This window comes from Thermobia domestica, chromosome 3, assembly GCF_964235325.1.
Source record: "Thermobia domestica chromosome 3, izTheDome1.hap1.1, whole genome shotgun sequence".
Taxonomy (NCBI): domain Eukaryota; kingdom Metazoa; phylum Arthropoda; class Insecta; order Zygentoma; family Lepismatidae; genus Thermobia; species Thermobia domestica.
The window spans coordinates 56709644-56984373 of NC_137456.1; the positions used below are offsets into that span (position 1 = coordinate 56709644).

Genomic DNA, 274730 nt, shown 5'->3' on the forward strand with positions numbered 1-274730 from the left:
ACAATTTAAGATAGTCCGAACCACTGTAATGTTGTTAAACTTCAAGGCCCTCTCACTGGGAATTGAACCCGGGACTTCGCGCACCGAAGGCATGCACTAGGCACAAGACGAGTGGAGAGGGTTATATGTTCGTTGAGATACATTGTTTGGACAGTTAAAAAACTGACTTAATGATTTTTAACTTACTATCTTCTCTCTCATGTATACCTTCAAATCACATAAAAACTTCACAATTAAACATTCCTGTCAATATATATATTTGTAGGCCTATATGTATGTATTATGTTTGTGTGTATATGTGTGTGTGTGTGTATGTATGTGTGAATATCTGTTCTTTTATTCATTCAACACTTATTCAATTTAGTACTTCTAATCAATATTTGTTAATTCATTATACGTATGTGATTAATTTATCTAAATAACAACCATTCTCCTAATTCTTTCTTCATAACAAAAATATTGAATACAAGGTTTAGTTGTTCAGTACATTATCAACTTATAATCATCTTCAAAAGCTAAATTTTCAACTTTCCTTTTGTTTTTAGTAATTTTGATATTTTATTTATAATACATTTATAAATAAGACACCAATGCAGTGTCCACGTAATTATTATGTTTCAAAAATATCTTTTCTTATACTTGAAATGTTATTTGTTCTTGAAAGTCTCATGGATATGCCCTGTATGCTAAGGGAGAGATGTATGTTTGATTATTAACTGTAAATCTAAAATATTTTAAACAAATATATAATTTAACCTAATCTAACTTAACATTTTAAAAGTAATATTTATCAAATAACATTCCTAATAATAGCTAAAGTTCTTAACATATTATAATGTCAATGACGTTACAATAAATTAAGAAAACCAGTACATTCACTATCATCTTTGAGTTTTGAAACCAGCAGCGTTATTAAAGATTTTGCTTGTAAGAGCAAGCTTCTCCACCGACATAAGAGTTTTACATTTTTTTATTAGTACACAATTGATTAAAAGATATATGTATTATTCAATTTCAGGATGTGCAATTGCCCTTTTCCTCTCCAAATAACGTCTCTGTTTGAAACTTTTTTTTTACTTAGTCCCCCGCCCCCCCAAAAAAAAATTGTGCAGTGTGCGTGTATGGATGAAAAATAGGATTAAAATTGTGCTGTGTTTCCATCATTTAAATTATTTTATTGGTATAGTTTTTTTAAGAAGTTGGGGGCATCTTCCTTGTATGGGTGTTCATTTACCAATGATTGTTATTTAAAGATTAATATTTTATTGTTATAATTAAGTTGTTGAGTATTTTGATTTGCTTGTCTCATAATATATTGGAGTTAAAACACCGTAGTATTTTCACTATCAAATTAATATCGTAATTTATATTATAATGCAACACATCATAACGATTTTTCAAATGACTGCTTTAAAATATTTGTAGTTAGTTATATTGATTCGCAATATATTAAACTTGCTTTTGTTTTCTTCATATTCGAGCAGTGTGGGAAGGACAACTAATAGCCTTAAATAAAATTTAAAAATAGTGAAGATAAACATAGGATGAACAGTTATTCTCATTAGTAATATATTTTTGTACTTTTATTAGAATGTTATAACTTGGGTTCTATCATAACTACGAGAAATAATACTTCTCAGCTGTTAAAATGCTGTCTACAGAAGTAAATAACAAGGGAATAATAAAACTATCTCCTTAAGTAGTCTGAGATCCATGCAATCTAAGGAAAATCGTATATAACGCTCAACAAGATGGCTAATCCAAGAATCGAACCTGCACTTTTTACTATGTTACTAATTATCCTGTCACTTAATTAATAGCTAAACTGGTAGTGCTTAAGAGTTTTCTAAAAAAGAAGTTCTAATCAGCAGCCATAAAAATGCCACTAATAATTTATGACAGACAGTTTATGTAATATTTAATTATGTAAATATCTAGATATTGTAAAGGTAATTTGACGCTGAAGTTTTATTGTTCTTATTCACAATAAAATACACATATGTTTGTTCTAGATATCTAAGTAAATCTTAAGTAGAACAACATCTACCGTATATATTTGCGAAGACTTTAGAAATTAAGAAAGTATATTTTTAATGATTAATTCTACTGTGGTAAATAAGATACATTACATGTTAAAATATCAAGAAATAAATGCTAGCATAGACAGAAGTTAGTTACTAAACTCTCAAAATTTTCATTTTATGTTAGCGGAAATTTGAGTTCAACGCATTTCTCAAAATTAAGAATGAATGTGCATTAAGTATTAGCACGTCAAATTACCACAAATTACATTATAAGTTAAAATTATTATTTGTTATAACATGTATGCTTAACGTCTAACAATACTTTATTTGTTTTTCTAGAGAAGCTCCAGGGCTGTTCTGCCTTCTTGTGTGTCTAAGAGTCGTCCTCTGCAGTCCTTCTTAACAGTCGAAAATGCCGAGAGTTGAAGTATCAACCGGGGATGACCCCGATCCCACCCCGTACCTGTTCGTATCTCTGGAACAGAAGCGAATCGACCAAACGAAACCTTATGATGCCAAGAAGGCTTGCTGGGTTCCAGATGACAAAGAGGGCTACCTGCTCGGTGAAATCAAGACCACCAAGGGAGACCTTGTCACCGTCTCTCTTCCTGGTGGTGAGGTGAGTTAATCATGGATAAATAGAAATGTTTGGACATCAAGCTGGATATTCTGTCTATTACATTAAGCATTCATTATAATCCTTACACTATATGTGCTCTCCTTTCTGTTACAAACTGTAGAAGTGATCAAATTCTTGATTAGGTTATAAATACTTAACTCTTCTTTCTTTCATAAACCAAAGTAATAAAATCTAAAATGTATCAGAAATAGTTAAGTACCCCATTTGTTGGATTATCTTTTACCTTTTTTTTTTTCATATTCCTAAAGACAAAATTCAAACATATGTATTACAAGTCCATAGCCAAAACAAAACTCCAAAGAGTTTAACGTTTCCCTGAAAAGTTTTAAAAGTATATTTAACGCTTAGGAAGTTGTAACTGATTTTGCGTTTAAAAATCTTATTCTGAGAGGTATATCAGCTGCAGATCATTACTATAATTGGTAGCATAAACAATTACTGCTTAAATCTTCTGCAATACGAAATAAATTATTCAAGTTAAATTACAAAATACATCTGATGAACTCATAACTGAGGAGTTTGATGCAAAAAGAGTGTAAGTCTGAAACATGCAGTTGGAGAAAAAGATGTTGAAAATTTAAGTAGTTTTTTTTTTTTTTTTTTTTTTTTACATAAAACAATGTATTATGCACCATTTTATTCCGATCTTCAATTGAAATGTTACCAGGAGGTTAAACAAGCGTGGCAAAAGCCACAAATGCGTTTGATGCAAAAAGAGCGTAAACTCGCTTACGCCCTTATTACATCAAACTCCTCAATTCCAGAGTACATAAGACAATTTTCATGAGTTTATTATCCAGGCTACTGGCTTGATGTACATTATTAGTTTCATAAGAAAAATAGTTATCTGTGCTTCTTATACAATGACGAAGTAACAAACCTATTGAAATTATTAGATTGATTAGATACTCATCTGATGTATTAGTTGTCCTTTCTTTCATAGTCACATAGAAGGTTAGGAATATTCTAAATATCTTTCATACAGTTGAAACGTATGCCATGTTGATTTCTTTGAAAACTAATCGAAATACTATGCAAGTCGTTAATTCATCTAAGTGTTCTCTCTAAAGATTAATTCAATCTTAAAATTAATATCCGTGTTTCGGTGTTAAAATCTTACCTACATGTTATGTTTCGGTGTTAAAATCTTACCTACATGTTATATTATCAATATAGTCAAAAAAATCCTATTGCAGAAGGCAAAACCTTATACAGGTTTTAAAAAAAAATCCACTTCAAACTTCTACTTTTGGGCAACCCTTTGAAAATTTCAAATAAACAAAATTTGTAATTCAGTACTATGCTTCATATTTTCCTACGTTGTTTCTGTAAATGCAACTAGAAGACAGAGACTTCAAGAAGCTATGTTGAAACAAATCAGGTTTCAAAATTGGTGTTTGTCTTAAAGCATATGTTTCAATAGTAATACTTGTTCTGAAATGTAATAAGTTACGTGTTCGGTGAATTTTGAAAATAAAATTCACTTGAAGTTTTAATTAGTTCAAAATATTAGTCAAGCAGTGAGGAAATAATCTCACGTAACCATAACGTTATAAAAGATTTTTTTATATATATAAAGATCGTTTATGAAAGATTTTTAAGTAAGTTAAAAATTATATTTAGAGAAAAACATGTAGTGTGCGCAGATTTCATTTATTCTGTTGACTGGAATTGAGAGTTTTTTTTTTTTTTTAATCAATACTGATATTATATAAATTTTCGGTAGAGTTTAATGTTGAATCCAAACCACAAGTCCTATTGTAAATGTATACGCTAAATTATTAAAATCAAAATGTTAAAATTTGTTTAAAAGATTTGTTAACAAACATTTTATCTTTTAATTAGTTCAACACTAACGTAACAAATTCAAATCTTGTTAAAACAACATCTTATTCCAAAATGTATGAACAGTATACATTATTAGAAAATTGTCACAAATAAAATATTTTTGTTTAACGTATATTATACCGTGTCTACAAGAAGAGAAGACTTAAAAAGTAAACAACTGATCCTGCTTTATTATAACCTGCCAGTGTCTATTTTGAAGGTTGGAGATCGTTCGCTGAAAATGCAGATTTACAGGAGCCACCAGAAAACCGAAAACAAAAGGGATTTAGCACACGATAACATAATCTTAATTGTATTTTAGGAGAAATCTTTCAAGAAGGATCAGCTTTCTCAAGTAAATCCACCAAAATTCGAGAAAGTTGAGGATATGGCCGACTTGACATATTTAAACGAAGCCAGTGTGCTACACAATTTGAAGCAACGATATTATTGTAAATTGATCTACGTGAGTATCTTATTATTTTCCTTCATGTCTGTAGTGTGAATAGATAAAAGTGTTTATTAATAGAGTACTTTCTTTTCCGTAAACAGGAGAGGGACTTCAAGAAGGACCAACTGCAACAAGTGAACCCCCCCAAGTTTGAGAAATGCGAAGATATGTCTAACTTGACATATCTTAATGACGCTTCTGTATTATATACCTTGAAGGAGAGATACTATCATAAGCTGATCTACGTAAGTCGCTGCTAACAGCAGCAGCCCCCAGTAACGTCCTTCTAACCTGCTTGCAAAAGTTACCAAGCTCGCTTACCTTCAGTTAGCAAAGAAAAAGACCACTTTACTTATTTTTCTTCCTTTTCGCAATATCACTTGTAAACAGCTTTTTTTTTTTTTTTTTTTTTTTTTTTTTTTTTTTTTTTTTTTGCAACAAAAGATTTCTGCCAAGATCTCACCAGGCATATGAGATGCCTTTTGCTTTTCATGTACATTTTTTCCTTTTGCTTGTTTGCTTTATAGTATGCGCTTCATTTTTTTTCTGTTCCCCAATCCCCTATGTTCTTTCAGTTCAATGTTCTTTTATTTTTCAGTTTGCAACACCTTGAAATAAACAATTCGCTTCTTTAGATGTAGTTCGCTATGTCCCTTTATATACTATCACCCCCCGTCCACCCCTCGCTTCCTATGAATAATCAACAAGACAGATAATCATTCATCCCCACTTCCACACCGTCTACAAACTGAGGAAAAGAAAGGTGACTAAAATCACCCATTACCTCATCTTGTTTATTTGTTTCTATCCACAGGTGAAGCAAAACTTGCTTGCAGTTCCAGAATATTTGGTTTAATTTTGATATTGTTAGGTTTTTTTTTTTTTTTTTAATCAAAAAGCAAGAAACATTGCGAGCACGTTTTGTTATTTGGGATCCAGCCTTGTTCCAGACAGGGATTCCTACGTTTGTTTCTAATTACATAATATTTCTGTTACCTAGCAAGGTTCTTCTCTCCTTTCTTTCTCCGGTTGTTAATCAACAAGAGAATATTAAGGACAGATTCTCTCCTTTCAAAAATTTGGTCAACATATTTAGTAATTAGAACAGCAAAATGCTACCAGCACAGAATGAAATGTATTGTACGGAAAGAATACTTACTTTCTATTATACGTACATTTGGAGAAAGTTTTTATTCCTCTCTTCTGTATTTCATACGTATTGCATCTGTGCTGGTAATATTATTGTTAAAGTGTCACTGTATGCATGATGAAATTAAGGTACCAAAGTATGTTTTTCTACCTGTTTTTTATATTATTGTGGACACAGACTTAAGATTGTTTTGCTCACAATGAAAGAAGTCTGATTACCTAAAAATGGCTTCTTGAAGCCTTATTTTTCTCATATTTCGAGCAAACAGAAACAGAATTGTTTCAGAACTTAGTTCACATCTGAATATTTTTTTCTTTGGGTATCGTCGTTTTCAGTGATCCATTTATCCGATAAAAATAGTATCTACCAGAATCGCCCGCAAGAGGCTGACACACAAGCGAAGTCGCGAATATACTCACCTTGATGTACACAGTAGTTTATGTAAAACAGGCAAGTTGCAAGTTGGAATAGGAAGTGGGTCAATCACAGAGGACTTACTGGCGTTGAGAGCCGTACGAGACAATATACAACATTTTCACAAGAACTGAATGGCCATATTCAATTTTTAAAATCGTTTGTCGTTCACTATTATCACAGAAACATAAAAATTGTTATAACGGTAACCACAATATTTACTTACTAAAGAAAAGTAAAAAAAATCTATTTATTTACCATTTTGGTGGAACACTTAACCAGTCTGCCAATGTTCGGTGGTACATTGGATGTTCCAACGCGGAGGATATTTTCAATTCGGACATCGGTTATCCTAGAAGAAACTTTCAGCTCAGTTTAAGAGATTACATAAGAAATTCATTTTCAATAACAAGTCAGGTGGGCTGGATGAAAGAACTCAGTAAGAACCCAGAGAAGCGTACTTGTCCTCTCAGACTCTTGCTGCAGGCGCCCATGATATCTACATAAAAAGTTACTTATCAACAAGGAAATATTACATAACAATTAAATTAGTTGTAGTACAATCTCGGAATGTGAGGAAAATTTTGTGTCTGTTGTGTTTTATCATTTTTGAGTTTCAACGTTTTTGTACAAAAACTATATATATTGAATACTGCAACTTTTTTGGAACAAGGTCTAGGAAAAAAGAATGTTTCAGCTATTTTTTTAAATACAATTTTAATAGTATTTCATTAGGTTCATAACTATGAATGACAAAAAAGTCGCAGTATTCAAATTTATTTGTTAGAGTGAAATTCCCTATGTATTTGTTTAATGTGTCCCTTTTCCTATTGTTTCCTGGTGTGTAAGTGTGGTTTGTAAATGTTTTACATTGAAATATATTTATATAAGATTTATTAAGGTAAATTTATGACAATTTTAAAACTACAAAATAATTTGTTACAAACATATTTTTTCTAAAATATTATTTTGTAGTAACTATTTGGTCTAGGAATTAATTCGTGCGGTTGGTACGCACACATTGAAGCTGTAGTACAAACACAAAATACATAAATACCTTAAGAAAAATATTGTCCATCGCTAGCCACCACTTTCGCCCATCTGTCAGGCAATGTACGGATTCCGTGGCAAAAGAAGTCCTCATCCTTGGAAGCGATCCAGTCAGAGACCCATGTTTCGATATCTTCTGAAGAAGTAAACCGCTGTCCAATCAAATCGTTGTTCATGCAATCGAACAAGTAGTAGTCCGAAGGAGCAACGTCTGGTGAATACGGCGGGTGGGGTAAAACTTCCCATCCGACATTTTCTAAATAGGTTTTGACCGGTTTTGCGACATGTGGGCGAGCGTTATCATGTTGAACAATAAGTTTATCATGTCTGTTCTCCCATTCTGGTCGTGTTCTGGCCAGAGCTTACTTCAAACGTATTAATTGTCGTCGATAACGTTCTCCATTCATAGTTTCACCCGGTTGCAGCAGCTCATAATACACCGCACCTTTCATATCCCACCATATGCACAGCATAACCTTTGCACAGTGAATATCTCGTTTTGGTTGTGATGGGCCTGGTTCACCTGGTTTCACCCAGGCCTTTTTTCGTTTAGGGTTCTCGTAATGGATCCACTTCTCATCACCCGTAATAATTCGATGCAGAAACCCCTTTCTGCTCTGTCGTTGAAGCAGCAATTCGCAAATGGTTTTTCGTCTTTCAACGTCTCTGTCTTTCAATTCATGTGGAACTCAATGTGACATCTTTTGAATCATTCCCATGGCTTTCAAGCGTTTGGAGACTGTTGTTTGATCAACGCCTAATGCTGCTGCAAGTTGTTCCTGCGTTTGACACGAATCCTGCTCGAGCAATGCTCTCAATTCTTCGTCTTGAAATTTTTTTGGCTGTTCAGCTCGCTCTTGGTCTGCCAAGCCGAAATCACCACTTCTAAACCGTGCAAACCACTTCTGACACGTTCGCTCAGCTAGAGCATGGTCACCATACACTTCCACCAAAATACGATGACTTTCAGTCGCACTTTTCTGCATGTTAAAGTAATGCAGCAGGACACCCCGCAAAAACCCTTTATCAGGCACAAATTGCGCCATGTTCACTTAACTACAAACTGGTGTTGTTGACGCTTTAATCCACTGCCCTATACTACGAACGATACGCGATGACAGGGGTTTGCAACACATGTGTGGATACACGGAACTGTGGGACGCTCCGTTCGTTGCGCCATCTCTTGTCCACCCGCACAAATTAATTCCTAGACCAAATAATTTTCGATATGATATTCAAGTAATTAAGGTCCAAAAATTCTTTTAGCTATCACGAATATTAATAGCTTAATATTATGACATGACTTTATTGTAAAATAGTATGAAAATATAAACCAAAATCTATCCTGATTTGATCTTATCTTTATCATCAGACCTACTCCGGCCTCTTCTGTGTCGCCATCAACCCCTACAAAAGATACCCCGTATACACTAACCGATGCGCCAAGTTGTACAGAGGCAAGAGGCGAAATGAGGTGCCACCACATATTTTTGCCATCTCTGACGGTGCCTACGTGAACATGTTGACTAGTAAGTATTTCTAATAATCACTACAACAGGATAGATATTAAGATGTTAAAGAGTGATTAGAAACGCTGGAACTTTAATGCAAAACATGTGTGCGTGTCCTCTACAATTCTCTAACGTTCTGTGATATTCCTTTGAACTCTCTTCAACGCATCAGAATGCAAAATAACCGTTGCAATAGCTATCCTCCCCCTTTAAGAAAATCCAGATTCTGAGTCTGTGAATAACGCTAATTCTTAATAATCAATAGTCTCACTAATAGGTATCGCTACCTGTTCTGCTTTACGCCAATCGATGGCGCTAGTATGTAGGGAATTTGCTTTTAGTTAAGCAAAATTTTAAGAAATAACATATAGTGAGTCGAAGACTAGGGGAGACTAATAATTACAAAGAATATCATAGATGCTCCATATACGTATGCTTGCAGGTTCAGATTACAGGGAAGCAGATATACAGGGAAAAACATGCGAAGAAGTTACCTTATTTTTTTACCTCCTGTTACTCTTATGTTTACATTTTTCCTATACAGAAGTATTAACACGTTATCATAAATAACGTGTGGGGTGGCTTTAAATTTCAGAATAATAATTAAGAGAATAACAACTTGTAGTGGAAAGTTATATTACATTAACGATATTGCATCTCTTATGACACATATGTGAATTACATATTTATTTAGATTTGGAATATGATGTAAACTATACAGTATATTTCGTAAGTTATTACAAAGCACTGCACAAATCACAGTTCTTTTCTGTTGCTCAAATCCATCGCGGAGGAACACCCAGGGCCGGATTTCCCAATAGCCCGGTAGGCCCGGGCCTATGGGCGCAAGCTCCCAGGGGGCGCACGGCCGAGAGAAAAAAAGTTAAAAAAATATCTAGAAATAAAAATAAATAGCCATAACTTAACATATTTTTTGAATTGATTTTAAAAAATCAGGCTGATAAAGCATTCTGATTTTGAAGTTCATTGGAACAAATAATTGTTGTAAAGTTCACCAATCTTTTGTTAATACATTAACGGTATTTTGTTAAGCCTAGAACCAAGTAAATTCCTCAAAAAACTTGCAATGATAAAATTGCATCGTGGACTGGTGTTTAAGCAATTAACATATAGGCCTGATATAATTTTTAAATAAAGATTTTTAGGAAAGTAACTTTAACCAGACTAGAGAGCGGAAAGAATTATTGGGCCTAGGGGTGCCAAAATGCTAAATCCGGCCCTGGGAACACCCATTAGTTTACAGGGTATTTACGTGTAACGTGAAACAATATAATAATAATAATAATAATAATAATAATAATAATAATAATAATAATAATAATAATAATAATAATAATAATAATAATAATAATAATAATAATAATAATGAAACAAGTTGCCGCGATATCTATGTTACACTGTTTTATTTTACTCATTCAATTTCAGAGCTACTGATGACCACTTAAGTTTATTGTATATATTGATATCCTAACGTCTCAGTATGCTTATGCTAATTTCCAATAATAAAGTCACTCTAATAATCTCTCTAACTTTGCTATTGCCTTGCGTGCCTGGCGCTAATAGATCCCACCACCTACGCTGTGCAAGCGGGGCCGAGGTGGCTCAGTGGTAGAGCGTTCACCTCTGGTGCATGGTAGGTACGATCCCAGCCCTCGCCAAGTGAACTTTGTAGTAGACAAACACTGCGTAGGTTTACTCGGAGTTCTCCCGTTTCCTCCCTTTCTTCATTCTACCATCTCCTTCATTTCTCATCATCATCGTCTCCTATTAGTCTAGCCGGCATAATTGTGGGACATAAAACTTAAAGATTTCGTTTCATTTTATTTTAAACTGTGCAAGCAACTTGTCGCTTTAAATACTATGACGATTAAATTGCAACTTAAAAACTATATTGCTATAATTTAATTATTTTAAAAATAATAAATAAATAAATTTGTTAAATGTAACAAATTAGATATTTTAATTAAGCACGATTGTAATCTATAGTGTACAGCGGGCTGTAGGCTTAGTATTTTATAATTGTAAAATTTCATTTTCTAAAAATATAACAGAAAGTTATTTTTTGTACACCAAAAAAAAAATATGTAGCATCTTCAAAATGAAGTATCGTTTATTTCATTGTAGTATTACTATAGGAATTTATTAGAAAGAGAAAAAAAATGTAAATTAAGGATGGAAATGAAGGCTGTTTTAGCCAAAACACCAATCACAAATGATGGAAAGTGGATTGTTAATTTCACTATTTTTTGAAAATAGCTCAAAACAACAACGGTCAGCTCCATATCCATTCAAGATAATATTTACGCCCTAATCGGAAATTAATCAGAAATAATCAACCGAAGAAACTTCATGACGGGAAGCTGGAGTCAGTGGCGTAGTCTGTAATCCAGTTGTTTGGAAACAAGATATTATAGTGTGGAATAGCCTATACTGCAAGGGTTTATCTTGTACGATGCTCTGCTCACCTGCTAACTGCACCGTCGTGGTTCCGACTCCACGTTAATAGTAGGCACAACCGTTTATAACCTTGGTGTTTCATCCTCGTTTATAATCTCTTTTCATACAATCAATTCATAAAAAAAAAAAATCATTTTGAACGTATGGAACATAGATTGGAAAGAATGAATACATTCCATATGGGAAGAACGAACTTCGTGCATACGTACATTTCTGGACTTCCCACTTCTGGCGCATGAGGTCCCTGGTTCAATCCCAACTCCCGTCAAGTAAGCTTTGCGGTGGACAAACACCGTATGAGTGGTTTTTCTCGGAGTTCTTCTGTTTCCTTCAACCTTTGCCATTTCACTAGTATCGTCCGTCTCATCACCGTCTCCCTTAGCCTCGGTGTGTAAACGTTGGACGTTAAACACAAAACAAACACCTCTGAATATACATCTACCAAACATATGTAACTCATAAATAAAATTACTGTATATTGTATGTTTATAGTACAGTAACAAGAAGTACTATAGTGTCCATGCTGTACAAGACTATGTCTCTCATGGTTGCATTGTGGATTAATGGGAGATTGCCACTTGTGATGCAAAAATCGTTCCTTCGATCCCAGACCACATATTTGTGGTATTATTAATTATTATTTAACGATCGTAATACTGGACACTTCTAAAATATGAATGGAATTAAATTAAAGATACTTGTACATAAAAATTCTCATTATATGTAATATTTAGAGGTCTAGTAAAGTATGTGAAGTTGTTATTATGAATGTGGCTACGAGTCTGACTAACGTTCTTTTCTTGGCACGTTGAAAGTAAATCGTATTTTTCATCTCAGAACTTACGAGAAAATTCATAGTAGCACACGACAGATGAAATAATTTAGTAATGGTAACCTGGGTTTCTTTTTAATTCGTTCAGTCTGCTTTAAACGAAGTACAACAACGAAGCAGTCCAAATAAGGATTGAAACTCGGAATAGCTCGCCTTACACAGGAAACTATTTTTATCATCGTCGCCTACGAATGAAGAACGGAGAGTGATTCAGCAACATCGAAGTGAGCGCGCAATGTAGGCTGATGAAACAATTCGAAGTGCACACACTAAACTCTAACCTTTACTGGAGTAATAAAAATATTCCTTCCTCATGTATATGCCTTCAGAATAGTACGGATTACTCATATATAAATGCAATTTATTTCATTTTAAATTCATGGCTACGTTAACTCGTTTGCAGCTTTTAAGATCAGATTTATAAACAGACACGCTACACTCAAAATAATATAATCACGATGAGCTCTGCTAGCGCTCTTGTCGCTGGGGTGGAAGTCCCGGCTTTGATTCCTGGGAGGATCTCATATGACTCCCGTATGATTCACACGTTAAGGTCCTATCTCATGAAGTCTCGGTACACTCCAAACGAACAAAATTAAATTACAATTGAGGAAAGTTTGTATTGATTTGATGCAATAAGTAGAAATAAAGCAATAAAAGACTTTACACTCTCTTTGACATTAATAATGCAGCAGCTAGGAAAACGGAAATAGGTACAAATGATAGTTTCTGGACTTAATGCTAAAGGCTATTATTACTGTTAACAGTAATAGTTGCTCCCTAGCCAGCCCGCTGGTTTAGTAGGTAGCGCATTCGTCTTTGGTGCACAGAATCCCGGGTTTGATTCCCGGTGGGAAAGCCTTGAAATTTGAAGCCACTACATTGATTCAGATTCCATCTTAAACTGCAGGTTAACGTCTCACGTAAAATCGGTGCTGAAAAGAGACAACAAACTTCAATCAAACAATGATTGCTCCCGTGTAGTCGAATGATTACGCGCGTAATATCTTTGGTGCGAGGTTCTGGGCTCCTTTCCAAAGGCATTACAGGATGTTGGTGTTGATCCAGCTTCGTGAGGCAGTTGAGAAGCATCCTGAATTAAAAAGTAGGGAACTTCGGTCTAGAAAGCCAAAAATATCGGCGATGGGAAATCATGTTTTGACCACTTACTACTCAACTAAAAGTCGCCTGTCCTGCCATAGTTCTTTTTGACCTTGTAGGAAATTTTTATTATTAATTATTATTATTATTATTATTATTATTATTATTATTTTATTATTATTATTATTAGTAGTAGTAGTAGTAGTAGTAGTAGTAGTAGGTCTAGTATTGCAAGTACCAAAAGTACATATAATGTCAAATAACTCATTATACCTATTTCATAATCATTAATAAAGAAATGGAATGAAAAGAGCCGATAAATCAATCTCTTTCAAAATAAAGGGGTTGTTTATGTATGATGGTAGGTCATTTGGATTTGTTTTATATTTATGTTGACCTTTTTGTTAAAAGTCCCACGCTTATACCCTTATGTTAAAGTAGGCGGATGATTGTGAAATTAAAATTTTGTGCTCTCCCACGGAGGATCGAGCCAGGGTCCACATGCACCAAAGGCACACGGCTAGCCACTAGACTGTACATCGACTTAACAGAAATAATTCTAATTACAAATGACTTTTTTTTTCAAAAATAATATATGTTAATGGATTATCATATTAGTTACAACCAATGTTGAATTCAGGCATAAATTTGAGGACAAGCCTAGTTGTTTGCTCCTTCCAATTAGTTTCAAAATGTATGACAAATAGTTATAGAGCCTAACTACAGGTATTTCATTTGAATTTCACATTGAACTCCAATTGCATTTCCTTTTGACTGAGCACTTCTTGACACAAGAGGGCTCAAAACGTGTTTCAATTTCTTTCCGAGGGGAACCTTGAAATAGCCAAGATATAATAGGTGCGATTTCAGGTGCTTTCAAACGCAAATGGGAAGGGAAATAAATACATGCTTGGATGATCTCTAAGTCTTTTTATCATGCAACATACGCGAATGATCTCCACTAAGTGTCAGCAAGTTGCAGGCGTGGATGTTGTGATAATCAAAACGTGGTTTCTCATTATATTAGATGTTGACTTAAGGAAAAACCACAGACAGATTTGATTACCGATGGAACCTAAAGCTTCTTAGCTAATACAACTTATAACATTGTGCTCTATAAGTTCAGCATTGGGAGACAAATTAAATCAAAAATACCTAAGAAAATTATTCTGACCAAATGTTGTGAGTTTATTGAAGTGTAATGTCCCTCTTTCAGCTCCGAGACTAAACTATATGAGATTTAAATCTTAAGTTTGATATCGATATGAGTTCCCACCGGTACCCTCGCATGGAATATTTGCTGACTATTCAACCACAATTCTGACTTAAGTTCTTTACGTTACCTAACATATGTAGACATTCAGATCTTAGCTCGAACCCAAAGAAAGATGATTTCTCAAAGTTCTGGTAGATTAAAGTCAGCGTTCAGATACTATATTTATTAACTAGTAAAATATTTGTCAATATATTTAATTGTGAGATGCTCATTCGTTATGATATTCTTAACATAATTTTCATCTTGATATAAATTTAATTTTCTAACAAAATGCAAAAAAAATGCTAAATAAATTAAGTATCAATTAATAATTAATCAAGTAATAATTAGTTTTTTTTTTTTTAAAAAAAAAAGAAGAATTAGCAATACAAATAATATACTAATTACCATTATGTCTGCAAAAGTACCATTTATGATTTCATTTTACAATACTGGGGCGACAACAATTCAATTCTAGAAAGTTCACTGGCAAATTGCTGGTCGATTGTACACAAACAAACAACCTTCTTGAGTTCCAATTTTACGTTAGATAAAATGAAACTTGATCGTAGTTTAAATTGGATAAAATGATACATGGACTAAATACCCCTTTTCTCCTTTTACTAAATCCCGGAGCCCTATATGTATGTGTGTTACGAATTACTACAAGATCACATATCCTAACTAGCTATGTTCAATAACATAATTTATAATTAAGTGGGTAAATTCTGTCCAATCACTTTTATTTAAAAAGAAAAAAGAAAGAAAGAAAGAAAGAAAGATTCTAGTACCTTTTTGATAGATACCCACAAAGAAAAGCACTGTGGTCAATTATACATCGTTTTGCACTTAAAAACAGTTTACTGTGCGTTGGATAGTTTAATTAAGAACGTGACCTTGCACAAAAACAAACGATACAGATATTTCGATATTTCATTTCTGTTTGTATTTATCAATATATTAAAAGAAATATTTTTTATTCGTAAAGAGAAACTTTAGTATATATATAGTTCCAGGTACAACACGTTGACCATTTTACACTGAAACATGTAACAACAGTTTCAAAAAAAAAAAAAAAAAAAAAAAAGGACAATGTTGAATTCAGACATTTTCACCCGAGGGGGAATGTGAACTTCTTGGGGGGAGGGCAGTTTGGGTGAAGTAATTTCTACATTTTGTGATTGAAATTTTGAGTTTCTCCGGGGGGATGAATTTTCTTCGGGGGGAAATACCCCCTGGGCTACCCCATGAATTCATCCCTGCTAAGGAATACCAAGGGATTACTCCAAGTATGCGTACGTCTGGACTCATACAGATTTTAATCTACACAGGACTACTTGAGATACAGAATTATCCTCATATTCTTTTGATATATTATCTTTTAATATATACGAGTATACATATATACTAGTTGTTAAACCGAAGCCTTCGACTCGTCTATAAATTTCCTGCACGCTTGTGACGTATCTTGATGTCAAGTAGGCGGAAGCATAACAAGCGACAACTATTAAACTAATCGTCAGACAGAGGCGTCTTATCACAAAATGGATTAAAATATATCTAAATATTTTGGCTTAGATATTTATTTAACTCGAATGTTTTGAAGTTTGAATAACATTAAATGAATTATCGTGACTGACAGACTAAGGCGTCTTACTTGTATAGTAAGGCATGAAGGCTGCAACACTATAACGGTATAAGTAGTAATTTTGGTCAAAATTGAAGTATGTTCAAGTGCGACAACTACATAGAAGAATGTTCAAGTGGTAAAGAGAACTAAGCAGAATAATGTTATCTGCCAGAGATATAGTTGTTTATAATGGCACTTTTCTTAAGAGACATATGGGATCAGTCAACTTTGAACTCATTTTTCTCGTAAACAAAATTTATGCATTTACACCAGTTTCTCAATCTCTACTACGCGCATTACTGGTGATACAAGCCGTCGCTGTTGCGGTTACGTACGACTTATGGTGATATTAATAATTAATATGCTTTGATGGTATACCACTGGAAAAGTTGAGAACCTCTCACTTATACCGTTATGGTTCTCACTCATTCATATATATATATTGAACTGATAAACTTTGTGGCATCACAAAATGTGTCAAACAATGTGTGTCAAATACTGTTGATATTACATGGTACAAAATTTCAGCGTTTCTTATTTATTACACCGACAGGTAAGAGTTGATTCCTTATATCAAAATAAGAAAAAATATGGATGTGGGCAAAAGTGTATAGTTTCACAGCTAGGGCTACTCAAAAAATGAGGAAAAGCTACATTTTAACATGCGTTATTTCCAAGTCAAGAAACCGTGAAGAAGTGGTTCGTATCAGCGTAAAGGAAGTCACACATTCGCCATCCAAAAATGCATAGTTTTTGCCATATGAAATGTATGCTCAAGGGATTCCCTACAGGGCATAATTCCTACACATGCTTCCAATAGAATTCTCAGATATTCTCTGAGTTAAAGGTGGGTCTAAAGTAGACATAAAGTAAGCCTTGACAACAATGAATACGTAATGTGCCGGCGGGAAGTCGGAAGTGTTAGGGAATAACGTATGTTGCAATGTATGTTTCACGGTACATGACACTTTTTTTTTTTTCACTTATAAGCATGAAACAATACAGGACAGCACGCGTTATTTGAACACGAGGAACCGTGGAGCTGGCAATCTCTTTACACTTCCGACTACCTGACGATCAATTCGTGCTCACTGATATCAAGGCTAACTTTTGTTTACTTTGTTTAACTAACTAACTAACTCTATGGCTTATGGAATCCGGAATTTCAATGCAGCGTTCACAAAAGCTCTCTATTGACTTCTGTTCTTAGCCAACTCGATCCAGTTTTAACTTTTTTTTCCTATTTCTGCGAGATCCATCTTAATATGGTCCTCCCATCTGCACCTAGGTCTTCCGAATGGTCGTTTCCCGACTGGATTTTCATTTAAAATTTTGAAAGCGTTCCTACTTCTTTCATTCTAACTACATGGCCTGCCCATCTGAGCCTCCTAGACTTGATGACCCTAACAATGTTTGGTAAAGATTATAAATTATTGAGTTCCTTGTTATGAAGTTTCCGCCATTCCCCATTCCTGTTTCTGTTGAGTCCGAATATTCGTCTCAGAATTATATTCTTAAATACTTTCAGCCTCTGTTCTTCTCTCAGAGTAAGTGACCATGTTTCGCAACCATACAGCACAACAGGCATGATTATCGGTTTATATATTGTCTACTTTGATATCACCTTTAAATTGGAGCATATCTGTGAATTGTTTTTGAAGCACTTCTTGAAATTATGCCTTGTGGGGAATCCTTTGCTCATATATTGCACATTTGCAGAAATATGCATTTTCGGATTGCATATGTTTCTCCCTTTACTGATATGGGCCGCAATAATAATAATAATAATAATAATAATAATAATAATAATAATAATAATAATAATAATAATAATAATAATAATAATAATAATAATATCATTGCGGGACACTACAGCTTAGAAGTATGGCCCACCAGTCGGGTTTTAATTGAGTGTCGTGATGTCAGCACATCGACCTGCGGGAACTATGATCCACGGTTTCTCGTCTTCGAAATAATGCGTGTTGAGATGTAGCTTTTCTACGCTTTTGGATAGCCCTAACTCCAAAAGTATGCGCTTAATCCTACATGATTTTTTTTCTTATATTGGTGAATCGCCTCTTAAAGTTTGTCGGTATAGTTCATTGACATTCTATATATAGTTATATACGTATTAGTGTGTTAAGCAGAATATGAATGGTATGTCTTAATGTGGTTATTATATTGTTAATGTATTATCCTCACAATTTCATTTATATTGTGATACATAGCAAATTACCTGGCAGAAAAATGTAGGAATACTTTCCCACAACACGATTAAAAGAAAATATACTCTAACCATTTTCGTAAATCACTTCAACAGATAATAAAAAGCAGTTAACCATTTTCGTAAATCACTTCATCAGATAATAAAAAGCAAGTACAGATGGGTGTTCTATTCGAGCAGTCTCTTTTTAATAATAGCAGTCAACTGAACGTTTCTCAATTACTGTTCTTTCTCTTTACATTTCCTTTTTCTCCATACTTTCTCCGTCCCATCCCTGTCTGATAAAGCATTTAATGGAAGAACTTGTGGTCTTTCTTTTACGAAATAAACCAAATGATAGTTCTACGAAAATAAAGGGAAAAGGGGAAAATCCAGATCAATCTGAATCATTGAGCCTCTGAAATATTATTTTCATCAGAGTTTTTTTTTCAGAAAGTATACGTCTGTAACTGTTACATATATTGATGTCACTTCAATAGTGAAAGAATATATAAATATATATAGAGAATCCACTGGTAGGGAAATCATAGGAAAATTGAGATTGAAATTTCCCTTATTTTAATAGTGCTGTCACTGAGTTTTTGTATTTCTGATATTTCTGCTGATTCTATTTTCCTAAAATTGTTGCTTTGTTATTGTATTTAAAGAAAATAAAGTTATAATTGTTTCATTTTGAAAACGAAACATATATATGTTGTCATGTATAGAGAGTATTTACTTGCATTTTTTTAGAGTAAATAAACCTCTTTTTCTTTTTCAGACCGTGAAAATCAGTCTATGTTGATCACGTGAGTACCAATATGATTTCACAGAAATACCTGGAAATATCTTCTAGATCAATATATATATATATATTATATATATTATATAATACAGATATTCATTTTTATTTTATTAATAGAAAGAATTCTATGAAGTATTTGCAGAAAAAATCTGTAGATTTATAACGAACAATCTCGCTTAAAAGAAAAGTAAATTAAATATTGTAGTAATACAACCCGCTGGACGAAATTTATTGTTACTTGGGTACATATCTTCAAATCCAGTGTTTTCTTTAACTTGGCGATACTTCGAAACATTTACTCTGATTTCTTTCTGTAGCTAGGAAGTACGAAGAAAACGAATGGTTTCTTTTATAGAATCTCTAGTAAAATATTTTTTACCTGGAAACACAATAGTTTAACCTTTTCACTGCATAAGTCGACGGGAAGAAAATTTTTCTAACCTGCGAATGACTACAGTCAAGTTTTAACATTTTTTTGTTCGTATCTTGGGCTTGTCGAGAGTAGTCGCCGAAGATTTTCCGTGCGTTTTTTTGCGTTCTATTCTTTATCGAAAACAATAGAACACAAAGTCGAATGGACCACCTTTAGCAACTACTTTCGACAAGCCCAAGATACGAACAAACAAATTTTAAAATATTGAATATAGTCGACATTCGCATGTTAGGGAAATTTTCTTTGCGTCGACAAAAATCGACTTACGCAATGAAAGGATCAAATCTGCTTTTCAGTTCTCTTCCACGATTGAACAACTTGAAAAAAAAAATAAATTAAATTTTTACTTTAACGTCCCAAGCATGGATAATGAAAGTGAATGATTGTGAAATTAAACTTTTGTGCTCTCCCACTGGGATCGAACCCGGGTCCACGTCCACTAAAAGCACACGCAGTAACCACTAGACTAGCGGGGAAAGCTGAAACAATTTATAGAAGTCCGCTACGCATTTTGAATTTACTTTTTCAATGATATTTAACGGTTCCAAAATTCTTACGTTCATAAAAAAGAAACTTTTTCTCTCGTCACTTCTTCATGTTAAAAAAAAAATCAGAACAAGATTCGAACAAATCGCCAAATCGAACACAATACTCCCTTTGAAGGTGTGTATCCAAATAACAATAATAATAATTAAATATTATAAGTTTCTCTCAGCTAAGTTTCTTACAAAATCTTATCCAATTGTGATTATAGGATATTGTTTTTACTGTCTTAAAATTTCAATTTACCAACTATCCATGCTGTGTGATTATCCTTTATATATTCCCTGTTTTACCATTGTCACTAATAGTTCTATTATCAGGTACATGCACAACTGTACAACACGTCTTTCCCTTTCCATACAGTGGTGAGAGCGGTGCAGGAAAAACGGAAAACACGAAGAAGGTTATACAGTACTTTGCCCAGATCGCACCTTCTGGCTACAAACAAGAATTTTCTTCAGGAGTAAGTGATTGGTTCTTCAGTCACCATTTAGGCATAAGATAAGTCTAAGAACTTGAGTACCACCATCAAACATTGGTCAGTTTATTCTACACTGTAATTATGGGGAATGACCATCAACACACACTAATCTTTTATCTCGATTCTTTCTTTCCAGTGGTTATCTTCTAAAAATTCTATTCCTTTATTGAAAGAAATCTTTCTTAATTCTTCTACTTATTTTCTATGAATTCTGTCAATGACTTCATTAAATATTATAATAGGAAAAACTAGTCTTCTGCAGTATAAATTGAAAGTGATTCTCTGCAAACATTATCACGTGTTATTTACTCGACATATTTTAAACAAATATTTTTCTTCTTCTATAATTTCTGCTATATTTTAAGTATCGTCAATCTTTATAATACACTCGAAAGAACTTTAAACTAATGTTTCCTAAACCTACGTCAAATTTCAATTCAACCCCATAGAAATTCCTCACGCCTATTTTTGCAGTTTTCACCCCCATTTCTTCACAAATTAAATAATGGTCTTGCGCATTTGCTGTGACTTCCATATACTTTCTTCCTTTAATAATATCATCTCTTTGAATTTCCAATCTTAATTCCCTTCCAGCTCCAATATCTTTAACTCAAACTTAATTCCACTCTCTTCAAACAATTCCCAAAAACCAAAATCTGCCCCTCACAATGTGTTATGTACCTTTTTTTTATTTACTTTGTGAATATTAATGGTTAAAACAAATAATCTCTTTTAACACAGCGGTGAATCTGGAGCCGGAAAAACTGAGAACACGAAGAAAGTAATCGCTTACTTTGCCACTGTAGGTGCATCAACCAAAAAAGAGGATGTGCAGGCCGCAAAAGAGCAGGCCGCAAAGAAGGTATACGTAATGAAACGATGATTATGACTCGCTAGCAGATGCTTTTACGTCCCATGCTGGTGGTCCAAAAACATTTGTTTTGTTTTCTGTTCAACGCATGGTGTGAATTGCCACCTCAATAAATACAGAGTTGTGGCATTCCTGATGATGCTGTATTGTGTTAGATATATAAAAAATAAAATTCATGTCAGTTTCTGTCATGAAACCTCCTACAAGACAGAGAAAAAATACATATATATCCCAGAATTGTTTGTCCTTGTTTCAATATATATATAAATATATGCGCTTCTTTATAATTATTATCATTATTATTATAATTATAATAGTTTTATAGATTTCCTTAATCATTTGTGTGCTCTGATAGCAACTTACATCAATAGATATTTTATAAAGGAAAATTATCGACATTTTACCCTTGATGTTTGTGTAATTTTGTTAATGTTTATATTTTTTTTAAGCTTATAATCTGCATATTTTCCACTTTACTAATTGCTGTTAACTATGTAGTAATGAAGATAGATCCAAATGTGTAAATTTTTAACAAGTATTTAGTAATATGTAGTTTATTAGATAATCATATGTAGGTAGTTTAAAAAAAACTTAGTTGCGGAAAGAGAAGTTCTGGATAAAGGTTACAGGTTGTTTCTTATCAAAATATAACTAAAAATTCTCTTTTGTAATGGTAAACAAGGGTTAAAAATTTTTCATGCTTCAATTCAGAACAACAGTCAGACTTTGTTTTGAAATAAGAGAAAGGCTTAATAATTATATAGCTTAAACCAATTGCGAATCTACTTAAATGAGAATTGAAGTTAACTAGTCTGTTTTTTCTTTATTTATTTCGCGTAGTAAAAAATATTTCATTGAATCAATCTTTACTTCTTTCTCTTAAGCAAGAAAAAAGTACACATTGATATTATAATTAATGTTACTAAGGTGATTATTAACGAAATGGACAAAACTTTACATACAGTATCTATATATTTGATATTATCTTTCTTTTAATTGAAAATTATTTATTTTTCTGTTTTATTTTATTACTTATTTTTCTGCACGTTTATTTGCTGCTTTCACAATGATTGTGAAAGCAGCATAAGAATTGGTATGCTTTCCATAAAATTGTTTAATTAACACCTTTAAAGATACCAAGCTTTTAACTAATCTGCATGTCATTTATGCTATTTTTATTTCTATTTATTTGTTTTCAGTTTTAAGTATTTTCTATTTTTAGAAGTGCTATTTCCACATATCTTTCCTGTTATCAAAGTCAGCAAAACAGCGTTTAATTTTCTAATCGTAGTAATGCAAAAGTTACGCTAGGTTAGTCTATTTTACTGAGCTAATGAGATAATTAACACATCATACTGTATATAAAACGCAATGCTAATGTAATATTATTCGTATTTTTATAAACAACACTTTTGCTTTAATTTCAAAACCAGTGCAAATAACGTAAGACCTTCTGTAAAATGAATATAAAATGTCAAAACTAACTGATCTTTTTTTGAGTTAAATCAAAATGTGAGAACAAGTAGTTAAAAAATAACTGCATATTTAGTCAATTTAGTCAATTTCGTTAAGTTTAGATAATATGTACGTTCTATATATCTATGTATTACAATGATCTTGTCATTTGGTCCATAGCAATCAGAGCACACCTGAACATGTTATTTTTCAATTTAAAATGTTACTGGGTATAGACATTTGTACCCTTTTCTAACTCAATATCCTACTATTCTAGGGAAGCTTGGAGGACCAGGTCGTACAGACCAACCCCGTACTAGAGGCATTCGGTAACGCTAAGACAGTGCGAAATGACAACTCTTCTCGCTTCGTAAGTATGAAACATTGCTTTTCTACAATATTAAACAAATAATAATATAGTATCCTCACATTATTAGTGTTCAGTATTTATGTTCAAGAGAGTACTACACTGTAACAAGTATGCGCTAGGTAGTGTCATTGCTATTTTACGAAATAAATTCTATTACAGAGAAGTTAAATATATTTCATTATAAATATTCATTTGTTCATTCTTGTCGTAGTGTTCTTTGTAATCATAACTTTAAATTTTACGTTCATCAAGATATATCATATATTGTTTGCAGTTTTGTCTATGGGTACTTATTAAGTTTTTCGTTTCCTAACTCCCCAGGGTAAATTCATCCGTATCCACTTTGGTCCAACTGGTAAACTGGCCGGTGCCGATATTGAAACATGTGAGTTCAGTTATTTAAAATAGCTAAATGTAGTATAGCATATTTGCTCAACTAAATATTAGACTAAACTAAAAAATCTTGCTTTCTTTTAATATATTCGAATTTCGTCTCTTTTGTTAAAACTGAAGGCTTTTTATACGTTTTACGCAAAATCTCTACTTACGATAACTTGACTTAACTTACTAATGATTAACTATCTTTTGATTCTTTAATTTCAATTAAATAGCGATACTCATATTAATAGCATATGACAAACAACTCAAAAAAATATATTTTTTCTAACAAAATCGATTACTTTCCAGATCTGCTGGAAAAGGCCAGAGTAGTATCACAACAGTCCCTGGAGCGATCTTACCACATTTTCTACCAGATGATGTCTGGTACTGTGCCAGGATTGAAAGGTAATTGATTTCAATCTTCTAGAAAGGGGTTTGACATATTTTCTGCATTGAACACATAAATATTTCATACAACACAAGTTTGCAATTTCCTATTGCAATTTATGTTTTATCACTACAGATATATCCTTTAATAAGTATAAATCTACTTCATGAGTTTTTCTTTTTTAAATTTTCGTGTGAATGTTTAAACACTATTGATAAATATCTCATTATATCAAATATTTAAATAACATTAGACTTATAGATTACTATCGAATGCTGTAAAAGACTTGTTTTACGTTTGTCTTAGCTGGAAACGATTCATACGATAGGGTTATAAAGGTTTTCTTGTCTTCCAATTTTACATTTCAGTTCTCATATTTTCGACCTTTGGTCAAAAATTCTACTTTTCTTTTGATTAATTTGATCCTAATATCAATTAAATCGATCATCCTTAAAGGGGGACATATGATTCTTTTACTATGTTTAAATGGCACATGTCTCTTTCTAACAATGACGATTTAGTTTGAAGGTAAAATTAGACACACTCACAATTCCTTCCTTTTTTATATCTTTAATTTGTTAGTAATGTTATTATTAACTTTGTTATTTATTATAATGATTTTATTGATATATTTAGTGTTGTTAATAACTTATTTTTATTTCTATCAATTTTCTATAAATGGTTCGTTTTAAGATTCACGGTGGTAGTTTGTATTTAAAATTATAATTAAGCTAGTGTTCTTTGATAGTGTTTATTTGCATCATATTCTTCGAAGAAACGGATACTGTATTATTGTGTATAAAATATGATCCATAAATAATTTTATTTTTTCCACAGATTCTGGATTTCTTCAACTATGTTATTACCTCATCTAATTTGCAAAGTAGAATGCGAACAGTAAATATTTCACAGTCCATATATTCCGTGTGCTCCTATTCAGTTTCATTTTTATAATATTTTTGAGCTCTTCAATTGAATTGATAAAGAATGAATAATTATATACGTGTTGAAAAACATGGAATAGGCATTCTTGTCTCTTGATTTATAAGATTTTCTATTCGTAACTTGTTACCTTAAATGGTACTTTTTCTCCAATGCATTGGACATAAATATATTCCACTCTTCATCGACTAGTTAGTATTCATTACCATAATACAAAGTAATACAAAACGAAAACGAATGCCCACAAATAGATCAACGCAGAACAAAGAGCTTAATAAAAAACAGACTACATATATTATTAAATAACCCACTATTTTTGAATGGTAAAATTTTTCTTAATTTCAAAACTTTGATGAAGATTTATAAGACACATTATAATACTGTAATGATTACAGTTGTCTCTTGTATGAGATTCGGACATCACCATTAGATAAAGGGTGTTATATTTAAAATTTGAATTACACAATACGATAGAACCTTGAAAAATATACGAAGTAAAGAAGAAAGAGAACATTCATGATACAATGAGTAGCATCGGATAGTTGTAGAACTTGCATTTTATTATCGAAATATATAAAGGAATTTACATTAGATAGTTTGAGTTATAAAGCAGAAAAGATCATTTCGATACTAGCTGTTAGGGAAAATTCTAATTTTTGCAGAAGATAATGTGAAATAAGTGGAGAAAGGAAGAATATTTTCAGTATTAATGGTATTTCATATAGTATTTATATTAGATAACATCGGATATTCTTAGAAGAAGGAATATTATTTTTAATATTTACTGATAGTGAATATTCAAATAAGATTCAGTTTGAAGATATTACATAGATATAGAAAATTATACAGTAATTTGAAATAAAACGTAATATTTGCGTAGCTAGCATTTCCTTATACCAATCTATGCAACAAATTTAAGCTTCCAAAGCAATACATATTTATAATTCAATAAAGAAGTTGAGTTTCCAAAAATAATAATCGCACCAGTCAGTAAGGATTATTCAGAGAACAGGAATGCAATCTCCGTTTCAGATCAAATGTATTGATATGATTATCTATTTCTCTTTACTCGAAACAGATTTATGTTTACTATCCAACGACATATACGATTATCACTTCGTATCCCAGGGCAAGACCACAATCCCCAATGTAGATGACGGTGAAGAATTAACAATGACTGATGTAAGTTAGTTATTACAAAAAACGCTAGTGAAATGGTCCGCTTTAGTACAAACAGCAGATTCCTCAAATCCTGTGCCCTATATTATAAGTTCCTTTAGATATAGGTGATTGTTTGCATGACAGAGTTGAGACACGGCACGCAAGCTGTGGTTCTCAGTGTGTTTATTTGGTTTATAGAATCCCAAATTCCCTTCGCATAACTATGACAAAAACGAAAATAAATAATAATGCTTCTCCTCTCCTTTAGATTTCATTTTACTATGATAGACAATATTAGAAAATATATATTCATTTCGAACCTGTACTAATTGGAAGAACAAGTTATGACTTGTTTCAGTCTGAACCTGTCATGTGTTTTTAGAATATAGGATAAGTTACTTGCTTAGTTTGAGAGCTTTTGCTCCCCTCAGCTGACTTGTAATGATTACCACAAAACCTATACGTTCTCCTGTCCTTTAGATTTAATTAGTGTGAAGCCCTTTCCAGATATATATGTCATGGATACTCCCTTGCACATATCACCATTCTACATCGTGTGCTCCAATATATACGTTAAGTTCTAAGCTACGGTACTGATGACCAATCCTGTTTTACTCCTAAACAGAAATGTGCCTTCTGTCAAACGATGTAACCGACTACCACTTCGTGTCTCAGGGAAAGACAACAATCCCCAATGTCGATGACGGGGAAGAGCTGCTCGTTACCGATGTAAGTTTGGGACGTCTGTTTTGAATGTTTTGCAAACTTGGCATCCAAAATGGATAAGATGCCTCCTTTTAAACTGCAGCTATCTTCACGTTTCTTTTGCAGCGAATTTAATCCGTTCTCTCAACTATCATTGCTTCCTTTATTTTTATTTTATTATTCTTTTTAAAAAAAAAACTTTGCCAAGCGCTGTAGAGTTAGAAATCAAATAAGAAAATGTTTTTATTTTATTTTATGTTTTGCTTATTTTCTTATTTTATTTTTATTTTAAGTTTTATATTATTTTGTATCCAGAGACTATTATGACAGTGTTATCTGGATTTCATTATTTTAATAGCTTTCACTTTGCGCCTGAATGTCGGCCTTCTTTCGTCTAGTAGTCAGTTCTATGTAGGACAGAAAGGAAACGAAACCTTGCTTTGGAGCAAATCTGTTTTCCTTTTTTTAGGTGATGGGACTGACTACATCGATGCCTATTTCACGAGCTTCTTTGTTTTGCTATTACAGGAGATTCCAGTGCATTGCTATTATCCTTGGCAACTTAAGAAAGAAGTGTTACCTATGCTTAAATCACCTTGCTAGTCATTATCAAACAAATGCTTGCAGTATGAATATATATATCGCAGAATCGGTATATAAGTTGTTATTTTAGAAACAAAATCACTGGTTGATAAAAGTTTAAAAATTTTCTACGAAATTATTCCGAACACTTTTAAGAACAAATAATAAAATTAACAAATAAATTGCATAATACTTTGTACCAATGACCTGGTTCTGCATTTGAGTCATTAGTCTGCAAATAATTACGAAAGAAGGTAAAATTATGCATGTGATATTCATGACTCATTTTTCATCTTCATTTTAAAGAAACAAATTATCAAATCGGTGCAGAAACGAACGTTAATGCTATCAGTCGATCGTTTTCGTCTTTACTTGTTTTCATCTGAAGAATATTTTCAAGTCCTCATTTTATTTATATTTTCAAAGCAATTTAGATCACCAATAGATTATCATAATAATTCTACATCGTGCGAGTAGCTTCCTAGTCCAGAAATGCTGTCAGATAAAACTATCAGTGATTTTAAGATAACATTTATTGTTGAGAAATTCGTCGGCTGGGTCTATGACGTCATAATTCCTCGTTGAATATATTCTTGAAGCGTCACAATATCTTGTAAATCGGTGCCGTTTTTACTTGCTTAATAATTAACGTTTTGAAAGTGCTAGAAAATCATACATACATGTATTTTGCCAACTTGGATTAAAATGCAAGTTCTAATGCACTCTTAAAATTTCGATATTATTATTCATACTGCATGTATTGGTTTCAACCTGGCTTTTTTACACCGCTATTTTGTGTAATTTATTTTACTTATCTACTAAGTCTTCTCTAATGAGTGGTACACTTTCAATTTAACATCTACATACTGTAGCTCACAATTAAAACCTTGCTTTGTCCTATTTATTTCCATCCAGAAAAAATGCTTTTGAGCGACAGGATTGAAGACTACCATTTTGTAAGTCAAGGTAAAACCAGAATTCCTAACGTAGATGATGGTGAAGAAATGGTGTTGACGGATGTAAGTTACTTCTAAATCTTTTATTTAAAGAAAAACAAATCAAAATTGGTAGGCGTCTTCTATATACATTTTTCACTCTATCTGTCTATATATCGAAAATATACTTCTTCATCAATTAACTCCTTCAAGTAATATCTTTGTACTAAAAAGAATATCAAACTTATGTACAATATATGCTAATTAACATGCATGATACATTGGGATATCTTCGTGGACAAATCAAAAACATACAATTGCTCAACATATGGTCACGCCCTGGGATCAATTGTTACTCTGCATGCTGCACAAATATTGTATAAAGGTAAAATTAAAACGAAAAGAAAAAGGCAAAATGTGTAAAACTGGCGTAATTCGTTCTTAATAGCTTCTTTTAGGATGAATGCGCAGCAACGAAAAGAAATATAAAATATTGAACATGCAATCATGAAAACTATGTTTGTATTTTAATTTCTTTTTTAGCTTTTATCTTGTGTTGATAACGAGCTTCTGCTGCTGTTAAATTAAGCTTATTATGTAGTACTAATTAATGCTTTCTCCTATATTTACACTCACAAGAGGAAAACCAATGCCATGAATCGGTAAAATATGTGAAAGATTTTACTTTAATAGTACATTTTAAAAGTTCTAAAAGATTATTGTAAATTCAACCAAAATAGGCATTGTTTTTCCTATTTTTATTATAAAGCTATAACATAGATTAGTACAATGCTTTAGTAGAGTAGTAATCTAATTTCATAGCTGTGTTATATGATACTTATCTGGCTTTTTCTTCATGTCGCTTTCACGTGCTTTATTGTATTTTTCAACTTCAGAAATGTGTATGCTAAGTAATGACATCTATGATTACCACAATGTCTCCCAGGGTAAGATTACAATTCCCAATGTGGATGATGGTGAGGAATGCATATTCACCGACGTAAGTAATTGAAATATCTTGCCCAACAGTCTCCACCCTTTCATCTATGCACCGTAAACCGTATAATGAATACGGAAATCATGCACGTTGTCCATAGCCTGGAGATACAATTATCAATCAATTTTTTTCTCTATTTCTCTCTCTTATCACAGCACGAGACCCTGGTGATCATTATGATTTAAGTTATTCTGAGCCTGCCCTCAGAAATTGTTACAGAAAAGAAAAAAATTCAAATGGGCTAGTCTTAAGTATCGTACATTATTGGACCCCTTTTAAACATCAATTCTTGTCCCCCTGTGATTATTTGGTGAATGAGACATTTCCAAAGAACATACATACTTTGTAATAAATACCAACCATTGACTTAACACATGGTATTCAGTACTTATTTTATACTTCATCCTGAAGAAAACCATAAATATATACCTCCTTACATAGCTCGTAAGTAACCTCTACCTATCATTCAAATTCCCGCCAAATTATATGAAACGCATGCATGATATTTTTTTCACTAATTTTCTTCTATTTAAATAAACCGTCATAAAATTGTATAGTTAGTATCATAGCATATAGTTAGTATCAAAAAATCAATAACCGTATTGATTCGTAAATTATAAATAAAATATTTATGATTATTCTTCACATTTCACGTGTTATAACTACAAACAATGTTCTTTTTACAAGCAAATGCTGAACAAATAAAATTAGCAAAAATTTGTAATCTTAACAAATGACTTTATTAAAATTAAACTTAAGAAAAAAATCACCAAACCAAGATGTTTTTTAAACACCCAAATGTATAAAATAGAATTATTGTTATGTATTTTTGTATTAATACTAAACTTTCTACAACAATAGAAAGCCTTTGATGTACTGGGTTTCACTCAAGAAGAGAAGGATAACATCTACAAGATCACCGCCGCTGTAATGCACATGGGTGAAATGAAGTTCAAGCAGAAGGGTCGAGAGGAACAGGCTGAAGCCGATGGTACAGTTGTAAGTAAATTCTCGCATTTCATAAGCTTTTAGCATAAATTTTATTTACTAAAACTTACTTAAAACGTATTTTAATGATACACTCATTATAAATAAAAATGTAAGGGTTAAAAAGTCCTTCGTCATAAAACAGATATTTTCATAAGAATAATAACAAATACAACTTAATTTAGTTAAATGTGAAGTTATTAAGTTTAGATATCAAAAATTTCGATTTTCCCAAATCAAAACACTCAATTAAACACTAAATTAATTGAAGTGAATATTTTGGAAACGTAACATATTTTATTTTATTATGTTTCAGTTAGTTAATTTTCATCAGATAATTTGAAAATCATTCACATAACTTAACCAAAGCTTAAATAAGCGTATAAAATGGTTGTATGTGTTCATAATAAGGAAATTTAAATTTATTTAGTCTTAAAACAAGGTAGTGCTTCTGGCTTTAGTTAATGTGCGCAATATCTTAATTTTTTTCTAATATAAATAGTTCTAAACAGAGAATCCAATTGAAGAATATGTTTCTTTCATTACATTACAAAGGAATCCTGTTTGCCTTGTTATTTAAAACGTAAACTTCATACCAAATTGATATATGACTGCTACATTATGATTATAAGTTCTTAAGCTTAAAATAAGTTATATGAATTTAATGATTATGGTGATAATTTTCATGTTTGATATACTTCCACAGGAAGGTGAGCGAGTCGCCAAATTGTTGGGTCTGAACCATGAGGACTTGTACAAGAACTTGTTGAAACCAAGAATCAAGGTCGGTAACGAATTCGTGACCCAGGGTAGGAACAAGGATCAGGTACGTAACGTATCAGAAATTACTTTACACTAACATATAAAACAATCTTAATACTAACAAATTTTAGATAGTGTTACAGACACGTATCTAAGTAAAAGTTATAACTATAACAATAGGAACAACTTTATGTGTAATAACATTATATATATATATCACTGTTCGACTTCTCAAACATATATGCTTTAAAAATTAATACTACAAGAACATTTTCCTATTTACAAAAAATAGATATTAAATTTTTAAAAACGAAAATATATACTTCTTAACCAAGTGCATTGTTTTCCACCAATATATTTCTGGGTTTAATTTTCAAGCGCAAAATTAAATTAAATTTAGTACCTTTTTTATAATAGTTTAAAGAAAACGCTGATTCTGTGGAAGTAACATTTCAAATTGTGAATTAAACTTTCTTAAGAATTATAATTATTCAATGTATCTTTTCTTACGATCAACATTTAAGACACTTATCTTAAGTTCTTTACTATGCTCATGATTTTACTTTATATTTTAAATTGTAGGTGACGTACTCCGTGAGTGCCATGTCCAAGGCTATGTTCGATCGTCTGTTCAAATGGCTGGTGAAAAAGTGTAACGAGACACTGGACACAAAACAAAAGAGAGCCCACTTCATCGGTGTATTGGATATCGCCGGCTTTGAGATCTTCGACGTAAGTATTTATTTTCAAAACAAATATAAAATAAACAATACAAAGTTTCAAAATTTTCTTTATTTACAGAATTATTTTGACTCAAGAACATTTTAGACTTAGTTTAAATGTTTAAAACATTAATACAAAAAATGAATACCAGATATACTTTTATTATATATCAGTACTTTGTCTATATAAAATAATTAACTTCAAATTTATATTTGAATATTCTGGTAGTAATGGAACTTTTTTAATTCGTCAAAGCTACAGTAAATATCAAATTAAAATACACAACAAAAGTTCTTTATTCTACGATTTGCTTTAGGAGAAGTTGAGTCCTACAATGTTAGATACCACGAAAGTTGGAATATTTTCCATCGTTGAAAATTTTAACTAAAAAACTTATTTTAATATTAAGTATGAACAACAAGTGAACTGTTTATTCGATCTTTCTAGATTTTTGCTATGTCATGAGTAAGAGATTTTTTAAAAAGAAGTTGATTTTGAAGAGCAAAGTTAAAAATTAGTAACAAGTCATATATATGTGGTAGTTACCTTGATGTTGCTAAAGCAAATCGGAGGATTTTGATATTTCTTTTCAGTACAATTATTAATAAGTTGTGTTTAACTTTTCTTTTTAATGTTTTGCACGTGTATACTTAGGATCCTACATTGAGTGTTGTACTATTGTATTTCATTTAATAACAAATTTTCTTCTCAAGGTTATTCGATTCGTGAAAAGTGTACCGAGAGTTTAATTATTTTATTTTAAGTTTTAGCAGCACACGAAAGCCGAAAGAAAAAAAGAATTCCTTCGAAATCCTTTCCATTTAAAATAAACTAACTACATCTTCTCTTTCTTGATCATAATAGTACAACGGCTTCGAACAGCTGTGTATCAACTTTACTAATGAGAAATTGCAGCAATTCTTCAACCACCACATGTTCGTACTTGAACAAGAAGAGTACAAAAAGGAAGGCATTGATTGGGCCTTCATCGACTTTGGAATGGACTTGCTAAAATGTATTGAGCTCATCGAGAAGGTAACCTGAGATGAGCAAACTATTTATGAAATTCCTTCTTGCCCTCCCCATATTAATATCTATACCTCATTCAAATGTATATAAACGTTTCCATTATTGAAAGATTGACGTTAAGCGTTAGCGACTTCAAACAACGAAGAAATACAAGTACCAGGTATGATTTTTTTTGCATTGATATGTTACCATATGATGAAATGATATACCTAAAGAAATGTTACTGACTTCAAACACAGATATAACTTTTTCAGTCACAGCCTTGTTTTGAGCAGTGAATCACCTGCATTGAAATTTTTCATGTGTGTGTCTTAAAACATGTCTTATATGATTGTTTATATTTTATTTTATTTATTAAAAGGTTTGAATCAAACCCTACTGCGACCTTGACTTGAGAAATATATTCTTAATCTGTTTTGTTCTAATTCAAGTGCAAGTTTAATAACATATATTTCGAAGGAGGAAATATATGCTGATGAGCATATTTGATAATTTTTCACTTCTTATTCTAATGCAATGAAATCGATTGTGTGAACAAAGTGAAACTCTTTAACTGCACGTCTGATATATTATTATTATTTTTTAAAAAAGAAAGAAAGAAAGAGACGGACATTACATCAGTTCCCTTTTCTTAACTTCTTTCCGATCTTAATATTTTCCTTTCCTTTATTTTCAGTATAGCATGTCCTCAAATGTGATCGTAATTATTCTTAATAATTTAAAATTCTTCTTTATACCTTCTAATATTCATGTCTTGTGCAATTAATTTTGTTGAACATGGGTACCAAACACGGACAATAAACTATATTTCTACATTAACATTTTTTTTTTACTTCTTTCCAATTATATTTATGGTTATACGAAGTTTATACTTTGTTTCCAGTGATTCAATCTTTCTCACAGTTCTTCAGTGAATTCTTTACTGAAACGTTTCCTTTCCAATATTTATGATTATTTCAGAAAAAAAGTTCACGCTAATGTAAATAATTCATTAAATTATTCAATAATTCTTTACCAATTATTTTATTTTTTTTCACTTTATGCAGTCGAATGTTGTTCTTTACTTTTACGCATGTCACCAAAAGTAGTAAATAATTCACTATCTCTTTCCATATCATGGATGTAAATATACTTCCTTTCTCTTTTCCAGACATCTGTAGTCTTTTTTTTTTTTCCTTTACTTATACGTACTTCTAGGCGTATAATGTATTCTGATACTTTCTACTTATGCATTTAAGAAGCTACATTTACTGGTTTAGTCTTTACTGTATGTAGTAGAAAGATATACATGGATGTTACTTATCTTCTCTTACTATACATACATAGTTTTGTCTGACCTAATTCCTGAATTTTATAATATTTAGGTAACATAATTTTCTCATTAATGAAACCTGATTTCTAATTGTTCTTATTTCGTAGCATTTATAATCCCAGTGAAGAGAAATACTTTCAAACATCAAATCTTACGAACTCTTCTGAAAATTCGTATATTAAGTCCAGGCTTTGGAGCAAATTAAAAACTTATTATTCAATATAAAGTAAATATAACAGTTGTTTAAAATATGTTTTAAACTATCATTGTTGAAACATGTCAGTATCATATACGCAACTAACAATGTAAAATAGTAAGAGATACCTCTGAACATCAGGAACATTAACTGGAATTTATTTAAAAAAAAAAAAAATATTTTAATGTTACCGTTAATGATATTACAGCACACACAACAATATTCAGCAAACTTTATAATTCAGTAACATACAAGATATATATATATATATATATATATATATATATATATATATATATATGCATTTCTCCTATTGTTGAAGAGATGTTCCCTCAATTTCTTGTTATGTGTATTTTTTAAAAATTATTTTATGTTTGTAAAACTCAAGAAAGTTTGTTTACAGATGTATTAATTGTCTTTTATTTTTCCCTTGGGGTTTTATACCATATAAACTAATTCGTTTACCAAAAAAAAGGTAGTAAAAGCATGTAGAATGCAAATGTTTTACTTTATTTAATTTTTTACAGGTGTTATGCATCTTGTCGATTTCTCTTTACTGATTTTTTTCTTTACCTACCTTTGTTCATTTTGTCAACTGTGAAGAATCGTGAATGTTGTGTGAAAGTACACAGTGTAGGAAAGGTGATTATTAATTTATGTTATTCCTTACTCGAATTATTTTTTTCATTTCTTTATTATTATAAATAGTGTATATAAATCGAAGAAAAAACAGGAAAATACGCTGTTTTATTTAAAATTAATTAATTGGTGGAAGGGCAAAGCAGGATCACAATTAGAAGTTGCAACTAGTGCATAGAGTTTTAAAACCATATTGATTTTTCTTTGTTTCTAAATTTCTCTTAGAATTTCTGGATACTTGTTTTAATATCAGTCTTGTAATACAATTTTTATTAAGCTCAACATTTTAAACATTGGTGAAGATAAGATATACTACACCATAGAAATCGTTACTGTTAGTGTTCAAGTAAAGAAGAAAAGTATAGTGTTGAAAAAAGTTTAACCATGCCGGAAACCATAACTGCGTCTACATGACAGATATTAAGTAGTTACTAAAAATACCTAAAAGTATTAAATTAGTTCCGTTGCATGGATATTACACAGACAACTAGAACATTGTTTCAGTTTTTCTATAATTTTTGAACAATATGTTTTTAATTACAAACAAGTGAATTCGACAGTCTGATATTTAAAACTAATGTTTAACATTAAATAATACGAGTACAAGTAGGAAGGAAAAATTCAGCCGTTATATGATTTGTAAATTTTATATTAGTTTTAATTAATTCCCTACACTTCGTCCACCTCATAAAGCTCATTGAGAAGTGATTCATATGCTCGAAGCTTTCAATGTAATTTCGTGCATTTCTTGAAAAAGAATGATACACTTCAGTTATTTCTCTCTACATGATACATTTATTTATATGTTATACAATGTGCTTTTTAGTTCGTAAAAGAATTTACCTTCTAAGATGCTTGATTTTATTGTTCAATGCTTTCTTCTTTAAATTCTGCATTTCAAATAAAACTTCCCAGTCAATTCAGGTTTCTTATATAGAAGGCAGTTAAACGGAAGTAGAGTGAAGTATAGTTTCGAACAAAAGCCAATACCAATTAACAATTTCTTTTTGCAACAAAACTTCAGGATTGAGTGGGCCAATTTGAGTACTTATTGGTGATATTTATGGATCGCAACATTCAACTTCCAGAAATACATGTTCATATTTCAGAAATATGTTTTCTTCATTCTACATAAGTATTAATAAAGAACAGTGTAGGAATTATCAACTTCTGTTGAGTGACTGTTCATAATAATAATCATAGAAATTTGTAAGTAACCATCAAATCCGTAAATCACGCTATTATAGTTCATTCTTTTACTCGCACTGGCTGCAGAATATATTTGTAACTAACAATATAAATATATTTTTAAAAAAAGAGAAAATATAATTTAACTGTTTCGGTTTCAACGAAATGAAACAGATCTGCTTGCTAATTTTTAAGCACGACAACAACACTGAAATAAATATAGATTATACTTCTCCCTTTCCCGCACTGTGTTATTATTTTGTATCCACCAGAGACTGTAAATTCGATTCAGTTGTAATCGTTATTCCAAACAATTTTGATCCTTGTGTTGTTTTCAGATGCCAAATTAATACTGAAGATATTATGAATACAATAATTTCTACCTGGAATGTGCCAATGTGAAGTTCATTTATATATTTTTTCTTTCAGGTTATATTTTGTTTCTGTGTACGTCTGAGTTAATTTATTTGTGAATCTCTTTTCTTTTGTTACATATACGAACAATATTTTTTTTCGAACCCAATCCTTTTTTTAATGTTTCTGTTATTACGTTCTTGATTACTTTTTTTTGTTTGTTTGTTTGTTCGTCGTTCTGTTAGTTGTTTTGGCATGTTTCCTACCATGCCATCTGTTTTACGTTTCTAAAATGTTCTAACAAATCTACCTTGCATTTTTCCTGAATTGATCTGTGCGCCATTGCACGATTATGGTTGATATACAGTACAACGGTTTCGAGCAGTTGTGTATCAACTTTACAAATGAGAAATTGCAACAGTTCTTCAATCATCATATGTTTGTGCTTGAGCAAGAGGAATATAAGAAAGAAGGCATCGAATGGGCTTTCATTGACTTTGGCATGGATCTAGAGAAGTGCATTGAGTTAATTGAAAAGGTAAACTAGATGTTTTCTCACCGCATGTAGCCCTTCCAACTATATTTTCTATCCTTGTATTTCTTATTTATAACTACCTACATTTGGACGCTCTGGAAGTATTATTGGAATTTCATCCAAGCTTTCTGGTATCACAAGGACTGATTTTTTCGTACTCCGTACCTACCTTTGACTCTGAATTTTTCGGTAAATCAAATTATTTTTTTGTACTTTTTCCTATTTTTTTCATTCTTCATAATCACAATTTAAAAATTTCATTTTGTTAATTGGCATACGTGAAACAGTTTTAAAGTGTTCTTTTTTTTTTAAGCCAGCATCATCTGAGCTTTCCTGCAAATTCTATTAATATTTTGTTGTAATTTCGTTTGCTTTTATACGATTGTGTACAAACTGAGAAATTGTCGTGAATTTCTCAGTCTAGATCATTATATAATATATATATTCTATATATTATATAATGTTATGTTTTTAATGCAAAATAAAAAATCCAGGTAAGATTACAATTCCAAATTTCTGTCTTTCTCTTTGATCCTCCTAGTGTTGTTTTGTATTGAGCACGTCACCTGTTAATACATTCTTTTCCAGATGTATTTATTTTCTACACCTGATCATTGAACAGCACGTAATTTGTACGGTTTAATTCCTTACCTCTGTTGTTTTATTCAAACTTACAGGACAATTATCCTTTTATTTTTGATTTGATTTATTTATTTTTTACAATTAATTCCTTGTACTATTTCTAACAAATATTTTTATTTTATTTTATTTCTTATTCCTTTGACTGCAGAAGGTTTTAGTGTGGTGATGAGAGAACCTGAGGAAACTAAGGAAAATTCCTTTTTTTTAAAAAAAAAAAAATAAATGTCTTGTTTTGTTGATGATACCTTACTGTTGTCCAGTGTCTCTGGGAAATGTCACCTGTGCCCATGTTGTAATTGTCTATTCTCCATTTGTTTCTCTGCCTTGCCTATTGCCTTGGGACAGTTCAATGGGTTTGAGCAGCTCTGTATCAACTTTACCAATGAGAAACTCCAACAATTCTTCAATCACCATATGTTTGTCCTTGAACAAGAAGAGTACACGCGTGAAGGCATAGAATGGACTTTCATTGATTTTGGCATGGATTTGGAAGCCTGCATTGAGTTAATTGAAAAGGTAGAAAATATCTGCCATTGTGACGGTAATCATACATGTTCCCTCATTACTTCGTTTCATATGTACGTCAAATTGTGTGTATATGTGTTTGTGTGTAAAACCAATGTTTAGTCAGTGTAAGCCAGGTAAGAAAAACAACCTTTATAACTTTCCATTACTAATTAATATAATTCTTTCACAGCTTTCGTGGTCGTTCTCCCTCCGCGTTATTTCCTAAAGATACTGTTATGCTCTGGCCCTCTCATATGTTAATAATATTAATAATAGTAATCCCTCATTTCTATTTACTAATGAGACTATTCATAAATTTTATATATATATATATATTTAACTCTTCGTTGTTCTTTACAGAAGATAGATGTGACTAATACAAAGGGGTCTATTTTGTTCAGACATTTTGTTTTCTATACCACAACGTGCTTTTTGAGTACTTTTGTTATTTCTACAGCTTTTCCTTCAAATCTTGGGAATGAATTTATATAAGAAATCATTTTTTATACTTTATGTGGCAATTCTTTTTATAGTTGTTAGTTTGCGCCTCTCTGTCATTATTGATCTAGCTTAAACAGCGCAATTTATCTAACGTCCTTCGGTTCTAAATTAGTACGATCATTTTAGCTTGGATTCTCAAAACAACACATTTCAACCTTTGAACTATGTGTGGACCTTAATTTTTTCTTTGTAAATATTACGATAAAAATTTCATCTGTTGAATCTAATACCCAACTGTGCAAAACTAATCATTTTATATTTCAGTGCCCTGTGTGAACACTGAGTGTACTGTAACTGTTTTCCTCTTTTTTTTTTCCCGTAAAATAAATGTGAACATATCACATACATACATACAAACTCAAGTCACACTACGTTTTAATTTATATAATATTACTAAACCTTTCTGTGGTGTTTTTAGTTATTTAAACAGCTATGGGCTTTAATTTCATGCTTCAATGAAGCCCATTGAAGCTGATATGGCTTCTTCCTCGTGTTCCCGATAGACTGGGACATTACGTGTTGATGTGGTGTCTCTTTTATATGTGCTTGTCATTTCTGCAAATGACAAAACAAAAAGAAACACACAATTCAACTGTGTGTGCGTGTATTTCTGTGTAAAACCTCAACTGCTTTCCCAGTTTGTCAATCTATTTGTCGCAATAATCAAAATAAATGTATTATTCTCCTGTTCCTTACCACTACTTCATATGGTCCAGAAACCGTTTGGATTTTTTTTTTTTTTTGTATTAGAAATATTATTGTCGATCTATTTTCTTCTACTGTCTTTTATTTTTTGTATCTATGAACTGGTATTTTCATTCAGATAATAATAATAATAATAAAACAGCAATATTGTTAACAAATCTTCACTTAGTAAATATTTATTATCAAATCTTCTTTTCCTCTTTCAAAATTGAACTACTACTCCTCTCTGTGTGTGGACCAGCTCAATGGTTTTAATCAGCTTTGCATAAATTTTACCAACGAAAAACTGCAACAATTTTTCAATCACCACATGTTTGTACTCGAGCAAGAAGAATACGAGCGTGAGGGCATTGATTGGACCTTTATTGATTTCGGCATGGACCTTCAAGCGTGCATTGACTTGATTGAAAAGGTACAATCAACTTCATGCACATGCTTTCCTGCAATACCCATATGGCTGCTGATTGTGCACATATAAATACGTATATTTATCGCTCTTGCTGATGAAGAATAATGCAAATAATGATTTCGGTATATAATAGAGAGATATTTTTAAGAAGGTTTTTGTCGTTTACACTAGTTCAGAAAGTTTTACGGTTGACTACACTTTTCAAACCTCACTCAGTGATTTATAATAACACTATCCATGACTTTGGATTGAATATTGTAACACAAGAAATACTCACCAAAGCTTCAGCACACACTGTATTTTAAACTATAATGTGTTACAGTTTTGAATGTTTATCTTATCCTTCATCAGACACTATAGAACATAAATGAAGATAAAGACATATACAGGGTGGTAGGTAACTCCACCGATAAACTTTGGGAGGCGATTCCTTATACGAAATGAAAGAAAAAAGTTCTAATAAACATGAGCCGAAAAATGCCTCCTTCCAGAGTTATGATCCATTGAAAATTCGAAAAATTATTTTTCAAAACTCCCTAACTTAGAAACTATATGACCTATCCCAAGCGGTTTAAAGAATTACACAGGAACTAGTATGTTCTCTATCTAAATATCCATGTTTTACCACCCTCCGTTATCGGTGAAAGGAACTGTAAAAAGGAAGTTGAAGTATAGGAATACTCCTTTAAGTACTAGTGGTGCGTTCATTTCGCTGGTACTGGTGAATTCTGAAACATCGATATTTAGATAGAGCGTATACCAGTTTCTGTGTAATTCCTTAAACCGCTTGGGATAGGTTCTATAGTTTCTAAGCCAGGATGTTTTGAAATGTGATATTTCGAATTTTCGGTGGTTCATAACTCTGAAAGGAGACGTTTTTCGACCCATGTTTATTAGAACTTTTTTCTTTCATTTCGTATAAGGAATCGCCTCCCAAAGTTTGTCGGTGGAGTTACCTACCACCCTGTATATATGTATATAGTATCCTTATCAAAAAGTCTAAATTCTTTTGACTGAAGCCTTGAGCCAATCCCAACAGAATATAGACTTTTTCATAAGGATGACTATATATATATATATATATATATATATATATATATATATATATATATATATATATATATATATGTGTGTGTATCTTCATTTATGTTGTATAGTGTCTGATGACGAATATGGTAGATATCCGAAAAAAGTAATACATTGTAGTTTAAAAATACAGCGTGTATTGAAGCTTTGATCAGTATTTCATTTGTTCAGTGATTTATACTAAAAATTGATCTTTAAAAACATTTAGAAAGTATACAATATGAAATATTTGAAGCAGTTTGAAGAATGACTGTTAGTACAGTATCAAATCTGAAATTAAGATGAAGTTTGTTTGATATAACGATCATTATATCTATATCTATATCTATATCTATATATATATATATATATATATATATATATATATATATATATATATATATATACCAGCAACACAAAGAATACAGATCCGTGCTCTCTGAGGACAGATATTTGAGAATAATAATATGCGATATATCTCAAAGAGTAATTGGTCTCCTTTTTCTGGCAGCAACAGATTGTGAATTTTACATGTTCCTATTTTCTCAAATTTTAGATTCATTGAAAATCATTAGAAGTGTGCCTATGGTCAAAGTTGTGGAAAAAAACATATAAACTTGAAAGAAATGAATGTAAAAAAAACCTACGGAACAGACTTAGAAGTTCGATGCTCCCAGCCAGCTAGTTTATAAACACAAATTATTTTTAGGTCATCTTAATAAAGAACAACTTTTCTTACAGTAAAAATAATATATTGTGTACAGAAAGTGTTGATTAAACTAATTAGGAGCTAGTTGATATACGTTCAGACATTTAAAATTATAAAAAAAAAAAAAAAAAAAAAAAACGAAGTTAGCCAATATATTTAGATTCTCCAACTATTATTTTATACTACTGTTTCAATTATTGTAATTAATAACTACTTTAATCAACAAGTTCTGTACACAGTAGGTTGTTTCTGCTATGTGGAGAGTTGTTACTTAATAAATTATACCTAAAAATAATAATTCGTAGTTTATGAGCTAGCTAGACGGAAGCATCGAACCTGTAACTTTGTTTTAAAGATTTCTTTACGTTAATTATTTTTTCAGTTTATAAGATTTTTTTTCGTAAGTTTGACAGAAGATGACACTTCTAGGGATTTCGATGAATCTACAGTAAATATTTAAAAAAAATTGAAAATATTAAAATGAGGTAAATATTAAAAATGTAAAAAAAAACAGAACCTTACATTCTTTAAACAATAATATTTATATTTGAACTTCATAACGTCCCACTAAAAAGAAGTACCACAAGGAATCAGTGAATTTGAAACATTTTTACTTCTTTTATTAAATAACGTACTAAATAATAAATTAAATTACATGGCAATAAGCACTTACGTTAATAATACTTTCGTATAAGTACACTCAGTAAAACTCAAATGTTGACCCTTTGTTTGTTTTATTTCGTATACTAACTTGTTATTTTTTCTCCTCGAGTTCTCGAAATGTTGAATCAGAAAAAAATCGAGATAAACTACTCAAAATGGATTAGATATTTTGCAATTTGAGAAGAAAAATGTACAATCAATTGTGCAGCTTTGAAGAAAACTAATGTTTTGATATCCAGAAAAATGGATGTCGTTTTATCATGATGTACCAACCTAGTTTTAAGCTCAAATGCTCAAAACTTTTAGTTGATACAAATTCATTTTATATGTGTAAGATCAAAGCAAACAACAATATAAAAATGATAAGCAAATAATGAAAATCTGTGAAAGGAAAGGTAGCCTTGACATGTGTTTGTAGCCCCATCACTATTCGAGAACTATAAAAAAAAAAAAAAAAAAAAAAATCTTAATGTTAAAGTCTATGTTTCAATTCCCTTCGTCGTACTATAAGTTACTTAATACGACCAATTTTATTCAGTAATTGGTTGAAAATACCATTTCTGTAACCAAATCGTGCAACAACAGTCAATTGTGTTCATGAACAATTATGCTCATTTGATTTTTCGGAAATATGACACTAAAATTTTTTGAATAGTTTCTTTTAAAAATATAAACCTTTTTAACCAATCATGTTGGTTGATTAAGATGGCACAGGTCTGATAATAAGATATTATGTATAATCCTCAAATGTATTCTGAACATAAGTAATAAAACGACAAATACCTTCTATATATATCTCTTGTAAAAATCACTTTTATCGTAACTCCATCTTCTTTGCGAATACTGATGCACTATCTAGACAGTATAAAGTATTTTAACCTACTCAGTTGGAAAATTAACTGCTCATAGCTCTTGGAGCTTTCGCAGTAGAAGTTGCCTCAATTTCTCCGAGCTGATTAACCTGCATTAGAGTAAAAGTAGATTTTATGACATGTTTTCTGTTGCTTCTAATTTTTTTCGTGGACAGTTCCCAGTTCAGTCACTTAATCCCAAAATCTATAGATGGACGCTCTTTCTATTTGTAATATAAACTGTTAAGCTACGTAAATCATGGACGAACTTCAATGCAGAAATTTTCGTGGATATATCGTCGATGACGTTGTTTGATGACCATACCATATTATAGAGAATAAAAATCGATTCCTGGACTAAGATTTTATATGTATAACTATTGAGCAAAAATCCAGCTATCTTGAAGCTGAACGAAATGTAGAATGTAAGAATAACTACTGTTTAAGGGATACCTACCAGCACTTTTCGAGATTCCATGCTTCTTACATTTAATATTTGCTTCATATTCCCAGGTTTCATTATTCCAAATAAGTTTTAAAGTTACCTCAAAATGCTGGGTTATTTACCGGTCTCGAGTACTTCCTTTTAGTCTAGTTTTGTTAAAGTGAACAAAGTATAAACGTTTACTTAGGTACATTTTTATCTTTGAGTCATTACTCAAATTTTATTTCTAATTTATATTCGCTGTCAACAGTTCAAAATAAATAAATGTTAGAGCGATAGACATATTATAATAAATCCGATATTTTATGAAAAATACATTTTCGAATGTTCAATCTTAAGATAGGAATATTTTCCAACATCGCAATATTCATATCTTCGTAGTGTTCGATATTTACCTACAATTTGATTACTGTAACCTTCATGCTTTCTTACCCTACTAATTAATGTACAGTTACGTGGTTGGTGTTGCTTTACAGAAAGTATAATACTTAAGTTATGGACACTTTTTATTCGTTAATTTTAATTCTGAAACACTACTTTATGTTCTTAAACACTAATTTCCTTTATTAATGCTTCTTAAAAATAGACACTTTAATAGGTTCGTACCTTACTATGCTCACATAAAACTAATGCTTTAAAAAATTAATCTAATAATCTTTCCACATCACAACACTTCCACACATCTTGTCCATTAAAAGTTAATGCATAGTATATATGTTCTAATTAGATCTAACACTCTTTTCATGCTGCAGTTCAATGGCTTTGAACAGCTCTGTATAAATTTTACCAACGAGAAACTGCAACAATTTTTTAATCATCATATGTTCGTACTTGAACAAGAGGAATATGAGCGTGAAGGCATTGAGTGGCAATTCATTGATTTTGGTATGGATCTGCAAGCGTGCATTGAATTAATTGAAAAGGTATAAGTGCGTTTTATATCAAATATTTGACGGAAACATTAGTATATGCTGTTGATTAAATTAATTATGCTGTTATTAAGTATAAAAGCTTGCTTTCTATTTTAACTTCTTGTTTGCAAGTAGTATTTTGAAATGCATAAAAATTCAGATACTTTTTCATCTAACTTAAAAAAAACAATAAATTATGAAGATCGTAAGATTACGTTTTATAATATAATTTTGAGTATATGCAGGGTGTTTCAAAACAACTTCGACAACGTTTGGGAGGTGATTCCTAACACCAAGATAAGACAAAAAGTATACACCAACCTGTGTGCACAAATGCTTAATTTTGGAGTTATAGGGTGCTGAAAACACGAAAACACGAAAAAATGAACTTTAAAAGTCCACAACTTTAATACTATGGGACTTAACGTAGTCGGATCAAGACTTCGCTTAGGAACTTGTATGTGCCATATCCAAATATCCATGTTTAAGAGCCCTGTAGTACTTCCGCAACAATTTTTATGGTTGTTGCGGAAGTACCACAGGATTCTGAAACATGTATTTTGGATAGCGCACTAGTTCCTCAGTAAAGTGTTGACCCAACTACGGTAGGTCCCATAATATTAGAGCTATGGGCATTTAATGCTCATTTTTTCATGTTTTCTGCAGCCTATAATTCCGAAATGACGGATTTCTTCACCCAGGTTGGTCTATACTTTTTTCTTATCTTGGTGTCAGGAATCACCTCCCGAACGTTGTCGGTATTGTTTTGAAACCCGATATCTATCTATCTATATATATATATATAGCTTATATATCTTTCTACATATAAGGAGTGAGCCATAGAAACTTGAAAATAAGTAAATTCATCATATAATAATAATAATATAATACTTTATACAATAAATTTAATTAATACAGTAAAAAAAGAATTTGAACTACTGAAAATGGACTAATTTTAAACTATAGTAGTGAAATACAAACATCTGTTCAAGAGTTGTTTTCTTCTTTCTAAGATTCTTTTAACCCAAATGTCAGTCTAATCAGTGCATATTTCATTTTGTAAAAATAATCAATATTATAATATCTCCGTACATCTTAGCACTAAATATTTAACACTAATCGCCATAGCATCAATGTAGCAGTAAAATATGAGAAATATTCAGTAGTATTTCTTTTCTGTTCTACGTTATTTAGAATTTTACACTATCAACATTTGTGCTTTTTGTTATTTGTTTAGTGAAAGTCACACTCCTATTGTTAATTTCGTAGATACTTGTATCCGACCCCAAACCGTTATCTTTTCTTTTTTTATTTTATTCGTATCTTTTTTTGTTATTTTATGTACCTGGTCCTTAAGTGTCCATATATTGTTTTTATTGTGCTTTCATACGTTCTTTTCTTGTTCATATAACGCTACAACTGCTCCTTAATGTAATTGCTTGGTTATACAACAAGTTTACTATTGCTAACCATTCTTCTTCTAAAACCAGCAGAGCATGCTTTTGTGGTGCACATAACATCTATTTAGTAAATGGACATAAGAAGCTGATGTAAGTACAGCATTGCGAGAGAGACTGTAAGTATTTCAAACTATTATTTAATACCTTTAGTCACCTTATTTTTTTTTTTTTTTTTTTTTTAACATTAAGAACTCCCAGAGAATTATTAAAATGTTACTTATCATTGTTCACAATGTTTCAATAAAATACTTTTGTTATTATTTATTATTTATTACAAAAAAATCTTTAATATTGCTAATTGTGTGAAATTTTGAATTACATCTCATTTTAGTCTTATATAATAAAATGAATTTAGTAATTATTTTTATAATCAATTTTAAATAATCTTTTATAAATTATTTATTTCGATGTTACAATTTTACTACCAATGCTTTAGAGATCAGTGATTAAAAATGTTAACTGAATCAATCAATTTACAAATTTAAAGTAAAAAAAAAAAAAAAAGATCGATTTCTGACTCGTGTACCAACTCAATGTTTAATTTTATTGCATAGCCTATGGGTATCTTGTCAATCCTAGAAGAAGAGTCTATGTTCCCCAAGGCAACTGATAGAACCTTTGAAGAGAAGCTTAGGAACAACCACTTGGGCAAATCACCTAACTTCCAGAAGCCTAAACCACCAAAGCCTGGTCAAGCTGAGGCTCACTTCGCCATTGTCCACTATGCCGGCACTGTAAGTAACATCTTATACAACATATTTAGAGACTGATTGGCTTCCATATAGATGATTTTGGACATCTATTACAGTCCGCCTTTCCATCATAGGCTGCGTCCTATATGACGACAAACACTCTTGATTATTGTCCAACAGCGCAATTTCCACTAGAAAAGACTTCTTTGCTCGTCTATGAAGAGTATTTATTTTACTCCTTCCAGAGGCCGGATCATCGCGAGAAAAGATTGGTGTTACAGAAGTCCAAACATACAGTAATACATTGGGCTAGTATTAGGACTCTTCACTGGGATGTCAGTGAAGGGGATAGCAAGAGTCCTGGTCCTAGCTTCCATCTGTCTGTAGAATGAAACGACAATTTGGCTGTGTCACTGGATGCGATTCCAACATTTTAATGTCCACTCCATACAATGGGAAGATTTCAAAGTGGAATGCATCTGAACATACTCTGATATACGCAACATTGATTTTCAATTGTTGGGAACGCGACATAGCTTTAATTTTCCTCTCTAACAAAATTTAGCCACAAAATCATGAAACCGCGTGCATAGCTATCGAATAAAATTGCTTCGTATTTTTGCATCGACACTTCTGTATGTAATTGTTTGAACCTTTCCAGAATCGGCCAGATATATCTACGACTCACCTAAGGTGACTACAAAGTTCCAGCAGTCTTCCACCAGGTGGCGCTCGTACATTATATATATATATATATATATATATATATATATATGACACGGTTGGCTTTCAGCGCATGAACATTCACCTTTTGGACATTTTAAGAAATTTTGTGGATGGTGTTGTGCATGGTTGGTAGCAAGCTGTATCGGTAGATTCTCCAATGACGTCAATATTTTAATTCTACCCAACACAGATAATGTCAGCTTAACTTGGGTCCATTTCGTATGTGCCTGAATCGGATATACACAGTTCAGGGAGCGGTTCCGTTACATATCGTTGTACTATGGCTTTATAGTGGAAAACTCAACAGAAATTTCGTGTTCATGGCACTGTTTAACTATGCTGAAAAAGTGGACTATGCATCGGAAAGTGCTACAATGTAGCCTTCAAAGAACCAATTCACTTTAGGTGCATTGGATGTTGCACAACTTGACATTTTCGCTAACAGGCACATAACACACTACTGTCTCAGTGGTGCAACTTTCACGTTCCTGTACTGCGTCTATGTCGTACTGTGCCTTTTGCATTTCATCTATACGGAGGCTATCAGGTTCTGTAGCATCGACATCGTAATACATAATAAAATAATATTACTACTATTAGTGTAATCATTGTAGCAATTATAAGTGTTCGTGTGTGTTTAATCCATAAATTTCCCCATTTGCTTTAAACATATATATAAAAAACATATATTACAAGTTCAAATGCAGAGAGGGAGATTCAGACATGGAAAGAAATGACTACTTCTACTGTTACTAATTGAAATAGGAGAAAAATTCTGTATTTTTAAACACTGAATGGAATAATTCTCATGTAATGACATTGATTACTCACCATAGTAACTGTAAGAGAAACAATGACTACATATTTAAAAGGATTAAATACATGCGGATAATTGTAATACTAACTTAGACAAAGTTGCTACAGTTAGAATAAGAAGAAAACCAAATTACAGGATACTGAATGTATTATGCACCAAACATATGTGTTATAAATTGGAACAGCTGGTTAATTTGGTATATTTATTCGTATCTGTAGAATATTAACTTGGCAATTTTCATAATTATTTACCTACAGATTATTGATTATAATTTTAGGCTTTATCTCATTAATCATACCATATATTGTCATCTTGCTAAAGCAAACGCCAAAAATATAGGCGGGTTGCGCGCTACAAAAAATGGGTGGAGAGAGCAACAGCCAACTAGCAATCTACGCACTTGCCACATTTACATTTGTCTTGCTCAGTCACTGTCAAGGTTTCATGTTTCGCGCGCGTGTTGAAGATTGGTTACGGCAGAACGCAGGCTTTGAGCTGTGGCTAGGTAAACGGCTGTTGTCTGCTTACTCCTGCAACAGGAGGGGAAGGAGGTGGCACATGACAAGGGAGAGTTGACAACACCGAGCTGTAAGGTGCGCGCGCAACCCGCCTATATTTTTGGCGTTTGTTTTAGTGTCACAATGAACAGGTTAATGCGTGTATATTTCAGTATTGGTTTTACCTCAATAAGTGGCATAGTTCCCGTACAGCATCAATTTTTAGACTTACAAATTAATTGTTTTTTTCTATCTTTTTACTTCAAAAACACGCGCAAGCTTTTTGACTTATATACAGAGTGTTTCAAAATAACACGGACAACGTTTGGGAGGTGATTCCTGACACCAAGATTAGACAAAAAGTATAGGCCAACCTGGGTGCAGGAATCCGTCATTTCGGAGTTATAGGCTGCTGAAAACATGAGAAAATGAACTTTAAAGGTCCATAGCTTCAAAAAACTACGGTACCTACCATAATCGAGTTAAGGCTTTACTTAGGAACTAATATATGCGCTATCCAAAAATACATGTTTCAGAATCCTGCGGTACTCACGCAACCATCCGGGCATATAATTTGAAGTACGCATCAACTACCTCTATAAAAATTGTTAAGGATGTACCCCCCCCCCCCCCGAGGCTTCTGAAACATGGATATTTTGATAGGGCACATACTAGTTCCTAAGTGAAGTCTTAGCTCGACTACGGTAAATTCCATAGTATTGGAGCTATGGACCTTAAAAGTTAATTTTTTCATGTTTTTGGCAGCCTATAACTCCGAAATGACGGATTTCGGTACTCCATGTTGGTCTATACTTTTTGCCTTATTTTGATGTCAGAAATCACCTCCCAAACGTTGTCGGTATTGTTTTGGAACACCCTGTATGTCATCATCATTCTCAGCTTAATCAAATCTTTCGGTTGGTATATGTCTCATCTTTTTGGACAAATATTTTTCCGTTAAATGCTAATAATATTGTAGAATTTTAAAGTCATAATGTAATACTTTTTTTTTTTTTTTTTTTTTTTGTTAAAATATTACTTTCTTTTCTCATCAAAAAACAGGTGGCCTACAACCTTACAGGATGGCTTGAAAAGAACAAGGATCCACTGAATGACACAGTGGTAGACCAATTTAAGAAGGGTTCAAATCAACTGCTGGTTGAGATCTTCGCTGACCATCCTGGACAGTCCGGTGCTGCTGATGCTGGTGGCGGTGGCAAGGGTATGTATAATTCCCAGTAAAAGTTTTGACCAATATAATTTACTTAGAAACAGATGAAGTAAAGAGCAAACAAAAATGTTATTGCAACACAGAACAACAATAAAAGAAAACTGTATTCAAAGTTAATAATAGGATTTTTCATTCTATACAAAGGTCAGTTTTGATTTGTGATTATTTCTGTTTTCATATTGGGCAAAAATCGATGAATTGCGATCATTATTCAGTAAATCAGTACAATAAAGAACTTGATTTGGTCTTTTGGCGTATGTTCTTTATATATTTCTTTCAATTTAGAAGATTTTTAAAGTACAGAAACAGAAGTTCAAAAATTATCAAATTTAAGAATTATTCCCACTAATGAAACAGGAAGATAAATAAATATACTAATTTAAAATATTTTGAGGTGAACTTATCTGTAATACAGTAATTCTCTATATAAGAATTGTAAACAAATGTAAGAACTGGTTGTAAAACATAAAGAAGAAACATTTTAGTACCTTGTTCCATCGCTAGTATGATATTATTTCTAATAAATCAAAAACAATGCCGTTCTTGGGTGAAATTACAATCAACAGATTATTTCTTTATTATACAATAAAGAAATACGTTTGTAATAGGGATTGTGATTTGCTTTAATCAAAATAAAAAAAGTAAATATAGTATGACAAAGGATAGATAGATAGATAGAAATGTAGATAGTATTCTTATATCCTTTGTCATACTATACTTACTTTTAAAAAAATTACATTAAAGTAAATCAAAATCCCTATTACAAATGTATAACCCTATTGTATATGCTTGAGTACGTATAAAATTAATACGATTTTTTTCCACCAACATATATACCAGAATAAAAATACGAAACTTATGTATCTTTATTAATTATGATTAGAAAAAGATTATAATCAGATTAAATGATTATAATCAGAAAAGATTTGATATGTAATGTAATAACAACTCGTTCTTACGTTCAAACGCAATTACATGTAAGATATCTTTAATATTATGTCCTCTTTCCAGTAAATCAATTAAATAGATTAAACCTGCATGCATGTATAATACTGTTCCATCTTTGTATATTGTTACGCATCTCCGCTTCTATTTCTGTATATAACCTTTTACCATAAACATTTATGAAACTTTCAACAGTATTCGGATATAGATAATCTACTTAAGTAGTACGCTTCATTTTGGTAAGTTATAATTGAAAATTTCACACCAAGAAATAACATTTTTCCTTTGAATTTTGGTTTATTTATGCAACAAAGGCAAGCAAAATCCGCAAAGTAGTTAGAAACATGCAAACTTCAATTTCACAAAATTTCAAACTCATAATTTAATTGGCTGTTTTGCTTCAATGCTCTAAACAAAACCGTAATATCGTAATATACTGACACAATAACTCGTATTATATATATTTCTGTCGTTTCTTCTAGAGCATTTGAAGTGTAGATATAATATTAAATTATTTATCTTTGTTAGATATTGCTTGCTATTAACTCTTTAACTTTAGGATCAATTTTTAAAACATTCAGCTTCATGTAATGCCTCACTATAAATATTAATTGCTTGTAGAAATACATTTTTTTTTTTAATTAATTGCTACTGAGCAGTTGTGAACTTTCTATTTAATCCGTGCTACTGAATATCATAACTAATTCTCATCATTAATATATGAAATGTCAAGTACGAAATATCCAGTTAATAACTACATTTTCTTTTCTTTTGCGCCATTTCTTTGTTATCAGGTGGAAAGCGACAGAAGGGTTCCGGCTTCCAGACGGTATCAGCCCTCTACAGGGTAATTAATTAGTTTTCTTTTATTACGCTATGCTTAGATGATTTTTCACTTACGTAGCAACACACAACATTGCCGGAAGAGATCTTTCCAATTCGATCATTCGATCAGCCACGATGAGTTTCACACACATCACATGTTCCTCCCCTTCTCCCAACACGAAGATGGAAGAATACCGATATCACCTCTTACTTTCATATTCACTCAAGGTTCCCTCTCCTTACGATAAAAATCACTGAAATGTTACTTGTATACCTGCCTAACTTGTCAGTATATGCACACTACGATAAGGGAAAGTAATTACGGGAAAATCAAACAGCAATAAGTATGTTAAAAGTGTAAAATTTTACTGATGGAAAAAAGTGCGTTCATTGAAATGTTAACTAAATTCATATTACATCTAATTAACACAATCTGACAAGAATGTAGGTATACAAGACGTATAATAGTTAAGTGCTTTCTCGATATAAGTTTTACAATGTGGAGTTTTCTCTTTTCTCTCTTCCAATAGGTGGCAGAGGCAAGAAGGGTGGTGGTTTCGCTACCGTATCTTCAGCCTACAAGGTTTCAATTGTCTTACGTATGATTGCATTGGCCTTTTCATGACAATCGATTGGGACACATGCATTTTAAAGACCTTTGTTTTATGTCCTATTTTATTGAATCATTAAACTGTCACCAACAAATCGTGAACTACGTGTGGTGATAAGTTTATATAAAATTATTGCTATTATTTGAATTGCATTATCAATAAGAAAAACCACAGTTCACGTGGCACACTAGAATCATATACAATACATTTCTCTCCTGATTCGAGACTAGGAGAGAGAGAGTTTTGTAAATCTTGAAAGACCTTTCTGTAGTCCTTTGTACGTACCCGTTCAATTTGGTTGGTAGCATTCTTGATATACTGTATACATTCCTTTGCAAGACCACAAGCACTGCATGAAAAATATATAGAATGCCCAGTTACCTGTAGAATGAATACATTTCTTGCTCCATGTTTTTGGTCTACCTGTAGATAAGTTGATTCATTTGCAGTATACTGTAGTTCTCTACCTACAACCCAACCCGCTGAAACTTTCATTACTAAAATGTCAAAATTAGTTTTAAAACCTCTATTTTTTGGTAGTTTAAATAGTAGTTACTTCGTATCAATAGAAGAAACAGCTTCAGATAGTTGAATTTGGTATTTCTATCAAGTCAGAGTTTTTTTTTTTTTTTTTCAAATAATAATTTTTATATAGATATTTTCAATTATAAATGATTTTTAGATTTGAGAGGTAAATATATAAGCTTTCTATGGTAGAGGTTTTAGAGTATTATACCCTGAACATTACTGCCCGCATCCAGAAAGCAAAGCACGTTAAATAAGCATGTTTGATTATTACATAAGAGAAATTCAAAAGTGCTGTAGCAAAATACTAAGAATCTTTTCTTATCACTCTACAGGAACAGCTTAACCAGCTGATGACGACTCTAAGGAGCACTCAACCTCACTTTGTGCGGTGTATCATTCCTAATGAATTGAAGCAGCCAGGTCAGTACATAAAATTACATTTAATAGTAATTAATCTCTTTTAGTTAGACATTCAATATATTATCTGATAGTAAACATCTTTTGCTCAAATATAATATTTTCTAAAATAAGTAGAAATGTTTTTTAAAAGAGCATTCATTACACTAAAAAAAATATTTCCACTAGAATTACTTTTTTCATTAAGGGTCTTATGAGGATGGAATATAAATATAAATATAAAAAAACGTTAGTTTCAATCACTAAAATACTAAAGAAAAGAAAAATAAATTTTTGTTTCACAAATTTCTTGTTATATTATTACTTTGTTAACTACTAAAACTGTTGTTTCTCTTTCTTGACTTACATCTGATAAATGCACCTACATCATTCCTTACTTAGGTTTGATTGACTCACATCTGGTAATGCATCAACTGACTTGTAACGGTGTGCTTGAAGGCATCCGTATTTGCCGAAAGGGCTTCCCCAACAGGATGGTCTATCCTGACTTCAAGTTGAGGTGAGAACTAGTATAATGTCAACTTGTATAAAATATAGTTACCATTGTCTTTGTTACTATAATCATAATAGACAAGCATTTCTTCCATACTATTGACATATCTAAATACCATAAAGATTAATGAATTGTTAGGACATATAATTTTCATCAAGTGTTAGATGGAAAGTTATTCTATTTTAGTGAATCTCATAAATCATTGTTTCTTTAAAACTTGTTACAAATACATGAGTTATGTAGGATCACAATTCCAAACAAATAGTGCAACTACACTTCGATTTCTTCTTCGCTCGTCTCTTATTTTAAAAAATGAAAACAGATAATTATTATTTATAAATTAATTATCAAATTATTAGGTTGTAACATTAATGCATGAAATCATAGTACTCTTTCTGCTTGATAAAAGTATTAAATGTACTACAAAATAATAAGGAATATTCCAATATTGTTTCCAAAGAGCACACGTTTTCGTCTTTATTATATATTTGCACAATGTGAACTATCTTTACAGACTTACAGGATGTCCATTGATAATAATGGTAAGTGTCTTCTTACGCAGTGTTCATCTTCCACATAATTGCACATTCAGAAATAAGAGTAATATTAAATCAATTTAATGAACAGACAATTAATTATGTTGTCAATGCATAGAAGTTTTGATAAAACATTACAATATATATCTCCATTTTCGTTTCCGAAAAGATACATGATCTTAGCTCCTGCAACCATGCAGAGAGAAAGTGATCCCAGAACTGCCGCTCAGAAGTGCTTGGAGGAAGTTGAACTGGATCCCGACAAGTACCGAATTGGTCACACTAAGGCACGTAGTTAAACAAAGTTCCAGTTGAACCTTCATATTGTGTTTGATGTTCGTTCTCTGAGTCACACTCTCCAGCATCGTATGAAATATTGTTTTCACCTCCCTTTTCCTTTTTCAGGACTGAAATTTGTAGTGCATTTTCCCCAAAGTATTTGAACTTCACCAAATGTAGACTCAATATTGTGAAGTTGGTACTCTTGTACATCAGCAATTGGTAGAATAAGAGACTGTACAAGTTTGAATTCAACCTATATTATGTATGTTATGTATTATCCCCCTTCTTATGTACTGTACCTATTATACGCTCGTATCTATACAGTACCAGTAGATCCTTTGAAATAATGACACATATTGTACACTTTGAAGGTGTTTACAGTATATTTCAGGACTAATCTTTTATACCCTTTTTGTAACCTGTATTTCAAATTACTTAGTGATTTTTCCGATATTATTTACGAATTGTTATACCTAAACTCAGATACAACTGAAGTAATTTTACTCCACCTAAGCCCTGTCTTTCGTACTATCATAAGAATTATTATTTATGATGTATTTCGGAACACCTTGCATGAACTTTGGTGCATTTACAGAAACACACCATGTATATTTGGTATCCTTTATGTACTTACCTAGTTATCAGATACGTCGAAGTATTTAGGTTTAAGTTACTTTTTCTTACCTGTTTTACTGAGTGTGGTTTGTGCCTCTTTGTTTTACCCAAGATACAAGATTCTTGCATCTGCTCAAGTAGCAAAAGTCGACGACCCCAAGAAGGCCAGCGAAATCATTTTGGAAATAATTCAACTGGAGCCTGAGCAATACCGATTAGGACACACGAAGGCATGTACTTGGATGGATTTTCAGACATCAAGGGAGATATAATCTCTGATGATGATGTACTTAGGGATCGAAATTGTCTTCCTGTTTTTCATTATTTTGATTATAGTTTGTGTTGTTTGAAATGAAATATGCTTGCTTTTCCTGTCCCTGAACACGAGACACTTTGGGACGAATTCTCTGGACATTCAGTTGGTGGCAATCATATTTCTCTCTTATAATTATAGGTTTCCAGTTTAAAAATAAAGAAATTTATGCTTTTACCTGCATGTGTGTGTGGGTGTATATGTGTGCGTGTGCGTTTTTTTTTCTGTTACTTCAAACAATTGTATGTGATATGAGAAGAATGAGTGTTTGTGTGAGATCTATTTTGAGAAATTACAAAACTACTTCTCCCGCTTTTGTGAATTATGATTTTTCGTTCTTTCTTTTTTCTTTTTTACAGATACAACTTTATATGGGTCACTGGACACTCATTTAATATAATGAACTTTGTAATCTATTGTCTTGTTATTATTTTAGATATTCTTTCATTCACGTACACAAATATTCCCTTTCTACAATGAGTCTTTTCCACCTTTTTTTAAAAAAAATAAAATTATTGCTTCTGTATGTATACTTTATATCTTTTCAATATCGTGCACAGTCGACAATTAATATATACTACATAACTCGTAAGAATCTGTAGTTTATGAAATTAACTGTAATATTCAAAGGCTAATTATTTTTAACTGAATTCGTTTTATAAATCATCAATTTATCACGACTCTGAATCGTTGATCAAATATGTTAACAAAAGAACAGATGAAATGTTAAATTATTAGACATGCGAAATAAATTCATACGCTCTATACTAGTGGGAACCTAATACGAATATAAGATATGGTTAGTTTTCAGCAAGAATTATCATTAAAAAGCAAAGAAATTAATGTGATAGTATTATCCCATATAGTCTGAAGCAACAAACTCTAAATACAAGTGAACAATAATTAAATATGCTAGAAATAATGAAAATATGTTTCGAAACTAAAGTGTAATAGAAAACCTCACAAATATAACATTTAGATTAGAATAGATCATAAACAAAAGTATCTACAAAAAATCTCACATACAAGTGTTGGAAATGGCCATAATACTTAGATTTCTAATACTACTCAGTACATCAGAAGTAACAATCATGCCCCCTCATCTTGTAATGAAAGTAACAGAACGAAAAAAATAGATACGTTAGTTGATGTTAAACGAGATGACAGAATTCTAGTGTTTATTTTAAGATCTAACTTGAAAAAGAACTAAAATTTGGACAGTATTTGCTTCGAAGTAAGTTTATATTTGGATTTTGAAATTACATTTACATTGAAATGAAATCAAACTTTCGTTTTACATTTTTATAGTAGCTACGACTTTTATGAAAAGTTCCGTTAATATTCACAAACTTTTAAATACTTTGAAGTAAGTTAATATCAGATTTGGGTATAACGCAGACCATTTTATGTTTATTTAATGAAGTTCCCGACCCTTGTTACATTTTTTTTGGTGGCTTTTGAATATAAATTTTAAAAAATAAACTCGAGTAGAGATTTTAAATACTGAAGAACTATATTCCTACTTCAAAGTTTATAAATCAAATATTTTATGATATTCATATAAACATTGTAACTATTTACAACTTTGGTTTCAGTCTGCCCCAGTACACAGTTTAGTTTAATAGACTGAATCTGGAATTCAAGTCCTTACCTTTATTCGAATGCATGATGTTACAACTTTGAGAAGGACAACCTAAATGCTCAGCACGATCTATCGTCTTTATATTCTCTGTTTCATTCGTCTGAAGAATTATCCATACAAATAATCAAAACAAGGCAGTCAAATATAAAAGTTTGTTGGCAATTCGTAAAATAGTGAGTAACATATGAATGAACATGTTGCTTCAGATTTTGTCTATTAAGTTCATTCTAACCAACCCTATGATTTCTATCTTTTGTTCATGCAAACCTAAGTTAATAATTTGTGGAACTCTCGAAATAACGTTTGGCAGAAAAATAATGCAGTTACATTTAATTGAACATTTGATCAATTCAATATATTTCCAAACAAAACAAAATTAGGACTATAGAAACTGTTGCTATCACCAAGGTAGCTTAAAAACATAAAATGTTTTTTCATTAAAAACTCTTGTATGACATAGAAACCACATAAATCATAATAAATAAGGTAAATAATTACAACAATTCTAATAAATTGAACAATTCAGAAAATGTTGAATTCTAAACAGTGAAAGAATTACACGAAATATTTATAATTTGTACTTTTTAGTGATGGATGCCCTGTCATACAAGGAAGTGAATCTCTCTTAGAAATTTCGACATACAAAAGTGATTAGTTCATTTTCTTTAAAAAAATGTAATAATTTTTACCCTCTTTTTGTGCTGTTTGATAACAAAAACAACAATGCATTAAAATACCTTAATACGTTATTCTTTTATCAACAAACTCATTCACGAAAACAAAAGACGGCAATATACGTTTTGAAATTAAAGACGAGGCAATGAATTGTTCATCACAGAACAGATGAAACAAAAATATTTAACATATCAATACATACGTACGATTAAAATATACTTAAATTATCGAAAGTGAGTGTCGTTAACACACAATTCCAGTCAACATTTGGGTGAGACTTTTCCGTCACTCTTTAATGTGATCTTAGTCTATCTCTGCACATCGTAGCGATCTGTTTATCCATCTTTCAAGAACATTTGTGAAGTCATTTTGGGGTGTGTGTTTGAAAAGCGGTACATTGCATTTCTGAGGAAATTTCTGGATGGGAAATGTTTGGCCCGCTAAGATCCTTGAGCTTGGGAAATACGAATACCCGGAAGTTACTGGGCATAAGATCTAAGGAATGGGGTGAATGTGGAAGAGATTCGATGTGCTGCCAAAAGTCGAGCATAGTGCTGAACTGTGTGACAGTGCACGAGAAACCTTAAATTTGCCAAGTTGTAGTCGATTTTTTTGTAATATAGAAAGCAATCTCTTCTCCAAAATTTACTCATAGTACTGCCCAGTGATCGTATGTCCTTTTGATACAAGGTCAGCTAGAATTGCCTTCTTTTTACCTTAGAATATGGCATAGATAACTTTTCCGTTTGAGTGAACCGTGTGAGATTTATTGGGTGGGGGTGATGAGGAAAGTTTCCACTGTTTTGACTGTCGTTTTCTTTCGGGATTAAGCGGGGCAATAAACGTTTTATCCGTAGTCATCACGGAGTCAAATACTTACCTATTGGGAACACTATTGCTTATAAGTAGACCACCGGCAGTTATCTTGCGGAACGTCTTCACCTCGTCCAACTGCCTAAAGACCCAACGTAAACTAACCTTTCTCAGCTTTAGGTGGTCAGTCAGTATAATTTCGACGTGAGAGAACCCTGTTAGGTGGCACCTCGCCGTCTGTCGTTCATTATGAGGCTCGCAACACGGACAATGTTTTCAGGAGCTGTCACACGACTTGGGCGTTCAGTTTCTGCCAAATCAACCGTTGATCCCTCCTTATCTTCCGTGAACTCACGTGCTTACTTCCGAATAATACTATCTGCAAATACACCGTCTCCATACACATCTTTCAGCTGTCGATGAATATCCAGTCTTTCCACCCCATATAAACAAATTCTTTATGACAACTAGTTGTTCCTCCACAGTAAAATTCATATCACACTATATCCAAAAGAGCTGCTCTTGAACGATGCACCTGGAAAACAGTTACTGCGATTAGCAACTTGCAATTTGGCACAGTTATACTTTAAAATGTAAAGTTCAGTTCTTTGCAATTTCACTAAAATGCTCTCACGCATTTTGGATCTACATCTACATTATCTACATCCACATACTTTTGGTATTCACCTCATACACTCTCTATGACTCTTGTTTACCTTTACAGCACATATTATATTATTTATTATTTTTATCATTACTTTATTTTCATTTTTATTTTTTTATTTTTTATTTTATTATTATTTTTAGCTTCAGTGTGTGACCTTTGTTGAAAGGCTGAAATCAAGATCCTTTTTAATTGTTTCTCACAGCTAATATTAGTGTGCTTATTTCTTATACAAAACATTGTAAGACATTTTATTGTGAAGAAAAGATATCACAGGACTAATATCGTCAAGTTTGTTGCCATTTCCCTTCCTAGATACAAAATCCTGTGCACTCATATCATTAAAGAACCAATGAGGCCGGAAAAGGCCACGGAGTTAATCCTGGAGCATGTCAACATCAACCCGGAGCAATTTAGATTGGGGCACACAAAGGTATATTCAAGCACACCCACTAAAATGGAATTTTGGCATTTCAGTAAACCGTCTTTTGCTAGGAGAGGGTAGGATTTTTCAACAGAAACAGAGTAAACTATTCTACAATGTATCAGAAAAAAGTACGAATTGTAATACCTTTTGTATGCTTACTAGTACATAGATATAATAAATTGACCGGAATTAGTCAGAAAAAAAAATATGACGCTGAAATATCAAACCGCGTAGTATATTTTGTTCACGAGAGTACACGCACAGAAATTGCGAAGTACTATACATTACCTACTTAATTTGGAATGCATGTAACAATTTTTATACTCGGGTTTTTACCTACTCTGTCTGCAGGTATTTTCTGTAATATACCAATAAACTTATATTTGCAAATATTTCTGATGATATCTGAATAGAGATGAAAGCCAAAGTATATAAATTAGTACAGGAATTATTTACAAGTAAATAAAGTTTAGCAAAATATCGTTTCACTTAATTTGTACAGCAAAAATTCAACAAAAAGAGGATTAAAAGTTAAAAATAGGTTATCCTAGTTTTTCTCATATGTACTACCTTTCGAACTGTAATACCGGTAATCTGTGCGATAATATTAGGTCCAAAGCTTCAATATTTGTATTCTTTCTGTATTTTCCATGGTTTATATTAGAAATTACAAAATGATGTATCAAATATTATACGGAACAATGAAAGAAGAGAGAAACTGTTTGTACTTTGTATTATCTGCTATTGTTAGGCTTTTCTGTACTAGAGATACATACACACCATAAAAAGAGAAACGAAAGTTGTGTTGTGCAAAATCATGAGTTAAACCATTTCAAATGACAATAGAAATAGCTAAACGCAAAAACTAAAGTTACATAATATTATAGAAAATGTCATACACTGAAATGTGAGGCGAATTAGCTGAAAGCATAGACAATCCAACTGTGTTCAATACAGTGACAGATACGATTTTGTTTCTGAGAGTGTACTAATCTGAACAACATATCTGGTCGCTTGAATCTTATGTATGCGTTTATTTTAGCGAGTAAATAGTCCTTGTATGTGAGAAAAGTGTTCATCATGTAATCGTGTAATCAGTTGATGTAAGAAAAATAAAAGATAATGTTCCTACCTTTTCTCGCAAAATCGGTGTTATGAAATGCTGATTATTCTTACTGGTAGAAAATGCCTTGCACTGTAGATGACATAAATACATGTAACAATTAAAAGGTAGAAACAGAACCTTACATTACCGCATGAGCTATACTGCATCATTTTTGTTTGCATTCTGTCACGGCATGCTTTTCTCGGTAAGCAATGCTTAGCTTTAATTGTGTCGCAAAATTACCAAATTATTCAAGGTAAGTGCTAAAGCTTTAAGTAGCATGTTATTTTTTTTTCTGCCAACTCTATAAATGTACACACACACACACACACGCATATATATATATATATATATATATATATATATATATATATATATATATATATGTGTGTGTGTGTGTGTGTGTGTGTGTGTGTAAACGTAGAGTAGATTTACAAGTAGTTTAAATATTGCAATAATAAACATAAAAGCAGTAGAATATTATAAAAACAGTAGATTATTATAAATTTTTATACCTAGGTAAAGTATGGTGCTTGGTGCTTGTTATATATGACCGTATAAATGTGCAAACCACGCTTCAAGTAGTAAAGTAGGATAATCCCAAATTTTCTGCTTTAACTTTTAGTACAAACCTTATTCTTGATAAAAGAAAAATCAACGAAAAACAAATGCAATACGCAAATCTCAACACTGAAGTCATACATCATACTTTTAAATATAGTTTCCAAACTAACGGAGAAACAAAAAGCAATATCATAAAGTACTATCAACTTCACTGATCAGTTTGTTATTTCAGAAAAAAAAAACTAGTCTTTTCTATGGTGCTACAAATTACGTGCAAGTAAAACTTCTGTCGTTAACAATACTTTGGAAACATGGAAAATTTTGTTTTATTTTATTGAACGAAAGAATGTAATTACAATATGAACTATTTTACATTAGGCTCGTAACAATTAATAAATAACAAAAACACACACCTACATCGCCTACATTAAATAACAATAATAATAACAGCAATTCGTGGCTAAGCGGTTAGCGTACGCGCCTTTGGCGTGGGAGGCTCGTGTTTGATTCCCGGCGGGAGCTCATGTGGTTCGGATCCACGTTAATCAGTAGGTCCCGTCTCATGTAACCTTGCTGCTGAAAGGGGCGTTAAACTCAAAATCAACCCAACTCAATAATAACAGCAACAATGAAAACTGACTAAGATAGATGATACTTATAAAAATTTCACAAATGCTTTTTTTCTGGGGGGGGGGGGAGAAAAGTGTATGACAGAAAGTTAAGAGTTTATTGTAAAAAGATTCCTTTTCCACAGCTAGTCTTAGAGTTCTGATAAAAAAGAAGTATTGACATCTTCTTCTGGATTTAATGAAGCAAATATGACACAAAATCATCTGTTTGTGATAATGTGTATGAAGAAATTCATGTCATTTTCTGATCTGTTGAGATATTTACTTATCATTGACCAGAGTTGTTTGCAATAGTTCCTCAATGTTAGATCGTTAAATATATATACAAAATAGAGATATTGTTATTTGCTTCTCCGTCATTTTGAAACTTTATAATATACAGTGTGTTTCAAAACAACACTGATAATGTTTGGGAGGTGACTCCTGACATCAAAATAAAACAAAAAGTATAGACCAACCTGGGTGCACAAATGCTTCCTTTCGAAGTTATAGGCTGCCGTAAACATGAATAAATGAAATGGTCATAAAACGTCTATTTATTCCATGAAGCATACTACATAACAGAGATACTACGCACGATACTTACTTATTACATTTGTTATTATTATTTAATATTATAAAAGAACGGGAAAACGGAAGTTCAATGTTGTTAATGTGATAAAGGATATAGCCAAATTATAGAATTTTCCTTTATAATGAGTCCTGAAAAACCAGAAAAACTCAGAACCAAACAACCTAACATTCGCACATGTATACGACCATGTATAACTTATTGTTGTAAATAACCAATGAAAGATCATGGAAAAGAGAAAAAAAAATCAATTGTTCTATTTTTAATTGTGAATTTGTAAAAATAAAGTTTTCCAATAAATATGTGTAGTTGTGTTTGTTCACAAATTTTCCTTGTGCACATGCGCGCACGTTTATTGTTAGAATTTTGCACTACCGTTGTTGTCATATGTCCTTATGTTGATAATAAAAACTACAGGTGTTCTTCCGAGCTGGTGTCTTGGGTCAACTGGAAGAAATGCGAGACGAGCGATTGGGCAAGATTGTCTCCTGGTTGCAAGCCTGGATCCGAGGCTATTTGTGCCGAAAGGACTACAAAAAGTTGCAAGAACAGAGGTACAGTACACATTTTTGTACTTCCCTATTTAGTCAACTAGAATTAAAGCGTCGTTTGAATAACTAATGAATGAAACACTGAAGAAATACTTCATGAAATAGGTCCAAAATACTATAAGTACTTAAGAAAAATTAATTTTACATGTAAGATGAATATCGTTTGAGTATCATTTAAACTTCCATATGATAGAGATAATAAAACAATATTAAATACAATACGTACTTAGAGCACTTTCAGCACTCAACTCTACCGAACTGATTTCATATACTTTCATACTTGGAAGGGTCCTTAGAATTTGAAAATTAGTTTGTTTCCTGCGGCTGGTATAATTCGCGAATTATTATTATTATTATTATTATTATTATTATTATTATTATTATTATTATTATTATTATTATTATTATTATTATTATTATTATTATTATTATTATTATTATGCCATTATTGACAAGTCATCTGCCGCAACTGAGAAGCTTCCATGCTCCACAGTGTTCTTCTAGTCTCTTCGTCTTCACTTACTATTTTTCTATTTTAATATTGTCCATTAATTATAGTCTCGTTTGCTCTCTCCCTCTCTTTCCTGCCACCATACCCTCTAGTACGTCCCTTATGATACAGTTCCTTCTTATCCAATGCCCCAACCAGTGTCCCTTCCTCTTCTTAATAATATCTAAAACTATTCTTTTCTCCCCCACCATTTCTAAGATTCTCTCATCCGTTTTCGGCTCGACCCAGCTAATTTGCTCCACTCTTCTCCACACCCGCTTTTCGAAAGCTTCCAGTCGTTTTTCATAATTTTTGCGTAATGTTCATTTGTTATAATTTCACGTGAATAAACATCATTCATTTGTTAACACTCCCATCAAATGCTATGAAATTTATCTATTGAAAACGTTTGATATTCCTTCTGGTTCACATTTCTATCGTAAAGTAATGGTCAATAACGAAGACATCTAATCTATGAATGCCATTACTTTAATTACTACACTATCGCTGAATTGGAAAAGTGATATTCTCGAAATATGTACATTTCACAGTTATAAATTTGACAGCGGATAAGTTTCTTGCCATGCGTCGAATATACTGAAATGAAGATTTACAAAAAGCAAATAGTGCGCCTGTTAAATTCTTATACCTATACAAATATTCAACAACTTTGTCAATATTTTAAAATTAATAGTAATAAAATAAACTGTCGCGCTGTAAGACTCAGAGACAGATAGCATACGTTTAACTGGGTGATGCTTGGACAGCGCATCGACTTCAAGCAACATCATTCCTGACTTCTCTGACTCGCGATCCACTACTTCTTTATTCAAGTATCTCCCTTCTTGTTCTCATATCAGTACTCAAAGCCGAAAAATCTTGAACTTCAATTGAGATTGAAACTTGGAATTACACGAATCGAAGATAAGTGTGCTAATCATGTGGCCTTGAGAGAAACAATATTACTATCACAAATTAACTATAATTCTCGATTTAAAACCACATCTTTAAGAAAATTATTCAAATAAATTTTCCTTTTAGTACTTTAAGGCATCTGCTAAGTACATTGCAATATTCTGTTAATATTAAAAGGAAAGGTATTGTGAAAGTTCAAAGCCGGATTTAGGTTTAATGGAGCCCTAAGTTATTGAAGCTAATGGGGTCCTTCAAGTGTTCAGATGAAGTAGGCACCCTATATACAGAAATGAAGAAACTAGTGATATTTTAGGAAGCAGGCTAGCAGAAGGGGACTCATTACTTAAATCATAGGAGCCTACTAACACGAAGCACTGTTGCTATATGTAATATTTTATTTATTGTTTTTTCTTATATTTTGGAAATATACATCCAGCTTTTTCTTCTAACTTTTTGAGGCCCCCAAGAGAGTGAGACTCTAAGCTCTAATTTGTTTAGCTTATACATAAATCCGGCACTGTGAAAGATCGATTTTCATGAAACAAAAAAACAAATATTCAGGAACTGTTTCTTCCGTCATCTTAACCAAACCCGTAATATTATGTATGAATCTACAGAGTTTTAATTTGTTCAGTACAATTTAGGCAGCAAACTACTAGTAATTTTCACTGAGGAACATGTATTTCCTTTACATCTTTCAAACGAAGTTTTTTAGCGGTTTCTCCAGTTCTTCCAGCTGAATAGTAGAAGAACTCTTTCAGTTGAGCTTGTGAGCTTGAGTTGTGTGTACTTCCTCTCTTTCGTTCTGGCGTATCGTCTCCTTCAATACTTTATATATGATGCAGTCTCGGAGTTTACAATAAATAAATAAATAAATAAATAAATAAATAGTTATAATATTATGTTTAAAGATGACTGTTTATTTATCGGTTTCTATGTTTCTCCTTTATACAAATTCACATCGTTAGCTTGGCATCTTCTAGCTTTGCACAGAGTGTAATAGAGACCTTGGCTATTTAGAACTTTTATATTATATATATAAACTAGTAAATGACTCTAAGTATTGTTATGGACAACAATTTGCGTTCATCTTTCTGCGTCTTTAATATAGAAATCATCTGAACTCGAAGTCTTGTTCGAAATTCAAAAGGTCAAACATCAAACAATCGCTAAATATATGTTACTTTATTTTAAATGAAAACTCTAAATACCAAATTTCATGTCCCTATCCTTGAGGGATTCAGAGGTATAGACATCTTATTATAATTAGAACGTCCACTCCCATTTCCATGTGAAATTCCAAAAAAAATCCCTTCTTATGTCACAAATTCAATGTACTGTCCAACTTTCAAGATTCTAGCTTAAGCAGTTTGGCCTATGCGTTAATGTCAGTCAAGACTTCTTTTATATAGAGACTGGCTGAAATGCCCGTTCTTCGCACGTGGATAATAAGTTTCTGGGAAATATTTTAACCCCCCCCCCCCCTTCCTTTTGGATACTCATTTCAATGAAAGTATAATGATAAAAATCCGTAATGTTACCCCTTCTCACCTCAAGCCGATGGGGACTGAATTTAGACTTAAATGGCATAGCGAACGACACGGTCACTATTCATCTCAGCAACCCCGAAAATTATGGATTGGGCACTAATATTGGTGGTTTTCGATTATTTTTACACATCATCCACTTTCTAGCTCTACCTCTCACATCCTATGCCACTGGAGGATGTATATGGGCTTATATGACATCGGTGATGTCACTATTCATTTCAAGAGACTCCGAAAACTATGGCACTATTATCGTGTTTTTTAAAAATTATTTTTACATGTCACCTCCTTTCTACCTTCCCCTCCTAGGGATGACTTATCCCGACAGTATTTGTTTCCAGATTGTAATCATATCAGTACCAGGTTTAGGTAGTTGTTCCAAGCGTTCCAGAGTTATGCAGGAACATAAATACATGTCTAATATAGATATAAAAATGGACCCTTGTTCTCTTTCCTCAAACGAAGCTTTTCAAAAACAAAACTTTTCAGTTTATTATCAATGAGGAGTTTATATGCTAAGTTTCGTGTTCCTAGCTTGAAAGGTTCTTGAATTTCACATAAATTATGAACCCGCTCTCTCCCCTCAGGATATGTATTTTAATCAAAGTAACATAAAATTTCAGTTCGAGGTAGGGGATAACTATATCGAAAAAAATCATATCAATCGGTTCAGTCGTTTTCCTGATTCGACGCCCAACAAGATCACTTTCATTTTAATATAAAGAGCACAGTGAACAATGCTGCGTCTGAAGTAGGCAACCTAAACATCCTTCTTGTGCTTCAGGTTGCCTACTGTTCAGATCATTGATTTGTTTTGCACAAATCTTATTTTCTTCTGTGTGAAGCCGGTTGGTTCAAGAATCGACAGGGGCAGCGTCAAAGGCGTTGCTCTTTCATATTTGTTTCATTCATTTCCTTATTTTGAAATATTTTGCAAGAATCTTATTATTTCCGTATGAAGCCATATACTTTTACTAGTACAAGATTTAAAAAAAAAAGTTTCTATTTCTTATATTTCGTGACTGATTCTTAAAGCTACTTACAATATATCTGGGTGGATATGGTTCAATTCTTGGTGAGAATCTCACATTAAATTGTAGGTCGTTTCATATAGCCTCGGCGCTGAAGATCAACGTGACCTACGTTTGAGCAAATAAATAATATCATAAATATAAAAATTCTGTAACTCTCCCCGCTGATCTAGTGGCTAGCGCGCGTATTTGATGCATGTGGTCCTGGTGGGAAAGCATTGAAATTTGAACTCACTACTGCGTTTGGATTCCACCTTAAATTAAAGACCCATGTCTCTGACAGCCTTAGTGTTGAAAAGAGACTTGTTCATAGGTTAAATACTACATAAATATTTAGGTTTCATCTTCTCTTATGTACATCTTAAAAACAAAAATTCACTTCAATATCGATTAAAATTTAGAATTTAAACTTTACTAGTATCTTAAATTTTGTTATAATATAAATACAAGGTGTAAAATTAAGGATGAATAGATATAGATTTTTTACTATTTATTTTATTGTGGTTTTGATTTATAGATCGATATAATTTGCTATGAACTTCATAACTAATAATAATAATAATACCGTAATAATAATAATAAACATAAGTTCCAAATTGGGGCCGCGGTGGCTCAGTGGTAGAGCATTCATCTCTGATGTGTGGGGTCCCTGGTCCGATTCCAGCTCGCGCCAATTGAACTTTGTGGTGGACAAACACCATGTGCGTGGGTTTTCTCGGGGTTCTCACGTTTCTTCCTACTTTCTCCATTCCACCATTTCACTCATCTCTCATCATCACCATCTCCTTTAGCCTAACCGGCATAAACGTGGGACGTAAAACTCAAAGATTTAATTTCATTTTTGAGTCCCATATTTTCAGAGCAGAACTATGCATTTACTCTTTTTCTTAAAACGAATTCTAGCTATTCGAAGAAAATACAGCATTACTTAAAAAGTTACTCTCTTTCGCCTTGTATGTAACGTACTTGCATTTGGTGCGCGTTAAACGCTGATATTGCATAAGGACATATGGCGAAAATAGCATAACGTAAAGCATAAAAAGCAGATACTATAAAGCTAGAAATTAAAATTATTCTTAAAATTCTTGCACTCGAAGGATTTTGATGAATAGTATACGAAAACGTTTTGTGACATAGGGTGAAAAATATTTATAAAATTAAGTTTTGAAAGATGTAATTTCAAAGTTTAGTTACATATATATGTGGTTGACCTTTGGAATAAATAAATCCCTAATGGGGACGGTAAACAAAATTATGTACTAGAAAGTCATCATCATAGTAGTAAAAGCATTATTACACAAGACAAATGAAAGTAAACAATACGAACTTTCGCTAAATGTTTTATCAGACGGAGGAAATGCAGAAGGAAAGAAAAATTAGAAAACAGACAAGTATTTCAATACAGCGCCCACCTGGATTCTTCTCAACAACTATTTATATTTTTTCTTCATCCTACTGCTTCCTCATCCAATTTGATAAAGCGTTGAGCAAAAGTTCTTATAATTTATCTTTGTTAGTGTTGTGTTGTAATTATTCTACAATTACCTGGTTGTTAATTTGTTTATATTTATACAGGGTATCCCAAAAGTCCGGTCTCATAAGAAATATAAAACTGTTGCAGATTCAGAATACGCATAGTTGAATAAGTAGAATAATAGCTACATCGCTTCAGATATGAAAAGCGTTAGGGCAACAACCTCAAAGTGATACTGCTCTTTAGTCTTTTAGGTGTCGATACGAGAATGGAAAGCTCGTTGTGTATTGCAAAAACGTTCATTTTTTTGTTTATTCCAATTTTTTACCTGCAAGGGAGAAAATGAATTTTTAATTTATTCCGTCGTTCTTATCTGTAAAAATAAAAAAAAAAAATAATAATCAATTTTTCATTTATTTTAACGTTCCTACCTTCAAGACAGTAAATAAATCAACAAAAATAGTTCAATTTTTAGTTTATTCCAACAGTTCAACCTGAAACAAACGCTATATGGTAATATAGCACTATTCTACTTATGTGAAGTCTAAATCTGCAACATTTCGATATTCCCTGAGATCGGATTTTTGAGACACGTATATACGTATCATGCGTAAATGTAAGTGTAAGGACACACTTGTTCGATAATAGTTTATTTATTTATTTATTTATTTATTTTTAGAAATACAAATATTTACAGCGTCAACAACGTAGGTTGTATTTAACCTTTCTCTTTCCAGACTTGCCCTCCAGGTCGTACAGCGCAACTTGCGCAAATACCTCCAACTCCGAACCTGGCCATGGTGGAAACTGTGGCAGAAGGTCAAGCCTCTGCTCAACGTCACCCGAGTCGAGGATGAGATCAAGGTGGGTTGAATGCGAAAGGAAACAATAATTAGACCTTTATCTTTAAGGAATATGAAGAAAAGAAAAGAAAGTCAAAATTATTAAGTACTTAAATGAGCAAAACTTTCATTTGTTTTCTTACTTGAAAGAAACTACGTATTTTGCAATAAATGAACATTATTCTTGAATAGAAGATATCATGTACAGAAGTATAGCTCCATTTTAGATGGAAATTTTATAAAAATGAGAAACAATTAAAACGAAAATATTTTAGTCATATAAATTGACATCCTGAAGCGTAAATTCAATGAAATTAAAAACTGTTTTATACATAGAATCTTCTTTTCCTAAAAGATAAGAAATGCAATATTTAAAAAAAGAATGTTATCTTTGTATTTTGTATTTGTATTTTGCCTTAAGAATAAGGGTTAATAAGTATTTCAGAAGAACAGAGGAAAAACTCAAATGATAGTTTAAAATTGCATATCTACTTAATATTTCATATACTAATTACCGATACATGGTTTCTACCGAAAATATCCAAAACAAAGGCTCAAAGTTTTTCATAGTGAATATGATGTAAATTTTCATTTCTTGATAAATTAGTGAAATTTTAACTCCTAAACATCTTAAAGAGTATTTTCAATAGAATTAATATATTAAACGCAAACATTTTCTAGGTTAGTTTTTAATGCATTTAAAGGAGAATGTTAATTGACTTATATTTTGGATCAACGCCAAAACTTGATAATGAGATGACAATTCAAATTCTGACCATATCTTAGTTTTGATAAACTTCAAGCTGTTGTCTTGATTTTAATGATTTTAAAATTTCATTTCGTTAGATAGTCATACTTTAAATTTTCACTTGTAATTTCGAAGGTTTGAATTTGATGGTATATTTGTCTTTTAATTTGGACGTTTTCTTTCATTTTCTCTTGTTTTTTCTTCTTTTTTAAACTATCACCTATGAGACTTTGTAATTTTCACTGGTTTATGTAGAGTAACTAATGAAAGTTTGCAAAATTACGCAAAAGTACGAAAAAAGCTGCATGCTAGTCGGTTTTTTAAACCAGTAAAACACAATGCAAACTGAGGTTGATTCAATTTTCCGGAAAATGATTAAAGGAGAGATGTGCAAGGAATACAAGAAAACACCATGGCTATAGTGGCTAGCGCATGCACCTTTTGTGCATGGGGTCCCGAGTTCGATTCCCGATGAGAGAGCCTTGAAATTTGAACGCATTCCACCTTAAATAACAGACTCACATCTCTTATAACCTTGGTGCTGAAGAGTACATTAAACTCAAGACCAACCAACGATAAAAATTCTGCCTTGACATGCAGGACACTGAATTAAATAATGGAATTTTACAAAGAATCTTCAAAACTTTACTTTTTTTTTTTTCATTCCTATGGAGGAAAATGTCGTACTTATTAATATGCTGGAATGGCTACGATACGTGGTTCCACAAAGTCCTTTTATTTCTTCTTAGTTTGGCTGAGAATCCTTTACATTTTTAGTATCAACGAAGCAGTGTTTGTCACGTTGCCAGCCACCCAGCCTACACCATCCTAATTTTTGGAAGTTCTTAGCGAAGCAGTTCCTCAGTTGCTAGGATCGACTCCTCATCCCCAAACGCTCCGACCCGCTTGTTCGTATCTCCAAGTCACCGGTTGGCTATCCTTATATATATATAGCCTCATTTCCGGTGGAACCGATTTTTATCTAACCGAAAAAGCGGTTTACCAATTTTCTTGTTATCTTGCCAATCGCGGTTCTCTTTCTCTCCGCTGGCCACAACTTCAAGATTTTTTAAAAAAGAAAATTTTAAATATAGGATTTTTTTTGTTGTAATTTTTTGTGTGACAATTGTACATAAGGTTGTGATCTAATGGATTGCTGTGATAACACACAACAGAAACTGGAAGAAAAAGCCCAAAAGGCACAGGAGGCCTTTGAGAAGGAAGAGAAGCTTCGCAAGGAGCTGGAAGTCCAGAATGCTAAGATTCTGCAGGAGAAACAAGAACTTCTCAATCAACTGGAAAGCGAAAAGGGAACCTTGTCCGATGTACACGAGAGAACCGCTAAGCTCCAGGCACAAAAGGCTGATCTGGAGGCCCAGCTTCATGTAAGTATTTTATTTATTTACTTATTTATTATTCCAAGAAATTTCCCGAAAAATAATCAAATTTGTCATATTAACTAGGTTGCATCAGATGACACTTTTGAATTTATAAGCCGAAATTATAACAAGGATGTTAATATTTATTGAAGCTTAGACATTAGAAACAACAGTTATTTCTCTCATTTTAATGCTATTTTACATCCTCGAGTTAATATTGAAAATTTATCATTTTTTAAAAAAGGAAACACACTACATTTTGCATAATAAATTTTCATAATGCGTAATAAAAGAAATTTATACGAGTACTTAATTGTGTTTATGGGTAGCTATACAGTAAGTAAGTTTTTCTAAGTATAAAAGGATCATTTTTTAATGATCGGTAGGACTTCCATGTATACGACTTTAGCTGCGCCAGAATATGATTCATTTCTTGTCACACCCAATATACGGCAGCTGTTGTGGAATGTAGGGTGATTTAAATTTAGAGCAAAATTCCAACAGGGAGAAAAACTACCCACATACAATCCTTCAGCTAAGAAAAAAGAACCATTAATAGTGTAACAAAACGCACTGAAATATGCAAATTAGCTCCACTATTGTGTTATAAAAGAATGCAAAAAAAAAAAAAAAAAAAAAAAAAATCGTGCTTTTGAACTGAGAAAATATTTCTCTGAATGCAACTTAAGAATATAATGCACAAACTTTATTTATTTATTTATTTTAAAAAGGAAACACACACGCTGAAAGCACGCGAAAATAGAAAGGACTTCTAAGAAATTCCTGCTCCTATTATCCTTATAGGGCGACTGACTCTAAGAAGTCCAAGGCGAAACGTGACACTAGTAAGATTGCATCCATGTAGTTGGCTCTGCTCCATTCCCACCCATAATATATGGCATCTGGGAGTAAAACCGGATATTACTGAGTGCACACGCAAAAATGCAATTTTTCCGCAAGTCCGCTAAAAAAATTAAAAGAAAAAAAGTCGTCTCTGTTGTTTATTTTGTCGCAGAGCGTTTTCTTCTTCAATTTTGAAGACTACTTTACACATGAAAAGCTAACTCTAGCTTTTAATCTACAACCACAGTGTATCATACCCAAGTGTATATTTGTTACTGTGATAAAAGCGCTAAAAGTTCTATTCTTAACGAACACCGCCTACACACATTGATTTTTCGAATTACTGGAGTAAATAAGAGCCAAGCATAGAGCCTGTAAGATGGGTGCTTATGATGTATTGCAGACCCCTGGTTCTTAACTCGTTAGAGAGGTGGGGTTTATTTGGCACAAAGGTCGGACGGAGCAGGCCCAGCCTAATCATAAGTTTTCTTCGCATAGATGTTGATTTTATACGCCAGCTGCCGCCTCTGGCATTCGTCCAGCCACACCATAACGAAGAAAACGGGGGAAAAACTGAGAGAAGTCGTTAAGAAGTGGTGTGTTTCTCTCCAAACGTAACCAACACATCATAATCCTTGGCGCGTGGGCAGAAAACGGCAACTGAGTCGTCTTTGACGGAGGGGGACACGCACAGAGATATGAAGCGTACGAATTCTGTACTTCAGTCTTCAAGCTTCTGTGGTGAAGGGAAGGAGGGAGACAGAGGAAGACTCGCTGTTCCCACCTCTTGATTTATACACTTATACATACACGAAACAAATACCGTTTTATCCTCACTGAAAGAATGGGTTCTGTGAAAACGATTGAAGAACTCTTGCGGGTAACTACTGGATTTCTTTAAATTTTTCAAAAATTTCTTTAGATAGAGGAAGTACCACATAAAGCTATACATATATTTAGTCAGCATACAGAGTATGAATAAAAGAGTTGTACAGCCTAATAAAATTCCTGAGTTTATTTCGTGAATTTATATTTAAGAATAATAGTTCAAAAGAGACTTGATAGAATTTAATTACATTATTGACATGAAAAAACAAAAAGTCAAATTATTACGTTAATAGATGTAGACGTTATTAACGTTACCATTTTCGTGTGCAGGGAATCAAGCTGATAAATGGATCGATGAAAAGAAAACATATTAAAGGACTATTGATGTTACAACAATTACGCCAAATATAAACTCCTTCAAAATCTTTCTATTTTCTTCCCATGTGCTACAATCGTTTTAACTACGCACAATAGTAACAAACAAAGAATGAAGTGCAAATCAGACGCAGCTAATCCCAATTCAAAATCCGTAACTGACAGAAATAACAAAAGACAATCTGTTGAGAATTTCTAACTAAAATTCTAATATTCTTTAGAATGATTTTTTTCTTTCTTTTATACTGAATTAGAAATTTGTAGCTGACTAATTTCTGAACTCACATTTTTTTTTTTTTTATTCTAATACAGAGGGTCAAAATCAAATTAAATTGTATATAGTTAATAATATGATTGCTTTATACAAACCATTCCCAGTTAATTATTTCTTAAAGGAAATAAGACAAAAAAACAATGAGAAAATTATAATAAAAGTATACTTGATTCGATATAGTATATCTTTAAGAAACTTAACGTAGTCTATTTTTTCTCTATACACAGGACACTCAAGAGCGACTTCAACAAGAGGAGGATGCTCGCAACCAATTGTTCCAGGGCAAGAAGAAACTCGAGCAAGAAATTGCTGGCCTTAAGAAGGATATTGAGGACCTGGAATTGGCCGTTCAAAAGGTGCGTTTTCATCTTCTCATAACTAAAACTATAGCGAACGTAATCCATGATAAGTAAACTTGAAACGATAAATAAAAACCTAAGCAGTAGGCATTTTTATAATTTTGAGAGAAAAAGATACTGCAAGACTTATTTGAGAGCCATCGCACAACTTATCTTTTAACGGTTTATCAAATACTAGGAAACAAAACCTAACGTTATAAGAAAGAATTACACTACAGCACTCTACCGCGAGCGTTTAGTTTAGAATGTATATCTTACATAACTCTTTGAACTTCCTGTGAAGAATGTTGATTTAACGCTGAAATGTTTAACAAATAAAAGCCGGCTTACAGTCGAAGTGAACTAAATCAAGCAAGAGACGACCATTTCGGGAAAAGGTAACAAACGTCACGTTCCCAAAATATCTCTGTTTGGGAAAACAGTTCAGTTTGACACAGTGCTCCTTGCAAAAGCAAACATTGTACATTAAAAACGAAGTGCCAAAATAAACACTTCAGATGCTTACACGCAGCAGAGAAACTGTGACAGAAATGTTACATGCTCCTGCATGGAAGCTATCAAACGTGCGCTATAGTTTACTACATAAACGTTAGACGACATTTTAAAGTGATTATTTTATGAAAAGAAAACAAAGTTTTATTGTGTACGATATGGTAACATAACGTGTTTTCCTGTCATATTTTAAAATTAAAATAACTTGCGTCCGTATGAACATATTTTTTATAGTTTTCAAAAGACTTTTGAAATCTAAAGATTAACACGTTATAAAAGATTTCCGTTCATTATTTATCATATAATGTCAATTTATTGATATCTAGTAATTACTCGTATTAAGAATACAAGTCAAGATATAATTTAATTCGTAAAATGTGATCATGGCCATGTATAGTAGATGAAAAACCGACATTATTTATTTATAATGAAACTCTCTTTATAAATAATATTATAAACGTAAATAAGTATTAATTTTATTGTGTCAATACAATAATAATATAAGTTTTGAAAAACTGAAGTAATTTGAGAAACGATTACAATTATGATAAACTTATTGAAATGTTTCTGGATAATATATATTATGAATATGTTTTGAGTTTCTAACATTTTTTTAAAATTGGCAGTTAAAAAACCACTAAGTGATTTTGAAAGATGAGAAATAAACTAAAACTCAATTGAGACCAACAAGGCAATTATTGGTATTATATCATTACCTCACTAAGAGATAACAAGAGAATTGAAAATACTAATTGAATGTCTTTATTCAAATTACAGAGCGAACAAGATAAGGCCACCAAGGACCACCAAATCAGGAACCTCAACGATGAAATTGCTCACCAGGATGAACTCATCAATAAGCTGAACAAGGAAAAGAAACACCAGGGTGAAATGAACCAGAAGACTGCAGAGGATTTGCAGGTAAATACTGTTCAAAAGTTTTCCTTTTTTTTTTTTTTTTTTTTATTTGTCATTAAAGAAATATAACAAATAAAATAGGAAGAGAAACTAAATAATAATATTGATTAATTAGTTGGCAAAATTAAATTTCATTCAATGTTATTCAGTCAGAAATTCACAAATTTAAAAAAAAAATAGTAATAACTTTACAAATATGCTACTATTAGTCAGTTCATCTTCATTAACAACACTTTCAACATTCCTAGGCTGCTGAAGATAAGGTGAACCACCTCAACAAAGTTAAGGCTAAACTGGAACAGACATTGGACGAGCTTGAGGATTCCTTGGAACGCGAGAAGAAACTCCGGTAATTATATTTTCTTGTCTTTTATATATATTCTCCTCTGTATTCTCTAAGTGTGCTTTTCATTTCAAACATTCCTAAATTTAAAATTGATTTCTTTTTTGAGGTTAGTTTTTTTTCTTAAACATCTTGCAATTTAAAATGTTTAAATTACTTACAATAATTATAAGTCATTTAAAATTACAGTAGCTTATTTTTAAATGATAATGAAGTAATGCCAGTAAAATCGTAAATATTTTTACCCAATCGCGCTAATATTTGATGTTATTGACCGTTACTACCAGTAAACTTCATAATCTGATTTTTTAAACATCTGTTTAATTCTTTGATTTTTCAAAAATTAAGAGCACAACAGTGACAATCTCTCTTGATTTATTGGATACAATTGTATAAAAAAAATTTTAAAATATGGATAAAGGTACAGATTAATCAGATATCCTCTTTATTTTTACATATTAAAGCTGAGATTAGCAGATATAAAAATGTTACAGTTTTCCCGTTAAATATTAAATCACGCCCTTTGAATGAAACCTTCAACTTGAAACAAATAGGACGCGTATATAATCTTAAAGGAAACTAAAGCAAATATAATAGGTGCCTTAAAATACTGTTCAGAAATTATTGAATAGTTAAAATCAGAAAATATTTTCCCATACTATAGCAATAGGTAGGAGTGTAAATTTAAAAAAAAAAAAAAAAAAATCTTAGACAACATTTGATAAAATGATTTGTCACTGTAGTTTCTAGAACTTAGTAATCTGATCATCGTTTCGGTGTAGAGATAATCAAATATAATTTTTTTGTATACAGTGGTGACATTGAGAAGGGCAAGCGAAAGGTTGAAGGCGACTTGAAACTGACCCAGGAGGCCGTTGCTGACTTGGAGAGGAACAAGAAGGAATTGGAGCAGACCATCCAGCGAAAGGATAAGGAAATCTCTTCCTTGACCGCCAAGTTGGAGGATGAACAATCTCTGGTTGCTAAGCTTCAGAAGCAGATTAAGGAATTGCAGGTAACATAAATGTTATTACTATAAATGTAGTATTGGACACGAAATCAGTGATCTAGTTATAAAAGCTCATACACATATCATTATTTATGCCCAGTTGTGAACTGTCAAAATACGAATAGACAGAAGTAACTCAGGGACATACATGAAATGTTTGCTTAAGTGAAAACCTAGAGAACTCTCGAATGATCAACTAAAGAGCTACCTATTTAACCTATTATTTGCCGTTTACCTTAAAAATGCAAGTTGAAACAATATGTACACAAGTCCTAAGAATGAAAATATAATTTAACTTAAATAAGGTCGTTTACGGAAGCATTGCAGTTGAAGTTGCTATATGAAACTGCAGACATAATTAACATAGTTTAATTTCTAATACTAGCTAATCAGCAATAGGTTAAAAAATAAAAGAAAGTAACCGGTACCTGAATAGATAGAATCATCATATTTCAGGATTTGAGGAAGAATCTTAAAGATACTTCAAAAGTGTCATAGTGAATAAATCGTATATATTATATTTGCTAATTACTTATTACAATAGAAATAGATAAGGAAAAGAAAATGAAGGTCACATAATTAAAATTCTTGTATTTGACGCGACTGTTCCCAGCATCAAGAAAAGCCCCAGTTCCTATCATAATAAACATAACGTGGAAGATCTAAGTAAATAAATAAATCACAAGAAAATAGCGAAGAAATATTATTTTAAAATATATATATATAATAGCTGGTTTAACAGGAGTCATTCTTGATTTTCTATGTAAAAGTTAGCAGACACTTCTAAATTTATTATACTATACATTGAACTGAAAAAAGTTTTAAAAAAAAAATAGCGAAACTAGCTATATTGCAAGGGAGTGAGCTAGCATAGTCAGCAAATATAAATCTGGACATCATCCGAAAATGGATTCAGCCGCTAGCACTGACGTATTTCACATCACATCGTTCAGAAAGTTAACTAATAATATAGATGACACAGTCTAATAAGGTACTCGAAAAACGATGATAAGATATATTCGTGTAGGCCTTATTAGCAGTTAGTTTGTCATCACCCGTCGATAATTGACAGCCTAAGGCAACAACCCAACTTGGCAAGTTTACAAAATATAGCTCTACCACTACGTACGAAGAATATCGCATCAAATTCTAGAGCAGTTGTTCTATATCACGTGAAATGTGTATTGCACATAAAAACGTAACTTTTTAAAAATACAGTACTATGGTTTTGTCTTTTACGCTAAAGAAGAAAGAAGATAAATGCAAGTAAAGCTTTGCGTTGCAAAATAAAGCAATTATTTTTTTATTTTTTTAAACATAACCTTCAGAAATGTAACGATAATTTCCTTTTTTTAAAAAAAAATGAAACATTTATTAGTATAATTGGTGATATCCACAACGAAGCACGACTAAAGAAGCAAACAGCTTTGACCTAATTTAAAGAAATGCTCTTGAAATTCCTTAGGAAATATTCCAATCTGCAGCAGTCTGATGCAAGAAATAAAAAAGAAAGAAGAAAAAAAAAAGCTTTCAAAATATTTATCATTCAACTGTAAACCTTTGTTCCAAAACGAAAGATTTAATTATGATAACAACCACTTCGTTTCTTTTCAATAAAGCATTCCTTGCTATTTTTAGACTAATACATACAATCTTGCTCGAGAGACAGAATTTGATAAATGAATCCCACGAAATAGTTCCTTCTATTTATAGAGAAAGAACGTGTAATTGTTAAGAGCCAAAGATTGCTTTTAACACCTTTAGCTAAGCCAAAAACAACAAATGGTGACACCTCGGCAATTTCATTGAACAGGTGTGATATAATGAAGTATTCTTATTCTCTCTTTTTTTCCTCCCTTTGCTTTTGGGAAGGTATTATCGATTTATTCAGTAATTGAGCCAATAATAATGATAACTTACATTAGGAAATATTAAAATTGCGAATCGTAATCAACCACGTGTTCTTCAACTTAGTCTCGAAAATACACGTATTGCTGTTTTATCGACGGAAACAAAATGGAAACCCCATGTATACCGTCATATTATACGAACTCAAGATGTACTGTTTATATAAGTTACTTTTAACGAACATTATTATTATTATTATTATTATTATTATTATTATTATTATTATTATTATTATTATTATTATTATTATTATTATTATTATTATTATTATTATTATTATTATTATTCAAATCCTTTCTTGTACAAAAACTACGACGTGAGGATTTTGATATTGTAGAAAATTAAAGACAATATGCATATCTAGTACAATAAGCTACGGTAGTCAATCTTCACTTAACTTGCATTTTTCTTATATCTTTCACTCCTTCATAGGTAAATCATTTTTCATCCATCGTATGCTCTTGCCTTATTTTCATTTTACCTTTAAATATTTAATTGTTATTTATTATTACACAGAACGAATAAAACGATCTTATACAAATCGGTATTTTCTACATGACAACATATTTTCTAAAACATTTTTGATAATAAACAACAATTATATCAAAATGACATCTATGATTCAAAATTTTATCTATCTGGTTCTATATTATTTAGATTTTAAAGAATTTTACAGATTTTAATTATTAGAGTCACTTCCAAATAAACGAAATGCATTACCAATTCTCTATAATTTCTTCAAGTCATGTCCATTAGCACTTTAGACAAAACTTTATTATATACATGTTCTCAATGTTTTCCAAAACGACATAATAAAAAAAAAATACTCAAACAATAAATTTGATAACTTCCTTTTAAAATGCCTGAATTTATTAGTGGTATCTTAAAGGTTCTTTGTATATTATTTCTATATTAAATTTATCATTAACACTGTATTAACTTATCATTAAAGATATGACGATAATTTTGGCATAAATATTTTACATGATTTCTCCACAATAAAACTAAAGCCATTTATGGCTATAGCTATTAAATTAAATATAAGTTATAAAATCTTTACGCTTCCAAATTTTTTTCTTTGTAATGTTAGTATGTTTTTGCAATGAAATCTGATTATTAAATCTTGTTTTTTTTAATTCTTTTGTGCAGGCCCGCATTGAGGAACTTGAGGAAGAAGTTGAGGCTGAGAGGCAAGCTCGCGCCAAGGTAAGTTATTAGCACCTTTTTCTAAAAACAAAATTCATCTAGACAGTCTCCAAAAAGCTTTCTTCAAACCTAGAAACGTTCCGTACCGAGTTTCAGAAAACATATTCATGTCAGCTGAGCTAAATCGGGAACTTGAGTCAGCGCTTAGAGAAACTGCTGCCAAATTGGGAGTCTTGAGACAGAGACACGCAGAACTATATCTATGCCGCTTCTTACTTACGCGCTGTCTTGGCATTTTCCACATGTTGTAGCCTTCTCTCAAGAAATTACCATTTTCCGTCGCTTAAAGAATTTTTGGAACTCCTACTGTGTACATATACACATACCTGTATATACCATATCTACTGCTGTGCAGCTATAAATTTCTGACGTCGTCCAAAATTAGAGCAGAACTGCGCTTACTACGCACAATTTACCGCACTTTTAGTAGTCAGTCACTCATAAATGGAAGATCTATCACAAGTAAAAAGGTACTTTTTTTAAATTTTATTTTAGACGAGTCTCATAATTGGCACTTTGAATCACAAAAACCCACTCGACTTTCGAATGTAGACAATGCGATTTCAGAAGTCTCTCGACATAATTTCAGACCGTTGCCTTCTAATTGCTAGTTATACTGTTGGAAACAAATGTAAGAAGGCATTGTCGTACTACAAATGTTCAGTTCTTTAGATCAATAATGCATTGTGCACCATGTAAAATATTTTTAGCGCACACAGCGTTTACTACAACTTTTATTTCGGTGCAGCTTGTGTTCAGACAAGATCCGTATTTCAGTTCAATTGCAAATGAGGACACAGTCTCAATGTTTTTTTCTTCTTCTTTCTTCCACGCCTTCGTAACGATGAAGTCAGAAAGAAAGCTTAGTCATCCATTCTTGGAAAACTCTCCTTGTTTAATTTCGAATTTAAACATTTCAGACTTCCTCGTTAGTTGGCATACTAAAGAAAAACATGAAATGTTTTCTGAAATATATTAAACAAGGAACATAAATAGTAAGCAACATTGAAAAATACACTAAGAAAATAATTTGGAATTTCACTTGAATTATTTCCTTTGCAATATTTCATTATTTTCACAAAACTTGAAATGTGTTATTAGAAATACTTTACAGGTATACTCAAATGATATATACAACATCAAATTAGATTACGAAGAAATATATTTTTAAAATGCCTTAAATAATTAAAAACTATTTTATGCAAAAATGCGACAATCAAAAATGTTCTTTCCTGTTTGAACTTGAGAGTACTTTGACAAGTATTATTATTATTATTATTTTTTTTTTTTTTTTTGTTTCTAATGGTAAACATAGTATCTGCAAAAGAACATAAATAATAATGAATTTGCTGCGTTGATAGTACTATTGCAAACAAGGTGCTTTCATAAAATTTCGACACGGATTAATACTCTATACTACATGAGCCCTAATATTCAATACAACACAAAAGTAGGTTTCAACACAGTAATACTACAGTACCTCACATACGGTACATCAACTACATTCCACTGATCTAGTGTAAAACTATATATTATTACAGTTTAACTACGCTACATACTTAAAAACAAATTCTCGTAAATTAATTGCCATTTTTTGCAATTTTTATTTCGTAAATTCAATAAAAGATTATTTATCAACCACCAATTTCATAATTGCATATCATGTATTTTTTCATTCGCTGTTAACAAACAAAATTACGTTTTCATAAAATCCTACTTTAGTAAGAAGTTATTTTCACTCTGCAGAAAAAAAGATGTTAAGAAAATGTCTTATGTACCTCCTACTGCGCCTATAACACCTTTGTTTAAAGTCTGAACATATTATTTGTGCAATCTGTGTATAGTTTGGAAATAGTTTCCAAAATACATTCACACAATATTTTTGAAAGCACTGCAGATTTTCACTCGTACAATTCCGGATTATCTACACATTTACATTTTCCAGGATTTCGGCCATCAAAATCCAGTCAAACAATTCTATTAATCTTTACAACAAACTACCACATCACTATATGAAATTGAATAGTAACACTTTCACACAGAGGGTCAAGAAATTGCTGTAAATGCACCAATTTTACAGTGTTGATGAGAACTGAAATGCAGATTTGAAATGACCACTTCAATTAGAAATCATTTGATATAAACTTTTAGTATAAGAGTTTATATGTATGCACTTCCTGTGTTGCATTTACTGTATTATATTTTAATGTATGGCAAAACTATTGTGTATAAACAAATTAAAATCTACCTATCTATCTATTAGTTTTCACTGAAACACGAACATGCTACTTGATCATATTGAACTTTTGCCTATCTTTTAGGCTGAGAAACAACGATCTGACTTGGCTCGTGAGCTTGAGGAATTGGGTGAACGTCTTGAAGAAGCCGGTGGTGCTACATCTGCCCAAATCGAACTCAACAAGAAGCGAGAAGCTGAATTGGCCAAGTTGCGACGGGACCTTGAGGAAGCCAACATCCAGCATGAGGCTACTCTTGCTAACCTCCGCAAGAAGCACAACGATGCCGTTGCTGAGATGGGCGAGCAGATCGACCAATTGAACAAGCTGAAGGCCAAGTAAGTATTAGGAAAACACAAAGAGCTTATAACATTGAAATTATTAATTTTTTCCCCTAAAATTTAGGTTGGGAAAAGCTAAGACCAGAGTTTCATCAAGTCACTTTTCTTACAGAAAGTAAATTCTTTTTCAGGATTGTAATTTTAAGAGAGAAGCTATTTGTCGTTTATCTTGACACAATAAGTAAAATGTAATTAGTCTATTAGATATTGTAAAAAATTACAAATGATAAATAATCATATGTCACCAGGAAACATATATGCAGCTTCAGATCTTCACGTGATACAATTTCCTAATCCAAAAAATGAAAAAAAAAAAATCAATTTATTTGAATTCAAATCTTGATTCTATTAAATATTTGTCCATTTCTCAATCATCACATTTTTTTAAAACTTAGAAAACAATGATCCTTTCGAAACCAAATTCTTCTTAGTTGAATGTCATACTCAGTTTTCTTTGTTCTTCTCTTTCTTTCTTTAGCGACATTTAGTTATGTTTCCTAAATTACTTCAAAATCCTAAGTAAATATAGAAATGTACAAAAACTCATTGGGAATTATTCATTGCAAAAGAGAGTTAATAAGTGTTCAGCTACCATTGATGTATTCTGGGTAAAAATAAACAAAAAAGAAAAACTTCAATAAAGCTTAGTAAAAAACAAAAATCCTATCTATTCCCCCTAAAAGCTTCTGATTTTAACGTCTCACTTCATTTGTTTCATCCAACGCAATCCTGCTATCATTTGTAGATCATTCATGGCACAAGTTGAGAAGTTTCCATGCTAAAAATGTTCCTTATTAACTTTTTCGTCTTCGGCGTATCCTCTTTGCATCAATTGCAATCTCTTCCTCTTCCTCATTTTCCCCCAACCAATCTTATAGTATATTTCTCAAAATACTTTTTTCCTCATAGAGTCCTAACAAGATATTTTTCCTCTTTTTAATTATTTCTAATATTTTTTTCTTTTCTCTTTCTATTTTCAATACTTATTCTTTCCTCTTCAGTTTCCTTCCATTTTTTTTCCAATTCTTCTTCACAGCCATATTTTGAATCACTTTTTGTCGCTTTTGCATTTACGAGCTGCTTCTATCTTTCAACGCTACAGTAACTGACACTCTAAGGTAATAGATGCATTTTTTGCTTTCTCTACTTTTACATCACAAATTACGCTTTAAAAGGCGCTGAAAGGACACTATTGAACAAATAAAAAGCTTTTTTTGAAATTGTAATACTGATGTACTAACACTTTCACTACAGGGCTGAGCATGACAGGTCTGCAATTCAGAATGAGCTGAACAATACCCGTGGTGCCATTGACCAACTTGCAAGAGAAAAGGTAAAAACAATGTGTTTATGTCCTCAACCTCCACTTCGCATGACGCCTTCAACTGGCCGTTGTTTCCACTCGCACGACGATAGTCTCCATTGTTCTGTACAAGTATCCCTTTCATATGAGTATATAGAGTAAGCATATATCAACCCAGTAGATTATTATTTTGTAAAAGAAAATGTACACATTTCATTCTTTACTTCTGAGGGAAAAAAACTTATGAGATATTTCTTTTTATATTTGAGACAGACAACTAAAAATAAAAGTAGACAGTAGTCCCTTGTCTTTTATTTCTGACGAAAAAGATATTACAAAATTATTTCATATGAAAAAGATAACCTGAAAAAACAATTTTATTCTTTATTTCTGGGAATGCGAACAACTTAACGTGATAAAATATTGACTTTTTCATATTTTTCTAACATCACATTCATCAATTAAATTTTGGAAATAAATGATTTCAACTACGAATCTGAAATCTCGTATCACAGTGATGTATATTTTCAAAACTAAGGAAAAATTTTCCGTTATAACTTCATTCCATTATAACAATGAGGAACGACAGAATTGAAGTTCAATTTAATTTGCAACTGTAACAAGTGTAATTTCGAATTCTCCCACATTAAACCCACAGTATATAATAATGTAAATTGTTATAAATATGATGCATTATCCTACAATAGTAGCTAGACGATACCAATTCAATTCGGCTACATGTATACCACAAGTATTCAAACACACTTGAATATTAACTCATCAGTGTTTTTCCTTCTTCTTTCCTTATTCGGAAATTGTGTATCAGCAATCAAGTACTGCTATGCCCAGAATTAAAGATGAAATCGTGTACTTTTCTACATAAAGAAAGTAACATTTCCTTCTTTTGGGGATCCTTTAGCCTAACCTAGTTGCGTATTCCTCTTCATAGAATTGTATGTTCTTTGTCCCTTTCTCTTACCACAGAGCTGAGAAGGATAAGGCTCAGTTGAGTGCTGAACTGAACGATCTGCGAGCTGGCGTCGACCACTTGGGTAACGAGAAGGTAAAACGCGTGTACTCAGAAAAGCAATGATGCTCTTATAATAATAACATTCTAAGCGTAATGCTGTTTTGAAACGAGCAGGTTATATATCGCTGATAATCGTTGTTTAACTAGTGCAAAATTAATTGAAATAATGATATTTTGTGTGAATAACAGCTTAACAGAGGAAAAACAGAAAATAAGCTTATTGTCATGGGACTTTGGAAGTAACTTTTGTAAATAATAAGCAAAATATGTATTTCATGAACAATACATAATAAAAAAATTACTAAATTGTGTGGAAAGAGATATCCATTCAAGTGGATTTCTTACTCGATCTCAACAGTATGCTGTCTGTTAAGAGTAATAAAATTGTAAGACCAACATTGGATGGATTTATCTTCTTCTAATTAAAAAAAAAAAAAAATGACATCATAAACTTAATGAACTTTCTTCTATTTCATTATACCATTACAAGATATCCATATATCTATAGAATAGCTCATTAACTATAATTTGTGTGTAACATCGAGCAAGTAATTCAAATTACTTCTCAGCATTGTAACTGCGAAAATTAATATTGTCCTATTACGTGTTCGGCATGTCTTATGTGTCTCATAATTAATGTTTACCCTACTCTAACAATGTTTCAATTGGCATAAAATACCAATCAGTGCTTTCGTCTCATTAACTAAATGTAAATGTGCTTTTGCATGTTTTCATTGTTACGTCAAAATGATTTATAATGAAAATAAATTAGATTTTAAAATTTAAAAAAAAAATGTTATTTGCTGATATTTCTTTCTAATCGCGACTACAAATATCTCTCAAATTCTTTTGATTGTTAATATCGTATTAAACAAAAGTTAAATTATCAAAATGTATTTATATTTTTTTAAAAAAATAGGCATTGTTAAATGAAAAAGGATTATAAAAAGCGTTAACTTGAGTTAATTTATTTGTAAAGTCTGAAGGAAATTTTAAGGAATCTATTTCAGTGGAATATACAAAAATGGAAATATAGTGCGTTTTATTGTCTTTGGTGTTCCATAGATAAAGTTAATATTTACATGAAAACTGCGTTTTCAGGCTGCCGCTGAGAAGGTGTCTAAGCAACTGCAACACCAACTGAATGAAGTTCAGGGCAAATTGGATGAGTCCAACCGCACTCTGAATGACTTCGATGCCGCCAAGAAGAAGTTGTCCATTGAGAACTCTGACTTGCTCAGGCAGCTGGAGGAGGCCGAGTCTCAAGTCTCTCAACTCAGCAAGCTCAAGATCTCCCTCACTACTCAGCTTGAGGATACTAAGCGCCTCGCTGATGAGGAGTCCAGGGTATGTATATTTTCAGTATAAATAAAAATGAATTCTTTCATCTTTATTTACCAAGTTTTAATGTTGCTCTTTTGACTTATATTAAATTCCCAAGAAGCAGTGTCTTCTGCTTTCTGTCTGCTGTAATACTTGTACTATAATAACTGGCTTGTGATTAAGTAGATAAATCTTGAAGCTAGCAATGTAGACCAAAAACATCTCATACTGAGCAAAATGAAGCCACACTGATTCATCACAAGAAATTTTGTATTTGAAATAGCACACAAAATACCAGCGCTATCCTTAGCATTCTTTTTTTAAAAGCTATCATTTCTGGCACTATCTTTCTAGTGATTCAAAATTAGAAAGTAATCATACCAATCAAATTAATTCCTTTTCTAGAAGTTATTATTATTTCATGTTTGACTTAAGCTTACCAGTAATTTATAGATGTAGCTTTGAAATGTAATTTCTACCGTAGATGCTAGTTGTTAAATCAAGGTTTTTATTAGTATTATTATCAATGATGATATATATTTCGTGCCGGGATCAAGAACTATAAACTGTTGAATTTAAATTCTGAGAAGATATTAAAAGTATAAAACTAACAGCATGTTTTCTATATAATTGTGTAACACAACAGGATAATGTATAAATATCACATATTTACTTGAACAGGAACGCGCCACTTTGCTGGGCAAGTTCCGCAACCTTGAGCACGACCTGGACAACATCCGTGAGCAGCTTGAGGAAGAGGCTGAAGGCAAGGCTGACATCCAGAGACAACTCTCCAAGGCTAACGCTGAGGCTCAACTCTGGCGCTCTAAATACGAATCCGAGGGCGTGGCACGAGCTGAAGAGCTCGAGGAAGCCAAGTAAGCATACAAAATTTTATCTTGTATAGCTACGCTATCTTGTTTAGATGTTTTCATTTGACCGTTGAGAATTTGACGAAGATCATTACCATTAACTTCTTTAAGGAACAAACGGTGCATTACTCTTCTATATATTTAACATTATAAGTTCGTTGTTGTATGTTCATCTGATCGGACTAAAGTGTTGTTTTAACTCTTCAAAATTTGTACGTGAAGAAGTTAATTTCTGAACCGCTCTGAATAAAATTAAAAACTTTTCACAAATACAGTGCAATTTTTATTAACTTACTATACTACGAGAAATAACCTCTAACATTGAACATCACTATTTCCTTATCAACAGGCGTAAGTTGCAGGCGCGACTAGCAGAGGCTGAGGAAACCATCGAGTCCCTGAACCAGAAGGTTGTTGCTCTTGAGAAGACCAAGCAGAGGTTAGCCACAGAGGTTGAGGACTTGCAACTGGAAGTCGACCGTTGCCAGCTTATTGCCAACCAGGCTGAGAAGAAGCAGAAGCAGTTCGACAAGATCATCGGCGAATGGAAACTCAAGGTTGATGATTTGGCCGCTGAGTTGGATGCTTCTCAGAAGGAATGCCGAAACTATTCCACAGAATTGTTCAGGCTGAAGGGAGCATACGAAGAGGGCCAGGAACAACTTGAAGCCGTCAGGAGGGAGAACAAGAACTTGGCTGGTATGATCATTTGAATTTCATTTTTTTACTCGAAGTTTTCTTATTAATATGTTTTCAGAAACATTAGAGAACATTTACTCTATTTCAAATTCAAATGAAAAAATCGAACTGAAAGACTACATTTTTTAATCAGTTCGTAACATATGTCTGATGTCTGAGTGTTCTGCCCGAAGGTAGGTTCTATCTCATTTACTGTAACGTAGTTGGGTGGAGCCAGTTAGGCAGAAGCAGGGTGTACTGTTTCTATATCCTATATCCTATATAGGGTTTTCTATTCCTATATCCAAAAAGGGACAATGTCAAACGAATATTTACGACCCGAAGTAGACGAACAGGTTGAGAATTAGGAATAGGAATAGCACGTATGCAAAGAACTATGTAATTAGAATTCACAGGTAGTCGCTTATGCATATCACTTAATATTTATTCAAAATACAGCACTCTGATTTCCTATCAAAAATAAAGCAAATAAAAAAATAGGTTCATTAATTTGAAAATGGCCGTTCTTTTATCAACAGGAGAAGTATATCATATACAAAGCGTTACAATGTCCCAACACATCAACATTAAACATATGATGCATATTATTATTTCACCCAATCGTAGAAAATTTGTATAAGAGTTTATAATTTTGTTCCTAAAGTTAGAAATTAATTCAAAGAAGCTGACTTCGATAGTACTGAGGAAAAAGTATATGTATATATTGGATAGTTTGTAAATTAACGTAGGTTTGGCAGCAAATGAACATGATTGATAAAATGTCATAAATAATCGTTATTCAGAAAGCAAACAGACAATAGAAAGTTAAGTGCTATCTGCACCAATGGACTTCAATGTGCCTTTTAATCGTACACCTTAAAATTTTAATTAAATTCTCGATAAAAATTTATGACGAAGCAAGTTTATGTCTTTAAACTTATAGGATGAAATAATGAACTTATAAGAATTATATTTACGACAAGACAATGTTTTCAAAATTAGATACTGCATTTAAGTTACTTCCTTTTCTAAGTTTATGTTTCCATCTTTACACAGGTTTGATTAAAAGAATAATCTTAATTTTATGACGGTGATTTGAATGAAGTGTAATTGTGTAATCTTTTACAATTCACAGATGAAGTCAAGGACCTTTTGGACCAAATTGGAGAGGGTGGCCGAAACATCCACGAAATCGAGAAGGCAAGGAAGCGCTTGGAGGCTGAGAAGGATGAACTCCAGGCCGCCTTGGAAGAGGCTGAAGCCGCTCTGGAACAGGAAGAGAACAAGGTACTCAGGAGCCAACTGGAATTGTCTCAAGTACGCCAGGAGATCGACAGACGCATCCAGGAGAAGGAAGAGGAATTCGAAAACACAAGGTGAGACAATCCCAAAATGTCTACAGTTGTGAAATACGCATATACAGTGAACCCCCTTAACAGATACTTTCACAATACAATTTGTTTTTGTCCCGGCAAAAATATATGCATATTACGGGATAAAACCCTTCCTTTACGGGACTATCAGATACTTACACGGACAGTCTTCATTTCCTCGCAACGTTCTAGTAACCTCTTCAAACAGATAGGAACTATTTATTCTCAGTTCATATATATTTAGCACAGAAAATACGTTCTGCAATTTGAAACTTAATCTGTGATATAGTACAGTTGACAGAAAATATTTTCCATAACCGTTATTATCGGTGAGTTCTACTTACATTTTCAGTATTTAATAATATAATGTTGCTACTTTTATTGCGTTATTTTTTGTACAGTCAGATACGAATTAAGGGATTTTTACACGGGAGTGACACGTACTTGAGAAGAAAACGTGCTACATATGCACTACATTTCACAGTACTTAAGAAGAAAGCTTGCTACACATGCATTATATTTTACAGTACTTGAGAAAAAAACTTGCTACACATGCACTATACTTCACAGTACTTGAGAAGAAAATTTGCCATCCATGCACTGTTTTACAGTACTTGAGAAGAAAACTTGCTACACATGCACTATATTTCACAGTACTTGAGAAGAAAACTTGCTACCCATGCACTACATTTCACAATACTTGAGAAGAAAACTTGTTATTGTAAACAATCAAAATTTGTGTAAATTCTCAGTAACGGACACTTCTTATTTACAGACCCATCGGTGTTTGTTATTCAGATAATTCCTTGTATTAAATTAAAGATACTTACAAACAAAACTTTGTGCTTGGTATGACAGTTAATTTTCTTTCTGGAATTTTCTTTGCTTATTTCTTAACGTTCAGTCAACAAGTTCACGTTTTATTTCCTTTGAATCTTACAGGAAGAACCACCAACGTGCTCTGGACTCCATGCAAGCCAGCCTGGAAGCCGAGGCCAAGGGTAAGGCTGAAGCTCTGCGCATGAAGAAGAAACTGGAGGCTGACATCAACGAACTGGAAATCGCATTGGACCATGCCAACAAGGTAACGAACTCTTATTTCTTTCTCTTCATTCTATTGAAAAATCACATTAGCTTTGTCTTATAGTTCATAGTTAGTTATATGAGCATCAGAGACAGTAGTGATGTGTAAATATAAATAATTTTCGAATTTCTTAGTATTTCTTTCATGACTTATTGCCAAAATATTGCATATTTGAAATTTGATTTTATCTCATCTTTGAAATTATATATATTGTTTAAACTATAAAAAAAAGCAAAATAAATTTAGACGACTAGAAGATAATTAATGAAAGAGAAACACAATCGTGTTCATGTTAATTAAGTAACTGAATTCTAACCTAATTCAGAGTCTGAATGACATATTTGAGCTTCAAAATAGAACCAGAACTACAAGCATAAATTTCCATTATTTTTTTTTTTTAAATAAAATTTCCAATATTGAAATAATTATCCATTTTCCAATTGTTAAACGGCCTGAAAAGTTTAGAGCTCTTTATGTCTTTCTTCCTTATTTTCAGTTACGTGATGTACCTTAAACATCATCTATAAAGTCATTTCCTTCTTATTTATAGGCTAATGCTGAAGCCCAGAAGAACATCAAGCGATACCAGCAACAGTTGAAGGACGTGCAGACTCAGTTGGAGGAAGAGCAGCGAGCCCGCGATGATGCCCGTGAGCAGCTTGGAATCTCCGAGAGGAGAGCGAACGCCCTGCAGAACGAGCTCGAAGAATCCCGCACTCTCCTGGAACAGGCCGACAGAGGCAGGAGGCAAGCCGAGCAAGAACTCAGCGATGCCCACGAACAAGTCAACGAACTCACTGCCCAGAATACTTCCATCTCTGCCGCCAAGAGGAAGTTGGAGTCCGAACTTCAGACTCTGCACGTAAGTAACTTCACTTGGAATAAGGATAGTTATATCCCTCTTAAATATTTAATAATATATATTTATTCATAAAACATATTAAGTGCATTTCAAAATGAAGAATAAATTTCGAAATAAGCTTACAAACAGAACGCTTACCTTGATATTTCTTCCAAATTTTAAGTTGACTTTTAATGGGAAATCATAAGACTGTTCCTTTTTTATGTGAAATAATAATCGTTTGTCAATTCTAATTTCCTTCGAGAGTTGAAGTATTGGCACTAAAATCAGCAAGATAAATAAATTCCATATAGTGCTGAAAGAACAATAATTTAACCTGGTCAAGATATTTTAAAGCATGCTAGACTGTTCTATAAGTATATAACAATGACTTATAAGATGCCAAAAATATAATAGCATACAAAAATCAGCTAAAGATTTCAAAATGACTAATTGTTCAATGCAGAATGTACAATCTATGCTGAATAAGTGTTTACTGAAGCAAACATTTTGTTCTTTTAGTCCGATCTCGATGAGTTGTTGAATGAGGCCAAGAATTCTGAAGAGAAGGCAAAGAAGGCCATGGTTGATGCTGCTCGATTGGCCGACGAATTGCGAGCTGAACAAGACCACGCACAAACACAAGAGAAGCTCCGAAAGGCTCTTGAAGCACAGATCAAGGAACTCCAGGTGGGTTAAATAATTTAATTGACATCAATAACATAATATTAGATCGCAAGCACAAATTCATTTCTTTATAAAAAAAATTACTTAGGTATATTAAGAATCAAGGGTTAGAAATAATGGTATCAATGTATGATATTCACCTGCATGTCAAATAATATCCTTCTGATATAAAGTATCCTAATTTCTTAGTCGTACAGTCAAAAAATCAGATCTTTGACAAAGATGTAACTAAGGTGAATATCTAATTTGAAATGAAGAGTATCATGGATTTTATTATAAATGTAGACTTAACATAAAATGCCTAGGAAATTTAATTGATGCGATTACGAACCTAACCTACGTATATGACACTTAATTTGTGTTTTGCACTGCAGGTCCGTCTTGATGAGGCTGAGAACAACGCTCTCAAGGGTGGCAAGAAGGCAATCCAGAAATTGGAACAGCGTGTACGAGAACTGGAGAATGAACTTGATGGTGAACAGAGACGCCATGCTGATGCCCAGAAGAACTTGAGGAAGTCTGAGAGGCGCATCAAGGAATTGAGCTTCCAGGCAGAAGAGGACCGCAAGAACCACGAACGCATGCAAGACTTGGTTGACAAATTGCAACAGAAGATCAAGACATACAAGAGACAGATTGAAGAGGCTGTAAGTATATTTAGTCTGAAGTTTTATTTACAAGATAACATTATACGGAATTCTCACGTCCTCTAAAAAGTAGTTCAAAAATAGTTAAGAAGTATCTTGAATCAAAACTCACTAGTCACATTTATACTTAGAAGAAAATGTGAAAAGCATGAAGTGTATATGTCTTCAACTTATAGCTTTAACACAATATACTTATTGCCAATTCAAGAAACTAAAGCATCTTAGCAGTTGGATTTAATGCCGTATTACAGCGTTTCTCGAACTTTTTTTGTTTTCAAGTAAGGACCACTTTTATTATTCAGGATGTTCTACGGATCACTTTGTTCCTCTCCCCTTCGAAAGCAAATTTCTTTTAATTTATTTTTATATATATCGAGCATATACTACCATACCACTATATTTATATTTTTTAAATAGCATTAATTAAAATTCCCTTAAGGACGTACATTTAGAAAAAATAAAAATATTTTATAGTACATCTATATAAGTTATTAAAATTCGTATATTTTTATGTTATTAAGTTGTATTTGTATAGTGTATACCTGTTTGAGATTGCCAAGTTTATATAGCGTGATACGCAACTCACTTAAATTTTTATTTATTTTTGTATCTTTTCTCTCGAACTAATATTCGATCTAAGAGACCACAAGTTTCAAAAACGCTATTCTATTATGTCTGCACTCTATATCTGAGTCTTGAGTGTTCTGCTCAAAAGCGGATCCGTGTCTATTTACATAGGTATCAAAGCGGGATCACTAAATCGGTAAAGTAGGTGCAGTGTAGCAATAGTTCCACACACCTTTCTGAATGGGGAAGAAAAACTAGGAACTAAGATACTAGAGTGGGAGCCTGGACTGGGATTTAGAATTAATACCACTATACAAGAACTGAATACTTATATCTTCATTACAGAAATATTCAATTGCATACCTTGATTCATATTTCTCCGGTAGATGGCACTCTTGACTTCTTATAGTGTCAAGAAGTCAGAATCTCTAAGAGATATCTAAAAAAAAATAATAATGATATATTAATATTCATAAAGGAATGAACTAATATACTAAATCTCGTCAAAATGCTCCGAAAGAAGAAAATATTGGAAAGAACTCGGTGTACCTAGTATATTATACATTTATAGAGTTACGCGTGTATAAATGATAAGTATCTCCTTCCCCCAGAATGAATTTGCAAGTCTGGCAAAACTTAGTGGTATTTTTAAAACTGGTTCCTTTTCTTAATGCAAAAGATGGTAAGAGTCCAAAATTAACTTTCTGTAACAGAAGCAAGGAATGACGCAAAATGTATGCGTTCCAAGTCCCATAAATTATTCCTTAACAAGCTTTCCTCTCCGTTGCACACGAAATGTCATTAAGAAAGCAAGGGTTATTAGATGCAGCTCATAAAGACTAATAATTGGTGCCTATTTATCTTTTTAAAACTTTTGCCAAATTCACTACAAACAAAATAAAACTAAACATTTGGACTGTTTACTTTTCGTCTTCTTCTTTTGACAACACAAATTGGAAACTTGACAAGAACAGCTCGAGTTACATTTCTGAAGTTTATGTCAATGTATGATCTTGTTCAAACTTTTCTCCTTCTTCTTCTTTCTTTCAAATTTCCGATTGTACATTGAAGGAAATGTATCGCCATATGTTTCAACAAATCCAACACCAGATGGATGCTGATGTTCAAATGAAATAAAATTTCCACTTTTTTTTTTTTTTTTTTTTTGTCGCAAATGACTTCCGAAAGGCTATGAAATATTAAAGTGCACGTAAGTGTAACGAAAATTCATATTTTCTCTTTCGTTCTGCAGCCTGAATTAAAATCGCTTAAAACTCATCTGTTATTACTTACTCTATATTTGAAGCAGTTACTGAACTAGGAGCTAAAATCCAATTCTGAAAGAAAGAAAAAAAAAAGTAAGGGAGAATTCCAGAAATGTCATGAGGAAATCTTTACAACTTTGCTTTTCTAATAATAATAGCCACTGCTTATTTTCAGGAAAGTGCTAATATTCACCATGAATTTGTTATTTCAACATTTTTAACATACCGTTTTCATGGTGTCGTTGTTTCTAGATCGCTTGCTTTTCGCTATCAACTGCAGAATGGCGATCGCAGAGCATCCATGAGTCTTCATATTTGCTAGGGTTAAACTGTGTAAGAGACAGTCCTATTATCCACAAGAACATCAATGCAGAAGTTGTCTGTACAAGCGCAGATGACCTAGATGTCAATTGAAAGAAGTCCCATTCATATTCGCTGGAAGACATTGCAATTGTCCCAGAAGTGTCCTGTAGAGAAAATAGCATGTGGAGACTTTTGTTTAGATACGAAACCAAGAACTGCATCTCTTTCATTTTAGGCGGAATTTGCGTCCTAGCTTTCAAATTTGGCTTCAAAAAATCTTAACCCATGATTTTCTAGCCAATACTTGGAATCTAATCTTAGCACATTGAGCCAAATCAAAATCATCTTTCAACAGACGCCTTCCAACAACTTGTTTCAAACTTTTTAAAAATTGCAAATTTTCTAGTCTTATTTTATTTTATTTTATTTATTTATTTATTTCTTGTATTTACGAAATGAAATTAAATGAGATTAAAAAAAAAAAAACTTAAAAACAGTGCCGCCAGAGAAAAAGCACTGATAATAGCAAATTGTAGCGCTGCATTCCATGAAGGGCCCTGGTCGACTAGATAGGCACGTTCAAAACTTCAATTATTTCTGACTTTATTTTGAAACATATTTAACTTTCTTAAGTAGTTCTACGCTTGTACTCCCTATCTCAGTCAACGTCAGAAACAACTTATGAGCCCCAATGGAATCAAGCCCTGAATCACATGAACGATAGAGGACCATGACAGGGATAAATTGTTGTTTCCATGATACTTCAGATACATGGCTATAATCGAAACTAGTTAGTTCTTTCCAATATTTTTCACTCCATTCTGCTATAACTACTAAATAGATTCCAGTAATACCACTTTGAATTCCCCAGTTGTTAAACCGATCATTACTGTCTCTTTACAGGAGGAAATTGCTGCCTTGAACTTGGCGAAGTTCCGCAAGGCTCAACAAGAATTGGAAGAGGCTGAGGAGAGAGCCGACCTCGCTGAACAAGCTATTGCCAAATTCCGCGCGAAGGGACGTTCTGGATCAGCATCCCGTGGTCTTAGTCCAGTGGTAAGTAGTGCTCTTCATTTGGCAGCAGCAAATCTAGCAGAATAAATATGCAAATACACAGTCTCGATTTGCAACATTATCAACAGCACTGTAACATTCTCATTTAAAAACAAAAAAAAAGCTGTAAATAAATTACTACATTGATCTGCCTGATTATTATGAATAAAAACTTACAAAAGAATGCACAAATTAATATAAGATGAAATAACGTTGTTAATATATGCAACTTGCTATAACAGTACTTAACAAGTAACATTATAAAAGAGTTAATGCATGATATGAATATGGGATTTTAAAATGCCATATTATTTTGTTTTCTTTTACTTTGTATAGAAAAAATGAAAACTTGAATTTGAACAAAATAAAAGTAAAATTACTTGTAAGAGAATCGTGTGAACAGATAATGCATTCATGAGAAAAGTTCAACGCGTTGTTTTCTTTTTCTTTCTTTCTTTCTTTCTTTTTTTTTTTTTTTTTAAATTAAGTATAGTTGACATTTGTTTTTACGTTCTTGATCCGGTTTCCATAAAATTTATTTTTGCTCGTTCTTTCTTTTCAAACGAGACGGTATAGAACATTTTTCACAACAAAAGTGGGATAGAAGAAAATAGAATAATAGCAATGGAAAGAAATATAATACTGGAAAATAGTTATAGTAGCCAAATGGTCTCTTTACAAGGAAACAATAAAATCTTATGCTACAGCTCCTGTCGTAAAAAAGGAACAAATTTCAACAATGTAATTGCTTCACTTCTTTTCATACAATAGCACATTTCGCCCTATGAAATTTAACAACTCATGAATAGACATCTTTTTAGCATCCGTCTAGAGCCACAGTGATCTGGCAACCAATTCCACCCAGAGTAACATCAAAAGAATGAAATCCGGAACTTCCTGGACATACTTGGCAAGAATGCCTGCAGTCATTAATACGAAATTTGCATTAGGCTTCCATTTTTTTTTTTTTTTTTTTTTTTTTAATGAACCTTTATTGAATCAAAAGATCCAATATATTTCAGGTAAAAATTCTCTTTTATCTGGAGAACTACAAATAGTGTAGCAAAACCCAAACTATCACTTAACTCAGTATGATATGCTTATTCCGTAAAAAATGCGAAAATTCGATTTAGGAACCGTTCCAAAATTTTGTGGCCTCTGATCCAGAAACTAATTCTTGCCAAGATCGCAATCTTTCGATCCATTCGATCCATCATTCCTAAAATTCTTGTTTTCATATGAGTTCCAGTATTCTATCTTAAATCTTTACTTATTTATTCATTCAATATTATTATTTGTAGATACGATTTAAGATTTCTTTATCCATTGTTATTATTTGCTCGAAAGACGATTTTATTTTGTTTGCTCAGACCATCTTTTTTAACTTTTTTTAAAAAAATTTTCTTATTCTATCATTAAACTATTTTGTGATAGCTTTATCTTCAGTAGCTACATTAACACAAATACTTCTTATTTTCTTAAATTTAATGAAAGCAACTTCTATTTTTTTAAAAAATAAACAATAATTTTCATGCAATTTAACTTTGGTAACTGCTAACATTGATACAAAGAAAACTCTAATATCTGTTCTATCATTGCTGAATGATGTTATCATTTGTAGCTGATGCCTAGGTAACAATTTCATTCTCTTTCCTTTCGCAGCCTCAGGCCAAGCCTCGCAGGGCTCAAGCAGCTGAGTAAAAACATACCATTTCTTATACTTCATCTTGTAAGTGCCTGTGTAGAACTAATAGTTTCTTCATTACGTGTAGACTTTTCACCTTAAACCATATAATCCAGTAACACCTTCTAATCTTTACTATTCATTACCCTCCCAACTTCTTATAAATTACTAGAGCAGGTTCTAGTTTACTAGTCCGCTTTCATATAAATTACACCTTCTCCTAAAACAATGTTGACAGTTTGAGGTTGATCAACAATGTCCGTCAAAATCTTGTGTGTGTCAACAGTGGCATAATGAATAAGAGTATGTTTTAGAACAGCATTTCTTAAGTCATAAAAAGAACAGTAAACTAGACACCTATTTAATTTGGGACAAATCTGGCATTATGAATTTATAAATTTACCGTCGATGAAAGTGAATTATAGATGAGAAGAGTATATACAGCATTTGAACTGTAATCTTTATCAGTAATAATCTATGCCGAGATATGATTCACTAAGTAGTTCTATCAAAATGAACATAAGTTACAAGAGTTAAGACTTCTATGAGCATTAGTTTCAGAAGAATTTTTCAAGAATTAATTCCAGTAGCATTTATGAAACAAGTACATTCTTAACTTAAAAGCAAAAAGATATTAAATGTAAAGTTGATGAGAGCCCTATCTTTTATTTGTGTGCTGAGAATGATTCTTGTAGATCATTCCTTACATATTTAGGAATTTATTTATGACAGATAGGATTTAGGATTGAGATTTCTGGGCTTTCGGCATCTATGACCATTTAGCGCGTCACGTTTGAGGGATGACGTCCCTCGGCAAGTACACTATCCGGGGAAAGGGAAGGAAGAGAGGATTAGGGAAGGAAGTGGCCTGTGACCTATAAGTTAGGTACTACCCCAGCATTTGCCTGGTGTGAATGAGGAAAACCTCATTCAGGGTGGCTGGCCTAAAAACGAGTTTAACACATTTTCGAGCCTGTGTCCCCACCGGATATCGAACCCGGGGCCGCTCGCACGCGGGGCCACAACGTCAGTTTTGTGTAGTTGAGATAATTAATAACTTGAAGATCCACAGCGGAAATACTGACTGCATCAAAATTTTGTCAGAAATGTAATGATCTATTCATAAAACATGAATGCGACTTCATTTTGAAGAAAGAAAAGAAAAAAAAAACTACTGAAAGTTTACTAAATTTCTGGCAATGAATTCATTATCCTGAGTTTATGTATTATATAAGGTTGGTTTGTTAGTTAGAATTACACATAAATTTGTCATTAAAATACCCTGTCATTTAATTAATAGCTAACTTATTACTCCTAACTAACTCTGCTTTTCATCTCTCACTCTTTGCTTCCCTTCTACATCAGAAACATGTAAGGTATATTTCTACTTCTTTAGTCAGGATGTATATTGAACAATTAAATATTCATCTCTCAATAAACAAGTAACTGAATTCGGTTTCAAAGTTGTGAAAATATTTATAAATGAAATCACGTTCTTTCAATAATATCATATACTGAGTTCTTAAAGAGTGATAGATAATTTCAAAGTATAAATTAAATTTGTATTTAAGGCAAGCTCTACAGTTTTAAGTTTCTGGTAAGTTTAGATAACAAATGACAGACGATCATCCTACGATCGTTTAATATAGTAGTAGATAGTAATGTCAGACATTGTCATTAAAAAGAGAGTTTTAAGTTAAAAATCTGAAAGTTTATTAGATCTTATAATTAGCTCCTCTCAAAGAAAATTTAATCTATCATCATTCTAAACAATTTCGTATTCTTTATGCAATCATTTCGAACATTAAATAACGCATGTTAAATTTGTATTAAAATTTTATAAAGTTTGTCACTCGTCTGAGGCTTTCAAGAGCTTCAAATTGCAAAATAAATTACAATTAGCGTTGTGATAAGCTAATTTCTACCAAGTAACGCAAAATTAACAAATATTTACAACAACAACAACAACAAAAAAAAAAAAAAAGTACTGTTTGGTGGTTAATGCTTTTCATTGCCACCTATTAGATCGACCCAGACTGGTGCTGGTCCGTTGTAGTGCTCTTTTAGGAGTTCACGGTTGATTTTCCTCTTTGTTTGGATATACACTTAGGAAGTGACGTCATCAAGTAGAGAACAGGCTGCAGTCCGGGGGGAAAAAATGCACCTTATTTCTAATGAGATTTTGGAAGACATGCTTATCCTAGTTTTCAAAAGCCTACAAAAGATTGGAAATTATATTTGAGCGTTAAGTCAGAATTTCATTTCTGCATCAGCTGCTGCCGTGGCCCGTACTTAACAAACTTCTAGTATTCGAGGCCTACTCACACTGAAATCATTAACAATAATAACAATAGACAACAAGTCGCAGAGAATCTGTGTTCGAAACTATCATCCAGGATTCACCTCGTGAAGCTAAAGAGACACTTGGAAAGACTTGTCAGAATGGTCATCCACTAAATTCGAACTCGGAACATTACAACTACAAAAAAGATCACTAACTACGCTACTCCGCTATTTTAACTTTTTTCACATGACTTACGGAAGAGTAGAAATGGAATTAACACGAAAACTTACCTTAATTATAAATACGCATGTTAATCAATCTTATAAGGGTAGGAGCTTTGTGATGAAGTCTTTCTGCAAGACGGTTTACTTACCATTCACTCTGTAGTTTTCTAAAAGAAGTTTTCCTTCTTTGTGGTGGTTGGTTGTGTTATTTATTATTGAAAAAAAAAAAAAAAAACTAAAATTCTTTTCTTTTCTTCTCTTTCAGCCCCACGGTAGCCGCGTGCCTCCCCGGCCCTTCGCCCCAATTGACGGCGTTTTTCCTCCAAGGTTTGACTTACATCCGGAGGCCGAGGCATAAAAGAGACTAAAAGTGTAGCCAAATCTGCCAGCTTGCATATTAATTGCTTATTATTTACTATAATTCATTATAATTACTCAACAAATAATCGTAAAAAAAAAAAGGAAAAAAATCCAAAGCCTTCTCCCTCGTTTCTGTGAGATTGTGTATAAAGTTATGTTTGTCAAATTATTTGTTGTACATTATTAGTTTTTTTTTAATTATTTATTTAGAGTTTATTCCTTGTATGTTGTACTGCGTGAACACAAGGATGGGAGATAACTTACAAATCAGGGAACATCTATTTAATGTATTAGTATTTTAAAAATCAGCTTATGTGCTGTTGTTAACCAGCGATGAAGGACGACCCAGTGAAGACACACAAGACAACAAACGACAGGCAGCACCTAGATCTTCGTTCGACGGCGGACAAAAGTTCCTCTCGTTCTAGTGTTCTGTATTATGACTGGATGGGTGGCTCCGAAGGAGACTACATTTGAGTGCAGTGTGCTCAACAACTTCCACTTTTTTTGCATTCTAGCCCTGAGGGAGAAGGGAGGCGGGAACAGTACTATACTACACAGTACATATTAAATATATGTATTTTAAAAGAAACAAGTTACAACAAATTTTATTCGTTTGAAATTTTTGTAACCTTTTTCTTGATTGGCGTGTTCTTATATGAGAAGTTATATAGAGAAAGAACTGTTGTAACAAATGATAAAATATCAAGAACTGAAGTGTTGAAAAAGAGGTGGGAGCAGATCTCGATGATCGGATTTACTGTTTTGCTGTTGTGGGCACCGGCTACTACTCAGGAAGCCTCTACAGCTTCATACTGTGGTATTTATTTATGTACATTGCAAAAAGATTGTAATAAAAAATATATATTTGCTGGGCTAGGATAAAGATTTTTCTTTCTTTACTTTTGTTTCTTTTTCTTTGTTTTACCTACTGCCAGAACTTTAAAATGTCATTCTTTTAATATGTATTTTAAATAGTTGATTTACGCAACTTGAAGCACATAGCAAGCGCATTTGAGGCAAGCTTTAGCTATGGTAACAATATTTAGATTTTAACACAATGATGTGACAAGATGTATATCAAATATTAATAATGTTTGCATTCACTTGAGCACCCGTTTTGTTAATCTGTACCGTAGACGTTTCAGCGACCGGCTTGTTGCGTATTTCAGTACTTCTTTTTTAAGGAATTTTACGTCGCTTCTTTTACCTTTTGGTGTTCGTTTGGCACCACAACTGTCGCAGTTGCCATCGGTTGGTTGGTGCTTAACTGAGTACAAATATTATTAATATTTACATTGTGATAAATCCTGAAAATCAGACTGTTTGATTTGAAACACTACCTTCATGAGACTTGAAATTTAAAAAAATCATACTGATGCTAATTCGATTGCAAGCCCTGATCAGAAATGTTACCGGTAATCTGATTCTTCAAGCAACGTGTAATTGCTTGAAGTCACACTGAAGAAAGCGATACACTTGTTGCTGAAACGTTTACGGTAAAGATTAACAAAAGGATGCATAAGTGAATATAAATATCATTAATATTTATACTTGCATAAATTCAAATTACTGGAGATTTAGCAATACACTGATGAGAACAAGCTATATTCCAGGTTTTAATTTGCAAATTAAAATTCTTTTTCATTTAGGGTCACTCGGCTTATTACAAAATTAATTTTGATTGACTGATTGGGGTTGAACGTTCTTTACAACACTAAGGCTATGTGAGAGACAATCTTCTGCTTAAGATTCTGGAGTGGTACACTACTTGGATACTTTTTTAAAAAATGAAATCGTTAAGTTTTACGTCCCGCGGTTATGCCGGCTAGGCTAAAGGAGACGTTGATGAAGAGAAATGAAGGAAATGGTGGAATGAAGAAAGTGGAAGGAAACGGGAGAACCTTGAGAAAACCCACGCATACGGTGTTTGTTAACTACAAAGCTCATTTGGCACGAACTGGGATCGAACCAAGTACACTATGCACAAGAGTTGAACGCTCCACCACTGAGCCACCGCGGCTCCTACTTGGATTTTTACCATAAGCTTGTGCTTCAACAGGAATCAAATCCAAGATCACATGAACAGAAAGCGAACACTTTAAGTACTTAGCTACGAAGAGGCAATTGTAATTATAACATGCTAGCTAATTGGTCTAAGCTACATAATGTATCAGGATTTGGATAGTGGTCATAGTCATGATAACAACCATTACTATTTCCATGAGTATTGTCCTGGCGTTCATCTGATATTACTCAAGAGAGGTCAAGAATATCAATCGAACCTGAGACTCCCTGATTGTCAGGCGAACTATTACTTTATGATCGATTCTCCAATTAAAACGAAGCATTCAGTGACAAGATGCGCTGTTGATTATTATGTAAGTATCGTGCCTTTGAAGTTTACTTACCTTCTCACTGCTCGAACTTGATGTGTTCATATAATTTCTCCTTACAAATCAATAATCAAAAGATAAATTGGATTATCATAATTACACTGTGCTGAACCTACTCCAGCTAACTATTGTCTGCTGGTTTCTGTTTAGGACTGACTGCGCTAATAAAGCTGATTTGGACTTCTCAGCTGGAAACTTCGAAAAAAATGAAATCTTTCAGTTTTACGTCCCACGGTTATGCCGGCTAGGCTAAAGGAGACAATGATTCTGAGAAATGAATGAGCTGGTGGAATGAAAAGTGAGAAGAAACGGGAGAACCCGAAAAAACACACGCACACGGTGTTTGTCCACCACAAAGTTCATTTGGCGTAAGCGGGGAAAGAATCAGGGATCCCAAGCACCAGAGGTGAACAGTCTACCACCGAACTACCGCGGCCTGCTGAAAACTTTGGAAGTTTAAAGAAAGCAGTGGTAATTTCGCCCAGAAAGAGCATTTCATATTTATGATTCCTCGTGATCACCATTCATTGCACTTTGCCACATAACTAACATAATTTTATTTTGTTTCAGACAAGAAAATTCAGGTTTTAAAATTGTGTATCCCACTTACATATACTGAACAAAATAACATAAAAAACCGGGGAAAATAGTCAAATTCCATATCTCTATACATCGTACTATTTGCTAGTAAAATTAACTTTACAGTAGGAAGGTAAAGTATTGTCTAATATTGCAAATACACTTCCACATAAATTTTTGCTATAAATCTAACAGTTGCTGAATTTTAATACTTTATTGTATTTGTTCATATCTAGAACTTTTCGTCTCAGAGAATGTGAAATTTTCTTATCTTTTATTTCTTGAGTTATCGTACAGTCAATCGAATCCGAACTGAAAAAAAAAAAAAAAAAAAATACTGTAAAAATAATCTCAAATTATCTTATTAATTTGTATTTTAAACGACCTACGTACATACAAAGTTGTCATAAATCTTCAAAATCAGTGAGTCTGACCTCAAACAGTACTTTTTGAGACTTGAAAATCAGGGATTTCGTGCTAGTACTGATATGATAGTAAGGTTTGATCTGTGTATTATTACATGACACCCGGAAATAAAAACAAAAATAGTATTCAGGATAAAGTAATTGGAGAGGAAACTATCAAGAGGATCTTCTAACATCCTGGCATAGTTGGTTGTTAATTCAAATTTAGTGCCCTTTCTAGCACCAAGACTAAATGAGTCGTGGACCTACAATCTGAGGTGGAATCCAAACCACCGTAATGTATTTAAATTTTAATGTCTTCCCAAAGGTGCACGCACAAGCCACTAGACCAAAAGGGAGGGTTACAATACATGATTGTGGGACGTTAATCTCACTCGAAGATATATGATGGAGGATGCAAGTGAATACTAATGAAAGGATTGATGGGGACAAAAATGAGAATATCACAAGAAAAAACGCAATTGTTGGTTCTCCATAGAACCCATACTGTGTAAGAGGATACGAACCTGTGCTTCCTAATGGTGCTCTACCACTGAAGTATCGCATCAAAATTCAATACTAGCACCAGAGGAGAAACACATATATTATCCAATAAATCCAAAATTTGTCAAATTTTGTAGATTCATACACAAATTGAATAGAAAAGTTTGCTTTTCCATGGGGTATGCCGCTCAATTTATCATTATTTGGATTTGTAATTAAATTTTGTGGTATAATTGTCAATTCAAAATAAATTAAATATTCATTATAGCAACGTTCGTCCCCTTGACCGCTTTCATCTCACAATAGTTTATTTTAATTTGGGAAACAAATTATATATAAGATGGGGATCATTACAGAGTACAGTTGAAAAAGTCCATTCAAAGCAATTCTGTGGAAAAATTAAAAGTCTCATTTCCCTATGGATTCTTAGCTTCACTTTCAGCGCTTGGAAGCCTCTGTTTTAACAAATGTTTCCCGTAATTAAAACTGCTCACAATATGATAACATTCGCCACCACCAAAAAGTATCATAGTGTTTTCTCTTTGTATTCAATTGCAAACAGTCCATCCTACTATTACGTTTTTTTCCCCATCTGTAAGATCAAAGAACTCATTCTTCATACAAGTTGTCCCTGCTGGTCTAATGATTAGTGTGCGTGCTTTGATTCAGATTCTCGGTGTGAAAGCCTTAGAACTTGGAAGGATTGCTATGGTTTGAATTTCAAGTTAAACTACGTCCACTTTTCATAGAGCCTTAGTGCTGAAGAAGGACGTTAAACTCCAAACAAACAAACACATACACACACACACACACAATATATATATATATATTCTTTATGCAGAGACAGAACCCAGATTCATTCAAATAGAAGGGTAGTATGATATTACATGTGCTACTCCGCCTAGCATTTTTAGTATCAGGTATACGATATAAAACTAACGATACGCTACAATACTGTGCTACTATAGATCAATTAGCTCGAAATCCTATATATACTGAATCTCTATATTCAACTGAAATCGTTTCACGTTACAGATTGCAATGTAACGAATTTCAAATTTCATAGCAATTCTTTACACTGCAAATTCTTTCTTCTTAAGGGTAAAAAGATCATTTGAACTGGGTTATTTGAACACGGTTTAAAATTAAAGAAAAAAAAAAATTAAATTAAATTAGAAATTCCTTTTATATACAACCTATCAATACACAAACAACACAGAAACGTATAACGCAACAACATTGCTGGCCTTTATTCACATCACTTTCACGTCGTGAAGACCGTAAATTCGCAGACACACAACTCATTACCTGCTTCAATAACAAATTGTACGCTTTCAGTACTATTATTTTGGATATTTTATTTCGAGCACATAACACGCTCTCAGAGTCACGTCGTCATATTTATATTAGGCCACGGAATCAGTTTCAATTTTTAATAAATCATAATGCATTGTGATGTCACAAAAATTCATTTCTGAAGCAAATTTACAACATACGAGCCATCCACAAATATATATAAGAACATTCTAAGGTTCACCCATTTGGAATGAATCTAATACATAGTTCTCAAAGTTCTTTTTACATAGTCTGTACAAAAATTTACAAATTATAGAAGTTTGACATGAATTTTTTTCACCACAAAATGGCCACTTAATATCGAAATATATATATATATGTACACATATATATCTGCAGTAAACAATCTCATCACTTCTTCTATATTAAAGCTTAAAAATAAAAAAATATATATGTATAGAGGAATATTTTCTTGCATACACAGTTGTTATTTTGTCATCCAGTACGTTTACAAAACGCACAATGTCTGTTGAGCAATATAATCCATGGCACTATTTCCCGATCACAGTTTTTTTTCTTTCTGACCACTGACTTTTTTTTTTTTTTTTTAAATAATAATTAAAACATAATGTTAGACTGTGGTAGACTTGCATTGCACAGTCTATAACACCGCAGATCATTCACGAATCTATGAACATTCTGTGTAAAAGAAGGAAGATCCTGAAATAAAAATAATAATAATAAAATGAGTATCATCAGATGATTATCACCAAAAACTTAAGACTATACACGGGACAAATATAACAAGTTTTGCTAGTTGTTACTATAAAATTTCAGTTAAATGTGGTCTGTTTAATTTTCGTGAAATGAAAGGAAATTTCTGGTTTTACGTCTGTTCCACAGTTTTGTCCTTTAGTTTAAAGTAGTAGTTCTCAACCTTGTTTTTACGACTCTATATATCACTGAGCATTATTGCTACCGCTGGAGGTGTTGACTGGTTCAGTCTGTCTCGATTTTAACTAATTATTATTAAATTCTTCATGATTTTTTAAATTCTAAAATTTCGCGACAAACCAGTTACTCGGTTGAGAACCACTGCTTTCAAGGAGATGGATGATTAATGAAAGTGAATCATTATGAACGAATTGGTGGAATGAGTGGATGGTAGGAAACGGGAGATTCCCGAAAAACCACGGACATAATGATGCCCATCACAAACTTGCGTGGGCATCATAAAGGAAGCGGTGGGGGACCAAAATATTAGCACCATCCCGGTATTTGCCTGGTATGAATTACGAAAACTCAGAAAAACATCACTCAGAATGGCTGGCCTGAAAAATTTCTATATTTTTTCGACCAAGTGTCCCCACTGGGAATCGAACCCGGGACCGCTCGCACCAAAGACGAGAGCGTTACCAACTACGTTAAGCGGGACCACTCTCCCATACTTTAATTACACGAATTCTTCCATAATCATTCACCATAATTAATCATCCACTTCCTTTAACCTACATGTCATAACCGCGAAACGTTCAACAAAAGATTCCCCCATCTAATAGTCTTATAATCTTATCTAATACATATAAAATAAAGAGTGTTTGTGTGTTTGTCTGTCTGTCTGTGTGTGGTCTGGGGACCAGAAGAGTGGATCAAGAGTTACAAAATTTTGGTCAGGAGTACCCTGTCTAGGTCCCAGATCAAGACGAAGCGTTTTTGTCAAAATTCGAATCAGAGGGGCGTTTACCGGGAAATGTAAAAGTAGTAGAAAATGACTGATATTAGTGTCGAACTCATAGTTCTCGGACGCTGAGATCAATGGTGAAACTCCGATCGCATTAACTTCCAAATTTGGTTGCAGTCCGGGGGTCACCGGAGGGGGGAGGAATCCGAGACATGTAAAAGTAATTCAAAATGACCGATATTAGTGTCAAAACCATAATTTTTGGCGGTCGCTGAGATTAATGGTGACACTTCCATTAGCGATGACTTGCAAATTCAGCTACCATTGCATGCGGACCGGGGGTCAGCGGGGGAAGGGTTACCGAGACATGTAAAAATAGCTCAAAATGATCCATATTAGTGTCAAATCCATAGTTTTCGCGGTCGCTGAAATGAATGGTGATATTTCCACAGGCGTTGACTTCCAAATACAGCCACCATGCGAGGAATGGGTATATTCAGATAGTTACAAATATAATTTAGACTTTGCAATAACATTTTTTATCGATCAAAATAAGTTTACGTATCTTCCGTTTACAAATGCATCATATGAGATTTGTAAATGAGAATTAATTAAATAACAGACTCTACTTAATAATAATAATAATAATAATAATAATAATAATAATAATAATAATAATAATAATAATAATAATAATAATAACGGGTGTAAGTATAAGGTATGAATATTTTCGTCTTATAATCGAAAGCAGATTCGAATGAAACAGCTGCTAGTCCTGAATGACTTTTCCAGAGCTTATCTCAGACAAGTAAATAGTGGGATTGTATCTCTAAATCAGGGTGATCGGTACAGTAGGCTCAGTGGTAGATCGTTCACCTCTGGTGTATGGGAACTTTTGTTCGGACCCAGCTCACATTAAGTAAACTTTGTAGTGGATAAACATCGTGTGCGTGGGTTTTCTCGGGGTCCTCCCTTTCCTCCCACTTTCTTCATTTCACGATTTCATTCATTTCTTATCATAACAGTCTCCTTTAGGCTAGCTGGCATAATCGTGGGACGTAAAATATAAAGATTTCATTTCATTTTCAGGATGACGGAAAAATTTGACACTAGGAGCTAGCATCAGTTGTTTGGTGACGATTTGATATTGATTAAACCCCCTTACCATTAGTTAGAATGCAGCATTAGAGTGGTGTGAAAAGAGTGTTAGCCGTGAAATATTTCTATAAAAATGACACCACCATGTCTGCTGAAAAAAAAAAAAATCGAAATCACTGCCAATTACGTCGTCATGATCGTATTCCGTGGCTAATGCTATTACAAAATGGGTTCGTAATTTCGAAGAAACTGGTTCAGCCTTAACAGTGGCGACCTCGGGTATTGTTCAAGCCCTCTCCACTTTGTTCAAAAATAAACATCATCGCTACACATTGACGAGATTGAAAAAAAGAAAGAAAAACACTCCCAAATGTGAATATCGAAACCATGTGTGATTCTAACAGGACCAGGTTCGTCGCATACTACCCGACAATCTATTGCAACTTCTTGATGAATATAATACCTTTTCCGTTTCTCTGCGACATCCTGTACCTAAACTATGATCATCATCTTTACAAAATTCTTCCAATTTTTCATTGCCTATTTATTAAGATTGTTTCGCATATACATAATTGTGGATATTTTACACGTGAAGAATTAATAATAAACGAAGAGATTTTAAAAGGAAGTGAGTTATGGCATCAATTTAAAGATACCACCCCAGCATTCGCCTTGAGTACTGGAGAAAGGGGACATCTTGCAAAAAACTGAAATGAAATTTCTAGTTCTATGTACCACGTTTATGCCCGCTAAAGGAGACGGATGAATAATGAAAGTCAATGATTATGAAAGAACTGACGGAACGAGAATGTGGAAGGAGGAAACAGGAAAACCCTGAGAAAACCCACGTACACGATGTTATTCACCACACCACAAATTCACTTGATTTGGGATCGAACACGGAACATCGAACACCCGAGATGAACACTCTACCGCTGTGCATAAAATTGAGTTAGGATTGCTGGCCATGGGATTCGAATGAGGAATCTTCATATTGGGAAGTGATAACGTAAACGTTCATCCATACGTTCTGATTATTCTTACGTATAACACCACTTCTTCGTTATCATGGTTGCATAAGAAATGGATGTAGTTTGGCGCGAATTCCCGAAGCACATGCACTCCTGGGATTCTTCATATTGAAGGCAAGGACATTACACATTAGACCATGGATGGGCTCATTCCAGTTATTCTTCCCGTCCCTATCTTCTTCGAACTTCTTATATTCATTGATATAGTTTAAAATTAATGTCTCTGAGTGATGAATTTCTTTTAAGAATTTAACGTTCTCTGGCATTTTGTACATCTAATCAAGTCAAATGAATACAAAAGTATTGATCTTTATGTTCGCTGGAAGTTAAAATGTTTGCTATTCGCTTTATTTTTTTCAACAGTACTCATTTACATAACACACAGAGTGGAACCGTGATTGAGTGGACCGAGACTCGAACTCGGGACCTCCGGCAAACCGTGCCTATGCGTTAACAACTATGCCACCCAGTCCGCATTTCAGAACAGCCACTCGTTCTCGAAGTCAGTGTTTTCCACTCAGACCTGGCAAAAAATAATAATAATAATACGGAGACACTGATCATAGCTGGTACCAACGCAAAATCAGTTCTATGGAGCGCCTCGAAACAGACAAAAGAGTAGAAATAGTTGAGGATTTTGTAATGCAAAATGGACTTCTGGTTATCAAACATCGGAAATAGACCAACTTTTGTAGGAAATAGAGGTACATCCTATACCGATGTAACAAGTGGAACTTATGAAATAGTTAACAAAATTGTAAATTGGCATGTTGGACATAAACTTACTCTTAGTAACCATGAGATAATATTATTTGAAATAAGATTGGATTCAGAGAAAAAAGAACCAAAATTTTTCAACAGTGCTAAGACAAATTGGACGACATTTAAGGATAAATTAAGTTTTCCCCAAATAAATGAAAACGAAGACTTAATAAGATTAATAAATACAATTGAGCAAGCAACAAGAAAGAAAGAAAAAAAAAAAACGATAAAAGAGGCTACCCCTGCAAATCAAGAAAAAAATATATGACGATTTCTGGACACCCAAACTACAAAGATTAAAAAGAATTGCAACGTCAACTAGAAAGAGTTATCAAGCAACTTTTAACCCCCTATTAAAAGAAAGAAGGTTAGAAAAATACAGAAACGCGAAAATAAAATATAAAGCACTTTTAGAAGCTAAGAAAAGAAGCTGGGATTTATACCTAAAGAAAAATATTGAAACAAATCCAGAGGGTGTACCATATAAGCTTACAACGCAAAAGAGAAACTCATTAATACTAAATCGTGTAAAGAAGCCAGATGGAACATATAGCTCAAACAGAAATTTTGGCGAACAAATTTTTCCCTAAAGATGAAAATAATAACGATACAGAAGGAAATGCAGATTTAAGGAACAAAATAGCCGAATTACGTACAGAAGCAATACCAGAAACAGATAATGTGACTAATGAAAAAATGGAAAAGATTATCAAAAAACTCAAGAATAGAAAATCCTGTGGTATAGATGGTACAAAAAATGAAATCTATAGAAAGACAAGAGATTTGTGGGTCCCTTACCTGACAAAGCTCTTTAACTTACTACTGAAGAAACAAGAATTTCCAGAATCTTGGAAAATATCGAAATTAACTATATTATCAAAAGGACCAGAAAGAGACCCATCGGAAGTAAACTCATATAGACCTATTTGTCTATTAAAAAACATATCAAAAATTTTCGAACGGGCTGTACTGAACAGAATTTAGAAGTATAGAGATGTAACTAACGATGAACTTCAACTTGGCTTTAGAGTAGGTAAATCGATGGAAGATGCTATAAATACCTTATTAAACAGTATACAAGAAAAAATATATATTTAAAAAAATACGTACTGGTGCTCTTCATCGACATCGAAGGTGCGTTCGATAACTTATGGTTTCCATCGTTAACAGAAAACACTAAAAAAATTGCAAATGCCAGAATACCTAGTAAACTTAATAAGGAACTATTTAGAAAATAGAAAAATAATAATACCTAATGAAGAGGGGGTATTGAAATCAAAGCAGAGAAAGGATGCCCACAGGGGCCAATACTAGGGCCCATACTGTGGGATATCGAACTACAACCTTGTCCGGAAAAATTAAACAAAAGTCAAGAAGTAGATAAAATAGTGGCTTATGCAGATGACGATGTAATAACATCATCAGGAAATAGTCGTTAAGAACTAGAAGTGTATATATATATATATACTCGAAGAATGGAACATGGCGAGCAAATTAAAAATATCACCTAAGAAAACTAAATACTTAATTTTGGGCTCGAAATTGCAGAGAAATCCAATTATAAATTAAATGGCGTAAGAATGGATAGAGTAGAATACATAAGATACCTCGGCATAATATTAGATGATAGATTAAAATTTGACGACCATTTAAAATATATAATCAAAAAAGGAAATAATATAGTAAATAAACTAACCACTATAGCAAGAAATAGATATAGGTTGCCATTAAACATATTAAAATTATACCAAGAAACAATACTATCAGTGTGGCATACGCTTCAAGTGTTTGGATAGATAGACCTTTAAAAATTATGTTAACAAACAACACAGGAATTTATTGATTAGAATGAGTGGAACATTCAACACCATATCTCATAGTGCACTTTGTGTGATTTTAGGGATCAAACCGATGAACTACGTAATGCTGCAAAGAGCAGCCAATTACTGGATAAGAAAAGAAGACAAAGATAAGATGAAGAGAAATTTTTGATGAAGACCTAAAAGACGAAAAAGAAATTAATGACAGCATACAACTTTGGAACAAAGAATGGCAGGAACATAGTCGAGCATAACGGTTACATAGAATTTTTCTTAAGATCTTCGAAAGATTGAGAATAAACCATTTAATTCCAACTTATGGACTGGTACATTATTTATCAGGACATGGACCTTATGAGCAATATCTATACACAATTAAATCAAACCCCAACCCAACCTGTGAATGTGCAGAAGAGGGAACTCCTAAGCATCACGTTATGTGGTGCCCATTATTAGAAGAAACATTAGAATTAAGAACACGGATATGAGAAAAATCGCTAGATGAAATTTTAAGAGTAAAGGAAGATTGTCTACTACTTGAAAATCTAGCAAATGCATATTCTGAACTAAGAAGAAAAATTTTCAGAAAAAGAAAATAGATAGAAAAAGTGTAAGTGGAAGAATGCATATGCAAGTCCTTGGACCAGAGAAAGAACTGGAAAAACAAGCAATGGATCACCGTGCTTCCACCGAGGACAGAAATATGTCTTGCTGTGCATCTCCGGCCTTTTGGCAAGGAACTGGAATTCCGGTGCAAGAGTGTGTGATGAGTGAGCGTGAAAAGTGTCGATGGGCACCTAATAGAAACCGAGGTGTCTCAGTGACGGATCCCAGAGAAAGCATTGCCAACATAAGATGACATAACGGTCCCAACCCGGGTATGCGGGCGGAAGGATACAACGGACCAGGGCCTGCACTAAGTGCTCTGAGTGGGCCCTGGACCTCAAGCTAACATACACGGGACTGCGAATAGGCACAGTCACGTAACTGAGAATACTAGTAGCATCGTTGTAGAAATTCAAAACTGATCACATGGCGCCACGGTGGCTCAGTGGTACAGCGTTCATCTCTGGTGCATGGGGTCCCAGGTTCGATCCCAGATCGCGCCAAGTGAACTTTGTGGTGGACAAACACCGTGCTCGTGGTTTTTCTCGGTGTTCTCCCGTTTCCTCCCACTTTCTTCACTGGACCATTTCATTCATTTCTCATCAACACCGTCTCTTTTAGCCTAACCGGCAAATCGTGGGACGTAAAACTTAAATATTTCATTTCCTTTAAAAACTGATCACATGGAAATGTAAGAACCGACTTGTAGTGTAGTGAAATACGGAAAGAACTGATACAAGTAAGTGTTAAATGTGTGTTTTCCTCTAAAAGTTTAGCTTTTCTTGGTGTAGGTCAGGGATTTTTTTTAAAAACTTAGAAGTAGAAAGTGTTGGTGTAGAATAATGTTAGTGCAGTGCTAATGTAAAGTAAGTAAAAAGACACACGGGTGAAAGTCTAGTGTTAAAAGTGAAATAAATAGAAATTAATACATACAGGAGAGAAACACAGGGAGAAACAAGAGAAACCGAGCATACAGGGTGAAAACCTGAACAAAGAAGAAGATAGTCATGAGGTAAATTACACACACAACACAAAAAACAAACACACAACATAAGAATTTAGACACGAGTCAGGCAAACAGGTTAAGTTTCAAAATTTTGTTTCTTTTTGTTGTTTATTTTTGTAGTTTTGTCCAAATCCTTTGTTTTGGTTTCGCGTCCCCCTTCCTTTTCCCTTTCCAAATTAAGAAATAAAGAATCCTAAATAAAGAAAAATCATTCGCAATGATGATAATTTGCCGGTTTTGGATGCTCGTGGCACCGGCTGACAGTAACGCGACTGAGTGAATGTAAAAAACCTCCACTCAGACCACGTGGATTGTATCACAGACCACTGCTGTGCTTGGACAATCCTTTTCATATACCGAGCACTTTATGACGGTTGTTAATTTCACATGTATTAATGAAAGAGGAAACAACCTATTTTTTACACACATCAGATCCTCTGTAGATATGAATTCTATAACATACAAAGGGTAAAAAAGTGACTGACTGGACCGAGGCTCGAACCCGGGACCTCCGGCGAACCGTGCGGTGGCGTAGTGGTTAACGCACCAGCACGGTTTACCGGAGGTCCCGGGTTCAAGTCAGGGTTTGCGCAAGTGGGCTCAACCCGAAAAAAAACACCTTAAAACCCACCTGGGTTTTTGAGCTTTTTGTTAGTATATTATTGGTACAACTAAGGTGATCACATTGAAAGTGAATGTTATCAGATTTTACTTTCTTTGGGTGAATTAGATGCTTTCATGTTAAGGTATACAACAATATTCAACTTAAGACCTTTATAAGGTTCTGAATGCACTGAATGAATATATATATATATATATATATATATATATATATATATATATATATATATATATATATATATATATATATATATATATATATATATATATATATATAAAATTACCTTCGCCTCAGATAATTATAGAACAAATTAATGTATGGATTATGCTTATAGCCTATTTGAAGTAAAACGAGCAATTTTATATTTTAGAAAATACTTTCCGTGAATAGTGTACTCGCCGACTCGGCGACGCCGAGGGACGTTATCCCTCATACGTTTGACGGGTTTAAAGCCATAGGTGCCAGTACTACCACCAGTAAATTTGTAGTGCATTCGTAAAACTATTAGTATTATTTCTGATTACCTTTGATGGTAACACAAGTATTCTTCAGTAAAATTTGGTTTTCCAACAACAACAGTTTAATTCAGTTATTTGTTGCTACTCTTCGAATAAGCATTGTGTAGAATCAACACCAGCAATAACCTAAAAATTCATGTCAAATTTAAGAAACTTAATGCTCCGAGTTCCGAAAACTACATAACACTTACTATTTCAAGTGATGAATTGAAAATTCCGTGCTACTGGAAATTTCGATGTACAGTAAAGAAAACTGAAGTTTCGAAGAAAGAAAAAAAAAAGTCGCAAAAGAAGTACTCGGGAAATTTCAGCAATTGAACACACAAAGCATCGGAACTGAATACTTCAACAATAAAACTATTTATTTTATGCTGGAAGATATTTAATTTTAAACATTTACTTTATGAAATATGAATTATATCTTCGTTAATTGCTTTAAACTAATTTTCTGGAAAGAACCATCTTGCAACAAGTGCTCAGGAAATTCCCGTAAATAAACGCACAAAGTATCAGAAGTGAACTTCAACAATAAAACCATTTATTTTACGCTGGAAAATATTTATGTCGTATAACACATTTTGAAATATTTATTTTATAAATATGAATTATATTTTTGTTTTAAGTTAATATATTTGGTGTTCATATTTGGCGAACGTCACTGAGGCAGTGCCATAGCTTATATTTTTCCTGGGGGTCAAGCATTAATACGTGTATTTTGGCCCCCTAGAAAAAGTTGTTTTACTAATTCTTGGGCCCCATCTTTCCTTTACTCTTTATGGGCCTCCCGGAGCCTGTGGGCCATCCCGCACGGCAAGGTCGCTGGGGCCATTCCATACATGACAAATTAATTAAGGAGACAATATTGACAAATTCCAAAGCCATACGAATAAATATTATTTCTAGGGCTCCTTATAGTTTTTTTTTTTTTTTTTTTTTTTTTTTTTTTTTTGTACTGAAATGGGTTCATTACTCATTTTTGTTTTATTTACCTTTTGTGTGCTGTTTTATGTAATGTAGTGAACCTGTTTGATGCTTCATTTATAAATTCATGATCGTATCGTATATGGAGTAAGAAAATTTTGTCTTAAAGTGACCCCCCTCGAACGGCGGAGAGCTTCCTTGGGGAGCAGTTGCGGCATACCAACGTAAAATTTCAAAATGGCTGCCATTTCTTTCAAAATAGCAGATATCCACATTACAAAGCGCAATTTTGGTTTGTTAGGTTGAAATTTTCAAAGTACAAGCACGAAACACACTAAATTAGCTGTATACATTTTGGCGGCGATCCAACATAAAATTTCAAAATGGCGGCCATTTCAAAAAAATAGCAGTGAATACAAAATTGTTGCAAGGTGTGATAATCATAATCTTGAAATATACATCACATTTTAATACTTTTACCCCAAAGGCATTGAAATATTTCGAAAAAAAAATACAGTTAAACCCGAAAAAAACCAATTAAACCCGATAATACTCGAAAAACCCATATGGGCACAGGTGAGTTGGGCTTTTTCAGAAAAACCAGGGTTTTTCAAACCCTGGTTCGAGTCCCGGTCTAGTCGGTCGCTTTCCCACTCTTTGTGTGCTATAGAATTTACATATATAGAGGATATCTTGTATGTAAAAAAATTGGATGTTTCCTCTGTCATTAACATATAAGTAATCATTTATATTTACTGCGAAAGGACAAATAATGTCTTTTACCCATTCTATTCAAGAAAAAGTGATGATATGTTCTAGTGGTTTTCTGGTGATTAAAACAGTCAGACATTTTGTGAAAGACATGTGAAGTTCTTTCAAATGTTACATCAGGAAGTAATTTAAAACATAACATACCGACATTTAGTAATTTAAAAATTCAATATTTTTAAGAGCTAAACTTAAAATGATGTCTTACGTCCCACGGTTAGTCAGACATTTTGTGAAAGACATGTGAAGTTCTTTCAAATGTTACATCAGGAAGTAATTTAAAACATAACATACCGACATTTAGTAATTTAAAAATTCAATATTTTTAAGAGCTAAACTTAAAATGATGTCTTACGTCCCACGGTTACGTCGACTAGGCTAAAGGAGACTGATGATGAGAAATGAATGCAATGGTGCAATGAATAAGTGGGAGAAAACGGGAGAATCCCGAGAAAATCCACGCAAACGGTGTTTATCTACCACGAAGTTCACTTGAAGCGAGCTGGGATTGAATCAGCGATGCCATGCACCAAAGGTGAACGCACTAATACTGAGCCACCGCGGTCCCTAAGCTAAACTCAAAGCAGGAACAGGCTTAAATGCAGGAGAAGTAGTAATCATTAAATCTGGGAATTTTGTACCTTGGTATATACTTCAACTGAAATTGTTAACCGAGGGTTCGTACTCCTTTTAAATCTTCTACAGCTACCTCAATACACAAAAATATATTCAGAAATCAAATGAAATTACACAAGTGAGTACCAAAAAGTTTTCATCTCTAATTTCAATGGATATAGAGATCAGCTCATTTGTATCCTATAACGTCCATAAGTAAATAATCTAATCTAAAAAACGAAAAGTAGTACAAAAGCTGTCATGAGATGGGTTAATGAAGATTTAATGGCTTGCGTTATGAATTTTACCAATACAACTTGACTATTATACACTGATTTCCACTTTCAGTAAGAACTAACTGTCATTCAGAGAACTCGCTAAGAAAAAGTCTGCTTTGGTATGTTCGTTTAAGATACTCCATAGTGTCAAAAGTAATCAAACTGAAACTATTTGTGGCGTGTTCTAGCAGTGCCAGACCGAAGTTCCTCAACAAGGCTTGTTGTATCATATGAATTCTGGATAATTCCTCTTGTGTTCTCCCAGGAATTTCATATTCTCCTTCTTCACTCCGATTATTTTATTGCCAGACCAGTTAAATAGTTCTAGAACGTCAGTCGATTCTCAAAATACCCACACTACACTGTTACTGCCCTACAATAGGACTTAAACATAGTAGTGTAAGGTAAAATAGAGAGTGTAACAAAAGTCCTCTGCCATAAGCAAATTTTGTTATGAGTGCAAATATGAAAAATTGTAAAGAGCGGACAGTTACTGGAAATGGTACGTTTTCAATCTAAAATGTTGGAATTTTTCAAATCGGACCAGCAGTTTTGGCTCTACACTGGTAATCGTCCCAATGGTAGTTGAAAAGCAACGTTGCCAGTCATAGCATTACAATTGAAGCATTACTTAACACCATTTAACTGAACGGAAAGCAAGCAAAAATTATGCCGTAGGGAAGAAACAAGAATAATACAAATCTCAGTTGTAAATCATTAGCATCGTGAGGTGCAGGGGATAAGCATAATGTAACTCGTAACAAGTTAAAAATTGGTTCGGAAAAAAGGTATTCATAATGCGTGAAAAACAATGCAGCTATTGCTACGTATTACTGCAAATACTACCCCTTATTACATACTACTACTAATAGTATTACTTTAACTGATACTAACATTATCCTTATTAGGGGTATTACTATCCCGTATTGGATCGCTGCCAAACAAGAAATAATGTACTGACATATAAAGTACGTATTTCTGCAACTCTCATCTTTGAATCGTAAAAGGCCTCTCTGTTATGAGTTATAATAATAATAAGAATAAGAATAAGAAGAAGTAGTAGTAGTAGTAGTAGTAGTAGTAGTAGTAGTAGTAGTAGTAGTAGTAGTAGTCGTCGTCGTCGTCGTCGTCGTCGTCCTTATAGGACGCTATTGTAACCGTCCTGTCTGTCTGTCAGATCTCTACTATCTTGAGAATGGTAATAGATAGAAATATGCGGTTTTCGACACTCCACTCTGCATCGATAAGTATGCTCATCAGTCAAATTTTAGACCGCTAATCCCAAGAGGTCACTTTCAGTCAAAGGTCAAAAATGCCATTTGTTAACAATTATTGTCAGGGCCGCCTAAGTTTGTATCCGACACAAACTCAAACTATTAGCCTATCATATCTTTACCTCTTTATCACTGTAACACGTTCAAGAATAAAAATGTCAGCACTGGCCTTGGTGACCAAGGCAATAGAGCATCTCGGACAGGGCTCGATTCCCGAGGTGATCAGAACCGGATAAATTTTCCATCATCTCCGCACCTGGGGCTCACTTAGCCTTGGCGTTGTGTTGACCACTCACCTCCAATACGATAGAAAAAGTGTGGAGCTCTATATGAGCATCCCCCTCTACATCCCTTCATAACACGGAGCTTCGGGCGAGGGACACTTTCACCTCCATCACTGGTCATTATTTCGTTTCAAAGCATTTAACATTCCTAAAGGTAATGGAAATGTACCGTGAAGGCGGTGGATCGTAGTCGTTTTACTTTCAAACAGCGGGCACGTAAATCCGATTAAATGATAACCTTTGAGACAACTGAACAAAGTTGGAAAGGTCGCAACGTATACAAAGGTTACGTATCTTACTGAAAATAAAATGAAATTCTTAAGTTTTACGTCCCACAGTTATGCCGTTTAGGGTAAAGGAGACGCTGATGATGAGAAATGAATGAAATGGTGGAATGAAGAAAGTTGGAGGAAACGGGAGAATCCCGAGAAAACCCACGAGCACGGTGTTTGTCTACCAGAAAGTCCACACGGTGCGAGCTGGGATCAAACCAGGGACCCCAAGCACCTGAGGTGAATGCTCTACCACTGAGCCCCCCCCCCCCGTGTCTTACTGAGTTTGATCATTATCACGAGAGCGCAGTTGTGGGTAAGTTACGTACCAATCGGAGTTGTGTATCTGTACAAGCCGGTTGTCTGTCCATACCATGTCTAATGCTACCTCTGCGGAACAATTTAGTGCATCGGTTCCCTTTGTGACACGTGTTTTCTCGAATTGGAGTATATTCAATGGAGGAAAAGCTAAAATAGTGATCCTTAATGCAGCTGGAATGAGTCAACGGCGAGTAGTAGCAGAGTATCACAGGCATCATACAAATCAGGTACGAGTAGAATGGTACGATTAGAAATATCGGAATCCATTTCTTATGGGCACGGAGGCCACATTTCCAATATGACGTGTGGTAAATCATGAGAAAATCAGGATGCACGTGAGATACAATATCTTAACATGAAAAAGTGATATGGATATGAGGCACACCTCAATGAAAAGGGTCATGAAGTAATATTTAATGTAGCGCTAAAAAACACCTTAATTTCTAACAAACTAACTAACTAACTCTATGGCCTATGGAACCCGGAGGTTCAGTGCCGCGTTCACAAAAGCTCTCCACTGACTTCTATCCTTAGCTAATTGGATCCAGTTTCTACTTTGTATTCCTATCTCTGCGAGATCCATCTTAATATTATCCTCCCATCTGCGCCTAGGTCTTCCTAATGGTCGTTTTCCTATGGGTCTACCAGTCAAGACTTTGAAAGCGTTTCTACTTTCTTCCATTCTAGCTACATGACCTGCCCACCTACGCCTCCTAGACTTGACGACCCTAACAATGTTGGGTAAACCATATAAACTATGTAGTTCATCGTTATGAAGCTTCCGCCATTCCCCATTCTCGTTCCTCTTGGGTCCGAATATTCTTCTCAGGATCTTGTTCTCAAATACTTTCAGTCTATGTTCTTCCCTCAGAGTAAGAGACCATGTTTCGCAACCATACAGAACAACAGGCATGATTATCGTTTTATATATTTTAAGCTTCGAATTCCTCGACAGAATTCGCGACGACAAGAGATTTTGAACCGAATAGTAACGAATTCCCTGCTTTTAGTCGACATTTAATTTCTTCGTGAATATGATTTTCGTCTGTTAATATTGATCCTAAATATTTGAAAGTATCCACTTTATCAAAAGTATTATTTAATATTTTAACGCCTCCACAATTTGCCGTATTACGGTCCCGACGCACTTCCATGCATTTAGTTTTCTCTGCATTTACTTCTAAACCCATGTCCCTGCAAGCGTTTAATAATATCTCTGCAATTATTTCTACTGTTCTCCTATCATCCCCTATTAAATTTACATCATCAGCGTATGCCATAACCTGGTGAATGCCGTTCAACTCTAGGCCCTGGTTGCTATCTTTGATTTTCCTTATGGCGTATTCCAGCACAAAGTTAAATAATAATGGCGACAACGCATCTCCTTGTTTCAGGCCATTTTCGACGTGGAAGCTCGTGGACAAAAATTTTCCTACCCGGACTTTACTTTGGGATTCACTTAAACATATCTTAATTAATCTAATTAGCTTTCTCGGTATTCCAAGCTCTGTAAGAACGTTGTATAATGTTTCTCTCCTAACCAAGTCGTAAGCCTTTCTAAAATCAATAAATAGTTGATGTACCGGGGTATTGTATTCCCACTTCTTTTCGAGTATTTGGCGAATGGTAAATATTTGGTCGATAGTTGATCGATTTCGTCTAAATCCGCACTGATAATCTCCAATAATTTCATCTGCGTATGGGGTCAATCTTGCTAACAGAATATTTGAAAGGATTTTATAGGATGTTGACAGAAGAGAAATGCCTCGATAATTATTACAGTCAGTTTTGTTGCCTTTCTTGTGAATTGGAACAATGATTGACTCTACTCTTGTGGCAATTCTTCCTTGTTCCAGATAAGGAGAATGAGTTTGTGTATCTTGTTCCACAATTTTTCGCCTCCAGCTAAAATTAACTCAGCCGGAATTTCGTCTACACCCGGAGATTTGTGTTTCTTTAATTTCTTTATAGCGGCTTCCACTTCTATTCGATTTGGTTCTGGAATATACGCTTCTGCGGTGTGTATCTCCTTTTCTCCACGCACATTAGTTTTTGACTGCGTGTTTAGCAAATCGTCAAAGAAATCTTTCCATCTATTTAAGAGGCTATCCGTATCAGTGAAAACTGTCCCGTCAGATTTCTTTAATATATAAGCACGAGGTTGATAGCCTTTCTTAAATTCGCTGATCCCCTTATACATGTCCCGAATATTTTTATTTTTACTATTATCTTCAAGTTCCTTAATTTTAGCTTTCAAAAAATCCCGTTTCTTTGTTCTAAAAGTTTTGGAAGTTTCCCGCCTGATATCTGCGAAATCCGCCCGCCTGTTACCTTAATTTCAAATACCTTAAATAATACCACAAATTACTCATAAGTAAGCATCAGTCAAATTACAACTTTTAAGCCCCGAAACTTCTGGAAAAGAGTTGAGCCAAAAATATCCTATATGGACTTCATATTTATCTCCACACGATGTACAGCTGGATGAAATAGGAGATCGTAGAGATGAATAGTGGTGATTTTATAAGGCATCAAATATGCCCACAAACGGAATTCCTCCATATCCCCGCCCGCCCCTGCATTCTACGATATTAATGATTGCAACAGAGATTTGTAATCCTTTTGTTTCTTCCCTACGGCATCATTTTTGCTTACTTTTCGATCAATTATTGTGTGAACTAATGCTTCTATTGTAATACTACGAACATCATTGCTTTCTCAATCTCAGGGCGATTACCAGTGTAAAGCCAAAACTGCTGGTCTGGTTTGAAAAATTCTAACACTAGACATTGAAAACCTACAATTTCCAGCAAATTTGCTTTCTTTACATTTTTTTCATATCTGCACTCATAACAAAGTTGGCCTATGGCAATGGACTCTTATTACACCCTGTATATTAAAAGTTTTACACTTGATGGAATACTTACAAATTTAAAGCCAGAAGCAATCGCAAATTTTTCGAAATAGTAGTTAACTTTAATTCAGAATTTTTGTGATTCACTAGATAAGACACATGTCTGCAAGCAACTGTGAAATATAACTTAATGAACCTAATATTTAGATTGCTATTGTGCAGTTTTTTTTTTTTCTATATATGCACAAAAAACGCAATATGGACAAAGATAATTTAAACAAGTCTAGGAAAGAGATTATTAAGTTACGCAAACAAAATAATTTTAGTTACAAAAGAAACTTAATCAATACATAGTTCAAACTATTCGTATCAGAAGTTTAATATTTTTCACACTACTTGAACTCTAGGTTATCTGCCACCATGCTCTTACTTGAAAAGCATACTGTTGCACAGAAATAAGTTCAAAATTTAATCTATCTATATTTTTGAATTCTTCTAAGATGATAATCAATTATCGCCTTCTACAATCATTTTACACACGAAAAATTCTCTTCCTTTGCTAACTAAATCTCTAATAACGATATCATCAATCGAGGTATCAAGTTTAAAAGCATTCCAATGGGACCAAGTTTCAGTACAGTTTCGTAATAGCTCTCCACCTCGTGTATAATCAGTGAAGCATTTCTTTCGCTCTTAATAGTTACCTAATATTACACTGATACTTACAGTCTCAACTTTAAAATTCCGCTGTAACATCTCTCGCTGACTGTCATCTAAGCCATCAGTGTTTCTGAGGAACTCGGGTAAGAATCCTGCATAGAAAGCGTCAAAATCTACTGAAGCCATGCTGTAGATAGTAATGGCTATCTCCTCTTGCAGTAGCGCATGAGATCTGTGAACCAACACTTGTAGAAGGACGCTCAGGAATTGGGCCAACATCGTCTCTCTGAACAGACTCTGTTAACAGAAATGGAAATATTAATCACGTAATGGTGTAAACTTTTATCTGTGTTTAAAGTTAGAACTACCTTAATCTATCGGAAGAGTTGATCATATTAATTCAATAGAAAACAAGTGCATTTTATACAAACTTAACCAGAAAATAGGAAAAACTTAACGGGTATATATTATAAGCTTTCGCATAGCTCTTCATCAGACAAAACATGTTAAGAAACAGGAATAAAATCAATGTTATAGAAATAGAATGGAATTTATGAAGCATGCTGGATTGATGGCGTTCAGTCGGAAACATACATAATAGTACACATATATAATATGTACTTTTGTATTCAAAAAGCAAGCTATGAGTAATTTCTTTCTTTTTTATGTTCCTTAACCTTTTCTAATTAAAGATATTTACATTTCAAGAGCTTTCTAGTTATTACTCATTGATTTGATAGCATGCATATTAAATAACTAAATCTGTACTTACCATAAGCAACCAGAATCTGCTTCTAGCGTGAATGTTTCGTCAAAACGTTATTGCCATTCTCAGCACAGATCCCTTCAGAAAACTAATGTTGCTACATAAGCTACATCACTGTTGAATAACCTCTTTCTTGCAAACAAAAACTTAAGCGCTTCTAATAGTAACGTTTCAACGAAATTCTCGTTGCACTTCTGTATCTCATATTCCTCTGCACTACCATATATACTATAATGCTGGTGATTAGTAATTAATGAAACATTGGTTTTTATGATCATCAAGGAATACGGTCTGATTACAAGAGACTTGAATTTATATTTGGAATCTTGAGAAAATTTAATGTGCAGTTTTATTAATGTTAAGTCAATTTGAGTGTGCGTCAAGCACTTGGGTTTTCTTTCTTAATTAAGAAACAGAACTTCAGTAATCGTTCTCCAAGGACTGAAGGTACTAGTGAGATGCAAGACTTTACAGGCACAGATTTACTTTTCCTTAACCCCAGTATCTTTACCAATAAAATGAAAAAATGAAATCTTTAAGTTCCACGGTTATGCCGGCTAGGTTAAAGGAGACGATGATGAGAAATGAATGAAACGGTGGAATGAAGAAAATGGGAGGAAACGAGAGATCCCAAGAAAACCCACGCACACGGTGTTTTTCCACCACAAAGCTCACTTGGCGCGAGCTGGGATCGAACCAAGGATCCCATGCACCGAAAATGAACGTTCTGCCACTGAGCCACCGCGGCCCCACCAATAAAATGAGAATGATAACGCACATATAACAACGGAACTTCAATGTTCATCAATTATTAATCCCCCAGTTTTATAGAATGTAAGTTCATACCACAGAATATACGTTATATATAGAGAAAAAAAGTTATAACATTAACGTTTCGTTTTCTTCGGATTGAAGGTAATGATGAGTTCTACATATTACGGGCACAGATTTTAAATTTGTGGGTTACGAGACTTTAGACTTCAATGGAATAGATTTCAAATTTGTATATCAGAAGATACCAAAGTTGCACGAGACAGTTTAAAATTTTGTCATTTTTCTTCGCCCAAGTATGTTTATCAGTGAAGAGAAAATTGAACACAGATGAATCAAGAATTACCTCAAATCTATGTTTTATTAATTATTAATCACCCGCATTACAGTACAGAGGTTAGTACAGAAATACAAGATACAGAAGCATAACGAGAATATTTCACTGAAACGTTAATACTGGTAGTGCGTAAGTTTCAGTATACATGAAAGGTTAATAAAGAGTGATGTAGCTCATGCTGCAACGTTAGTTTTCTGTAAGAATCCGTGCTGACATGCAAATAACCTTTTAAAGGAATGTTCACAACAGAAGTATACTCTGGGTATTCTAGTAAATACAAATTTAGTTAGCTTTCTAATTATTTTCCTTAAAGGAATATTGGACTTGGCTGGATGGCATATATATCAGTCTTGAAAATAGTATTCGAATGATTTAACGCTTCACAAGCAATCTATCTTCTAATATAAACAAAATAAAGACTGTTTGTGTGTTTGTCTGTCTGTCTGTGTGCGGCCTGGGGACCAGACGAGTGGACCGAGAGTTACCAAATTTTGGTCAGGGATATCTTGGCCCAGGCCCCAGATCAAAACGAAGCCCTTTCTTCAAATTTCGAACCAGGGGATCTCAGGGGGAGGGGGCGTTTACCGAAACTGGCTTGGGAACCAAATTGACCGAGTTACCAAATTTTATTCATGAATACCTTGGTCCAGGCTCCAGACCAAACGTTTTCGTCAAAATTCGAACCAGGGGGTTCTCAGGGGGAAGGGGACATTTACCGGGACATGTAAAAGTAGTAGAAAATGATCGATATTAGTGTCGAATTCACAGTTTTCGCGGTCACTGAAATTAATGGTGAAACTCCGATTGCATTAACTTCCAAATTCACGCTATTCGGCTCCAGGTCGGGGGTCACCGGGGGGGGGGGGGATACCGAGACATATAAAAGTAGTCCAAAATGACCAGTATTAGTGTCAAATCCATAGTTTTCGCGGTCGCTGAAATCAATGGTGACACTTCCATTAGCGATGACTTGCAAATTTAGTTACAATTGCATGCTGCATGCGGGCCGGGAGTCAGCGGGGGGGGGGGGGAGTACCGAGACATGTAAAAAAAAAAAAGGCAAAATGACCGATATTAGTATCTAATCCATAGTTTTCGCGGTCGCTGAGATCAATGGGGATACTCCCACAGGCGCTGACTTTCAAATACAGCCCCCGTGCGAAGTATGGGTATATTCAACTAGTCTTAAAGAAAATTAAAAATTGGCACAAATTAATTTCCTTCGAAACAAAATACAAATTTTAGATATATAATTTTACATTTTTACGTTAGATTAGTATTTAATGCAGGCTTCAATTTCTTTTCTGATCTAGTTGCCAGTTTCGAAAACCAGGCAGGTGCCGTATTATTATTACAAATCAAATTTGATTCATAGATCAACACGTTTCGGCCTTAAATTAGGTGCCAAATTCGTATTTTAACTTGCCTTGGAGACCTAACGTTCAGAACTTTCCGAGCCCAGAACTTACCTTAGCTGCTTTACAACTCAGACAAAATATGTTTTGACAACGGATTTTCGTCATACAGTGGATTTTTTCTTCTTTCTACAAGTGAAAGTCTAGGGTAAAGAACAGTTTAAAAGTTACATCTTACCTTGTGATATAATTTCCATTTTGCATTTAAATTCTCCAAACTTTCAAGATTCTGTTTAAAGATCGCGATATCAGGTTGTAACAGAGACTGACCAAACGCCTGCATAATTGACACAAACTGAGATTTATTTTCCACGACTTCGTTCCCTGGGGCTCCTAACGATCGCACGACAGATGATTTGAAAAAGTATTGCCAATTGTGCAGAAGAATGTTGAACAGCAGCTCAAACAAAGCAGATTTCACATCAGGCGAGGAACGCTGCAACAAGAAGAAACAAACAATAAGTTTCGAGAAGTAGGAGCAATTTCTTATTTGACTGCATTTGCAGGTCAACTTACAGTACGCGCTCACACTTATAAATAATGTATTTGATTAACTTTAGATATATGATAACACGATCAGGCATTTTAGCAACCATTCTATTTGAAATTCTGATTCCTGAAAATATCTTACAATTTCAAGCTTTCGGCTCTCCTCTGGAGCCTTGTTCACATTCCAGAGTCTGATGGAGTAAAAATAAGAGGAAAAGTAATTAAAGATATCTAGGAAATAAAAAGGATGAGACTCACCGCAAAAAAATCTTGTTGATAGAAACACGGAAGGTGAATGTAGTAAGAGTCTTTCAAGTTCTTAAAGGGAGTAAAAAAAATAAAAAATAAAAAAATAAAAAAAAAAAATTACAAATCAATTTACTCATTCTTTTCACGTTCCCTGGATACGTCTACTTGAAATAATTTCACCAGGCACCTCTGCTGCCACTCTTAAAGCTTTTCGTTAAGCTCATCCCAACTTCTTTCGATTTTTACGGAATAACTTAAAGACAATGAAGAACTTCAAAAATCTAGGAAGTAAGACAGATAAGGTCTGCAAAATCCTATTACATGAACTTTAGTAATTCGATTGATTGATTTGGAGTTCAGCGTTCCTTTCAGCACCGAGGCTATGTAAGACGTGGACCCACAGCTTAAAACGTGGCATTCAAATCACGTGAGCTCCCACCAGGAATCGGACCCGGGTCTTCTTCGCCAAAAGCACGTACGCTAACCAAATAACCACGAAAGAGCTCTGTAAAAATTAAAGTGCCCAACAATTATGACGTCACAAACTGTACATCCAAATTTCTGCTCTGTAAGAGGTTTGGAAACAGTTACTAGTTTATTTACAAGCATTTTGGAGAATATCTTGCTCATACCTCAATATTTGGTATTCTTCATTCTACAGCGTGTCCACAAAAACACTCCATGATTTCCATTCATTATAAAATAAAAATTTTTTGCAATATCTTTTTAAATAAGGTGTCAGAAAATGCATTAACTTAAAACATTTTTGTTTCGTCCCTACAGGTTCTAACATTCACTCCTTGTTCCGCTAGAAGGCAATAAGTTCAACATGGCGCTCACCAAACAGTAACGCAGCTAGTGTGTTTTGGAATTTCACTCAACAAAGTGTGTTGTGTCTGTGTAACGTGCCTTCAGACGCAAATTTTATGTGAAACCACCTTCGGACAAGTCAATTTTGTAGTAGTACAACGATTTTGTAGAAGAAGGGTGCATCTGTGACAAGCGAAAAGGACATTCCGGCCAACCAACTGTGCCGCAGTAAGTTGTTGATTACGTAACAGAAACCTTCAGAAATCAGTGCGCAGAGCTAACCAAGAACCACAAATCCCAAGGAGCATGGTTAGCAAGATGTTAAGTAAACGCTTGCACATTCATCCGTATAAACTGTAATTGGTGCAGAAGTTGAAACCTGAAGCTCATCCAACTTCACTAAACTTCTTTCGAATCCCCAGCAATTACTGGAAAATGATGATAACCTCATGCCCAGATCATTTTCAGTGATGAAGCAAGCTTCCACCTGCATGGATAGGTCAGGTCAACAGACACAATATGCGCATATGGGGATCGGAGAATCCCTATGCCACGCTGGAGGTGGAACCAACTTACTGAGGTAAGTGACTATCTTTTTCAACAAGATGGAGCACCACCGCACTGTGCATCGCAAAATCCGGAAGTTTCTCAATAAGCTCCTGCCAAACTGATAGATTGGTCATGCTGGACACAATGACCAAGTGTTTCTCCAGTGGCCTCCTAGGTCACCGGATCTTACTGCATGTGGTTTCTTCCTGTGGGGATATGTCAAAGACATAATGTACTTACACTACCCTCAACCATGGATATTCTGAAGGAACAAATCACAGAACCTGTAAATACAATCATACGCTTCGAAGAATGTACAATGAGCTTGATTATCGAATAGATGTTTGCTGTGTAAGACGTGGGGCTCACATCCAGTGCCTGCGATGTATATACCACATAAAACTATGTGTTGATATACCTTTAGGCAAAAAAAAAAAAATCCAAAATGTTTTCATTTTAGAACCAATTAAAATCACGGAGTGCTTTTGTGGACACGCTATATTTAAATTCTTCAATAAAATTCAAGAAATTGGGGTGAATTTAGTGAAGAGCCTTAACTAAATTTCAGAATAATAAACATCGATATCAAGAATTCACACTCAGACTGATCCTTTTGTAATAAAACATTAAATATCTGGAATCACTGTTTTGATTTGATCAGCTTTCCAAATTCTTGCAAAACCAACTCGAAATAAATATCAAACACACAGAACTAGCACCAGTGTTTATAATTTTGAAATTTGGCTGCATATAACAACAGCCGAAGCTGTTGAGATTATTTAAAGCAAATGCATCCAGGGCACATGTTAGGGGTTAATAAATAATTTAATTTTAACAGAGATGTGCCATACGCTATTCTTCTCACAAAAGAAACATTACTTTGCGAAGATTTAATGACTATTCCATCACATTTTCCCAACACTGGGAAAAAACACATCCAGATTTCGATTTCTTGTCAATCAAGCGACAACTTCTCCCAAAACTACAACAACAAAGAAGGACCAAATAAAAATTCCAAAGTAAAAGTTATTTTCCTTACTGATAGTTACATTTAAGTAACAGAAGTAACTTTTATGTTCTTGTTGAGTTGAGTTGATTTTGAGTTTAACTTCCCTTTCAGCAGAGAGGCTATATGAGACGGGAACTACTAATTAACATGGAAACCGAACTTGAGCTCCCGCCGGGAATCGAAACCGGGTCTTCCACGTCAAAGCCGCGTACGTTAACCGCTTAGCCACGAATGAACTCTTTTATGTTCTTTTCCGACGTTCGTAACCGATAAATACTGAAAAATTATACATACCGATTTCAATTCCTTTGGCAGCCAAGCGGTGATCTTTTCCAAAATTACGAGGGCGAAAGAGGACAAAATGAAAATTATTTTCCTACCTAATAGTTAATTTTCGAAACATCGCTAAAACTTTTTAAATCTCTTTATTTTAGTTTTCTTTCCTTTGTATTATGAGCATAAAATTATCGACATTAGAAAAGGTACCAGAAAGACAAACGCTACTTACGAAAGAATTTCACATCAGGGAAGGGAAAGAAATGGTAAATGGGAAGTATATAATACACTATACTTTCTAGATCTTAGAAACATCATACTCAGAGGAAAATGAACAAAAATCAGCAACATAATTATCAAAATAATATATAAAAGACTAAGAATTAACTTACTTCAGCAATGATGGGATATATATGATCCATGCAAAGTGTTATTGTACTTGGAACAAATCGCTTAAATGCCGCTCCTGGTTCCTTTATAATAAGCTGAAGAATTTTCAAAAATCTGAAAGAAAAGTGTTTGCTGTACTTTGATTTTGAAAAATATGAACAGAAAAAAAGAAGAAACGATCTAAGGGTCTGTTCACTAAAACACGTTACCCACAAACACAGATATAATTATAAATGTAACTGTTGAAACATTTTTAACTTAAAAGATAACGATGACTTTTAAAGTGCCCACTTTTAAAGTGGGTAGTTAAATGTTTGCGTGTGTACTTTGATGCAGATTCTATTGTTGGTGGAGGCAGAATTTTCAGTGTTTACCAAGCAAGAAACAAACTGGGAGCAACTTAATACTTTGAACCCGAGCGTGGTATTAGTACCAACGCATTTAAAGTGTCCATGTACCGGTGACAGTAACACTACTACGAGATGCGGAGCGAAATTCAAGCATGTTTTTGAAAGAACAATCTGCATTATCGACGTGAATTTTCTGCCATTCGATATCGAAAACTTTCTAGCTTCGTATACGTCTCTTTTTCAATACACTGTCGTATAGTCATATCAGAAGGAAATCATGGTAATTAAATGAGCTGACAGCTAAATTTAAGTAATTAATTTTGTATAAGTTATATCAAACATGTAAAACAGTGTACGGTAATCAAATGTAATAATGTATAAAGAAACAAAAGTAGTATACGAAGTGGAAACAACATGCTTTCAGTGCACTTCATAATTTCATCTCAGATGCGTTCCAAAATGTCTCAGATGCGTAGGATCCCTGGTTCGATCCCAGTCCGAGCCAAGTTAGCTTTGCAGTGGACAAAAACCGTGTGCGTGGATTTACTCGAGATTCTTCCGTTTCCTCCCACTTTCGTCATTCCATTATCATGCATCTCATCATCACTGTTTTCCTTAGGCTAGGTGCATAGGGACGTTAAAGATCCCAGAATATTACGAAAATGTAAATGTATTTCCTGGGATATCTACGGTTCTGGAAGATTATGTATTACTTGGGTGAAATGGATGATCAGTCGTGCTGCTGAAGAAATTTTAATAAGACAGATCAACACTAAAGTCTAAAACAAAAATCTCCATGAGATCGGTTGCTCCTACGTAACACAATACGTGAACAAACACTTTAACGTGGGCACCACCAGGAATGAAACCCGCATCTTCCGATCAAAATGAATCCTTTAACCACAAGGGAACTCTTTACAATTTGTTACATGCATATATACTCGCTAGTACCTTCCGAACATTTTTTCATAGAATTGTGAAAAAAATATTACAGAAAACAAAAGTAAAATCACATTTACTTCCAATGTCAGTATTACAATCTAGCACAAAATAAACCAAACATGAATACATTTTGCTGCACCTAAGACGAGTTAGTTTTCTCTCTCTCTCTCTCTTTTTTTTTTTTTTTTTTTTTTTTTTTTTTTTTTTAAGCTGGGCTTTTAAAACGATATTTTTCGTTTTTTTTGGCTTTTGTCTGGTGGTGTCTGATGACACCAGATTTCGTACTCGGGAACGGGATCAGTGCATTTAGCTTGATATGGTCCATTTACTGGCAATGTCATATGTTTTGGTGATACAATAAGAAGTATAATGAAGCATAACATTTGTCCCTTGATTTAAACAGAGGTATTTTTCAGTTAATTTTAGTGTTATTCGCACAAATGATTAACTTATGTTCTAATACTTTAAGGTTCATGAGGTTACACTGTTACACATTACTAAAAGAGACTACATAGGAGGAAAAAGCCCAGCTCCTTGTACTCAGTCATTTTTTTCTACAACTGGGAAGAACTACGCAGAATGTAGTTCATAGAGCTACGTATGTTATCTTCTATGGAACGAATGATGGATGCAGAAAGCCTTTGAAACTGAACGCAAAATATCCATTGAACGAAGGCTTAAGTAATGTCAAATGTCGTATCATGACCCACTCATCTTGATTATGTACCGAATAACAAATTCCATTTTATGCACTAGTGAAATTCGAAGTATCGAACATGTACTTACTTTTCGACTACCCTTGTGCCTGCACTACTCTCATGTAGTATTGTATGAGAGAGTTGTTCTCTGGTGAAAACATCAAGAAATGTTTGAATAGTTTGTTCAGCAAATGGAACGCCCATATGTGGCTGAAGAACATCAAATACAACCAAAAAGAACCCTAAAATTTCTTCGCATATATCTGAAAAAATAAGAAACAAACATAGCATGAAAACGTGTGTAAATATTCAAGTGATTATTAAATAAATCATCAAGACGAGAAAGGAACTTACTGCATACACATACAGGGTGTTCGAAAAGTTTTTGTGCACAGAAAGTAACACAGTAAGTTTTGAAATGCTTTGTATAAAAGACAGGGTGGATTGATTAAAATCAATCTGATTTAAATCAAGGTTTAAATTACTTTATTTTTTAAATAAAAATCGCTGATTTAATTCAAATTCCGAAATAAATTAATTTAAAGTGAAAATAAGTAAAATCTCGTTTTCAACAGGTAACGTGGGGGGGGGGATTATGCTTTATTCTCTTCGTAACATAGGCTTTTTAAATCGTTAATTATTCCACCGCGGAAATCACCATCGACATTTAAGATGAAAATTCTTTCGTGTGCGCGTCTGTTTGTTCCCAGATAATAGGGGCGTATTTTTTAAATATGTATTTCGCGCCGCATGCTAGTTCTGATTATTTAAAAGTATGATACTGTCAAATATCAGTAACTTTTGTGAAAAAAAATGTTATGTTGATACATGTTGCTGTATTTTTTCCTTAATGCTTAAGAAACATTGTTTGGTATTGTAATACTTAACAATTGGGGATTAATTCAAAATTGCACCCCAATACTTTCACTTAAATGACAAATTAACGTTTAATACTAATGTTTTTTCTTCAGTTCGCGATTTGTATTATACAAGGGGAAAGATTTGATTTAAATAAAAAAATCAATTTTAATAAAAAAGAATTCAACAAAAATGATTTTTTTTCCACCTTGATGAAAGATGTTTTAAAAAAGGACCTCTTCGGGCATACAAACATATCTGCATACACTCCCGCACGTTGGTGCAGCGACGATCTCTCTTAGGATATATAGAGATGCAATTTGGTTTGCAGGTCATGCATAGATCCATGCATTCATTGTGCACAATTACCTTTTACATATATATAGGGTGTCCTAGATAACACGTTACACGGCTTGTGGGTAGATTCGTTGGACCAAACTGATTACGTTTTCTTTATATTATATTATATTATATTATATTATATATATATATATATATATATATATATATATATATATATATACATGGTTAATTTTCTCATGTTGGTTTATTTACGGGTAGCGAAAGAACGGTGGAGTTTTGAAGTTTCTTTTATGCACCAAGTCTACATAAAAGAGGACCTACTGTTTAAAGTGGAATCTTGTTGTTATTAACTCTTATTTCTTCAGAGGAAACAGATTGCACAAGAAGCACCATAGTATGTCAGTTTTTCAAAGTATTCTCCGTGCGCGTCAAGGCACCGTTGCCATCTTGTGGCAGTCCCCTGATTCCTTTGGCGTAGAAAGAATTTGGTTGTTGTTGTAGCCACTGAAGGACATCGTTCCACAGTGCTTCATCTGTCGTGAACTTCTTCCCTCCCAGATGGTCTTTAAGTGTGCAAACAAATGATAATCACTGGGGGCTATCGGTCCCGATCCAAAAGCTATTCACAGACCGTCATGCGTGTCTACTTCTAATCAAATATCAGCTGGCGGGGAACCCACCTTGCACAGATTTTGCGGAAGTATAAGTGGTCATGAATGATTGTCTCAACACTCCCGACACTGATATTCACCTCGGCAGCAATATTCCGCACTGTTACTCGCCGGTTCTTAAGAATCATTTGTTCAACACGTGCAATATTCACTGGTGTGATTGCAGTCGGGCGAATGTGTCCATGCGCTTCATTTGTCACCAGCTCCCTTCCTTCGCGAAACTGTTCACACCATTCGTACACTCTTGTCCGTGACACCATTTGTTCACCATACTGTGCCTGCAATCTTCTGAAAACCTCAGCGGGTTTAACTTTCTCCTTCACAAGAAATTTGATTACACACCGCTGCTCGACAGCCACAGACACACTGCTTGCCACCACGTTCGCTGCAACTGCTGCACATGCGCCAAATTCGTCATGCCAGGCGCTAGTTACTCGACAAGGAATACATTACGTCACCCGCAAGTTTCATCATGATCCGGCTATTCATTAATTATTTACGTACGAAAATACCGGACAACTTTGAACGACCCTTGTAGAATGACTTCATATATCTGTAAGGTAGTGACACTATTTCAAACGCTAATTTCCATTGCTTATTTAGAACATTTTAACGCAGTACAGTGAAATCCCTGAATAACAGACACCGGTGGATATAATCACTTATCTATAAATGAGTTGAATCCATTACAGAGAAGCTGATTACTCACTGCTCATACAGTGCAGTAACTGCACTGGGAGCTTTTGACAGTAGTCATATTAATAAAAAGATAAACTTTTTTTGCTCCTTTAAACTAAAGAAAGACGTATACGAGAATTAGAACATTAGGTAATTTTACAGATGTGACTTCTCTGAAGAGCCGCCACTGCCTAACTGTGTGCAGTAGCCAGTACGTAAGAGTACATTACATTGGCTAATATCGAAATATTAAACTCAGTTTTCGAATTACTGGACGGATTTTCGAAACAAGGTGAGAGATCGTAATTATAAATATATTATTTTAGATGTTTTCATGATCCCATGAATGACATGTTTATAATTAGTTCCATTGAAATCCGCGTCGTCAAATTACTATAAAAAACGCGATTAGAAATTTATCCAAGCGCGGGTACTTTTTACACTTTTTGGCATAAATGGTAGTTCTTTGTCATATTCTTTAGTGCCATTGCTGAAATACAATAGCCGGATAAAATGGGGAGAAGGTATAGCCACGGTAAAAATTTATCAGATACATCAACTCGAGAAGGATTCGTAGCAACTTGAAGAAAGGTCGAAAAGAGAAACAAATAAATCAATCTATTGAACAAATATTGGTTTGTTACAACAGCACTTGAATCAAGTGGTTCTTGCGGCCAGGAGGGTTTAATTTTATCAATGGAGTTGGCAAACGCATATCGCTAAAATCGGGAGAAACCCGAGCTAGACCATTTCTCATTTTGGAAACTATGCCAACTGGAAAAGGAATTAGAAGAGATCTTACTTTTATAGGCGATTTATGAACTCAAATAATATTATATTTATAATAAAATACTTTGTGTGTGTTTTGTGTATGATAGAAATAATGCATCTAGCAATAATCTTTCAGTCTGTAAAATGTTTGAGATTATATATGACATGGTAAAATAAGAACAAAATGTGAAAAAATATTTCTACAAAATGTTTACATTTTCTACAGAAAGTAGAGTATGTTGGTTTATTTATCAATATATTTCTGATAAAATATTTACATGAGCATTTATAAAATAATCACTTAATCTGAAGCGATGTTTTTAACGCACTTCTATTGTCAGTTTTCGTGAGTAGTCCGTTTTCTTAAATATGTTAATAGCAAAATTAATTCTGCTCATCACGAAAATGCACTTAATGATCGTCTACCTGTATAGTATTACATATTTAATGAACACAACATACCTGGCTGATGAACATAAAACGGAAATATTGCTAAAGTTTGCTGGATAAGATCTTGTATGGCAGTATACATGAGCTTCTTTGTTTGAGTAACTTCTACGTGAATGTTTTCCACTTGGTCCCCTAAAAGTTTCAACGTAACAACTATCACAGGCTTTGCTGAAAAATTACAGAAAAACGAACATTAACACAACCCATAATTCATAGTTAAACACAGTTGTAGATATGATACATACATAAACAACCGATATGAGAAAAATAAAAACAAGAAGAAAAAAAATAAACAAGAAATTTATACATTCGATCCTAACTAAATACCTATCCTTACCTAAATCTTGACCCAGCTGTCAGTTAAAATTCAACTTCCCACCCATCCACCTATAATATTCTGAAGAAGCAAAATGACCACATTCTGAGATTATTGATTTATATTCGACAATCAACGAAAGTCGTTCTTTAAGGTAGGTACCTGAGCATGAGAAATGAATATGATGATAAAACTTATTCCTTTATTTTTCAATATAGTACTCCTTAAATTTAACACACTTGGTCACCTTTGTCTCAAAGTGGTGGAAGACCGTCGGAATCGATGAAAACATTTTGAAGGTCGAAAAACCTAGTTACAGTTTCCTTAACTGCATTTTTGTCATGAAATCATGCCTTATACAAAAACCCTTTCGATGCCGAAACAGAAAAGTTACCTGGAGCTAGATCTAAGTTATAGGGTGGACGGTTAAGCTCTGAAACTACATTCCTTGGTATCAGCCTGTGATTTGTTAGACACGTTACTGTGGAGCAGCCCACAGCAACCGACAGCTTCCTACATCGTTTCTGCTTTACATCCCTGTGTAGCAAAGACATCTCCGTGGAAGTGTAGGTGCTGTTGTCTTGTGTGGCATTAACTCTACGAGAACAACAACTTAATTCCAAGAAAGTTGCCATGATCTTTCAGCTCATAGAACTTCTTGGGGATCGGAAATCTATAGTGTATTTAATGTATGAACTCTTGTTTTCTTTCAGGATATGATGGTGGATTCACATCTCATCCTCCTTAGTGATTCGAGAAGTTACCTGGGTTTTCTCTAAGCATGCCTGAATTCTCTTGGCAGCATTACTAGCAAAATGTCTTCCGCTCAGGACTCGGCATTCACAGTACCCATCTGGAATTTACCATTGACATCATCAAAACATTTTGAACAGTTAAATTATTCAGAATATTGAGCACACTTTCTTTGAAGACGCCTCGACAGGTGGTTCTGTAGGGGGAGTAATGTTCAAACATTCCCTCTCCCCTATTTAAATTGTCCGGGTCAAATAATCATTTGGTAGTATGAAGACATGACCATAATAAAATCCACACATCCGTTCATGGGTTTCCCTAGACTATTCCCTTCCTTTGTGAGGAATTTTATCATGGACCGACGCTCTAAATCATACTGCTTTTGCTATTGATACATACAGGCCTGTAATCGCCATCCTCTCACTTCAAGCACTTAACGCCAACCGATTTGTAACTGCCTTTTTTGCATGTCAAGACATGTATTTGCCTGTGCGTTCATGCTCAGCTCTCTAGCAGTGAAGAAAGATATCGAGGCAGATAACGTATTGAACGCCCTCATAACTACTCTTTAGCGCTGAACTATTATTCTGAATAAGTTCACGTACATATGTTTGCATTTCATACAAATTTTATGCCTTAATCGCAATGAAAATCATACTTGATTACCTTGCTCCTGTAATGTCTTATCTTCTGAAAAACCTTGTATATGTTTAATTCTTCTAAATTCCGCAGTCAGAGCTTCAATGAATGAAGACAGAAGTCCTTGCCTCCGATCCCAATGCTGATCACTCATTCCATGCCACGGAAGAAGTAAGATATTAGACAGAGCACGATAAATCAATCGCTGGGCCTATAAAAGACGGTAATACAAAAACATGAATCTTCTGAAAAACATTATTGTGAATTATTACTCAAGATATGTAGTACTTAAAAAGAAACGCATGTTCACCCTACATTATTAACATTAACTTCTACATTACACATATCGTTTCCATAAACCTTCAATATGCCATTAATTAATATACCTCCGTTAGATTCGATGCCAATGAAAATGCACACCCAACTCTATCACGTTCTGTCATATTTGAATAATTTCCCCAAGAAAGATCAATACGAAAGTGATTTTCATTAACTTCTCGCTTAATTAAATAAATAAAATAATAATAATTTTATTAGGCACAAATCAGAATACACAGCCGCAGGTGCACTCAGGCAGTAGATACATGACACATGCAACCAAACTCATACAACAATGGCACAGAATATATATCTGACAACAGTTTATAATACATTTGCAATACATAATGTTTACATGTAATAAATCATAAAAATCAACATACAAGAAATGATAACGTTCTGGGATAAAATATGGCATATCGTAAATAAAAGAACTCATATTAACGAAGATGATAATCTAACTGGAAACTTGTTTCAAACTGACAAATGAACGCGTTCCGTCGGGTGTTGTAAACGGTTAGCGTTCTCGCTTTCTACTCAGAATGCTTCTGATCAAATTTTGCGAGAGGCAATCTTCTAATTTTCACTCTCCTTTCATTCTTTAGACAAATACTAATGGTTCTTTTAAATACATAAGCTTTGGCTGGCCTCTTTCCTTTCTTTCATTTCAAATATTTCCAGTACATGCACCAACAGCTATATTTGGAATTTTCTTAATGAACTGGAAAACAAATTGATGTGGGAAAGGAGTGAATTCTTGTTTGCAACCAATATTCAAATACATCTGGCTACCATATTTTGTTCGCTATTACTCTCACATTTTGTTTATTTTTGTCTACTACGGTCACTTCTGAACTTTATGCTACTAAATTTCGACTAAATTAAATGAAAAAAATAAAAATAAAAAATAATGTACGACGGTTAATTTTGAAATTTGTATATAGGAGTATATTTTTTTTTATTAAAAATACTTTGAAATAGTAATGTTGTATGTAATGGTTTATAATTGTTTGTAAAACTTTCAACAATTTCATCCCAAGCTCTATTTAAAATTCGTTTGAGTTAAGACAAGGGCTGCAAGCAGGAATCGAATAAACATAAACCTACCTTTGTACCTCATGAATTTATCTGATTACTAAATCATTTCACTCCAAGCAGAGATTTGTTCACCAACAGTCTTTACTGTGTCACTGGAAAATTATTTGCTTCACATTTGTTTAGGTGTATTTTCCTACATTTCGCATGTTAGTTTCAAATTCCTCTTCTTAAAAATGGCATTTCTTTCGTGAACTTCTATATAATAATCGTTAATTAGAACCAAAACATTCTTTTAAACTAGTAAATGAATCTAATGACAGTTAAGAAAGTGACAATTAGTAAAGTAACCAAATGTTTTGCAGAGTACTTTGGTATATACTCGTATTTTATAGGAAAGATCTTCTAAACAAATACTTCTCCAATGAAACAAACACTGTTAGTGAGCAGGATCCCAGCATGGATAGAAGTGATCCAATAATAAAAAGAAACCCTTAGGTACAAAGATAGGTTTCTGTTCCTTGTAAGTACGTACCCAATAACTTCAGTTAGTAAAGAACGGACAGAGTTCATGGCGATTCCAGTCATATTGATTTTTGTAAGATTCTCTTCACATAGACATGACAAAACGAATAATCGAAACAGTTTAAGCAGCATACACAGGAATTAAAAATTAATTAAAACAAACTGGATTTCTCTAAACTCGTATATAAACAGAATAAACAAATTTTCAACTTTTAAAATCTGCTTAAATCCAATCATAAATATGTAGAACGTTTTTAACAATAATGATAATTTTTCATTATTATTATTATTATTATTATTATTATTATTATTATTATTATTATTATTATCAGTTGTAACAAGAGTATTATAAATAAATGAAGCTTGGAATAAAATGATGGTACGTTTCACTAACAAATATGAAACATGAAAAAAATAGCACCCTTCCAATACATTTATTAAGTGAAATGTTTCTAAAACAAGCAATCACAATTAAATTCAACGGACCTGACAACAATGAACACATATTAATTCAAACAATAAACATTTTCACCAAGAAACAATCATTTATTTCTGTAACTGTATATTTCAGATTAGCAGGTAAATAAATTGAACTTTCTGTATCAATTAACCTCTTAATTCCCTTTCCTTCCGAGTTTTGGGTCAGATGAAGACTGTCGCATTTGAAATATCAGTCTTCAATTGTACACTAGAACAGTTTTTCCCCAGTTGGTAGTCCGCAGACCCCTAGAGATCCGTGTCATTATTTACATCTCATAATTTACACAAGATATAATTAATATCATTGATTTCCTGTATTTATATGTTTTATGCTTATCACATAAAAGGTTTGTAATTTAACTGTTGTTAATATTGCTACACAGGTATAAAAATTTAACGATGTGTGTACCTTACCGTACTTTGCTTTAAAAATAAAAAGGAAGAATTCGCAAATCTGAAGTAATTGGGAAACCACTGCATTAAAATAATGAGGTGAGATTTTATTTTCATTAAGTAAAGTTCCTGTTGAAAATCTCTGGGAGAAACCTTCGGATAGATAGGAGGATGATGTAAAATAGATCTCAGCAACATAGGTAACAACAATCATAACTAGCTTGGTTTGATACATTGGATCCAATGGTAAGTTATTATTTCTGCGGCGATGAACCACTAATAAGACTTTTAATTCATACAATTAGTTTCATCTAAAAAATTCTCAGAATCTCACTATAAAGTAACCTTTTCTTACCTCAGGCTGCAGAAATGTTAAACTCGGGGCCTCGTTGTAAAGATTTCTCAACACTTCCAGTTCCCACAATAAAGGGGGCCTAACAGTTCCTGTCAACGTCACGAGCATATGAGCCGCTGAATGGATAAGCTTCTCAGGTTCATCTCTTCCTATAACAATTACTGCTGACTTGACCATATCAGCAACAAGTTGTTGGCACAATTGAAGTAATGCTGGATTGTGCAAACCTTCAGCATGAAGTTGTGCTATCCAATGGCACCAGGCTTTCAGCGCTGCTAAAACTTGTGCATGTCTACAATAAAATTAAATGTATTTCAGAATCAGAAAATAAAATATCCCAGCAAAACTTTTAAATATAAATATTGGACATATCTGACCAGGGAAGGGACCGAATGGGGTACGAGAGTTGCCGAACGACATGTATCAGATATGAAAAAGGGTGTGAAACTATGTGCATACGCAAATTTATAGCGGCTGAGGACAACATGGAGAATCATGAGAGCAGAAAGAAATATGGCCGACTGTAGGGCTCAACAACACAAAGCCAAGAAATCACTTGTTCCGCGTGTGAATGATCACAGAAATGAAGGTCAAATGTTTAGGAGTAGATGCATGATAAGATCTGCTATATGTTGGGGAATATGAACACCATGGCCGCCATATTGAAAGTATCCATCTTGAATTTGGACTCAAAATGGAAAAGAGAAAGTGGGTCTTGTGGGATATCAATAAGAACTGAAAAATTACCAGGAACACATTGGTGTTAACCAGTCTGTAGTAACTATTATGAGTTGAGAAGTAACAAGCATGAAGGACGCATAGAAACTGTATGAAAGTCTCACCAGTATGACGCAAAAGGAAAAGCGAGTTAAATGACGAATAGTTGCGAGTAAGGGATAGATGGTCATTGACGACAGAAGGAAGAGAGTGAGTCCGTGTGTGCTGTTTGCAGGTAGAAAATACGCGAGAAAGCTCATTAGCTTATTTCTGCGATATCAGTGAAGTAGTCATGTTAGATAAAGTCGTTGGTAGGAAGTTTAATGTGCCCTTGATCGGTGCGCCACTGTTGAGGAAGTGTTAGAATGTGATAAGTTATATTCTAATTCATCATTTGGAGACGTTATTTCTTCTTGTGGGCCTGAGTATGAATCCCCAGGTAGTTGTGTCATTATTAGTGCGTGAGTTCGCGACAATAATCCCTGTGCAGAAGATCGGAAATGGTTTGAACGCATCAAGAAGTTATTAGTGAATAATGATACAGTGGTCGAAGAATATCAAACGTTAGAGATAGATGATAGCGTGTTAGATGAGGACGAGAGAGACAATGACCATAAGGGGAGTGATGACAGTAACCCCTCGGTAAGAAATTGATGTAACGGGTGCCTCAATGCATGCTCAAAAAGAAAGTAATTCTGACCAGAGTAGTAGTTCGTCATACACTCCATCCCCACTTAATAAGGAGCCTACAAAATATACGAAGCACCAGTTCGAAAATGCGTGTTACTACTGGATTGAGACAGAAAAAAATCCCAGGTAAAAGAAGAAAAGCGTCCTCAGTATTTTCACGCTACAAGTTTCTGCAAAAGAGTTTGAAGCCTCTTTTAGTAACATTGAACGAAACCGAAGCAAACTGTCTGTGAGAAAAACAAACGATGAGGTATTACGTTTTAAAAGAACGCGAGCTATGAATGGAATAGTTCATGATCGGACAATTAGAATGTGGAGCATATATATATATATATATATATATATATATATATATATATATATATATATATATATATATATATATATATGGATCAAATAGGCACTCTTCAATTCACAGCATCTTCGTCGGGGTTAAAAAATAAAAAATAAAAAAAACGTAACAATATTGTGTCACATAAAATTACTCATTCCATGTCCAAAATAACGAAGATGAGCAAGTTACATCAAACTACAGAAAAGTTTTGTTGCTAAAACAAAGTCTCTGATTGTAAATGAAACCTTCAATTTAAGTCAAGTTTTTAGTGTACTTTACCAAGTAGATTGAAAGTGAAATGAAATGAAATCTTTCAGTTTACCTTTCCATTATTGTGCCCTTTAGACTAAGGAAGGTAGATGATTACGACAAGTGAATGACGATGGAAGAATCGGTGGAATGATAGTGTGAGAGGAAACGGGAGTACCACGAGAAAATTGACGGGCACGATGTTCACCACCACAAACTTACGTGGCCCAGGATTATACCAGAGATCCCACACATCTCACGTAAGCACTCTACCACGGAGCCACCGTGCTCACACTAAATAGAGTTAGCCACTGGAGCGACGGTGACTTGAATCTCAATCTTCGCCAGTGTTTGCTTCTTCCTTCCTCTTTACTAAGTTCCATTCTTACTGATATAAAGCTACATATCCTATCCTATCCTATCCTAACTATAAAACTACATGAACTGACATAAATTAAAGAGGTACTTCCCGTTGACGTGGAAAGTTGAAATTTGGCATGATTGTAGCTTTCCGGGACTAACCGACAGAAAATTGCCAAAAGTGAATATTTTTAATTTTTAGGAGGTCTAAAGGAGGCATGAAGAACTTCCCCATGTTATTTAAATGTTTTTTTTTTTTCACATAATCTCATGTTTTAGCTATTTGGAATTCTTGAAATTCGGTATGCTTGTACGTTTTCGTTAGTGTTACCTATGTAAATCACCAAAAATAAAAATTTCGAACTTTAGAGTGGTTTTATGGGGAATTGAAAAATCTTTCCCCATGACACCTTTTACACCCCAAAATTATTGGGCACTTCCTGTAGGGCTACAACGATTAAATTTGACATGATTGTAGCTTTCCGAGACAGGAAAATTGCCAAAAGTGAATATTTTTAATTTTTAAGAGGTCTAAAGGGGATGAAGAAATTCCCATGTTATTTATATAGGCGTTTGCTCGAGATACAAAATCTTATCTTTTAGATAGTTGAAATGGGAAAAGAAACTTGAAATTCGGGACAATTGTGGATTTAAGAGATGCAAGGCCATAGACCGAGTAAAGGCGGAGGTGTGGGGGTAAGCCCCCAGCTGGGCAAATTCAAGAAATATGAAGGGCAAATGCACGAAATTTACTGTTGAAGCAAAGGCTGATACATAAGAGATGCGGGGCCGTAGGCCGAGCAAATGTGGGGTCTGGGGGGAGGAGCCCCCAGCTAGCCAAAGGCTAGTAATGTTACATATAAAACTATATTGAACATTCTCAATCAAATTGGTTTACTCCTTTTGAACCTATTATTGAATATGTATGGCGGGAAGGGGACGAGGAAGGGCATATACTTTTGCTAGCGACAATACAGAGCTACTAAAAATAAAACGAAATGAAATCTTTCAGTTTTATGCCCACGGTTATGCCGGCTAGGCTGAAGGAGATGATGAGAAATGAATGAATTGGTGGAATGAATAAAGTGGAAGGAAATGGAAGAATCCCGAGAAACCTGCACACGGTGTTGGTCCACCACAAAGTCCACTTAGCGCGAGCTGAAACCGAACCAGGGACTCCACGCAACAGAGGTGATCGCTCTACCACTGAGCCATTGCGACCCCAATGAAGCGTTACTACAAACAAATCTCAAAGCTAAGACACAATACCAAAATAAATAGAATGTAGGCCACTTAACGAAGCTTTAAGATATTTTCTTTCAAAAAATTGTTCAGTATACGTTATTTTAGTAATTATCACATCACTTGTAATACTCAGATAAAAACTGAAATTATTTTCTAGAACTCACACTTCAATTAAGTCTCCTTTCAGAACACTAACTGAAACATTTAAATTGTAGAGCTTTAACCTGGTCCCGTATGTCGCTAACTCAACTAGTTTCTTCATTAACAGTTGTGCAGTTTGAAAATGTTCGTGGAATGCTTCACCGAGGAAATGAGCAGATAATCTTCCAATAGCCTGTGACAACGATGAAAGATCCCTCAGAAGGCAGTGTAAGCGACGGCACTCATGTTCTGCTGTAATATTTAGTTGAGGGTGCGAATTATTTATTTCTCCCACAGCTTTCTCTAGACGAAGGTACCACTGAACAGCTTCATTCCAAGGTTCATGCTGGAATTAAAACGTACAAAATTTAGTCAAAATATATTTATTTACGTTTATATATGTCAGAATATTTTATACCATATTGCTATAATATATATATTAAAATTATAACACATTTATTTTTATTAGTAGTAGCGAAGACAGTTGGAAGCTTCACCTTCACTCAGTATTGTATTATTTTTAAGGAATTTCGTTTACCAAAACTCTTTTCTCCCCGTATGGGCGATAAAAACTTCTCAAGAACTTCTTGGATGGACCATCATCAATTTTGTTCAGAATGTAAAAAGTCAGAAGTTAGGAATCGTGTTTATTGATGGAGGTGATATTCAAACCGGAAGTGATTGAAATGAACCACTTCCTGTTTTAACATTGACCACCATAGAGCAAAAACGGTCAAAGCGAGTTCTATTATACATAAAAAATCCTATTCAGCATTCTAAGAATATGTACCATTTTTTCTCTTAACTCTCGATTCAAACCGGAAGTGAAGAAATCAACCACTTTTCGTTTTAACGTTGACAGATATAAACTAAAAACTGGAATAGATAGTGAGAAGCGGCTTTCTGCAATATTAAGTGTTTCAAGAATATATTCATCTCTACTCTAATCTCTTTACTAAAACAGGAAGCGATACAAACCTACTATCACTTCCGCTTTCAACATTAATTCAGAAAATATCACGTCATACAAACCAAACTGCTCTACATGGTGTACACGTGACACATTTACTTGTTTTAGAAAAAAACAGCAGTACCATGGGATCTTACACAAACCCATTTTATGGAAAAACTTACTCAATCATTGCTCCGTTAGGAAGCTCAAATTGAAATCTTGTTTGCATCTTTCGATCTATAGCTAACATACATATTTATGGATCTTGAACAGAATGAATTGATCACTCCGACTCAGAAATCAATAACAATAGCTGATCATTTAAAGAATAAATACACCTTGTTTCAAAAAGAATATACGTATTACGAAGAATTATTCTGTCCAAACTATCGATCGCTGCGCCTCAGCTCGGCTATTGGAGAAACGAATACACAGTCTAGTTTATATTAATACCCGCTAGATGTCAGTTGTTTTCTGTTTTGCTTGGTAACCGTCATATGTTTAAAATGGCTACTCCGCAGCAGAAATCATTTTGTGTTCTCGAGTTTGCGAAGTCAATTCCGTGATTACAGTGCAAAGACGTTTCAGGTTGAGGTACCAAATTGATCCTCCGAATGGGTGGAACATTCGCAGATGGTATCGACAGTTTGTAGATACAAAATGTGTATGTCAAGGAAAGTGTCCTGGCCGCCCTCGTGTTCCTGAAGAAAATGTTACACGAATTCAAACTGCTTTTCAACGTAGTTCTTCAAAATCGACAACAACAATTTGGCGTGTTTTGAGACGTCGGTTGGTTATGAAGCCGTACAAGTTACAGCTGTTACAAGCTCTGCGTCCTCATGACAAATGCAAACGTGTGGCATTTTGTAACGAGATTCTGGATGCTATTGACAATGATAACACTTTTGCACAACGCATCGTGTTCAGTGATGATGCGACTTTCCCTGTTAGTGGTCAGGTAAACAAACAAAATATTCGAATTTGGGGCCTACAGAACCCACATGCAGTGCAGTCATTGAACATGTATGAGATTCAAAGTCAATGTGTTTTGTGCGATATCCCGATCATCTGTTTATGGCCCATTCTTCTTTAATGGAAACACGGTTAACAGTCAGCAGTATCTCGCTATGTTACAAAACTGGTTGTTTCCGAGGCTGCACGAAGGCAACTTCATTTTTCAACAAGACGAGGCACCCCCTCACTGGAGTCGCCAAGTGCGTGAATATCTGAATGAAACTCTACCGAACTGTTGGATTGGTCGTCAAGGAGCTGGCGACTTAGCATGTCTCAGCTGGCCTCCACGGTCACCGGATTTAACACCCTGTGACTTCTTCCTGTGGGGTTTCGTTGAAGACAATGTTTATGTACCACCACTCCCACAGAACCTGGAAGAGTTGAAGAACCGGATCCGTACTGCCATAACATCAGTGACGCAGGACATGCTTGCCCGAGTATGGGAGGAATTTGAGTATCGATGTGATATTGTTTGTGTCGCTGATGGAGGACACATTGAACATCTGTAATTTGAACTTTAGAGGTTCGTAAATATGTGTGTAAAATTTCATATTCATATGTCTTAAAGTTTAATAAATATATGCATCGAAATACGTATATTCTTTTTGAAACAGGGTGTATAAGCAAGATGTCTCATACACGTCAGCTACTTCCTCAAATAATCAACCACTGGAGACAGTTACACACCTGTGCACGTGAAAGGAGACGGATTACGTGTAAGCCTGGACAGCCACTTATTTAAGACCAGGCTCGAATCAAGAGGGGATCTCTCAGAATCAGGAAGTTGATTGCTGTGCGGGGCCCGTACTTTGACTGTACCAGTCATTCTAATTCAGACAGAGAGATGAGTGGTTTATGTGTCTAAAGCATCGATTATTAAGTTAAACTTTCGGTTAGTGATTACCATACACATCAAGACCACCACGAACTCAGGATTTAACCACCACAGGAACAGACCCAAGCATTGGTGCAGCCCTTTTGTAATTGGTATAAGTAGACTTCCGGGACAGATTCATGTGCTATTTTGAACTCATCCTCCATAGTTTGTCCATCGTTATAGGATTCTGAACTGCGATAGCGCACTCGGATTCCTTTACATAAAGCTTTCTTAATTTAGCCCAGGACTATTTGCTACCAACAAGTAAAACTGTTCTAAAGTTTTCTTTTGTTCATTTCTCTGTTTCACTACGTGTTTCACCTCCCCTTCTTGGATTTTAAGTCAATTCCCTAAAATATTCTGACAATTCTTTGGAAGTTCTAAGCAAGTGGCAATAATTAAAATTTACTTAGTTCAGGGCATATTGCGAGGTACTTTACATGCCGCCGTATGTGCCGGGCAAGTTTCACGGAAATTGAAGAAATTATACGACAGTTGTCACCCAACATACAGACAGTTTGACGGACACACAAATTTACGAATAAAAATGAGGAAACATGAAAAATACAAATTAGTTTAAAAATTAACCAAAAAAGCACATAATTTAAAAATTAACCAAAAAAAAAAAAACACAACAATTTAAAAATATAAATTATGAAGGAAAAAATAATGGTGAGATAAGTTTAGCTCCAACCAGTAAAACTAAAGCCTCCTGACCACTTATTATTTAGAATTTTCCGTTTTACTGCGGTAATTCATATCAACCATCACCGATACATCTGCAGCACTCGAATTCCTCACCCATCTGTCCAAGAACACACAAATCCATCATATCAGCACATCTGACCCTACCTTTCGCGTCAATATCCTTAAAAATCCCTCTCCCAGAATCTTTCATGTTCCAGAGAAATATATGGGAAAATATTTTCATCTCTATTTTATCCATGAACTACCCACTTTCTCCCCGCCCCCGGTCTTAATCGTCTATAATATCCTACATCACTACATTCTTTCTATTTCCTATATACCTATGTTTATCTTTCCCACTTCAGTTTCTGTTTTCTCTATCACTTTTCCTTCATACTCATTCTACATTATTGCCCTATTATTTTCATAATTTACATTATAATTATTTGTTAATTTCTTCACTAATTTATTTTTCAATTCCTTTTCCCCTACATTATACTTATTTTCTTTTCTTATTTACTAGTCCTTCATTCTCCTGTACTCTTTTAACAAACCACCCTTCCTATTAGTTTTATCTTTTCGCCAAATTCTCCACTGTCAAGCTTGGCAACATTATCACGTGACTATATTCCATTATGGCAGCTACCTAGGCGTTTAATTTTGTTCTTCAATTTTATTTTCTTCTTACTTCTTAACTTCCTATAAAATGAAGCGTTTAGCGTAAGGAGTTCATAGTGTAACTTTTTATTTATTTATTTATTTATTTATTTATTTATTTATTTTCTGTGAAATAAATGACATTTCTACTTCTAGTATATATATTTTCAATTTCACTGTCAGGAAGTTTCAATTACCTTTACTGACCGTGTAAAGACGGATAAACACACACACAAAAAAAAAAAATCAATGTTTTCTTGAAATCTTTTCTTTTTTTATAATTAGTATTAATTTATCTTATCTTGGCCAGGGTTTGCTATTACCAGGTGTCCAATTATCTAGAAATCTGAAAATTTTCCAGAGTTTCAGTTTGATAACGAAATACATGGCTTATTCCAGATTTTTTCACTGTATACGAAATCCATGGCTAACTATAGTTTCACGGTTGAGTGGGCACCCTGCAGTTTCACCGTCTACAATTAATCTGTTTAAGCTAACGGAGATGAATTAGGTTATTAACTCTTATACTGGGGGGCGTCTGTGTGCTGCATTGACCAACAGGGTCAAAAAAAACCTCAGAAAATAGAACCATCCCGAACATAGATCTTGAAAATTGCGTATTTCCCGAGGCCTGAGAAATATTATTATTATTATTATTATTATTATTATTATTATTATTATTAAATGCATCTGAAGACGTTTTCTTTGATGAAGAAATAGTGGAATATGGATCTGGGAGGATGCAGGAAAACTATGAGAAAACCCACAGACACGACGCTGTTTATCACAGAAGTACATCGAACTAAGGACACCTCATATCAGAGAAGAGTGCTCTACAACTTAGCCACCGTGTCGCCTCATCTTTTTTCAATATGTGTGATATAGTTTCCTCTCTTTTCCAGTATTTAATTCAATATATATTAATGTACTCTGGTAGACGTACAAAAAGAATCACGCGCTAGAGGTTTCAATTTCGTCCGGTAGATGGCAACCGCTGAAGGATATTTGCTCCCATCTAACGGCGAGATGTGTAAATTTTTCTAACATCTTTGTTTCAATATTAGAAAATAAAATTTGGACGTTACCATTAAAATCATCGTTACCCGTGAAGATGTTAAAGGGCTGATTCCATTAATGAACTCGGCGTGACATTTGCTCTAGTTATCTATTGCAAAATGCAGAATTCAAAAATTCGCTTTCGTTGAAGAGTTATCGTATGGACTAATGGATGGACATAAGTCGCCGTTACTCGTTACAACGTCAACAGTTTGACTCTATTAACGAACTCGGCCGAAATAATCGCTCCAGCTATCTACTGCGAAAACAGAAATAAAATATTCCCTTCTGTTCAAGAGTTACAATGTGGAGTAACGGACTTTCTAGCATGAAAAAAGTCCCGTATTTCTGTCTTTCTATAAGTCGAACTTTATCGATGTTATGCTTGGAATCTTTCAGATGTTTTGAAAGGTCCGACGTTGGGGCATCGTTGCATTTCGCATTCGGGATATATTGTTTCAATATAGCGTGTTTGCTCCTCTTTTGTCACGCCTGTATAAGCGGCTTTGCATTTATATGGGGCCTCACAGACATCTAAGGACTCAAGCAGATTAATGAGGATTTTTTTCCCGATGTTCTTTGGGGGCATTAATGCTGTGTTAAAATTGTTTCCTGATTTTCTTCTAACTTGTTTGAAACTAAAATAATATGTGTTATTTTGTGGAGCACCTGGGAGTTTTTAGTTACGAGTATACACATTAAATTTCCACACACATGTCCCTACTAAATAACTTTTTTGCGTAAGTCTTGACAGTGATGGCAGTTGTCAGTAAAAATTCAATTTCAATGTTTAATGTATTTTTAAACAATCTATAATAATTTGGAGGAGCAAAGTGAGTACCTTTTTTGAGTTGATTAACTGTATCTAAAAAATAATAACCACTGGCATGACAGTCCTTCGCGGGCCTGGGCAACCCCAACGCTGCGTGTTACAGACAGGCGGAACTTTTGTCCAAACTAGCTATAAACACGTGATCAGCGCGCCGCGTCGCCCTGCCTCCAACAGGTGTATCATTAATTTTCCAGACCTAGTGACAGTCACGCCTTTATTCCCGCAACTCTCCAGTTTGCCTCACGACACTAACTGGAGGCCTAATATTGGGGTATACGGCCGAAAATTGAACCCGGGGCCATGCGGAAGTGAGTTCAAAGCTCTAATCACTATATTACAGCCCCATTTATTAACTATAACTAGTTTGTATGAACTAAAATTTCTCTTACCACAATACCATATGTTTGCAGTGGGGCCAGATCGGCTACTTTGGCAATTGTTTCAATACACTGACGAAGGAAGTGTTGCCACTCTGTTTCCTCCTATAAAAAATAGAGACATGTATTGAATAAATAACAGAGCACCAGAAAAGTACTAATTTTGAAATACCCTCTTCAAATTGGTTGGATCGCTTAACAACACAGTAAAATGAATACTGAAACATTTAAAATTTTTCATATAAATAATGTAATTTATAGAATTCTATAGTATATTACGAAAAATGCAGTGACTTCTTTCAAAATACTCTTTGCTTTAATTTGCTATCGTAAACAATGTTAACATAATGAATTTACAAAATGAAAAATTATATTACGAAAGACAGAAATAATACAGGAATACCTTGCACAACGAGGTTAATTTGTTCCAAAGAAATGCCCATACTATCCAAACCCGAGTTCCACCAGGTCTATTTACAATAGCTTTAAATTGAATTTGTTCATCACAAAAATTTAGGATAAGTTCAAAAATCAAAAAAGAAACTTATTTTTATGAACTAAAAGTATAGAAAATCCTTTTAAACACACAAACCTGTAATATATATATATATATATATATATATATATATATATATATACGAGGCATATGTCAAAAACAAGGATCGATGTTTTTTTACGTGTAGGTGAAATACTAATAAGGTTAAGCATGCGCAAGAGCATGCCCTAATATTTTATGCTTACAACAGAGAGAGAATCGTCCGAGTTGAGTTGCGTGCGTGCGAGTAGCAGTAAGGTGAAATAGTTGCCGTAATACAAAATCCCACCAAATCTGAAGTGAGATCTATCATACGATTTCTGAACGCCAAAGGATAGAATGCAGCTGATATCTATCATGAATTGTGTGCTAATTAGGACTAACAGTAATGAATGAAGGGAAGGCCAGCCAATGATGCACAGAGTTTCGGGAGGGCGTTCAAATGTTCGTGACGATGAACGTAACGGAAGGCTTAGTGTTCAGACAGACAATCTGATAGAATGTGTTAACAAGAAAGTTCGATCCAATCGCCGGTTGACAATAAATGAACTCACCAAAGAGTTTCCAAAAGTGCCTGCAAAAACAGTGCATCGAATTGTAACTGACAAGCTAAGTTAATATAAACTGTATGCAAGGTGGGTGCCAAAAATGCTGACAGAAGCTCACAAGAGAAAAAAGACAGCTGCTGGGCTTGATTGTTTGGCCCACTGACGAGAGGATGAGGGATAACCTCTTTTCTCACATAGAGACGAGGGAAGAAACTTGAATATCGTATGCCACTGGAGAGTCGAAGCAGCAGTCAGTATAATGGCAACTGCTTTCCATAAAGCGAAGAAATTCAAACAAACACCATTAGTTTACAAAATTATGCAACGGTGTTTTGAGCCCGAAAGGGTGTGATTCTTGAGGAATTGTTGAAAGCAGAACGAACAATTACACCAGATTTGTATTGCCAAACACTAAGAGGTACCATTTAAAATCGATGGAATGTTATATTCTGGAATTCTTCTGATCCATGATAACACTCGCCCACACAGCTGCTCGTACTGTTGAGACAATTCACAGATTTCAACGGGAACTATTCAATCATCCCCTTTATAGCCTCGAGCTTGCCCTCAGCAATTTCTTTTTTTCTCTTCACCTGAAAAAGTAGCTTCCATCGAAGCATTTCAACGACAATAAAGTGCTCAAAAAATAAGTTCTGGACTGGCTTCACCCTCAGGTGGCTTATTTTTACACAGAGGGAATGCAGAAGCTTGTGTCACACAACCAGAAGTGTCTGGAGGTTCATGGTGAGTACGTCGAAAACAGTCACAGTATGTAGTACCTAAATCATAATAAATTGCTTCTCCTATCATTTTCTTTTCTTTTTTCTAAATAGACAGTTTTTATATGCGCTTCCTATTGTAATGTCTTTGGGGTAGAGTCAATAATGGTCCGGGTGTTTCCCCTTCACCAAGTTTATTACAAACTTATATACAAATATCTTTGAATTTACAAAGAACAATTTAATTAAGTTTTTCCTTCTAAGCGACCAAGTTGAAAGAGAAAGATGTTTTGCACGGTGCCCCTTTTACTCAAAGCAGCCTCCAGAGCATCTGCAGGGTTTTAGGTTAGTCTTGCGAGAGGTTTGGTTGTAGTTAGGATCCCCTAGTTCAAGGCGACTTCAGGAGCGGGTGTTGGTTATTTGATCAGCGGTCAAACTGACAGCTGATTCCTCCTCAAGCTGCGCTTTTACAGATGGTCTCCTGGTGGCTCGTTCCTCCTCGGGCTCCGTCGTCTTGGTTTCGTGTCTTTCTTATTGTAGTTTCTCGTTTGCTTGTATTGTTTGTAAATAGTACCACGTGTTGTGGGAATATGTGCTTGCGCTGAAGGTGGGGATCCTTACATTATATATATTCAATACCGTTACCAATCAACAATAACCTACAGATATCATAAAACAGTATTTTAAAAGTGAAGGCGTTACATTGTACAGTTAATCAAATTAAGATTACGAGAAGGCGGCGGCGGGAAGAAAAAGCGATTAATTATATATTATTTCAATGTAAATTAGTATTAAAATCTAGAGAAAATATGTTAACAATACATAGAAAGGTAGGACAGTGTCTATATACATTAAAAACTTTGTTAGCGTTGAACAATAATAAAATCAATATGTAAATTCTATTGTACTTACAACACAATAATGTAACGATTTTTAAAAGAATATAGTAGAGCTCTCTGCAAAAAGGAAAAACGAGAAAGGAAAATATTATCAACAGTAACAGGAAAAAAGAGAAGATATTGGAAAGATAAAAATTTACAGTAGAATTAGAGAAAGAGAGATAAAAGAGAAAAAATAATAAACATACAGTAATACTGTAAATGGCGACATGAAACAGTGTTTCGCACTAGTATCAAAGATCTTTCCTCCACAGGAAGAGAACTGGAAACTGTTATAGGTTATAGTAGCTGATTTATTAGCATTAAATCTTAGTTATGATCATTTTATTGTAGTAAAAAATTATAAATGTAAATAAGGTATAAGAGCCAAAGTCTTACGAGCTCACAGAAAAGATTTACTTATCACGGGAAAATAATTGATGTCCAAAAATCGTCTTTTGGTTATCCCACAAAGAGCCCAGAAATGTCCCACACGCACCTTGCCGATCTAGCATAAACAGGAAAACCTAATAGGGTAAATAAAAATGTCAACAGTACACTTTATCCTATAGATTGCAGGTAATTTTGCCTATTGTTCCATTTGACAACATATTTTTCACTTTCTTCTTCTACCGCAATAATCATCGAATTATTCTCTTTCACCGATTGTTGTTACATTTACTTTTGACAAAATAGTCTTTTAGAGTTGTTTGAATGTCCGTTTTCTCTTTCTTTTTTTTTATTATTTTATTTTATTCTTCCAATAGGTCTGTGGTACATGATGGCATTATTGAGACTTTGTCTCACTTCGATGAAAGCCTATTGCATAAACTTACTTCTCGTCATATCACAAGACAATACTCGACTTAACTTGTAATGTACTTCCATCTACAATTGACCCTCCTTGCTGGCCTACGCACTAGGGATGTGCACCTTGGTGCACGAGGTTTCGGGTTCGATTCTCGGAGAGAGCCTTGAAATTTGAATGCATTACGGTAGTTCAGATTCAACCTTAAAGTTTAAGTCCGTCTCATATAGCCTCAATGCTGAAAGGTGACGCCAAATTTTCAACTAAATCCATTCACAATTCGGGGTAACAGCTTTAGAACAAAACTCGTTATGCAAGGTATTCATTACTTATCTGTGACTTAATTTCGAAAATTACTAAATATGAATACCAAAAAAGAGAGAAATAGGTAACAGTGTACAAATTAAAGGTTATAATAAATCTAACACTTACATCATCGTCCAAACTATCATCATCCAGTTCTTCCAACTGAGCTTGATTATATTTGAATTGCATTTTTCTTAAAACTTGATTTACTAGTGAAACAAGCGCCTCATCGTACCTAAAAATTAAAAATAAATCATAAATTAGTTTATTTTCATAAAACTGAAATAACGATTCAAGAAGTTCAAAAAATACACTGACAAATTAATTATTTTCAAATAGAAGGTTCGTTAGAAAAAAGTATCACAAAATAATCACGCATAAAAATCGGAGTTTCCCCAGTCTTTTATCGATAGTATTATTTATTATTTTAAAATAGACACACGAAACTATGATTTAAGATTTACGAATATATATAGATTGTTAGTAAGTGCCGTTGTAATTAAATGATCGTTTTCAGTTTACAAATACATGCGAAGCATCTTTCATTTTAATCCTAAGACATTCAATTGTCCCTTTCATATTGATACTATAGATATACCACACTGACCTGACACCTAGTCTTTCGTTCCAAGCGCTGCTATCGGCTGAAGGAATACCACTCCCACGGCTGCAAGGATCTCTCACTCAGCAATAGCTAAACCCTTATGACTCAACGCGTGGGTGTGAGCTTTACTTTGCATTTTTGCCACGGATCAAGACATTTTGGCAGTACTATAGCTAGTTTACATATCTTAAGAAAATCATAACTTGTTTGCCATTTCAATGACAAACAAAAGAAACACAAAAAATGCCTTTAAATGATACGCTTTTGGTCAATAGTGCTCCAAAAGGTCAACAACATTCTCTCTTATTCTGTAGTATGGTTCGTCACATATTATTATTCATTTAAATTCATCCAATTTAGAAAAAAGTAAAATGGATGTTCACGATTCATGATCAAATATTATATACATATATCTCTATATATAAAAGATAACGTTCTGACTGACTGCTTGATCAATGCTCAGATCAAACCACTTCAGCTAGAATTGGACAGGACATACGATTTATAATGTAAGGTCCCACTAAGGAAGGATTTTTGGAAATTCTACGAGGAAAGGGGAGGCAATTATTATCTTAAAATGTCCATATCTCGGAATCTCTAAATGTTAAAAGAGACATGAAATTTGGTATTTGGACCTCTCATTTAAAATAATTAGACCTGTGTTGAACCGTTTTTTGATACTTACTCTACAAAGGAAGGAAAAAAAAAAAAAAGAGTGGGATTACAATTGTTAGAATTGGATAACCATATCTCGGAATCCATTAAGATTATATTGGTATCTAGATTTTTCATTTCAAATAATTAAAGACGTGTTTCAGCATTGTATTTTTTAAATCATTATTTCCCCTACAAAGGAAGAAAGAAAGAGAGTAGAAGAAAAGAGTAGGGGTTGAAATTGTTTAAAAAAAAAAATGGAAATATCTCGAAATCCGTTGTTACAGACATGAAATTTAGTATTTGGAGTTTTTCATTTAAAATAATTTAAAATAATTTAAAATGTGTTTCAGCGTTTCTTGATATTTCGTTTACAAAGGAAGAAAAAGGCGGCATTAAAAAAAAAAGTCAGGAATGCAATTATTAAAATAAGATGGCCACATATCGATATCCCTTACGGATAGAGGAATGAGAATTGGTTATTTAAGCTTTTAATCTTAAATAATTAAAGATGTGTTTCTGTGTTTTTTTATGTTTCCCTTAGAAGAGAAGAAAAAAGGATAGGGGTTGCAATTGTTATAATACGATGGCTATATCTCGGAATCCTTTAAGATATTAGAGCTCTATTGGGGATATGAGTAATGCGAAACCGTAGCCGTGCAAAATTTGGGGTCTGGGGTGAAGCGTCCAGCAAGTGGAAGGCTAGTATATATTTAAAACTTAGTTCACCTTTTAAGAAATCATGTTACTTAAAGAACTTGTGTGTATCTTATATATAGATCCTGCAAATTTTGAAGAAAATCGAGTCAGTAGAAACGGGCAAATACTGATCGCAAAATTTACCCAAACGTAACAAGAGAAGCTCAATAAATCATGAAATAATAGAATGCATACCAAAAATATCAATTAAGAATTTGAGATCACCTAAAAATCATTCGTGCCTAACACTGCAAACGTTTCAGCGATAAATTATAGCTATCTTCAGTATAATGAAATTTTACGTTGCTTGAAGTATTACCTATGATTTTTGAAAAATAATTTACTTTTTGAAGGATCTTCTTCCTTGTATGGGTAGTGGCAGAACATTGTTCTTCGGTATTCTAAACCTGAAGTCTTCCCAATATTTGAAATTGTAAATATGTGCACAAAAACCTCAGATCCTTCCAATACGGCATTACTGAAAACTAATTCCCACCACTTGTGAAACATTAACAAGGTTTTACTAGAATCCCTACAGAAAAGACGATTGGTCAAAAATGGAAGAGGATTCTTGAAAATTATAATACTTCAAGCAATGTAGAATTTCATTAAATAATGCACTGAAACTGACAATAATTTATCGTTGAAACGTTTAGAGTAAGTGTCAGACGCTGACTTTTCAGGTAAGTTTGAATTTTCAATAAAATAGTCAAGACATTTGTCTTCATTAAATTCCGTCATTTACAAAAATGTTACTTCATTGTCAGTATTTATCTTACTGATACAACTAGATTTTAATTAAGCAGATGAAAATTGGCTTTTGAAATACATAGTTAAATCTATTACTTAGTATTATTATGATTTACCTCCACATTTCTCATCTGAGTAAGTCGTACAGCAATATCCTGCAATTTACTTACCTATTTGTAACTAACGTCTTGAAATATAAATAATTTTCAATGAGTAGAGTAGATGTGCTGCGTAAAATGAATCTTGTTCTTTAATTTCATTAAAATAAAAATTGTACATATGTACTTTTCTATATGTTTAACACAGAGGACAAAATGTCATTAATAAAACGCTAACGTTTTTCTTCTCCCATAGTGCCGATATAGTTTCTATTTCACGCTAATGATTCTTTAGCTTTTATACTACGAGGATGATTCAGAAAGTAATGCTTCCAAGACCATTACTTGGTCAATAGTACTGCAAACATTCTGAACTGTTTCTCGTTAATGCACTGATGTTATGCTATAGAATGTCACTTGTTTTACCTTCCTATCTCTTCTCGTTCCAGAGTAATGGAGCAATCCATGGCATCCAGCAGTAACGTCCGGTTGAAACAGCGGATTGTCATTGAACCTGACTGCGCAAGGTTGTGTGCCCAGGAATATCGCCACATATTCCCTCCTCCATAAAAAAAAAAAAAAAAAAAAAAAAAACCAACGAAGTTGTCCCATCTGCTGGCAAAGTGTTGTTGATATTGTTTCATCCTGCCTATAGTTCGGATCTTGCGCCCTACGACTTCTGGCTCTTCCCCAAACTTAAAGATCACTTTAAGGGCCAACGCTATAGTTGTGACGCGGAGGCGGAAGCAGCAGTTCGACAATGGTGTCGCCAGCAACCACCACAATTCTTCACCGATCACATGAAAAACCTTATTTCGTGTTGGTGCAAGTATGTTGCCTATAATGAGAACTATGTTGAAAAAGGACGCAACCATTTGTAGCTGACATTGCAAGCTTTCCACTGATATCTGTATCAGTGCTGTCAAACACAAATAAAGGTATCACCTTGGAAACATTACTTTCTGAATCACCCTCGTACTATGAACGCAATGTCTGCTACCATTTTGTACGAAGAGCTTGCTCTTCATAACAATTAATTTTACTTTTTATTATTTGTGTATTATCAGGTATTAAAATTAATTGTGATATAGTAAGTACTTACCTTCGCATTAAAAAAAAAAAAAAAAAAAAAAAAAAAAACTACTGAAAGAAAAATCGGTATTCAAGCTAAATAGAATTAAATATTTAAGTAGATATTAGCGCTGTTCTAAAATAGTAGAAGCTTCGCTTGTTATACATGTATTTTCTTAAGACTTACCTCTCAATTACATTTGCCTGGTCCACTTGTCGATTTTTTAACCTGGTTGATAGGTAATCAAGGAACACGGCCCAAATTTCTAAACAAGAATAAAAACCATGTAGTGTTGGCTGTTGAAAAGTGTACTTAAAGAGAAGTGCCAGGAATTCCAGGACTGGGAACTTTGAATTACATTCAAATCTCCTTAGATGCAAGCTTACAAATAACCGTAAAAATTCAGTGAATTTTTCTAGATAACTGAAAAATAAATAAAAATGTATATTATTTATATAGATGTAACACAATGAATAAAATAAATTTAGGACAATTGCTGATATTTGTATAAGATACATAATGAATATTCAAATATAAACAGTCTTACTTCGTATCACGATGTACTTAACCTTAAACAGTGTGCGTTGACAACTTTTGTCGATGACATCAACTGAAGACATGTGAAGGTTCCTACCTTTCTGAGGGATCTTTTGCGCGCGCACGCGCAAGATAGAAAAGAGAGAGAGAGAGAGAAAACGATCACAGTTTACAGGCTATCATTGTTTTGATTTACTGTCTTTCTTGTGAGCAAAAGTTGGAATGAATCTCCTAATAATTGTTCTTCATTTTGATTTCAGTTGTAGAAACTGAACACAAATAGTATGTCTTTTCAGTTGACAATAATATGCAGGCAAATAAAAGAAAGCCTATCAATCCTTAGCCTTCCGCTGTCTAGCCATTTAGAAGCTTTAATAAGTCATCAACAAAGATGTCAGCGCACAGTGAAACAGTCTGATTGAAGTTCAACTACTTCGTGAAACAAGGTAAGTGTCTTCATGCTTGAATTAATTTAGAACAACAAATTATTTAACTACAAATTTATATGCATATTAATTAAAGATTAGCTATCCTATAAATAACGAGTGGTAACGTTTAAATTTCTACACACTGCTGACTGAATAAATAAATAAATAAATAAATAAATAAATACGAGAATTTAATGGAATTAAGCACAAAAATGGATTTTTAACACCAAATTCAAAAATGTCGCACATTCAGTAGAAAAAGTTGGGGTACACTTGTCCACAGTCAGTCAATCCAAGTGGCATTTGGTTCTCTCTTCTTAATAATGCTGAATTTCATGAATACAGAAATGTCTTTCCTGACAAACTGCTCACCAGCTTACTTCAAAGCTATGGAGCATTTTTGAACCAATGGGTTTCAAAAATGAATTAGCCGTCTTCTATTTATCCCATGACTATTTTTATGGGCAAATCTTGCCACGAACTGGTGAAAATGAATAAAAGGTTTGGCTATGATAGAAATATAGAAATTAGTGACATTAATAAACACCATACCACCCACGACATTTTCGGTAGACATCTTCTTCTCCTTAAAAAGAATCAAGACCTACTGTCGATCCACACAGGAAAAACTCAACTCTTTAGTTCTGATTTACATCGGAAAACAAATGTTATGTTAAATGAGACAAGATGTACGAATTTTATGATTGTGCTAATACGAACTTTACTAAAAAGTCCAGGTAACTGGAGTTAGTCTTCTAATAATTACGAGTGATTACAGGAAAAAGAAAGAGAAAGAAAAGTCTTCACAGTTTACGGTAAGTTATTTAATACTTTATCCTGTCTACCAGTAAATATTATATTTTATTTATGTATTTATTTATTTTTGTGTTTAATGTCCTAAGAATTGTGAACAGCGGCTAACGAGAGGAAACGGAAAAAATTGAGAAAACCCATGCATACAGTGCTGGTGCAGCACAAAGCCCACTTGGTGAGCAGTATCTAACCAGAGACCCCATGCACCAGAAGCGTGCGTTCTATATTTATTTGTGATCGAGCCTAACATAAATTGAGTTACAATTAGCACACTTATTGCGAACAGTTCTTGTGTAAGAATATAGTTAAGATGCTCAGAAGTATGGAATATAGTGAGAAATGATGTATAGTTAAGATATTATCCCATACAAGCTTAAAACATCAATAAATTTTTAGGATATGCCACTGCAAGCAAATTAATGACGGTGGAAGAATTACTGTGATTAAGATAATGAGAAAAAATGGAAATACCTCTAGAGAAACCACGAACACGTTTCTACCACAAGCTTGTAAAGATCTGATTCGAATCATAGACCCTTAGCATCGGCTCAATCAATGAGCCACCGTGTAGTCCGCATGTATATTTTGAGAATTAGTGCGTAACACGTAATTGTTCCTTGTGACAGACTTCCTTTGTCTTAGGATTAAAAAAAAAAAAAAGAAAGAAAGAAAGAAAAAGAAAGAAAGAAAGAAAGAAAAAGAAAAAAAGAAAAGTCAAAATGGTACGGCACTGGCTTTCGGTCTGTGGGACCCTCAGTTCGATCCTCAGAGGGGTCTAAATGTGGCTTTAAATTACATACCTATGCCAACTAATGTAAAGCATATTTATATCCATTTGCTTTTCATGTGAACATCCGAACCAAACGAAATACATTGTCCATTTTTAACAGGATAATATTATTAATAACAGACATACTATGGTGATGTTATTAGTGCCACGCATTTTTGTACTGTCCTAACATACTTTATGTTGTTAGTGAGACAAATATCTTTGCTATATGGAACACCCGTCGAGAGCTGGTTTTCTCACCAGATAAGGCAACAACGCACTGCGGACTCATTGGTTCACGCTAATCGCCACTTCAATTGACGCGAACTTCAGAAATTTATCTAAGTATGTGCATTTTTACCATTGGCATGACCGGTAGTTCTTTTCGAACCAAAAGAATTATATGTAAATTGTACAGAAAGCCTTAACAAAATTAATTTTCGTATTACATGAATATGCGAAGTTGAACTTAAAGAATAAAATACTCCAACTGCCATTAAAGGCTAAAAATTAAATAACAAAAATATTACCTTTCCTCTAACTGCTCCATTTTCCCAACTGAAGTTGGCACTTCAGAATTCTGTACAAGTCTTTGTAATAAATGAAATGTGTTCTGGAACATCTGAAGAAGGAATTCTTCAAAATCAGCCGGCACACAATTTTTATACATTATTTCATTAATTGTTCCCATAGCAAGAACACCTAACGAAGGAGAATTCCCACAATTCTCTTGATTAAGAATATTTTTATTCATGTGCTGAAACAAAGAAAAGAATATAAAATAAAAATTGAACTTAGAGCTGTTTATAAAAATTTATAGAAATAGTTTCGTCAATATTTTGGCTGATTTCGACAAATTTCTACAAACAGAGGATGCATGTTGAGATTTATCTTCTTTACTTATTTTATTTTATTTTTTGAGTTTCTGATTGTGTTCATTAGAATTAAGGAAGGATCAATTTCACAGGAACATTATTTCGAAAGCACCAACTGCAATTTAGCATCTGAATACGGCGTGGTAGGATCACCATTAGGCTTGATTCGTCACGGACTGGACGCAAACAATCATGAATGGTTATCAGTGGGATATTGTATCATTCCTCATGCACTTCTGCCAGTAAAGAGAATATCTATTCCGGAATCTGACAGGTAAACGTTCTTTCCTAACAATTCGAGATCTAGGAACTGTCCATATATTTAGAAAGAGGTAGGAGAAGGTGTCACGTGGCAGAAGAGAATACAGGCAAGAGTGTCGGGCAGACAGCAAAGGTGGGAGAAGTCTCTAATCCTATGAGCGGAAAACAGGTGAGAAGTAGAAAAGAAAAATGGACCGGTTCCATGGGGTAAGGGCAGAAAAGGAGAGGATAGCGATGCACACGTGTACCTCCCGGACATCTGCATATCCACTCTTCTCCGTCAGAATTCCTTCGCTTCTCTCTTCTCACATGCCTGAATAAGTATTCTTTTATGTATGAATGTTTGTCCTCGTCTCCCTCCCACTTTCATTTGACTCCTAGAATGCTACTACTATCAGGGTTGGCTGATTTAAGCCATGGTTTAAACCAAAACAAGAAAAATGTTCGTAAAAGTGTAAGTGTTCGTAAAATCTTGATGAACACATATACGTGGCTTATCACGTTTCACTCCCGTATATTATTCGTATTATATTCAGACCTAAATTCCCCATTCATTACTCTGAGATTATACTACAAAAGCAACATTTTATATATATATATATATATATATATATATATATATATATATATATATATATATAGATATAGATATAGATATATATATATATATATATATATATATATATATATAGATATAGATATATATATATATATATATATATATATATATATATATATATATATATATATATATATATATATATATATATATATATATATATATATATATATAAGTTTATGAATGTTCCTTGTGTGATTTTTTTATAGTTTGTTATTATGGTTATGCAATTGCAATCAAAGAAAAATTCTAAATATTGTTTCGTTTTATTAATGTTTACTATTAATAAAATACATCGAAATGCTGTACGTTTTTTGGAGGGGTTCATACAAACCCCACCAGAGGCATTTATTGAAATCAGAAGTATCTTTGGCATCTATTTATGTATAGATGGGTCAGAGCCAAAGTGGACTCAAATAATTCGTATCTTTATTCACTTTTCTTAGTGATATGCAAATTAAGTCGCTGTATTCCTTTAACTTGGACTAATAAAAATCGTAGTGAACTAACTTGGACTAAATTAGTTCTTCTGTACTCTGCTGCAATATTTTGAAACTGTCCATATGTAATTCTGCTTGGACTATCCATATGTAATGGGTTTCACTTGTGCATAGAGATGCAAAAAAGCCGGCTTTTTTGAATCGATGGTTTTTTTCACATAAAAAGCCGGCTTTTTTGGGAAAAAAACGAGAATTTTGGAAATTTTGCCTTTTTTCAACTTCATGATTTTTCTATCTAAATAGCTTTCTTATAGTATATTCTATAGTTAGGTAAGAATTCCATGACCTGAATGTGATATTTCGCTCTGAAATTCACCATCAAGATGGATGGAGCACATGTTTTACGAATTAAAGCTAACATGAAGAATGTAGTATTTGAGGGTAATTTTAGAGGCTATTTAACTTTATTTTAACTTTTGAGTTATCGACATCTTTTTTCTTCTCTAGTTTGTAATCCGTGTTTCATTTCTAAGAGCTTTTAGTACTCTAGCTTCTAGCGCAAAAGTTAAACTTGCCCGTTTTTCTATTTATCCGTCAAAGCGTACGTTTTTCAATATATCCTTCAAACCGTACTTCCACATTTCTGTTATACTGTAGCTGTGAAGTGATTTAGCAATAATTTTCCGGACACAACCTTGAATACCAATTTATACAAATAATCAGTAGCGGATTTAGAAAAGTACTTTAGGCGGGTTTTTTCTGATTGTTTCGTTTCCTAAAAAGTCCTAATTTTATTTGGGAAGTGCTTGAAGTTTATGAGTACAGGCATAACTAATATTTCGTTTCGTTTATATGTTTAGCAATAATCTTCCGGTTACAACTTTAAAAATCATTTTATACTGAGAATCAGTGGCGGATTTAGAAAAGTATTTTGGGAAGGGTTTCTTACTAATGTTTAGTTTTTTTAAACATTCGTAATTTTTATTTGACGGGAGCTTAAAGTTTATGAGTAAAGGCATAAATAATAGATATTTCGTTTGTTGCAGACATTCCGTAACTTTGGGGAACGGGCTTCAGTCCGAAAGACCGCCCCCCTAACTTTCGCAAAACCGTCACTGCTGGTAATTAGTAATAATAACGATTTAAAAACAATAAAAAAGGAAGTCGCCCAACTCACAATACACGCACTATTTCTACTAAAAAAAGAAGTCGCCCAACTCACAGTACACGCACTATTTCTACATTCACAGATGGAATGAAGATAAGCTTTGTCAGAATGGTCGAATGCTGGTTGAATCCCGGACTTCCCGATAGAAGCGCAAAAGCTAATCACTCAGTCATGTTTGTTGTGCAGTTGTATTTAGCTTAACTTAAATATATTCCGTAGTCTTTATTTGGGGGGGGGGGGAGTTCCGTAATGATATGTTGAATCCCTCTTGTTAAAAATTCAGAAAACTTGAGGATTGGGTAAACTGTGATGGTGGTTCTATAAAACTTAACTGTAGAATTTCAAGAATATACAGAACCAAAACTCTAGATGTGCAGCCTTTAAGTGTATCATATAAATCTTAGTATTTCTCTTATGTTTTATTTTAATTTTATTTTGTTTCAAAAAGAGGGTGTGGAATATTTTGAAGTAAAAATACTACATACTATTTTGCTAGTTATTTGTGTATTCTTTAAAAAGAAGTGTTTACTTTTAGGGTTGGCTGGTTTACACCAACTATTTTTTTTAATAACTGGTTTAAACCACAAAAATAAAAAGAATGAAAAATGCGAATCGTGTGAACTTCATGGTAACGTTTTCAGATATCAAACCACCTGCAATAGTTTTATTTCCCTTTCACCTTTTAATCAAGGTGTCCCATGTTCAATTCTCGGTCGAACCACAAACCTTCTTTCATGCGTAACCCAAGTAGCGGTTCGGATGCCAGTTTAAGCGAAAGTCTTCTCCTTGATAACCTCGGTATTTCGTAAGGATGTTAAGCCTAAATATACGAAACAAACCAAATTGTATATTTCTGCATGCCTAAATGCGTGTTGTTTTATAAAGAAGCCAATATTGCTTAAATATATTGATAGAAATTGGCAAAATTTATCGATTGCCTACGTAGCTTCCAACATTAGCTTGGATTGGACTTTCAATGATATCTACGTACCGGTACTAAATTTGTAATTTAATACCTCAGTTTTAGCGTACTGATTATGGTACGTTGACCTTTAAATTTTACATGCAAAGCAATAACAGGATTTTCCCGTTATTGTCTTACATTTCAAGTAATGACGGGATTTTCCCAATGGCTAGGGCGGGAGATTCTCAACTTAAGAAATTTACTGACCGCACTTCTTTAAGCTTAAGGGAGTTCTTCCGGCATAAACCCGCTGTTGAATAATAACATCAAGGCGAAACAAACGTATTTCTGTGAATATGTAATATAAATACATAAAGCAAAAAATCTAAGTCAAAAAAGCCTGGTTTAAACCAAAAAAGCCTGGTTTAAACAACCCCCAAAAAACGGGTTTTTGGCATTTTCAAAAACAACCATGGTTCTTGCCAACTCTGCTTACTTTTGTATATAGGAGGTTAAAAAATTCTTATTATATACATTGGTTAATCCTGTGGAATTCATAATGTAAATATGTTGAAGAAAAATTGTTTGAAATACTTTTTTCGAAATTCATAGTTTATTTTCGATGTTTTATATTATTATCAGCATCAACCACTAATTAAATGATTTTTTGTGTTATAGAGAAGCGATACAAAGTCTGTTTTATCAATTTAGAGCAGTATTTTGAAAAAAGCCCAAAATTTCCCAAGCAAAAAAGCAAAGCAGAAAAAACCGAGTTTTTTTCCAAAAAAGCCGGTTTTTTTCCGAGCCCTTGCATCTCTACTTGTGCAGCTGTTTATCTTCTTGTCGTTTTGAAATGACTCTTGATAATTATATTAACAAGTATGTAAAGATCAGTACAACGTATTTTTATTAGGAGTCCTTCGTGAGTGAATCGGCAGACGTATCGCATTTGTGTCCAATTAGTCCCCGTTTCGAGTTCAAATGGAGGACAACTCCTCTCGGATGTAAGACGAGAAGCGGTTTGGATTCCGCTTCAAGCTTATGTGACCCCTTCCAGCATAATCCGGTTGTTGCATAATAACACCAAGGCGAAATAAGTTTATTTCTATCCATATGTGATACAAATACATACAGCAAATTATTTAAACCCCCCTAAAAAAAACTGGTTTAAACAAAAAACAAACAAAAAAAAACAGGTTTAAACCAAAAAAAAAAGTTTTATTTGTTTTTTTCAATAAAAACCATGGTTTTTACCAACCCTGACTACTATGTCGTTTGAAAACTATCTCAAGTAACCCCCATCTCCCAACATATATGAGCACGCGGCCAAACTGCGAGCAGTACGTCTACCAGTCAGTTGACCTTCGTCACCATGTGAACATCGTGGTGTGGCTTCCACCGTTGTCAGATGAGTTTCGTGAATTCTAAGGGAGAGTGCGGATAAATCCATAAATACTCTTTATTTTGCACTTGCTGTCATTAGAAAATAAACACGTTACGAGTGAAACGTAAGCTTGGTTGAATATATTACAACATTTTGCGGGTATGGTAGCCGATACATCCATATAGTAATAAGGGTCAACAATCTACCTGCAGTATTCTAGAGTTAAATATTCCATGTTTTATGGTTTCTTTCTCGTTTGCTCGCCTACAGGCCGTTCACATATACTTAGCCCGTACAATAGAAGCGGGCCGACGAAAACAAATGTCTTTTTATCTGTAAATGTGTATTAAGTGGTTTGTATGTACGAAAGAACTTGTTGCTAACAATAATTACGACATGCCAAGGCGGTAAGCTGTCTTCTTGTGGAGCACAGTGATACGGCTTTGGTCATGGCTTGCTGTTTGGAAACCAGTCTATCGTCCTAGCTGTTTTCCCGTTTGTTTGAATACTGGGTGTGTTGGTGCAGGTTCGTTGTTAGAACTGGTCTTTTCTTTGTTTGTTGTGAATTACTTGTCTCTATATTTGTTTTATAAATGACTCTTGATTCATCTGCTCTGTTCTTTTGTTTACAGATAGACAGATGGCTCAAGAGGTCGTGGTTTCCGCTCTGGTGAACAAGTATGACTCAGTTGAACGGGAAATAAACAGATGGGAGATGGTATAATGTTCAATCAATTTGCGTCACTTCTGTCAAAAGACATGGATATGGTTGAAAATGTCAAAACAATGGGATTTATGGGTGATTGTCAAGATGATAAAATGGATTTCGGAGATGGTCATGTGAAAATGGCTTAAATTTCACACGCCTTTTCATCCGGCCCTGAATGGGCTTCCTCCCCAAAGAGAAAAATAGTTGTCTTGGATGACGAGTATAAAGAAAGAGAGTTTCTTTACTCGACTGCTGATTCAAGTGGCAGGATCGCTGAAAAGAGGAAACTGGGAAAAGACTTATGAACGAGTTCAAGTTGGTCAAAACTATAAAAATGTTGTATGAGTACGCGAAGATCCGTAATGAGCCAAAGCCAACGATCAAAGCGATAAACGAGGCTGTATTACAGAAATTTGAGGAAATGGTGGAAAAATGCGATGCAATTCATGATCGTACGCTGTATTTATGGGCCTTGCAAATGAAAATAATCATAGATTCATACAATCGCCTGAACTTTAAGACATCGCAATCCCGGGTTCTCCGATTCAAGCGTCGGAATAGGATGGTCAGTCGTGCCATAACTCATGGTGTCAGCAAAAAAGAGGCAACCTGGCACAAGCAGCTGATGATTTCGTAATGTCAATTCGTGAACTGATGTTTAGTGAAGAACTGCAGCCAGAAAATGTGTTGAATGCAGACCAAAGGCCTTTGAGAAAGAACTGTTCTCTCACTGGTCTTGGTGGCACTGCTGCTATCCGAGCTTCTTTTGGGTCCATCAACGAAACTACGCACTCGTATATGATATCTGTCATCTCAATGGCTGGAGAGATCATGACCCACGTATGTACTGTATCGGAATCCTCCGGAATCTTCTCAGCATCGAAACCTGACGACCGTCTACACATCAAATCCTACGCCACAAAGTTGATTAATTGATTGATTAAGGTTTAATAAGGACGTTAACACAGAGGCCATTTGTCCCCGTCAGAATCAACACGGACTGCCGTAAAAATAAATAAATAAATAAATAAAATAAAAACGAATATAGCAAAATATAATAAAAAATGCTGAAAAAATTAAGAAAAACCGAAAAGAAGACAATAATAAATATATAGGAATAACAAATATACAACAATACCAATAAATATATGAGAATAACAAATATATAACAATAATTTAGTAAACATATAACAATGGGTAAATATATAATTAATTAATAGCAAAGATGAGGAAGATGTACTTATTCGCTCTTCTCAATTATGAATATTGCGTATATTTTTGCATTTTTTTTTTTTTTTTTTCGAAATCAAGGATTTCATTAGGTAAACTACATAAATCTCTTACTTCAACAAAGGTTTCTGTCAGTTCCAAGAAATAATAATAATTATTAAAAAAAAAAAATAGAACTTCAAGTCAGGGATAAGATCCGCCCTCCATACATGGAAAGAACGAGAAACGTGAGAGAGTTATTATGACTAATATGGATTTAAATAAATTAAAAAGAATTGGAGAAGGGGCGTGCTCCAAAGATGCACTGATTACATTTTTGAAAGTAGAGAGCAGTTTTATTTATTTATTTAAAGTTTATGATGAAAGGCATAATTCATCAATTTATATCTTAAATAATACTATTTCTTGTGGTAGACCTAAAAAATGTACTGAATTAAAATATTTTAATAATTTATATTCAAATTGAAAAGAGATATAGCATATGCTTTAACTGTTTGATTCAATTGTTTGGCTTGCATTGTAGAACGTATTTGGTTTTTCTATAGAAACCTAATACAATACGAATCATTTTTTATATAGCCCTTGTAGCTTTTTCGATAATCGCAAAAAGTTTGTCCTACCATGAAAATGGGACTACAGGATGGTCCGGAAGTGGGCGTACACTCCCAGTTTAGTTTCAGTATACTTCCCGGGATGTAAATTCCCTCACGGAGCTTAGAAATTCCTAGCGGGGAATACTTCTCAATCGTTATCAGTATTTTCCAAATACTGCTTTCACCACATGTGTATTGAAAGTTCACCCCCCGGAGGAAATTTTCTGAAATTACCACTGGATATGTGGCTTCCTCGAGGGTTCCTAGGCTATTTGAGTTTGTGGTGGACAACGTACTAATAGATTTTCTTCAGGTTCTCCCGTTTCTCCACATATTGTCACTGGAACTATTCAATAATAATAATAATAATAATAATAATAATAATAATAATAATAATAATAATAATAATAATTGTTGTTGTTGTATTGTACATCCGTAAATTTAATGTGAAGCGTGTTATCAAGAAACTTTGAAATAAAGATATTAATAGCAATAGTTAATTAGACAAGCTTTACTAATCATACAACTTTACAAATAGTGTGCCAACATTTCACCACATGCACATATCTTAAAAAATGGTCTTCCTTATTATTTTACTATAAAACCACATGAATACAAGCTTTTCAGTACTATTTCCTTCTTCAATAGTAACTTAAGGAAACAATAGTCTCTTTCTGTAAATTCCTTTATTAGTGGGCACTGACGTATTATGTTACTACTGAAGAAGGGAACAACTGAGTTCCTGAAGAACTTTTAGTTCAATATGACTTTATCATGAAATACATTGAGTAATGTGGTTCAAGGTACTACGTATTTCTTTGATTCTAGACAAAGCAGTTTATTTCTTTTTCTTTATTTGTTACATCCACAATTGTGCACCGAGGCTAAACGAGGCAGTGATATAATGAAATGGCTGGTAATAGTAGAATGAAAAAAGTGAGGAAAGAGGAATACCTTAAAAAACATCATGCCACATCAGTGTTTATTTACCAGAGCCCACTTGACCCCATGCAGCAAAGGTAAGTATTCTTAGCAAAGCGTTACTAATATTCCATCACATGGCTCAAACTGTAGGTAAAGGTGTAGACCTGAAGATGCCGCTGAAAAGTCATTACGGTATTTAAGTTTGGACCTTTCTCCCCCTTGTCATTATTTACTCATAGTCATGTCTTACCTTTCAAAGATGTTACGCAATCTACGAAGAAATATTGGCAAAATTTTTGTTCTTTATAATTTTTATGCTTAGAGGCTCGAAAATGAAGTACTTTTGAGTGTTTCAACTGACACGCATTAGTGCTGGTAAATGATGATTCTTCATTTCCGAATATAGCTAATACAGTTCAAAACAACTAAGAAGCACACACAACAAAGACATGTAGCGAACTGATTTAGCATTAATGTAATTATTACTACATTAATACTATGAGATAAATAAAAAACAAATCCTGACATTTTTTTTTTTAAAATACTACACCAGCTAGGTACTTTTTTTAACTCAAAATTTCATCACGTTTTCTCTGCTGACTGCTTTACTGAAGGGACCTACTATACCATTATTCACCTCGCAAGTGAGATGGAGTTCGATTCCAAGTCAGAACAGCCATCATTCTTTCTTTCCTTTATCTAATGTTTTCATACACATTTTAACTGTGCGAAGGGAAAATAATTTAAAACTTCATATAATGCCTGACGCGCAAAGTGTATTTTAAAAATTCAAATTTAAACTACTCACTTCTCTGCTCAAAGAAACTCGTACTAACGAACAGTGATACCAGAAAGTAATCAATTATTTTATACATAGTTCATTTTAGCAAACTGCTTTCATATAAATAAAACAGATTTGGAATGGGAATGGGCAAAACTGGTTTTTAAAGCAACTGGATTTCGGTTTGTATAAGAACCAAAAAAAAAAAAAAAAAAAATCGACATTTTGCTTTTCTCCAAAACCGGTCCGGTTTTTCACCGATACCGGTTTCATAGAAAACCGAAACCTGCTTGATAGGAAACCGAAAAATTGGTTTTGTGTCTACCACTACTTAATATGATTGTTCTTTAAAATATAGACTTCCTGTTGAACTTTAAAAAAAAAAAAAATCTTTGGTTTTCATTTCAGATTGTTGTTTCCAAGATGGCGGAGTTTAATGTTGAACACCAGCATCTACGTCATTGCATGCAGTTTTAATTTCACCAAGGAAAAAATGTTACCAGGCCTAGTAAAATGATTTGCTCAATGTATGAAGACATACTGAATGTTAACAAATGTCAGTGATATTTTAGGAGATTTGCAGAAACAACTGGATTGTTCTTGATCTGGAAAACTTCACGTGTTAGACGACGATGCTTTGAAAATTCTTGTTGAATCAGGTCCACAGCAAACCATGCAATAATCAGCAGACACTACATTCATCATGGTCTACTGTTCGAGATCGTTTACGGAAGCTTGATAAGGTTCATAAACGGGGCATATGGGTACCGTAAGAACTATTAGACAACCATAAAACAGGACGGCGGCTTGTAATTCATTTTTGACCAGACACGAAAATTATCCCTTTTTAGAACGCGTCGTAAGCAACAGTGGCCTTCGCCAAATCAACGTCCAATTCTACCACACAAAGAAATACTTTATCCACAAGAGGTTCTGTTATGCATTTGGTGCGATAATCATGGAACCAGGTAAAACTATCACAGCAATTATCTACTGTAAACAATTACAGCGAGTACACCAAGCATACCTCCTGCATTTGTCAATCAAAAGGCCCCATAATCGTGCCGCATGATAATGAAAACTACGTTCTACAAGACTGACTTAGGGAAAAATTAATACATTCTGCTATATTATCCACATTTACCAGACACTGCCACTACTATCACTTATTCAGGTCCTAAAGTTTTTTTTTTTTTTTTTTTTTTTTTTTTTTTTTTTTTTTTTTTTTAAAGCAAATTATTGGAAGAACGACGGCGACAGCGTTTTAATTAACGAGGGCGATTATACAACTATATAATATTCATGTTTTTTTTTTTTTTTTTTTTAATTCGACGATGTTCATCTTTTCTTTACAGTTGATCTTCATAATGTAACGAAAATAATTATTTCCGGTATCACACATACAGATGGTGACCAGAAAATGGAAACACCTGAACGAAACTGCAACTTACCAGATTAATATGGTGTCGGGCCACCTTTCGCCTTCAGAACAGCCTTGATGCGACGTGGGATGGAGGCATAGAGGTCGTGAATGGTAGCAAGTGGAATTTTACATCATTCCTCGTGCAGGGCATCGGCCAGTTCTGTGAGAGAGGATGGAGGTGGAAATCGTCGCTGGAGTTGTGTTTGCAAGACGGACCACAGATGTTCAATTATGTTGAGATCTGGGGATTGGGCGGGCCAGGGAAGGTGTTGAATTTCATCCCGATGTTCCTCAAACCACGCTGCAACAACGCCAGCTGTGTGAATGGGTGCATTATCATCCTGGAAGATGGCGTTATTGTTCGGGAACAACATCCGGACCATAGGATGCAAGTGGTCTCCTAAACTTGCGACATAATCGTTGGCAGTGATTCGTCCGCTAAGTGTGACCACAGGACCCAATGAAAACCATGATATGGCGGCCCACAGCATCACCGAGCCGCCGCCATGTTTCACAGTTGGGCGGAGACACTACAGATCATAAGGTTCTTTGGGCGTTCTCCACACATAAACACGGCCCGTGGTTGGGAATAGGGTGAAGGATGACTCATCCGACCATATCACACGTTTCCAGTCATCAACGGTCCAAGTTGCATGGTCGCGGCACCATTTGCGGTGTGCGAAAGCGTTATGGTCCCTGATGAGCGGTTTGGTCCGTGCAACACGACCCCGTTAAGTTCATGTCATGTAATTCGGACATGAACTGTGATTGTGATTGTCGAAACAGGGTGAGGCAGGTGCTGATTGAGTTTCTCCGTCACTTGCTCCGCAGTGGCACGACGGTTCTGCGTGACAATGCGCTTTAATACCCGGCGTGACCTGTCACTCATGATTTTCTTCCGCCCACTGTTCCGCTTCTCCGATGTGGTTTTCCCGTGTGTTGTGTAGGCCGTCATCCCCTTCGACACTGTCCCACGCGACACACCTAACACAGTAGCCACTGCCATCACACTCACTCCACATAACCGCGCACCAACAATTTGCCTTCATTGAAAATCTGAGAGGTCTCCCATTTTACACTACCTCCGTCTGCTGCAGCCACTGGACACTGCTGTTCCACTGCGCCTGACGTAGTATGGAGACCGACCTAACACACCACCACCAGCGGTCCGGCGCTGCGGGCGCCACGACACCACTGCCAACCCATACATCTGACGTGTTGCCAACTACAGGTGTTTCCATTTTTCTGATCACCATCTGTATGTGCAACGAATTGCACATGACTTCCTCACTTGGATTATTTTCAAGATGAAAGAAGAAGAATGACTATTCTTCAGAAACCCTTTTCGCTAAGAAAAATAAGTTGCTGTCAAAAAACCTTACCTGTGTATCTGCTCCTAAACTGGCAAAATGAAAAACAACAGTCAGTAGGTTGGGCGTGATATATGACGACAATGGAATCCATGAGAATAAATGGGCAAGGACTCGGAGAACTAGCGCACATATTTCCTCACTTTCGACATCTAATGGTGGAATGGATGGGAATGGATTTTTACTTCCTAAACTTTTAAACATGCTATTCAGAAGAGACCCTGTATTTAAAAAAATAAAAAAAGTAAATGCTTAGCAAAAGGATTAATATAAAGTTATGAGTTATGTAGCTGCACAATAGTTACACTAAGTACTAGAGATATTTGATAAGTAGAACATAGCATACATTTATCTGCGATTACAAGTTCAAAAATCGCTTATTAAGAAAGTTCATATTGATCAAGAAACTTGATACCTGATCCTCCACGAATACAGGTTCTTTACAGGATATAGGGGATATAATGGTATGAGGAGAATTTCGTTGAAATATTACTACTGAAAGTGTATAAGTCTTTGTATACACGCAAGGTTAATCAACACTGATGTAGTTCGTCTAGCAACGTTAGTTTTCTGAAAGGATCCAAAGCAGTGGCTTTATGCTGAAACGTTCACGGAAGAAGTATATTCTGGGTAGTTTTGGTAAATACAACTGTATAACTTTAATTTTTTGTCTATTAAAATTACCCATCACACATTATATATAGGATGGACAATTTATCTGGAATATCCACGATAACGGAAAAACCAAAAGAGGGAGAAACACGAAACTTTGCACGAAGCAACTATAAGGAGCGGGACATCGTTTTACGTATTAAACAACACCACCCAGTGAACAGTGTTGCCACCCCAGTATAAAGTTATATTTTTTCAAATGGCACTACGTCAGATTATTACATATTTCAAATCAGCATGTAAAATGAAAACTTAAAATACCACTTTTATTATTCAGTGTTGGAAACTAAGGTTGTTATAGTATCACAAACATCCAAAGTTTGGAAGCCTTTATCACACATACAGCACAACGGAGATGGATAAGACAATGCACATCGGAAGTACCTTAGCGTTGGATACTATGGTCATGGTGTGACTTGTTTTAAATGAATAGCAACGAAGTTACAAAGGCTTGATTTTTTTTTTTTTTTTTTTTTTGAAAGGTTTTATTTCGAAAAAATGCTTAGTAGCTGTAATTACAACAAGTTCTCACAATTACACGGTTTATGCAGTGTTGTAAACTTCCGCAATGTTTAAGTTTTTTTTTACGTCCCACGGTTATGCCGGTTAGGCTAAAGGAGACGGTGATGATGAGAGATGAGTAAAATGGTGGAATGAAGAAAGTGGGAGGAAACGGGAGAACCCCGAGAAAACCCATGAGCACGGTGTTTAGCCACCATAAAGTCCACACGGCGCGAGCTGGGATCGAACCAGGGACCCAAAGTACCGGAGGTGAACGCTCTACCACTGAGCCACCGCGCCCCCTTTCAGCAATGTTTATCATATCTCCGAGACGGTTTGAGAGATCAAAGTGCCGTAAACAACAAAATCATTTACACATCCATTGCAAACCACACAAGTAACTAGATATGATACTTATCTAAGCATTTTTTCGAAATAAAGCCTATCAAAAAACTTTAAATTTTCAAGCCCTTCGTTGATATTCATTCAAAACAAGCCATACCCTGACCATAGTGTCCAACGCTAAGGTACTTCCGATGTGCATTGACTTGTCCTTCTCCGTCGTGCTGTATGTGTGATAAAGGCTTCCAAAACTTTGGATGTTTGTGATACTATTACATCCTTAGTTTGCGACAATGAATAAATGCGGTATTTTAACTTTTGTTTGATATGTTGATTTAAAATATGTAATAATCTGACGTAGTGCCAATTGAAAAAATATAACTTTATATTGGGATGGCAACACTGTTCACTGTGTGGTGTTGCTTAAAATGTACGGCTATGTCCCCCTCCTTATAGCTGTTTCATGCAAAGTTTTGCTTTTCTCTCTCTTTTGGTTTCTCCGTTATCACGGATGTTCCAGATAAATTATCCACTATATACAGAGGGTGCCCGGAAAATAAGGACGAATTTGAATTTGGCACCATTTTGTCATATGACGGTTGGCAGCCATGACTTTACCATGTTTGTTATCCTCTATCCTTCCGATTAGTAGCCTGTGTGGTGAGCATTGTTGGTTGGTGTTTGACATGGGGCGTTTGACAACAAAACAACGCATCCAAGTGATTAAAAGTTATTACAAAAACAAGGAAAGTCCCACAGCAACCGTTCGAGATTTGCGTGTGACACTTGGACGCAAAGTTGCTCCTACTGAATCATCAGTTCGGAAGTTGGTCCTGAAGTTTGAGACCACGGGGTCAGTGTTAAATGTTAAGCAAACTGGAAGACCGCGTTCTGTTCGAACAGAAGAAAACATTGTTGTCATACGTGACAGTGTGACCGTAAGCCCCATGAAATCAGTTCTCCGACGAGCTCAACAATTGAATTTATCACCAAGTTCACTGCATGAAATCCTGTCGAATGTTCTAAGAATGCGTGCATACAAGATTCAACTTACACAAGAATTGAACCCTACAGATCATGGAAAGAGACATCGATTTGCTCAATAGGTATTGGCTCGACAAGCAGAGAACGAGAACTTCACGACAAGAATAATTTTCTCAGATGAGGCACACTTCCATCTCAATGGGTACGTCAATAAGTAGAACTGCAGGATTTGGAGTCTTGTCGGCACCACAGACAATACAACAACTGAAGGATGAAATTAGGAGGGTTATTAACGGCATCTTACCAGATGTTTGTGAACGCGTCATCGCAAATTGCAATGAACGCATTGCTCATTCCCGTGCAGCCTTGGGTGGTCATATGTCGGATACAATTTTTCATACATAAATGTGAGATAATTACCTAATGTGTATGTATACATAAATGGGAGAAGTTACTCAATGTGTTTATTAAAAAAAACATATTTTATATTAGTTTTATAGCACTTTAATATTCGTCCCTATTTCCCGTACACTCTCTCTCCCTTCCCCCTCTCTATTTTATATATATATATATATATATATATATATATATATATATATATATATATATATATATATATATATATATATATATATATATATATAGCGGGTGTTCTAAAAATGGCGCCAACGAAAAACAAAGCGCTATTATTCAGGTCAAAATAAAGCGAAAATGCTATATAATGATATATCCTCCGGAGCCTCCTTCAGCCGCTACGGCGAATCAAAATTTCACAACGTGGCAACATCACAGATTAACTTGGTACCATTAGCGTTGCTCCTCGAATTCACCCAGCAGCTACATCGACTGTTATGCTAGTAAGTTGTAATCGCCTGGTCGTAGTCTGTCCTCCGAGGTCCTGCCAATGAATATTTTCCTGAGACCTGGACTTACCTGGGTAGGACGTTGAAGGACCTCTCCAAGAAGGGATTACAAAATTGTTCCCCAATTGCTCGTCGATGAGCATCAGGCGCCGAAAGGTTCGGATGTCTCGTCTCGGAAACCTCACGGACGATCAGACGGTCATCCAGACCATAACGCACACAAACATCACTCACACACACAACGAAAACACATCGGGTTAAATGACACTATACTTATTTATTAGAATACTATTAAAAAGAAAAATAACAAATAGAAACGATCACAGCACTTAATGATTATGTATAATTATTTGCTTTATTAAAATCACACTTTACTTTTCACTATACTGTAGCCCTTATCACTTTGATATATATATATATAAGATTATAACTGAGATTTCACTATAAATACTTTTCTCACACCATTGACGCACTTGGGGGATTAGCAATGGGGGAAGTGTCGCCGGGATAATCCCACGTAGTAATCTGGTTGCTGCTCCAAACAGTCCTGAAGAGTCGACATGTGTCTTCAGCAAAATTAGTCTTCAAAGTGGAATGCTAATGTTGGAGGGCGCGTTTATAACTTTTTGGCGCACTACGTATATGAACCTGGGACTTATTGATTGGGGCTAGCCGTAAGAAAACGTCCTCCACCGGCTAATAGCTTATGCTCCTTAGCATAATATTATACATGAAGCTCGACGCGACGTGCATGGTTGCTACCTCGAAACGTGGAGTAACACTCCCCGAACCAAGAGGTTCGAGATACGAGCTGCGTTCGTGCATTCGTCAGTGTTGGCTGTTCATTCTTAAAAGCACTCAGGCTAAATCACCTGTATGTTACATGCAAACAGAATATGGAAAAGAATTGATGTTAATTTTAGTCAACTGGCCACGACGTACAAGACATTGCGATAACTCGGGCGTGTGAAAGTACACATAACGAACTGCTAAAGCGATGTGGCTCGTGCCATTCAGTCACTTCTGCACCTGATGTGCTCCAAATCGCAGTATTTCCACAAACGATTAAAGAAAGCACTTAATTTAGTTCCAAATAACTGTAGAATATATACTGTGCATATTAATAAATCAGGGAGAAACACTGAGAAGCTTCGTCGCTTACTGAAATGTTCTCACCATAAAGCAACGTTTTAAATATATATATATATATAAACAATGAAAGACTTCTTTGTTCAATTGCGAGGGAAAGAAGCAATTCCCACCGAAGAAAGAACTTATATGCATCGCAGAATAAAAGATAATATTGAAAAAATAATCACTGTCTTTACAAAATATACAGAGCATCCACAAAAAATACTTCTATAACCTGGTGGCGGTTATGTGATACCAGTGTCAACGTCTATCGACTTTTAACTGCCATTTGCAAAGCATCAATGTAACTATTTGATAGATAGGTATATATTATCTGAGTTTCTTTATCTGCGACGTTGCCATATAGTGTAATTCGAGTCTCCAGACGAGGACCCGAAAGGTACATAATTATATATTTTTCACTTTATTTTGACTTGTAGAATAAGGTTTCGCTGTCTGTGGGCGCCACTTTTAGAACACTCGATATATACACGAAATACAAAGAAAGGTTTTAATTTTGCTTCAAAGCAAATTCAAGGTTACTACTAGGTTCAAGGAATCATGTTTTGGTTCTCGTGATAATAGTTTATAATTAACATGGTCTGTCAAATCGTAGCAGTCAGTAAGATGTGTTTTTAAGCTGCAAATGAAGTAACGAAAGGATAAATTAAATGAACTCTTATAATTTAAATTAAGTCTTGGGGAACTAGTATATTTGAATTATTCTTATACGAACCAGTATATTTAAATTACTGTTATACGAATTATATAGTAAGCTCAAAGTCTCAGATCCCACCGAGAATTACGCCTAGAACCTTTTTAAAAATACACTGTCTTGAAATTAGAAAAATTATGCTAATTCATGCCTTATTAAATAATTATTAATTTATACAATAATTATTAATTTATACAATAATTATTAATTTATACAATAATTATTAATTTATATACACACACACACTACATTTCAATATCGTTACGGTTTTCTTTTATATACACATGAACTTTTGAAATTACGATAATGTGAACGAATAGCATACTTTTTTATACGGTAGTATTGTACAGTTGCTTGTCTCTCGACCTCACGAAACTACATTATTACTATTGTAAGCTTGTTCATTCTGACCACGGTTAACTGACTTGCTAATTTGTTTACTCAGGTTTATTCTCTGGATTATGGATTTTGACAGTGGGCGACATGTCATCAGGAAAAATGTATGAAGAAGAAATAAATAAAGGAAGATACACACTTTGAATATATCTTATTCTTTTACTAACAAAGATCATGCATTTAATGCTGTCGGAGAAATTGTTCTTGTAAAATGGTGCTCTGGAATTAACGTTTGATTTCGAATGGAAACCTGCTGGCTGCATTGGAGTTTAGCGTTCTTTTCAGCGGAGTCCATATGCGACCTGACCTACAGATTAACGTGGGATCCAAACTACATGAGCTTCGCTAGGTTCGCGCCAAAGATGCATACGCTAACCGTATAGCCACACAATTCATGGCCATTTAAGGAAGCCAGTCAAGGAGAGAATTACTACTTTATAAAAAAAGGTACTTCCAAATTCGAAGTATCATATACAGAATGATAATTTACGACATTATCATTCTTCAATTCCTACTATAAAATCCCACTGTTTGTCGACAATGACTTCCTGCTATTCTATTCGCATTGTTTCGCGTAAAGAGAAATGTGATAACGCTGTGGTCCGTAAGAGTTTACCACAGTTAAATCGTTGGACAAACAGAAGTGTTAAATCTTGAAAGAAGAATTAGCTTAATTTAAACATATGAATATGTAACTACTTACCCGTGTGAATCGGTGATGTACTAAACAATGATTTCCCTGCATCCTGTAATTCTCCATGCGTCGGCGAAGGCGGAGGAGTTGCTGTGACCACATGCCTCTGTTTCTCCAGAACAGCTTCTAGAATACCTGCAACAGCAATCAACAATGAACTCATCAGTTATTTGAAAGAAGAACTTGTATTTTGAGAATTCTCTCAAAGCAATATGAACTGCTAAATTTCATAGTTTTACTATTAATTAGATAAATACAGAAAATATTTCAGTTTTAAGTCCCACGGTTATGCCGTAAAGGTGATCAGAATGAATGAAATGGTGGAATGGAGAAGTGTGAGGAAATAGGAGAACCCCAAGAAAACCTACGCATAAGGTGCTTGTTCATCACAAAGCCCATTTGGGGCGAACTGGAATCGAAATTGGGACCCAACGCACCAGAGGTGAATGCTCATCAAGTGATAGAGCGTTGGCTTCGCATTCGGGAGGTAGCGGGTTCATTCCCGCTGCCGACCATCCTGATTGGGGTTTTCCAGGGTTTTCCTCAATCCTACTAGGCAAATGCCGGGATGGTACCTATTAAAACAGGCCCTGACCGATACCTTCCCAAATCCTTTCCATTATTGTTGATATTGTTACTGTTATATATCCAGTATAAAATGGCCTCAGAGCTGTATCTGGTAATTGTTAAATAAATAAATAAATAAAGTATTCGTACACAAGCCAAACTTAACGTTGACACATGCACACACGGCCCTTAATAGTCAAAATGATACAGAACATGGTTGCTGTTTTCAAAATGGTTTCCACATGTACAAAATGGAATTACACCACAAAGTTTCTTATGATTCAGATCACTTATTGGCTGAAAATCTACTATACAATGAAAATACCTATATTAGCTTCTTTGTGCCCCACAAAAACTTACACATAAAGTCAACTTACAGAGTAATAGTAACAAAAGCTTGTTATTTTCTTGGTTTCAGAAAGATTTGGTTAAATTAGACAAGTGGTTAAGTTACAAAGATAACCAGTAACAGATTATTGTAATTAAAGAAACGAAGAGAAAAAACTAACCTGTTAATATGGAAAATACTTGTGGAATATGTCCCAAAAGTAATCTTCTCAGTTCGTCCTTCCTTGATACACTAAGGTCCTCCCATGGACACACTAATTCTTCCGACGCAGTTAATAAGAATATTAGTCCTAACACGGTGGTATCTGGCATTTGAACAAGCTAAAACAGTCAGAAAGTTAGAAAGAAATAAATGTCTATAGTAGTATATATATTTAGCGGTTCAGCATCACCTTTAGAACACTTAAAACTTTTGAAAACTAAGCCTTATGGTCTTAAAACTCACCACATTTTATACCATTTAAGGAGTCTAAACTATCGTTTTTAATCGGTTTTTGACGGTTTATAAAACTAATGAGTCGGTATAATTAGGCTTCGTTCTGTGGCAATTTTTTTCATCTTGTGTTTTTATTCTTTTTTCCCAACTCGGAAATGGAGGTAGTCAATACAGTTCAACATTTAAAAAAAAAAAAAAAAAGAAAGAAAAAGAAAGAAAGAAAGAAAAAGAAAAAAGTAACGAGTAGGGAGGTTGGGCGTCTTATTGCATCAAAATACAGATAGCGGAGACTTAAATTCGAACTATTAGCATTTAACCCTTAACGGTTCACTATATTTTCTGTCTGTTTCCGGCACTGCTTGCAAAACAATATATCCACAGACTACCTTCCGCGTAATATTTACCAGAGTTCCCACAAGGAAGCAATAGCTTCTCTGGATCGCGGAAAGCATGTACACAAATAACCACAAGGAACAATACCTAAAAATAATAGTCTTCAAACGCAATAGGCAAGATCAAAACATGTGTAACCAAATGGTTACGAAAACTCGTTAAGGGTTAAGGCGACTCGGCTTTTAGGCCAGAACTCGATGAACTGGATAGCGTCAGGGTCAGAAATCAGAAAGTGTAGCGCCGACGTGTCATTCTTTAAAACTGGAGTTACGGAGAACCGGGAAGAATCCAGGTGTTACGATATCGCAGGCATCAGATAACTGAGATTACAAGGTGAGGTGCCGAAGACTTTATGCGAAACTCCTATTCCATATGCGACAAACAATTCGATATGCTACAAGGAAACTGGCAGTAGATTACGTTTGAAAGAGCTGGTTTCAATGGTTTGCTTTCTGGCTGAGTGATCGAAGACTGCACTGTTGTGCAAAGAATACTCGGTTTTAGGTACAAATGACTATCTGTACAAAGAGCTCTTATTTAAAAAAAAAATATTCAAACAATAGTATAAGTTAAAGGTGTACCAACATAAACTGAGAAAACAAAATTTCGTATTTGTAAATTCAACAAAGCATAAATTTAGAATTCAAAATGGATTCTACAAAATTGACAATTACTAGATACTTGCCTGATACATAACTGTTACAGTTCAAAATCAAAATTGCTATAAGAATGATGATCTTTGTATAAATTTGCATTGATATTATTTATTAGCCAATATCCAGTCACATTCTCCATTTAAATAATTCAGATTCACAAGGTTAAGTTGACAAAATATTGCTGCCGCACTAAACATGCATAACAAGGTCGAATATGAAGAAATCATCTTTACTTTCTTTTTATTACTATTATTCCGTTTGCGTTTGTAGGAAAGGATAAAACAAAAGAATTTGAATTCCGTAACAAAAAGTTGAAACTTAAAACTCTTTCTCCCTTCACTTTCCCACTTATCGTTACACTGATTGAAAAAAAAAAAAAAAAAAAAAAAAACTTTTTAATACCCTCCCCCTATCCCTTTTCCGCATAATTTTTTTTTTCTTTCAGTGCTTGTGTACTTAAAGTTTTCAATCTTGCATAAAACCGTAACTCTAAACAGTCCGTAATATAAATAGTATATTTAATTACGATTAAATATGTTATGAACTGAAAATAAAATGTTTCAAACGTTCTATTAAATTTTATTGCACTTAAGTATCAGCGTTTTGCCGAGAAACAGAAATTTCAGTTAATAAATAAATGTAAAAGGGCTGTAGTATCAAATTTTCTTTCTTTGGATAATAATAGTAAAGTTTATCATTTACAGTATTCTTTATAAGTATCAAAGCTGAAATAATCAATAGAAAATTCTAGCAGTGATTTTTTTTCTCGTCACACCTGGGACAGATGGATGGAAGAGATGTGATTGGCTTAAATTACAGCTTCCAGATATCTAGGAGCCGGGAGGATGAGATAAGAAAACGTCTGTACAACTGCCGGTTTTTGAGTGAAGATGTGCAACAAGTTTGTTGTGACAATTTTCAAATATTAAAGTTTTAGATAAATAGTGTTTTGAAAACACAGATAAACTAACATGATCATTTGAACATTCAGACCGTAAGCAAAGTAAATTACTCAACAGGAATCGTAATTTTCGGCTAACAGAAATTAAAGAATCTTCATATTGACAATGGATACTTGGATACTTCGCTGAGTGAATAAATGGGCAGCATTTTGGGAAATTTAGAGCACACCAATAATGATTGCTAGAATAGAAAATCTTCTAGTTTATTTTCTCTCGCTCACGGCTGATTCTTGTATATTCAAAAGAAAGAAACGAATTTTATTTTTTGACTCAAAATTTTAAAATGACAAAAGATAGTGTTTACGTGATGTTCGTGTAGCCATGAGGGGCTAAATAGGTAGTAAATGCTGCAAGGTGTAGTATGTAGCCTGCTACATCTTTGTTTTCCTCCCTAGGGATCTTCAGTTCCTACGTGAGTTTCGTTTTGCTAACATCACATTATGGGATAAATAATAAGATCGTAATCTACACTCTCTCTCCCCTTTTTATTCTTTTTTGTCATAATCAGCAAATAATACAAACGTGGCTTCATAGAGTTTTAACAATAATGAGAATTATATTACGCATATGTAATCCCATCACATAACGGAAATTTATTTAGTTGATGATCTTCTAATGTTTAGTGTATGAGTTTTGGTAATATTTGTTATTGTTCTGTTGGGATGCACACTAATGGTTATGTTGATATATTTTTGTTTGTATATGACTAGCCAGTTGATATAATCACAATTTCAGTACTGATACTTTAGTGCCGGGTTATTCTCCTGTTATTAACAACTTCGAACTCGAATTTCTATGAAAATATTTTTCGTCTGGTTCTTACTGTGAGTTCCCATGCGTGTTTTTCCGCTATGCGATGTTTCTTTGTCTCGTCGGAATGACTATAGACTGCATTATGTGTAGTTAAGTGATTGTGTTGGGTCACGAACTACTGTAACTCAGTGAAGGAATCCGGGCTTTCAAAAGTTTTAATACCGGCTTATCGTTTGTATATTGGAGGTTTCTTTTCGTGAGGCAGAGTGAGATAGGAGAGTGCTTGCCGTGAACATTGAAATTTTACGTTTTATTCTGAAAATTTGTAACTTTCAATAGTAAATTATTGCATCAATGAAATCACTTTGTTGTTTTGGTTAGTATATGATTGGACCGTAGTTTGAGACGCGGCGCTGTTAGCGTCGTACAAAAGCTTATTATTGATAAACAGTGCAAGCTTACAAACTGCAAATATACATGATATTTAATATAATTTCTTGAAATGAACATTAGAAATTTCGTTTACCAGGGTGCGTGTATGTTGAATTAGTCATGAATCTGACATGGTAGTATTTTCGTTTATTGAAAGGTAAGCCTGATATTTAAGTAAATAATCCAGTGATCGTATTGCACGAGATGTAAACAACTGATAGAAAAAAAAGTTAATGTTATGGAGCTTCATAAGCCGAGATAGGCCTATTGTTTACATAGGTGTTTGTGACGTTAAGGGTGTTACTAAAGCGAATAAGTTGGAAATGGCATATTTAGTGAAGGTAGATAGATTAAATTAAATTATTTGAGCTAAGTCACCGTAGGGAAGGATTAGTTCAGATGGACGGAACGGGAGTATTTTCTTTCATAACGTATCATACGCATACAATACCCCAGTGGTATCGTGTACATATGACAACCTAGAATAGAATACAAATAGTTAGTGGCGTATTGATATTATTGTTGTGTAGGGTCATTGAATCGACGGGGCGATTTCGTAAATTGGTTGGTGTTTCGTAGTATTGACGAGTACTTGATAATATATGACTTCGTATATCATATGGCTTCGTGATTATGATTATTATTAGGAGTATGATAGGGATCCAACATATAAATATATAAGCCCAATGATGAATATGCATATAAGAGGCCACTAGATGAAAATGAGTGAGTGTGTTTGTGAATGTGATAGAAGTCTCCCAGACCATTCGTCGAAAACTATAATTTCGGGAAAGTTAATTTGTATAATTGGTTTGAGTGGAAATTAATTGTAGCTTGGTGTGTATATGAAGGCGAATAGTATGACGACATCGATGCGTAGAGATATTTCGCGAAACTCAGTAAACACGTCAGTGTATTAATTAGAAATGTTGTTATACCATATAATTACAATATTTCTAATAACGTGAAAAGATTTAGCAAAAGAATAAGTAATACAGATTAACATCCTATGGGTTTTTTTTCAATTCATTATTTTTCAGTTTTTAATTTTACTGTTTTCGATATTCGAGTTAAGTACTTACTTTTCACTTTGTTTTCGTGTGAGGAGAAGTTTTCATCTCTTTGTATACTTCATGTCGTTTGTCTAGTTCCTTCGGGGCAGAACGATATCGTGGTGTGGGGAAATGTGTATGTGAACTCTGTGAGGAAGTTTAGCGTTATTTCCCATCAACGATGGATTCGTACTTTAAATATCTGATTTAATTTTAAGCTTTTTCTCCACACATGTTATTTATCTCTTAGTGAAGCTCGCTGACATTCTGATTGCTTCGATAATAACGTTAATCGATTGCCAAACCTCGGGATGAAAAAACTGATAATGACGATGATTTAAAAATATTAATTATTTAGTCCTCCTTTTGATTATAGTATTTTTAATCAGTTTTCTTGAACTGGAGTTTTGAAACTTTTTTTCTTTCTTTCTATTGTCTTCTTTTCTTTTCAACCGACTTTGGTGGTAGTGAAGTTAGTTTGTTATATAGAAATTTCCAAAATCAGAGGTAGAGGTACACCAGCCTTGGGATATATATATCCTAGTTCTGAAGGTCGCCTGGCGGATACGGAATAATTTAGCGCAAGTAGAAAGGGAAACTCTAGTAGTGGTCTTTCTTCGTATCTCTGCTTGGTCATAGACTTCCAGCGGGTTTCAGGATAATATAATCGTTCTATTGTGAGAACCGTACGTTTTTGGTCTATGTATAATCGTTTCGGCTTAAGTCAACAAATGGTTGCATGCTTTTTGTTATCTTCGACGACCCTAATTTGTTCGGTCTCTTTTTCTTTTCCTTGTATCTCTGATCAACGATGACTCCAAGATATCGATTATTCAAAATTTAATAAGCTAGCGTCATTAGGAATGGGGAAAAGTTAATTTTAAGTTATATGAGTTTTTCTATTTATCGGATTGGAGGCGTTCGTTGGTTGCTGTTTTTTTCTTTCTTTCTCTCTCTCTCTCTCTCTCTCTAACTAACTAAAGTTTTGTGCCATTTCTTTTCTTTTGTTTTTATGCCAGTTCATATTCTCCGTGATATAGATAATTTTTGTATTTATGATAAGAGGCATCTTTTAACAGATGACATTTTGAATATATATATAAATCCTATCCATTGATATGCAACCGTTTGCATTTTATTTATTTATTTATTATCCTTATTTAAAGAGCTTATAACTGATGTTCTAGGGATTTTAGTTCCGTAATGGGTTTGTGATCTTGTAGTCGTTCTCCATTTTGCTGAGAAATTATTGTCCACTAAATATACCCGTGATCCGATATTCACAATGGTTTGATAGACTGTATCTCTGCCAGTCATCGCAAAATAATATCATTAACATCAGCTAGGCCTAGCTAATCACAAATAAATAGGAATATTAAGCACATGCGTACGCAATTAACAGTATTTTTATTGTGTTAAATATCTCGCTGGACTAAAAAGAACTTGTCTATTGATTAAAATTTCGATTGGAGATTTCCTGAAGTATATTATTATGTATTATTTTGATTTTAATGATTGATGTTTTTACGAGAATACTATTGTCCGTATGAACAAACTTCCGTTATTACGAATTTAAATATTTACTATACCTTTGTAACTAATTTGGTATATTATTTTGCTAGACCGGGACTGTACGGCAATATCTGTAAGTGAATGTAGTTATCCGAAATTCTGTTTCATACCGTAATACCGATGTTTACGACTCCTGGGTATTAAATAATAATAATAATAATAATAATAATAATAATAATAATAATAATAATAATAATAATAATAATAATAATAAAAACTTTTGTAAATTGCTTGTTTTTGCACATCAATTTCGATTTTCTGCGCCGTCTTCCTTAGTCTGTGATGAGTATACTGATGACATTTTCTGGGACTGCAGCTATGTTCCGAATATTTAACCATTATTCGAAATAAATTGATGGAAAAGATAAAATATTAATGTTTATATTCAATGTTGCCATGTAAATTCAATATTTCTGTATATGATTCTTTTTTCTCTGTACGGGCGAGAGTACCTCTGTGAACTATACAAATTTTTCGTAAACAGTGAAGAATCCGTAGCAATCATAATACCCCAAAATACTTCCAACAACCAAAGTGAAAGTTTAACTGGTATTAATTTAGTGCGTTCACCCTTATAAAACAGTGTTTTCATAATCACTTATTTGGAGCTGCCATAGTGCGAAACCACATCCAATTCATATCTTTCTAGAAGTGCAAATAGTGACAGGTTAGCGCAGATATTCAAATATGTCGGAATCAAAATACATTTTAGAAATCAATTACCACATAATTTGGATGGACAGGAAAATTTACCGAGAAGATACCTAGGTTATGAATTACCATGATTTTGAATTTTACTACATTACAATGAAACACTTAACTTAAAGGAATTATTACTTTACTAGAAGTGTGATTTACTAAATTTCATTCCCATATACACCTTCTTCTTCACAAGCAGATAATTTGATCAAAGACATATATTGACAACATGGTGGAACAGTTTCTTTTATCTGTATTGATATTGTTATGAAATAATTCTGCAAGAATCTGAAAAAATCACAATATACTTAATGCTATGGAATATTTCCTTGTGAACTAAAATTCAGAATATTTTTTTTTTTTTTAACGGTGCAATTTTGCGCAATGTTATTAAAAATTTCATGGAAAATTTATGTGACAAGTAAAGCCATAAGAAAATATATATGTATTTTTTTTAACCATTGACTGTTCTGAAAATTATCTGAGATTACGAATCTTATGTAAAATATTGCTGAAACCATATTACTGTTTACTTCCGTTGTGGATGGAGGTATTTCCATTTTGAAAAATATTAATGTGTTTATTTCTCAAAGTTATATATATATTTTTTAATTTGAATATGTCGAATTATTAATCGTAAATAAAACTCCAACTGGAAAAATGTTCCTTTATTTCCTATAAACTGTAGAAGAATGCATCCTAGCAAATGATGGTAGTTTAGTAAGATTTTTATTTTATTTATGTGTAAAATTTCAGGTTGATATAGTGGTATGGATTTATTACGTTTTGTTCATACAGAGTATTTCGATAACTACATTATCAGGCCTTGTTTCCATTTTGTACTAAAACACAACCATGCACTGAGCAAGGCTATGTGATAATATGTAACAAAACACATAATCACGTAACAGTTTCGACACAATAACTGTGTCTTCATCAGACTTCCATTCCTCTAAAATTCTAGAAATCTGATGAAGACACAGTTATTGTGTCGAAACTGTTACGTGATTATGTGTTTTGTTACATATTATCACATAGCCTTGCTCAGTGTATTGTTGTGTTAGAGTATTTCGATAGCGAATGATTTAAACTAACATCTTAGGAGCCCTCCCTTTTCTATCCTAGAGACATTTCCTCTGGAATGTTTTTTTCTTCTTCTTCTTCTTCGGTGAAGTAGCCGCCTTATCTAACATACGGTTAATATATTTACTAGGGTTTCCACGGAGACCGTTGCTACAGAGATGACATGAGAGAAGGGGTTAGAGTCGTTATATTCAATCTCTTATACTCGTATCAGAAAAGATAAGAAAGAAAGAGAAAAACTACGCACAAGGTCCATGTTGTGCTTCTTGTACGATTTCTGGAAGTGAATTGCTGAGTTAATTTTCTTTATCTACCCGAGTTCTCTTCGATAGGAGGGAAGCAAGAACAGTAAACGCAGACAACAGGTTTTGGCTAACAGTTTTAGTGTGTGGTAACTAAATACAAAAGTGGTTTCCAACCATTAACTCGCATATTTATAGGAAGCTGTAACATTTACACTCACTTTTTTCACAAATATATTTTCTCTCTCTCTTACTTTACATTTATTTTCTAATTTTGTTCAAACGTCGCAACATGCAATAAGTTTATCATCCCTTCTCAGACCAAAGTTGTATGAGACAATACCTGCTACTTTAAAGTACGAACCAAAACAAGTTATCCCACTTGGAAACGAATCGAGAAACTAATGAAATAAGGAAAGGGCATGCGTTAGCCACGAAGAAGAGTTTCTCTGGTTCGTGTAGTAACAGAAAGTCCTGAACTGAAAGTAGAAATTTAGTAGAAACATTTCGTGTACGTAAGTTATTTTCCGCTGCAATTTCCAATACTATATGTATCCCATAGTGTCCATTAGTAAATATGCGATTTCTTTGATCTCATATCGGATTTCAAATTATCATATGAGGATTTTTTTTTAAGTTTAAAGCCCCATGGTTATGCTCTGAAGCTAAGAGAGACAGTGATGATGATAATGAACAAAACGGTCATTGATAATGAAATAGAAAGTGAAGAAACGGGAAAATCCGGAAAAAACCGCGAACACGTATTTGTCCACCGCAAAACCCACGAGTTGGGATAGAACCAGAGACTCCACGCACCAGAGATGGGCGCTCTATGATTAAGTCACCGCGGCCTCGTCAGGTAAATAAACTTTACTCTGGGGGGCTGTGACGGCTCGGTGGTAGAGCGTTAACTTCTGGTGCATGGGATCCTTGGTTCGACCCCAGCTCGTGCCAAGTAGACTTTGTGGTTGACGTGGGTTTTCTCGGGGTTCTCCCGTTTCGTTCCACTTTCCTCATTCCATTATTCATTCATTTCTCATTATCACCGTCTCCTTTAGCCTAGCCAGCATAACCGGGATGTAAAACTTAAAGATTTCATTTTAAACTTTACCCTCGAACACTCTCTTTTGCATACAGCCTAACAAAATTGTATTTCGATTAAATTAAACATTAGAATTTTCCAAACTGTACAAATAAATCAATACATTTTGGGGCTTTAGTAAAGTTTCTTATTAGTAGTATTTATTTTATCTCAACAACTGTTTTACTAACTGTAAGATGCATATTTAATAATGAAATACTACCCTTGAACTCCACGTAAGCAACCGCTTTATTAATTTCATCGTATGCATTTCGATGACTTGTTGTGTTCAATCATCGATACTAGCTGTTCAGGAATTTTTACATTAGTTCGTGAACTCATATAATGGTAAATTTTAAGTCCTTAGGGGAAAAAAAATACTGCTGTTAACGGAGTATAACAGTGTTTTCTATTTTCCCTAAATTTGTACGGGAACAATCGTGTACATACTTGAAATCATTTTACGTTGAGTATGTAAAACTATTTAACATGGGATCAAACATTAAATTATCTACACGCCTGGTTTTATAAATATAAAACTTTAAACATTAAATATACATAAAGCACTAGCATTAATACACTTACAGTGAAGGATTCTATATCTACAGAAATCAGTAGTTTATAATAAGTTTTTACACTATCGGACCGAATTATTTTGTGTAGAAATGTTTCTTGTGTTTATTTTTCAAACACAACAACTGTATACAATAAAACAAAACCAAACGAAAAATGTTCTACGTCTACTGACTTACTAGGAAGCCTGTAAAGTAATGCTCATGTCTCCCCTCCTATCAGCGTTTTCAATTCATAAAATCGCATAAACACACTAGCAGCGACTCTAGAAATAAATACAGTAACTCATCAAACGTAGTACGTAGTGAAAAAGTTCAAATGCACGGAAGCGATTCTTTTTCACATATACAGAAATGCTTTGCCAGAAGGTATTATTAAATAAGAAAAGAAAAGAACAAAAATCTCACCTGAATTATATTCGAAAAAAAGTCTGGATAAAAATGAGGCCAATCATGTCGAGCTATATCTACAATGAGTTTCACTAATTTGTTTCGAATAAAATTCGGTGCCTCCTTATGATTCTCTAAAAGAAATTGATACAATGTTGACTTTAGCTCTGCTCTCTCCTCGGACATTAGTCCAATCCATTGCTTATTTATTATTCTCTGAAAGAAAATAATGAAAATAATTCAATTTAACATACTCACAGACCAGTTATATTAAGTACGAGTTACTCATACATTTCACCTTTCCTATTTTCTAACGAAAGTAAAATCTTATATGCTGTAGAGTACTAAGTGGATGGATGTGCGCAGAACTGAAAGCAAGTTAGTGCTCCAAGCAGCAAGGAACACTGCACACTAACAAATTCAACACCCTTAAAACTGCATTCCTTTCAGCTTGCTAGATCATAACACCCGACAATAATAATAATAATAATAATAATAATAATAATAATAATAATAATAATAATAATAATAATAATAATAATAATAATAATAATAATAATAACTTAATGGAAATATAGAGGAAAAAGAAATTAGCCCTATTAAGCCTGATACACTCAGTTATAAAAGTTTTAAAGCTCCCACCACTACTGAAATGAAATGATCTAGCAGCTTTACGTCTCACGTTTATGCCGTATAGGCTAAAGGAAACGGTGATGATGAAAATGAATGAAATGGTGTTATAAAGAAAGTGGGAGGAAACAGGAGAACCCCGAGAAAACCCCACGCGCACGGTGTGTTCACTACAAAGAAAACTTGGCGCGATCTGGGACCAAACCAGGGACCCTATACACCAGAAGTAAACGCTCGACCACTGAGCCACCGCGGTCCCTCCCTTTACTATTTTCCTACTAACAGAAAAAAGAAGAACAGTATTGTCAGAAGTAGATAAAAATCTAAAACATATATAACAGATGTAGCTTAAATGTGGATCCAACTTTTTGTTCTGAAACAATGTTAGTAAAATTCTGAATCCCATATTCTATTAATTTGACGGATTAAACATGTTAAGCTAGCCAAATATACTGAGTATCAACAGAAAAAACAACGGACGGGAAGAAGAAAAGCAGTAAAGGGAATATTGAGAGGTATTTTCAGACAAAAATTTAGAACTACAACGCTCTTACGCAATCTCTATCCAAAATGTGGGATAAGTGAATTTCAAAAAATGACATACACCTAAATTTGAATCCATTCATTGGTTTCTAATAAAAAATAAAATAAAATAAAAATATTCTAATAATTCTGGCAGCTGACACTCTTTAAGCTAATCGAATGCAACCAGAGGCGTCAGACGACGGAATACGCGGAGGGTAATTCTTAAAATACGTAGTAAACAGGGTGAGGAGTACATATCTTTGAAAAACTAACATTTTGAACCAACTACACTGTCTCTATGTAACCTCGATCCAAATCAGGGATCTGTACATAAATTAGTGAAAATTACTTGTCCACTATTTTGGATACAAGACATTGTAAATGCACTAAAATGTTTGTCTTCGAAAGACTTTTCACAGAATAGATCACTTGACTCACTCGGTATTTACAATATTTAAGTTCATTTTCTTATTCCCGAGGTGACACCCCTAATAGAATTTCGTTAGTTGAAGTAGTCAGCATTTTCACTAGCATTATTTTTCTTCCTGAGTTGAAAAGGTAGACCCAAGAAAGAAGAGATCACTTAGATACAATAACGAAAATATGGTTTCTCAAGGCTTAAGCTACCTTTCAGTACCGAAGACCTATGTGGTGTGGATCTACAGGTTAATATAGAAAATGAGGCTGGAGATTTGTACCCGCCAGGCATTACAAATTACAATTATTATTCACAAAATATTTGCTTGATTTTTTGTACTATTATACATTTACAATTATTTGTAGTAACTAATTACATAAATACTGATCAATCTCCATTCTGAACAAATTCTTTACTATTTTTTTTCCCTCTTTCATCATTGTTTTCACACTATGTCTATTATGTCACCTGCTACATTAATCCTTAAATTTCAAAGTGTGTCTTACTCGATTTCCTTACTTTATTTCTCAGGATGCCATTACAATTGAAATTTAATAATAACTGATATTTTGTCTTATTCGCAATTTGAGTAACCTTTCAAAATACTGGTACTTAAGGTTGGTGTAAAGGAACAAGCTTTGCCGATAGATGTCACCACAGTCTTCATATCTCTCTTATGAATTTTTACCTTCCCATATGAAAATGTGACAAATACAGGCAATGTTCTGTGCATGTACAGGTACATGTGACTTTAACAGGTACTATACAGGCGCCTGTAGCTGTAAAAAGCATGTTAGTTTCCCACTGACAGGTGAATCTACCTGTGGCTATAAACATGTGATACATGTGTAGATGGTGTTTAACATAATGTCAGAAGTTCTCAAACATGCAATGAAAAGTATCTGTACATATCACGAGGACATGTAATGTACATACACCAAGGTACATGCATAGTACAGGTCCATGTAATATACCTGGGTCATACAAACGCAATAGGTATGTTCAAAAACATGATTCAAATTGATGGCATGTGCCTGTAATCTATCAGTCACATCCATGGGAAAAGCTAGCTTTTCCTCTTATGTCCATGTACTTAACATGTACATGTAAAACACATGCAAAGTACCTGCAGAACGATAAAAAATGCAATGCAATGTACACGCGTAAGTTAGGAGTGAAAAAACATGGAATGTACAATACCTGTACATATAAATGAAAACAAGTAAGAAACATGCATTCACGGAAAATGAATGTCACAGGTGCATGTATTGTACCTAGCACACGTAGATAAAAGCGTACATGTACAGTGAATATAAGACAGGTAAATCACTATGTATCGGAAACTACATGCCACATGCATGGGAAATGCAAGATTTCCCCCGTATGCCCAGGTACTGATCATGTACTTGTAAAACACCTGGAAAGTACATGCAGATGGATAAAAGAATACAATAATAAGTACACTAGCATGCAAAAGTCAGAAATTAAGAACATGCAATATACAGCACCTATACAAATAAACGTAAACATGTAAGAAGCATGTACTTGACATAAATTATTTTGTGATCTTCGACACCTAAGTTACAGATCCGGAAGAGGAGGGGGAGGTAACTGGCACGGCAGTGGTCAGGCCCTGTGTTGTAAAGTAGCCTACCATTCCCGTATTCACCTGGTGGAACTGGGGAACTGCAGCCAGGGTGGCCGCACGCTAGAATCGATACTAGAACCTTCTGAATGCCAAGCTAACATTCTACCAATGAGAAATACCTCTTCAGTTACATCATGTTGAAGATTTATGATAATAACAAGTGAGTTTCGTTTCAAAGTGTGAAACTCATGTAGACTTCCAAAATATGCAAATTCAATATTCACACCGGAAATCGTAGACATACGCTTTTCGATTTCAATAGATGGATAAGGTCAGAGATGAGACTTACTGTTGGAACAATAAATTGATATTAAAAGGTCATGTCCAGCTATCTGTTTCCATTTTTGCTCTATAGAGATTTATATCGAAACCAGAAGTAGCAAACTTTTACAATTTCCGGTGTTTATAGATACGTTTGGAGATAGTATATTTTCTTCAGATGCTGAATCTATTTCCGAAAACAAATCTGTCGCTGTAATTAGTTTTTTTTAAATTTATTTATTTTTATATTTTTTTTTATTTTTTTATTTTTTTTATTTTTTCAATGTTGAAATCGGAAACTTGATTTCTACACCTTCGGTTAAATACAGGAGAGAAGAAAACAAACCTATTTTTTTGGATGCTGATTCCCGTAAATTTCACCATTGATCTCATCGACCCCGAGAACTATGGATGTGACACCAGAAGAGTCATTTCGGATTTGGCTTGGCAGGGGGGGAGGGGGCAAGACCACTTCATATAACTAAAATTTCGCGTTTTTTGCTGATTTACTACTATTCTATTGATAAAATCTATATAAATCTCAATAGCCCCTGCCCCCCGTAAATGACGCCCCTGTGTGACACTAATATCGGTCATTTTAGACTTTTTACATGTCTTGCTAAATCGCTGGTCCCCTGTGACCCCTAGTTCCAATTTGAAAAAAAAAAAAAAAAAAAAAAAAAAAAGCTTTCTTGGTCTCGAGCCTGGACCAAGGTACTCGTGACCAAAATTTGGTTACTTTTGGTCTATACGTCTGGCAACCAGGCAGCACACACACACACACGTTATTACAAATGATTCATCACGTTTTAAAGTCTTATAACTTTAAATATTTAATGTCCACCTATCTGTACTAATAACCAATCGAAAGAGCATACTATAAACTTTTGTTTATGTCATTGCAGGTTCCGTTATGACTCACCAGGTGGCAGGGTGATAACAGTTTGCAAAATGGCGAATAATTAACAGAATACATGTTTCTTACATGTTACTATACATGTTTTACATCTGCTACATGCAAGCAGCAGAGGTTTTCCACACCCGTAACATGCATGTGGCATGTACTTGTCACATGTACAATTTTTATAAATTCTCCACCTGTAACATGCATGTCACCTGTATGGTTTTTCCATGTTCTCCACCTGTTACATGCAAGTAGCAGATGTTTTCCATACCCGCAACATGAATGTCACATGTATGGTTTTTACATGTACATATACATTACATGCAGTTCTTACATCTGACATGCATATTTCGCAAGTACTTTTCACATGTACCAGGTAAAAGCTTTTTATCATACACGCATATAACTTGTGTTCAGCATGCATGTTACAGACATTATACATGACACGTACATCACATGTTCTATACTGGTACAGCGGCTGTACTTGCATGTCTTCTTCGTTGACAGGCACTTGACATACGTTTTTATGGTAGATCTATTAGGGTATCTACCGTACAAACACATGTGCAGTAATACCTGTTCATGCCCTGTACATGTTTGCTCAACATGCATGTGTAGGGCGTTCAAATTGGGGTCATTTTCAGGCACCTGCACATGTGCCTGTCCCACAGGTAGATAAAGGACCTGTGTTACATGCGCCTGTACATGTGCCTGTTTTTTTCATAAGGGTTTGATGAAAATTCACGATTTCTCTTGCAAATTTCAGCCTAGACTTCAAATTTTTAGAGAAGGAACCTCATAACCTATCGAAGGCAACAATCCGTGCCGATTTTTATTTACAATTTTCTTCATTGTTGAAAGTTATATTTTTAAAGCTTTCGATATCCATTTCAACAATGAAGAAAATTCTAAATAAAAAATCGGCACGGATTGTTGCCTTCGATAGGTTATGAAGTTCCTTCTCTAACAATTTGAAATCTCTAGGCTGAAAAATGTAATAGAAATCGTGAATTTTCAGAAAAGTAAAAAATATATGAGAGAGATACGAACTTGTCCCTTTCAACCAACCTTAATTGATGATATTGCAAACCTGGGAGGAATAGCGTAAGGGTTTTAGAATCCAAGAGTGAAGCTTCAATTTACTACTTATGTTTATAAAATGTCTATATACATAGCTATTACTTGATTCTTTATAATGTCGCAAGTAAAGGCGACGAAAATTCGATGACTGATAATTGTTCCCTAAATCCGCAACATCAGTATATCTTGAGTTTAAATGAACTCGAATTGGTCCCTTTCTTCGAACTTATTCCATACATAAACAGTTTTGTTGGCGATTATACAAGGTCCCCTCAAAAGTCCCCTGACATAGGTTAACTCTGTTATTATCAGAATTACAACAAAATGTAGGAGAGGAAACAGTCTCCAAAAATGATGTTTTCAATCTAAAGTGAAGGAATTTTTTAAATCGGACGAGCCGTTTGGGCTGTATATTTTTTATGAGCCCAAAGTTAAATGAAAATGCAACCCACATTTACCTGGACTCACAACATAAGTGAATGAAGTTACTGTATCTTACACTAACGTGTTGATGGCTAATCCCCATTTCAAACATGCCCCCATTCAACATACTCTCACAAAATTCATCCACCTCCCGGTAAATGGCAATGTTACATTTTCATTTAACATTGGACGCACAAAGAGTGTACATCCCAAACGCCTCGTCCGACTTACAAAATCCCTTCACTTTAGATTGAAAACATATTTGGGGGCGGTTTCCCCTCTTACATTTTGTTGTAATTCTGATAATACCAGTGTTACCCTAGTGTCAGAGGACTCTTGAGACACCCTGTACAAAATACCTCTACAGTGGTTCACATTTTTCAGCATATGAGGAGGAGAGGGATCACAATTTAGAACTGATATATCAGTTTAGCATCTACAAAATATATTTTTAAAAATGAGAATTCTAGAAGAATTAATGGAAGATAACATATGTAAAACACTTACCTCGATTGTAGTTAAACAGTACATACAAACATAATGATTAGAAGTGTTCATCATAAAATATAAACAATGCTTCCATGCCCCTCTCTGCCCACTAAAATTCTGGAGAACATTTTCAATCTCTCGTTTTTTCTCGTTTCCCGTTTCAGGAGCAAAAAATTCATTCATCAACGATTCTAAAGCAACTAACGATTCTGCATTTCCAGCCTGAAAAAGAAACAAGAATCAACAAAATATTAGTTTTGTGTATCACCAATAGGTAACATTAAATATTCAACATCATGCTTTGATTACTTTATATCACGGACGATATTTTAATGAAAATTTTAGTCTTCAGAATTCCTACTTTTGAAAACTGATCGTTATTGTATTGTTAATAAATGTTTCATATACTGAATATTTGTAATGTTAACATACCACTGTATTTATCTCTTTCACTGTATTTTGTATACACGACCACACCATGAAAGGCCATTTGAAACTAGATTATTAATTCATTGTAGTACGCAATGGACTCTAGTTATGCACTATTAAATATTAAAAGCGTACCTACATTAATACGCTGTTATTCATGATTCACAAAAAACACTGAACATTTGAAATCAATCTCTCTCCTGCTTTACAGATGAGTAATTTTCGTTTTATTTCCTGTACTTTCTTTAACCTAAAACCAATACCCATCCTTGAAATATTGTTCCGTTCAAGAAAGAAGCGTTCAAGTTACCGAAATTAATCAAAATTAACTTAGAAGTAAAGACCTATTAATGTCAAAACATGGCTTCTTTTAATCCACTTCTTTTAAATCCATATGACAAACACACAGATCTTTCAATGTTTACATACGGATCAATGGCAGAGCGCTCATTTCTAGCGCGAGGGTTTTTTAATTGGATTTCACATCATGAGAATTTGAGGTGGACATCATCATGTCAGTGAATTTTCTTGGAGTTCTCTCGTTTCCTTCTACATTCTCACTTCATTAACTGCTTACAACTATTTATTTCCATTAACTCTTTAGCCTGCAGGGCATAAGTATGAATTACAAAACTTAACCGTGTTAAATATCTGCGCCATCTTTGCTCTTATCTGTTTGATTTATATAAGAAATTATTTTTGTTTATTTTGAAATAAACAGGAATTTTAATGTGATTTTTCTGGTTTCTTCACGTTTAGTTAAATATCATTTACTTTTTCAAAATGAATTTTCCTTTTCAAAATTATATACCTAGCCATAAATTTAATATAACTTAAATTTGATTATTAAATATTAAAATTCTATAAAGCAAATTTAATTTTCATAAAAATAAAGGATATTTAAAAAGATTTGAAAAAGGAATAAGTAAAATTAAGTAATCAGAATTTCAGTTCATTTGAAAGAAAACAGAAAAGTTAATTTCCTACATAAATAAACGGGTTAAAAAGCGAAGACGGCGCAGCTATTCAGAACAGTTTAAATAAAAGAAAAACAAGGCAGTTTTTGTAGCTATATGAAATACATTTATTGCAAACGAGAAAGCATTCAGATATCCTTTTTCATTACTTCCTCTCCTTGTTTAAACAAATAATAATAATAATAATAATAATAATAATAATAATAATAATAATAATAATAGTAATAATAAAATGGAATGTAGAGAGATCAAATACTTCGAAAATACAATGGAAATAAAAGGTTAACAATTTTTAAAATGCGTGTATCGTAACTATAGTTAATGCTTAATAATATTTCAACTTGGAATTTTTTCCTATTCTAGAAATAATTTATTTCTGAATCAGTCACTATCAGCCTACTTCCCTCGCGGGCTAACAGAGCTTCCATAACTAATTCCCGAGACTCCCCTGCATTCGGCATGGTCATATTATACATTCACAAATATTCCACTTACCCACACAATTTCTAACTTAAACAGCCTAGTTTGTAATAACCATGAACAATTTCACATTTGAACACACAGTATCTTCAATAGTCTCATTACCCCTTCATATGCATTCACAGCCCGCCTTGAACTATCCTCTTCTACTCATCATCAATGCGATCTCTCCTCTGTCTAATATGGACCCACGATCAACTAGCAATGTAACTATTACTAAATCTCTAAACAAGTGCCCACTCAAATTCACCTGGCCCTTCTTAAACCATATGGTCACACTCCCCAATACAGTCGCAAGACTTGACACTCGTGACTTACGTACACATCAAACCTAATAATAGTACGCAATAACTCCACTTCAAGACCTTCCACACTTGTATCAAACGTACGTGTCTTATGCCTTGCCATTCGGTAAGCGCGTACACTTTCCAGCAAATCGTCACTTTAATATATACCTCACAATCTTGTCAGTACTTTCAATCGGGGATATCTAGTCAAACGAATGTGAAGCTAATTACTAAATGAAGAAAAAAAGAAGTATAGCCAAAGAAAGGTTCTCAAATTTTGTTAGCGTCTACAAAATTCTCACGGCGATAAATTGTCACTTCTTTCTCTAAAGCAATAGCTGCATTTTTTTTTTTTTTTTTCCCCATATGAAGAACCATTTTAACAAGAGATTTCTTTCGAACTATGAATCCTTGCACTAAAAATACAAATTGTGTGTACAAATGTAACTTATCTGGCAAACAAGGACACAACTTACGTGGATGGAACTATCCAGTAAAAATCTTAGACTGATCAACGGAATCGTGTTTCCACTCATCATTTTAATAATAAGCGACGAACTCAGTTGTGCAGGAAATCCGACCGAAACAAAACAAAAAGAGAACTCGTTATCGTAAAATCCTCTACTTCAGCTTCTTTACCCAATACCATCCATGCAGAGGCTAATAAATCTTGTTCCTCACCACTTCACCTTAACCGAATAAACAGATGTGACCTTCCAGACCACTCCTTAATCAAACACGTAGATCGGTGAAAGCCCCTAAAACAGTTATTCCCAAAGAAGCAAAAACTTGGATAGGAATTCATTACTTTCCACAATTATCGACAAAAAATCAACGTATTCTTGCAAAGCATAACATATCTGCATCTAGTATGCCCCCGAAAATTCTACAAAAATATCTCACCGGATTTAAAAGTTATTTTGTTGATCCACTAAATAAGTCAGCCATTTACCGCGTTCAATGCGAATGTGACTCCTCATGTATAGGCCAAACGAAACGCAATATTAACGAATATATTAGACAATCCTCGAATTAAAGAATATATTAGACAATCAAAAAAGGCACAAGAAGAGCATGTCGGGATTGGCGCTTCATTTAAAACAACATACTAAAAAACTAACTAACTAACTCTATGGCCTATGGAACCCGGAGGTTCAGTGCCGCGTTCACAAAAGCTCTCCACTGACTTCTATCCTTAAAACAACATACACATAACATAAAACAGTTTAATGTAATAGGTTCGGCAAAAACAAAGAAACAACGGGAGATTAAAGAATCATTCTTTATTCATAAATATAAACCGGCTTTAAATCTGGATACTGGCAACATTGATAGAATTTGGTTATCTACCTTTGATGCACATTTTGAATCTGGCGGTAGTAGCATAACATAGACATCGCGCTTCCTTCGATTCAGTTCACTCTTTTTACGCTTTGCTCTTCTCGTGGAGGATCCATTATTTACGTTACATTTATTTAGTCGTATGTATTCCTTGTTTTACACCTTTTATCTCCTATCCGTTTTTACCCTTGTTACCTTGCCACTGAAGAAGGAACCAACGTGGCGTTCCGAAACGTATGAAAAATATTTGGGCTTCCCAAGGGAGGATTCATTGGTAAATAGCCAGTTTTTTTGTTAATTTGAATCAGTCTTTCATGCACCCATATAATTTCATTCCTAAAATCGTTTACCGAAGGTCTCTTACTCCCCATTACGAAGATACAGTTGAGATACTTTCACTTCATATAGATGAAAGGAAAGAGATAGAGAAGAAAGAAAGCACAAACAAAAATATATATCTTACCATTTTAAGCTTAGGAATGTGTGTTCCTCACTATACACAGTATTCTTCAGTCGTAGAATTCATTTCTTTTAAACTTACGAAGCAGATTATAATCAATAAATGTTAACCTACCTAGAACAAGAAAAAAACGGCATTGTTCATTAAAAACAAGTAAGAGCAGACAAGTACATAATTTACATCTAATATAAATAAGATATGCGTCAACATAGACACCATAATTAATAAATACATGGAGTCCTAAAATTTTTTACAAGAGTATAATTTATTATATAAGAAATCGAGGAAATAAGTTTGTTTTCCTTACATCTCTATACATGCTATTTCAGATGAAATAGTTTAGCTCATTTATATTGTAACAGTCCACGTGGTATTGTATAAAACAATCCTTTACGCTTGTGTTTACAAACACCACCACATGGTTTCACGTTAGGATACTAAGTACCACATGGATTTAATACAACCAGAAGACGACTGACCTCTAGCCCCTCCTACAGACAGAAACTGAAGTACACAATTCAACTCCTTTCTTTTCTGCCGGAAGTGAATCGACAATGGAGAATGGATTGCACCTGAGTTAGCTGCAGAAACAGGTGTACCCCACTAAACAGTGCTCCACATCCTGCACAAAATTCTTGGATCCTGCAAAACTGCAACGTAATACAAGCACCATCAAAATACCAATGTGCAAAAATGAAAACGCTATGCAATTGCACAGAACTTGCTGCACCGCTGCTAGAGGAAAGTCCAAATTGTCACTATGGACAAAACCTGGTCTTGCTCGTATTGATCCCGCTTGATGTGACAATTCAATAAGAATAGGAGTATTCTAGGTCTCATCCGAAGACAGCGCGTACTGCGCAAGACGATAGTAATATAGATGTTCACTGTAATATACGCCATCTGTGCGGTAAAACCTGCTCCACTGTTCCGTCATAGACAGGAGACGATGCAGCCTATTCAACGATTTCTTACATTACCTTCGTCCCGCAAAAGAAGCGACGGCACTTACTGATATGACGCCTTTTATCCTGTATAGCAATACCAAGTGTCACAGGTAACGTTGTGCAAGACCTGCAACTGGCAACCGTATTAGAACATCTGCTCACTTAAAATTGCTCTCATACGTTAAAAAAAAAAAAAAAAAAAAAAAAAAAAAAAAAAAAAAAAAGTCCACATGCATCGAAATAAGACTAGCTTAAAAGTGTTTTGAGACATATGATGGTGTATCTATACAGACAAAGCATACCTGGTGCAACTGTGAGTAAACCATACACGAAGACGTTCTTGGTTTTCATTACAAATCAGTACTGCTTGTAGTCCGAGTCAGAACAGGACGAAATAGGTGGATTCGCTCTGAGGTGTGTACGAAAAGAGCCTCCATGATAGCAAAAGTATGTAACTAAAAGAAGATATCTTTCTTTACATATTTATTAATATGACTGTTTGAAATGAAATGAAATGAAATTTTGAGTTTTACGTCCCACGGTTATGCCGGTTAGGCTAAAGGAGACGGTGATAATGAGTAATGAATGAAATGGTGGAATGAAGAAAGTGGGAGGAAACGGGAGAGCCCCGAGAAAACCCACGCACACGGTGTTTGTCCACCACAAAGTTCACCTGGCGGGAGCAGGGTTTGAACCCGAAACCCCTAGCACCAGAGGTGACCGCTCTACCACTGAGCCACCGCGGCCCCAATATGACTGTTTGTTAACATAGTTATGGACATTTATTCTGCCAGCCCCCGTCAGCTTTTAACATTGCAATAATGAGTTACGAATAGGTTAGGTTAGTTCCGTTCACTTTACTTTAATTTGCCGCGGCCGGGCTTATCGAAACTTGTCAAAACTAGGGGTTAACTGCTGTATCGCCGGATCAATTTTAGAAAATTTAACAGATGAACTGGATAATTTATTTTGGTTTGTGAAGAGTTAGTTAAAGTCAAATCAGGGGGAATAGTTGAAGTTAAGGAAATACTTGTTATTTATTTTTTTCTTAATGTAAGCGGTACCATATGTAGAGGGGGAAGGGATCACTTGGCGGTGAGGTACACTTGTTAATATTTATGGGAAAGACAGTGTGAAAATGATTCGTAAATGACAAGATCGTCACATATTATGTTTGAATGCTGAGTTGTACAAAAATAAGGAGTTTTTTGAAATTGTGTGAAAGGCATGGTCTGCTAAACAGGTGAACAGTTCGTCGTAAGTGAAGAAACGAATTGAAACTACAGAAAAGAAGAGAAACATCGGTCCATGTTCCGTTAAGGGGGTCCAGAACTAACCTAACCTAATTTAGTACATTCTGGTACTATTTTGGGCTTAAGTTTAGAGTTGCCCCTCCAGTCTGAAGTTGCCCTTGGACTTTGCAACATACAAAAAACAGTGCTTAAAGTATAAAACATTGTTACACTTCACTTAATTTCAGTACTCCGTGTGTTTCACAAAAATTTAAAAGGTTTTCTTCATTATTTTTGCGCATCTGTTACACCTGTTCGCCATATTCGCCATATTTTACGACTACCATGCTGCAAGAAACATTCCGCAATGCTTCCGCATCCGGCAAATAGTACTAACTTCCACATATATTTTCTCGTATTAAACATAACTCTCCTGCCGAACTTACATCCCTAAACATCAAGTAAAGACTTTAAATTATCATTTATTACCTCATTTCTCCTGTAAATTTTCCTGATTTTTATAAAAAGCGGAGGGGTAACTCTAAACTTAACCCCTATTTTGGATGGCATTTATCATAGTATCACCCTCAAAGCTATGCAACACGTAAGCCATGCATTCTAAGACACAAAGTGTTTTCCATTATCCTCGTTCATGGGGAAAGTTCTAGAACACAGGTCCCCCCATATAGATTAGTAGCAAGGCTGGTTTCTTTCCGTACCAAAGTTTAATATTTAATTCACATAGTATTGTCGAGCGAGCGTCAGGGAGTGAAGGCGGGTTAGAGCCCAGCAGGGCACGTTGTTTTTTGTCTTTATTACAGCTAAATGGGAAGGAGGACCTGTGTCGTTCATGTTTAAACCACACCGCTTACGCGTCTGCTCCCTACGGACGCACTCCCTTGCTACCGCTCGGACACCTCTGCTACGCTCCTGTCGTGACTTGGTTAGACAGCATTTGTGCTTGTTAGTGGCTACGTAGCACAAGTTGGTTCGTATTCTATGCACTAGTTTTTATGCCATACGTTCACTATATTTTAAACAATAATCACTTCCAAGGGTGACAACCTAGTATTTTGGAGGAGAAACTAAATAATATTCCCTTTTTATTCGATTTTAGTTTGGTCCGACGATACAACAGTAATGGCAAAACAAGTGTTAGCGTTTGTGTCTGCTAAGATATCAAATACAGCGGGCAATCTAAAGCTCAACATCCTTCCCCTCCCCCAAAAAAGGGAGGACTTCTTTAGTTCTTTGATACTTCAGGTGCATGTATGAAAAGAAGGAATTTTACTCTTCAAGGTATATTGTAACATCCTAGGGTAACAAAATTAATATGTCCTAACCGCAGAGCTATAAACTGTAATTTGCATTTTAAACCGCTGGAAAAGGTAAAAAATTATATCAACATTTCATAGAATTCTAGTTCAATCAGGATTAAGAAAACCACCCACACAGTGAAAATTAACCGGTTTATAATTACCTAGCTATTCCAAATTATTTGAAAACAATACTCTTTACTTCTTACTATTACCATCATAAATTAAAGATAATGTACATTTGTACTAATCACAATCACCTAAAAAGGGGGAAAACTCAAAAATGTTCATGTAGTGACAGCTATTCTACTCTGTGAATGACAACACGAATTTTCTTCTCTTGACATTATTCAAGCACATAACAAAATTAACATAAAACACTCACTATTTCATATTCACAAAATATACTCTGGCCTCTGAGATTCTTTTGATAAATTAGCTTTTTCCACTTAAAATTTATCAGGTGCACCGACAACTTCAAGACAAAATTCATAACTCGCTTCGCTCTTCCACGCTGCCACTGTTCTTTTTCATCTTCTTCTAGTTACTTAATTTCATAAAGTTCAGTTTTGTATGATTACTAAAGACGCCATTTATGATCTCAATATAATTCTTAGTGCAAGAAAATATAATAAATACATAAATGAAAATAAGAGAATTTTATGTGAACTTTAAACGTATATATTGAGAATACTTCAGAACAAAAATGTAAACTTTATGGTAAAATGTATTACTTTACAGTTATAGGCTGAAAACTTATTTATGCAGTCGAAATGCCTTAACCTTTGTAATAACAATGCTAATACAGTTTAGGGGACCATAGATTTGTAATAGTTACCCAAAAATCTAAAGTTACTCAAAACAGGAACGTATTAGTAATCAAAATATATGGAAATCATACCTCTAACATCCGTAACAATGTTGAAATATGTAATCCAAAGTGTATGATTTTAACCACGTAATTATCCATAAGGAAGTAATTGTAAAGTAATGTGCCATGTGAATCCACAGTGTTATGATCCGAAAGATAGAAGTATCTTAAAGCTTTCCAACAGGTAAGGAATCTAATAACACGACAAACGCAGTGCATTTCTACCATTTTCGTTCACGTGCATGCCTACCATCGGTGACAGGCCTGCTCCCCTCAAACGTACCCACTCGCTGTCATGCGGGCCAAGCAGGTATGCCCTACCCTTACTCGGGTAGATACAACCAAGGGCGCCCATGTTGTGGTTTCCAAGGGACGCAGACAAGGTTGGACGACGACAAGTCTGGACACTTAATTTTGGTCGCTCCCGACAAGGTTGGACAACGACAAGGTTGGACGACGACAAGCTTGGACACTTCTCAATTTATGCTCTTGCGCCAGACTCGAACGAATTCCTGAGGTGTCCAAGCTTGTCGTGGTCGATCCCGACAAGCCTGGACACATCTCGTTTTGGGTCGTTGACGACAAGGTTGGACGACGACAAGCCTGGACACATTCCTGGGGTGTCCAAGCTTGTCGTGGTCGACCCCGACAAAACTGGACACATCTAATTTTGGGTCGCTGACGACAAGGTTGGTCAACGACAAGCCTGGACACATTCCTGAGGTGTCCAGGCTTGTCGGAATCGATTTTGGATCTCTGACGACAAAGGGCAGTTAGCAGTGTGCGAATTGAAAAATTTTCCCAGGGGGGGGATGAATTCCACCCATATGCGCACCCAGTTCTCCCACACCCACCCACCCACCCACACACCCACACACACACACATATATATATATATATATATATATATATATATATATATATATATATATATATATATATATATATACTAACAAGTACAAAACAGTTGAGATGTGAGATCTTTCATAAATTTTCACTCAAGTAATATTTAGGTTAGCTAAGTAAAGTAAGAATTGTTCCCTTTTTCTATCTTATCTTTATGTTCATTTAAAAATACTCCAGAGGGGGGAAAAGTTATCCCTGCCAGGGATAAAATTTTTCTTCTCCAGGGTGGGAAAGATTTTTGTCAGGGGGGAAATCCCTGGCATCCCCCCCGCCAATTCGCACCCTGGCAGTTAGTGTTATCAATGTACAAGGACAACTGTTCACTAGGCATAACGCCTTAACTGGTAGAGTTTGTTGGAACAGACATTTCAAATTGGGTCGTTGACGACAAGCCTGGACACATTACTCAAGTGTCCAGGTTTTTCGCGGTCGATCCCGACAAGCCTGGATACATCTAATTTTGGGTTGCTGACGACAAGGTTGGCCAACGACAAGCCTGGACACATTCCTGAAGGTGTCCAGGCTTGTCGGGATCGACCCCGAGATGCTTTGACATATCTCATTTTGGGTCGCTGACGACAAGGTTGGCCAACGACAAGCTTGGACACAAAAAGTGTCCAGGCTTGTCGTCGTCCAACCTTGGCGCGATCCCGTTTCCAAGGAGGACAAATATAAGCGAGGTTTCAAATATAGTTTCAAATTTTACTATAACTAATGTAAAAATTCTATTGGACTTTCGATATTCCCAAGTACGATTTTCTCTTAGGGGAACGATCGCCCCACCTTGGCTCCCCCCTGATGGGCGCCCTTTGATACAACCCTTGCTTTTTAGTGGTCATTAGCACATATTAGTTGGTATTTTTTGCACTGTTTTTTATGGTATATGTCTACACACATAGCAATTAAGTCCTGTAAAGTGAATCTGTAACCAGAAATGCAACTTCTCTGGGATTCTATCAACGATGAAAACATTCTCACTGCTTCTCTTATTAGAAGATAGATATATATTTGTAATGGGTAATTCCGGAACGATTCGATACAAAACGAATTTTTCAATGAAATGAAAGGATCAAATCTCTTAAACAAATCGGATTGAATTTTACGAAATCAAAAGGTACCGTAATTTTACGAGGACAGTGGCGTACGCAATGGGGAGTTTCGGGGTTTTAACCCCCGTTAGCTAGATATTATGTAAAAGTAAACACTAACCATATTAAGATACATATTCGAACATTTGAAATTAGCTTATATGAACTTGGAAGCTTGAACCCCTTTTGAAGAACTTCTGCGTATACCACTGACTCAGGAGAATAAAAAGATGGATTCACTTAATGCAGTTGACGGTTTGAGTCAGTGAATTAAGTTGATGGAACCACATGACGAAACCAAAGAATGTACAAGTGCACTCAGTAAATGGATTGACATGGATAGAAGCGAACAACAGCAATAGTTCAGAACAAGAAGTCATCTGTACCGATATAACTAAGAAGCATACAATGAACCTACTGTGCGTGTTTAGAAACAATCAAACCAGCCTTTGTTCGTTTGGCTATTTGAAATATGGACCTATAATGTAAGATAGAATCCGAATTCCATAAAGGCATTAAATGCTTTCCCACCAGGAATCGAAGCCGGGATCAGTAGCGTCTTCTCTGGGTGTGCAAGTCGTGTGTTAACGCCCAACGAAAAATTAAGAAAAGAGTATTTTAATTTAATTTAATGGATCGTCAGAACTTGGGATTTTTTATTTTCAACGAGACAGAATCAACTGTTGAAATGCAAAAGAACAGAGAAGTGCTGTGCTCGTTAAAATATTAAATAATACTTTTGATAAAGTGCATAGTTTCAAATATCTAGGATCAATATTAACAGAGGAAAATCATATTCACGAAGAAATTAAATGTCGACTAAAAGCAGGGAATTCGTGTTACTATTCGGTTCAAAATCTCTTGTCGTCGCGAATTCTGTCGAGGAATTTGAAGCTTAAAATATACAAAACGATAATTATGCCTGTTGTTCTGTATGGCTGCGAAACATGGTCACTTACTCTGAGGGAAGAACATAGACTGAAAGTATTTGAGAACAAGATCCTGAGACGAATATTCGGACCCAAGAGGAACGGGTATGGGGAATGGCGGAAACTTCATAATGAGGAACTACATAAGTTATATGGTTTACCCAACATTGTTAGGGTTGTCAAATCTAGAAGGCTTAGGTGGGCGGGTCATGTAGCTAGAATGGAAGAAAGTACAAACGCTTTCAAAGTCTTGACTGGAAGACCAATCAGAAAACGACCATTAGGAAGACCTAGGCGCAGATGGGAGGACAATATTAAGATGGATCTCGCAGAGATTGGAATGCAAAGTAGAAACTGGATCCAATTGGCTAAGGATAGAAGTCAGTGGAGAGCTTTTGTGAACGCGGCATTGAACCTCCGGGTTCCATAGGCCATAGAGTTAGTTAGTTTTTAGTGCTGTGCGGTCTCCGTCATGTTTTGAGGAAGCATCCTATGCGAGTAAGTCGTTGGCAACGCTTTGGCTGAATTTTCACTGCTTTAGAAGACTCCTGTTGTGCATGCGCTTCGTGTTTCTCACCTCGTGCTTGTGTGATCCAAGGCGTTCGTTAGGAAATCAACGTCTAGAGTTTTCTGCTTCTCTCAAGCCTTGCCAAGTCTGTAGATTTATCTGTGGATGTACAGATATTTTATAGCAATACGGAAAACATTTTTGGGGGGAAGAGAGGGTATGATCTAGGCACGTTATTATTGCTAAACATATCATTCAATTCAAAAGTTATGGGGCGTTTACACTTGGTCGATTTAGTCACACGACTAAATCGACTCGCTGCATTTGCCACTAAATCGAAGCAACTAGGCCGAATCAGATCGATGGATGTGTTCAATTATTTCAACCACAGAAAATAGAACGTCTTTCAATTCAGTTGCCAGTCGATTAGTCACTTTCGATCAACAGGCGATTAAGTTGAATTCCCGTTTACACGGTCGATTAAGTTGAAAGTGACGTCAATTCAACTGAATCGAACGCAAATCGACTAAGTGTAACCGCCCCATTAATGGTGCAATCGACTTCTTCCTAAAATACGTGTAAGGAGTACGGTGGAAAGAAACATCATTTTTTTCTCGATCCAAGTTGTGTTGGAAGTGTCAGTTGATGCAAAAAAAAAAAAAAAAGCCTGGACGTTAAGAGTCTTCCTACCCACAAAAAATCTGTTCGCAAAAACATGCATGCTCTCATTCCTTCCTGTTAATTAACAAAGTGGAAGATTGTCATAATCTTTCGATATGTTGTAGACATAGGATGGTACTATGGGGCATGTTGGTCTCTGTCTAAAAAACGTAATATATTTTTATTACACATGTGATTAAAGTTACGGTAACTTTGTGAATCAATAAAAGTTTAAAAAACACGATATTTGATATTTTAACGGCACAGCCCTCTAAATTACTCTTTTTTTTATTTAGGAGTTGTTTAAAACGTATAGTAATACATATATTAAACGTAAAAAAGCAGAATTTACGAACTATTATGCATTGATTAAATTCGATATTTCAATACTTTTTCTTTTCTTTTTAAGTGGACGTAGTGTTCGCCGTAACTGGTAGATGGCACCACATGGATTTTCCTTCCTCCCCTTTTTTTCGGCAAAGGGAAACAAACAAGAGGTCCACTATAGTAGCTGGGGTTTAGGAAGGGTGGGTGAGGACCTTTGTTGAAAGAAAAATGACAAGGAATGTATGGGAGGAGAAATTCCAGCCTCGTTTTCGGAAGCATACAAAATTCTGACATATATACTATAGTTTGCACTGGAGACAAAGCGTCTGCCCTGACGCTTATGAGACAAGAGATAGGGCTTTACTTTTTTTTTCTTATTCCATATGTAAAAGGCAAAGGATACTACAATCATCCGTAAGGAATGTCGTATTTGATAAAACCAAGCATTCACTTTTTTTTTTTTTTTTTTTTTTTTACAAATTTCGTTTGTAATAGAAAAGTAATTAGCATATGTTATAGCGGCAACATTCAGTGTGTCAAAATATCAATTATTTTCATGCATTTATGTGGGAGAGAGTAAGGCAACCGATTTTGCTCTACACCTTATAATGGCTTTAGTACAGCCTTAATGCCGGCTTTCTAGACCTGCTTCCACTTCATCTTATTTTACGTAGCTTCGTAATTGTTCTCAATATGTGGGTCAACACCGAAATTTTTAAGTAACCTTGTTGGAATCGAATCCAGAACCATGCAAACGTTACGCAGAAACGCGCGCTAACCACTTAATAAACGGAAGTAATGTACTTTTGAAGCATTGAACAATATTACTGTAAACTGGGGCTACTTGGAAAATCTGGGGTTACCTGAAAAACTGGCATTTTTTGTGTTATATGGTATAATAATGAAAGAACTATGACAGATACGCCGTTTTCTTCTAATGAAAAGTAGGCACCTAAAAGAAACAATATGGATGATCATAAGTGCTGTATCTTATTTATAGACTGGTCTAAAAACTCTGATAGCAATTGATACTTTTGTGTGTGTGTGTGTGTGTTTTTAATTTTCTGTAAATTGTTCCTGTGTTTCCGTAATGAAAAGTGATTTTTACCTGGTTGTGCTAAATATCATTGCTTTCAGAAGTTTCCTAACGAGACGAATTAGTTTTACATTTCCACTTCTTTCTGGAACAATTTGGGGCTTTTTTTTTTTATCTCCTTCCGTTTTTCTTCTAAAACTGCTGATATTGATCAGGGGATAGACAACGATGACATTATTGAAATTTTGCATGAACATACCTACATCCGCAGAGAAGAAGTTGTTTTTCCATATGACTTTGCAGCAAAGGATTTTAATATGTGAATTTTTGTCTTTATCGTACTGTGTTATTATTATTATTATTATTATTATTATTATTATTATTATTATTATTATTATTATTATTATTATTATTATTATTATTATTATTATCACAATACCATATTATATTTTTTGAAAGAGTTAACGTAAATGTACACTTGTAAAATGGTACCAGGTAATTTTGTAAACCAATGTAAGGCAATTACTGATCTGATACATACATAAGTTTCATAAAATTTTGTAGGGCATGTTTTAGTGTCTTAAAGAAGTCTCAAGAGCTTATGTGTGTATTGGCATTTGCCAAAATTTCCCTTGTATTGCTTGAAAAACTACCGTTTATAAAAGCATATTGCAAAAACAATTTCTTTTTTATTGGTTCTGTTGGCCTTCAGGAAGACAAGTTTATCACTGTAGGTAGTTTAGGTTGGTTCAACAATTTATTGTGTTTAACTAAAAGGTTGTGCAAAAAAAAAAAGTCTCTTTTTTATTTAAAACAGCCTAGTAACACACTACTATGAAAGAAACATAGGCATGTTGCATATCAATCTTCTCAGAAAGTGTGATCTTGTAAGTGGTTCTTTCCAAATAGTCCCATTTTTAACACAGCTCTTACTACTATGAAAAGATATATAATTTACAAGTAGACCCAAAAGCGGAGCTACTTGGTAGCAGAGCATTTTGGCTTTTGGGGCTTCAGTCTAAGTAAAATTTTATGTCTGTAAGAAACGTCACAAGAAGAAAATTTAATTGCAAGAAATAACAAGAGGTAGTATGAAAAAGAAAAAAATCCAAGTACGGTATTTACTTGCTTTTCTTTTACGTCAAGAATTAAAATGCAAAAATAGTAATTTAAAAAATGCACTGGTGTTACGAAAAGTGTGTTGCATTTTGAACAAATGTATATAATAAAAAATTTAAAACGTATTATGAAATCTAAAATAGTGTATTATTGTAGTAATAAAATACAAGACTATAGTATTAACGTAACTGTAGGTAAGGAGATAATACTTCAGAAAGGCTGAACTGAGGATCGAACTCGGAATCTTCCTATTACAAGATAAAAGTGTGTGATATTGCATTTTGTACTTACCTATTTGCCACATTGATACACTACACGCGGGCCGCGGTGGCTCAGTGGTAGAGCGTTCACCTTTGGTGCTTGGGGTCCCGGGTTCGATCCCAGCCTCCGCCAAGTGAACTTTGTGGTCGACAAACACCGTGTGCGTGGGTTTTCTCGTGGTTCTCCCGTTTCCTCCTACTTTCTTTATTCCATCATTTCATTCATTACTCATCATCACCGTCTCCTTTAGCCTAACCGGCATAACCGTGGGACGTAAAACTCAAAGATTTCACATTGATACACTACACATCATGGGATACAATACCGGGAAAGTTTTATTCATAGGAATAAAAAATAAGTACTGCATAATTTGCGCAAGAGCGACATCACATAACGTCCAACCCAAACAACATGCATGTTCAAGAGATTGGCCAGCTGGACAGAGCTCATGTGGAATGGAGGCGTCGATAATAGTCGACGGTTTCTGTAAGAGTAAAGAGATGTATGGTGTGCGATTCAACAAACTTATAGCTGATGGAGATGATAGTGTGTACAAAAAAAAAAAATGGATGCTAAACCTTACAAAAATTGAACGGTAGAAAAGATTGAATACAGAAACCACCTTCTAAGGAATTTTTGTAGTAAATTGAGAGAAATTGCAACTACAAGCGATGGGAGGAATACAATTCATTTGCGAAAAAGCATAGGAGCAAATGTACTTAGATTTAGAAGAGGTGTTGTAAAAGCGGTTGAATTTCGAAAAAATGAAGATCGTACACTTACAGAAAAAATTTAACTTTTAAGAAAAGATATTTTGAATTCAACATTTCATATTTTTGGTTACCATACGAACTGCGAAAAATATTTTTGTAGCAATGATGGAAAAGAAGAAAATCTCATTCCATATCTTGAAAGCTCTGGACTTCTTGACAAAATAAATCACGTTGTTAGACGATTGAGTTTGCACTCTCGAAGTTTAATTTACGACATTAGTAGCAATTTAGTCGAACATTATAACTCCGTTATAGCGAAATTCATTGGAGGTAAACGTGTTAATTTCGCGAATCCTATGCAGGAATCCTATGTGCTGGAACTGTTGTGCGTTTTAACACTGGAGCACCTATGTACAAACTGCACAAGCACATGTACAAATGAAGTCCAGGCAAGTACACAAAATATCTGGAACAAAAAAGAAAACGAAAGGTACAAGGTGCAAAGGATAGACGATCTACGAAACGAACATGTCGACGTTCCATTCCGTTTAAAGGAAGCACTTATGGAGACAAGGATTATGGACCCAGTGCCCAGAAACCAGACCTTTCAGAAAATGAATTCGAGAGGGAAAAGATAAAATTTCTGCAGAGGCTAATAAAGTCTCCAGAGGAACTGAGAGAACTAGAACAGAGAACAGTAGGTCAATCCGAAAGTGTAGAGTGGATTGTGGAAAGGAAGAGACGTTTAACAGCCTCTCACTTCGGCCGTATTTGCAAAATGTTACCCCAAACCAGCTGCCAATCAGCTGTGAAGTCCATTTTATATTCCAATTTTGATAACAAGGCATTGAGATACGGTCGAGAAAATGAGTGGAGGGCCAAAAGAGAAATACAAACGATCATTGGCAAAAATATCCACGACTATGGGCTTTTTATTGACAAACAGATGTCATTCCTGGCAGCAAATCCAGACGGCTTAATAGATCATGACGGCTTAGTTGAAATTAAATGCCCTCATTCAGCTTCTACTATGACACCAGATGAAGCCATAAAATCGAAAAGAGTCACTAAGTGGGAAGTTGACAGGCAAGGTAATATCGGTGGTGTCAAGAAGTCTCATCCTCATTATTTTCAGGTGCAAGGGCAGTTGCATATTACGAGAAGAACCTACTGTATATATGACATATGGACACCTTTTGGAATCAAATTTGAAAAAAAAATTAAGAGACGATGAATTTTGGGTGAACGAAATGTTTCCCAAATTAGAAAAATTCTATTTCAACTGTCTTTTACCTGAACTCATTGACCCGCGACACTCAAGATAAATGCCTATTCGAGACCCGAAATATATATTGGAAGCACAAGAAAAACTACGTCTAAAACGTACACCTACAGGAAATCGGATGACAAATGAAACTATAGTCGAATGAATTTTCATGGCACCTGTTACACCTAGGTTAAGTTCATACATAATCCTTTCAAAATCATGAAGAATTATGGAGAACGTGTCTTTTTTTTAGAGGGTCTTAAGTGGAGATTATACGTCACAGATATTTGAGGACTTGCAAGAAAGAGCAAAGGAAGAGTACAAGTTTCATTAGAATTTCAAGGGTAGTGGTTGGGACTGTCATGATGAAGAGGATGGAATGTATGGCTCACCACATAGAAGATCTGAAAATAAATGGAGTACGACAATTTAGCTGTCCCAAGAAATGAACAGATTGTGTGAAAATACCATACGGAGCAAAGTGGTGTTACGGTAATAACCTCCATTAACAGAAACGAGATTCTGAACATAATTGTGATGAGACCATCTTCAAATGGCCCAACTAACTGTATATATTCAAATAGATTACACTGTATATTTAAATTAACATTTCTACTTTGAAACTTGTATAATTACGTTTAAATTTCATTTATTGGTCTGTAATGCATGGCATATTTTCTTTCATTTTTGCTTATTATTATTATTATTATTATTATTATTATTATTATTATTATTATTATTATTATTATTATTATTATTATTATTATTATTATTATTTCGATTTTGTTAACCCCAAACAAATGAATTTAGGTAAACTTAAGTAAATCTCGTGATAATAAATAATGAGTTGCAAAGCATGTTAGGTTACATGATAAAATATTCTAATGTTTCAAGCGGAGGGTACGAAACCACATTGATTTCACTAACTGTGAACTCATTAAATAAATAGCCGACTAATATCTGTAATACATCATAAAGCATGCTACATTTCTACCAGGTGAACAGAGAATTAACACTTAGTTTCGATATTCGAGTTCCGATATGAATATAAATAAGTAGTTTTATGCATTCCATTTTAAACTGGGGATCACGTACTCAATAATTCTACCAGTTCTATTGAATAAAAAATTACATTTCAAACAAATTAAGCATGTTATGTAAAGTAGTCTTGCATGCATCATTTTAGGGGTCAAGTAATTTGTAAGGTTGAACTAATTGAAGTTTTGTATTTATTTGTTACATGTGTCTATTGCATTTTGAAGGGTACCTGGGAAAGCAGCCAGGATATTCATGCTGACGGTTGCAAGCCCGTAAAAATGTTGAGCAACAGTTACTCCAGGGAACTAGATAGTTTTTCTGAATTTAAAGTATATTTTGATGGATTAGTACATTAATTTACAACATATACAGAATTACAACTAAGCATTTCTACTCTACTGAGGAAAATTGTATGGAAGCCTTTTCCCAAACTCTCTCCAATTTTATTTTTTTTAAATTTCTTGTTGTAAGAAACTTCACTGATAGCACACGCAATTTAGATTTTGCAAATAGATTTTACTATTTTCAGTACATTACGACTGAATTTACGGAAGTGCAACCCTGTGCACGTGCACCGGCGCCAGTTTTTTAAATGTTGTTTATTGGACAAAATAAAATGAAAGTTTTCTTTGTCCGGTTGTGACTTGCGATAGAGATAAAATTAGAAATAGAAAAGAAACGAATGACCCAAGAAGCACTTTTCCACTGGCTGCTTTTCTTTCTGCTGAACGTATCTCCAAACCGGTAGATAGAAGATCGAAGAAATGACCGCACACCATTTCCACTCCCTCTTGCTGAGAGTGTGAACGAATGGCAATAAATAGTTCTGGTTTTCTTGTTTTTATTTTCTTAAGAGTCAGTCTACCAGAGATAGTTTTTTAATTCTCCGATTTTTCCGTCAATAGACGGCTCTGAATGTCGCCTCTTTTCACCAATATGTTTTGCAAGAAAAAGAAAAGAATCTTTCTTGTCATCCGTTTCTAACCCCTCCCTCTCCCAGACTTTACAACAGGGCATGTGTTTCAATAGGGGGTGAAACTGGTCATGGGTGAGGTTGTTCGTGTGTTTATAAACTTCCTCATGTTCAACTAGTCTAATTCTTCGTCACAGGATGGTTCAGAATTTTTACTTTTTTTTTTCAACGATCTCCTTTGTAAGAAAATAAAAACAAGAAAACCAGAACTATTTATTGCCATTCGTTCACACTCTCAGCAAGAGGGAGTGGAAATGGTGTGCGGTCATTTCTTCGATCTTCTATCTACCGGTTTGGAGATACGTTCAGCAGAAAGAAAAGCAGCCAGTGGAAAAGTGCTTCTTGGGTCATTCGTTTCTTTTCTATTTCTAATTTTATCTCTATCGCAAGTCACAACCGGACAAAGAAAACTTTCATTTTATTTTGTCCAATAAACAACATTTAAAAAACTGGCGCCGGTGCACGTGCACAGGGTTGCACTTCCGTAAATTCAGTCGTAATGTACTGAAAATAGTAAAATCTATTTGCAAAATCTAAATTGCGTGTGCTATCAATGAAGTTTCTTACAACAAGAAATTTAAAAAAAATAAAATTGGAGAGAGTTTGGGAAAAGGCTTCCATACAATTTTCCTCAGTAGAGTAGAAATGCTTAGTTGTAATTCTGTATATGTTGTAAATTAATGTACTAATCCATCAAAATATACTTTAAATTCAGAAAAACTATCTAGTTCCCTGGAGTAACTGTTGCTCAACATTTTTACGGGCTTGCAACCGTCAGCATGAATATCCTGGCTGCTTTCCAAGGTACCCTTCAAAATGCAATAGACACATGTAACAAATAAATACAAAACTTCAATTAGTTCAACCTTACAAATTACTTGACCCCTAAAATGATGCATGCAAGACTACTTTACATAACATGCTTAATTTGCTTGAAATGTAATTTTTTATTCAATAGAACTGGTAGAATTATTGAGTACGTGATCCCCAGTTTAAAATGGAATGCATAAAACTACTTATTTATATTCATATCGGGACTCGAATATCGAAACTAAGTGTTAATTCTCTGTTCACCTGGTAGAAATGTAGCATGCTTTATGATGTATTACAGATATTAGTCGGCTATTTATTTAATGAGTTCACAGTTAGTGAAATCAATGTGGTTTCGTACCCTCCGCTTGAAACATTAGAATATTTTATCATGTAACCTAACATGCTTTGCAACTCATTATTTATTATCACGAGATTTACTTAAGTTTACCTAAATTCATTTGTTTGGGGTTAACAAAATCGAAATAATAATAATAATAATAATAATAATAATAATAATAATAATAATAATAATAATAATAATAATAATAATAATAAGCAAAAATTAAAGAAAATATGCCATGCATTACAGACCAATAAATGAAATTTAAACGTAATTATACAAGTTTCAAAGTAGAAATGTTAATTTAAATATACAGTGTAATCTATTTGAATATATACAGTTAGTTGGGCCATTTGAAGATGGTCTCATCACAATTATGTTCAGAATCTCGTTTCTGTTAATGGAGGTTATTACCGTAACACCACTTTGCTCCGTATGGTATTTTCACACAATCTGTTCATTTCTTGGGACAGCTAAATTGTCGTACTCCATTTATTTTCAGATCTTCTATGTGGTGAGCCATACATTCCATCCTCTTCATCATGACAGTCCCAACCACTACCCTTGAAATTCTAATGAAACTTGTACTCTTCCTTTGCTCTTTCTTGCAAGTCCTCAAATATCTGTGACGTATAATCTCCACTTAAGACCCTCTAAAAAAAAGACACGTTCTCCATAATTCTTCATGATTTTGAAAGGATTATGTATGAACTTAACCTAGGTGTAACAGGTGCCATGAAAATTCATTCGCCTATAGTTTCATTTGACATCCGATTTCCTGTAGGTGTACGTTTTAGACGTAGTTTTTCTTGTGCTTCCAATATATATTTCGGGTCTCGAATAGGCATTGATCTTGAGTGTCGCGGGTCAATGAGTTCAGGTAAAAGACAGTTGAAATAGAATTTTTCTAATTTGGGAAACATTTCGTTCACCCAAAATTCATCGTCTCTTAAATTTTTTTTTCAAATTTGATTCCAAAAGGTGTCCATATGTCATATATACAGTAGGTTCTTCTCGTAATATGCAACTGCCCTTGCACCTGAAAATAATGAGGATGAGACTTCTTGACACCACCGATATTACCTTGCCTGTCAACTTCCCACTTAGTGACTCTTTTCGATTTTATGGCTTCATCTGGTGTCATAGTAGAAGCTGAATGAGGGCATTTAATTTCAACTAAGCCGTCATGATCTATTAAGCCGTCTGGATTTGCTGCCAGGAATGACATCTGTTTGTCAATAAAAAGCCCATAGTCGTGGATATTTCTGCCAATGATCGTTTGTAATTCTCTTTTGGCCCTCCACTCATTTTCTCGACCGTATCTCAATGCCTTGTTATCAAAATTGGAATATAAAATGGACTTCACAGCTGATTGGCAGCTGGTTTGGGGTAACATTTTGCAAATACGGCCGAAGTGAGAGGCTGTTAAACGTCTCTTCCTTTCCACAATCCACTCTACACTTTCGGATTGACCTACTGTTCTCTGTTCTAGTTCTCTCAGTTCCTCTGGAGACTTTATTAGCCTCTGCAGAAATTTTATCTTTTCCCTCTCGAATTCATTTTCTGAAAGGTCTGGTTTCTGGGCACTGGGTCCATAATCCTTGTCTCCATAAGTGCTTCCTTTAAACGGAATGGAACGTCGACATGTTCGTTTCGTAGATCGTCTATCCTTTGCACCTTGTACCTTTCGTTTTCTTTTTTGTTCCAGATATTTTGTGTACTTGCCTGGACTTCATTTGTACATGTGCTTGTGCAGTTTGTACATAGGTGCTCCAGTGTTAAAACGCACAACAGTTCCAGCACATAGGATTCCTGCATAGGATTCGCGAAATTAACACGTTTACCTCCAATGAATTTCGCTATAACGGAGTTATAATGTTCGACTAAATTGCTACTAATGTCGTAAATTAAACTTCGAGAGTGCAAACTCAATCGTCTAACAACGTGATTTATTTTGTCAAGAAGTCCAGAGCTTTCAAGATATGGAATGAGATTTTCTTCTTTTCCATCATTGCTACAAAAATATTTTTCGCAGTTCGTATGGTAACCAAAAATATGAAATGTTGAATTCAAAATATCTTTTCTTAAAAGTTAAATTTTTTCTGTAAGTGTACGATCTTCATTTTTTCGAAATTCAACCGCTTTTACAACACCTCTTCTAAATCTAAGTACATTTGCTCCTATGCTTTTTCGCAAATGAATTGTATTCCTCCCATCGCTTGTAGTTGCAATTTCTCTCAATTTACTACAAAAATTCCTTAGAAGGTGGTTTCTGTATTCAATCTTTTCTACCGTTCAATTTTTGTAAGGTTTAGCATCCATTTTTTTTTTTTTTTTTTTTTTTTGTACACACTATCATCTCCATCAGCTATAAGTTTGTTGAATCGCACACCATACATCTCTTTACTCTTACAGAAACCGTCGACTATTATCGACGCCTCCATTCCACATGAGCTCTGTCCAGCTGGCCAATCTCTTGAACATGCATGTTGTTTGGGTTGGACGTTATGTGATGTCGCTCTTGCGCAAATTATGCAGTACTTATTTTTTATTCCTATGAATAAAACTTTCCCGGTATTGTATCCCATGATGTGTAGTGTATCAATGTGAAATCTTTGAGTTTTACGTCCCACGGTTATGCCGGTTAGGCTAAAGGAGACGGTGATGATGAGTAATGAATGAAATGGTGGAATAAAGAAAGTGGGAGGAAACGGGAGAACCACGAGAAAACCCACGCACACGGTGTTTGTCGACCACAAAGTTCACTTGGCGGAGGCTGGGATCGAACCCGGGACCCCAAGCACCAAAGGTGAACGCTCTACCACTGAGCCACCGCGGCCCGCGTGTAGTGTATCAATGTGGCAAATAGGTAAGTACAAAATGCAATATCACACACTTTTATCTTGTAATAGGAAGATTCCGAGTTCGATCCTCAGTTCAGCCTTTCTGAAGTATTATCTCCTTACCTACAGTTACGTTAATACTATAGTCTTGTATTTTATTACTACAATAATACACTATTTTAGATTTCATAATACGTTTTAAATTTTTTATTATATACATTTGTTCAAAATGCAACACACTTTTCGTAACACCAGTGCATTTTTTAAATTACTATTTTTGCATTTTAATTCTTGACGTAAAAGAAAAGCAAGTAAATACCGTACTTGGATTTTTTTCTTTTTCATACTACCTCTTGTTATTTCTTGCAATTAATTTTTCTTCTTGTGACGTTTCTTACAGACATAAAATTTTACTTAGACTGAAGCCCCCCAAAAGCCAAAATGCTCTGCTACCAAGTAGCTCCGCTTTTGGGTCTACTTGTAAATTATATATCTTTTCATAGTAGTAAGAGCTGTGTTAAAAATGGGACTATTTGGAAAGAACCACTTACAAGATCACACTTTCTGAGAAGATTGATATGCAACATGCCTATGTTTCTTACATAGTAGTGTGTTACTAGGCTGTTTTAAATAAAAAAGAGACTTTTTTTTTTTTGCACAACCTTTTAGTTAAACACAATAAATTGTTGAACCAACCTAAACTACCTACAGTGATAAACTTGTCTTCCTGAAGGCCAACAGAACCAATAAAAAAGAAATTGTTTTTGCAATATGCTTTTATAAACGGTAGTTTTTCAAGCAATACAAGGGAAATTTTGGCAAATGCCAATACACACATAAGCTCTTGAGACTTCTTTAAGACACTAAAACATGCCCTACAAAATTTTATGAAACTTATGTATGTATCAGATCAGTAATTGCCTTACATTGGTTTACAAAATTACCTGGTACCATTTTACAAGTGTACATTTACGTTAACTCTTTCAAAAAATATAATATGGTATTGTGATAATAATAATAATAATAATAATAATAATAATAATAATAATAATAATAATAATAATAATAATAATAATAATAATAACACAGTACGATAAAGACAAAAATTCACATATTAAAATCCTTTGCTGCAAAGTCATATGGAAAAACAACTTCTTCTCTGCGGATGTAGGTATGTTCATGCAAAATTTCAATAATGTCATCGTTGTCTATCCCCTGATCAATATCAGCAGTTTTAGAAGAAAAACGGAAGGAGATAAAAAAAAAGCCCCAAATTGTTCCAGAAAGAAGTGGAAATGTAAAACTAATTCGTCTCGTTAGGAAACTTCTGAAAGCAATGATATTTAGCACAACCAGGTAAAAATCACTTTTCATTACGGAAACACAGGAACAATTTACAGAAAATTAAAAACACACACACACACACACAAAAGTATCAATTGCTATCAGAGTTTTTAGACCAGTCTATAAATAAGATACAGCACTTATGATCATCCATATTGTTTCTTTTAGGTGCCTACTTTTCATTAGAAGAAAACGGCGTATCTGTCATAGTTCTTTCATTATTATACCATATAACACAAAAAATGCCAGTTTTTCAGGTAACCCCAGATTTTCCAAGTAGCCCCAGTTTACAGTAATATTGTTCAATGCTTCAAAAGTACATTACTTCCGTTTATTAAGTGGTTAGCGCGCGTTTCTGCGTAACGTTTGCATGGTTCTGGATTCGATTCCAACAAGGTTACTTAAAAATTTCGGTGTTGACCCACATATTGAGAACAATTACGAAGCTACGTAAAATAAGATGAAGTGGAAGCAGGTCTAGAAAGCCGGCATTAAGGCTGTACTAAAGCCATTATAAGGTGTAGAGCAAAATCGGTTGCCTTACTCTCTCCCACATAAATGCATGAAAATAATTGATATTTTGACACACTGAATGTTGCCGCTATAACATATGCTAATTACTTTTCTATTACAAACGAAATTTGTAAAAAAAAAAAAAAAAAAAAAAAAAAGTGAATGCTTGGTTTTATCAAATACGACATTCCTTACGGATGATTGTAGTATCCTTTGCCTTTTACATATGGAATAAGAAAAAAAAGTAAAGCCCTATCTCTTGTCTCATAAGCGTCAGGGCAGACGCTTTGTCTCCAGTGCAAACTATAGTATATATTTCAGAATTTTGTATGCTTCCGAAAACGAGGCTGGAATTTCTCCTCCCATACATTCCTTGTCATTTTTCTTTCAACAAAGGTCCTCACCCACCCTTCCTAAACCCCAGCTACTATAGTGGACCTCTTGTTTGTTTCCCTTTGCCGAAAAAAAGGGGAGGAAGGAAAATCCATGTGGTGCCATCTACCAGTTACGGCGAACACTACGTCCACTTAAAAAGAAAAGAAAAAGTATTGAAATATCGAATTTAATCAATGCATAATAGTTCGTAAATTCTGCTTTTTTACGTTTAATATATGTATTACTATACGTTTTAAACAACTCCTAAATAAAAAAAAAGAGTAATTTAGGGGGCTGTGCCGTTAAAATATCAAATATCGTGTTTTTTAAACTTTTATTGATTCACAAAGTTACCGTAACTTTAATCACATGTGTTATAAAAATATATTACGTTTTTTAGACAGAGACCAACATGCCCCATAGTACCATCCTATGTCTACAACATATCGAAAGATTATGACAATCTTCCACTTTGTTAATTAACAGGAAGGAATGAGAGCATGCATGTTTTTGCGAACAGATTTTTTGTGGGTAGGAAGACTCTTAAGCTACAGAACGGTTTTCCATTCTGCCTTTTTGTTTCCCTAATTTTCATTTACTTTGTCGTTAGTGGGTCATCCTCAAGATTTGCGGTTTCGGGCCCCTATTACTGTTTCTAAAGCAGTAATCCAGAAGTTTCTACGCAAAGAAAGACAACTTGAGCTGAAATTCACGTAATTGTAAGTAAATAATTGCTTGTTTTTGATTTTCAGTTTCATATTTTGAGGGTATATTTACCTATACTATAATTATTATAATTAAATGTATTCCTTATGTAATAACATCCTCCTTGATTGCTCTTTATAATTTCCAGACTAAATTGTTAGAAGAAAATTGCTATTTAAAGGTTGGCGTAAATAGGACATTATGCAGTGACAATCATGGTTCCTTACTTTCGAAAATTTCGAGAACTTCCAGGTACAAACTATATTCAGGAAATCGATGGTGGGCAAAGTATAGTCACTATTAAATACTTCTATGCTGAATGCGAATGCCACTAAAATAGTTATGCGTAAATTAAGGTAAATTTATTACAATATTTTTGATCAGCAAACAATGTGGGTGGGCCCATCTTTGCTCCTGGAAAGAGGGCGTTCCCCCTCTAGTACCGATATCGCCTATTCAGTGGCGTAGCACACTTTTGCGGGCCCCCCCGCAAAGTATAAAGAAGGGGCCCTAGTTGTAAAGCCGATAGAAGTAAGGTTGGAGTTCTACTTCTTTAAATCTTTATTCATCGCAAGACTTCGGGGCCCCCTATACCTCGGGGGCCCCCGCACTGCGGGGGTTGCGGGGGCAGCTGCTACGCCACTGCCTATGGTTGTGAGGGTTAATATATTTTTCCTTTCTTGCCAACGCCCTAACATCCACGTCAGGAGACGCTACTGGCCGGGATCACATACAAGTTAGCTGCTAGACCACCGGAAAGGGCTCAATATAGACTTGAAAAACGCGTATGCTGATCGAAATGAATAACTGAAAAATGTATCCACATGGAAGCTAGAGAGCAGAAACAGAATACTGAAAAGTTGAAAAAATGAAGTGGGAAGCGATATGTATCAGTCTGCAGACAGTATGGAATTACGAACAGAAAACGGTAAGCAATAATGGGTTGCAAAAGAGAAGTTGACAGAAAGGAGAGTCTGTAAAGAGGATAGTACCGACGAAAGAAAAATCGCGTATAGAAGATTAAGTAACAAACAAGGAAGCCAAATAGACAGAGCGATGAAATACCAAAAAAGGGAACGCGAGGAAAGTATTCGGAAGAGTAGGAAATATACGAGGAAATCATGTAAATGCAACTTCGTAGTAATAAAAAGTCATAACGGTTAATAATAAAATAATAATGGAGTATTTGGCCACTAGCGGAATATAGTTTTAGGAAGATGAATATATTTGCATTTTTCTTGGAGCAGGCATAGACCCTCTAGTCTAGATGCTGAAAAAGAAAATAAGATACACGACCGTGATAAACAGTTTATAATAGTTCAAAATGGATTTAATTGGGTCATTTGGGATTTAACGCTCTTGTTCAGAATATAAACTATATAAGACATGGATCTACAGTTTAAAGTACTCAATAAAAATATGTAGTATTAAAAACTCAATTTTAACACAGGCCAGCAATTCCAGAATGACTACCATATTAGCATGTTAGTTCAACACCAAGAGTCCGATGTTTCAGATAACACAGACGGCGTTGAACTGTGTGAAAATAACACCACGCCAGTGTTACAGAACTAGATGAATGAAACATGGGAATAGGAAAAAACGCCACAGTGATCTTTAAATACATATCATATATTGTTAGTAGCACACCAGCAAACACGGTGAACGCAGGCCATCCAGATATTAAACTTTATTATTCGTCAATGGTCAGTGAAACTTCATTTGCAAAGAACAATGACTTAGCAACGGTACCACGGTCTCCTTAAAATCCTGAGTATTACGAGGGAGGATCACAAACTAAAGTTACAAGGCCGATATTTCTGAAGTTTCGTCTGTTATAGAGGAATGAGAAGTGTGTAGTAATTGTAATACATGGAGTTGGCAACTGTGGAGAGTTTCAGCCACCCGCCATCTACGGTACTAGTTGTTGATAAACGCAGATGTAGACTCGTTTGGAAAACTGGTCTCGTGAAGAAGTCCGCTCAGTTATTCGATTTCCCTGGGCGAAGCATGTAACCGTGGCTGAAATTCACCGGCAGCTGGTAGAGGTTTACGCGGAGACTGTAATGTCTCGTCAGCATGTCGAAGAATGGTGTCGAAAGTTTGCAGCTGGTAGAGTAAATGTCTCCGACGAGAAGTGCAGTGGCCAACCCAGCACGGCATCAACAGATTTGAACACAGCTCGCTGGGACACAATAGACCACCCTCTCTACAGTCCGGGTCTCGTTCCACGCGCGTTTCATCTGTTTCTGAACTTGAAGGAGTGCCTAAGAGGCTGTCGCTACGCTTCAGACTAGAAGGTGAAACACTTCGTGACAACGTGGCTGAACACGCAAGGACAGGATTTTTACCTGGAGGGAATCTTCAAACTCAACCCACGATGCGACAATTGCCACACCGCTATGGAGACTATGTCGAAAAATAACCTAATGTATGTAATATCTGTTTTCTGTATTGGTTGTATGAAATAATATATATATTCGTTTCACTGCAGACTTTTATAACTTTACTTTCTCACCATTCCTCGTATAGAGATACACAATAGTAGTACAGCAGCACTTGAGGACACTTTTGTGTCCCTAGGTCCCTGGCTCAAGGGCCATTTTCCTGGCCCAAGGATGAATAGGAATATCTCAGAAGTACATAAGACCACCTTGCAAGTCAATGGGTACCTCCCACCAAAGAAGGAGTATATAGCAACTGCAGATTTTTGGAGATCCATCACGTCGTCCCTTTTCACGGATAAAAAATTACCTAAAATTGAATATTTAACCTCATGGATCCTCTTTAATGATGCCTTATTTGGTTATATGATTGATAACAGGGATCCAGAACAGAGTAGAATATATTAACACCCCTCATGGAAAATGAAATGATTTTTTTTTTAGTTTAACGTCACACATTTATGCTCTTTAGGATTATTAAGGCAAGTAAATGGAATAATTCATACAACGAGACTGTGGGAGGAAACGGGAGTACTAAGAGAAAGTCCGCAGACCATGGACGGAGCTATCGGAGGCATTCCCTCCCCTCTCCAACTTTTTGACAAAAAGCAAGAATGCTACTTATCAGATCCTTCCATTCTGATTTGTATTAACCGTGCCCCCCCCGCAGACAAAAGGTATCCCCCCCAGCAACCAATTCCTAACTCCGCCCATGCCACAGACACGATGTTGTCTACCACAAGCTTACTTGGCAGATCAAAACAGGGAACACACGTACCAGATAAGCGCTCTGAAAGCTGACTCACCATTTCCCCCACACCCCTCTAGAGGGTGATGTATATGCTCAAACTTAAATTATGAAAATTACCAAATTTAAAATTTTGGTATGGTAGTATAGGACCGAGGTATGTACACTCATGTCCAAAATTATTGTCGCATGCCTATAAATATGTTGTTGTAGGAATTTAATATGATAACGAATTCGCCAGGTATTTCTTATAATGTTAGTATGTGTATAATCGGCAAAGACATATATGTGGCAAATTTCATGTCAAAAGAGCAGTAAATAAGAACAATAAAACGAAAATGGAACTTTTTTGTCCAGTTAGCAACATTTTGTTTTACTCATTCTAATTCTCGTATTTATAATTCTTTTCCTATGAAATTTACCACAAATATACATTTCCTGATTATACACATAGTATCAGTAATAAAAGTACCCTGCAAAATCATTATCAAATTATATTCTTACAAGAAGAAAATTATAGATATGCGACAATCATTTTGGACATGAGTGTACTTCTGAAAGTTTGAGTGGTCCATCTCGTTTCCTTTCATATGTAAAATAATAGCCAAAAATCTAAATTTCGGAGGTTTTGACCTAATTTATCCCCTTTGATGAAGGTTTATCACGTTATATGGTTAAATTGTTAGTATAGGTGTCAATTTACTTTTATAATACATAGATACATTAACGGGCCCCTCTAAAATTTTGAAAAGGGAACATAGGACAAGTCCTCAAAATTGGAAATTGTCAAAAATCAAAACTCGATAAACATTCTCTAGAACCAAAATACATATCGTCAAGGTTAGATGGACCATCTCGTTCTGTTCCATGGGTATAAATTTGTCAAAAATGCAAATTTGGAGGATTTTGACCTATTTGATCCTCTTTGATGAGGCCTTCTATTATCTTACATGGTTATAGGGGTAAGTGCAGGAGTCTATTCTCTTCTATAAGTGCATTGCTGTACTTCTCTAATTTTGGGGAAGGGTACGTTGGCTAACCTCGTAAATTTAGGAAGTGTCACAAAATAAAATTTGGTAAATGTTCTCTGGGAGTTAAATGTATATCACTGTAAATTTGTTTCCTTTTGTGGAAATAAAATTGCCAAACATTAGTATTGTCACATGGTAAGTTATTGACCTAATTTATCTTCTTTGATAAGTCTTTGAAAACTATTCTTCCCGTTCGGAAAAAAAGGACATTTTAGCTAGTTAAAGATAAATATGAAACGTGCAGTACTTTGGGAAATAAACCATAAATTAACAAGTCGTCTGCCAGAGCGAAATCGGGTAAGGTGAATTGTGAGGCCAATTTTATTGGAATAAAATATGTATCAAAACGATCAAACAATTTCTGAGAAAAAAACTGTCAGAATCCGGAAACCAAAGATACCGAACATCTTTCTGATTCCAGATAATTTATTTTACCATTTAAAACGTATGTGCTTGTGCATCGCCGGTGATTCATACGGCTTCAGAAAGGACACAAAACCTGTAAATCACATATGGTGCACATGGCTCCGCAAAGTACACCAATTATGAATCACTGGTGATGCACATGGTGGTCAACGTGTTAAACGAACGATGAGAATAAAATGACGCTTTCAACAGCGGAACGGGAACTTCTTGTTCACACATCCAGCGTTATCGCTGTAATAATTATGTAACGGATACACGAAACGTAGAAACGAGTGTGAAATGAAAAATAAAATGAATCCTTTAGCTTAATATCCTGCGCATACTAAGGCTAAGGAAGACGATGATCGCAAGTGTCTAATGAAAGTGGAGGAATGAAGTGGAAAGAAGCGGGAGAACTTCGAGAAAACTTACGTTCACGATGTTAGAACTTCCCAACTTTACATTTGTAACTACCTATTTTGATATTTAAAATTTAATAATTACACTACCAGAATTAACTATTTTTGATCTATGCCATTGCGCCATCTCGTAATTCAACAAATCTAATAGTACAATTAACATACCGAATTGTTGCTATTATTAAGACGTAGAATATGTTTTGTGAAACAAAGAATATATTATTAATAGCAAAAATCAGAAACTTTTAAGAACGAGATCACGAAATAATAATTTTATCTTCGTCTCCTTTATACCAAAAACAATTGTAGTGTCTATTTACAGAATATAAACACCTTTTTTATTCTCTAGGCCTCAGCACACTTAAACAATCATCAATTTCACTACTTTCAATTCATCACATATCAACGAATTATAACGAAATAAATAATGAGGGAGAAAAATAACAGAATAAATGACATTTAAATCAAAATTTTAATATCACATCTTGGCATTTACTGGAAACTTAAAGAAGAAGGAGTTTTGGTGAAACTAGCCTCTCATATCTTCAATTATTACACGTTACACAGAAACATGGCTGCCCTACAAAACATGCATACGAAACGAAATTTTTCTTTGTTTTTATGAGTTTGAGAAAGGAGGCCTATTTTTCAAAAAATCAAAACTTACAGGTTCTCGGAGTCCTCATTTTATTTTATTCCCTGCTTTCTTAAGTTAATATTATGTCCATTAATTAGTTGTAGAGAATGACGTCCAAACGAAGCACAATTTTTTTACATCACAATATGAGCGCCTCCTACCTTTGTTTCTGCTTCTAGCCAAATGTTATTAACTCCCTCTAATGTAGAATTCACCAAAAATTCCCCCTCAACGTTTTAATAACTAATGCTAAAATTATTTGGGAAAAATACTGTTCTAAGTTAAATATATCATTTTGAACAGACCTAATACAACAAGAAATGGAATTTAAAAAAAAAAAAAAAAAAAAAAAAAAGAATAGGAAAAAAGAAAACTGAAGAACGAACATAATGGAACGAATAGAATTATTTCGCACACCTTTCTCCCATGTTACCAGATACATATGTCTTAACATATCTACACCTATATTATTTCGGCTTTGATATTCCTCTGTAAGTCCTGGATGATACGTAGCTTGTTTCTGCAGTATCCATGAGGTAGCCCCGAAGAAAATAATCAGCTGACGTCTGATCTGGTGATCTTGAAGGTCATAAATCTTTAGAGAGGAGACGATCCTAGACCTTTTCTTACTGACTAACAAACCAGCAGCTTTCAGCTTTCCGACTAACCTTAGAATTGAATTTCGATCAGGGCCATCATAAACATCATACGTTGGTAAGCTCTTTGTATGGAGGTAACAGAATTGGTAAGTCAATAATCCTTAATAAATTCAGGCTGTTGAATTGTGTACTCTATTTAACTGTATAGAGTACAATATAACAAAGAACAACGTCGATTTGTGCGACAACAAATGATCGATGTATCGAAATCGAAACTCCTGATTTCATGTTTAATTTTAATGTACACACTTCTTACGTGGCAACTATGGACAGTTATAATTATTCAAAAAAAAAAAAAAAAAGAAAGAAAAAAAATGGGTCATCTCATTGAAGCAGCTTGTATATTTCAATTAACAACGGTAGCGTTTAATAAAAACGATGTAGAAATTTTGCATAGAAATAACGTTAAGTAGTTATTGTGTTTGAGTGTGAATAGTAACTGAATATTCTAGTATTCAGTGGCTTCAGTTGAGAAAACTGGGCCTGCACTTTCTCGTGGGACGTCTCACAGAGAACTCCATCGACTACTGACGTGTCACCATGGTGCTCTATCTTTAAATGTGGCTGTTCGTTTCCCCAGATACAGACATTATGTCTGTTTATCTTATCATTTTGAATGTGGCTTCGTCGGAAAATATATGTTTCTAATTAAACTATTTTCCTTCATTTTAAACTACATTCGTCGGCAATACGGTAATGCCTTTCCTCCTGTTCAGAGCACAGTTTATAGAAACTGGTTGTTTATGTACAGAACTTCACAGGTTGCCTTGTTTCAATTGATTTTGAAAGAATCAAGCAGTTTTCTACGTAGCCCAAAGAAGTCGAAAGACCTGTGGGTATATTAAGCATGTGCAGAAATGTAATAGAGCATATACCCACGTAATATTTTTGTAATCCAACTTATCTTAAATTTACAAAAGAAAGAACTGTTATATGCAGTGAGTACAGACGCGGCTCTACAGACACAAAGTCACTGGGTATGAAAAATAATAACTAATAAAAATAATTATGGACATTTATTCTTGTATAGGAAGAGGAGTGACCGAACAAAGAAATCAGTTATTGCAATATGGAGTCTGCAACCGTGACAGACATCCATGAGAGATTTGGAAACAGCCTAAGTCACATCGCTTGGTGTTGCTTTCTCTTCATGTGTTCCGGCTTGGCTCTTATGTTAGTCTGCTTCAGAGAATATAACTTTAAACGCCTGTCCTTTTGCACAAGGTGATCACACTTTTATCACAACTGAAAAAGCGTACTTTTACCTTCTTCCTTGCTGGCGGCCCGAGAAGAGAGAAGACACGTGAAAGAGAAGAGATGGGCGCAAGGATTGAGCCTCTCATCTTTCTGCTGATTTTGCACGTTGCTCTATACAATGAAGGTTGGAGGAATAAGACCTACTTATCGCAGGAAAGGAAAGGACTGACTCATATTGTTTCAAGGGCTACAGAATTTGCCGTTGGAAGAATTGTACTCAAAACAACATCCGACGCTCATATGCAAATTATGGTGATGAAAAAAAAAAAAAAATTAAAAATATCAATGCACTTTACCATTTCCGAATTTCATAACGCGTGATGTATGTTAACTTCTTTTTTTTCGCAAGCATTTAGAGAACGAATAAATATTCTTGAACTATAATTTAAATTTACTTACCTCTGAAATGTTACTGTGAAAGCAAGCAAGCGAAGAAACAGACAAATGTGTGTTAGAGTTATAATTCAAAAGTATGTAAATAATCATAGCGCTTTGAAGAGAAAGTGTGGATTCTCCCGCTCTAGTCCATATAAACTGCCAACCCTCTGTTGTCCCCAAGGCTAGGTGGCGCTGCGATCGTTTTCAGATTTTACCAGAGCGTAGTTTCCTTCCTGACATGAATGACTTGGGCGATGCTTTGAACACTAAGATCCCTTCCTCTGGACTCTTTTAAAATTGCTCACACCATAAAACTCTGCAGAACACGTATTTAATCAACAACACAAAGAACACTTTCGCATCTGAAAGAACACGTGAATCTCTTCGTGTGACCATTTAAAGTACATTGGAAATAGCCGAATATTTGTGGAATAATAGTTTTTCCAACATATTAACATCAAAATTTAATCAGGATCCACTGGAATGACATTTCGGAATTATAAGATCATTGTCATGTGATGATTACCTTTGACTTTCTTCATTTGCATATGTTGCAATCTTTGTACTATGTTCCTGTATATTTAAAAAAAAAAAAATGCTTTCTTCAAGTTCAAACTGCGAACCTCAAATAATATTTCTCACCACTTTTGTTAATCAAATTAGAAAATTGGCAAAAAAATCACTGAAGAAAAAATAAATAGGCCATAGTGCTGGGATGTAGGAAGGAACATTCATTCCATGGAACTAATTCCCAAGTTGTTTTTACATTATATCAAGTGCGGTTTCTCTTTTCGCTCAAAGGAAATTCGGAAGGAGTTAGCGTCGTCAAAAATCGCAAAATCATCACTCAAGTTTAAAAAAATTGCTAGTGTCTAATTACTGACTCAGGGCTCAACGAAGAAATCTTGCAGTATAGTTATAGGTAGGCCTATATTTCCTACTTATAATAAAATATTATCTATGTTATCAATTTATTTTTATAATGAAACTTGCATAAAGCATGGAAAGCAATGGGTCCGACATTTTCATCCGTTTTGGACAGATTTCCGTTTTATACAAATTTGAAGAGCAATATAAATACATATCGGGACTTTGAAAAGTGTCCGTTATAGACAGGTTTCCACTTTATTGAAGTTCCTATTTATACAAGTTTCATTATATTTTAAAATGTAACTTGGGTTTTGTTTCAATGCCATGTATAAAATATACAGACTTTATTAATAGATGGAAAAATATTATAACAAATTTGACAGTTGGGAAATTTGTGGGTGCAGAAGTTCTTTTTTAATTATTTCTTAAATTTTATGTTTATCTACAAATTACTGCTACATATGTATTAAGTATACAATTTAATACTGAAATCAATTAAGTACACGCTACGTTTCTGTAGGTGAATTAATGAACTGTTAAAAAAAGAAGAAAAATGTATGAGATTTACATTTGTTTCCGTAGCCATCATACGAAGTGGGATCGTAAAATTACGACAGCGTCTCTCTGTGTTGAACCACTCCAACTAACTGAGTGTTTACCCTTTCTCTTCAAACCGCTCTGAAATAAGTATAAAAAAAAAAATAAATAAAAACGCTAATTCGAATCACATAGGGTAGGTTTAAGGCAAACACGCACGAGAGGTTCAGTAAATTTGGTCTTTGCTAGACTTGTGGAACTTCATGCATGGTTTGCATCTCCCTCTTGCATGTACGCGATTGCACATGAGATTTAAATTCTACTTAAAACAATAAATCTACGTCTTGGCGCTGAAAATAAATTACTCATTTGCTTTACCAACGATCGAAATCAAATACATATTTAAATTTGAATATATCATGAAAATATTATCCTGTCCCTGATTTACAAGTTAATAAATAAATATTATAAATATACGACAAATGGCGCTAGTATACTTTTTATGATTTCCGTTTTTTTTTTTTTTTTTCACGTCCATTTCCCTGTTAATAATTATATATGTTAATGGGTATATAATCAAATGATTTTTACGGAATAGATTGAGAAATTCAAATCGAATCAATAGTTTGAGCAGTGTTGGACATCAATTATTTTCCACTTTTTGATTTCATTGTGAAAAGTATTTAAATTAAAGTAATATATGTAGGGCATATATGATTATGCAATATCGAATTCATTATGATTTCTTTCTGTATTATTTGTACCTCACATCAGAATTTAAAAAAAGATTTCAAAGTGAAAAAATCGTGGAGGTCTCGAAATCGGGAGCTGATTTTGCGGCGGTGGGAGACAAAAGCCGGTTTAGTCACATTGCAGATGACTTCTCTCTTGTTAAACCTGAACCTTTCGTGGGTATACGTTATGTGTTTGAAGATGGTCGAGCATATACCATAATCAGTAGATGCATTATTTATGTAAAATATTAGTAAGATAGCCAATAGGAATAAAGTTGATTCTTAATAATATGAATAGAGAAGTTGGTTGAAATTCTGTTATGTTTGCAATGTTGTTAATAATTCTGACATCAGTTTTAATTACAGGACATTTGAAAATCACTTGAACGATTCAGTTGTTGTATTTTACTTATAAATTGTCAAATAAGATAAATTTTAAACATATGTATGCAACTTACTTTATTTACCGAAGTATTGTGAAATATACTCTCAAACGCTCAATGTTCGCATTACGTAGATGTCAATACTAACTCCTGCTAGAGACGTTTGAAGTTGTTTTTATTAATAGTATGCACTGCAGTGTTAATGTTATCTTTCAGTACAGGATGTGTGGTGATTTCTTGAAACTGTTCCTCACATATCCCCATAGAATATAAAGAAGAAAAAAAAAGCACAGGGTTTTCAGTTAGGTCATGTAAGTGGCCAGAGTAAATCGTGCTCATTATTTACTGTTTGTTCAATTCAGCGATGTGTTAGTGTCTGTTAATCTGGAATTTATTATACCAACTTAGAACAGAGGTTTCCGCTGGTAGTGTAAATCACGCACCAACCCCACGCTGCATACTGAAAACAGACCCCTCGCATGAAATTGTAAGACGCAAAACGCCTTTTTCTCACGAATGACAGTTATTTTGCAAACTAGTCTTCGAATTTGCAATAATATTATGAAGTAATTTGGGCACGTTCCAACTAAACTTGAAGATGTGTTCGAAAGTTATTATACACCATATTTGATCCGTGGTAATGTAGTATTCCTCATGGAACTTGATTTTATCGTTCAAACAATTTTACGATATACATATATCATAATTTAAAATTATATCACAAGAATTGACGAACAATATTTTGTTTTAGTTGAACTACGAATGAAAGCCATTAGTCACTTTTGAAATAGTCAGAAAGCAAATCGTGGATGGGAAACCAAATGTTTCTTTTCTTTTATTTACATTATAATTATTTTTCTCTCCACTGGCACTTCATTGCGTTTATATCTTTAAAGATGGCTCATTGAAATGTTATGTTGACGGAAACCATTTCTTTCTTGTTTATACGTCATTTATCTTATCCGTAAAACACGTCAGAACTATATCATCAATGTATCAAATATCATAGCTATATTCAAATTCATAATGTCAGTTTAGATTACCATTTATTTTGCTTAACAAAAAGAAAAGCATGTTACAATACACTTATTTTAGTATTACGAAGAAGTAAAAAACAATTTGGCATCAATAATATGCACATTTACACTTACACACGTGCACGAACAAATGAAGAGAACGTTTGATATAATATTAAATTTTATAAAAGGTTGAAGCATTACCTGATAAAATTTGGCTTAGAGGCTAGTTATATAATTTCCATAATACAAATATTTTGAAGCAATAGGGTAACTGTAAATATCAAAAACACGAACAGGTAGAGTGTAAATAACACGTGTATTGTATCTACAATTATATACATTATTTGAAACACATCCAATTAAATTTTCAATATTACAAACTTATCTTAATACAAAATGTACTACTAACAAAAAGATAATTTAATCTTGACCTGCCAGAAACTTTGAGAGAAAATCGGTTGGTTTTGGTTCATGTGTGTCTTTGAAATACGCCATAATATGACCTTTCTGCTTCCATATTTCGACTGTTTCTTTCAGTTCCATCTGGCCCTAAAAATGCATTAAAACAAATATTTTAATAAAAAAGACTGGTCACATTAAATTAAAAAAAAAAAAAAAAAAACAATCCATTATCAACATATTCAGAGACAATCTTACGACGTATGATTAGCGTCGTACTAACACATTGACTAACGTGTGATTGTAACTTCTGAATTTAGAAGCATTTAAACAAAGCGATGGTCTTAATGATAAAATACAAGTTCACGCAGTATAATAATGAGGTGCTATTTAATTCTGCAAATCATAACTACTGAACAAGTGTAACAAAAAACACTTGAAGTAATTTTGTATTTCATATTGTATTTTCATTTTGTATTTTGTAATTTGTAATTTTGGAATTCATATTTGAAGTAATTTTTTGAAAAAAAAAAATATTCAACATTTGAACAACTATAAGTTGTAATTTTTTCACTCATACAATAGAAATAACATAATATCAAATGAAACCTTTTCGTGTTAGAAGCAGAGGAGGCACCAATAACACTTTCAATTTCGAAATAGGTTTGAATAGAAGCATTAGAGAAATTCGTGGCTTGTACAGTCCGCAGCAAAAAGCCTGCAACATGAGCATGCAAGTTTATTGTGAAACTACGCGTAACAGCCCTGGGTATCAACATAACGTCTAAGTGGCAAGAATCACGCCAGGATAAACCTCGACGTTCTCCACTGCACACTTATTTTGGAACAAAGGACTTTGTCGTTTCACAATAAACTTACATGCTCATGTTGCAGATTTTTTGCTGGGGACTGTACCTTAGTCAATTGTTACATCCTTGTAGATTTCAGAAAGTTATAGTCTATCGTTTACTTCAGTCACATAATAAAAATAAGACATTCTCAGTGCGTCCTACAAGCACTAGAGGTGCCAACAACACCTTAACTTTCGAAACATGTTTAAGACAGAACAAAAGTAAAGAAAATCATGCCTGATATGTAACGAAATCACTATGCCTTCCAACAGTTTTAGAAAATTCTGGCTTATCATTTATTTCACTCATATATTAGAAATAAAGCAATCTCAAATGACATCCTCTAGAAAAACTAGCGTCAACTACACTTTCACTTTGGGAAAACCTATTTCGAACTTGTACTCGTTATAGGTGTCGTTTTTTCTTCTGATGACCAAGAGTGCTATTTGAGCTTGACTTATTTCGATTATATTAGTAAAATAAATTATGAACCATAGTTTACTTAAATCCAGAATCATTTAATGCCCGGCTATGTACCAGCTCGAATTTCTCTAATGTTTTTAATCGAACATCTTTCGAAATTCAAGATGTTATTGGCGTCTTCTCTGCTTCTAACGCGAAAGAGTTTCATATTTCTACTACATGAGTGAAAAAACTACAGTCCATAGTTTTAAAAATGTAGATGGATGTAAGATCACCATTAAATGATATGCAGGAAAATGTGCTTGAATACTTTGTTCTAAACATTACTTCGGATATGAATGATTGTTTGTTGCACTTCATTGGTAGTTATAATTATCAGAATTAAATAGTTCTCATTATTATACTGCGTAAACTTGTATTTTATCACTAAGATCATTGCTTTGTTTGAGTTCCATTGAAATATTAAATACTAACGTTACATATATTTAAGGTTCTCTAACTTTGTTTTCTTATGTATTTGACTAAACCAGCGGAGAATTTGTACCTTGCATTTTCCACTGTAAGTCATGGATAAAATCAGTACCGCTCTTCGCAAAATTTGCGAACAGCAACGGTCGCAAATAACGCAATGAATAATAATAACTGCTAAGCACGTTATCACAAACTAAAAAGCAAATTTTCCTTGCGTTGCAAAATGTTATGGATTGATGTGTCAACTAGAATTCTTTTCTAACGGTTTTATTTCTTACCTGTCCCAAGATTGAAGGTGTTTATAATGTTTTACAGTGACTTAGTATCTCGTCTTGCTCTTAGAGTTTACTATGGTATTACATATTACGTTCACTATTTTTAATTTACCAGACTACGTTACCAATTATATCTGCAAATGAACTAGCTTTTTGAAAATGTGACTAAGTAACTATTCTTGATACACTGTAGTGATGATTGATGGAAATAAAGATTGCAAGTTTTACAATATAAATTACTGCTATTTACTTTAAATTTACGTATCAGTTCACACACAGTTTTATCCACATTAACCTCTACCGTATTTTCTTTCTTGATATCAAAAGATTAGTACGTGACTCTTTTTACAAACATCTTTGATCTGTGCGAAATTAATGTGCAAATTCATTTACATCGTTACAAGAAAAAGACATTTCATAACTCACAGGTAAACGTGCTAGTACTACATTGTTTACTAGCACATTTCTTAATTATCAATAAAGTGTCCTAATTTATTTGCTCTATCACCAAAAAAAAGCAGATCCAGGACATACGCAAGCAATAATAAATCTATTGAACAGCACTAACATCTTTACCACCATCAGCAACCACAAAAGAAATAGAAACTACTATATTACGTTTTTATATTGTTGAAAACCTTTAGTGAAAGCTTCAAAATGATGTAACAATATTAGCATACATAACTGTAACTTATACATACACCTCCCTTACCCATTTCTATTCGATCTATCCCCACTAACCCCCTTTCTCTTATTTGATCTTAATGTTCCCGGAGAAAGCAATGAATACTTTTTGAGCTTATTTATGGCAGCTCTTCAAATGACTTATATTATTAATGGCTACTAACCTTTGTTATTGCTATATGTCATCTAATATACATAAGTGAGCTATAGAATCCAAACTTTAAAAAAAAAATCCGGCAACTGCAACTTTTTTTTTTTTTTCACTATAAATAATAAGAGCTACGGCAGTGACGCCACTAACAGTTTTGATTACATAGTCATGAGCTTTGAAGTTAAAATTGCTTTGCTTCAAACAGCAATATACTTACTAATAAAACTCCAACTGACCAAGCAGTATACTGCTTTGGTCAGTTGGAGTTTTATTAGTAATCTTGAATTTTCCAAAGCTACAATGAATAATTTAGCAATATACTTAATTTGTTATACAGAATTAAAGAAAAGATAACTTTTCTCGATCTTACTTTACATTTGTGTCAAGTTTTATTTTGTTATATTTATGAATCAGTATTCTATAGATCCTTTACGTTCCTAACCGGCTGCCCGACTGGCTATTGAATTTTTACTCCTTCAGAGGAAGTTGTCCGTAAAACGGTAAAGATTCCACTCGTGGCTGCAGTGAAACGAACCATCACTGAAAATGCTCAGGGCTCTCTGGCAATTTGCTTGGTTCTTGCTTGATACCAAATTTAATTTAGTTCTCAATTACGCCGTTTGGTCAAAAGGAGACTACGACGAAATTAAAATAAAATGACATCCTTAGCTTAAGAGATCTAACATTATGTCTCTGAGGCAAGAAGAAATAAGGGAATCATGCAAATGATTATGGGAGTACTAGTGGAATGAGAGTGTGGAACGCAACGGGAAAACTCCGAGAAAACCCGTGCACACGACGTTGTCCTCAACAAGTTCACATGATCTAGGACAGAATCAGGTACTTCTCGCATACAATGTAAGTGGCCTACCACTGAATTATTGTGCCCCCTTAGAAAACGACGACAACGACAAATTAATGAATATTGGTAATAAAAGTGATATTATTATACCGAAAATATAACAGGAGAAAAAGCTTTACACAGCCGACTACTGACGTTTTAAAATCTTATATAAAATTCTCTCAACTTAAAATCAAGCTACGCTACCACATCACTGCACTCCTATATGGCGACCATCAAGACTCTTCACAGCTACATTGCTATTCTCTAATTTTCCTTTCCTTCCTCTTCCTACTATCTGATGAATGATTTGGCAATAATGCGTATATTGTACCCTTTTAAGTCTTTCTTATCTTGACGCTTTTCTCTAGTAAGTAATTCAGCACTAACTAGGAGGCTTAATATTGGCTTAAGGAAGAAGCTGATCAAGTGCTATATACGGAGTACTGGACTGTATACTTCGGAGACTTGAACATTACGGAAGGTGGAACAGAAATAGAGAACTTCGAAATGTGGGGTTGGAGGAAGATGGTGAAAATAATTAAAATGGATGGAGAGATTAACAACCGAAAATGTTTTAAAACGGGAGGAAAAGAAGACGAGTCTTTTAGCCAGCATTCTTCGTAGGAAGGTCAATTGGATTGGTCATACCATGCGAAGAAACTGTCTTCTTTATACAGCCATCGAGGGAAAGATGGAAGGAAAGCGAGGAGTAGGAAGAACACAAATGATCGAGGATTTGAAAACAATAATTACTCACGTAACAGACATGTCAGTGCACACCGGAAGTACCTAAGTGTTGCATACTATGACTAAGATATGACGAATTTCTTACAAGTAGGAAAATAGATACAAGAGTGAAATTTTTACTTTATACAAACGTGCTTAGATAAGTATCTAATCCAATAATTTACAGTGATATTGTAAATTTTCGTTTAATATGTAGATTTGAAATATGCAACAACTTGACGTAGTACCATTTTAAAAAAAATGTAACTTTACATTGGGTTACTGTTAATTGAATAGTATTACAAGGTGATTTCTGACACAGAGATAAGCAAGAAAAGGTTCTATGAACATATAGTATATTGAACATATTAGCAGGATAACTAGGGCCAAAAGTGTGGAAACAATAAGTCAGAAGCGGCAGCCATCGGCCTGCAGGGACAAAAATGTATTCGTCGGGCACATTACAGGAGATGTTCAAAATATCTGCCATGGACAGCAATGCATGCATGACAACGCCAGATTATGGATTGGCGAATCCGTTCGAAGATACCTGGGTCATGGCGAACAATTGCTCAGGTGTTATGAATACACTGTTTCAAATCGTTGACAGAAGTAGCATACCCACACTTTTAATGTGTCGCCACAAATAAAAATCCAGTGGACTCAGATCTGGAGAACGGGCAGACGACTTGGACTGCCACGACCGATCCAACATCAACCAGAGGCGGACATTCACACTGAAGTGCGCGGAAGCCCCAACATCCATGTATCACATGTTGCGCCGAATCGCTAGGGGAACATTTTCCAGAAATTCGGGCGATGTATCCTGCAGGGAGGTCAAATTTAGTATTCGGGATTGTATGTATAGGCCGATCGATTCATCATGGACACACCATAAATTGAGTGACAACCGTACCAATAGGGTGTGCAACTACCCACGTGTGTGTGTTTTGTATGTTGAAGATACCACGTCTTCCAAACGTGGTTTGTTGGTAAATAGTACTGATGCCTGAAACAACACGATGGTAGTAATCTGTTAAATGAACCACTAGCAGAATGCTTCACGTGGTTGGAAATTCGCTTCTGTCAGTCCTTGAACTTTTTGCAAGTGGTATGGGTACAAGACATTTTCATGTAACGCATGCCACACAGTTATGAGACTAACATGCATTTCACGGCTAAATTCCCTCGTACTCGTACCTGGCTCATTGTCCATATCTTCTAACAAGTTCGTCCATAACAACTGTTCGTAGGCGATAGTTTTGACCAGCATCTACATGGGCAGTAGTATGGTCCCTGTTTCACACATGCGCCGATAAATTGTTGCAAACATTCTATATGATGGCTGGCGTCTGTTAGTAAATGCTCCTGAAAATACTGTTTCACGTTCATAGCCATTTACTCGACCATACATGAATAGCACGACGGCCTGTTCGGGAGTTTCAATAACGCATAATGTTTTAGTCGAGCACTTCTACTTGTCCTATTCAACATTCGCACTACAAATGACAGCACTCCTGTACTGTATCGTCTTGAACACAAGCGCCACCTGTATGTGTGAACTGAGCAACAACTTATTGAACATCAGTGCCACCTGTATGTGTGAACTGAGCAACAACTTATTGAACATCAGTGCCACCTTTAGACTTTCTAGACCGCCATTTCTAAGCTTACTGGTTTTCGATATGTACCGTTTCGAACTTACTCTTCCTACGCTTTCGGCTCTCGCCAACTCTGCCAATATGCCATATATGCTATATGTTCATAGGACCTTGTTTGCTTGTCTTGATGTCAGGAAACACTCCCGACGTTTGTCACATTAAGTTATACCCTGTACATATCAGAAAAGTCAAGTCGCATTTTTGCAATAGATGGCGCTAGTTCATTTTTCATAGTTGGCGTGACATCATTTGCATCTATGTTGTTATTATGCAATTTGACATATAATATTCTGGTTTCATTCTTCAAAAAATAAATAAAAAATATATAAAAAAAAAGTGTTATGCAGATTTTACAAGTTGAAGTTTGAAATCACAAGTATACACTCTTGTCATATTTTACTGATTTATCTCGTAAAGTGAAGAACGCGAGTACAGCTTGTAAGAAGTTACGTAAAACTTACGGAGACAATGCTCTACCAGAACATCAGTGTCAACGAAATTTCAATTCTGTGTTGGTGCTTTTGATTTCAATGACACTCCTTGGTCAGGGAAGCCCACCGAGATCATAACCACAAAATAAAAGCACTGATAGTAAAGCCCACTTACATCACACTATACGAGTAGATTGCACAAACACTGAACATCAATCACTCAAGCGTTTAAAACTACCTGAAGAAGTTGGAACATACAAACAAGGTTAATGTTTAGATTCTTCATGAAGTCAAAGATCTGACGGAGCGCATTAACATCTGCAATATGCTCATTAAACGTACGGGAAACGATACTTTTTATTGATCGACTAATAACTGGAGATGAGAAATGGACTATTTACTGCAATGTGGTGATCAAACGGTCTTGAATCCGACGTGATGTTTCGTCTCAAATAATATCGAAAATATATATTTATAAGACGACGATTATGCTCTCAGTGTGACGATATTTTAAAAGTATCGTGTTTTTCAAGCTCCTACCAAGGAACAATCAATCAATTTGAATGTGTAGTCTCAGGAATTGGACAGTCAACGAATCCATTATCCAGAAACATTCAGATCTCGTTAATTGTAAAGAATTTGTGTAACATTATGACACGTGAAACCATGGAGTTTGTTCATCCGGTAAAAATGATTGGACCTTGGATGGGATATGTTACCACATTCATCGAATTTGCCTAACATTGTACTGTCTTGTTTCGCTCTCTTCAAAACTCCTTGCATGGGAACACATCATGCACATAGCGTTTAATTCAGATGAGAGTATAAATCACCACTTTGTTCAGTTTTCCACCAAAAAAGACAAGACGACCTATGGACAAGGAATTATAAAGCTTACTAAAAGGTGGCAAAAAGTTATCGAACGCAACGGACACTATATCATTGATTTTTGTTATTCATATAAATAAATAAATAAATAAAACATTGAAAATATAAAAATATGTAATGATGTTTCCGAGATCTCAATATTACATACACGAGACGCTATCAAAAGGTTTCGAGACTAGATCTGTTTACAAGAAAGTACTTTATCTACGTTTACACACTATCACCTTCAAAACAGTAATCTTATACAGCAATACAGCGCTTCTGACACAGTTGGAATGTGTCCTAGAAACCTTTTCGAAATGTCAAGCACCTTCTGCGATTCGCGATGGATCTCCGCAATGTTGTTCAAACGGTGACTTTCGAGTTAAATCTTCAGCTTCGAGAAGGTGGCGAAGTCCGCCAGGGGAAAATCTGGTGAGCAGGGTGGGTGCGGAAGTGCGATCATCTTGTTTCTGGTAAGAAACTCACATGTGAGGAGAGCACAATCACAAGGTGCATTGTCATCGTGGAGCAGCCAGTTTTTCGCGCGCCACAAATCCTGTCTTTCGCCGAATGCCTTAAAAATTGGCAGTGAAATTCGCTATTGACCTGGCACCTGAGGACGAATTCGTGACGCACAATGCAGCGAATGTCGAAAAAGACGATGAGCATGCACTTGGTTGAGTGCGGACCTGCCTCGCCTTTTTCGGTCGTGGAGATGATGGGCTCTTCCACTGTAAAAACTGTTGTTTTCTCTCAGGGTCGTAACAGTATACCCATATTTCGTCACTAGTAATTATCCTCGAGATGAAGGACAGTCATCCACGGCACGCTGACGGAGTTCTTGCAGACTTCGACGCGATGTTCGTCTGCTCTTAGGTCAGCAACCTGAGAACGAACTTGGCAGCAACACGGCACATGTTCATATTACATATGTGGATTGCCTGCACTGTTCCGTATGACACACCGAAAATACCAGCTATATTGTGGATTGTTCTTCGATGATCCTCACGCACAAGATGCCGAATGGTTTTAATATTTTCGATTGTCAAGCGTCTCTATACTGTATTTTCTCAGTTCCACACACAATTTCACGTTTACTCGTTGTCCTAACTTGCTGTCCTTGATGAAATCGCAGATGTGGTAACGCATATGGTCAGAATAGCACCAGCTGTACAGCTCCCGATGTACACATGACGATGTCTCTTGGCACACTGACTTATGAAGGTCAGCGCTCCCTGTGTCTATGCGTGCAGCCTTGCATCTGTCTGTGCATACAACAGACGGTAAAAATCAATTTTTAATACTTTGTTGGCGTGTTACGGAACTACTCTCGAAACTTTTTGATACTACCTCTATATTCTAAAGGCAACTTCTGTTGGTTTTATCACTCCTTTAATGTGTGTAACTTAAAAAGTTAAAATGGTACTATGTTCTATCTCAGTCCTTGTATAGCTGTAAACAAATAAACTTACTTTGATGACCAACATGTCGATTACTCTAATGTCCTTCACATCACGGTGTTTAACAAACTCTTCACGCAACTTCTCTCTGCATTGTTCTACCGACTTCGGAATGTCATAATCCATTACTAGACAAGAAAGAAAAAAAAAAGACATACATTTGAGACATATAATAATCATTACGTGTATATATATATATATATATATACAAAGTTTTCTGTGGAACCATCTTTATATACACAACAAATATACAAATATACAAGAGGGTGATTTAAATTAAAACCTTATTTATATATTTATTTTATAGCAAATTAAGGAATACAGAAAAATTACATATACTTCATATTTTGGCATAGTCCCCTGTCGTACAACGTGCATAATCCAGTGCATTCGAAGTCCGTGACTATTCCGTGAGGAAATTGTGTTTGGTTGTGAATGTAGCACCACGATTTTCACGTCTTCATCGTTTTTTAAATACTTGCTTCCAACGCCTCTTTCAGCAATCCGAAAACATTGAAGTCATTATCGGCAAGATCAGTGGAATAAGGCGGGTATATGAACACTCAAATCTGATATCCTGAATTGCCGATAACGTTAAACAGCAGTATGAGGTAACGTGTTGCAACACATGAAGTCGGAAGTGCTCATCGTTTACTCCTGATTGCAAGACGGTGATTTTGGAGCAGATTTGCATACTAAGCGCTGACCACTGTTGCTCCTTTTTTAAACGTAATGGTTAAAAGTCACCGCAGTTTCATTCTAGAAGAGAGTGGGCATGATTATTCCTGCTTATAGTTAGATGGACTGTATCTATCTATTTATTATTAAAATAATAGATTTTGTTTTGGAGACGAGGCATTACTTCTTCGCACTCTTTGTGAAGTTTAAAAGACTTGTCAAAAGCACCTGGGCCAATATGGGATTTTGAGGCTTTTTCGGGTTTAATCGAGTTTTTTCGTATTTGTCTTTTTATTCGGATTCACTCAAGTTTCTTTGGGGAGCGGGCGGGATGCTAAAATGTGAATACACAAAGATAAAATCATAGCATAATTTACAACTATTTTCTGTTCACTGGTAGGTACTTCTTCATGATTTTCCATGTGTCTGTTTTAGAGTTTAATTCCGTGCCTCTCTAGTGTCCAGTGTTTGTCTAGTTATTTGTTGAAGTTTAGCATCTTTTTTCAGCACCAAGGATAAATGATACGTGGACGTACAGTTTAAGATGGAATCCGAACCAGCGTAATGGGTTTAAATTTTAATGTGCCTACACTGGGAATCGAATTCAAACGTACATTTCTCTTACATCCCATAAAAATAAGTATTACAATGATTGGCTAAGCTGAAATTGGTGTATAATTAATGTTAGAAAAACATATTTTATAAAATTTCCCTGACTTTCCCTGGTTTTCAGTCTTTTTCCCTGGGCTACCCTGACCTGCACTATTTTCCCTGACTTCGCTGACCAGTAGGAACCCTGTTGAAAATTAAATCATTAATTTTCAAACGTGAATTTTTCCAAGACAAAGCCAACGCTTAAGTAATGAAACAATCTATCTTACAGAAAAGAATAAAAATATGAGGCGGAGCGTACTGTTTACAGTTGGGTTCGAGGAACATTTTACTACCTGAAACCGAACCTGGGATCACGCGCGGGAAAGAATGTGAGTTGGCTACTTAGTCACGAAAGGAGACACGAATATCATAAAAGACTTTCAAATCTGTCCATCTACTCTAACGTTATTTGTAAAATAAATATAACGAAAGAGAAGGAAATCCACCGACCATTAAGCGAAAATTCTGGGAATCTCATTTAAAGAAATACTTAAATATTTTACTGCCGGGATCAGTAATATGAACCCTTAATCTAGTTGTCTTGAAGGCGAGATAGTGAAGTGGGGAATGAAAGGTTTATTATCATTATTATTATTATTATTATTAAGGGGGAGAACTTTAAACTGACAACACTGTTTTCTGTGACAGTTGATATTACTGTTCTCGGTTGTTTTGAGATTAGTTTGGTTTGGCAATTCATCATGAACAGACTCACACCCGAGCAACGTTTGCAAATTTATTTTGAAAACCATATTCAATTCGACAAACTTATCGGGGATTGCATGCATTTTACGGTGCTCATTATCGTCCATCAGAGTGGTTAATTCGAGACTATGGATCGTTTTCGCATTACTTTTACTCTAAACGATAATACGCATCCGGTGGAATCATTGGTGCATGTCTTAAAAAATGATGGTCAGAACTTTACAATCAACGTGAGCGATACAGTCATAATTTCACGAAATGGACCCGTTAACTGGCCACCTCGTTCGTGCGATTTGCGCCATTAGATTATTTTCTCTGGGGATATGTAAAGTTGAGCACTTGGAAGCCAATATTCGACGCTTTATTATCGAAATACAGCCTGATTTACTGCGAAGAGTGTGTGAAAAATGGACCTCTAGATTACGTCATGTGCGCGCCAGTCGCGGTGGCCACATGCCCGAAATTATATTCAAACATTACTGCCATAAAATTATCTGTCAAATAAAGCCAATTTCATGGATATTAAAAACATTTTATCTATGTTTTATTTCAACATAAAGTTTTCCGCTTTTTTTTTTTTTTTTTTTTTTTTTTACTTTTACTTTTAAATCGTTGGAGTTGATTTTGCATAATGATCTGTGCACGCGCCAAATGCACGGATTCGTCCTTTATAGTTTGATTACTAATTGGCTAAATGCTATGCATAATCGAGATTATGATAATTTTTTGAGTGATATCCGATGCACTACTCAGAACATGAATCTGAGGTGTAACGAATGGAACACGTTGACTGTCAACTGGAGTGTTGATAGTGATTGGGCGAGAATTGACACGAGTTGTGCATTGCCAGAGTATAATATTGGTTATTTGATTGAGATATATTATCGCCTACCCTAAGCTCATTTATCGCATTTAAGCAAAATGAAAAAACAGTGTTAATTTTAAACTTAAAATCAACCAAGCCTCGTACATTAAAAAAAAAATATATATCTCAAAGCCTTCTCTCACCGGTTTGATATGTTTATGTATTTGTGTTCGTGCGTCTAGCTCCAATCCTACGGCCATATATGGTTAAACGACAAGGAAACTAATCACGTGGTAGCTGCATTTCTGGTAACTGCCCCTTTTGTTTCCATACTTTCAAAACTCTTACCCTTAGCCCACGCTTGGCCGTATCTAAAAGCTAACTAAATAAGCAATTCACTCGCGCTCTTTCAGTAATTGCCAAACGTTCGCGTCCGTGCTGGATTAAGTGAATTTTCTTTTCTTTATATGCGCTCCCCTGGCGGGCTGAGCATCACAATGAAGCTAATAATCAAAAATTCAGTCATAATCCTCAAGTGTAAAAGAAACTCGAAGTTAAAAAAAAAAAAAAAAAAAAAAAATCTCTTTCTTGTCAGTCTTATAATTAGTAAAATATTATACGTTGCATAACGCATATCTCATATACCAGGATAATCGCCCATACCTTTATGTGCTAAGTAATTGTGCAGCATTTGAACTCCTCACGATTAAAATTTTTAAAATAGTTATTCTGTAGCTGTCATCAGATCAACGTAAACCAGTTTAAAATCACCATTTGTGGAACTTTTGTAAAATTCCTGTAATTGATTTAAATCTGACCCCTAAACCACCGCAAAAACGAAGGAGTTGACCGGTCGAAGATTATTGTGAATATAACGCAGTTTAATTCATTAACTACGCCGCACAGCCACCTCAAACTATAAAGTAAAACGGCCGTAAGTTTCATAAAAAAAAAAAAAAGTTGTTTGTTTGTAATCTAGATATATTCTAAATGTTGTATAATCCGTGCTAAGTGTCATTATATATACGACACATTTAAAATCCGGTTTTTATTTGTGCATGTAATTGGCTTCAATTTGTTATTCATGCTTGCTTAATTACTTTTCACTTTACGGTACTTATATTCTTGTCTGCCGCTTCCCAGCTCCGAACCTAACAAGGATGTAGGTATTGGTAAACGCGTAATTCGCCGTGGATCAGCTGAATTAAAAACAATAAAAAAAAGAAAGGAAAAAGTAAATTTTGCAAAAAAATAAAAGTGAGTGTCGTCTACACTTCACAGAAAATTCTAACCATGACAAAGACCACAACAATATCTTGTGGTGTACTTGGAGTCAACTTATCAACGAACTCAAACGACATCTGATTTAGATTATTATCCTACAAATTTTACAAGAGAAGTGTCTTTAAATGTCTGTGTCACGAAATTCAAATGTATTAAAAAAAAAAAAAAAATGAAATGCTTATAAGGAAAACATTAGGCTTAACAGTTACATAGAGGTATAGTTCTAGCAAGATATCTTTACATACTTTAATTTATATATACCAACACTGACAATACGAATTCTTACTTCGTCGAGAATTTTAACATCTGAGACTATCAAGGTAAACCCGTTACCTGAATTGATATGGACTATGCGTATAATACATCTGATCGCAACCTCGTCAATATTCAACTATGACATCTGAGAAGAAAATAAGACAGTACAATGCGTACACGGAATATATATACTAGTCCTGTTCATAGTGTCCACCTTGTTTTTCGAAGGAATAACACTTATTGCTAGACCCACAGTCATTTCGTGCCTGTTACCTACACGTCAATTTCCGCGTGGGCACCACCTTCGCCCTGCCTCGGACCGGCGAGAATCATGCTCTACATGACTGGAATAATAACGAAAGATTTGTCTCTCCATTGCCTAAGAGATGGCACTAATATGCTTGCACTAAGCGGCACTCTTTTAGTCTACAAACATACTACAGGCTTACTATTTTTGTCCAATTCACTAGAATGAACGTTATTCGCTGGCATGCTTTAATTTAGCCTTGTAGCAGTCTAAAACCGGTATAGTCCGTATTTTTTGAATGAATAATCGTGTTTGTGGTATATCAGTTTCCGAACATATCAGCAATCTGTACACGATTTAGGCATATATCTAAACAAAAATAACACTTTAGAATGTATTAGGTCATGATGGGCGTACATTTTTTTCCAACTTACAGTCTTTCTATCTCAACTGTACCCCTGCTGGCGCTACTGTCGCTATGTGATGTCCCGTACCTCCCTCGAAAGAGGAGGGATAAGTTGCTGCGACCGACATCTTTCAATTGTTAGATGCGGAAGCGTTGCCACGATGAATTATTTCACGGGCTTCGCTGTGGTCTGTCTTATTAGCCATTCTAAGTAGCATATGATATTCACTCGTCAAGATGAAACGACTGAATGACAAATTGGCAACACAGCTGAGGTGATCTGCTTCTTTTCCCTAAGCAAAGCGAGGGTTTTCTCCGTCAGAGGGCGGCGGGGGTTAGGCCGTAGTACGCATAGTTTCCGAGAGCATAAGTGGAATAGATAGGCTCTAACAGCATCTCGGGCAACTGCATATAGCTTATGGTGTGTAACGGCACGGCTCTAGAACACAGGTCCCCCTCCATGTCCACCACCCAGAGGCCAAATTAGGTGAATTACGACATAAGTAAACTATTTCAAACTATTAACTAACCAAAATACCACTTGCATAGAAGGGTTTCTTCCAATAATCTACATTATAACAGTGGCGGTCACAGCTCCCCCCTCAAACGTACATTATTTTAGAATATATGTTACTAGAAGAAAACCTTCAATGCAAGTGGAATTTTGCTTAATTAGTAATTTCAAATAGTTTATTTTGTCGTAATTCACCCAACTTGCCCTAAAAACAAAAATAACCAGGAACACAATAACATCAGACAATGCAAAACAATATATCCATTGCGAACAAATTAATTTCAAAGAACACCACACTGTATGCCACAAAAACAATTTGTAAAGCCACAAAACCGGAACACACATACAAACACAATAGAATCAGGATAGAACACTAAAAGAAACTATAAAATGTACACAGAACACAAAAGGTATAAAGCAATATAATGCAATATTTAAATACTTCGACAAATTCACACAATACAATCACATACCAGATCTACCGCCAATGAACAATTCAACATCGACTCCGAAGACGAAAACTAAACCGAATGGAATTTCGAGTGAAATTAAAAGCAAACTAAAATAAAATGTAAGCATATGCATGTAAAATCAAAGAAATAACAAAAAAATTCATTTATCTAAAATTAGAATTAATTAAAACTTTATATATAAAACAACAGACCTACATATGACTAGTATGGTTCAGTAAAAAAACATGGCAGTGGACTGTTCAAAGATTTGAAGTTCATTGTTCTTAGTTTCGGTAATAATATATTGCAACGATAAAAAAAAAGGGGGTTCACTCGAGCAGACGGTTCTACCAAACAGAAAAAGGTGTACGTAATGTACGATGTGAAACATTTTTTGGCTTAACTTCCGCAGACGGCGGCCCCGAATACAAAGTTTACTGGAAAATGAACGGAATCAGACAAAATGTCAGCACGAGAATAATAATTAAAAAGTGAAGGATGGCATTTAGAATCTCCCCAACTCGTTTCATGACTCCAGAGCTGACTACCTTGTTTTTGTTTAAATTGTGATAAAGGTAGAAAACAACGGGCCCTTCGGGGCTTCTGACTCCCTTCGCTCGCTCAGTTATATTTTGTGAAGTAACACTGGAGATCTTATATGTGCAAGATTGCTGGAGAAACTAAAAGATACCCAAAGTGGATGGTCACCGTTAAAGAAAGAACAAATAAGCAGTTATACAATGTTGAAAAGAAGCTCATGTGAGTCTTATCCGGGATCACCATCTGCAGAAGTGTCCAAAAGGTTAGGATCCGGAACTAAAAGAACCAGAACAGAACATCTGCCGAAGTTTAGCCCATTGTTTGTGAAGGAATGGGACTGTGAATATAAGTAATTAATGACAGTGTACAGCGTATTGAATTGAAATTTGAGTGATAAACTATTGTAGGCCTATGTGTAAATGTGCTCTTTCACCATCCTCATTTATACGTATAGCCCCGTCCCTGACGCGCCTTCTCCCTACAGACGCACCTCCTCGCTTCCGCTCAGGCCCCCTGCTGCGCTCGTGCCCACACTTGGTTAGATAGCATTCATGCATTTTAGTAGTCACCTAGCATAAGTTGGTTCATGTTTTATGCACTGTAATTTTTATGCCATACGTCCCCACCGTACATATATTGAGCCCTCCTGAAATCAATCTACAATTAGTAATGGAGCTTCTAGGGAATCCATGAATTTTAAAATTATATTGCACCTAATCACTTACCTACGTATGGTATTTGTCTGTACCATGCTTTGTACAAATTTAAAACTCTCCTCCTTGCTTCATCTTTATCCAGAGATAAAATAGGCTTTACATTCCGAAGAACGGTTTTCGCAGCTTTCTGAGAAGCCATGTTGAACTCAAAACAGCTGTGCTCAGTGCTGCCACAATGTAGACCCAGAAACTCACTAAATAAGTGAAGATATCTCCAATTTGGATAAATTACAACTACAATGTATACATCGCAAACTAAAACACAGCTATTACGTTGTCAAAAATCATTGTGGAAAGGGGCCCTTGGAGCCGTAAAACTTCCTACACAATTAGTACTATAAAAATTAAATGAAATGAAATCTTTAGTTTTACGTCCATGATTATGCAGGTGAGGTTAAAGGAGACGATGATTATGAGAAATGAATAAAACGGTGGAATGAAGAAAGTGGGAGGAAACAGGAGAACCCCGAGAAAACCCACGAGCACGCTGTTTGTCCACCACAAAGTCCACACGGAGCGAGCTGGGATCCAACAATGGACCCCAAGCACCGGAGGTGAACGCTCTACCACTGAGCCACCGCGCCGCCAATTTCTATAAAACGTAGTGGCATAATAGGCCCGCTAGGAATGCGCACGAGTCGAGACACACTTTGTAAAATTCGGGACGAGTCAAGACAAACGTATTTCTCGACTCGAATTTTCGAGTCGAGACACGAGTCGAGTCGAGACAGCTCGTAAAAATCTCGACTCGACTCGAATGTCTCGAAAATCTTTCTATAATTTTTAATATTAATTTGAAGAAAGTATTTATTCAGAAACATTTGGCACGAGAATTTCGGAAACTGTTGGACTTGTCAGCTGTTCGAGGAGTACTGTGGTGAGAGTCTTCAACAAGTGGCGAAACCAAGGGGAAATGACGTCCAAAAGTCGAGGTGTTGCCCCCCCCCCACCTCATTAAATATATCGGACGTTGTAGGCTGAGCAGACTGGTAAAACAGAACAGGCAGCGAACTGCGTCGGAACTAACATCAGAGTTTAATGCTGGGCAAGTACAAGTGTGTCTGAACTAGTGTAAAATTTCCGGAAATTTTGTACCTGTTGGTAAAAAAACCGTTTTTTCGATTTCTTTCCGGAAAAATTGGAAACATTAAAAAAGATAAAAAATGTTTGCATTAGTTTAATTTTACTGATATCCTTTTTTTCAAACGCGTGGAAAATATAAGTTCAAGAATTTCAATATTGCGAATAATAAAATATAGCACTCGAAAATAAAACTATTCAAATTATTATCTGTATTAAAATACTATATTTACGCGTATATGTTTGTCCCCACAGAAAAGTTTATATGTTTCTCTAGTCCTTTCGACAATGAGATATTGAGCCCACAGGCGCTAGAAACGTGCCGTTTTCATGGATCGATTCCAAACTTTGTGTAAATTGTCCATTTCTAATGAATATTTAAAATACATGGCCATTAGTTCTTTATTAAATTTTTAGGGGTACATTGGAAGTACTGAATCTTTTTAAAAGTAAAGCTTCATACCTTACGAGTTATATATTTCAACATCACATAGTTGTATATAGGCGTTGTATATGTCTCAGGTGTTTGTTTCATGATAATGGTCAAATGATACGAAAACGAAGGATAACCATTTCTCCACTCTAAGATGAATATTAATTGTTTGGAGAGTGTTTTTTTTTTCAATGAACTCCGCATATAACACATAATTAATTGTGTATGTTATTTATTTACTTATTAGATAACGTATGCAAAAAAAAAGAAAAGAAAAGACTGATCATATATGAATTAGAAATTCCAACCACAAGTCGGCTCAAATCTTGCAAACGGTGCGAGATATTGAAAAAAATAGTCGAAAAAATTTCCTCTTTATGATACCCCTTGCCGATTTTTATGAAGGCGTTCTTCAGTTGTATCTGTAAAGGGACATGTACAGATATGAGGAATGACAAGGAGATTCATGCTCATATGCGAATGATACGCTGTGTAGAGAGCGCAGGTTCAGCTAGTTGAAAATTAATAGTCTACACTTATTTCTGTTATGTCCTTTATTCGTGGAAGTGCATTAATTACAGAAGTTACAGTTACAGTTACATGCGTTAATTACAGTTACATACAAGCCTACCAACATGAAGTGTTCTGTTGCAACAAATAAGTCCCCTGAATAAAACTCAGTTCTCAATATGCTCTTTGGTCTCGTGAAGTTTTGTTAATTTTAACCAAATTACTTCTTAAGAGAAAGAGCAGTAGGCAAATTTCACTAATACTTAGGCACTAAAACATATAATTACTACTATTTAATATTTTAATATAGACACTTATATAAACTTTATGTACAAAATCCTGTATGTAAACAAATACATGTTTTTTAGTGCGACAGATTATCTATTACAATCAAAATGAAAATGACTATGTTTCTAACTTAAATCTTGAATCATCAGATCGACCACGATAAAATTTTCAACATACATGAAGTTTGGGATGGTTTTTATCATTTTACTTTGAAGGTGCAACTTGAGGGAAGGAGAGAGGGGAAAATGACATATTAGTGTCGAATCCATAATTTTCGGGGTCACTGAAATGAACAATGACAGTTCCGATGCCATTTAAATAAAAATTCAGCCCCAGAACTTGGAGGAGGGAGGAGATATATAAAAATTATTGAAAATAACCTATATTAGTGTCATATATATATCATGTATATGCATGTTTGCTGTTCGCTCAGTTGAACCGAGCTCAGTCGGTTGACAGCACTACAGGTCACAGTCTTGATGATAAGACGATCTATTTATATTAATGCTCACGACATTTGAGACTGCCTCGCTATAAAAATGCATTGTTGTCTCGTTAATCGACGCGAGACGAGATGCGAGCAGAACTAAAAATATCATATCGTGAGCAACACTAAAAATTGTCCACATTACTGCTTACATTTCTTACGGCTTTCCCTTTCCAATCTAATCAAGCAATGATTTCAAAACGAGTTAAAACGAGCTAAACGAGCGAGCCATTTATCAAACTTGACTCGACTCGAAACTCGACCTCAAAACAATCACTCGGCTCGGAACTCGACTCGAGAAAGTTACGTTTGACTCGACTCGAAACTCGACTCGAATTAGCTTCGAGTTTAGAGTAGAGTCGAGTTTTAGCTCGACTCGTGCCCATCCCTATTTACGTTGACTTGAAGATTGCGTGACACCAGAAAAATGGAATTAACTGAAAATTTTCGTGTGATGATTTATTACGATTTTCGACGTAGATTTTCAAGACAAGAGTAGTAGTACTTGGCGAAGTTTCAGAACAAAATAAGGGGGGCGGGTAAATACAATAGAAACCCTTTGTATTCGTAACAGATGCTCTTTGTGTAATACTGTCACGTAATTTCATCATTCTGTCATTAAAAGAAAGAAGAAACTGTCACTTGAAAGTGACATATAGGTGTGTGAGAATAGTCTAACCATGGGAGGTGAGAAAGACATGTCAAATAACTTTTAGAAACATGGGAAACACAATAGGAAAGGTTAGAATTTGAAATTGAGAAGCTTTTTGTAACTGTCACGTAATTTCATCATTTTTGTCATTAAAAGAAAGAAGATACTGTCACTTGAAACTGATAGATAGATGTGTGAGAATACTTTAACTGTTGGAAGCCAGAAAAGAGTGTTTTAAACATGTCAAATAACTTAGTTTTATGTATTTAGAAAACATGGGAAATGTGAATAAAGAACAATTGTTAAAAGCACAGCTAGATGTTAGCTAAGAGTCAAAAAAATGGAGAAAATCCTTTGATGGGAAGTAAAGATTGTAACATAGACCTGTTTGTGTGTGTGTGTGTGTGTGTGTGTGTGTGTGTTCCAGTTTGTTGGAGGGGCGAAGTGTGATTTCCTTTGGAGTAAAAGACTTTGTTTAAATTGGGTTGAGAATTGCACCCTATGGAAAAATAGCATTCATTATTTTGAAGGACAGAGATTTTAAGAATCAGATAGTTAAATGTTACATGTCACTTTGTAAAAATTATTACATTGCCACATACTGAGGGATTGCACATAGGATTGCATGTGGGGAACTGTGTTCTTTTTTGTGAGCAAAGGACCACTTTTTAATTGGCGTGCGACCTGTTACGCATTTTATTAAGGACCTTGCCACATAGAGGGAGAGAAAGAGTGACCCTTGTTACCTGAGTTTGAAAGGGGAAAAAGACTGAATGAATTGTGTACGGAAGGGAACTTTCCCTTTTTTGCTTTTGGAAGAAGTCTTGAAAGAAGATTTCTTTAAGGTATTTTCGCATAAATGATTTTATCCTTTTAAAAATTAGATTATTGAATTAATTATTTATGAATATTAATGAGATGGTAATGAATATTAATGATGTGATAAAGAAAAGGATAGTAAGAATGATTTTTTGTGTTTTGCGTATATTTTAGAGGTATATTGGGATATATGTAATATAGAGCAGTACATATTGTACATAAATGTATCAGAAATTAGGGAGGAAATGGGCGCAACTCTAAGAAACGTATTTTATGTATTGATATGGTATTTTCAGTAGCTGATATGTGATTTTAACATAGAATATCATCTTTTGGATACTGTATGGGTCTAATGGTGTAGGAAGCTTAGACGAATGACAAATTACATGTATATATGAATATATGATTAGTTTGTAAGTGGGTACATGTATGTGTAGCTGATATGGGATTTTAACATAGAATATTGTGTTTTGGATACTGTATGGGTCTAATGGTGTACGAAGCTTAGACGAATGACAAATTACATGTATATATGAATATATGATTAGTTTGTAAGTGGGTACATGTATCTATGTATATTGGTTCTGATATTGGGACAGGAATATATGTATCATATTGTAGACATATTATCTTTTGTTTGCATGAAAGTGTTTTAAGCATGTGTTGTTGGTTGCGTGGCTTTAGGGGCTATGACAGTATGGACAGCTTGTACCTCTTGGTTGTATTGTATTAATATTGGGTTCTAGCCTTATTTTATCGTAATGTAGAGCTGTATATTTTGTTTTGGTGATATGCAAGGTGAATGCAAACGCATGAACTGATTGTATTATATTAATATTGGATTATATTGTAGGCTTATATTGTGACTCCTTATGTATATAAGTGTTTTAGATTATATTGAATAGCATGTTAGGATGTATATATTGTGATTTTTACGTACGTAGATGTTTGTTAGACATGTCCTAGTGGTATTTTAAGTACAAAGGATATCACTGTGGTATAAGCCATTTACTTATAGATATCTTTTGACTACAGTATTGTAATGTCATATATTGGTACCTTTACTTACTTCCAAGATGCTTGTTTACCTTGTAGAAGACATTTTAAAAGGAATAGCAAATGATTGAATTAAATAAACGAAAAGGAATAATTTGTTTGTTAAAAACAGTGCCGTATGCAGAATATGATTATGCGAACGGCTTATTAAGAATAAATTGAGATTGAAGTATATGTAAATGCTTTTGAGTTATTATTTTTTTAACTATTTAGCGTTACTTTAAAGATATGTGTGCCATTTGAAAGGGGAAAAAATTAGGTTTTGAATATGATATATGCTTATGTAATGCTACATTATATTGTTATGCTGGCTACTGTAAAGCACATGCAAATTATAGAAATTTTAAAACGTTTATACTTACTCAAAAAAATGTCCTCCTCTTCCATGTTTGAAGCACATACGGGAACTGTATACGAACAACTAAAATATGGCGGGAAAAAACAAAACACGGGAAGCGACAAAATATTTTTGTCGGTAAACGTTTGGGGCATTGCCGTTTCTACAAATAACACTAGGGCGATAAGTTTTGGTGTTAACCGGAGAAAAGCCTGTTTAGTATTGAAAGTTATGGCTACATAGGTGGCGCTGATGGAAAAAGACTAAGATTTTTTCCGTATAATATCTTTAAATGATTATAAATTGTAAACTTTTGATCGTAGGACAAAACGGACTACATAAATCGATTTGTCAGGTCAAAATCTGTATAGAAAGACACCCTACATGATAAACTTGAACAATTTTTATTTTTTCGAATTAATACGAGGGTTGTTCAAAAAGTAATTTTTTATTTTTCGCTTTTTACTGCAAACTATTGTTTGTGGAAAAAAAGATATTTTCTTGAAGCTTAGGACCTAAGGAACACTACGATACAAGTTAGAACAATGTAACTTTAAAATAATTTTAAATGTTCATATTTCGTAAACTATTGATCGTAGGACAAAATGGACAACAGAAATCGATTTGTCAGGTCAAAATCTATATAGAAAGACACCCTACATGATAAACTTGAACAATTTTTATTTTTTTCGAATTAATAGCTTGAACAATTTTTATTTCAAGGGCTGCTCAAAAAGTAATTTTTTTATTTTTCCCTTTTTACGGCAAACTATTGGTCGTAGAAAGTGAAGAAAGGTATTTTCTTGAAGCTTACAACCTAAGGAATACTACGATACAAGTTAGAACAATGTAACTTTAAAATAAAAATTTGATGAATTTGCATAAACAATATGGCGTCGATTTTTTTCAAACTTTGGAAATATGTTTATTAGAATATATATTTTTATATGAATAGGTAAAATGAATGATATTACTAAAATAAATACCATTTTCGCGCCTTTTTTACCGCTACTGGTGCGCGCCGCGTGGTATTTGCGCCCGGAAACTGCGCGGGGTATTGACCGTTATAAAAACAAACAACACTCGGTAACTTGCTGTGGTACATGTACACACACGCACAGTTTTATACACACTAATGTCAATGTTGTGTGCACAGACGGCGCTGTTTAAAGAAACAAACATGGGAAAATTATTGAACAAGGGTAAATTGTTATAAAGAATAATAGAACTATATAATACCTTGTAGGAAAAATTTTAAATAAAAGAAAGAGAATAATAAAAGAGAAACCTTCCAGCTGTATGCTTTAAAGAATTATAATAAAAGAGAAACCTTGGAAAATCACTAAACAAGGGTCGTTTGTTATAAAGAATAATAGAAGTATACAATACATTGTAGGAAAAATTTTAAATAAAGGAAAGAGAATAATAAAAATGAAACCTTGCACCTGTATGGTTTAAAAATAATAAGAGAGAAACCTTGAAAACCTGTTAAAGAATACTACATTGTTATAAAGAAAAAGAAAAGAATAATAGTTTATGTTGATGTCATGGGAAGCTGTATTGTACAATAGATGAAATGTTTATGAGAAGACTTTCAACCGGGTGGTTGATGTTGGAAACGTGAACGTGGCGCGGGAAGGGGCAGGGCGCGAATGGCTGGGCGCGAACGGTAAAAGAAATGTGGGGTCGGATGGTAATAAACTTGAAAATGAAATAAAAGAGAGGATGATTTAGAATTTTAAAAGAAGATAATAGTATTTACCTTGAACGTATATATGAAAAGAATTTTTGGATTTTTTCTTTTGTTAGTGTAAAGAAGTTTTTGTTTTTTTGTATTGTGTTATTGACATGTTTAAATATTGATTGAAAAGGATTAGGTGATTTGTATGAACTTGATGGTATTGGTGGACGCCATCTTGTTTGTTTGAACTGCTTAAATACGGGAGTTTTGGAAAATGTATGTATTTTAGCTATGGCTCCTATACAGAAAGAAGATTTTGTGTATCCGGATGAAGAGACGTTGTTTTGTCCGCCGTGTGTGGGGAATAATCCGAAAACCGAGGATAGCGATTTATCGGTAAACGGCAGAGCAGACTCTCCAGACAGTGTAAAAACTATTTATTTATCATCTTCGGATGATATTGATATTGAAGAAGATGAAGAATTTGTGCGGGGATCACCATCCTTATTATCACGATCAGTACGATTTTGTAGATCACATTGTACGTGTGGAAATTTTAAAGTGGACAGGAAGTGCATTTTAAATGCTATAAAAAACTGGGAAACAAATAAAATTTTAATTTGTAGTGGATGTTTTGAAAGTGTTAACAATCAAATGGGCGATGAATGTTTATTTATGACTGAAGAAGAACTGATGGAACGAGCCATTGCAACTTTAATAGAAATAGAAATTGAAGAATTGTTTTATACATATGCCAAATCGCATATTATTGGCATATGTACCCAGGGGATGTTTTACGAATTATATTATGATTTGATTGAAGAAAGGGATAAGTCATTTTTAACTGAAGTGATTGAAATTTTTAGAATGAAAGACAGAAAACATGTGTGAACTGATTTACAGATGTAAAGTGAACTTTGTGTTTGTGTAAATAGTGTAAAGACATACAAAAAGTGAAAGAACAATTTATACTTTAAACTTTTAATTATGTATGTATACATATTACGTATTTCGAAATTAATTTTTGTGTATCATGTAGTGAAGAACATATTAGTGAAGTTTGTGTTTAAAAACTATAAGTGCATACTTACGCTTTAATAATAATATTTTTTGTGAACATTGTTTGATGTATGGTGAACATGAATGTTTATTTCATCATGATATTGGAACTTTTCTTGTAGAATATTTATGCAACGATATAACTCTTATCGATTTATTTGAAGTGTTTGAAGAACACAATAGTGAAATTTCCAGTATAAACTTTATACGCAAAGCGCGTGAACACCGAATTTGTTGCTCCGTCTTTTGTTAGAAGGTAAACATAAAATTTCAACATGTGTTAATGAATACATTATTGACATAGAAGGTTTTAAGATTTCAAATCATGAATTTATTATACGTAAATTTTGTTTAACTGCGTGTGATGATACAGTAAATTTGCATTGTTTAATAAAATTACCAGTAGAATATAATGTACTTCCGTTAGGTTGTCAAAAACAAATTGAATGGTTAACATTAAACTTACACGGATTAACTTGGAATGATAAATGCTGTTATACTGTTTATACTATTTTATTCTTTCTTATATATTTTTTTCTTTTTTTCACATATATTACTTCATTTTTATAGTTTACTTAATGTATTAAAATGATATTAAAATAATTATGCAAATCAATTTTATGCACAATTACAAAATGAAAACATGTATGTAAAACATTACAAAATAAATTTCAATGTGTGGAAAATTACAACTAAATACCTTTACATATAACATTACAAACTATTTGTGTGTACAGAAATTACAAGCTAGGTACTTTTAAAAAAACAAATGAAAATAACAAAAATACTTTTATAGAAATACTATTTTTATTTTTCACATAATTTAAAACTGATTACATATAAATAAAATTGTTACAAAGTATATAATATAAATAAATATTTAATGTTATATTCTATTTTAATTTTAAATTCATGTACATGTAAACAATTTCATCATACTAAAATTTTCTGTTTCAAACTATAATAAGTATTTTACAATACAAAATTTATTGTATTTACATTGTATAACTTTTACTTCATTTACTTATTTCACTAACATAATATAAATTAAAAATTATAAAAATTGTAAATAAAATCTTTTTCTAAAAAAAGCTCTGTGATTAAATCAACATAATTTTTGTTTAATAAAATATTATATAACATAAATAAAGGTCCAATCATCTATTTCCATATTGTGATATGATGAAAATATTTCATACAGTTCATCAAAAGTATCCCCTCGTACCATAACACGCCATGCATTAAAGCACATCATTTCATAGTCCCCAGTAATGCAATCATGGTGGTCTTAATACGTGAGTTTTCGAAACACCCTTCACATACAAGTTTATATTCTGGTTTCCATCTTGAAATACATTCCAACACGCACTGTTCATTCACAAAAAAGAACTACAATTATACACACACGGTCTGATTCCTGTAGGCATTTTTGTCTTTTTTTAAAAAAAAACAGTTCCACTAACTGAAAAACAGTTCCACATAAGTATCACAAAATGTAAGTGATTCATATGATAAATTAAATGTATTGAAAAGCGTTTTGTTTTGTTTGTAATTATCGTCTAAGCAATGTTTCTTCAAGTACAATTCAAACACTATGTCGCGAGTTTTCTTCTTAATTACAAATTCCCACACAGCACGATTTAATCGATTGTTATATGATAATAAACATAAATGAAGGCGCTCATCTGGTATTCTTAATGAACAAGCACAACAAAGTAGTGGTTCACTCAGTTTATGATTTTCAAAAAGTTCTTTTATGCACAAGTCATTTACTTTAAACCTATTGCACTTACAGTTCACAATATCTAATTCACGAATTTCAATATGTGTATTAGGATACACTTTTTCAAATTGTATTTCATCACCATTTCGATAAAATCTTCTAAAGGAATTACAATGTTCTTCATTAGGATGTAATAATTTCACTTCGCCAATATTATTATTATTTTCTACAAGAATAACTTTCTTCCTATTAACAAGTTTAAGTTCTTTCTCTCGTGGCGAAATATAGTCGGAATGATATACCCGTCTACTACACATCTTCACAAATACTATACTATTTAAGTAATGTTGCTGTGTATACATAAATAAATTTGCGCATGCGTATAAACTTTTAACGAATGCGCATGCGTGTTACAAAGTTGATATTTACTTTCCATTGGTAAACATAGCTTCCATTGGTTAGCAGAGCTTCCAATTGCAACATGTGTTTTTACCTTTCATTATGCAGGTATGTATGTATATATGTATGTATATTTTTTAAAAGTATACTAACATCAAAACAAAGTAAAATTGTATTCTATATCCAAAACAGAATAAATATTAATATCTTTTTCTAAGTTCACATATTTTATTATTTTCAAATCCTTTTTATTAGTTCACACGAAATGTGCGTGTAATTTATTGCGCGATGATAAATAATTAAACAAATAAATAGTATTCGTAAAACAACTGTTTTAATAATATATAAGTTTAAAAATAACAAGTTTACTTAATAAAACAAATTCTCCAAACATTTTCTACATAACGTGTTACTTGAAATAACACAAAAATTATTCGTAAAGTCATAGCTTTTAACTATGTTTTCCAAAAGAAACGACAGAATACGAAGGTAAAGTTTTCTTTGCAATTTTTAACACGCCAATACAAAGTGTTCAACTAATTTAGTACGAAAATATAAATAATAATTATTTTCAAAACATTTCCTTTTATAATTAGTTCATACATAAATTAATTAAGTATTAAACTTTTATTTTACTCTAAAGCAATATATATATATATATATATATATATATATATATATATATATATATATATATATGCGTGTATATTTTAAATTGTAATACTTTCATAGGTATTTTATTATTATTTGTATTTATCTTTAAATATTTTCTTAAAATGTAAAATAATAATACGAAAAATTAAAATAATGCAAACATTTGAAACAATACTAATTACGATATAATATAAAAAAAATGCCAAAGAAAATAAACATCAAACAAATGTTACTTTCATTCATTTTCAATTTTTTTTCGAATTATTTATTTCATTAACGATTTTTAAAAGAAAACAAGAAAAATTATTATAATGCAAAAGTTTATTTCTTTATATTTTCATCACAATATAATACACTAAAATTACGTTAACAAAAAACTTAATGGTATTATCAATCATTGCACATAATAAAATTATAATTATTATTTCTTGTTTGCATACAATACACTCAATGTTATAAAAATATTAGCTAATGCAAAAATATTTTTAATCAAATTGTTTTTTCTGTGCCTTTACAATAAAAGGTTGCATCTTGTTTACAAAGTATATATATATATAAGGTTACGTATATGTAAAACAGTATAACAGCATTTATCATTCCAGGTTAATCCGTGTAAGTTTAATGTTAACCATTCAATTTGTTTTTGACAACCTAACGGAAGTACATTATATTCTACTGGTGATTTTATTAAACAATGCAAATTTACTGTATCATCACACGCAGTTAAACAAAATTCACGTATAATAAATTCATGATTTGAAATCTTAAAACCTTCTATGTCAATAATGTATTCATTAACACATGTTGAAATTTTATGTTTACCTTCTAACAAAAGACGGAGCAACAAATTCGGTGTTCACGCGCTTTGCGTATAAAGTTTATACTGGAAATTTCACTATTGTGTTCTTCAAACACTTCAAATAAATCAATAAGAGTTATATCGTTGCATAAATATTCTACAGCAAAAGTTCCAATATCATGATGAAATAAACATTCATGTTCACCATGCATCAAACAATGTTCACAAAAAATATTATTATTAAAGCGTAAGTATGCACTTATAGTTTTTAAACACAAACTTCACTAATATGTTCTTCACTACATGATACACAAAAATTAATTTCGAAATACGTAATATGTATACATACATAATTAAAAGTTTAAAGTATAAATTGTTCTTTCACTTTTTGTATGTCTTTACACTATTTACACAAACACAAAGTTCACTTTACATCTGTAAATCAGTTCACACATGTTTTCTGTCTTTCATTCTAAAAATTTCAATCACTTCAGTTAAAAATGACTTATCCCTTTCTTCAATCAAATCATAATATAATTCGTAAAACATCCCCTGGGTACATATGCCAATAATATGCGATTTGGCATATGTATAAAACAATTCTTCAATTTCTATTTCTATTAAAGTTGCAATGGCTCGTTCCATCAGTTCTTCTTCAGTCATAAATAAACATTCATCGCCCATTTGATTGTTAACACTTTCAAAACATCCACTACAAATTAAAATTTTATTTGTTTCCCAGTTTTTTATAGCATTTAAAATGCATTTCCTGTCCACTTTAAAATTTCCACACGTACAATGTGATCTACAAAATCGTACTGATCGTGATAATAAGGATGGTGATCCTCGCACAAATTCTTCATCTTCTTCAATATCAATATCATCCGAAGATGATAAATAAATAGTTTTTACACTGTCTGGAGAGTCTGCTCTGCCGTTTACCGATAAATCGCTATTCTCGGTTTTCGGATTATTCCCCACACACGGCGGACAAAACAACGTCTCTTCATCCGCATACACAAAATCTTCTTTCTTTATAGCAGCCATAGCTAAAATACATACATTTTCCAAAACTCCCGTATTTAAGCAGTTCAAACAAACAAGATGGCGTCCACCAATACCATCAAGTTCATACAAATCACCTATTCCTTTTCAATCAATATTTAAACATGTCAATAACACAATACAAGAAAACATAAAAACTTCTTTACATTAACAAAAGAAAAAATCCAAAAATTCTTTTCATATATACGTTCAAGGTAAATACTATTATCTTCTTTTAAAATTCTAAATCATCCTCTCTTTTATTTCATTTTCAAGTTTATTACCATCCGACCCCACATTCCCATGACATCAACATAAACTATTATTCTTTTCTTTTTCTTTATAACAATGTAGTATTCTTTAACAGGTTTTCAAGGTTTCTCTCTTATTATTTTTAAACCATACAGGTGCAAGGTTTCTCTTTTATTATTCTCTTTATTTAAAATTTTTCCTACAATGTATTGTATACTTCTATTATTCTTTATAACAAACGACCCTTGTTTAGTGATTTTCCAAGGTTTCTCTTTTATTATAATTCTTTAAAGCATACAGCTGCAAGGTTTCTTTTTTATTATTCTTTTTCTTTTATTTAAAATTTTTCCTACAATGTATTATATATTTCTATTATTCTTTATAACAATTTACCCTTGTTCAATAATTTTCCCATGTTAGTTTCTTTAAACAGCGCCGTCTGTGCACACAACATTGACATTAGTGTGTATAAAACTGTGCGTGTGTGTACATGTACCATAGTAAGTTACCGAGTGTTGTTTGTTTTTATAACGGTCAATACCCCGCGCAATTTCCGGGCGCAAATACCACGCGGCGCGCACCAGTAGCGGTAAAAAAGGCGCGAAAATGGTATTTATTTTAGTAATATCATTCATTTTACCTATTCATATAAAAATATATATTCTAGTAAACATATTTCCAAAGTTTGAAAAAAAATCGACGCCATATTGTTTATGCAAATTCATCAAATTTTTATTTTAAAGTTACATTGTTCTAACTTGTATCGTAGTATTCCTTAGGTCGTAAGCTTCAAGAAAATACCTTTCTTCACTTTCTACGACCAATAGTTTGCCGTAAAAAGCGAAAAATAAAAAAATTACTTTTTGAACAGCCCTTGTATTAATTCGAAAAAAATAAAAATTGTTCAAGTTTATCTGTAGGGTGTCTTTCCATATAGATTTTGACCTGACAAATCGATTTCTGTTGTCCATTTTGTCCTACGATCAATAGTTTACGAAATATGAACATTTAAAATTATTTTAAAGTTACATTGTTCTAACTTGTATCGTAGTTTTCCTTAGGTCCTAAGCTTCAAGAAAATATCTTTTGTTTCTACAAACAATAGTTTGCCGTGAAAAGCGAAAAATAAAAAATTACTTTTTGAACAACCCTCGTATTAACTCGAAAAAATAAAAATTGTTCAAGTTTATCATGTAGGGTGTCTTTCTATACAGATTTTGCCCTGACAAATCGATTTCTGTAGTCCATTTTGTCCTACGATTAATAATTTACAATTTATAATCATTTAAAGTTATTATACGGAAAAATCTTAGTCTTTTTCCATCAGCGCCACCTATATAGCCATAACTTTCAGTACTAAACAGGCTTTTCTCCGGTTAACACCAAAACTTATCGCCCTAGTGTTATTTGTAGAAACGGCAATGCCTCAAACGTTTACCGACAAAAATATTTTGTCGCTTCCCGTGTTTTGTTTTTTCCCGCCATATTTTAGTTGTTCGTATACAGTTCCCGTATGTGCTTCAAACATGGAAGAGGAGGACATTTTTTTCAGTAAGTATAAACGTTTTAAAATTTCTATAATTTGCATGTGCTTTACAGTAGCCAGCATAACAATATAATGTAGCATTACATAAGCATATATCATACTCAAAACCTAATTTTTTCCCCTTTCAAATGGCACACATATCTTTAAAGTAACGCTAAATAGTTAAAAAAACAATAACTCAAAAGCATTTACATATACTTCAATCTCAATTTATTCTTAATAAGCCGTTCGCATAATCATATTCTGCATACGGCACTGTTTTTAACAAACAAATTATTCCTTTTCCTTTATTTAATTCAATCATTTGTTATTCCTTTTAAAATGTCTTCTACAAGGTAAACAAGCATCTTGGAAGTAAGTATATGACATTACAATACTGTAGTCAAAAGATATCTATAAGTAAATGGCTTATACCACAGTGATATCCTTTGTACTTAAAATACCACTAGGACATGTCTAACAAACATCTACGTACGTAAAAATCACAATATATACATCCTAACATGCTATTCAATATAATCTAAAACACTTATATACATAAGGAGTCACAATATAAGCCTACAATATAATCCAATATTAATATAATACAATCAGTTCAGACGTTTGCATTCACCTAGCATATCACCAAAACAAAATATACAGCTCTACATTACGATAAAATAAGGCTAGAACCCAATATTAATACAATTCAACCAAGAGGTACAAGCTATCCATACTGTCATAGCCCCTAAAGCCACGCAACCAACAACACATGCTTAAAACACTTTCATGCAAACAAAAGATAATATGTCTACAATATGATACATATATTCCTGTCCCAATATCAGAACCAATATACATAGATACATGTACCCACTTACAAACTAATCATATATTCATATATACATGTAATTTGTCATTCGTCTAAGCTTCGTACACCATTAGACCCATACAGTATCCAAAACACAATATTCTATGTTAAAATCCCATATCAGCTACACATACATGTACCCACTTACAAACTAATCATATATTCATATATACATGTAATTTGTCATTCGTCTAAGCTTCCTACACCATTAGACCCATACAGTATCCAAAAGATGATATTCTATGTTAAAATCACATATCAGCTACTGAAAATACCATATCAATACATAAAATACGTTTCTTAGAGTTGCGCCCATTTCCTCCCTAATTTCTGATACATTTATGTACAATATGTACTGCTCTATATTACATATATCCCAATATACCTCTAAAATATACGCAAAACACAAAAAATCATTCTTTCTATCCTTTTCTTTATCACATCATTAATATTCATTACCATCTCATTAATATTCATAAATAATTAATTCAATAATCTAATTTTTAAAAGGATAAAATCATTTATGCGAAAATACCTTAAAGAAATCTTCTTTCAAGACTTCTTCCAAAAGCAAAAAGGGAAAGTTCCCTTCCGTACACAATTCATTCAGTCTTTTTCCCCTTTCAAACTCAGGTAACAAGGGTCACTCTTTCTCTCCCTCTATGTGGCAAGGTCCTTAATAAAATGCGTAACAGGTCGCACGCCAATTAAAAAGTGGTCCTTTGCTCACAAAAAAGAACACAGTTCCCCACATGCAATCCTATGTGCAATCCCTCAGTATGTGGCAATGCAATAATTTTTACAAAGTGACATGTAACATTTAACTATCTGATTCTTAAAATCTCTGTCCTTCAAAATAATGAATGCTATTTCTCCATAGGGTGCAATTCTCAACCCAATTTAAACAAAGTCTTACTCCAAAGGAAATCACACTTCGCCCCTCCAACAAACTGGAACACACACACACACACACACACACACAAACAGGTCTATGTTACAATCTTTACTTCCCATCAAAGGATTTTCTCCATTTTTTTGACTCTTAGCTAACATCTAGCTGTGCTTTTAACAATTGTTCTTTATTCACATTTCCCATGTTTTCTAAATACATAAAACTAAGTTATTTGACATGTTTAAAACACTCTTTTCTGGCTTCCAACAGTTAAAGTATTCTCACACATCTATCTATCAGTTTCAAGTGACAGTATCTTCTTTCTTTTAATGACAAAAATGATGAAATTACGTGACAGTTACAAAAAGCTTCTCAATTTCAAATTCTAACCTTTCCTATTGTGTTTCCCATGTTTCTAAAAGTTATTTGACATGTCTTTCTCACCTCCCATGGTTAGACTATTCTCACACACCTATATGTCACTTTCAAGTGACAGTTTCTTTCTTTTAATGACAGAATGATGAAATTACGTGACAGTATTACACAAAGAGCATCTGTTACGAATACAAAGGGTTTCTATTGTATTTACCCGCCCCCTTATTTTGTTCTGAAACTTCGCCAAGTACTACAAAGAGTGCATCGATCAACTTACTTCCACATTTGGCGATGAAGCCCCCATCCTTTGCCACAGTGAAACGCTGGTATAACGATTTGACTCGTTGCCGCCATTCCCTCACTGACGAAATTCGCGGTCATCCAAAATCAGTTGTTATTCAAGAAAACATTGATGCTGTGCAAAAAATAATACCGCAAAATTGTCATGTGACATACTGTGAGACTGAGGCAACCCTAGGCATTACTTCCACCAGCATATAGGCCTATAAAATATTACATGATCATTTAGCTGTGAGATAGGTTTGTTCTCGTTGGATCCCACATAATTTGACAAAAATCAAAAAGAAGCTCGCATCGATTGGTGCACACAAATGCTCAATAAATACAATGGCGGTGCTTCAAAAGACGTATATAAGATTGTAACAGGTGGCGAATCATGGATATATGCATATGAGCCGGAACGTAAACAGCAGTCGACTGTATGCGTGTTTCAAAATGAACCAAATCCAACACAAGTTGTTCGCGCTCAAAGCACATCGAAACAAATGGTCGTCTGTTTCTTCGGGAAAACTGGTCATGTATCAACTGTGCCTTTACTGGAACGTAGAACAGTCAACTCTGAATGGTACACAACAATTTGTTTGCCGGAGGTCCTCGGTCAAATACGGAAAACAAACAAGCGCCGTCGGATCATTCTTCATCAAGACAATGCGAGCTCTCACACATCTCACCTAACAACCGACTACTTGAACACTCAAAACATCGAATTGATGGGTCATCTGCCGTACAGTCCTAATTTGATACTCAATGACTTCTTGTTTCCGAATGTCAAGAATAAATTACGTGGACAACGATTTTCGTCGGCGGAAGAAGTCGTTGATGCGTTCAAAAACGAAAAACCATATTATAAAGGTGTCTCAAGAAGATTTTAAAAAAAGTGCTTTGACAGATGCTTCGAACGAATGCAAAAATGTATATTTCGAAAAACAATAAATCAATTTTCAATGACAAATTACTGTTTTTTTTTATTGTTAGCCTCAAAATATAAATAGTGGCCCTCGTATATATATTCATTGCTCAGACACGCCTCTTCGGTTTTCGGCATTTGAAGATTTGAACCGAAACAGCCTATCATCATTGCAATATCGTTTTTCAACCTTTATTTCATTATTCATTTTCTGTTTTGGAACGGGGACAAGGACTGGATTGCAATATGCGAGACATAAAAATAATACTGTTATTATAAAATTCCTAAGAAAGTCAATTTACAGTTATAGAAAACAGAAAATAGGGGCACAACGAAAGTTTGCCATGGGCCTGCACGATTCTGGAGTTTGCCACTGTTGCGTAATTATAATGAGTTGAATTTTAATGTTGTGCGAAACATTTTTACATATTTATTTTAATTTGTCCTGTAACCAGTAGTTTATGTCATTATTTTAAAGGATTTCTAAATTACAAAAAATGTTTTGGTTCTTTCTTTCACTTTCTTTCTTTCTACCTAGGAATATTCTTTCATGATATCTAAATACAAAATATAACTTACGAAGAAAATGTCAACTACAATCCCTCACTCATTTTTATATTTAAGTTAATTAACGAATTGCAAAACATTTTTTTAATGTTTTCAAATAGTCCTATAAGCGAAATTTTCAGTAACAAGGCAACAGCAAAATTCTTAACGTAATAGTATTATTTTTTAAACAATAGGAAAAAGAACGTTAGAAATAACAGTTGTGTAAATCTTTTCTCCTCAAACTTATCACTTTAAAATCTCTGAACTGTACCGTCTAAATGGATCTTATCTGTGGCTTTATTCATTTAAACTTGTTCAGTGCTGCTAACTAACGAAATTTATTACTGTTATAACTGGTGTTTTGAAAAATGTTGATCCTCTGGTCAGTAATGGCCAATTAATAACCAATGCAGTGATGATTTCATGGAGTAGCCCAGGCAGGCCCAATAATTTGCTTCCCCCCGCACAAAATTTTCCGCCACCACCCCGAAAATGACCAATATTAAAGTTGAAATCATAGTTTTTGCGGTCTCTGAGATGAATAGTGATAGTTTTAATCCAATTCAGCATAAGATCATACTCCACTTCCTAAGGAGGGAGCGAGATTTTAAAAGTAGGGTCTAATGGAAAACAACAGATATTAGTGTTGATTTCATAGTTTTCGAGGTCGCTGAGTTTAACAGTATCAGTTTTCATGGTGTTCAAGTTCATCATCACCCATTTGGGTGAGGATGGGAGAGGATGACTTTTTAAAAATAATCAGATAAGCTAGCTAATTAGTAACTAGTGTAATTAGAGTGAATTAAACACATTAACATATTTTCTCGCGCTTACAGGTACTCTGCGGGTTGCTAGTTTTATATATAACTTTATTGTGTATCTTTAAAAATATCCTGAGAGCCGCGGTGGCTCAGTGGTAGAGTGTTTACTTCTGGTGCATGAAGTCCTTGGTTCGATCCCAGTTCGCGCCAAGTGAGCTTTATGGTGAACAAACACTGTGTACGTGGGTTTTCTTGGGTTCTTCCGTTTTCTCCCACTTTCTTCAATCCATCATTCCATTCATTTCTCATTATCACCAAGTCTTTCAGCCTAGCCGGCATAATCGTGGGACCTGGAACTTAAAGATTTCATTTCATTTTAAAAATATCCAAAATGTTGCCGCCCCAGCACTTACCTAAATACGGGCCTAAGCCAAGGGGAATTTCCCCTGGAGCTATGAAATTACCCCGGGGCAAATCTCCGATAGTGCTCAATAAAAGTTATTGGTATTTTTCAACCGTCCTTTCCCAACCCGGGAGAAATCGTCTGAAATCTTCACTCCTTATATGGCTGGGCCAACTACGACCAGGGTTATGAACTTTTGAGACTAGCTGCCTATATGAAACCTCCACTTTTCTAAACATCGGCCAGCCGCTTACCTTGCAGAGTGGATGGCTTACTAACCAAAAGTTAAAGAAAATACTTTCGTAGAAAAGAAGTCACAGTTCTAGGGATGCGCGCGAGACAAGATTTGAGACTGTCTCGTCTCGAAAATGTGCTGTAAAAGTTATGTCTCGACTCGAAAAATGTATATTTTTCTATTGGAAGAGCTGTGTCTCGACTCGAATTTTGTCTGGAAAATTCTGTCTCGACTCGACTCGAGCGCATTCCTACACAGTTCAGATATATTATGATGAGCAGTGACAGGGACGCACCCACGGAGGTCTACCGGTCTGGACTCCCGCCTTTCTCTCCCCCCCCCCCCAAAAAAAATACTTCCTAACAACGTACATCTGTACACTTTCTTAATAAAACTATACTTGTTTAACAGGGAAATTATGATGTAACATGAAAATTTGATCTCACACTTCATCTATAATTTTTAATTTATATAAACAATCTAGTACTATCACTTTTTCCCCTGAAAATGTAGGTGGAAGTATTTTACAATTATTTATTGTCTTTTCAGGTGTAGAATAATACCTGTTCAATTCTTCATAGACGTAATTGTTTGCAGTATTGGATTTCCCTGCGAAACCTTGGACCTTTCCCAACAAAAAATTTCTGGGTGCGCGCCTGGGCATTAACAATCTTCCTGTTACACTAGAAGACATCCATACATTTAGGATCAAATCATACATTTTTCGTTTGTATTCGCGTGTACTGATAAAACATTTCTGGGTCGTAATTTGGCCATCACTGATCTGTATATTTAATTATTATTATTATTATTATTATTATTATTATTATTATTATTATTATTATTATTATTATTATTATTATTATTATTATTATTATTATTATTATTATTCAATACTTGAAGAAAAATATAAAAATTTCTCTACAAACGGAACTTTCATTATTTATCTTTGTCGTTGCTGTTTATAAGAAGACATATATTTATTTATTAATTTTTGGCACTATGAAGTCAGAGCGCTTTGTTTCGTAGAAATATTGACATGTCATTATTACCTCTGTATTATAACCATAATCAGTGGCAAGGGCGTCGATTTCTCTGTAAATTTTTTTTGGGGGAGGGCGTTCAGATGCAGAAGGCATATATGAGGATTTTACGACAAATTGTATTCAAATTATGCCAAATATGGTATATTCTTAAGATATTCGCAGTGCTACCTAATTTCGTCACCTTGTATATTAGGACGCTGTGTAGGTCCCTTCTTGTCACTTGTGGTATCCAGTAAAAACCTTGCGTTTGTCTATAGAGTTATCCATCTACTATCTCTCTCTCTCTCTCTCTCTCTCTCTCTCTCTCTCTATATATATATATATATATATATATATATATATATATATATATATATATATATATATATATATATATATATATAACCGATTGTTAAAAAATTAGAATAGCACCACTGACCATAATTACATAGTTCTTGTATGTATATGTGGAGCCATCAAATCCAAGCTATTTTTCTTCTCCGGCATTTATCTTCCAGTTTTTCATATCCCTTTTTGAAACGCAGGAAAGTACAACTGGCCAGTCTACCCCTGATTCAGTGATCCCCTTCCTAGCTGTGTTAGAATAAGTGGGCTGCGATTTGTCTTCAGATAGAACACTCAAGGCAAAAGTTTTAAAGATTAGTAGAGCCCTATTGGTTTGTTGAGTAGTTTAATGTGTACAGAAAATCATTAGCTCTATAGGCCTAATATATGGCATTAATACAAATAAATAAACATTTTCTTACGTAATGTACCATTTCTATCTTTGATAACCACATATTCTGATTATAACATTTAATTCTGCATTAGATCAAAAACTCAGAAAGCGGGAGTATATCCTATTATGCATATCATCCAATGCGAATAAATGTACACTATATATAAATTTTGATTTTATTTGATTTTTAGTTTAGCATCCCTTTCAGCAGCGAGCCTAGGTCCTATATGAGATGTGGACCTGCAGCTTAACGTGGAATCATAGGCGGAGTTAGGAATTGTCTGCTGGGAGGCAGACCTTTAGTCTGTTGGGGGGCCAGGTAAACACAAATAAGAATTGAAAGATCTTATAAGTGGTAATTTTATTTTTTTCAAAAAGTTGGGGGCAATGCCTCCATGCCCCCCATAACTCCGCCCATGCGTGAAATCCAAACCACATGAGCTCTGGCCGGGAAATGAAACTGGGTCTCCTACGCCAAGGGCGCGTACATTAACCACACACGAAGTATGTTGTTATCTCTGAAACTGCATCAATCAATAACATACATGGATGTAAATCACTCTATTGCTCCAAGAATGAATTGGTTTCATATGTTGCAAATTACTATCCGAATTTTTTTAAAATTTATTTTAAAAAAACAGTAAAAAAAATAATGAAACAAAACATTAATTCGGAAACACTTTCACCACATGTTACAAAATTACGTTATGTTCATTCAGTAAAATGAAATTGATTTAACTATTATGATGTTTTAAAATTTAAAATATCGTTTAGGAACTCGGAAGTTGAATTATTTTACCGTATTTCGTCGAATATAAGGCGCTATCGAATCTAAGGCGCACCTGAAATTTCACCTCATTTAAACTCATTTTCATTCATTTTAAAAAAGCTTCGAATCTAAGGCGCAGAAATAATGTAAAAATTGGAGTAATTTCGATAATAATTTTCTTATCAGTAAAACGAAATGTTCATTGTTGGTAAGCGATTACATCTTTGTGCAGTCTGTCATTGTTGTAATACAACCAATTTTAAGCAATTTAGCTGCAACTACCACTATTAAAGAATGGAGTATA

At 34.1% G+C, this 274730-nt stretch overlaps 3 protein-coding genes across 52 annotated transcripts; 1 reads left to right on the forward strand and 2 right to left on the reverse strand.

Annotated features, from left to right (window-relative positions):
• Positions 1 to 2363: 2363 nt before the first annotated feature.
• On the forward strand, positions 2364 to 101416 carry Mhc (myosin heavy chain). Of its 50 annotated transcripts, XM_081750894.1 has the most exons (40): positions 2364 to 2643; positions 4814 to 4957; positions 8929 to 9085; positions 19348 to 19375; positions 21570 to 21690; positions 23432 to 23524; positions 23846 to 23909; positions 24212 to 24310; positions 28599 to 28702; positions 30477 to 30614; positions 31309 to 31428; positions 31947 to 32096; positions 38328 to 38498; positions 46763 to 46942; positions 50003 to 50162; positions 51911 to 51963; positions 53413 to 53500; positions 53879 to 53996; positions 55536 to 55653; positions 63244 to 63380; positions 69572 to 69698; positions 71600 to 71809; positions 74351 to 74479; positions 75752 to 75895; positions 76141 to 76241; positions 77049 to 77250; positions 80302 to 80358; positions 82680 to 82933; positions 84191 to 84269; positions 86371 to 86616; positions 87274 to 87470; positions 87814 to 88163; positions 89278 to 89518; positions 90458 to 90599; positions 91150 to 91461; positions 91963 to 92130; positions 92502 to 92774; positions 95813 to 95965; positions 97625 to 97691; positions 100420 to 101416. In XM_081750894.1, the coding sequence occupies exons 1-39, from the start codon at positions 2437 to 2439 to the stop codon at positions 97661 to 97663; spliced, it is 5874 nt and encodes a 1957-aa protein (XP_081607020.1). In that variant the 5' UTR covers positions 2364 to 2436; the 3' UTR covers positions 97664 to 97691; positions 100420 to 101416. The 50 variants fall into 50 exon arrangements, with proteins under 50 accessions (XP_081607020.1, XP_081607019.1, XP_081606996.1 ...); XM_081750893.1 differs by lacking the exons at positions 21570 to 21690; positions 97625 to 97691 and adding an exon at positions 20711 to 20810; XM_081750870.1 differs by lacking the exons at positions 28599 to 28702; positions 38328 to 38498; positions 97625 to 97691 and adding exons at positions 26314 to 26417; positions 32952 to 33122.
• Positions 101417 to 105564: 4148 nt separating this feature from the next.
• Positions 105565 to 205691, reverse strand: ebo (exportin ellipsoid body open). The gene is made up of 20 exons (XM_081750907.1): positions 205536 to 205691; positions 201659 to 201769; positions 197700 to 197903; positions 191322 to 191519; positions 181142 to 181301; positions 180075 to 180200; positions 173780 to 173988; positions 161617 to 161843; positions 158726 to 158962; positions 154789 to 154897; positions 150881 to 150973; positions 144440 to 144762; positions 140681 to 140972; positions 137602 to 137785; positions 135879 to 136034; positions 132224 to 132398; positions 130148 to 130259; positions 126552 to 126809; positions 123151 to 123381; positions 105565 to 106413 (listed from the first exon to the last, which is right to left on the reverse strand). Exons 2-20 carry the CDS (start codon positions 201659 to 201661, stop codon positions 106312 to 106314), a joined length of 3399 nt encoding a protein of 1132 aa, XP_081607033.1. The 5' UTR covers positions 201662 to 201769; positions 205536 to 205691; the 3' UTR covers positions 105565 to 106311.
• Positions 205692 to 235597: 29906 nt separating this feature from the next.
• On the reverse strand, positions 235598 to 251968 carry ND-B14 (NADH dehydrogenase (ubiquinone) B14 subunit). The gene is made up of 3 exons (XM_081750908.1): positions 251812 to 251968; positions 244559 to 244674; positions 235598 to 235849 (listed from the first exon to the last, which is right to left on the reverse strand). The coding sequence occupies exons 1-3, from the start codon at positions 251939 to 251941 to the stop codon at positions 235721 to 235723; spliced, it is 375 nt and encodes a 124-aa protein (XP_081607034.1). The 5' UTR covers positions 251942 to 251968; the 3' UTR covers positions 235598 to 235720.
• Positions 251969 to 274730: the final 22762 nt, after the last annotated feature.

Excerpts from the sequence above, each read along its gene's own strand:
- Mhc (XM_081750870.1), top strand. The coding sequence starts at position 2,437 with ATGCCGAGAGTTGAAGTATCAACCGGGGATGACCCCGATCCCACCCCG. Across the intron at positions 21,691-23,431 it reads AAGAGCAGGCCGCAAAGAAG|GGAAGCTTGGAGGACCAGGT; the intron begins GTATACGTAATG and ends CTACTATTCTAG. Across the intron at positions 76,242-77,048 it reads GAACGCGAGAAGAAACTCCG|TGGTGACATTGAGAAGGGCA; the intron begins GTAATTATATTT and ends TTTTGTATACAG.
- ebo (XM_081750907.1), bottom strand. Across the intron at positions 150,974-154,788 it reads ATGATAGTTTGGACGATGAT|GAGGAAACAGAGTGGCAACA; the intron begins GTAAGTGTTAGA and ends TATTTTTTATAG. Across the intron at positions 132,399-135,878 it reads GTTTTATGTTCATCAGCCAG|ATATATGCGAAGAAATTTTA; the intron begins GTATGTTGTGTT and ends TTATTTTTTCAG.
- ND-B14 (XM_081750908.1), bottom strand. The coding sequence starts at position 251,941 with ATGGCTTCTCAGAAAGCTGCGAAAACCGTTCTTCGGAATGTAAAGCCT. Across the intron at positions 244,675-251,811 it reads CAGACAAATACCATACGTAG|TAATGGATTATGACATTCCG; the intron begins GTAAGTGATTAG and ends TTTCTTGTCTAG. Across the intron at positions 235,850-244,558 it reads TCGACATGTTGGTCATCAAA|GGCCAGATGGAACTGAAAGA; the intron begins GTAAGTTTATTT and ends ATGCATTTTTAG.